This window comes from Zea mays, chromosome 7 (genome assembly GCF_902167145.1).
Source record: "Zea mays cultivar B73 chromosome 7, Zm-B73-REFERENCE-NAM-5.0, whole genome shotgun sequence".
NCBI lineage: Eukaryota > Viridiplantae > Streptophyta > Magnoliopsida > Poales > Poaceae > Zea > Zea mays.
Window position 1 is genome coordinate 13,005,402 of NC_050102.1, and position 288,358 is coordinate 13,293,759.

At 46.9% G+C, this 288,358-nt stretch overlaps 4 protein-coding genes, 1 long non-coding RNA gene and 2 pseudogenes across 7 annotated transcripts; 5 read left to right on the plus strand and 2 right to left on the minus strand.

Annotated features, from left to right (window-relative positions):
* Nucleotides 1-24,998: 24,998 nt before the first annotated feature.
* On the plus strand, nt 24,999-25,672 carry LOC100125634 (maternally expressed gene 2). Its single transcript, NM_001112566.2, has 2 exons — nt 24,999-25,157; nt 25,363-25,672. Exons 1-2 carry the CDS (start codon nt 25,073-25,075, stop codon nt 25,542-25,544), a joined length of 267 nt encoding a protein of 88 aa, NP_001106036.2. The 5' UTR covers nt 24,999-25,072; the 3' UTR covers nt 25,545-25,672.
* Nucleotides 25,673-33,864: 8,192 nt separating this feature from the next.
* LOC111589773 (protein MATERNALLY EXPRESSED GENE 3-like) lies at nt 33,865-50,790 on the plus strand. The gene is made up of 4 exons (XM_035961218.1): nt 33,865-33,903; nt 34,237-34,362; nt 49,729-49,792; nt 50,521-50,790. The coding sequence occupies exons 1-4, from the start codon at nt 33,865-33,867 to the stop codon at nt 50,700-50,702; spliced, it is 411 nt and encodes a 136-aa protein (XP_035817111.1). The 3' UTR covers nt 50,703-50,790.
* Nucleotides 50,791-55,470: 4,680 nt separating this feature from the next.
* On the minus strand, nt 55,471-57,747 carry LOC118472906 (uncharacterized). The gene is made up of 2 exons (XR_004851361.1): nt 57,305-57,747; nt 55,471-56,525 (listed from the first exon to the last, which is right to left on the minus strand). It is a non-coding gene; the product is annotated as an uncharacterized lncRNA (long non-coding RNA).
* Nucleotides 57,748-72,645: 14,898 nt separating this feature from the next.
* LOC103632053 (protein MATERNALLY EXPRESSED GENE 2-like) lies at nt 72,646-73,466 on the plus strand (annotated as a pseudogene). Its single transcript, NR_157219.1, has 3 exons — nt 72,646-72,797; nt 73,005-73,225; nt 73,320-73,466. The product of NR_157219.1 is annotated as a protein MATERNALLY EXPRESSED GENE 2-like (transcript).
* Nucleotides 73,467-74,534: 1,068 nt separating this feature from the next.
* LOC109940842 (meg3) lies at nt 74,535-159,953 on the plus strand. Of its 2 annotated transcripts, NM_001364529.1 has the most exon segments (4): nt 74,845-74,985; nt 75,193-75,413; nt 121,534-121,648; nt 159,695-159,953. In NM_001364529.1, coding segments are annotated over 2 exon segments (252 nt in total). In that variant the 5' UTR covers nt 74,845-74,985; nt 75,193-75,413; nt 121,534-121,578; the 3' UTR covers nt 159,877-159,953.
* Nucleotides 159,954-235,373: 75,420 nt separating this feature from the next.
* LOC109940883 (protein MATERNALLY EXPRESSED GENE 2-like) lies at nt 235,374-236,042 on the plus strand (annotated as a pseudogene).
* Nucleotides 236,043-239,672: 3,630 nt separating this feature from the next.
* On the minus strand, nt 239,673-240,411 carry LOC103632054 (mavicyanin-like). The gene is made up of 2 exons (XM_008653912.3): nt 240,210-240,411; nt 239,673-240,118 (listed from the first exon to the last, which is right to left on the minus strand). The coding sequence occupies exons 1-2, from the start codon at nt 240,409-240,411 to the stop codon at nt 239,910-239,912; spliced, it is 411 nt and encodes a 136-aa protein (XP_008652134.1). The 3' UTR covers nt 239,673-239,909.
* Between the last annotated feature and the right edge of the window lie 47,947 nt (nt 240,412-288,358).

A 288,358-nucleotide genomic window follows, 5' to 3' on the forward strand; every position in this document is an offset into this window, starting at 1 on the left:
TGCATGTCGTGTGTTTAGGTTTACCTTGCAAGGATAAAAACTCGATTCGAATCGTCTACTTCTCGCAGTTAATGAGACTGCTTGATCCATGCTGCTACATTGAGTAATAAGTGGAAGTATGATGAGTTGAGATAAGATGTTGATTGTTAATAATGCTTGCTACCATGTATGAGTAGATAGTTCACTTTTAGCCTTAAGAGAGTCACACTTAACTTTGACTAAGTTAAAATCTTGATTTAGAAACTCAGCTAGTGCTTTTGGCAACCAAACCCCACATCCAAACAGCTGCATGTCTAGAGGTAGAGGAGTAGACTCCTCACACCGGGTAAGTCTAGCTGAGTATTAGTATACTCAGCCTTGCTTGTGGCATAATTTTTACAGGTTCTCTGGAGGAGATGGTTGCTGGGATAACTTGGCCGTCCACCTTGCCACCGGGTTGGACTGTTGAGTGGGACCCTGCCTCGGCCGAGGAGGAGCATGAGGAGTGATGGGACAGGCTTCCCCATCTCTCTGTTTGATTACCGTTAGTTTTATTCCGCTGCACTTCGAACAATGATGGTTACTTTTGCAAAAACTCCGATGATGATGATGGTGATGTAATAATTTAACATTGTGACATGAATGGTTTTATGCTTTATTGTATTTGCTCTGTGACTCACCTTCGAGTGAGATTGTGGTACTTGATCCTGTCAGTGGCCGTGTCGAACTAGATCCGAGGGATTGACGGGTTATTCCCATTTAAGTGTGGTCTAGCCTCTGAGGCGGGATTTGGGCACTTAAGTTGGAATAATTCGGGCAGTTCCGCCAGAGCTGGTATCGGAGCTTGTACCACCACAGAGGAATCAATAAAATGTAAATACCATCAATTTTTCTAAATAAAAACTGAATAGAAACAAGGTTGGATAGATAGCAGGACGATCAGGATAGACCTAGGACGTGAAGCCTTAAGATAAGAGAAGGGTAGCTAGGTGGCTAAGTAACTAGGCCCTACAGGCCACTTTTACAGGATGGGAGTTCCTCCCTATTCCTTTTATCTTGTTGTGAGGCCGTTCAGGACGAGCATGCATGCATTCATAATTAAGCAATGGATAACTGAGTAAAGGACTTAAAAACAAGATAACAACCAACTAGGTCCCTAGTGCCTTTTTACTTAACTAGAGAAGGGCTGAGTTTTATTTTCCTTGTTCTTTTTATAATTCTTTTTCTTTTACATACGCTTAACCGTACACAGATGACTTCCCACGGATCCTCCGATGACGGAAATGCACTGACCCACACTGACGGACTTGCACGAGAGGGCTTTCCCCGCATTTTGTGGGAAGTACTTCAGGGGGCCGGATAAACGACACCCCCTCAGTACGCGGTGCAGCAGTTCGAGAAGCACCGAGTGCCTCGCTGTAGGGTGAGGATGACCTTGGAGCCTCATCCCCTGCAGCCAGGATGGCGCTCCTTGGACTCCGAGTCTTTCGGGTACCGAGCAGAGGACACGATCGAGGCGATCGCTCTGCATGGGTTGACTACCTTCTGTGGATTCCATCCCTTGGAGCTGGCTACCCACCCCATTGGCTTGTTCCCCGCTGAGAAGGAGGACGACCCAATGTGGAAGGATCGGGTGGAGCATGCCAAGGACATCTGGGCCATCTACCCAGGTCAGACTGCGCATTTGACAGTACGGTGCATGAATGCTCTGTACCGTCTGCAGGTGATGCGCGGTGAGGCAATGTCCCATCTGATGGCACTGCTGGAAGCAACAAAGATCACGCTGGATAACTGAGAGGAGCTCGTGGTTGACCTATCTCAGGAAATGGTGGAGAAGGATTTGCAGGTGGAGCAGCTATCCACTGATATTCAGGAGTTGGAGGAGCTGGTAGGCACCAGGGAGAACACCATCGAGGTTCTCGAGGATCAGCTCGTTAACACTCAGCAGCAGCTTGCTGAGGCTAACGAGCACCTGGACATGCATCACCAAGAGATCCAGGACCAGGAGGCCAACGAGGACGTCGACATTGAGGGAGGAGATGAGCCTGCCTCCAGTGTGGACACCGCTGGCTCGGGAAGACCACCTTCCCCCGAGTCAAGTGTTGCTTCGTTCGCTCACTAGGTGTCCAGGGTAGGCTTAGAAGTTGGACAGTCGGACTCCTCGCAGCTAGCTTAGCTTTTGCACCCTTGGGGTACTAGGCTAGGTAGAGTTGAGTCATTTTGGAACAATTTGATGTAACCGTGTTGAACTCTCTTGGGAGCTTGTTTGATGGATGCTATTATCAGTTTAAATTTGGAAGGAGAATATTATGCCTCTTTAAACTCCCTTTTTTTGAAGTTAGAGCCTATCATGCTGTTTTAACTTTTTCCCCGTGATGAAATCTTGAAATTTGAACTGTGGTGTTAAGTAAGTATGTGGTTTTTCAGATGGCCGGAAGGCAGCGTCGTGGCCAGAACGAGCGCGTTCCTCCACCGCCACCACCACCTCCCACTCTGCAGGAGCTCATGGCTCAGCAGAATGAGATCCTGAGGCAGCTTGCTCAACGTCAGCCACCACCTCAGCATTATGGTGGTGGGGACCACCAACGTCACCCCGCGGCGGCCACCTATCAGGAATTCCTCAGCACCCAGCCTCCACTGTTCACAAGGGCGGAGGACCCACTTGACGCAGATGTATGGCTGCGAGTGGTGGAATCCAAATTCCCACTACTCCATGGAGTTTGCTCAGAGGTCACCAAAGTCAGGTTCGCCACCCAGCAGCTTCGCGGACCTGCAAGGACTTGGTGGGATCATTTTCTTGCTATGCAGCCAGAGGACCGAGAGGTGGAGTGGAGGGAGTTTAAGGCAGCTTTTAGAGGACACCATATACCCGCCGGGATCATGGACAGGAAACTCAATGAGTTCTTGGCACTCACTCAGGGCAACAGGACAGTGTTGTAGTATGCCCAGGCCTTTAATGACTTGTGCCAGTACGCGGGGTATCATGCAGATACAGATGAGAAGAAGAGGGACAGATTCAGAAGGGGGCTCAGCACTAAGCTCCGGGATCGTCTCAACACCGTCAGGGCCAACAGCTACAATGAGTTGGTAAACATGGCTATCTCCCAAGAGGACTGCATTACAGCTAGGCAGGCAGAAAAGAAGAGGAAGACCCCCGTGGCGGGACCCTCAGCTCAGCCACATCGCTTCAGGATTGTGTCCGACACCCAGGGCAGGGGGCCCCAGCAGCAGCAAGGGCGATGGGTAATCCGACCTCAGCAGCAGCAGCAGCAGGCACCCAACCGCACCCAATTTCCAGTTCAGAGGGGCAATCAACAGCAGCAGCAGTACCGCCAAGCCAATGACAACAGGTGCTTCACTTGTGGCAACACTGGGCATTATGTCAAGAATTGCCCCAGGAACCAGCAGAGGCAGGGGCAGAATGTCAATCAGAACCAAGGCAAGAGACAGAAGGTGCAAGTGAGGCAGGGCAGGCTGAACTTCACCACCATGGCTGATATCCCAGAGGGAGCACCCGTCTTGACTGGTATCTTTACAGTTTTGAATTATCCTGCTATTGTTCTTTTTGATTCTGGTGCATCACACAGTTTTATCAGTACCAAATTTAGTGCCAAGTGCCAATTGCCTTTTCACCACACCAATGGGGGTATCACAATCTCAACACCAGGAGGCAGGGTTGCCTCCTATCAGATCTGTAGGCACGTACCAATTAAGCTGGGTAGTCTCATCTTCAAAACTACCTTAATGATAATGGGATTGGATAGTGTGGATATCATCTTAGGGACTGATTGGTTGTCACGACACCACGCAGTGATTGATGTCGCAGCTAGAGCCATAGAACTCCGCTCCCCTTTGGATGGTGAGATTACCTTATATCTACCCGACCAGGGATGCACCCGTTCTTGTGCCTTTGTTATGGTAGAATCCCCAGTGGAAAAGATCCCAGTGGTCTGTGACTATCCGGATGTTTTTCCGGATGAATTGCCAGGAATGCCACCTGACCGAGATATTGAGTTCGCCATCGAATTGCAACCCGGGACCGCTCCTATCTCCAAGAGACCCTATAGGATGCCTCCCGCGGAATTGGCAGAATTGAAGAAACAATTGCAAGAGTTGTTGGACAAGGGGTTTATTCGTCCAAGCACTTCACCATGGGGATGTCCAGCATTATTTGTGAAGAAAAAGGATGAGAGTTTGAGGATATGTGTTGACTACCGCCCTCTCAATGCGGTGACCATAAAGAACAAATACCCGTTGCCTCGCATTGATGTTCTGTTTGATCAGTTGGTTGGAGCCAAGGTATTCTCCAAGATAGACCTTCGCTCAGGATACCATCAGATCATGATCCGCGCTAGCGATATTCCCAAGACGGCTTTCTCTACCAGATATGGACTGTATGAGTTTCTGGTGATGTCTTTTGGGCTGACCAATGCCCCGGCTTATTTCATGTACCTGATGAATTCAGTATTTATGCCAGAATTGGATAAGTTCGTGGTTGTCTTCATTGATGATATTCTGGTTTATTCCAAAAATGAAGACGAACATGCTGAGCACCTGCACATTGTGCTTCAACGACTGCGCGATCATCATCTTTATGCTAAGTTGTCTAAGTGTGAGTTCTGGCTGAAGGAGATTAAATTCTTGGGTCACACAATTTCTCAGGATGGGATATCAGTTGATCCTGAGAAGGTGCAAGAGGTAATGGATTGGAAACCCCCGACTACAGTGAAGCAGATTCGGAGTTTTCTGGGATTAGCAGGGTATTATCGACGATTTATTCCGGATTTCTCCAGAATTGCCAAGCCAATGACTGAGCTGTTGAAAAAGGGAGTCAAATTTGAGTGGAGCCAAAAGTGTGAAGATGCCTTCCATACCTTGAGGCAGCATTTGACAACAGCCCCAGTGCTGGCCCAACCTGACAACACCAAGCCATTTGAAGTTTATTGTGATGCTTCTGGTACCGGATTGGGATGTGTTTTGATGCAAGAGAATAGAGTGATTGCTTATGCTTCCCGGGCACTCAGGCCCCATGAGCAGAACTACCCTACACATGATCTAGAATTAGCAGCTGTAGTTCATGCTCTGAAGATTTGGAGACACTACCTGATGGGAGCTCACTGTAACATCTACACTGATCACAAGAGTCTCAAATACATCTTCACTCAGGCAGATCTGAACATGAGGCAAAGGAGATGGTTAGAGCTGATCAAGGACTATGATTTAGAAGTGCATTACCACCCAGGTAAGGCCAATGTTGTGGCAGATGCCTTGAGCAGAAAGGCCCAGTGTAATTGTATGGGCATGGATGTGGGAGTGACCACCCTGTGTGATGAATTGTGCAAACTGAACCTGGAAGTTGTTTCTTCGGGTAAACTAAGCTATATCTCGGTGGAGCCCACATTGCAAGAACAGATTGTCAGGGAACAGGTTGAGGATAAGGGTGTTCAGGTTATCAAAGATATGATCAAGCAAAAGGCAGAAAAATACAAGTGTTTCCGACAGGATAGCAAGGGAATTCTATGGTTTGGAGATCGATTGGTTGTTCCCAAAGACCCTGAGCTTAGAAAGAAGATACTAGATGAAGCTCACCTTTCAAAATTCTCCATGCACCCTGGTAGCAACAAGATGTACCATGATCTCAGATCTCTATATTGGTGGACTAGAATGAAAAGGGAAATTGCCAAGTACATATCCGAGTGTGATACTTGCCAGAGGATAAAGGCTAGTCACTTGAAGGCAGCAGGCCCTTTGCAACCCCTTCCCATACCATCTTGGAAATGGGAGGACATTTGTATGGACTTCATAGTGGGATTACCCAATACCTCCAGGCACCATGATTCTATTTGGGTTATCGTGGACAGGTTGACCAAGACTGCTCATTTCTTGCCAGTGCATACCACCCACAGGGCAGAGAAGTACGCTGAAATTTATGTTGATCAGATAGTAAGGTTGCATGGTATCCCCAAAACCATTATATCTGACAGAGGAGCACCATTTGTGGCACGATTTTGGGAGTAACTGCAAGAGTCACTTGGGACCCATGTCATCCGAAGCTCAGCATACCACCCCCAAACAGATGGCCAGACAGAAAGGGTGAATCAAATTTTGGAAGACATGTTGCGAGCATGTGCACTACATTATGGAAAGGATTGGGACAAGTGTCTGTCTTTGGCAGAATTTTCTTACAATAACAGCTATCAGTCCAGTTTGAAGATGGCACCTTTCGAGGCATTATATGGGAGAAGGTGTAGGACCCCACTTAATTGGTCTCAAGCAGGAGAAAGGGAAATTTTTGGGCCAGACTTGGTACTCGAGGCAGAGGCAAAGGTCAGGGTGATTACCAAAAACTTGGAAGCTGCTCAGGCTAGGCAAAGGAGCTATCATGATAAGAGGCGGAAGCCTCTACAGTTTGAGGTGGGAGATCATGTCTATCTTAAGGTATCACCCACCAAGGGTGTTCAGAGATTCGGGATCAAGGGCAAGTTAGCCCCTCGCTATATTGGACCCTACGAGATCAAGGAGGCTTGTGGACCCGTAGCCTATCAAGTGGAATTGCCACCTCACATGTCAGCAGTTCATAATGTGTTCCATGTATCTCAGCTGCGGAAATGCGTTCGTCTACCCACTGAAGTACTCCCGGAACCAGACATTGAGATAGAACCAGACTTATCCTACCAAGAGTACCCCGTCAAGGTATTAGATCAAAAGGAGAGATCAACTCGGGTAAGGTCGGTCAGAATGTATAAAGTTCAGTGGAGTCACCATTCAGCAGAAGAGGCTACATGGGAGACTGAGGATTTTCTACGCTCTCGCTTCCCCGACTTTCTACCCAAAGGAGTCGGTATGTAACCCCAAAACCCCACCCCCCACCTGCCCTTTGAATTCAATTATAAGAAAAACTTAGATAACAAGGATAGTCTAAGTTGTGGATTTAACTTAAGAAGGGCTTCCTTCTGAAGTTGCAAAGAGGATGACATTCGAAGAGCAGTTAATAACAGAAACTTAAGTGTGAAGGAAAAACAACACCAGCACACCTTCAAGCACCCTCCAAGGGACTCTACCTAAATCTCGGGACGAGATTCCTTTAAGGGGGGATGGCTGTAACACCCCAGGTGTTACTCAGGGTGTCCATCCCAGGGTTACCCTCTTTTACCCATTATCACATGAAGACTGATTTGGGCAAAGTATACCAAACTTGGAATTCTAGGTCCTAAGCAAGTGTAATCCACCTTGGATGTCATGCCCTAGCTTATCATGCACATCTAAGTGGGGATCTCCCAAAACCCTAAAGCAAAACCCCCATAGGCAATGGGAACCCTAATTGAAGCCATGATCAAAAGATTATGTAAACCTTATGATCATGGTTTGGGCCAAATATAAAAGTTGTAGTACACTTAATAACCTACAATTAATAGTAAGGAAGTACCCCCAAAAAGTTTCCAGAAAAGCCCTAAACAGTTCACCTAAGATTTAGCACAAGGGAAAATTCAGTTTTTGCCTAAGTACAAAAACTAACCCTTGCACAAAGACTCCACATGTTCACCTTAATCCCCTTTTCAAAACCCTTCGACCCAATTGACAAAATGGCGCCAAATTAACCCTAGGACACCCTGGAAAGAGATGACACCTACCCTAGGGCGCTAGACACGACTTGACACCCCTTTTGTCTCGGTTCGGGCTTGGCTGACACAGCAAACTTCTCCCCTCTCTATCTCCCTACCCCGACCATATCTCGACTTGGAACTCACAGCGAAAAGATAGGATTTGGAGCAGAGAAGCGACCGTACACAGTGACTTTGCCAAGATACGCACGCTATGGCGCTCTAATCGGCCGTTGAACCATGGCAGAAGCAAGCTTCCACGTGTTCGACGCGAGCTGGCATCCGGGGGCGCGCTCAGAGCACGCCCGTGCGCGAACCCCCGCGCACCCGCGGCCGCCTGTGACCACGCCCGCGCCACGGCTATAAAGCCCGCCCCAGTGCTTGGCTGCCTTCCCCGTTACCTCCTCCGTACCTCGCCGGACTCGCCCGAGCCAGCCATTAACTCCGGCGACCTCCCCGCGACCCGCCAGTGCCGCCCGAGAGCAACCACCGTGGCCAGCCCCTCTCCCGTCCTCCTCCGTTCGATCCAAGCCCTCAGAGAGCTTCCTGGTGAAGCCGTGAGTCTTGCTCAAGCTTGACCCAGGGACCCGCGTCACCGGAATAGCCCAATCGTGCGCACCGGAGTTCAAGAACCCGCCGGCGCACGTGGACCGGGTAAGCCCCTGCACCATTTTCCAATTCCTTGCGCGTATGGCCTCTGTGTCACCCCGTGAAGCTCCTCGTGCACCCTAATTGATCTATGCCGCCGTGGTTTGGCCGGAGCAGGAGCCGCCGACGACCCCCGCCGCCTGTGCTCGTGGCCAGGGTAGCTCCGACCACCTCCGACACCGACCCGCACATCGGCGTGACCGTTGCGACCTCCTGGACGTCACTGACCACCCCGCCGGAGCTCTACTGCCGCCGGTAAGCCCCACCGCCGTAAAATGTACCGCGGGCACTGTTTAAGCCGGTCAGGGAGCGCGGGTTAGATTTTAGTTAAGTCCAGGGGGCTTGGCGCAATGTCAGTGACTCAAGCCAATAGTGGACCAAGGGCTGTTCTGTGAGAAAAGAAAAGGAAAAACCCCAGGGGCCTCGGCGTAAACACGTTTTCTTTTTCTATTTTCGAATTTCTTTTCTTTTGTTAAAACAGATAGCTAAGTAAATGCATAACTTGCAGAATAATCATCCAAAAATGTTCAAACCAATTTTGCTAGATTCAGAAATTTATGAGCTATCAGAGAAAAATAATAGAACCCATAGCTTCTGTATTTCTTTCTGAAGTTTAGAATTAAATAAGGAAACCACTCAAAACCCAATATTAGGAGGAAAATAGGAATATTGTTTGACCAGGGTTAGAAAAATTTGGAGAAACTTCTATCTACCTACTAGACCAAGTAAAAATGGTAAACCTCTCTATCCACTCCATTTAAGTTAGTTTTACCCTTTATTCTATAATATGCTTAAGAATAAGGAAAATAGAAAATGCAACTTAATTAATGAACCAGAGAGTACTTCTATTTTTGTTAGGTTACTTATTCAATATAGTTCACTGGAAAAATATATCATACCTTGGTTTAGTACAAATTAAGTAGGATATCTTTTATTTTATTAAAACAAGGATAACTTAGAAAAACCCTACAAAAATGACCCCAAGGTAAAAACACCCCCACCCTTGGGATGACTATTGTTTTATTAGAGAGAACTTAGGAAAAATATGAAATCTGCTGTTTGACATTTTTCAAATAATAATGTAGTAGAAAGTGCCTTTTTGACATTAAACTTAAGAAAAGCATAACTAAATAACCACCCCTTAGTTTTCTGTAATTTTTAGCACAGAAACCTATTATTACCATAGGATGCCAACAAAAATACCTTTAGGGCAGAACCCACCCCTAACTAAGAGGTGTAGTGTGAAGTGGCCCATTTTGCCTAACTTTTGTTATTTTTGTTTAAAGCCTAACTTTTATACTTTAAGCCTCAAATTCTTAAAACAAGCTAGAATAGCCAGTGATAACCCACTGGAATTTTTACAGAATTTTTGGAAAATTTTAAAACCCTGTTGTAGTTCAAACCTACCCCAGAAACCCTAAATGGAAATTAAGGAAAGGAAAATGAATAATGGAAATTTATGTCATCTTAAGACCTTTGTAAATTGTCCACTGAAATCTATAAAGACAACACCAATCCACTATAATAATCTAAAAGAAAACCTAATCTTAAAAGGTAATAAGTCTATATCTATGTATACCACTGGAAGCCCAGCGTGACTAAGAAAACCCTAAGTTACTTCTTAACTTAGTTTCTTTAGCTTATTGTTCTTAAATCCTGCATAATCATGACATACATGTTCATTGCATTTCGATAGACTGTAATCTTGCTGACGGAGAGTACATCCTCGTGCCGGAGCAAGGAGCTGCTCAGGAGGTAGCCCTAGATCCAGCACCCGAGCCTGCACCAGAGGACCTGCCTGCCACAGCTTTGGAAGGCAAGCCCTGGTTTTATGCATAACCTATTATTATACCATTTTACTTCACTTAATGCTTGTAGGATTGATTGTGCAATTAAGTGTAGGAATTGTTTGAAACCCTAGTTGCATGATCTTAGGAATCCCATTGAGATGAATACTAGTATGATAGGTCGAGTAGTTGCTTTATTTAATTAGGATCTCGGTAGAAGACGAGTGATTTTTCTAGCACTCGCGCGAGATCAGGGATTTGACTGTACCCACTTTCACATTATCATGGTACTGGTTGATGGACAACAATCCATGGGGATTGGTTGTCTACGAGATGAAATTTGAATAAGGATTAAGGTGTGGTACCGTGTGTCAAGCGTTTGAACGTACTAAACACATACCGAGAAATATGGTAAATCGGTAAGCCTAGTACCTGATTGAACCTGGCAGTAGACTTTGCCCCTCACACGACCTGAGACGAGGTCTCCCATTCCGGTTATGGTGGGTACAAGTGCGGTCACTGCATGACGGCCAGTCGGGGTCAGTGAGGCATTGTACGCCAAGGCGGTGAGCCCTGTTCTGCTGACGGGGAATCGATGGGGACGGTTGATATGTGTGGGGACGGAGTGCCCCTGCATGTCGTGTGTTTAGGTTTACCTTGCAAGGATAAAAACTCGATTCGAATCGTCTGCTTCTCGCAGTTAATGAGACTGCTTGATCCATGCTGCTACATTGAGTAATAAGTGGAAGTATGATGAGTTGAGATAAGATGTTGATTGTTAATAATGCTTGCTACCATGTATGAGTAGATAGTTCACTTTTAGCCTTAAGAGAGTCACACTTAACTTTGACTAAGTTAAAATCTTAATTTAGAAACTCAGCTAGTGCTTTTGGCAACCAAACCCCACAGCCAAACAGCTGCATGTCTAGAGGTAGAGGAGTAGACTCCTCACACCGGGTAAGTCTAGCTGAGTATTAGTATACTCAGCCTTGCTTGTGGCATAATTTTTACAGGTTCTCTGGAGGAGATGGTTGCTGGGAAAACTTGGCCGTCCACCTTGCCACCGGGTTGGACTGTTGAGTGGGACCCTGCCTCGGCCGAGGAGGAGCATGAGGAGTGATGGGACAGGCTTCCCCATCTCTCTGTTTGATTACCGTTAGTTTTATTCCGCTGCACTTCGAACAATGATGGTTACTTTTGCAAAAACTCCGATGATGATGATGGTGATGTAATAATTTAACATTGTGACATGAATGGTTTTATGCTTCATTGTATTTGCTCTGTGACTCACCTTCGAGTGAGATTGTGGTACTTGATCCTGTCAGTGGCCGTGTCGGACTAGATCCGAGGGATTGACGGGTTATTCCCATTTAAGTGTGGTCTAGCCTCTGAGGCGGGATTTGGGCACTTAAGTTGGAATAATTCGGGCAGTTCCGCCACACAAGTCTTGTCTTAAGTCGATCTTTTGGTGTGCTTTTTCCTGTTACCTCTTATACCTTTGTAATCACTAGATCTTTCCATGATGCTTATCTTATGCCTACCTTTTGAATCATCATCTTTCCCATCTCGATTTGAGAATGGTGTTTTATCTACCCTCACCTTGGTTGTATTCTCTCTCTGTCGGTTACAATCCTTGCTTTAGCCCCATCCTTTATTATGCTCATGCCCCTATCCTGCATGTCTTATTATTCCCCTTGCCTTTCGATGGCCTTAGAGTAGTTTCCCCTTTGTAAGGAAAGACCACCATCTAGTTAACATTAACGTGTAGCAACGAGATGTTTGTTGTTGTATGCTTGTGCTGTTTGTCTTTGTGTTATGACTGATTTGCTTCTTTGTGATGAGTGTTGGTGTGTTGTGGCCCCTAGGTCCGCAATGACATCCGTTTACTAGCTGAGTGCCATAGAGTTAGGTAGCTGGGTGCTCTCCCTTTTCTCTTTAATCCATCTATGCTTACCTTTGCTATCTATACCCTTCCCTCTTGCACCTATCCGGCTGGCATCCTGCAACCTCTCTTAATCAGTCAATATCATAGTCGGCAGCATCTTCACCAAGTGTGTATCAATGCTTCTAGTAAGGGGGTTAGCTGCTAACCCCAATGAAGACAATGCGATCAACATCAACCAACAAGATCAAAGAGGTGTAGTGAAAGCGTGTGTGGGTCCTAACCCACAGGTCCAAGGGATCCTTAAGAATTATATCAATTGGTTGCGAGCATCTGAAGGTCAAAGCAACCAGTCCACAAGTTAAGCTTTCAGAGTCAAATTCAACTCAAGAAAGCCGTGAAAAACCTATGAACCAACCTTGTTTTCTTGCTAGCGTCTTCCTGAATCTCGGGGGGGGGGGCGAGATTCCTGTTAAGTGGGTTAGATTTGTAACACCATGAATTTGGGGGTATAAAATTTCTTTTCTAATATTCACCAAATTCAGGTGTTACCCTCTCTTTTCCTTGTTTTTCTTTTTCTAAATAGTGAAGAGTTATTTTGTTTTATATCTATGCAAAATCCTAGAAAAATAAAATCTTAGAGGAACTTTGATTGTTGCATTCATGCCGATACATAGTGTTTATGAGTGCAAAATGTTATCATTACAGATGAAAATATATCGAGGATGTTCCCAAGAGTTTTTGGAATCTTCGGAAGGTTTCTTCGGGTATGAAATATGAATTTCAGTTTTTCTAATATTAATTAAATACCTAAAATGTGGTAGTTGTGAAAACTATAAAATTTTTGGAACTCGATAATATATATATATATATATATATATATTTCTTCCTCTCGTCGAACCTATTCCAGATCTCGTGCCCCTTTTCGCGAGATTACTGAACCGCGTCTTCTCGCGAACAACATGCTGCTCGCGTCGGCGATCCTCCTCTATCCTCGTCTTTCCCTTCGGCGTCCACCTCGTCATCTTGGGCCCACGGGCCGGCTCTGATCGTCTTCGTCTAATTTTATCTAACCCTGTCTACCACCCATCTAACTCTGTCTAACCCTATCTCGTGCAACTTGCCGCGCAGCTGTCTCTCTCGCTCGGCCAAGACAAGAGCCGTCGTGAAATTGACAACCACCTCTCGTGCCCTCTCCTTTCTATACATACCCTCTCCTTTCTATACAATCGTACACCCTGCCATGAACCCCTTCCCTCTTCCTTCTCACACATGAGCAGCCCACGCGTTTTCCTCTCTATGCATTGTGCCTTCGTGGTCTTAGGGTCCACCTCGTCGTCTTCCTCGCGTCGTCGGAGGAGCAGCCCCATCGTCTTCCTCGCGTCGTCTTCCTCTTCTTTGATTGCCTGCTCGGCTGGTCTTCATGTGTAGGTGACAAATCCTCTCCTTCTCCCTCGTCTTCGCATCCTTCTTCCTCGTCACTACGCAAACATCATGGCGGCCAAGGAGCTCACACCAAACTCCCTACTCACCTAGCGACGCAGCTGGCCTAGCCCCTCACCGGTGCGGCTTGGCGTGGCCCACACAGCTAGCCCGCCTCGCCCCCAGCCGAGCTCGTGCAGCCACCCTGTGTGACCCCTGGCTAGGCCGATGTCTAGCCGAGCCTTCCCTGCCACGACACACCCTTGTATGGTGCTGCTGCGCACCGCTCAGCCCCGACTCCGGCGAGCAGACACCACCGCCGTCAGCCCCACCCACCATAGTGCATGCCACGTCGGCATCGCGCCCGCTCCGGTAGGCCAATCCGTTTTCCTACTATTGCCGTTCGTGCAGTATGGAATAGGAAAAAAAGGAAACCACCCCATGTGGCCCCACCTGCATGCTCATTCGTTGCCTAGCGCCGTGGCGCGATCTTCTCACTGCACACATGATCGCAGCACGGAAAGGAGAACCATCGTAGACCCCTGCATGTTCCTTCCTATACGATATCATCATTGCACGTAATGTGTGTGGGAAAGAAAACTGACAGCCACGTATTAATGCCTGGTTGGCCATGTGCAACGCCGTTCCGTCTATGGCCACACTAGATCCGGTCGGTTTTTCTGTGTCTTCAAACCCGTGGCCATCCGTGTGGTAAGTTTTAACCAATGAAAATACGCAGCATCACATTAAATGCGCAAAATATTAATTTTTTCAATATATTTTACGTCGCAAACATGATTTGACTAGTTTCAGTCGCGTTAACTTTGTAACCTCGTCGTGTACGAGTTAGTAGCATTGTTTTGTCGTAAACATGTTTTAACTAATTAATTAATTATTTGTTAGTCTGATTAAAACTAATTTGTAATTAAATATTAGCATGATTAATGTCAGCGTAAATGTTTTCGAACTAATACTTGTTTAGTATAATCTCGTTATCTGTTAGCTAGTATCAAGCGTCGTCACACTATCTGCGCACATCGTCACGCTGCTCACGCGTGATGTGCTCGTTGACGTGCAGATTTGCGCGTCGTTCACGCTGGTCGCGCACACTGTTTCGTGCGTCGTCCGCGTGCTATGTCGCACGTGGCCGCGCGTCGTTCACACGCTGTCGTGTTGTTTCGCTTTTCGTGATTTCACCTCGCTTAGAATCTCTCTTTTTAATTAAATTACTTATTTAATGATAGTTGTTCGTGTAGCAGATTAATCAAACTAAATAGTAGATATAATTTATATTTGATAAAGTCGAATTAAATGTTATAGTTAATACCTGTTTGGCATAAATGCGATAACTTCTTGACCATAGCTCCGATTTCTGCTTTTCTTTTCCTCGCGCCGGCATAGAAGCGAGCTTTATTTTTTTATTGCATGCTTTATATTATTGTATCTTGTATGATGTAATGTTCTTATGCAAGTATATGTTTTCTTGTGCTTGTTTGTCTTCGTTGTGCGTCGCTAATAGATTGCGATCTGTTCCTGAGCTTCGAGGAATCGACAATCAAGATTTGGTGAACCTCTGGTCCTAAGATGAAGTTCTTTGAGTCCTACAAAGTCGAAGACCCTGAGCATCGGTTTGGTGAAGGCAAGTGTCCTCTGACCTATTGTGTCTCATTTACTTTATAATTCATCAACCAGCATTGTCACACCCGGATTTCGGGGCACCAAGACCCGGGCGCGAACATAATCACCAGGTGTGCTGGGACCAAGTCTCACACATATGATGAATCATGGCACAGGATCAAATGTCACATCTTTACTATATAACAGGAGTTCTATACAAAATAAATAATTACATTATAAGGAGACAACGGACCAGCAAACCAAAGTTGACTGGGAGACGACGGCCTAGACCACTCACGAACTCGTCACAGCATCCTCCATGCGCCTCATCCTGTGGTACCTGTTCTTGACCTGTGGGGGGGTGTGAGACAGCAAGAGTGAGCTCACATACGTTCATCGCTCAACAAGTTGTGGGGAATAATGTGCATGAACTCGCCAAAGGTGGGAGCTCATGTGAAGTGTAAGGCTTACCAAAGAGGATGGTTAGAGCTGAGCATTGCTTTTAAAGTTGGTCAAAATTTTATTAGCAATTACTAAGTATAAGTAAATACCAACCCAATTAAGTAGTAGAACCAAAAGTAACAACATCACCTGCGATGCAATGCGTATGACAAATTGAATTTAGTTCCATAAATTAATCATGTGAGGGTCCGAGCTGCTCATGACCGTGAGCACGGCTAGTATACCAGTTTTACACTCTGCAGAGGTTGCGCATCTTTACCCACAAGTCATGTTACCCATCTGCCAAGGGATCGCGACTTCCCATACACCTCTACCGAGGAGGCGAGGCAGGGTAACACTACGAGGCCTTTACAAAGTTCCACTAGCTTCAGAAAACCCGCTACAGTTTATAGGAAGCTCCAATGCAGGAATCCCTTGCAGGACCGCCATCGCAGCAAAATCCTCCCGAGGGCCTCCCTACACTGACCACTCCCCTACTGCCCTTGCCCCTTTCGGGTAAGGTAGTCCTCCACTAGCTTTCCTAATTAATCAGCCAAGGGCGTCCCATTATACCCCTGTGGTAGCACTGTTTTCCCGGGTGGTCGCTCCATGTTCCAATTAACATAATGATCTTATCATGAACGATAAATAACAACGGATAACAAAAGTATAATCATGAGTAATGTATCTTCATACCCAAAACCACATAAAGCACTAGCAAGTACTACCCAAAAAGTTCAGTGGTAACAAGGTATAAAGATAATCAAACTAGGGTAACCTATTGGGTCCCATCAAAATTAACCTATGCAGATCATTATGATTAATCAGAACATGGGTGGGTAAAAAAAAGTGATCAAGGGCACAACTTGCCTGGGACTTGAGATTCCAGGTACCAGGATGATCCACAGGTGACTCGTAACCTCGCGCTAGTCGTAGCAATACAAACAAGCATGGTATAGGCAAAAATTAACATCACACCAAACATAAGAATAAACTACGCAATAATAATCTACGCGATGTTACGAGATCGTAGAAACAAGAACCACTAAATTCGGAGTTGCGGTTACCAAGATATGAATTTCGGAAATTATTTAGTGCTTAGAATAGATTAATCCAAATGAATAATTTAAATTCAAGTTTCATGGCTAAACAATGTTACTAGTTGGTAGACAATATTAATACAAAATTATTGCAACTGGAATGACTCAATTTGGAGCTAAAATGAATTATATATGAATTTCTCAAGTTTCTAGAATTGTTTTTGTACTAAAAACTAATTTCTATAATTATTTCTCTATTTTTAATCCCTTCTGGACTGGGCCTCGAATTCCAGAAAAATCAGGGGCTAGCGCGTAAGTTTTCCCGAGACTCAGAACACAGTGAACGTGGACGGCGGGTTTATTATGTGAAAACAGAGGGTCTCTTTATGAAGTTTGCCACGCGAAGGGGTATCCGGAAATCCAGACCGTCCGATCACTGCCCATCGGCCCAGATTATGTCTACGCAGCAAATAACGTATAACTATTTTCGACCACCAGATCTAACATCCACGGTTCTCATTCTCTTACCCCTAGATCTAATCCTAGACGTCTGGAACCGATCCAACGGTCACGATGCCATTAGCCGAACAGGTACGCCTGACCCGATCCGAGACGTCCGCGGTTTGATCAACAGCGCAGCGCCCAGCGACCTCCCCGCCCTAACCAGTACCGTCCACTTCCAGATCGACGGACGCGCCCGCGTCTTCTACCTCACGGTTCTCTCTCTCTTCGATTTCTTTTCTCAGCTATACCGTCGCAACCGAGCGCCACAGACTCTGAACAAAATGGACCTGGCCACCCCGCGCGGCCGCTTGCCGGCGAGCGCGCACGCCGAGGATCCCCGCACGGCCCTCGCCACTGGCTCCCCACTACCGACCGCCATCGCTAACGCTCTCAGATCAACACCGAAGAATGGTAACGCCGCGCCCCGCCACGACGAGCTAGCAATCGGCTTCAATAGTGGTATGCACGCTACGCTAATGATGATACGCCGAGCAGGTGCGAGCGAGGGGAAACGCTTACCGATGACCACTCGAACAACGCCTTCGCGATTTCACCCACCGCCGAGCGCAGTCGCAGAAGAATCCCGACGGCAGCGGTGACCGGTCCGAGCTCCACTCTGGGTACCCGGCTCCTGCGGCGACCACCCGACCGCCTAGAGCAACGAACGGAGGTGAGGCGACGGCGGCGACCCCAACTCCCACGGCGAATCCCGAGCTCCCCTCCCTCCTAGCCGGTAAGTTTGGCGCGGCGGCGGCGCTGAAACAGGGGAGACGGAGCCAGCACAGCGACTCTTTATAGGCGTGGCCAGGTCGGGATGAGGGTGGGTGCAACGGACCCAGCAAACCCGGCCGACGGGCGAGGAGGTGGTTGAGGTGTGCTGTTAGCGCGCGGCGGGATCTACGGCAAGAGCTCCGGAGAGAAGAACGCACGATATCTGACAAGGCGGGCCCGCGTTCCAGATAGCAGAAGGGAGAAGCGAGCGCACGCGGTTCCGTTTCCAGCTCGCAACCGAGAAGGACGGAAGACCTGACAAGGGTGGCCCACACGGGAGTGTCTAGTGCAAGGGATAGGCTGCTTCGTGGGTCCCACGCGTCGATGGCGTGAGCGAGTGCACGGCTGACCGAAGTGGTCCACCTGTCGGCACATGCGAAGGAGAGAAGGCTGGGCTTGCGCGGAAGGAATTCTCTTATGGGTCGAAAAGCGCAGATCTGGCCCATGCGGCGATTTTACCCTTTTTCTTTTTTCTTTATTCTTTTCTCTTTTCTTTTTCAAATTTAGGTTTTCATTTCTACTTTTAGATTTCAAATTCAAATTTGAATTTCAGTTATGGATTTGTACTTATATCAAAATGTGCCAATTTACATTTGGAGATGAAGAGAATGTATTTATGTATATATTTATTCCCTATGTTTTATGTGGTATTTCTTTTCTTTTTATTTTCAAAACCCTATTTTCAAATTTAGGGTTTGATTCAACTTCTAGTATTTATTATCTTATTACCATTAACATTATTATTTTATTTAATGCACAAACATATAAACTCCAACATGATGCATTTTTTTATCATTTGTTTGAATTAAACTCCAAATTTTGTGTATGCTCTTTTTTTATGATGCAAATGAGGCACATCAAATAAGGAAAACACTATATATTCCTTGTACACAATTTTGAGTATTACAAATCCTACCCCCCTTAAAAATAATCTCGTCCTCGAGATTTGTAAGAAAAGGGATGCAAAAGAATTGGTTTGTAATTCCGCTTTTAGTCTATAGTTGGTTCAAAAATCCAGAGTCTCATTTTTTTATAGTCAATAGGGGTTGATTAGGAGAGCCTAGGTATCTAGTTACCTATTATATAGGGTATAAGCTGGACAAGTTGAGGTAAGAAAGATTATGACAAGGAAAAGACTTCACCAGCAATGTTTAAGTCTTGATTCATCTCGAGATTCACTTTGACTGTTTTATCCTTCCTTGTCGAGGTCGATCTTCTCTTCTCTGGTCTTGGTCTCATTGATTCGAGGTTAGTGTATATCATCGGGGTTGGGGAATATGGTTAAGATAGATATGGATGAGATAGACTACATGATGTAGGTCAAAATCTTGTTTGATGTTAGGTGGGGATACACAAATTGGATATAACTAGATTAGACTAGTTAAGATCTACTTATTTTAGGATAGATCATAGTTATTACACCTAGTACGAGATAAGCAAGGTAGTTAGGATATGACAAGATAAGATAGGATAGAATCTTTTAAGATGAGATGAATCTATTAAGATAAGAGAAAATCTTTTAAGATAAGATATATTTTAATTAGGATAAGTTAGGATCTTTTCACATAAGATGGATCTATGAGTGTAGGATAAAATCTTTTAAGATGAGATGAATATTGTTAGGCTAGATACTTTAATGAGGGATAACCTAGTTTACCTAGTTATTTTTATAAGCATTTTTTTCGATATGTATATGCATATGTGATTGTGGACATTCCTCCACAACTCATCACACTCAATCAAAGATCCAAATCAGGCAAGTATCCTAAGAACAAACATTCAAGGGCACAAATAATTATAAAAAAATAGTTTTGTTTTTGTTCCTAAGATGAGGTCTCCTATTCCTAAAAGTCACTTTAGGCACAGGATTTCAAAGTGTGAAATCCACATTTGTCTTTAGAATGAAAAGGTAAGAATAATCAGAGTAAAGCGAAAATAGATGAGAAAAGATTAAGAAAAGTTTAGAAAAGAATTAGAGTAGCAAGGGTAAGTAAGTATTGGTTGTCCAGTTCTATCTAGGTTTCGTCCTACAGTCAACATTCCTCTGATACCACTTCTGTCACACCCGGATTTCGGGGCACCAAGACCCGGGCGCGAACATAATCACCAGGTGTGCTGGGACCAAGTCTCACACATATGATGAATCATGGCACAGGATCAAATGTCACATCTTTACTATATAACAGGAGTTCTATACAAAATAAATAATTACATTATAAGGAGACAACGGTCCAGCAAACCAAAGTTGACTGGGAGACGACGGCCTAGACCACTCACGAACTCGTCACAACATCCTCCATGCGCCTCATCCTGTGGTACCTGTTCTTGACCTGTGGGGGGTGTGAGACAGCAAGAGTGAGCTCACATACATTCATCGCTCAACAAGTTGTGGGGAATAATGTGCATGAACTCGCCAAAGGTGGGAGCTCATGTGAAGTGTAAGGCTTACCAAAGAGGATGGTTAGAGCTGAGCATTGCTTTTAAAGTTGGTCAAAATTTTATTAGCAATTACTAAGTATAAGTAAATACCAACCCAATTAAGTAGTAGAACCAAAAGTAACAACATCACCTGCGATGCAATGCATATGACAAATTGAATTTAGTTCCATAAATTAATCATGTGAGGGTCCGAGCTGCTCATGACCGTGAGCACGGCTAGTATACCAGTTTTACACTCTGCAGAGGTTGCGCATCTTTACCCACAAGTCATGTTACCCATCTGCCAAGGGATCGCGACTTCCCATACACCTCTACCGAGGAGGCGAGGCAGGGTAACACTACGAGGCCTTTACAAAGTTCCACTAGCTTCAGAAAAACCCGCTACAGTTTATAGGAAGCTCCAATGCAGGAATCCCTTGCAGGACCGCCATCGCAGCAAAATCCTCCCGAGGGCCTCCCTACACTGACCACTCCCCTACTGCCCTTGCCCCTTTCGGGTAAGGTAGTCCTCCACTAGCTTTCCTAATTAATCAGCCAAGGGCGTCCCATTATACCCCTGTGGTAGCACTGTTTTCCCGGGTGGTCGCTCCATGTTCCAATTAACATAATGATCTTATCATGAACGATAAATAACAACGGATAACAAAAGTATAATCATGAGTAATGTATCTTCATACCCAAAACCACATAAAGCACTAGCAAGTACTACCCAAAAAGTTCAGTGGTAACAAGGTATAAAGATAATCAAACTAGGGTAACCTATTGGGTCCCATCAAAATTAACCTATGCAGATCATTATGATTAATCAGAACATGGGTGGGTAAAAAGAAGTGATCAAGGGCACAACTTGCCTGGGACTTGAGATTCCAGGTACCAGGATGATCCACAGGTGACTCGTAACCTCGCGCTAGTCGTAGCAATACAAACAAGCATGGTATAGGCAAAAATTAACATCACACCAAACATAAGAATAAACTACGCAATAATAATCTACGCGATGTTACGAGATCGTAGAAACAAGAACCACTAAATTTGGAGTTGCGGTTACCAAGATATGAATTTCGGAAATTATTTAGTGCTTAGAATAGATTAATCCAAATGAATAATTTAAATTCAAGTTTCATGGCAATATTAATACAAAATTATTGCAACTGGAATGACTCAATTTGGAGCTAAAATGAATTATATATGAATTTCTCAAGTTTCTAGAATTGTTTTTGTACTAAAAACTAATTTCTATAATTATTTCTCTATTTTTAATCCCTTCTGGACTGGGCCTCGAATTCCAAAAAAAATCAGGGGCTAGCGCGTAAGTTTTCCCGAGACTCAGAACACAGTGAACGTGGACGGTGGGTTTATTATGTGAAAACAGAGGGTCTCTTTATGAAGTTTGCCACACGAAGGGGTATCCGGAAATCCAGACCGTCCGATCACTGCCCATTGGCCCAGATTATGTCTACGCAGCAAATAACGTATAACTATTTTCGACCGCCAGATCTAACATCCACGGTTCTCATTCGCTTACCCCTAGATCTAATCCTAGACGTCTAGAACCGATCCAACGGTCACGATGCCATTAGCCGAACAGGTACGCCTGACCCGATCTGAGACGTCCGCGGTTTGATCAACAGCGCAGCGCCCAGCGACCTCCCCGCCCTAACCAGTACCGTCCACTTCCAGATCGACGGACGCGCCCGCGTCTTCTACCTCACGGTTCTCTCTCTCTTCGATTTCTTTTCTCAGCTATACCGCCGCAACCGAGCGCCACAGACTCTGAACAAAATGGACCTGGCCACCCCGCGCGGCCGCTTGTCGGCGAGCGCGCACGCCGAGGATCCCCGCACGGCCCTCGCCACTGGCTCCCCACTACCGACCGCCATCACTAACGCTCTCAGATCAACACCGAAGAATGGTAACGCCGCGCCCCGCCACGACGAGCTAGCAATCAGCTTCAACAGTGGTATGCACGCTACGCTAATGATGATACGCCGAGCAGGTGCGAGCGAGGGGAAACGCTTACCGATGACCACTCGAACAACGCCTTCGCGATTTCACCCACCGCCGAGCGCAGTCGCAGAAGAATCCCAACTGCAGCGGTGACCGGTCCGAGCTCCACTCTGGGTACCCGGCTCCTGCGGTGACCACCCGACCGCCCAGAGCAACGAACGGAGGTGAGGCGACGGCGGCGACCCCAACTCCCACGACGAATCCCGAGCTCCCCTCTCTCCTAGCCGGTAAGTTTGGCGCGGTGGCGGCGCTGAAACAGGGGAGACGGAGCCAGCACAGCGACTCTTTATAGGCGTGGCCAGGTCGGGATGAGGGTGGGCGCAACGGACCCAGCAAACCCGGCCGACGGGCGCGGAGGTGGTTGAGGTGTGCTATTAGCGCGCGGCGGGATCTACGGCAAGAGCTCCGGAGAGAAGAACACACGATATCTGACAAGGCGGGCCCGCGTTCCAGATAGCAGAAGGGAGAAGCGAGCGCACGCGGTTCCGTTTCCAGCTCGCAACCGAGAAGGACGGAAGACCTGACAAGGGTGGCCCACACGGGAGTGTCTAGTGCAAGGGATAGGCTGCTTCGTGGGTCCCACGCGTCGATGGCGTGAGCGAGCGCACGGCTGACCGAAGTGGTCCACCTGTCGGCACATGCGAAGGAGAGAAGGCTGGGCTTGCGCGGAAGGAATTCTCTTATGGGTCGAAAAGCGCAGATCTGGCCCATGCGGCGATTTTACCCTTTTTCTTTTTTCTTTATTCTTTTCTCTTTTCTTTTTCAAATTTAGGTTTTCATTTCTATTTTTAGATTTCAAATTCAAATTTGAATTTCAGTTATGGATTTGTACTTATATCAAAATGTGCCAATTTACATTTGGAGATGAAGAGAATGTATTTATGTATATATTTATTCCCTATGTTTTATGTGGTATTTCTTTTCTTTTTATTTTCAAAACCCTATTTTCAAATTTAGGGTTTGATTCAACTTCTAGTATTTATTATCTTATTACCATTAACATTATTATTTTATTTAATGCACAAACATATAAACTCCAACATGATGCATTTTTTTATCATTTGTTTGAATTAAACTCCAAATTTTGTGTATGCTCTTTTTTTATGATGCAAATGAGGCACATCAAATAAGGAAAACACTATATATTCCTTGTACACAATTTTGAGTATTACACGCATACCATGATCAACCTAAGGATTGACTAGTATTCTGTTTTCATGTCCTTGTTTACCCTTTGGGTATTGATTATTATGATTAGCTCTATGCTAGCGCTTTACTTTTAATCAATGAACATGATGAGATACAATGATGATACTATGATTTTTTTCTGGATATGATGATATACTTGTGGCATTTTAGGGGACTCGAGCGGTTTCTCGAGCGCCTCTCCATAAGGACTTGTTTGTTGGATGACCACCCGGGAAAATAGTGCAACCATGAGGGTGGTATGGACGCCCTTAGCTAATTAATTAGAGGAACTGAGGTGTAGTTCACTTCGCCGTCGTGCCGTCAATGGGCTAGGTGTATGCGGCTCGCTCTGCCGAGGGTGGATTGCCCCTTGGGGAGGAGTGTAGTACATTTAGGAAACCTAACGGGCGGCTACACCCTCAGGGAATCTTTGTAAGGGCTTCGTAGTGAATCCTTGGCCATTCACCTCGAGAGTGAATAAGGGTCTTGCAAGCCCGGGCTAGAGAAGGAATCACGACTCGTGGGTAAAGTGCGCAACCTCTGCAGAGTGTTATGAAACTAATATATCAGGCGTGCTCGCGGTTATGAGCGGCCTTGGGAGCTCCATTGATTAGAGACACATTGAATCAGGACTACTTTGTTTATAGATGATGATGAGGATAATGCTGGTTTCTATTGTGATTATGATTATGGTTTCTGGTATTCCTTCCGTTTGGAAAGAGTACTTTTGGGTTAACAACTTGGGTTAATGTTAAAACCTGGCTATCTACTAGTAATAATTACCTGATCAACTAAAAGCAACTGCTTGACCTTAACCCCACATAAAGCTAGTCCACTACAGCCAAACGGGACATTTGTTGAGTACGTTGATGTGTACTCACCCTTGCTTTCACAAAACACCAGGTTGCCTTTGGTGCAATCTATGCTCAGGTAAAGAAGGTGTCGAGGTGGATCTCCAGGAGTTCCAGGACTTCGACGAGTTTGAGGATTAGGCTAGCGACATCCCCCAGTCAGCTGCCTGTGGTGGGTTAATTTACGTTGGCTACGTTTCAATTCTGTGTACTTTGATTTATATTATGTAAATGACTCTAGTCTTTAATATTATTACTTACTCTTTATTGTTATTCGAAGCATTGTGCTATGATGAGTCATTTATGTAATCGCTATGTACGTGAGTTCTGATCCTAGCACGTACATGGTTCGCATTCGGTTTACCTTCTAAAACCTGGGGTGACAGGTGGCATAGCAGGAGTGGAGGGCAGCGACGGTTGCACAGCTCTGCGTGCAGTGGCTTGCATTGTTTGCTCCTCGTTGGCGATGCGTGTGCGACCATGAGCTCTCGACACAGGTAGGTAGTAGTAGAGCCAGAATTGTAACCTTGGGTTTTCCCACACCTCAAATAGATATAGATATAGGGATATAGATAGATATAGCAAATTCACCAAATAATATAGGGGTATAGATATAGATATAATAAGGGGTATAGATATAGATATAGATATATAGAAGATATAGATAGATAGATAGATAGATATGATAGAATAGATAACTTACAATTTTGTCTAAAAGAAACTAAATCACTGCTAAGTTTGGAGTAGCATATCTTTGGTGAATACTTGCTAGTGAATTGGTTTCCGCTATAGTATATATATATAAGTATACACTCTTATAGGATTATAGTATATATATATAAGTATACACTCTTCTAGGATCAATCGTGAGGAGTTCATTAAATTGTCTTGCGACATGGAGTACAGAAAGAGGGTGGATGCGCTAGTGTTTTTCTCGTTACTTCTCCTCGGATACTTTGCTGCTCATGCACATGGGAAGGGTAAGTGAAAACTATACAGACATGTGTGTGCATGCTTAGATAGATCTAGACAATTTAGAAGATGTTATTATATGATACCGTGTGTATCATGGCGAATTGCTAATGTATCGCAATCCCCTGTGTTAAATTACTCAAATAATTTCGAATGTAATTATTCTCGAGGCATTTGTTGGTAATAGAACTCTTATCCTATACCTTCTACTAGGTCATGTCACAGATGATGTCAGTGTTTCTACTCCAGCTAAAGAAGGAATTATGCAAGGAAACGGAGCATGGTGCGTTGTAGGGTTTCCTCCATGCAAAGATAACAAGTGCTACTGCTGCATTGGGGGGCGAACTCATGCTCGCTACTCTACGATGGCTGAGTGTAGACATGCCTGCTTCTAAACAAAAATTAAGATCGCTGTTATTATATACATTGTAATGGTAGGTAATGCTATTAATAATATATGGGAATTTTAGTTTTGGTATTATACTTTTTTCCAATTCACAAAATTTAGTCAAAATCTAACCAATTTTTTAGAGGACTTAAATATAAATATGTTTCCCTATAAATTTTAATGAAAAAAAAATAGAATGCTTTGGGATGCCTCCATCAGCTCGCGGATGTTGTTGCAGATAGACAACGGTATCGGTATAAATCACACTGCACAGAATGAGGATGTTTCTAGGAGAACGTGCATTCAGTCACGTTAGCGGAAAAATCCTGAGTAGCAGTAGTTGCCTCCCATATCGGTATCAACACCACGAATGTTTCGTGCGACACAGAAGGTTTGCGGCTTGGTGTGGCATTAATCCGGCTGCGGCTTGTACAGTATTTTGTCTCTATGGATTGCAGCTGCAGCCGTCCGAACAGCTGCAGGTCCTGTGGTTATAGGGCAGCCGAACAAGTCGTTGGTGCGAGGTCGGAGCACTGGCAACCTGATGCTCAAGGTGGTTCCAGATGTCCACTCAGACAGATGCTAGAGGCTTTTGGATGCGACATGCCTCATTAGGGGAAGTGGATCCTAAAGCCGATGTTGCCCGCTAGGAGCAGGGTGCTCCAAGCCAAGAAACATCCCAGAAAGGGAAGGAGGTGGCGCCGAACGAGGGTGGATCAAGCGACGATCGCAATAGGTCACCCGATTGGGGAGACTCCTCGCAAATAGTAACGATAAGGTCATTAGGACCTTTTGGGGGCACATGGCACGATCATGAGAGTTAGACTTCCTTGTTAGACTTTCTTTTTTTGTCACATCCTTACATCTATTTTCTCAGCCCTATGATGTCAGCCCCTTGTAGCACCCCGAAAATCCAAACCTAGAAAATTTCTCAAACTCGCTCTAAATTAAAAATGAATTTTAAATTTTGTTTCAAAATGTTTTCTTGCGAGTTGATCTCAACAAAGAAAATATAGTGGTCTGCCTTATCTCCGAAATTCTTTTCAAAATATCCTACAAATATTTCCCTAGTGATCCCCTCAAATTCTTTTCAGAAATACTGGCTAAATGTTCCACCGATATTTCTCCAAATATTTTTCTCCTAAGAAATACCCTCAGAATCACTTTTAAAATCCCTACAAATATTTTCTTAATAATTTTCCTTATGCTCATACGTATACATACGCCTCCGGGGTCATACAGTGAGCTCTACAAGCTAATTTCACTTATCCATAGCTAATACATGGTTTATCTCTCACTAATCCTCGCCTCCTCCCACTAATCCTCGACTCCTTCGCCTAATCCCCCACCTTGCCCATTAATAAAGGGGCAAGGGGCCCACTCATGCCATCCCAAGCCATTTCATGGCTACTCAATCCCACTCACTAACTTACTCCCACTCCCACACAAGCACAACACGCGCACAAGGATCATTCGGTTGTTCATTCAATTGTTCGTCCAAATGTTCATAGTTCATTCATTCGTTCCTCCGATTGTTCGATCATCCATCCGATAGTTCATGGTTCATTTGTTCATCCGTCCGATCATTCGATCGTTCGTTCGTTCGTTTGTCCAAATAATCTTTGTCCAGCCATTATACTGCCAGAATTCTGATCGCTCGTTTGTCCGATCGTTCATCCGTTCGTTCATAATCCATGTTCATCGTTCGTTCCTATGAACTATTCGTTGTTCGTTCATAATACCTATTCATCGTTCGTCCAAACGAACTATTCATCGTTCATCGGATAATTCATAATCACTATTCATCGTTCATCGGATCGTTCATCCTACTAACCATCGTTACTTATCATTGTTCATGCGATCGCCCAAATATTCAACTACTCATCCATCATGATGATGAGCTCACCTAAAACCTGCCAGACTAATATCTCAGCCATACAAACTACGGTGACTGTGATTTTCCTTCTAGTTAGAACTTCACGATTGGTCACCCATCCCAGAATTGCTCTAAGTTGAGAATGCTTAACTTCGAGGTTCTTTCGAACCTGGCTTTCAAAACGAAAGGCGAACCATGTTTGTATAGATATGTAGCACCCCAAAAATTCAAATCTAGAAAATTTCTCAAACTCGCTCTAAATTCAAAATGAACTTTTAAATTTTGTTTCAAAATGTTTATTTGCAAGTTGATCTCAACAAAGAAAATATAGTGGTCTATATTCTCTCCAAAATTCTCCTCAAAAAGACCTACAAATATTTTCCAAGTGATCCCTTCAAATTCTTTCAGAAATATTGCCTAAATATTCCAAATATTTTTGTAGTTTCTTCATTCGTTCGACCAAATAATCTTTGTTCAGTCGTTATGCTGCCGAAATTCCGATCGTTCGTTCGTCCGATCATTCGATCGTTCGTTTGTTCATAATCCCTATTCATTGTTCGTTCATACGAACTATTTATCGTTCATCGTTCGTTCATAATCCATATTCATAGTTCATCTTTCGTTCATATGAACTATTCACCGTTAAACGGATCATTCATAATCATTATTCATCGTTCATCCTACTATTCATTGTTACTCCGATCGCCCAAATATTCAACTTCTCATCCATCATGATGATCAACTCACCTAAGACCTACCAGACCAATATCTCAGTCATACGGACTCCAGGGACTGTGATTTTCTTTCTAGTAAGAACTTCCCCTTTGGTCACCCATCAAAGAATTGCTCCAAGTTGAGCACGCTTAACTTTGAGGTTTTTTCGAAACAAGCTTCCAAAAAGAAAGGCGAAACATGTTTTTATGGATACACCGTCAATCTTATAAAACCTGGCCCAAGATACCACAGCCCGTCCAAACGAGAATATCACAGTATTCCAGCTGTCTGGGTGCTGCCTTACTCTTGTCCGACAACAGAGAAGGCAGGAACAATTGCCACCAACATAAGTATCTGCTCACGAACAGTCCAGAAATAATTCATGGCACTTTGCTTCCAAATATCTCTAAATATTCTAATTTTGGAATATTCTAGGAATATTCCTTTTCCCTTTTCCTTTTATATTCCTATGATTATAAAAACCAAAACTCCTTTGTCTAGTCTCTCATTTTGACAGTTCTGATTTTTAAATTCTTATCAAATTATCCTCTATCCATCCATGTAATTCCGTAAGCATGGTTCATATTCTAGAAAACTCCAAAAATAGTCTTGTCCCATATTTCACCTATAATTTTCTATCCAAACTGATTCTTTCACCACGATTCTCATAAACAGTAAACTCTACCATACTAAACCATACGCACCCATCTATAAATACCTCCAGAGAGTTACCCTCTCCCTTCCACACCCTCAACAACCTGAGCCAAGGCAACCACCCCCCGCACTCAGTTACCTCGCTCTGCCACTACACTTTTAGTATTGGTCCACCTCCAATACACTCTTCGGGTAAGCATCTCTACTCCATCAACACAAACTATACTCAAAACTATATTCACCCATCTACCACCATTCCTGACCACTATAATGAATATTTGTTGATATACTTGCTGATTTGTATGCTTGCTTATTCATGCTATGTAGTTATCAGAGCGTTCATGCTGTCTCGTGAAGGCCAGTTCTGCAAGTCTACGCCAGACGATGGAGCCAGAAGCCAATTCCACGAGCTCTCACCCTTTCACTGGTTAAAGCATGGCAAGCTCACTGGATCCCTTTGATGCATAAATTACATATGTTTTTCAAAGACAATCATCAGCATGTTATTTTATGCATTATATGATTTTTCTGCTAAGAGACATGTTAATATGGCAACCCAGCCTTAGAACTTTGCCGCAATTCATCTTTATACTCCTTAACGTTTTTGTTACAAAAAGGTTTGAAAAAAGGTGTGAGTTTTTCAAAATAAAATGTTTTTCAAAATGTGTATGATGAAGGGTTATCACCCTTATCACCTTTGAGTGGGATGATAAGGGACTCCTCGGTGTTGGGTGGGCCTTAAGGTGATGGCTCAGCCGGGTTAGGTGTGAGAATGAAGAATTACCCCTCTCGTATAAGGACCTGTATGCCATTCATCACTGTCTATAGTCTTATCAAGTACAACCACTCTAGACCATATGGGTAGTCGCTTGATCCAAACTTGCACGGTCGGCACCCTAGGGTTATGTTGGCTGGCGAGCACCGGGAGGACAAGGAGGGGGAAAGTTTTGTCCTGGTTTGGGCATGGAGGTGGCCATGTTACTTTTGGTATAACTATTAAGGTAAAGACATGTAGGGGAGGAGAGAGTTTCGGTAATCCGATCTCACGACGGTGAGATTGCAGAAACCGGACTATTGGGTGAAGTGTACACCTCTTCACAGAGTTTCAAAACCTATTCGAATAGTCCACGTCCACGGATATGAATGAGTTATGACTTGGTTTGACAATTAGTATGTTGTTTTCCAAAAATGCTTTTGACAATTGGTTTCAAAAGTTCTGATGGTTGAGCTGTGAGCTATGGTGGACGGGAAGTCCAATAGCTGTTTTTGAAAATGAAAATGAAAACCGTTGGGAAATTACCGAGATTCCTGGATGGTTTAGTCTAGGGGATTTTGTTCTATATAAAAAAATTCCTGCTCCTTTGGAAGAGGAAGCATTTTGAAAAAAGATAAAATGTTTTACAAAATAGCCCTAAACCCTAAACCATAAACCCTACTACATAGAGAACCCCCTACAGCAAGCATGTTTACTAATGCAGGACACCAAGACTTGCAGGACACCAAGACTAAAGAATATGTATAACTATTCACAGAATTTCTTTGTACATATAACATAGAAGAAATTTTGATTGTCCTCAATGAACACAATCAGGATGAAATAATAACAGAAGGACATTAAATAAAAACGGTGTTAATAAACGTAGATGAGGTAACAAAAACATATATATCGTGAAATGATTTTTTGAGGTCAAAGTGCAAGGTGGCAATAAAATGAGAGAATTCCCTATTTAACGCTACTATATGAGTGCTTCCTTCTATGGCCATGAAAATTACATACTCATTGGATGTAGGATCTAACTTTTATTCTTAATAACACTAATGTTAACTATTCCATCAAGACAATGATGAGTGCCATGTGAAAAGATGGGGCTGCACTTATGGTTTGCAATTCTGCAAGTAACAGCTAGAGCATCAGCTGGTGGAGCATTTGTGTTTCAAGCATTTGTGTTAAAAACCATCGGATATCAAAATTAGCATTTGTGTTTTAATTCCATCCTTTGATGTGTTTTTATTTGCTATCACCATTACCTTGTTATCCATCGATCTTGCCTTGATACTTATCTTTGTGCCTACTCTTTAAAAATCTCCTCTCTTCCACCTCAATTTGAGAGTGGCAATTTACCTATCTCGCCCTTGGACGTACCCTCTCCTTTTCCATTTGAAGGTCCGGTCTTAACTCCATTATTTATGGTACTTATACCCTTCGTCTTATGCCTATTTGTCTCCTCTCATACATCCTTGTCTGTTATTACCTTAAAAACCCTCGTGATATCTATGCCCATGCCTTCCTGCTTACCTTGAACCTACCCTTTGAAGCCCCCTCTTTTCCATCACTGTTCAAGGATAATGCCTCATCTATTTCATCATTCACTACTCCCCCTTCTTTGACACCTTGCAAGTTTTATCTAAAATACATTCATTGGTTGTGTGTTTTTTTGTGATCACCTTAACCCTTGTCATCCATCGATCTTTTACCTTGATGATTATCATGTACCTGTATTTTAAAGCTTCCTCTCCCATTTGAGTTCAGGAGTGTTGTCTTACACCTCCTGCTCTTATTCGTTCCCTATTCCTCTATCGTGTTGCAAGTCTTGTCTTAAGTCGATCTTTTGGTGTGCTTTTTCCTGTTACCCCTTATACCTTTGTAATCACTAGATCTTTCCATGATGCTTATCTTATGCCTACCTTTTGAATCATCATCTTTCCCATCTCGATTTGAGAATGGTGTTTTATCTACCCTCACCTTGGTTGTATTCTCTCTCTATCGGTTACAATCCTTGCTTTAGCCCCATCCTTTATTATGCTCATGCCCCTATCCTGCATGTCTTATTATTCCCCTTGCCTTTCGATGGCCTTAGAGTAGTTTCCCCTTTGTAAGGAAAGACCACCATCTAGTTAACATTAACGTGTAGCAACGAGATGTTTGTTGTTGTATGCTTGTGCTGTTTGTCTTTGTGTTATGAGTGATTTGCTTCTTTGTGATGAGTGTTGGTGTGTTGTGGCCCCTAGGTCCGCAATGACATCCGTTTACTAGCTGAGTGCCATAGAGTTAGGTAGCTGGGTGCTCTCCCTTTTCTCTTTAATCCATCTATGCTTACCTTTGCTATCTATACCCTTCCCTCTTGCACCTGTCCGGTTGGCATAATGCAACCTCTCTTAATCAGTCAATAACAGAGTCGGCAACATCTTCACCAAGTGTGTATCAATGCTCCTACTAAGGGGGTTAGCTGCTAAGCCCAATGAAGACAATGCGATCAACATCAGCCAACAAGATCAAAGAGGTGTAGTGAAAGCGTGTGTGGGTCCTAACCCACAGGTCCAAGGGATCCTTAAGAATTATATCAATTGGTTGCGAGCATCTGAAGGTCAAAGCAACTAGTCCACAATTTAAGCTTTCAGAGTCAAATTCAACTCAAGAAAGTCGTGAACGACCTATGAACCAACCTTGTTTTATTGCTAGCGTCTTCTTGAATCTCGGGGGGGGGGGGGGGGGGGGGGGATTCCTGATAAGTGGGTTAGATTTGTAACACCATGAATTTGGGGGTATAAAATTTCTTTTCTAATATTCACCAAATTCAGGTGTTACCCTCTCTTTTCCTTGCTTTTCTTTTTCTAAATAGTGAAGAGTTATTTTGTTTTATATCTATGCAAAATCCTAGTAAAATAAAACCTTAGAGGAACTTTGATTGTTGCATTCATGCCGATACATAGTGTTTATGAGTGCAAAATGTTATCATTACAGATTAAAATATATCGAGGATGTTCCCAAGAGTTTTTGGAATCTTCGGAAGGTTTCTTCGGGTATGAAATATGAATTTCAGTTTTTCTAATATTAATTAAATACCTAAAATGTGGTAGTTGTGAAAACTATAAAATTTTTGGAACTCGATAATATATATATATATATATATTTCTTCCTCTCGTCGAACCTATTCCAGATCTCGTGCCCCTTTTCGCGAGATTACTGAACCGCGTCTTCTCGCGAACGGCATGCTGCTCGCTTCGGCGATCCTCCTCTATCCTCGTCTTTCCCTTCGGCGACCACCTCATCATCTTGGGCCCACGGGCCGACTCTGACCGTCTTCGTCTAATTTTATCTAACCCTGTCTACCACCCATCTAACTCTGTCTAACCCTATCTCGTGCAACTCGCCGCGCAGCTGTCTCTCTCGCTCGGCCAGGACAAGAGCCATCGTGAAATTGACAACCACCTCTCGCGCCCTCTCCTTTCTATACATACCCTCTCCTTTCTATACAATCGTACACCCCTGCCATGAACCCCTTCCCTCTTCCTTCTCACACATGAGCAGCCCACGCGTTTTCCTCTCTATGCATTGTGCCTTCATGGTCTAAGGGGCCGCCTCGTCGTCTTCCTCGCGTCGTCGGAAGAGCAGCCCCATCGTCTTCCTCGCGTCGTCTTCCTCTTCATTGCGTGCCTGCTCGACTGTTCTTCATGTGTAGGTGACAAATCCTCTCCTTCTCCCTCTTCTTCGCCTCCTTCTTCCTCGTCACTACGCAAACATCATGGCGGCCAAGGAGCTCGCACCAATCTCCCTACTCACCTAGCGACGCAGCTGGCCTAGCCCCTCATCGGTGCGGCCTGTCGTGGCCCACGCAGCTAGCCCGCCTCGCCCCCAGCCGAGCTCGTGCAGCCACCCTGCGTGATCCCTGGCCAGGCCGATGTCTAGCCGAGCCTTCCCTGCCACGACACACCCTTGTATGTTGCTGATGCGCACTGCTCAGCCCCGACTCGGCGAGCAGACACCACCGCCGTCAGCCCCACCCGCCATAGTGCATGCCTCGTCGGCATTGCGCCCGCTCCGGCAGGCCAATCTGTTTTCCTACTATGGCCGTTCGTGCAGTATGGAATAGGAAAAAAAAAGGAAACCACCCCGTGTGGCCCCACTTGCATGCTCATTCGTTGCCTAGCGCCGCGGCGCGATCTTCTCACTGCACACACGATCGTAGCACGGAAAGGAGAACCGCCGTAGGCCCCTGCATGTTCCTTCCTATACGATATCCTCATTGCACGTAATGTGTGTGGGAAAGAAAACTGACAGCCACGTATTAATGCCTGGTTGGCCATGTGCAATGCCATTCCATGTGTGGCCACACTAGATCCGGTCAGTTTTTCTGTGTCTTCAAACCCGTGGCCATCCGTGTGGTAAGTTTTAACCAATGAAAATACGCAGCATCACATTAAATGCGCAAAATATTAATTTTTTCAATATATTTTACGTCGCAAACATGATTTGACTAGTTTCAGTCGCGTTAACTTTGTAACCTCGTCGTGTACGAGTCAGTAGCATTGTTTTGTCGTAAACATGTTTTAACTAATTAATTAATTATTTGTTAGTCTGATTAAAACTAATTTGTAATTAAATATTAGCATGATTAATGTCAGTGTAAATGTTTTCAAACTAATACTTGTTTAGTATAATGTCGTTATCTGTTAGCGAGTATCAAGCGTCGTCACACTATCTGCGCACATCGTCACGCTGCTCACGCGTGATGTGCTCGTTGACGTGCAGATTCGCGCGTCGTTCACGCTGGTCGCGCACACTGTTTCGTGCGTCGTCCGCGTGCTATGTCGCATGTGGACGCGCGTCGTTCACACGCTGTCGTGTTGTTTCGCACGTCGTGATTTCGCCTCGCTTAGAATCTCTCTTTTTAATTAAATTACTTATTTAATGATAGTTGTTCGTGTAGCAGATTAATCGAACTAAATAGTAGATATAATTTATATTTGATAAAGTCGAATTAAATGTTATAGTTAATACCTGTTTGGCATAAATGCGATAACTTCTTGACCATAGCTCCGATTTCCGCATTTCTTTTCCTCGCGCCACCATAGAAGCGAGCTTTATTTTTTTATTGTATGCTTTATATTATTTTATCTTGTATGATGTAATGTTCTTATGCAAATATATGTTTGCTTGTGCTTGTTTGTCTTCGTTGTGCGTCGCTAATAGATTGCGATCTGTTCCTGAGCTTCGAGGAATCGACAATCAAGATTTGGTGAACCTCTGGTCCTGAGATGAAGTTCTTTGAGTCCTACGAAGTCGAAGACCCTGAGCATTGGTTTGGTGAAGGCAAGTGTCCTCTTTGCCGTCGTGCCGTCAATGGGCTCGGTGTATGCGGCTCGCTCTGCCGAGGGTGGATTGCCCCTTGGGGAGGAGTGCGGATCATTTAGGAAACCTAATGGGCGGCTACACCCTTAGGGAATCTTTGTAAGGGCTTCGTAGTGAATCCTTGGCCATTCACCTCGAGAGTGAATAAGGGTCTTGCAAGCCCGGGCTAGAGAGGGAATCACGGCTTGTGGGTAAAGTGCGCAACCTCTGCAGAGTGTTATGAAACTAATATATCAGGCGTGCTCGCGGTTATGAGCGGCCTTGGGAGCTCCATTGATTAGAGACACATTGAATCAGGACTACTTTGTTTACAGATGATGATGAGGATAATGCTGGTTTCAATTGTGATTATGATTATGTCGGCGTTTCGAGACAGGGGAGTCCCTAAGCCGACGAGTGAGTGTGCTGCGTGCCCCAGCCTAGATGGGTCGAGCGCGTGGGCGAGCGCGAAGGGGGGAGAGGCGAGGTGGCCGGAGACGGGCGTGAGAGAGGTGGAAGTCCCGCGGCCTTCGTGTTTGTCCCGCGCCCAGGTCGGGTGCGCTTGCAGTAGGGGGGTTACAAGCGTCCACGCGGGTGAGGGAAGCGAGCGGCCCCAAGAGAGCGCCTGTCCCGTCCTCGGTCCCGCGCGGCCAACCTTCTCTAAGAAGGCCCTGGTCCTCCCTTTTATAGTCGTAAGGAGAGGATCCAGGTGTACAATGGGGGGTGTAGCAGAGTGCTACGTGTCTAGCGGAGAGAGAGCTAGCGCCCTAGGTACATGCCAATGTGGCAGCCGGAGAGGTCTTGGCACCTTGCTGGCGTGATGTCATGGCTGTCGGAGGAGCGACGGAGCCTGGCGGAGGGACAGCTGTTGGAGCGGTCGAGTCCTTGCTGACGTCGCCCTGCTTCCGTAAGAGCGCTGAGAGCCGCCGTCGTCACAGAGCTCGTGGAGCGCCATCACTGCCCATCCGGCGGAGCTGGCCGGATGGGACGCCGGTCTTGTTCTCCGTGACCCGAGTCGGCTTGGGGTAGGATGATGATGGCGCTTCCTGTTGACGTGGCGGGCCTGTGCCCTAGGTAGGGCGATGTGGGGGCTCCTCCAAAGCCGAGGTCGAGTCTATCTTCCGTTGCCGAGGCCGAGCCCGAGCCCCCGGGTCGGGCGAGGCGGAGATCGTTTGGCCGAGGCCAGGGCAGAGTCCGAGCCCTGGGGTCGGGCGAGGCGGAGTTTCGTCGTCTTCCGGGTCTTAGCCCGAGTCCGAGCCCTGGGGTCGGGCGGAGCGGAGTTCGCCGTCTTCCGGGTCTTAACCCGAGTCCGAGCCCTGGGGTCGGGCGGAGCGGAGTTCGCCGTCTTCCGGGTCTTAGCCCGAGTCCGAGCCCTGGGGTCGGGCGGAGCGGAGTTCGCCGTCTTCTGGGTCTTAGCCCGAGTCCGAGCCCTGGGGTTGGGCGGAGCGGAGTTCGCCGTCTTCCGGGTCTTAGCCCGAGTCCGAGCCCTGGGGTCGGGCGGAGCGGAGTTCACCGTCTTCCGGGTCTTAGCCCGAGTCCGAGCCCTGGGGTCGGGCGGAGCGGAGTTCGTCGTCTTCCGGGTCTTAGCCCGAGTCCGAGCCCTAGGGTCGGGCAGAGCGGAGTTTCCCATGGTGCCTTCGGCAGGGCCTGACTGCCTGTCAGACTCACTCTGTCGAGTGACACTGCAGTCGGAGTGGCGCAGGCGGCGCTGTCCTTCTGTCAGACTGGTCAGTGGAGCGGTGGAGTGACGGCGGTCACTTCGGCTCTGCCGGGGGGCGCGTGTCAGGATAAAGGTGTTAGGCCACCTTTGCGTTAAATGCTCCTGCAACCTGGTCAGTCGGCGCGGCGATTTAGTCAGGGTTGCTTCTAGGCGAAGCCAAGGCCTCGGGCGAGCCGGAGGTATGTCCGCCGTTAAAAGGGGGGCCTCGGGCGAGACGGAAGTCTCTCGAGGTCGGCTGCCCTTGGCCGAGGCTAGGCACGGGCGAAGCGTGATCAAGTCACTCGTGTGGACTGATCCCTGACTTAATCGTACCCATCAGGCCTTTGTAGCTTTATGCTGATGGGGGTTACCAGCTGAGAATTAGGCGTCTTGAGGGTACCCCTAATTATGGTCCCCGACAGTAGCCCCCGAGCCTTGAAGGGAGTGTTAGCACTCGCTTGGAGGCTTTCGTCGCACTTTTTTGCAAGGGGACCAGCCTTTCTCGGTTGCATTTCGTTCCGGTGGGTGCGCGCGAGCGCACCCGCCGGGTGTAGCCCCCGAGGCCTCGGAGGAGTGGTTACACTCCTTCGAGGTCTTAATGCCTTGCGTAATGCTTCGACTGGTCTGGTTGTTCCCTCATGCGAACTGGCCGTAGCCCGGGTGCACGGTCGGGGCCCAAGCTCTCGGGCTGGTATGTTGACGCTGTCAACGGTTTGGCCGGAGCCGGGTTTGCGAGAGCAGCCCCCGAGCCTCCGCACAGGGCGAGAGGACGATCAGGGACAGACTCGACTTTTTACATACGCCCCTACGTCGCCTTTCCGCAAGGAGGAGGGGGGGAGTGCGCCATGTTACCCTCGATGGGCACCGAACATGGTGTCTCCGGTGAGCTGCAAGCGGGTAATCCGAGTGGACGTCCGTGCCCCGTTCGTTGGGGGTCGGCTAGGGGCCCAGAGGCACGCCCAAAAGTACCTGCGGGTGATTTGCCGGACCCGGTCCCCTGGCGACGGGGTCCGAGGGCTCGATGCCTCCCTCCGATGGGATTCCGTTACAAGATCGTTCCCGCTGGTCTCGGAAATGTCCTAGGGTACCTCGGGAGCGCAGCCCGAGCCTCGGTTATGTATCGAACGTACCCCTGGTCATCCCTCGCTCGGCGTCTGAGGCGACTGTGAACCCTTCGGGGGCCAGCCTTCAAACCCCTGATCAGTAATGGGCGCGGAGCCCGAGTAGCCTGAGGCGGCCATGGAACCCTTCGGGGGGCTGGCCTTCGAACCCCTGACCAGTAGTGGGTGTCGGGCCCACTCGATCTGAGGCGACTGTTGAACCCCTCGGAGGGCCAGTCTTCGAACCTCTGATCAGTAGGGGGGGCTCGGAGCCCGATTCCTTCGCGGAGAAGGATCCTTTTCGGGGTATCCCCCTTTCCCGGTCCCTGTTGCAAGAGATAGAGAAAGAGGAAAAAGGAAAAGGATACGAAATCGAACGACGTGGCGTACCTTTTTTTTGACGCGGTCATTACGGCGAAGGCGAAGCGTCGTCCGCTTCTCCTGCCAGAATCGCCGCCTGTCCCGCCGTGGAGTTAATGCGACGGGGCGAGTGGTTGGCGGGGCGGCCGTTGCGTGTGCGTGAGCTGTTCGAGGAACGGGTCACGGGTGCACCGTCATCACGCCGTGAGAGGAGGCACCCTTGCTGTCCCCGGACGGGACGTGAGCCTAGCCGACGACGTGACTGCGGCCCCCGCCCGCCTGCCACCGTCATTACTGCCGGCCCACTTTCAGCCGCATTGACCGTCGCGCCAGGCTGGCGCCGCTGTGTCGTGCGCTGGTCGCCTCGAGTCGCGGCACAGGCTCCGCAACCGAAGAGGCGCGACGGTGGCACAAGTGGCGGTGCGGTTGCTTGCATGCAGCAACTGGCGCGCCGGTTGCTTGACGCGTGGGCCTGGGCCTCCAAGCTGGCGTGCCAGAAGTCAGAGAAGTGCGTCCACCTGGCGCGGTTGCATGTCGCCTGCATGGCTGCCCGCCCCTTCCGCCCGTTGGTCTGGGCAAAAGTGGGGGGTCGCTTGTAACCGCTGGGCGGTTGTGCGCACCATGCGCGGCGGTTTGGCTTCTTCTGCCCTGAGCCGGTTTGCATGACATGCGGGACCCAGCCCCCGAGTCGCAGGGGAGGGCCTTGGAGCGTGTTGGAGAAGACTCAGCCCGTGGCGTCTGGGGGCGCACGTAGGGAGAGTTGCCTTTAAAAGGAGGGAGACTCCTTTCAGAAGGCAACCATGTCTTCTTCCTCCCTTATGCGTCGTGTCTTTCCATCTTCCAAGCCCCCGGATGGGGGGTATCCGCCGCCTTTCCGCCTCCTCGTTGGAGGAACGCAACTCCATGGGAGTTGGTACCTCTCATCCATCGTTCGGCTTCAAGGATTTTCATCACGCAGCTCGGTCGCACCCCTCCACCGGCGGTTGCCCGAGATGGCGACCTCCGGCTTGATGGTGGGGGAAAGCGAGCCGGGCTGCGGCTTCTGCCCCTCCCTCAGCCTCAAGGATTTTCATCACCAAGGCTGGGGAGGGGAGAGTGCCGAGTTGGGTCGGCCTCTGCGCGGGCGGCGGCTCGCTCCTTCACTCAGTGATCGGAGGGAAGGGCGGCCATCGTCCGTGGCACTGGCAGCTGCAGCGTGCCTGGCTTTCGGGCGCGAGTGGCTTCGGAGCCGCTCGCGGCGCCGGCATCCACCACGGCAGCTTGAAGAGGTTCTGCTGCCGGCGAGATAGCCAGGGCCGGCCACGAACTGACCTCCAACTCTACGGCCTTCTGCCCGTCCTTGCCTCACGAGTTTTGGCGCGGGCGGGGGCCTCCTGGCAGCAGCGTCCGCCCTGAGGTCAGTGCTGCCGCTGTTCGACCCCCCGGAGCAGAAGTCGTCGTCGTCGCCGCTGCTGGAGCAGGTGACGGCGTGCCGTTCGTCGGCCTTCCGTTGCTCCGCAGGCCTTCCCCCTCGGAGTGGGGTTGTTCGTACCTGCGGAGGGGGAACCGGAGTTCCGTTTGTAATGGCACTTCGAATGCCATTGTTTTTTGTTCATTGTGGCTGTCGAGGCCTGAACATGTATGTAATTTTGGCGCGGAGCCGTGTTTTTTCCTCATTTTTGAGCACTAAGTCTCGCCTGTTGATTATCTGAACCGCTTCACCAAGCATGAGTCGCCCCGTGTCAAGGTGACGAGTGAGGTATCTGTATCCCGGAGGCGTAGGAATCCCTCGGCTCGATCGGCCTTGTTGTCTGGGGCTCCTCTAGCTTAGTTAAAGACACCCCTCGGCCGCTCTTCGATGAGCCGAGGCCAGGGGTAGCGATATCAGTATGAACAGAGGCGGAGTTGGCTCGAGAATGGGAACCTGGTTGGCCGGAGCCTAGCCGGGTTGTCCGTCAGCGGAGCCGACGCCGGAGTCAATCAGCCGAGGCCTCGGGTCGGGCTGGCGCCCTTGGAAGCCGGTTGGCCGAGACCCCAGGGGTAACCGGCCGAGCCGCCTGCTCGGGCCGGATTCCCGGAGAAGTCCTTGATCGCGCCGCCGTCCGAGGCTGGGTCGGACTTTGCTGAAGACGTCGTCGATGCCGAGGGTGCTACGGCTCCCTTCAGCGTGAAGACCCGAGCCTGTAGGATCAGATCGTCTTGTAGCGTGTGCCTTCTGCGGCCGCCGAGGCCAGAAAACACACCCTCGCCGTGCTTGCAAAGCTGCGTCTTTTTTCCTCTTGTTTCGAGCATCTGGACTCTCTGTCGGTAACAGGGATGTTTGTGTGAGCGAGAGTTGCTTCTCGCGGAAGGGACGAGTGAGGTATCCGTATCCCAGAGGCGTGGGAGTCCCTCGGCTCGGTCGGCCTTGCCGCTTACGCGTACTTTCACCCGTCCATGAGGCCCTGTCCCCGACTTAGTCGAGAAAGCTTGAAGGACTGCTTCGGCAGGAGAGCTTCCGAACGTGAAGACTTGTTCGGTCCACGGAGTCGCTTTATCCGAACGCGAGTTACTTATCGCAGAAGGTGATGAGTGAGGTATCCGTATCCCGGAGGCGTAGGAGTCCCTCGGCTCGGTCAGCCTTGGCTGCTTACGTGTACTCCGTCGTTTCCAGGATCCGCTTTCCGAAGTAGTCAAGAAGCACGAAAGAAATCCTGCTAAAAAGAGATCCTTTTTTCGAGAAAAAATTCGACGCAGAGGGGGTCTCCCCCCTTTTAGCCCCCGAGGGGGGGTCGGGCTTTGCCGAGGCGAGGCCGACCCTTCCTTGATGACTAAACTTTGCGTTGGTGCGAGGTATGTGAATAACTTGAAAACATCTTAAGGGTAGAAGCGACGTAGCTGTTTGATGTTCCAAGCGTTGCCGTAGATCTTGCCCTGATTGTTGGCCAGCTTGTATGTTCCGGGCTTCAGAACTTTGGCGATGACGAATGGCCCCTCCCAGGGGGGCGTGAGCTTGTGCCTCCCTCGGGCGTCTTGCCGCAGCCGAAGCACCAGATCGCCCACCTGGAGGTCTCGGGACCGGACCCCTCGGGCGTGGTAGCGTCGCAGGTACTGCTGGTACCGCGCCGAGTGTAGTAAGGCCCTGTCCCGAGCCTCCTCCAGCTGGTCCAGCGATTCTTCTCGGCTAGCTTGGTTGCTTTGATCGGTGTAGGCCCTCGTCCTCGGGGAGCCGTATTCCAGGTCAGTGGGCAAGATAGCCTCGGCCCCGTAGACCAGGAAGAACGGCGTGAAACCCGTGGCACGACTCGGCGTCGTCCTTAGGCTCCAGACCACCGAGGGGAGTTCCTTCATCCATCGCTTGCCGAACTTGTTGAGGTCGTTGTATATCCGAGGCTTGAGCCCTTGTAGAATCATGCCGTTGGCACGCTCTACTTGCCCATTCGTCATGGGATGAGCCACGGCGGCCCAGTCCACCCGGATGTGGTGATCCTCGCAAAAATCCAAGAATTTTTTGCTGGTGAACTGGGTACCATTGTCGGTGATGATGTTGGTGAAGAACGCCACCGCCTGCTCAGACCTGATGCTGTTCAGGGGTCGGACTTCGATCCACTTGGAGAATTTGTCGATGGCGACCAGCAGGTGCGTGTAGCCCCCGGGCGCCTTCTGCAAGGGACCGACGAGGTCCAGACCCCATACAGCGAAGGGCCAGGTGATGGGTATCGTCTGCAGAGCCTGAGCGGGCAGGTGGGTCTGCTTCGCATAGAATTGGCACCCTTCGCAGGTGCGGACAATTCTAGTGGCGTCAGCCACCGCCGTCGGCCAGTAGAAGCCTTGCCGGAAAGCATTCCCGACAAGGGCTCGGGGCGCTGCGTGATGTCTGCAAGCCCCCGAGTGTATTTCTTGTAGTAGTTCCCGACCTTCGGCGATGGAGATGCATCGCTGGAGGATGCCCGAGGGGCTGCGATGGTAGAGCTCCTCTTCATCGCCCAGCAAGACGAACGACTTGGCGCGTCGCGCTACCCGCCGAGCCTCGGCTTGGTCGGGGGGTAGCTCTCCTCGACGGAGATATTGCAGGTACGGGGCCTGCCAATCTCGATCAGGCGTGGCCCCGCTCTGCTCCTCCTCGACGTCCAGTGCCTCGCCCTCGGGGGCCGAGGGTACCTCGGGCTGAGCCGAGGGTGCCTCGGGCTGTGCCGAGGGTGCCTCGGGCTGTGCCGAGGGCGCCTCGGACTCGGGAGCATCGTTGGTCTTGACGGAGGGTCGATGCAGATCCCGGGAGAAGATGTCTGGGGGGACTGTCGTTCGCCCCGAGGCTATTTTAGCCAGCTCGTCCGCAGTCTCGTTGAAGCGCCGAGCGATGTGGTTGAGCTCGAGCCCGTAGAACTTGTCTTCCAGGCGTCGAACCTCATCGCAGTAGGCCTCCATCTTCGGGTCGCGGCAGTGGGAATTCTTCATGACCTGGTCGATGACGAGCTGCGAGTCGCCGCGGGCATCGAGGCGTCTGACCCCTAGCTCGATGGCGATCCGCAACCCGTTGACCAGAGCCTCGTACTCAGCCACATTATTGCATGCCGGGAAATGGAGGCGCAGCACGTAGCGCAGGTGCTTTCCGAGGGGCGAGATGAAGAGCAGGCCCGCGCCGGCTCTTGTCTTCATCAGCGACCCGTCGAAAAACATGGTCCAGAGCTCCGGTTGGATCGGGGCCGTCGGCAGCTGGGTGTCGACCCATTCGGCCACGAAGTCCGCCAACACCTGGGACTTGATGGCCTTCCGAGGTGCGAACGAGATTTTTTCGCCCATGATTTCCACTGCCCACTTTGCGATCCTGCCCGAGGCCTCTCGGCACTGGATGATCTCCCCCAGGGGGAAGGATGACACCACAGTTACCGGATGAGACTCGAAGTAGTGTCCTAACTTCCGCCTCGTCAGGATCACAGCATACAACAGCTTCTGAACTTGTGGGTAGCGAATCTTGGTCTCGGACAGCACTTCGCTGACGAAGTAGACCGGCCTCTGAACGGGCAATGCATGCCCTTCCTCTTGCCTCTCGACCACAATCGCAGCGCTAACCACCTGAGTGGTCGCGGCGACGTAGACCAAGAGGGCTTCTCCATCTGCTGGGGGCACCAAGATAGGCGCCTTTGTAAGGAGCGCCTTCAGGTTCCCGAGGGCTTCCTCGGCCTCAGGGGTCCAAGCGAAACACTCGGCCTTCCTTAAGAGGCGGTACAGAGGCAGACCTCTTTCGCCGAGGCGTGAGATGAAGCGGCTCAGGGCCGCGAGGCATCCCATGACCCTCTGTACACCTTTTAAGTCCTTGATGGGTCCCATGCTGGTGATGGCTGCGATCTTCTCTGGGTTGGATTCGATGCCTCGCTCGGAGACGATGAACCCCAGGAGCATGCCCCGGGGCACCCCGAAGACACACTTCCCAGGATTGAGCTTGACGCCTTTCGCCTTGAGACATCGGAATGTCACTTCAAGGTCGGAGAGGAGATCGGGAGCCTTCCTTGTATTGACCACGATGTCATCGACGTAGGCCTCGACTGTGCGTCCGATGTGTTCGCCGAACACATGGTTCATGCACCGCTGGTACGTTGCGCCCGCATTCCTCAAACCGAACGGCATGGTGACGTAGCAGTACATGCCGAACGGCGTGATGAAAGAAGTCGCGAGCTGGTCGGACTCTTTCATCCGGATTTGGTGATACCCTGAGTAGGCATCGAGGAAGGACAGGGTTTCGCACCCAGCGGTGGAATCCACAATTTGATCGATGCGAGGCAGAGGGTAGGGAACCTTCGGACATGCTTTGTTGAGACCAGTGTAGTCTACACACATCCGCCATTTCCCCCCCTTTCTTCCTCACAAGCACAGGGTTGGCAAGCCATTCGGGATGGAATACCTCTTTGATGAACCCCGCTGTCATTAGCTTGTGGATCTCTTCGCCAATCACTCTGCGCTTCTCCTCGTTGAATCGGCGCAGAGGCTGCCTGACGGGTCGGGCTCCGGCCCGAATATCCAGCGAGTGCTCGGCGACATCCCTCGGTATGCCGGGCATGTCCGAGGGACTCCACGCAAAGACGTCGGCGTTTGCGCGGAGAAAGTCGACGAGCACTGCTTCCTATTTGGGGTCGAGCCCGGAACCGATCCGGATCTGCTTGGTGGTGTCGCCCCTGGGGTCGAGTGGGACGACCTTAACCGTCTCCGCTGGCTCGAAGTTGCCGGCATGGCGCTTCACGTCTGGCACCTCCTTGGAGAGGTTCTCCAGGTCGGCGATGAGGGCCTCGGACTCGGCGAGGGCCTCGGCGTACTCCACGCACTCCACGTCGCATTCGAACGCGTGTTTGTACGTGGGGCCGACGGTGATGACCCCGTTGGGGCCCGGCATCTTGAGCTTCAGGTAGGTGTAGTTGGGGACGGCCATGAACTTTGCGTAGCATGGCCTCCCCAGTACGGCGTGATAGGTTCCTCGGAACCCGACCACCTCGAACGTCAGGGTCTCCCTTCGGAAGTTGGAGGGCATCCCGAAGCAGACGGGGAGGTCGAGTCGTCCGAGGGGCTGGACGCGCTTCCCAGGGATGATCCCGTGGAAGGGCGCAGCGCCTGCTCGGACGGAGGACAGATCGACACGCAGGAGCTTGAGGGTCTTGGCGTAGATGATGTTGAGGCAGCTGCCCCCATCCATCAGGACCTTGGTGAGCCTGACGTTGCCGACGACGGGGTCGACGATGAGCGGGTATTTCCCCGGGCTCGGCACATGGTCGGGGTGGTCGGCCTGGTCGAAGGTGATGGGCTTGTCGGACCAGTCTAGGTAGACTGGCGCCGCCACCTTCACCGAGCAGACCTCCCGGCGCTCTTGCTTGCGATGCCGAGCCGAGGCATTCGCCGCATGCCCTCCGTAGATCATGAAGCAGTCGCGGACCTCGGGGAATTCTCCTGCTTGGTGATCTTCGTTCTTGTCGTCGTCGCGGGCCCTGCCACCCTCGGCGGGTGGCCCGGCCCTGTGGAAGTGGCGCCGAAGCATGACGCACTCCTCGAGAGTGTGCTTGACGGGCCCCTGATGGTAGGGGCACGGCTCCTTGAGCATCTTGTCGAAGAGGTTTGCACCTCCGGGGGGCTTCCGAGGGTTCTTGTACTCGGCGGCGGCGACAAGATCCGCGTCAGCGGCATCGCGTTTCGATTGCGACTTCTTCTTGCCTTTCTTCTTGGCGTCGCGCGGAGCAGACGCCTCGGGAGCCTCTTCCGATGGGCGGCCCTGGGGCTGCTTGTCCTTTCGGAAGATAGCCTCGACCGCCTCCTGGCCAGAGGCGAACTTGGTGGCGATGTCCATCAGCTCGCTCGCCCTTGTGGGGGTCTTGCGGCCCAGCTTGCTCACCAGGTCGTGGCAGGTGGTGCCAGCGAGGAACGCGCTGATGACATCTGAGTCGGTGATGTTGGGCAGCTCGGTGCGCTGCTTCGAGAATCGCCGGATGTAGTCCCGGAGCGACTCCCTCGGCTGTTGCCGGCAGCTTCAAAGGTCCCAGGAATTCCCAGGGCGCACGTATGTGCCCTGGAAATTGCCGGCGAAGGCTTGGACCAAGTCGTCCCAGTTGGAGATCTGCCCCGGAGGCAGGTGCTCCAACCAGGCGCGAGCAGTGTCGGAGAGGAACACGGGGAGGTTACGGATGATGAGGTTGTCGTCGTCCGTTCCACCCAGTTGGCAGGCCAGGCAGTAGTCCGCGAGCCACAGTTCCGGTCTCGTTTCCCCCGAGTACTTCGTGATAGTGGTCGGGGGTCGGAACCGGGTCGGGAATGGCGCCCGTCGGATGGCCCGACTGAAGGCCTGCGGACCGGGTGGTTCGGGCGAGGGACTCCGATCCTCCCCGCTGTCGTAGCGCCCCCCACGCCTGGGGTGGTAGCCTCGGCGCACCCTTTCGTCGAGGTGGGCCCGACGGTCGCGTCGATGGTGCTCGTTGCCGAGGTGGCCCGGGGCCGCAGGCGCAGTGTTGCGCGTGCGCCCGGTGTAGACCGAGGCTTCCCGCATGAATCGGGAAGTCGCAGCATGAGGTTCCGAGGGGTACCCCTACCTTCGGGAGGCAGTGCTCTCGGCCCGTCGGGCCGCAGCGCCTTCCAGGAGATTCTTGAGCTCTCCCTGGATTCGCCGACCCTCGGTGGTTGATGGCTCCGGCATCGCGCGGAGGAGCATCGCTGCGGATGCCAGGTTCTGGCCAACCCCGCTGGATGCGGGCGGCGGCCTGACCCTGACATCGTTGGCGACGCGGTGCTGGAGACCTTGGGGTAGGTGACGTATTTCTCCGGCCGGGGATTGGCCCGCCCATACCTGCCCGACGTCCCGACGGATCGGCTCAAGCGCTCCTGTTCCCTCGTTGAGCCTGGCCTGCGCCTCGCGGACTTGCTCGAGTTGTGGGTCGTAACCCCCCGCCGGAGCGGGGACCACAGCTAGCTCCCGTGGGATGTCGGCGCGAGGCACCGGCCTAGGAAGATCACCGTCCTCCGGCATGCCGAGATGGTTGCCTTCGGAGGGATCCCCTAGCTCGATGTGGAAACATTCGCGGCTTGGGCCGCAGCTCTCGTCGTCAAGGCTGCGGCTTCCGTCGGAACAGTCGGAGAGGCAGTAGTCACATGCGGTCATGAAGTCCCGCATGGCACTGGGGTTGCCTAGTCCGGAGAAATCCCAACAGATGCTGGGATCGTCATCTTCCTCGGACCCAGAGGGCTCGTAGGTTGAGACGTCCGTCAACCAGTCCCAAGGCGACCGCATACGAAACCCCAGTGGGGTTGCACTCGCCTCAATGAGAGCGCTCGCCAAAACGAGGTCGTTTGGCGGGTTGAGGCCGAGTCGAAATGACGTAAGACGGGAGTTAGTCGGTACCTTTTGGTCGACGAGGAGCGACGTAGTCACATCGGGGACTGGTTGCACCATCATCCCAGGTACGAGGGCGACGTCCTGTAGGCTTTCCGCGAGCGCGCTGGCGTCGTCTTCTTGCTCGGGGTCAGCGTGTCGCGGGGGGACGGCGCTTGCCTTTGTCTCGAACGCGAGGTCGACGTCCGGCGTGCCTTCCATCGGGGCGTCGGGGGCGTCGATTCGCTCGACGGCCGACGGAGCGCGGCCTCCCGCTTGGCCTTGATGGCCCCGCCTCTTCCTCCGTTGGCGGGGGAGAGGACGGAGCGAGCTCGAATGTTGTTCTTCCACCACGCGGGGAAGGTGTCGTCGATTCCGCCGCCGGCGGGCGGGTTGTCGGCCGCCATTGTCGTTGTCGCGCGGCGGTGGAAGGAGTATCATGTCGTAGCTGCCGTCGAAGGACATGAACTCAAGACTCCCGAAACGAAGTACCGTCCCGGGCCGGAGAGGTTGCTGGAGACTGCCCATCTGGAGCTTGACGGGAAGCTGTTCGTCAGCACGCAGCAGGCCCCTATCTGGCGCGCCAACTGTCGGCGTTTCGAGACAGGGGGGTCCCTAAGCCGACGAGTGAGTGTGCTGTGTGCCCCAGCCCAGATGGGTCGAGCGTGTGGGCGAGCGCGAAGGGGGGAGAGGCGAGGTGGCCGGAGACGGGCGTGAGAGAGGTGGAAGTCCCGCGGCCTTCGTGTTCGTCCCGCGCCCAGGTCGGGTGCGCTTGCAGTAGGGGGGTTACAAGCGTCCACGCTGGTGAGGGAAGCGAGCGGCCCCAAGAGAGCGCCTGTCCCGTCCTCGGTCCCGCGCGGCCAACCTTCTCTAAGAAGGCCCTGGTCCTCCCTTTTATAGTCGTAAGGAGAGGATCCAGGTGTACAATGGGGGGTGTAGCAGAGTGCTACGTGTCTAGCGGAGAGAGAGCTAGCGCCCTAGGTACATGCCAATGTGGCAGCCGGAGAGGTCTTGGCACCTTGCTGGCGTGATGTCGTGGCTGTCGGAGGAGCGACGGAGCCTGGCGGAGGGACAGCTGTTGGAGCGGTCGAGTCCTTGCTGACGTCGCCCTGCTTCCGTAAGAGAGCTGAGAGCCGCCGTCGTTACAGAGCTCGTGGAGCGCCATCACTGCCCATCCGGCGGAGCTGGCCGGATGGGACGCCGGTCTTGTTCTCCGTGACCCGAGTCGGCTTGGGGTAGGATGATGATGGCGCTTCCTGTTGACGTGGCGGGCCTGTGCCCTAGGCAGGGCGACGTGGGGGCTCCTCCGAAGCCGAGGTCGAGTCTGTCTTCCGTTGCCGAGGCCGAGCCCGAGCCCCCGGGTCGGGCGAGGCGGAGATCGTTTGGCCGAGGCCAGGGCGGAGTCCGAGCCCTGGGGTCGGGCGAGGCGGAGTTTCGTCGTCTTCCGGGTCTTAGCCCGAGTCTGAGCCCTGGGGTCGGGCGGAGCGGAGTTCGCCGACTTCCGGGTCTTAACCCGAGTCCGAGCCCTGGGGTCGGGCGGAGCGGAGTTCGCCGTCTTCCGGGTCTTAGCCCGAGTCCGAGCCCTGGGGTCGGGCGGAGCGGAGTTCGCCGTCTTCTGGGTCTTAGCCCGAGTCCGAGCCCTGGGGTCGGGCGGAGCGGAGTTCGCCGTCTTCTGGGTCTTAGCCCGAGTCCGAGCCCTGGGGTCGGGCGGAGCGGAGTTCGCTGTCTTCCGGGTCTTAGCCCGAGTCCGAGCCCTGGGGTCGGGCGGAGCGGAGTTTCCCATGGCGCCTTCGGCAGGGCCTGACTGCCTGTCAGACTCACTCTGTCGAGTAACACTGCAGTCGGAGTGGCGCAGGCGGCGCTGTCCTTCTGTCAGACTGGTCAGTGGAGCGGTGGAGTGACGGCGGTCACTTCGGCTCTGCCGGGGGGCGCGTGTCAGGATAAAGGTGTCAGGCCACCTTTGCATTAAATGCTCCTGCAACCTGGTCAGTCGGCGCGGCGATTTAGTCAGGGTTGCTTCTAGGCGAAGCCAAGGCCTCGGGCGAGCCGGAGGTATGTCCGCCGTTAAAAGGGGGGCCTCGGGCGAGACGGAAGTCTCTCGAGGTCGGCTGCCCTTGGCCGAGGCTAGGCACGGGCGAAGCGTGATCAAGTCACTCGTGTGGACTGATCCCTGACTTAATCGTACCCATCAGGCCTTTGCAGCTTTATGCTGATGGGGGTTACCAGCTGAGAATTAGGCGTCTTGAGGGTACCCCTAATTATGGTCCCCGACAGATTATGATTATGGTTTTTGGTATTCCTTCCGTTTGGAAAGAGTACTTTTGGGTTAACAACTTGGGTTAATGTTAAAACCTGGCTATCTACTAGTAATAATTACCTGATCAACTAAAAGAAACTGCTTGACCTTAACCCCACATAAAGCTAGTCCACTACAGCCAAACGGGACATTTGTTGAGTACGTTGATGTGTACTCACCCTTGCTTTCACAAAACACCAGGTTGCCTTTGGTGCAATCTATGCTCAGGTAAAGAAGGTGTCGAGGTGGATCTCCAGGAGTTCTAGGACTTCGACGAGTTTGAGGATTAGTCTAGCGACCTCCCCCAGTCAGCTGCCTGTGGTGGGTTAATTTACGTTGGATACGTTTCAATTCTGTGTACTTTGATTTATATTATATAAATGACTCTAGTCTTTAATATTATTACTTACTCTTTATTGTTATTCAAAGCATTGTGCTATGATGAGTCATTTATGTAATCGCTATGTACGTGAGTTCTGATCCTAGCACGTACATGGTTCGCATTCGGTTTACCTTCTAAAACCTGGGGTGACAGGTGGCATAGCAGGAGTGGAGGGCAGCGACGGCTGCATAGCTCTGCGTGCAGTGGCTTGCATTTTTTGCTCCTCGTTGGCGATGCGTGTGCGACCATGAGCTCTCGACACAAGCAGGTAGTAGTAGAGCCAGAATTGTAACCTTGGGTTTTCCCACACCTCAAATAGATATAGATATAGGGATATAGATAGATATAGCAAATTCACCAAATAATATAGGGGTATAGATATAGATATAATAAGGGGTATAGATATAGATATAGATATAGATATATAGAAGATATAGATAGATAGATAGATAGATAGATAGATAGATAGATAGATAGATAGATAGATAGATATGATAGAATAGATAACTTACAATTTTGTCTAAAAGAAACTAAATCACTGCTAAGTTTGGAGTAGCATATCTTTGGTGAATACTTGCTAGTGAATTGGTTTCCGCTATAGTATATATATATATAAGTATACACTCTTCTAGGATTATAGTATATATATAAGTATACACTCTTCTAGGATCAATCGTGAGGAGTTCATTAAATTGTCTTGCGACATAAAGTACAGAAAGAGGGTGGATGCGCTAGTGTTTTTCTCGTTACTTCTCCTCGGATACTTTGCTGCTCATGCACATGGGAAGGGTAAGTGAAAACTATACAGACATGTGTGTACATGTTTAGATAGATCTAGACAATTTAGAAGATGTTATTATATGATACTGTGTGTGTATCATGGCGAATTGCTAATGTATCGCAATCCCCTGTGTTAAATTACTCAAATAATTTTGAATGTAATTATTCTCGAGGCATTTGTTGGTAATAGAACTCTTATCCTATACCTTCTACTAGGTCATGTCACAGATGATGTCGGTGTTTCTACTCCAGCTAAAGAAGGAATTATGCAAGGAAACGGAGCACGATGCATTGTAGGGTTTCCTCCATGCAAAGATAACAAGTGCTACTGCTGCATTGGGGGGCGAACTCATGCTCGCTACTCTACGATGGCTGAGTGTAGACATGCCTGCTTCTAAACAAAAATTAAGATCGTTGTTATTATATACATTGTAATGGTAGGTAATGCTATTAATAATATATGGGAATTTTAGTTTTGGTATTATACTTTTTTCCAATTCTCAAAATTTAGTCAAAATCTAACCAGTTTTTTAGAGGAATTAAATATAAAGTATGTTTCCCTATAAATTTTAATGAAAAAAAGTATTAGAATGCTTTGGGATGCCTCCATCAGCTCGCGGATGCAGTTGCGGATAGACAACGGTATCGGTACAAATCACACTACACATAATGAGGACGTTTCTAGGAGAACGTGCATTCGGTCACGTTAGTGGAAAAATCCTGAGTAGCAGTAGTTGCCTCCCATATCGGTGTCAACACCACGAATGTTTCGTGCGACACAGAAGGTTTGCGGCTTGCTGTGGCATTAATCCGGTTGCGGCTTGTACAGTATTTTGTCTCTATGGATTGCAGCTGCAGCCGTCCGAACAGCTGCAGGTCCTGTGGTTACAGGGCAGCCGAACAAGTCGTTGGTGCGAGGTCGGAGCAGTGGCAACCTGATGCTCAAGGTGGTTCCAGATGTCCACTCAGACAGATGCTAGAGGCTTTTGGATGCGACATGCCTCATCAGGGGAAGTGGATCCTAAAGCTGATGTTGTCCGCTAGGAGCAGGGTGCTCCAAGCCAAGAAACATCTCAGAAAGGGAAGGAGGTGGCGCCGAACGAGGGTGGATCAAGCGACGATCGCAATAGGTCACCCGATTGGGGAGACTCCTCACAAATAGTAACGATATGGTCATTAGGACCTTTTGGGGGCACATGGCACGGTCATGAGAGTTAGACTTCCTTGTTAGACTTTCTTTTTTTGTCACATCCTTACATCTATTTTCTCAACCCTATGACGTCAGCCCCTTGTAGCACCCCGAAAATCCAAACCTAGAAAATTTCTCAAACTCGCTCTAAATTCAGAATGAATTTTAAATTTTGTTTCAAAATGTTTTCTTGCGAGTTGATCTCAACAAAGAAAATATAGTGGTCTGCCTTATCTCTGAAATTCTTTTCAAAATATCCTACAAATATTTCCCTAGTGATCCCCTCAAATTCTTTTCAGAAATACTGGCTAAATGTTCCACCGATATTTCTCCAAATATTTTTCTCCTAAGAAATACCCTCGGAATCACTTTTAAAATCCCTACAAATATTTTCTTAATAATTTTCCTTATGCTCATACGTATACATACGCCTCCGGGGTCATACAGTGAGCTCTACAAGCTAATTTCACTTATCCATAGCTAATACATGGTTTATCCCTCACTAATCATCGCCTCCTCCCACTAATCCTCGACTCCTTCGCCTAATCCCCCACCTTGCCCATTAATAAAGGGGCAAGGGGCCCACTCATGCCATCCCAAGCCATTTCATGGCTACTCAATCCCACTCACTAACTTACTCCCACTCCCACTCCCACACAAGCACAACACGCGCACAAGGATCGTTTGTTTGTTCATTCAATTGTTCGTCCAAATGTTCATAGTTCATTCGTTCGTTCCTCCGATTGTTCGATCATCCATCCGATAGTGCATGGTTCATTTGTTCATCCGTCCGATCATTCGAGCGTTCGTTCGTTCATTTGTCCAAATAATCTTTGTCCGGCCATTATACTGCCAAAATTTTGATCACTCATTCGTCCGATCGTTCATCCGTTTGTTCATAATCCATGTTCATCGTTCGTTCCTATGAACTATTCATTGTTCGTTCATAATACCTATTCATCGTTCGTCCAAACGAACTATTCATCGTTCATCGGATAATTCATAATCACTATTCATCGTTCATCGGATCGTTCATCCTACTAACCATCGTTACTTATCATTGTTCATCCGATCGCCCAAATATTCAACTACTCATCCATCATGATGATGAGCTCACCTAAAACCTGCCAGACAAATATCTCAGCCATACAAACTCTGGTGACTGTGATTTTCCTTCTAGTTAGAACTTCACGATTAGTCACCCATCCCAGAATTGCTCTAAGTTGAGAACGCTTAACTTCGAGGTTCTTTCGAACCAGGCTTTCAAAAAGAAAGGCGAACCATGTTTGTATAGATATGTAGCACCCCGAAAATTCAAATCTAGAAAATTTCTCAAACTCGCTCTGAATTCAAAATGAACTTTTAAATTTTGTTTCAAAATGTTTATTTGCAAGTTGATCTCAACAAAGAAAATATTGTGGTCTATATTCTCTCCAAAATTCTCCTCAAAAAGACCTACAAATATTTTCCAAGTGATCCCTTCAAATTCTTTCAGAAATATTGCCTAAATATTCCAAATATTTTTGTAGTTTGTTCATTCGTTCGTCCAAATAATCTTTGTTCAGTCGTTATGCTGCCGAAATTCCGATCGTTCGTTCGTCCGATCATTCGATCGTTCATTTGTTCATAATCCCTATTCATTGTTCGTTCATACGAACTATTTATCGTTCATCGTTCGTTCATAATCCATATTCATCGTTCATCTTTCGTTCATATGAACTATTCACAGTTAAACGGATCATTCATAATCATTATTCATCATTCATCCTACTATTCATTGTTACTTCGATCGCCCAAATATTCAACTTCTCATCCATCATGATGATCAACTCACCTAAGACCTACCAGACCAATATCTCAATCATACGGACTCCGGGGACTATGATTTTCTTTCTAGTAAGAACTTCCCCTTTGGTCACCCATCCAAGAATTGCTCCAAGTTGAGCACGCTTAACTTTGAGGTTCTTTCGAAACAAGCTTCCAAAAAGAAAGGCGAAACATGTTTGTATGGATACACCATCAATCTTATAAAACCTGGCCCAAGATAGCACAGCCCGTCCAGATGAGAATATCACAGTATTCCAGCTGTTTGGGTGCTGCCTTACTCTTGTCCGACAACAGAGAAGGTAGGAACAATTGCCACCAACATAAGTATCTGCTCATGAACAGTCCAGAAATAATTCATGGCACTTTGCTTCCAAATATCTCTAAATATTCTAATTTTGGAATATTCTAGGAATATTGCTTTTCCCTTTTCCTTTTATATTCCTATGATTATAAAAACCAAAACTCCTTTGTCCAGTCTCTCATTTTGACAGTTCTGATTTCTAAATTCTTATCAAATTACCCTCTATCCATCCATGTAATTCCGTAAGTATGGTTCATATTCTAGAAAACTCCAAAAATAGTCTTGTCCCATATTTCACCTATAATTTTCTATCCAGACTGATTCTTTCACCACGATTCTCATAAACAGTAAACTCTACCATACTAAACCATACACACCCATCTATAAATACCTCTAGAGAGTTACCCTCTCCCTTCCACACCCTCAACAACCTGAGCCAAGGCAACCACCCCCCGCACTCAGTTACCTTGCTCTGCCACTACACTTCTAGTATTGGTCCACCTCCAATACACTCTTTGGGTAAGCATCTCTACTCCATCAACACAAACTATACTCAAAACTATATTCACCCATCTACCACCATTCCTGACCACTATAATGAATATTTGTTGATATACTTGCTGATTTGTATGCTTGCTTGTTCATGCTATGTAGTTATCGGAGCGTTCATGCTGTCTCGTGAAGGCCAGTTCTGCAAGTCTACGCCAGACGGTGGAGCCAGAAGCCAATTCCACGAGCTCTCACCCTTTCACTGGTTAAAGCATGGCAAGCTCATTGGATCCCTTTGATGCATAAATTACATGTGTTTTTCAAAGACAATCATCAGCATGTTATTTTATGCATTATATGATTTTTCTGCTAAGAGACATGTTAATATGGCAACCCAGCCTTAGAACTTTGCCGCAATTCATCTTTATACTCCTTAACATTTTTGTTACAAAAAGGTTTGAAAAAAGGTGTGAGTTTTTCAAAATAAAATGTTTTTCAAAATGTGTATGATGAAGGGTTATCACCCTTATCACCTTTGAGTGGGATGATCAGGGACTCCTCGGTGTTGGGTGGGCCTTAAGGTGATGGCTCAGCCGGGTTAGGTGTGAGAATGAAGAATTACCCCTCTCATATAAGGACCGGTATGCCATTCTTCATGTCTATAGTCTTATCAAGTACAACCACTCTAGACCATATGGGCAGTCGCTTGATCCAAACTTGCACGGTCGGCACCCTAGGGTTATGTTGGCTGGCGAGCACCGGGAGGACAAGGAGGGGGAAAGTTTTGTCCTGGTTTGGGCATGGAGGTGGCCATGTTACTTTTGGTATAACTGTTAAGGTAAAGACATGTAGGGGATGAGAGAGTTTCGGTAATCCGATCTCACGACGGTGAGATTGTAGAAACCGGACTATTGGGTGAAGTGTACACCTGTTCACAGAGTTTCAAAACCTATTCAATAGTCCGCGTCCACGGATATGAATGAGTTATGACTTGGTTTGACAATTAGTATGTTGTTTTCCAAAAATGCTTTTGACAATTGGTTTCAAAAGTTCTGATGGTTGAGCTATGAGCTATGCTGGACGGGAAGTCCAATAGCTGTTTTTGAAAATGAAAATGAAAACCGTTGGGAAATTATCGAGATTCCTGGATGGTTTAGTCTAGGGGATTTTGTTCTATATAAAAAAATTCCAGCTCCTTTGGAAGAGGAAGCATTTTCAAAAAAGATAAAATGTTTTACAAAATAGCCCTAAACCCTAAACCATAAACCCTACTGCATAGAGAACTGTAACACCCCACTGGTCGCACAGAATGGATAATACCATAAACCTCATCCACTAAACTTACTCAACACAAGAGATGTAATAAAGAAAGAATATAAAGCAAGAAAAAAAAATCCGGCAGCACCTCCTTTGAAAACTAGCATAACAAGGAGGGGAAACATGAAGCTCATACAAGATATAAAGACATATAATTCACATAGTAGAAACTGTAATGCAAAAGTGGTAAAACCTAATTATGACCCAACTGAAGTAAAACAAATGGGATAAGAAACTCAGCCCACCCCAAAATAAACGCTCAACCAAGAACAAAGCAATTCACTAGACTTGTCCAACTCTGATTATCAACATTATTAAATGGTGGTTCCTTTATTAAAAGTGTAGTGGCCGTGCTGCTACATCCCCTTTATTCCCCAAAGCAGAAATTAGGTGCCTGCATCAAACAATGCAAGATGTGAGATAACACATCTCAGCAAGTAAACATAACAACAACAAGTAGGCCATTGTAAATCAACTGTGCTTACACAACCACGTGTTCAGAACTTCTTTCTTTTCTTTTGAACAGTAAATTGCAGCAAGTATACAAGAAACTAAAAACTCAACGCCAAGTGGAATCACCATGCACAAGTCCAAATTATCCACATCCACATAATAGATTCAACACCTCTCCCATGAATGCACATGGCTACAAATGCAATAATGACTTCTGCCTCCATATCTCTAAGGATATGAAGCTGCACCATACCCCTTCTTGGGCAACATATGATGCTCAATGTACCGGTACGGTCGGACCATAAGATCGCGACAAAACTTCAATGCAATGGATGAGGAGTGCATTATGCATGACAACATCATAAGTTCTTCCCAAATAAAAATGTGCTAGGCATTTACTTCCAACCATTCCACATAATAACCACTTGAGTAACATAATCAAACCTCGAACTCAACATATGAAATCCATGAAACATGAACATTTTCAAATGATGGTACTCAAAAGAAAATATTAAATTGAACATGATAGCACAACATAAACAAGTATAAGACTCCTCATCTGACAGACGGAATAACCATCACAGTTTTACTTGCCTTCACCGAAGTTTGGGCAAAATCCCTAAGAACGATCCGGAAGTCCACCACCTGTTTTGACACCCAACTTAGTGCACCAAATTCACATAAAAAAACTCAAAGACAACACCGCACCTACGTGCAGTCTCAACCCCGCCGCGGTAACAATTCTCCCCTCACTAACCAAACTGCAGCGGCGCTGCTTAACAATTCCATAACTTAAAAATTAGGACAGCAGTGGTGTCAAACAAAAACTTCAGAGACAACTACATAAAATTTCCCACAAGTTTTATATACAACTCATGATTAAATTCTAACATCTAATTACCTCTAAACGGTCCACAAAATAAACCCTGCAATCTGTTTTTTTCTGATTTGGGCAGCGACATACTCGGATTCAAACAGCGATAACTTTTAAAATATAATTCCGATTTGAGCGCATAAGTACTTGTTGGAAAGAATAGAAAAAGCCCTACATGATTATCATACTGATTAACACTAATTACTCCCGAAAAATCCCCAGAAACTGCTAATACTTCTGCTATTCATCACTCTGAAAAATCTGTTTTTTTTTGGACTGCCACACACCCGGATTCAAACGATGATAACTTTTAATTTATAACTCCAAATTGAGCGCATAAATACTCGTTGGAAAGGTAAAACAAAGTTCTACAAGATCCCCAAATTGATCCCCATTAATTCTTCACGAAAAAACCCTAAAAACTGCTAGAACTTCCACTGTACACCCACCACGTAAAATTCTGGACAGCCCCCCTCTATCTAATCGCAAACGCAACATCTAATCAATTGAATCGCAGCGCAAATGAACAAGGGATGAACACAAAAATCACCTTGGGTTCTCCCCCTTTCCTTCCTCCCTTCTTCCCTCCACCAAAACGGTTGGAGAATCGCACCACGAGACGACGATCCGAGCGGCAAGGATTGACACCTTGGGAGGAGGGGATTGAGGGGGGGGGGGGGCGGCTAGGGTTTGGTGGCTGCAAAAATTGAGAGAGAAGGAGATGGGCAGGGGGGCGGCGGCCAAGGGGAGGAGGAGAAGTGGGGGGGCGGCTGCACATGGGGGGGGTTAGGAGGGAGGCGGCTAGGGTTTGGGAGGGTTAATGGGCCGAAACACCTATTGCGGCCCAACTAACCCACGCGACAGCTCCCGACCGCAACGCTAGCGTCAAACCAAATAAATTCTACTGCCGTAGTTGTGAATGTTTTCCACAAAATTCCAAATCCCCAAAACAACAACCGGATGAGGAAAAAAAACAAAAAAGAACAACCCCCAACTTCTCTTCTTTGCAAACCGGGTATCACACCTCTACCCCTCTTAAAAAGAATTCGACCTCGAATTCTGACGCTTCTATCGGAATGACAAAAGAAAAGATTAGTGAATCAACAACACTTACCCACAACGAAAAGTTCCGGGTACTTCTGCCGCATCAGCTCCTCAAGTTCCCACGTAGCCTCGCGCTCAGACTGATTAGTCCATAAGACCTTGACATACTTAATTGATCTCTTCCTCAACACACGCTCCGAGAATTCCAATATACGCACCGGACGACAATCCAGAGTCAGATCCTGCTGTACCGCAATTGGTTCCATCTCAATTTGATGGTCCGGATCCCGCAAGAACTTCCTCAACATAGAGACATGAAAAACCGGGTGTACCCCTGCCATGGAATCCGGCAGCAGCAAGCGATAAGCCAGGCTGCCCACTCGGGCCAAGATAGTGAACGGTCCAATGTATCTCGGGCTGAGCTTCCCAGAGACACCGAACCGAACAACTCCCTTAGTGGGTGATACCCTGAGAAGGACTTGGTCACCCACAGCAAATTCCAGATCCCGCCTCCTCACATCAGCATAACTCTTCTGACGACTCTGAGCTGCCAAAATATTCTGACGAATTTCCCGAACCTTTTCAGAAGTTTGCTGAACCCAATCAGGACCAACCAGGGATCTCTCTCCCAAAGTCTCCCAGCACAGAGGAGAGATACACCACCTGCCATACAAAGCCTCAAATGGTGCCATCTTGATGCTAGCTTGGTAGCTGTTGTTATACGCAAACTCTGCCAGAGCAAGATGATCCTCCCAGCTACCCTTCCATGACAGAACACAAGCACGCAACATATCCTCCAAGGTTTGGATTGTTCGCTCTGACTGACCATCCGTCTGAGGGTGAAAAGCGACACTAAGTGAAAGCTTGGTGCCCAATGCACTATGGAGACTCTCCCAGAATTTGGATACAAATTTGGAGTCTCGATCAAAAACAATAGAATTAGGTACCCCGTGAAGCCTGACAACTTCCTTCATATACAAGGGAACCAAATCTGAAGCTGAATTTGTGGTCTTCATGGGAATAAAATGCGCAGACTTAGTCAAGCGATCCACTACCACCCAAATAGCATCCCTGCCACGAGGGGAACGAGGTAGACCCACCACAAAATCCATGGTGATATGCTCCCATTTCCACTCTGGAATTTCCAATGGCTTCAGCAAACCTGCAGCCGCTTATGTTCGGCCTTCACGCGCTGACATACTTCACAGGCGGCCACATACTTAGAAATGTCAACCTTCATCCGCTTCCACCAGAAGTTTTGCTTCAAATCTTGGTACATTTTGGTTTCGCCAGGATGGACAGTGTAAGGCGTTTTATGAGCTTCTCGTAGGATATCCAGCTTCACCTCTGATTTCTGAGGCACACAAAGATGGCCCCTGAAACGAACCAAATCATTCTCATCAATGGTGAACTCCCGCGGTTTACCATCACCAACCCTTTTTTGAGCTTCCTGCAAAAGACGATCCTGCAGCTGAGCCGCACGCACTCTCTCCATAAGAGAGGATTGAATAAGCATCTGAGTCTCCTCGCTAGCGGTGCCGACATAACACAAAGCGATCCCCAAACGGTCCAGATCAGCGACCAACGGCAAGGCCACCTTTGGAACCCCGGACCTGCTAAGGGCATCCGCCACCACATTAGCCTTCCCCGGGTGATAATGAATGGACAAATCATAGTCTTTAATCAATTCTAGCCACCGACGTTGCCTCAAATTCAGCTCCTTCTGAGTAAAAATATACTTGAGACTTTTGTGATCGGTGAAAATGTCACAAGCCTCGCCATAAAGGTAATGCCTCCACGACTTTAGAGCAAAAACCACCGTAGCCAATTCCAGATCATGAGTTGGATAATTCCCCTCATGCTTCCTCAACTGCCTTGAGCCATAAGCAATCACTCTGCCTTCCTGCATCAGCACACAGCCAAGACCGATACGCGAAGCATCCGTATAAACTGTGAAACGCTTACCGCTCTCAGGCAAAGCTAGGATAGGGGCGTCCACCAACTTGCTCTTCAATGACTGATAACTGACCTCGCATTCGCCGGACCAGACGAAGGGAACACCCTTCTCCAAGAGCCTAGTCAAAGGCTTAGCAATGCTGGAAAAATTTGGTACGAAGCGCCGATAATACCCAGCAAGCCCCAAGAAACTTCGGATTTCAGAGACACTAGAAGGTCTCTTCCACTCCACCACAGCCGCAACATTCTTGGGATCAACCGCAATACCCTGCTGATTAATCACGTGCCCCAGGAAAGCCACTTCGGAAAGCCAAAAGGCACACTTCTTCAACTTGCCATAGAATTGATTCTTCCTTAGGGCACCCAGAACGAGACGGAGATGCTGTTCATGCTCGGCCTCGGTCTTTGAATAAATCAAAATATCATCCAGGAATACGACCACAAAATCGTCCAGGAATTCATGCAGCATCCTATTCATTGCTTCCATAAAGGCAGCAGGGGCATTAGTTAAGCCAAAAGACATGACCATGAACTCATAATGCCCATACCTGGTGCAGAAGGAAGTCTTCTCAATATCCTCCTCACGAATCCTCAATTGATGATAACCCGAGTTCAAATCAATTTTGGAGAACACCTGGGCACCCCTCAACTGTTCAAAGAGGACCTCAATTCAGGGAAGCGGATATTTATTCTTGATTGTCACTTGATTCAAAGCGCGATAATCCACACACAGCCGCTTGCTTTTATCCTTCTTCTCAACAAACAATATTGGGGAAGCCCATGGAGACCTGCTAGGCCTAATGAAGCCCTTAGCCAGCAGATCATCCAATTGCCGCTTTAATTCGATCTGCTCCTTTGGAGCCATTCGATACGGGGCCTTATGAATAGGCTGCGTACCCGGGATCAGCTTAATCTCAAAAGCTGCATCGCGCTCCAGAGGAATGCCTGGAAGCTCTGCCGGAAACACGTCAGCAAAGTCACACACCACCCGGATGTCCTGCACCCGCAAGGCAGCCTCACCCTCCACCACCATAGAGAAAAAGATCCCCGACTTCCTTGACCGGCGATCAGGAAGCAATTGCGCCAACAAGGATAATGTGAACTTCGGGGAACTTCCCAAGAATACCACCTCCTTACCCGACGGCGCCTGCAATAACACTGTCTTCCAGAAGCAGGATATAACCGCGCGATACTGGGATAACCAATCCATACCCAAGATAACATCGAATGCCCCCAAGGAAATCACCACCAGATTGGCCGAAAAAAACTCATCAGCAAGAATGACGAAACACCCCTGACAAACTAAACAGCTACTAATGGAGCCATTAGCGGAACTGACCAAAATTGGGTGACCCAACCTCTGCACCGAAAGACCAGCCCGCGACACAAAATCCTCCGAAACAAACGAATAGCTAGCGCCATAGTCAAAAAGAGCATGGGCTGCAAATGAATCAACTGAAATCGTACCTGTCACCACGTCTCCTTGCTCCCTGCCATCCGTAGCGGGTAGCACATAAGCTCTAGAAATACCCGCGGAAGAGGAAGCTCTCGGAGTGAAATTAACAGAAGAACCCCACTGAGCCACCGGAGGAGGCTGGCGTGGAGCTCCAAACTGAGTCAGCACAGGTGTAGACGGTGCAGGAGTAGGCACAGCCTGATACTGAGGAAAACCTTGCATCGGCACGAACTGAGAAGTCCCAGGCACAAAAAGCTGCTGTGGAGGAAGAGGAACTGAAAACTGCTACTCAGCACTCGACATCATATTGATAGTGCCCTGAGAAGAGGAGGAAGTTACTGGCTCCCATCTGAGCTTCCCATTGGGATTCCTCCTACACACCACATCTTTGTGGTCCTGACTGCAGATAGAACACCTGCCACTCCACTGGCACTCTGCACGGCGATGCGCATCTCCACAGCGGAAACACACCAGCCCCAGCCCGGGCTTAGGAACGGCCCGAAACCTCTGAGTACTTCCTCCCGAAGTACCTGAGTCAGAAGATTTGCCACGGTAAGGATGGTGGCGCTAATGCTGAGACTTGCCCCTCTTGTGAGCTGGACCTCCAGTGTTGCCCCTCCTCGTGTCCTGGCTACGAGGCTGATCAACACCCGAAGACTTCTGCGACTCCATGGTGTACTGGTGTTGCATCTCCACACCCAGCGCCTGCTCCACCGTGGTACGGAAGTCCACCAACGGAAAGGCCCCCAGTGCATGCCTGATAGAAGGCTTCAGACCCTGACGGAATTGGCTCGCCTTCTCCATCTCATTATAAGCCACATGAGGGACAAAGCGGACCATCTTGTTGAAGCCCACCTCATACTCTGTGACAGAGTTCTTCTCCTGCTTATAGGACTGCAAGTCAATCTTCATTTTCTCCAGAAAGGTGACCGGGTAGAATCTCCTTTCGAACTACCTGATGAAAACATCCCATGATAGGACTCCTGGTGAGGAGGAGTGCGCTGCCTGCACGCCTCTCCACCAAATTTGCGCCTCTCCCTTCAGCAGCTGAGTGCCAAAGCGAACCCGATCTCCATATGCAATCTCAAAGACATTCATCTTATCCTCCACATAAGTCAACCAATCTGCCGCCTCGACCGGAGTACCACTGCCATCAAAAGAATCCAACTTCATGCCCATCCACTGCATCAGAGAAAGACCACTGACTGGAAGAGGCACCTAGGCCCCGCCACCTGGAACAGCACCCGCAGGGACAGCGCCCCCGGGCACTTCTCCACCTCCAGCACCCTGAGCAGCACCCGCAGGGGCGACAGGAATGGCTTGCCTCAGAAGGGCCAACTCCTGCTGCATGGCCTGCATCGCGGCTAACATTGCCGCCGGACTCATCGAGTCCCCACTAGGAGCTTGCGGACTACCCCGAGCTCTACGAGGCGGCATAGCTGCAGCCACAGGGATGAGTACAATAAGTAAATGAGATAAGCATAGCATCTCTCTAGATAATGTCCAAACTAGCACAGACAATAACATAATCATATCAATAACAAGACAGAAAACCCATCCTACATGTGCAGTGTGTCAATTTATTACTACTCCACTTGCTAGGACCTACAGCCTATTCCTCTGATACCAACTATAACACCCCACTGGTCGCACAGAATGGATAATACCATAAACCTCATCCACTAAACTTACTCAACACAAGAGATGTAATAAAGAAAGAATATAAAGCAAGAAAAAAAATCCGGCAGCACCTCCTTTGAAAACTAGCATAACAAGGAGGGGAAACATGAAGCTCATACAAGATATAAAGACATATAATTCACATAGTAGAAACTGTAATGCAAAAGTGGTAAAACCTAATTATGACCCAACTGAAGTAAAACAAATGGGATAAGAAACTCAGCCCACCCCAAAATAAACGCTCAACCAAGAACAAAGCAATTCACTAGACTTGTCCAACTCTGATTATCAACATTATTAAATGGTGGTTCCTTTATTAAAAGTGTAGTGGCCGTGCTGCTACATCCCCTTTATTCCCCAAAGCAGAAATTAGGTGCCTGCATCAAACAATGCAAGATGTGAGATAACACATCTCAGCAAGTAAACATAACAACAACAAGTAGGCCATTGTAAATCAACTGTGCTTACACAACCACGTGTTCAGGACTTCTTTCTTTTCTTTTGAACAGTAAATTGCAGCAAGTATACAAGAAACTAAAAACTCAACGCCAAGTGGAATCACCATGCACAAGTCCAAATTATCCACATCCACATAATAGATTCAACACCTCTCCCATGAATGCACATGGCTACAAATGCAATAATGACTTCTGCCTCCATATCTCTAAGGATATGAAGCTGCACCATACCCCTTCTCGAGCAACATATGATGCTCAATGTACCGGTACGGTCGGACCATAAGATTGCGACGAAACTTCAATGCAATGGATGATGAGTGCATTATGCATGACAACATCATAAGTTCTTCCCAAATAAAAATATGCTAGGCATTTACTTCCAACCATTCCACATAATAACCACTTGAGTAACATAATCAAACCTCGAACTCAACATATGAAATCCATGAAACATGAACATTTTCAAATGATGGTACTCAAAAGAAAATATGAAATTGAACATGATAGCACAACATAAACAAGTATAAGACTCCTCATCTGACAGACGGAATAACCATCACAGTTTTACTTGCCTTCACCGAAGTTTGGGCAAAATCCCTAAGAACGATCTGGAAGTCCACCACCTGTTTTTGACACCCAACTTAGTGCACCAAATTCACATAAAAAAACTCAAAGACAACACCGCACCTACGCGCAGTCTCAACCCCGCCGCGGTAACAATTCTCCCCTCACTAACCAAACTGCAGCGGCGCTGCTTAACAATTCCATAACTTAAAAATTAGGACAGCAGTGGTGTCAAACAAAAACTTCAGAGACAACTACATAAAATTTCCCACAAGTTTTGTATACAACTCATGATTAAATTCTACTATCTAATTACCTCTAAACGGTCCACAAAATAAACCCTGCAATCTGTTTTTTTCTGATTTGGGCAGCGACATACTCGGATTCAAACAGCGATAACTTTTAAAATATAATTCCGATTTGAGCGCATAAGTACTTGTTGGAAAGATAAGAAAAAGCCCTACATGATTCTCATACTGATTAACACTAATTACTCCCGAAAATCCCCAGAAACTGCTAATACTTCTGCTGTTCATCACTCTGAAAAATCTGTTTTTTTGGACAGCCACACACCCGGATTCAAACGATGATAACTTTTAATTTATAACTCCAAATTGAGCGCATAAATACTCGTTGGAAAGGTAAAACAAAGTTCTACAAGATCCCCAAATTGATCCCCATTAATTCTTCACGAAAAAACCCTAAAAACTGCTAGAACGTCCGCTGTTCACCCACCACGTAAAATTCTGGACAGCCCCCGTCTATCTAATCGCAAACGCAACATCTAATCAATTGAATCGCAGCGCAAATGAACAAGGGATGAACACAAAAATCACCTTGGGTTCTCCCCCTTTCCTTCCTCCCTTCTTCCCTCCACCAAAACGGTTGGAGAATCGCACCACGAGACGACGATCCGAGCGGCAAGGATTGGCACCTTGGGAGGAGGGGATTGAGGGGGGGGGCTAGGGTTTGGTGGCTGCAAAAATTGAGAGAGAAGGAGATGGGCAGGGGGGGCGGCGGCCAAGGGGAGAAGGAGAAGTGGGGGGGGGGTTAGGAGGGAGGCGGCTAGGGTTTGGGAGGGTTAATGGGCCGAAACACCTATTGCGGCCCAACTAACCCACGCGACAGCTCCCGACCGCAACGCTAGCGTCAAACCAAATAAATTCTACTGCCCTAGTTGTGAATGTTTTCCACAAAATTCCAAATCCCCAAAACAACAACTGGATGAGGAAAAAAACAAAAAAGAACAACCCCCAACTTCTCTTCTTTGCAAACCGGGTATCACACTCTACCCCTCTTAAAAAGAATTCGACCTCGAATTCTGACGCTTCTATCGGAATGACAAAAGAAAAGATTAGTGAATCAACAACACTTACCCACAATGAAAAGTTCTGGGTACTTTTGCCGCATCAGCTCCTCAAGTTCCCACGTAGCCTCGCGCTCAGACTGATTAGTCCATAAGACCTTGACATACTTAATTGATCTCTTCCTCAACACACGCTACGAGAATTCCAATATACGCACCGGACGACACTCCAGAGTCAGATCCTGCTGTACCGCAATTGGTTCCATCTCAAAAAAATGTTTTTCAAAATGTGTATGATGAAGGGTTATCACCCTTATCACCTTTGAGTGGGATGATCAGGGACTCCTCGGTGTTGGGTGGGCCTTAAGGTGATGGCTCAGCCGGGTTAGGTGTGAGAATGAAGAATTACCCCTCTCATATAAGGACCGATATGCCATTCTTCACTGTCTATAGTCTTATCAAGTACAACCACTCTAGACCATATGGGCAGTCGCTTGATCCAAACTTGCATGGTCGGCACCCTAGGGTTATGTTGGCTGGCGAGCACCGGGAGGACAAGGAGGGGGAAAGTTTTGTCCTGGTTTGGGCATGGAGGTGGCCATGTTACTTTTGGTATAACTGTTAAGGTAAAGACATGTAGGGGATGAGAGAGTTTCGGTAATCCGATCTCACGACGGTGAGATTGCAGAAACCGGACTATTGGGTGAAGTGTACACCTCTTCACAGAGTTTCAAAACCTATTCAATAGTCCGCGTCCACGGATATGAATGAGTTATGACTTGGTTTGACAATTAGTATGTTGTTTTCCAAAAATGCTTTTGACAATTGGTTTCAAAAGTTCTGATGGTTGAGCTGTGAGCTATGGTGGACGGGAAGTCCAATAGCTGTTTTTGAAAATGAAAATGAAAACCATTGGGAAATTACCGAGATTCCTGGATGGTTTAGTCTAGGGGATTTTGTTCTATATAAAAAAGTTCCAGCTCCTTTGGAAGAGGAAGCATTTTGAAAAAAGATAAAATGTTTTACAAAATAGCCCTAAACCCTAAACCATAAACCCTACTGCATAGAGAACCCCCTACAGCAAGCATGTTTACTAATGCAGGACACCAAGACTTGCAGGACACCAAGACTAAAGAATTTGTATAACTATTCACAGAATTTCTTTGTACATATAACATAGAAGAAATTTTGATTGTCCTCAATGAACACAATCAGGATGAAATAATAACAGAAGGACATTAAATAAAAACGGTGTTCATAAACGTAGATGAGGTAACAAAAACATATATATCGTGAAATGATTTTTTGAGGTCAAAGTGCAAGGTGGCAATAAAATGAGAGAATTCCCTATTTAACGCTAGTATATGAGTGCTTCCTTCTATGGCCATGAAAATTACATACCCATTGGATGCAGGATCTAACTTTTATTCTTAATAACACTAATGTTAACTATTCCATCAAGACAATGATGAGTGCCATGTGAAAAGATGGGGCTGCACTTATGGTTTGCAATTCTGCAAGTAACAGCTAGAGCATCAGCTGGTGGAGCATTTGTGTTTCAAGCATTTGTGTTAAAAACCATCGGATATCAAAATTAGCATTTGCGTTTTAATTCCATCCTTTGATGTGTTTTTATTTGCTATCACCATTACCTTGTTATCCATCAATCTTGCCTTGATACTTATCTTTGTGCCTACTCTTTAAAAATCTCCTCTCTTCCACCTCAATTTGAGAGCGGCAATTTACCTATCTCGCCCTTGGACGTACCCTCTCCTTTTCCATTTGAAGGTCCGGTCTTAACTCCATTATTTATGGTACTTATACCCTTCGTCGTATGCCTATTTATCTCCTCTCATACATCCTTGTCTGTTATTACCTTAAAAACCCTCGTGATATCTATGCCCATGCCTTCTTGCTTACCTTGAACCTACCCTTTGAAGCCCCCTCTTTTCCATCACTGTTCAAGGATAATGCCTCATCTATTTCATCATTCACTACTCCCCCTTCTTTGACACCTTTCAAGTTTTATCTAAAATACATTCATTGGTTGTGTGTTTTTTTGTGATCACCTTAACCCTTGTCATCCATCGATCTTTTACCTTGATGCTTATCATGTACCTGTATTTTAAAGCTTCCTCTCTCATTTGAGTTCAGGAGTGTTGTCTTACACCTCCTGCTCTTATTCGTTCCCTATTCCTCTGTCGTGTTGCAAGTCTTGTCTTAAGTCGATCTTTTGGTGTGCTTTTCCCTGTTACCTCTTATACCTTTGTAATCACTAGATCTTTCCATGATGCTTATCTTATGCCTACCTTTTGAATCATCATCTTTCCCATCTCGATTTGAGAATGGTGTTTTATCTACCCTCACCTTGGTTGTATTCTCTCTCTGTCGGTTACAATCCTTGCTTTAGCCTCATCCTTTATTATGCTCGTGCCCCTATCCTACATGTCTTATTATTCCCCTTGCCTTTCGATGGCCTTAGAGTAGTTTCCCCTTTGTAAGGAAAGACCACCATCTAGTTAACATTAACGTGTAGCAACGAGATGTTTGTTGTTGTATGCTTGTGCTGTTTGTCTTTGTTTTATGATTGATTTGCTTCTTTGTGATGAGTGTTGGTGTGTTGTGGCCCCTAGGTCCGCAATGACATCCGTTTACTAGCTGAGTGCCATAGAGTTAGGTAGCTGGGTGCTCTCCCTTTTCTCTTTAATCCATCTATGCTTACCTTTGCTATCTATACCCTTCCCTCTTGCACCTGTCCGGTTGGCATCCTGCAACCTCTCTTAATCAGTCAATATCAGAGTCGGCAGCATCTTCACCAAGTGTGTATCAATGCTCCTAGTAAGGGGGTTAGCTGCTAACCTCAATGAAGACAATGCGATCAACATCAGCCAACAAGATCAAAGAGGTGTAGTGAAAGCGTGTGTGAGTCCTAACCCACAGGTCCAAGGGATCCTTAAGAATTATATCAATTGGTTGCGAGCATCTGAAGGTCAAAGCAACCAGTCCACAAGTTAAGCTTTCAAAGTCAAATTCAACTCAAGAAAGCCGTGAACAACCTATGAACCAACCTTGTTTTCTTGCTAGCGTCTTCTTGAATCTCGGGGGGGGGGAGATTCCTGTTAAGTGGGTTAGATTTGTAACACCATGAATTTGGGGGTATAAAATTTCTTTTCTAATATTCACCAAATTCAGGTGTTACCCTCTCTTTTCCTTGCTTTTCTTTTTCTAAATAGTGAAGAGTTATTTTGTTTTATATCTATGCAAAATCCTTGTAACATAAAATCTTAGAGGAACTTTGATTGTTGCATTCATGCCGATACATAGTGTTTATGAGTGCAAAATGTTATCATTACAGATTAAAATATATCGAGGATGTTCCCAAGAGTTTTTGGAATCTTCGGAAGGTTTCTTCGGGTATGAAATATGAATTTCGGTTTTCCAATATTAATTAAATACCTAAAATGTGGTAGTTGTGAAAACTATAAAATTTTTGGAACTCGATAATATAAATATATATATTTCTTCCTCACGTCGAACCTATACCAGATCTCGTGCCCCTTTTCGCGAGATTACTGAACCGCGTCTTCTCGCGAACGACATGCTGCTTGTGTCGGCGATCCTCCTATATCCTCGTCTTTCCCTTCGGCGTCCACCTCGTCATCTTGGGCCCACGGGCCGGATCTGACCGTCTTCGTCTAATTTTTTCTAACCATGTCTACCACCCATCTAACTCTGTCTAACCCTGTCTCGTGCAACTCGCCGCGCAGCTGTCTCTCTCGCTCGGCCAGGACAAGAGCCGCCGTGAAATTGACAACCACCTCTCACGCCCTCTCCTTTCTATACAATCGTACACGCCTGCCATGAACCCCTTCCCTCTTCCTTCTCACACATGAGCAGCCCACGCATTTTCCTCTCTATGCATTGTGCCTTCGTGGTCTAAGGGGCCGCCTCGTCGTCTTCCTCGCGTCGTCAGAGGAGCAGCCCCATCGTCTTCCTCGCGTCGTCTTCCTCTTCATTGCGTGCCTGCTCGGCTGTTCTTCATGTGTAGGTGACAAATCCTCTCCTTCTCCCTCTTCTTTGCCTCCTTCTTCCTCGTCACTACGCAAACATCATGGTGGCCAAGGAGCTCGCACCAAACTCCCTACTCACCTAGCGACGTAGCTGGCCTAGCCCCTCACCGGTGCGGCTTGGCGTTGCCCACGCAGCTAGCCCGCCTCGCCCCCAGCTGAGCTCGTGCAGCCACCCTGCGTGATCCCTGGCCAGGCCGATGTCTAGCCGAGCCTTCCCTGCCACGACACACCCTTGTATGGTGCTGCTGCGCACCGCTCAGCCCCGACTCCGGCGAGTAGACACCACCGTCGTCAGCCCCACCCGCCATAGTGCATGCCACGTCGGCATCGCACCCGCTCCGGCAGGCCAATCTGTTTTCCTACTATGGCCGTTCGTGCAGTATGGAATAGGAAAAAAAGGAAACCACCCCGTGTGGCCCCACCTGCATGCTCATTCGTTGCCTAGCGCCGCGGCGCGATCTTCTCACTGCACACACGATCGCAGCATGGAAAGGAGAACAGTCGTAGGCCCCTGCATGTTCCTTCCTATACGATATCCTCATTGCACGTAATGTGTGTGGGAAAGAAAACTGACAGCCACGTATTAATGCCTGGTTGGCCATGTGCAATGCCGTTCCGTGTATGGCCACACTAGATCCGGTCGGTTTTTCTGTGTCTTCAAACCCGTGGCCATCCGTGTGGTAAGTTTTAACCAATGAAAATACGCAGCATCACATTAAATGCGCAAAATATTAATTTTTTCAATATATTTTACGTCGCAAACATGATTTAACTAGTTTCAGTCGCGTTAACTTTGTAACCTCGTCGTGTACGAGTCAGTAGCATTGTTTTGTCGTAAACATGTTTTAACTAATTAATTAATTATTTGTTAGTCTGATTAAAACTAATTTGTAATTAAATATTAGCATGATTAATGTTAGCGTAAATGTTTTTGAACTAATACTTGTTTAGTATAATCTCGTTATCTGTTAGCGAGTATCAAGCGTCGTCACACTATCTGTGCACATCGTCACGCTGCTCACGCGTGATGTGCTCGTTGACATGCAGATTCGCGCGTCGTTCACGCTGGTCGCACACACTGTTTCGTGCGTCGTCCGCGTGCTATGTCGCACGTGGCCGCGCGTCGTTCACACGCTGTCGTGTTGTTTCGCGCGTCGTGATTTCGCCTCGCTTAGAATCTCTCTTTTTAATTAAATTACTTATTTAATGATAGTTGTTCGTGTAGCAGATTAATCGAACTAAATAGTAGATATAATTTATATTTGATAAAGTCGAATTAAATGTTATAGTTAATACCTGTTTGGCATAAATGCGATAACTTCTTGACCATAGCTCCGATTTCCGCATTTATTTTCCTCGCGCCACCATAGAAGCGAGCTTTATTTTTGTATTGCATGCTTTATATTATTTTATCTTGTATGATGTAATGTTCTTATGCAAGTATATGTTTGTTTGTGCTTGTTTGTCTTCGTTGTGCGTCGCTAATAGATTGTGATCTGTTCCTGAGCTTCGAGGAATCGACAATCAAGATTTGGTGAACCTCTGGTCCTGAGATGAAGTTCTTTGAGTCCTACGAAGTCGAAGACCCTGAGCATCGGTTTGGTGAAGGCAAGTGTCCTCTGACCTATTGTGTCTCATTTACTTTATAATTCATCAACCCGCATACCATGATCAACCTAAGGATTGACTAGTATTCTGTTTTCATGTCCTTGTTTACCCTTTGGGTATTGATTATTATGATTAGCTCTATGCTAGCGCTTTACTTTTAAGCAATGAACATGATGAGATACAATGATGATACTGTGATTTTTTTCTGGATATGATGATATACTTGTGGCATTTTAGGGGACTCGAGCGCCTCTCCATAAGGACTTGTTCGTTGGATGACCACCCGGAAAAATAGTGCAACCATGAGGGTGGTATGGGACACCCTTAGCTAATTAATTAGAGGAACTGAGGTGTAGTTCGCTTCACCGTTGTGCCGTCAATGGGCTCGATGTATGCGGCTCGCTCTACCGAGGGTGGATTGCCCCTTGGGGAGGAGTGCGGTACATTTAGGAAACCTAACGGGTGGCTACACCCTCAGGGAATCTTTGTAAGGGCTTCATAGTGAATCCTTGGCCATTCACCTCGAGAGTGAATAAGGGTCTTGCAAGCCCGGGCTAGAGAGGGAATCACGGCTCGTGGGTAAAGTGCGCAACCTCTGCAGAGTGTTATGAAACTAATATATCAGGCATGCTCGCGGTTATGAGCGGCCTTGGGAGCTCCATTGATTAGAGACACATTGAATCAGGACTACTTTGTTTATAGATGATGATGAGGATAATGCTGGTTTCTATTGTGATTATGATTATGATTATGGTTTCTGGTATTCCTTCCGTTTGGAAAGAATACTTTTGGGTTAACAACTTGGGTTAATGTTAAAACCTGGCTATCTACTAGTAATAATTACCTGATCAACTAAAAGCAACTGCTTGACCTTAACCCCACATAAAGCTAGTCCACTACAGCCAAACAGGACATTTGTTGAGTACGTTGATGTGTACTCACCCTTGCTTTCACAAAACACCAGGTTGCCTTTGGTGCAATCTAGGCTCAGGCAAAGAAGGTGTCGAGGTGGATCTCTAGGAGTTCCAGGACTTCGACGAGTTTGAGGATTAGGCTAGCGACCTCCCCCAGTCAGCTGCCTCTGGTGGGTTAATTTACGTTGGCTACGTTTCAATTCTGTGCACTTTGATTTATATTATGTAAATGACTCTAGTCTTTAATATTATTACTTACTCTTTATTGTTATTCGAAGCATTGTGCTGTGATGAGTCATTTATGTAATCGCTATGTACGTGAGTTCTGATCATGGCACGTACATGGTTCGCATTCGGTTTACCTTCTAAAACCTGGGGTGACAGGTGGCATAGCAGGAGTGGAGGGCAGCGACGGCTGCACAGCTCTACGTGCAATGGCTTGCATTTTTTGCTCCTCGTTGGCGATGCTTGTGCGACCATGAGCTCTCGACATAGGCAGGTAGTAGTAGAGCCAGAATTGTAACCTTGGGTTTTCCCACACCACAAATAGATATAGATATAGGGATATAGATAGATATAGCAAATTCACCAAATAATATAGGGGGTATAGATATAGATATAATAAGGTGTATAGATATAGATATAGATATATAGAAGATATAGATAGATAGATAGATAGATATGATAGAATTGATAACTTACAATTTTGTCTAAAGAAACTAAATCACTGCTAAGTTTGGAGTAGCATATCTTTGGTGAATACTTGCTAGTGAATTGGTTTCCGCTATAGTATATATATACATATATATATATAAGTATACACTCTTCTAGGATTATAGTATATATATAAGTATACACTCTTCTAGGATCAGTTGTGAGGAGTTCCTTAAATTTTCTTGCGACATGGAGTACATAAAGAGGGTGGATGCGCTAGTGTTTTTCTCGTTACTCTCCTCAGATACTTTGCTGCTCATGCACATGGGAAGGGTAAGTGAAAACTATACAGACATGTGTGAGCATGCTTAGATAGATGTAGACAATTTAGAAGATGTTATTATATGATACCGTGTGTGTATCATGGCGAATTGCTAATGTATCTCAATCCCCTGTGTTAAATTACTCAAATAATTTCGAATGTAATTATTCTCGAGGCATTTGTTGGTAATAGAACTCTTATCCTTTACCTTTTACTAGGTCATGTCACAGATGATGTCGGAGTTTCTACTCCAGCTAAAGAAGGAATTATGCAAGGAAACGGAGCACGATGTGATGTAGGGTTTCCTCCATGCAAAGATAACAAGTGCTACTGCTGCATTGGGGGGCGAACTCATGCTCGCTACTCTACGCTGGCTGAGTGTAGTCATGCCTGCTTCTAAACAAAAATTAAGATCACTGTTATTATATACATTGTAATGGTAGGTAATGCTATTAATAATATATGGGAATTTTAGTTTTGGTATTATACTTTTTTCCAATTCACGAAATACCTTCTAAAACCTGGCATGACAGGTGGCATAGCAGGAGTGGAGGGCAGCGACGGCTGCACAGCGCTGCATGCAGTGGCTTGCATTTGTAGCTCCTCGTTGGCGATGCGTGTGCGACCAAGAGCTCTCGACACAGACAGGTAGTAGTAGAGCCAGAATTGTAAACCTTGGGTTTTCCCACACCTCAAATAGATATAGATATAGGGATATAAATAGATATAGCAAATTCACCAAATAATATATATATATATAGATATATAGAAGATATAGATAGATAGATAGATAGATAGATATGATAGAATAGATAACTTACAATTTTGTCTATAAGAAACTAAATCACTGCTATGTTTGAGTAGCATATCTTTGGTGAATACTTGCTAGTGAATTGGTTTCCGCTATACTATATATATACATATATATATAAGTATACACTCTTCTAGGATTATAGTATATATATAAGTTTACACTCTTCTAGGATCAGTTGTGAGGAGTTCCTTAAATTTTCTTGCGACATGGAGTACAGAAAGAGGGTGGATGCGCTAGTGTTTTTCTCGTTACTCTCCTCAGATACTTTGCTGCTCATGCACATGGGAAGGGTAAGTGAAAACTATACAGACATGTGTGTGCATGCTTAGATAGATGTAGACAATTTAGAAGATGTTATTATATGATACCTTGTGTGTATCATGGCGAATTGCTAATGTATCTCAATCCCCTGTGTTAAATTACTCAAATAATTTCGAATGTAATTATTCTCGAGGCATTTGTTGGTAATAGAACTCTTATCCTTTACCTTCTACTAGGTCATGTCATAGATGATGTCGGAGTTTCTACTCCAGCTAAAGAAGGAATTATGCAAGGAAACGGAGCACGATGCGATGTAGGGTTTCCTCCATGCAAAGATAACAAGTGCTACTGCTGCATTGGGGGGCGAACTCATGCTCGCTACTCTACGCTGGCTGAGTGTAGTCATGCCTGCTTCTAAACAAAAATTAAGATCACTGTTATTATATACATTGTAATGGTAGGTAATGCTATTAATAATATATGGGAATTTTAGTTTTGGTATTATACTTTTTTCCAATTCACGAAATACCTTCTAAAACCTGGCGTGACAGGTGGCATAGCAGGAGTGGAGGGCAGCGACGGCTGCACAGCGCTGCATGCAGTGGCTTGCATTTGTAGCTCCTCGTTGGCGATGCGTGTGCGACCAAGAGCTCTCGGCACAGACAGGTAGTAGTAGAGCCAGAATTGTAAACCTTGGGTTTTCCCACACCTCAAATAGATATAGATATAGGGATATAGATAGATATAACAAATTCACCAAATAATATATATATATATATATAGATATATAGAAGATATAGATAGATAGATAGATAGATATGATAGAATAGATAACTTACAATTTTGTCTAAAAGAAACTAAATCACTGCTATGTTTGAGTAGCATATCTTTGGTGAATACTTGCCAGTGAATTGGTTTCCGCTATACTATATATATACATATATATATATAAGTATACACTCTTCTAGGATTATAGTATATATATAAGTATACACTCTTCTAGGATCAGTTGTGAGGAGTTCCTTAAATTTTCTTGCGACATGGAGTACAGAAAGAGGGTGGATGCGCTAGTGTTTTTCTCGTTACTCTCCTCAGATACTTTGTTGCTCATGCACATGGGAAGGGTAAGTGAAAACTATACAGACATGTCTGTGCATGCTTAGATAGATGTAGACAATTTAGAAGATGTTATTATATGATACCGTGTGTGTATCATGGCGAATTGCTAATGTATCTCAATCCCCTTTGTTAAATTACTCAAATAATTTCGAATGTAATTATTCTCGAGGCATTTGTTGGTAATAGAACTCTTATCCTTTACCTTCTACTAGGTCATGTCACAGATGATGTCGGAGTTTCTACTCCAGCTAAAGAAGGAATTATGCAAGGAAACGGAGCACGATGCGATGTAGGGTTTCCTCCATGCAAAGATAACAAGTGCTACTGCTGCATTGGGGGGCGAACTCATGCTCGCTACTCTACGCTGGCTGAGTGTAGTCATGCCTGCTTCTAAACAAAAATTAAGATCACTGTTATTATATACATTGTAATGGTAGGTAATGCTATTAATAATATATGGGAATTTTAGTTTTGGTATTATACTTTTTTCCAATTCACGAAATTTAGTCAAAATCTAACCAACTTTTTAGAGGACTTAAATATAAATTATGTTTCCCTATAAATTTTAATGAAAAAAATATTAGAATGCTTTGGGATGCCTCCATCAGCTCGCGGATGCTGTTGCGGATAGACAACGGTATCGGTATAAATAATCACACTGCACAGAATGAGGACGTTTCTAGGAGAACGTGCATTCGGTCACATTAGCGGAAAAATCCTGAGTAGCAGTAGTTGCCTCCCATGTCGGTGTCAACACCACGAATGTTTCGTGCGACACAGAAGGTTTGTGGCTTGCTGTGGCATTAATCTGGCTGCGGCTTGTACAGTATTTTGTCTCTATGGATTGCAGCTGCAGCCATCCAAACAGCTGCAGCTCCTGTGGTTACAGGGCAGCCGAACAAGTCGTTGGTGCGAGGTCGGAGCGGTGGCAACCTGATGCTCAAGGTGGTTCCAGATGTCCACTCAGACTGATGCTAGAGGCTTTTGGATGCGACATGCCTCATCAGGGGAAAGTGACTCCTAAAGCCGATGTTGCCCGCTAGGAGTAGGGTGCTGCAAGCCAAGAAACATCCCAGAAAGGGAAGGAGGTGGCGCCGAACGAGGGTGGATCAAGCGACGATCGCAAGAGGTCACCCGATTGGGGAGACTCCTCGCAAATAGTAACGATAAGGTCATTAGGACCTTTTGGGGGCACATGGCACGATCATGATAGTTAGACTTCCTTGTTAGACTTTTTTTTTGTCGCATCCTTACATCTATTTTCTCAGCCCTATGACGTCAGCCCCTTGTAGCACCCCGAAAATCCAAACTAGAAAATTTCTCAAACTCGCTCTAAATTCAAAATGAATTTTAAATTTTGTTTCAAATTGTTTTCTTGCGAGTTGATCTCAACAAAGAAAATATAGTGGTCTGACTTATCTCCAAAATTCTTCTCAAAATATCCTACAAATATTTCCCTAGTGATCCCCTTAAATTCTTTTCAGAAATACTGGCTAAATGTTCCAACGATATTTCTCCAAATATTTTTCTACTAAGAAATACCCTCGGAATCACTTTTAAAATCCCTACAAATATTTTCTTAATTATTTTCCTTATGCTCATACGTATACATACGCCTCCGGGGTCATACAGTGAGCTCTACAAGCTAATTTCACTTATCCATAGCTAATACATGGTTTATCTCTCACTAATCCTCGCCTCCTCCCACTAATCCTCGACTCCTCCCCCTAATCCCCCACCTTGCCCATTAATAGAGGGGCAAGGGGCCCACTCATGCCATCCCAAGCCATTTCATGGCTACTCACTCCCACTCCCACACAAGCACAACACGCGCACAAGGATCGTTCGGTTGTTCATTCAATTGTTCGTCCAAATGTTCAAAGTTCGTTCGTTCCTCCGATTGTTCGATCGTCCATCCGATCGTTCATGGTTCATTTGTTCATCTGTTCGATCATTCGATCGTTCATCTGTTCGTTCATCCAAATAATCTTTGTCCAGCCATTATACTGCCAAAATTCTGATCGCTCGTTCGTCCAATAGTTCATCCGTTCGTTCATAATACCTATTTATTGTTCGTCATTTGTCCAAACGAACTATTCATCATTCACCGGATAACTCATAATCACTATTCATCGTTCATCGGATCGTTCATCCTACTAACCATCGTTACTATTCATCGTTCATCCGATCACCCAAATATTCAACTACTCATCCATCATGATGATGAGCTCACCTAAAACCTGCCAGGCTAATATCTCAGCCATACAAACTCTGGTGACTGTGATTTTCCTTCTAGTTAGAACTTCACGGTTGGTCACCCATCCCAGAATTGCTCTAAGTTGAGAATGCTTAACTTCGAGGTTCTTTCGAACCAGGCTTTCAAAAAGAAAGGCAAACCATGTTTGTATAGATATGTAGCACCCCGAAAATTCAAATCTAGAAAATTTCTCAAACTCGCTCTAAATTCAAAATGAACTTTTAAATTTTGTTTCAAAATGTTTGTTTGCAAGTTGATCTCAACAAAGAAAATATAGTGGTCTATATTCTCTCCAAAATTCTCCTCAAAAAGACCTACAAATATTTTCCAAGTGATCCCTTCAAATTCTTTCAGAAATATTGCCTAAATATTCCAAATATTTTTGTAGTTTGTTCATTCGTTCGTCCAAATAATCTTTGTTCAGTCCTTATGCTGCCGAAATTCTGATCGTTCGTTCGTCCAATCATTCGATCGTTCGTTTGTTCATAATCCCTATTCATTGTTCGTTCATATGAACTATTTATCGTTCATCGTTCGTTCATAATCCCTATTCATTGTTCGTCGTTCATTCATACAAACTATTCACCATTAAACGGATCATTCATAATCAGTATTCACCGTTCATCCTACTATTCATTGTTACTCCAATCGCCCAAATATTCAACTTCTCATCCATCATGATGATCGGCTCAACTAAGACCTACCAGACCAATATCTTAGTCATACAGACTCCAGGGACTGTGATTTTCTTTCTAGTAAGAACTTCCCCTTTGGTCACCCATCCAAGAATTGCTCCGAGTTGAGCACGCTTAACTTTGAGGTTCTTTCGAAATAGGCTTCCAAAAAGAAAGGCGAAACATGTTTGTATGGATACACTGTCAATCTTATAAAACCTAGCCCAAGATACCATAGCCCGTCCAAATGAGAATATCACAGTATTCCAGCTGTCTGGGTGCTGCCTTACTCTTGTCCCACGTGACAGAGAAGGTAGGAACAATTGCCACCAACATAAGTATCTGCTCATGAACAGTCCAGAAATAATTCATGGCACTCTGCTTCCAAATATCTCTAAATATTCTAATTCTAGAATATTCTAGGAATATTCCTTTTCCCTTTGCCTTTTATATTCCTATGATTATAAAAACCAAAACTCCTTTGACCAGTCTCTGATTTTGACAGTTCTGATTTCTAAATTCTTATCAAATTACCCTCTATCCATCCATGTATTTCCGTAAGCATGGTTCATATTCTAGAAAACTCCAAAAATACTCTTGTCCCATATTTCACCTATAATTCTCTATCCAAACTTTTTCTTTCAACACGATTCTCATAAATAGTAAACTCTACCATACTAAACCATAGGCACCCATCTATAAATACCTCTAGAGAGTTACCCTCTCCCTCCCACACCCTCAGCACCCTGAGCCAAGGCAACCCCCCCTTGCACTCAGTTACCTCGCTCTGCCACTACACTTCGGGTAAGCATCTCTACTCCATCAACACAAACTACACTCAAAACTATATTCACCCATCTACCACCATTCCTGACCACTATTATGAATATTTGTTCACATACTTGCTGATTTGTATGCTTGCTTGTTCATACTATGTATTTATCAGAGCGTTCATGCCGTCACGTGAAGGCCAGTTCTGCAAGTCTACGCCAGACGATGGAGCCAGAGCCAATTCCATGAGCTCTAACCCTTTCACTGGTTAAAGCATGGAAAGCTCACTGGATCCCTTTGATGCATAAATTACATATGTTTTTCAAAGACAATCATCAGCATGTTATTTTATGCATTATATGATTTTTCTGCTAAGAGACATGTTAATATGGCAACCCAGCCTTAGAACTTTGCCGCAATTCATCTTTATACTCCTTAACATTTTTGTTACAAAAAGGTTTGAAAAAGGTGTGAGTTTTTCAAAATAAAGTGTTTTTCAAAATGTGTATGATGAAGGGTTATCACGCTTATCACCTTTGAGTGGGATGATCAAGGACTCCTCGGTGTTGGGAGGGCCTTAAGGTGATGGCTCAGCCGGGTTAGGTGTGAGAATGAAGAATTACCCCTCTTGTATAAGGACCGGTATGCCATTCTTCACTGCCTATACTCTTATCAAGTACAACCACTCTAGACCATATGGGTAGTCGCTTGATCCGAACTTGCACGGTCGGCACCCTAGGGTTATGTTGGCTAGGGAGCACCGGGAGGACAAGGAGGGGGAAAGTTTTGTCCTAGTTTGGGCATGGAGGTGGCCATGTTCCTTTTGGTATAACTGTTAAGGTAAAGACGTGTAGGGGAGGAGAGAGTTTCGGTAATCCGATCTCACGACGGTGAGATTGCAGAAATCGGACTATTGGGTGAACTGTACACCTCTTCACAGAGTTCCAAAACCTATTCGAATAGTTTGCGTCCATGGATATGGATGAGTTATGACTTGGTTTGACAATTAGTATTTTGTTTTCCAAAAATGCTTTTGAAAATTGGTTTCAAAAGTTCCGATGGTTGAGCTGTGAGCTATGGTGGATGGGAAGTCCAATAGCTGTTTTTGAAAATGAAAATGAAAACTGTTGGGAAACTACCGAGATTCCTGGATGGTTTAGTCTAGGGGATTTTGTTCTATATAAAAAAATTCCTGCTCCTTTTGAAGAGGAAGCGTTTTGAAAAAAGATAAAATGTTTTACAAAATAGCCCTAAACCCTAAACCATAAACCCTACTGCATAGAGAAAACCCCCTACAGCAAGCATGTTTACTAATGCAGGACACCAAGACTAAAGAAAATGTATAACAATTCACAGAATTTCTTTGTACATATAACATAGAAGAAATTTTGATTGTCCTCAATGAATACAATAAGGATGAAATAATAACAGAAGGACATTAAATAAAAACGGTGTTAAGAAACGTAGATGAGGTAACAAAAACATATATATCGTGAAATGATTTTTTGAGGTCAAAGTGCAAGGTGGCAATAAAATGAGAGAATTCTCTATTTAACGCTACTATATGAGTGCTTCCTTCTATGGCCATGAAAATTACAACTCATCTGATGCAGGATCTAACTTTTATTCTTAATAATACCAATGTTAACTAGTCCATCAAGACAATGATGAGTGCCATGTGAAAAGATGGGGTTGCACTTATGGTTTGCAATTCTGCAAGTAACAGCTAGAGCATCAGCTGGTGGAGCATTTGTGTTTCAAGCATTTGTGTTAAAAACCATCGGATATCAAAATTAGCATTTCCATTTTAATTCCATCCTTTGATGTGTTTTTATTTGCTATCACCATTACCTTGTTATCCATCGATCTCGCCTTGATACTTATCTTTATGCCTACTCTTTAAAAATCTCCTCTCTTCCACCTCAATTTGAGAGCGGCAATTTACCTATCTGGCCCTTGGAGGTCCTTCATCATCGCCCTCGAAGGTCCGGCCCTAACCTGGTACACCAGGTTGCTCCTGTTGTCCATCGACTCCTGGAGAAGTCTCCGTGACAAATTTCTGCTCAACTTCCAAGGGTACCGCCCATACACCGATGTCTTGGCCGAACTGTCACTCTGCAAGCAAATGGAGAAAGAAACCCTGCGGGAGTACTACCGCAAGTTCCTGACTCTAAAGTCACAACTGCCTTCAGTCGACGACCAAATTGCCATTCACTACGCCATCAGTGGCCTTCGAGCTGGCGTCCTTTACAGTCACTGCATCAGGGACCCACCCAAGACCCTCTAGGAGCTCTACCAGCTGTTTGAAAAATATGCCAGATCCGAGGAACTCCACCAACGCAAGGTCGAGTCCTAGAGGAAACCCAAGGACCCTCCGCAGTCCAGCCGAACGTGGACAAGACCTTCGCAGTCAGACTCCGGTCGGGACAGCCGCAGTCAGCAGCAGGTGCATAACATTGCCAACCAGCACCTCGCTGGTGAGGCCCCTCGCCGTCAAGATTATCCCCCCAGGGCCGCAACAATGGCACGCGTGGTCGGGGTCGAGGACGGGCACAGCAACCGCGCAGGTTTTACTGCCTATTTCACGGCGAAGACTGTGCGCACCCGACGAGGGACTGCCCGGAAACGAAGGCCACCAGGGTCAGGATGTCCCGGGCACAACCCGCCGACAACCCAAGAGTTGTTGCCCACACATATCAACACCACCTCCCACAACCATACAACCATGGCACCGCCCAACATCCACCTAACCACGCCTACCAGCACCACCAGGAGGTACAACCACCCCCACTTCCGCCTCTGCACCCGCATCAGCCAAACATCCACCACCCAAATCACCCCCAAGCACCAAAACAAGAAGACTTCGCTGATCACCCGTATCACGGAGTCATTCACATGATCACTGGGGGGTCCGGCATCGACTTCGACATGAAGCGACAGAAGAGGGACCACTACCGAAGTATCAACCACGTCGCCATCACCGGCCCAGTCATGCAAACGAAGTGGTCCCATGTGCCGCTGACCTTCGACGCTAGAGATGTCGACCTGCACAGCGCACCCCACGTTGACGCCATGGTCATCAACTGTAGTGTGGCAGGCTAGGACCTGCACAAAGTCTTAGTTGACAACGGCAGCCAGGCGGACATCATCTTCCTCCACTCCTTTGACCGCTTGGGCATCAGCCATAGCTTACTGAAGCCTTTGGACAATCCCCTATATGGCTTTGGCGGCAAGGGCACCTTTCTTGTGGGCAAGATAGAGCTACCCCTGTCCTTCGGTGTATCACCCAATGTACAAAGTGAGCAGGTCACCTTCGACATCGTCGACATGGTATACCCGTACAACGCCATAATGTGTTAGGGCTCCATCAACAAGTTTGAAGCAGCCATTCACGGACTTTACCTGTGCATGAAAATCCCGGGTCCGCAAGGCGTGATCACAGTCTATGGCAACCAGCAGACCGCGTGCAACATTGAAAGAGACTTTGTTCCAGGGCAAAGGAATGTACACTGCCTTACGACGCAGCGCGAAGTCCCCAAGGCTGCCCGCCCAACCGCCAACGAGCATGAAAAGGCACAGCTGCAGAGCAACGATGGAACGAAGACAGTTCCCCTTGACCAGGCAACGCCCAAGCAAACGGTCATCATAAGCGAAGACCTCACTTTGCATGACGAGGAGACACTCATCTCCTGTCTTTCTAAGAATAAGGACGTCTTCGCCTGGTCCGCCCTCGACCTGGTCGGAGTCAGTCGCACTATCATCGAACACAGCCTGGGCATCGACCCTTCGGTGCGGCCAAGGAAGAAGAGGCTGCACAAAATGTCTGATGAAAAAACAGAGGCCGCCAAAGCTGAGGTACACCGCCTGCTTGAGGCCAATTTCATCGAACTAGTTGCCTACCCTACGTGGCTTGCTAACGTAGTCATGGTGCAAAAGAAGAGTGGCAAGTGGCAGATGTGCATTGATTTCACCAGTCTCAATAAGGCCTGCCCCAAGGATAATTTCCCGTTGCTTCGGATCGACAAGATCGTTGATAGTGCGGCCGGATGCGAAGTCATGTCACTCCTTGACTGCTTCTCTGGCTATCACCAAATATATATTAAGGAGGAAGACAAGGCCAGTACCACTTTCATCATACCCTTCGGCACATATTGCTTCGTCAGAATGCCGGAGGGACTAAACAACGCTGGGTCCACCTTCTCTCGCCTCACCAAGACAGTGCTCGAGAGCCAAGTCGGCCGAAACATATTCACGTATATGGACGACATCGTCGTCGCCAGCAAAAACAAAGAGGATCATCTAGCCGACCTCGCAGAAACATTCGTGAACATGCGGGACGCACGACTTCGCCTAAACCCCGAGAAGTGTGTCTTCGGCGTTCGCCAGGGGAAGATACTAGGCTATCTGCTGTCGCACCGCGGGATCGAAGCCAACCCGACCAAGATCCAGGCTATCATCAACATGACGCCTCCGCAGTCAGCCAGAGACGTCCAATGTTTGACAGGCAGATTGCCCGCCCTCAACACATTTATTTCTAAGTCCGCAGAGCGAAGCCTACCTTTCCTCAAAATGCTACGCGGCGCAAAAGACTTTGCATGGGGACCAGAGCAAGCGGCGGCCTTCGCATCACTAAAGCAGCACCTGTCAGAGTTGGCAACCCTTACAAGCCCCAACCCCTTGCTACCTCTGTTGCTCTATGTCACAGCTTTGCCACACGCAGTCAGCGCAGCGTTGGTCCAAGAGCAAGACAGAGAGGGCACAACTCGGCAGTGTCCAGTTTATTACGTCTCCGAAGTCCTCACGACCTCCAAATGCAACATGACGGAGTTGGAAAAAATTGCCTACGCAGTCGTTATGGCATCGCGCAAGTTGCGCCACTATTTTGAAGCGTTCAAGGTGCGGGTCACCTCGGACAGCGGACTCGGCGAATTATTCAAAAATCCGGAGGCGTCAGTCCGGATCGCCAAATGGGCAGTCGAGCTCTCCGGTTACCATATCACCTTCGAGCCCAGGACAGCCATCAAGTCACAAGTCCTGGTACACTTCATCGTTGACTGGACAGGGCCAATAACGCAGCCGGATGCGCCTGCAGAGAAGGTGTGGACCATCCACTGCGACGGCGCATGGTGCCATGCGGGGGCAGGCGCAGCTGCAGTCATCACATCACCCACAGGGGTCAAACACAGATACGCAGCACGTCTCAGCTTTGCTTTGTAGTCTGACAGATGCACCAATAATGTAGCAGAGTACGAAGCTGTCATCCTCGGCCTTCGCAAGCTACGGGCACTTGGGGTCACTACCTGCATAATCAAAACAGACTTCAAAGCGGTTGCCGGCCAGGTCGAAAAAGATTATGCAGCAAAAGACCCCGCACTCATGCAGTATCTCACGGCTATCCGCAGTCTTGAGAGACAATTTAAGGGCTTTACCTTGCAGCACGTGGACCGAGCCAAGAATGAGGAGGCCGACGCATTGGCCAAAGCAGCCACTAGAGGCGAGGCCTTTCCCTCCGATGTGTTCTACCATGTCATCGGCACGCCAGCCGTCCGCGGCCTAGAGGGCCTACAAATAACCAACGACACCGAAGGCCACCGCATAGTCAACCTCATCATGACCGAAGACTAGCGAGCACTAATCACCCTGTTCCTGCAGGGATATTACCATCCAAGCGACATCAATAAGGCCTAGCGCCTCAAGCACTGAAGCCGGGACTTTGCATTCATTGAGGGCCAGCTTTACAAGAAGGGGGTCAGCCAACCCATGCTTAAATGCGTCACCAAGACCGAAGGCGTCCAAATCCTGCGCGAAGTCCACAGCGAAACTTGCGGATCTCACGCGGGGCCTAGGGCCCTCGTTGCCAAGGTGATCCATCAAGGCTTCTACTGGCCCGCTGTGATCTGCGCTGTGAATCGAGTCACGAGGTCGTGCGAAGCCTGCTAGAAGTTTTCCTCTCGTTCGGGCAACGCTTCGCAATTCACAAAGCTGATCGCCCACACGTGGCCCCTTGAGCGCGGGGGCCTGGACATTGTCGGGCCACTACCCACGGCCCAAGGGAACCTCAAGTTCACCTTCGTCGCCGTCGAGTATTTTACCAAGTGGATCGAGGCAAGAGCATTATCCACAATAACATCGAAGACTGCCTAGAAATTCTTCTGGCAAAACATTGTTTGCCGATTCGGAGTCCCGTCCGAACTCACAGTTGACAACAACAAACAGTTTGATAGCCAGGACTTCAGGGACTTCTGCTTCTCCATTGGCACCAAGCTTGCCTTCGCCTCAGTATATCACCCACAATCTAATGACGTTGTGGAGCGCGCCAACGGCAAAATTTTCACGGCCATCAAGAAAATGCTTCTCGACGACAAGTAGGGTAAATGGGTCGACCTGCTACCTGAAGCAGTCTGGGCACTGAACACGACCGAGTGCCGGGCGACTGGATTCACTCCCTTCCGCCTACTATATGGATCGGAGGCCATGATCCCGCAGGAAATAAAACATGGGTCACCACTGACAAGCGCTTTAGCCGTCCCCGACATAGACGAACCAACTACCAAGGACCTCATCGACGGAGACCGTGTCTTCGCCCTGCAGGCCCTCAACAAATACCAAGCTCAAACAAAGGCATGGCGCGACCACACAGTTGTCCCAAGAGAATTCAATGAAGGGGACCTCGTACTTGTCCAGACAACTTGGACAGAGTCACGGGGCAAGCTGGAGCCAAAGTGGGAGGGTCCCTTCATCGTCAAGACGAAGGCATCCCCCAGTGCGTACAGGCTAACAACGCCATCCGGCGAGGACCTAGAGCATTCCTGGAATATTGATAATCTTCGTAAATTTTTTGTTTGAATCCTCAGGGCTAACACGCCCTTGTAATTCACCAAACAGTATCATTCCAGCCCGCACTCTTTTCCTCCCGGGGGTGAGGTTTTTAATGAGGCGGAGCCATGTAATATAACCGCAAAAATCCCCCACAAAAACTAAGATACAATATGTCGAAAAAGACCGCATCGACGGACTTCGGCATTCGACTAGACCGAAGTCACCGCGAGGGGCAGCGCTGACTACCCTCGCGTGCGACACTCTGCGCAAAAGTCGCCTAAGGGTGCAGCCGGACTAGCACAATAAGTGCGCAAAATCGAAGTCTTTTCCAAAAGACTCTCCATGCAAAAGTCGCCTAAGGATGCAGCCAGACTAGCACAATAAGTGCGCAAAATCGAAGTCTTTTCCAAAAAGACTCTCCGTGCAAAAGTCGCCTAAGGGTGTAGCCGGACTAGCACAATAAGTGCACAAAATCGAAGTATTTTCCAAAAGACTCTCCATGCAGAAGTCGCCTAAGAGTGCAGTCGGATTCTCCGTGCAAAAGTCGCCTAAGGGTGCAGCTGGAATAGCACAACAAGTGCGCAAAATCGAAGTCTCTTTCGAAAGACCCTCCGTGAGAAAGTTGCCTCAGGGTGCAGCCGGAATTATAGGTGCGCACAACCAAAGTCATTCCTAAAAGACTCTCCGTGTAGAAGTCGCCTATGGGCGCGGCTGTATCAACGAAGGCGCGCAACCTTATCATACAAATTATGGTTACATACACAGCGAGGGCATCACATATTACATTGGCTCAACCTTCAGAATGATACCCATCTCCCTGTAGTTGAACAGCATTATCCTCAATTCCTCACCCTCAAAAAGATTTCGCAGCTCCCCTTCACCCACACTAGCCCCAGCCGGCGAGGACAACAATTCCCGTTTACCAGTCCCGTCCACGCGAAGACGACCACTCTCCATCTCACCACAATGACGCCTGCCACTTCGCGACAATTCACTCACTCTCCGTTTCGCCACCACCCTTCGCTGCCTACACCTAGTACTCACACCCAGAAGATACTCAGCACCCACCTCACGCGGCGAAGTCTCCGCCGCAGCCATGTCTAATGCTGCAAAATAATCCAAGTCCTCATCTGAAGACTCCTCTGTCCACGCAATCGAACTCCCAGAATCATCAGACTCAAAACACTTAGACACAGAGCCAAACGAGTCGTCATCAGCAGCCACGGTCGAAGCCGCCACAAAAATAGCATTGTCAGTAGCGGTTGCGTGCGTAGGCCCAAACCCCAGAACCTGCGCAGCAATCGAGGTTCAGTATCACACAGACAAAATTTACAAACTCCTCAACACCTATTCAGCCACCTGTGAAGGCCCGGCCACGGCTGTGGGGTCTTCGGCTGCCGGCTCGGCCACCACCCTCAAGGCGTCTTCGCCCGTCGACGCAGGGGCTGGTGCGGGGCCTTCGCCGGCCGCAGTGGGCACAGGGGTCACCGAGGTGCCTTCACCGGCATCCGAGGGCGGCACCGGATTGACATCTGTAGCCTCGGGCAGCACGCCGTCCAGACCACCAAGGTCCTCGACGTCTTCGACATGCGCCATCTGTAGCAACAACCCACTCATTCATCAAAACCACACATACCAACAGATATAACCACACAAAAAACATCCTTTACCTGCTCTATTGCCCGGTCGGACCGCTCCCTGACCGCATCTCGACCATGCGGACCCCACATCCTATCAAACAATGCCCCCACCGACTGCTTCACCACAGGGTCTTCGACCTTGAAGATTTCACGTTCAAAGTTGTCGTCCGCTTGGTCAAAGACCTCGTAATGCCTGCACCCCTCGCGTGACAAAGCATTCACGGTCCCCTCGCAGGTGACGAGGGAGGCGAACGACATGAAACCTGTCACAATGGTCGAGAGCACCAGCAGCTCCTCCTGCAACCATTCAAGGAAGCGAAGGCCTGCTTCCTGGTCGGGCACTTCGAAGTCAGCAGTCCATGCACCCAGCTTGTGGTACGCGTCCACGAACTGCACGTGCGTCCGCTCGACTTCCGAGCGCGTCGAGGCCTCGACCTTGTCCACGCGGCTGCGTAGGGCATTGAACCTCGCCTCCAACTCCTCGGCGCGTTGGCTGGCGAGACTGCCCTCCGCCCGCGCCACCTTGGCCTCGGCTCGCACAGCCTACGCATCAGCAATAGCCTGGTTGGTCTCCCTCCTCTCTTCTGCCAGTTGGCGCCGGAGGTTCGTCTTCTCGGCCTCCATGGCGGCCACTTTCTCTGCTAGCCTGCGTTTTTTGCTTTCCACAACCGACTTCTCCCGGACAGCATCCGCATGCTGCACCCGGAGACTCTCGACCTCGGCAGCCACATCCGCGGTCAAGGCACCCGACGCGACGTGGTCGACGAAGTCAGCCGCCTGACACAAACCCATGAGACCCGAATCCCCATAAAAACAACAAACATCGAAGTCCAACACAACTTACTCGCTTCAGCTGCTTTGACAGCTGCTGTGACACTTCCCTCAGTCGCTGGGACATGGAGCCCGCCACGTCCTTCGCGGCAGCGGCTGACAGAATCTCGCTGCTCGCGCAGAAAGCGGCCCACGGGTCCCGCGCGGCACCCTTCGCCCCAATCACCGCCGTTGGCGATGTGGTCGCCACCAGAGGCGGGACAACAACCAATTGCCCCTCACCCGACCCTGCACCATGTCACCGGTTAAAGATCGAGATAAAAAAACTTACCAACAAAATAATCCTCCACACTGATGTTCGTGCCGAAGTCGACAACTTGTAGCGCCGGCGAAGGCAGCTCTCGTCCTTTCGCGGGTCCGCCCGAGGGTGGCTTGCTCCCGCCAAAGGCGGCAGCCTTCGCACTCGCCGACGCCTTGCTCTATCCGGGGGCGGCCGGTTTCGCAGCCGGCACCGGTTTGCTACTGCCGGAGGCAGTAGCTTTCGCGCTCCCCCGCGCTCTCTTCGCCTCGCGCATAGGATCCGCGATCCTGATGACCGCCCGGCGTTTCTACGCAGCGTCTTGACGGTCCTTCTCCATCACTGCCGACACAACAACAACAATATTCCGTCTGTAAGGAAAAACCTTCGAGTCACGAGCCATGCGAGACGTAAAGAAGTCTTCGCCAGCCGCGCGGGGGATCAGAACATTCTTGGGCCATCGACCCCCGGTGACCTCCAGCATCCGCGCCGAAGACTCCCGGAGCTCGGGCGAAGACATCCTTCCCCCGAGGGCTACGCACGTCCCCATCAACTCCACAGCAAAACTGTCGGAGACCCCCAGTTCCCCCACTGCAGTACCTAGTTTTATCTTCTTAGTGGCTGGGGCGGCCTCCTGCGAAGGGTCTTCCTCAGCCACTGCCAATGGCCTCTTCCCGCGGCGGTCGACAGCGTCATCCCCGGGATAGCCGCCGTACGGCAAGTGATTCAGCTCAAAGACCCTATTCAGGCGAGCGTTGGATCCACGGATATCCCAACTCCGCTGGGCCTCCGTCCTAGGCACATAACGCCCCACAATACGCACAGCCCCATCCTCCGCTTCACGCACGAATGCGGCGGGATCCCGGCCTCGCAGATCCAACGCGAAGGCTGGACTTCGCACTCGCTGCCCACCCAGGGAGGGCATCTCGCGAGGGCATACTTCGCCCAACTCCCATCCATGTGCCAAGGGCCACACCCCATACCCGATGAATTCCTCAACTAAATTGTTCCCGCTACTCATGCGGGCAGCGCTCCGAAGGGCCACTTCATCCTCATCATCCTCCGCCACCTCAAATTGCGGGTATGCCACATAATAATGGGAGCACATAATGGCCACGAGGAGCCCTGGGTGGTCTTCGACTTCACCCTCCGAAACATAAAACCAGAAATCCCACCAGTTGCCCCACTTATTGCAGGCACAGGGAACCAACTCCACGACTTCCATCGAAGTCTTCCCGGTCCTCGGTGAAAATGTGCACGATCCAAACTATGCAATCTTGTGTCCAATTTTTCTTTTTTTGCCAATGCAGACAGTAATGTTTGGCGAAGACTTCTACAGAAGGCTGACCGCCATACGAAGTCGTCGCCTAGACATACTTTGCCAGGGCCACCACGGCGTTAGGTGTCAGCTGGTGGACCTTGTGGCGGAACTGTCCGAATTATTCCAACTTAAGTGCCTAAGTCCCGCCTTAGAGGCCAGACCACACTTAAATGGGAATAACCCGTCTATCCCTCGGATCTAGTCCAACGAGGCCACTGACAGGATCAAGTACCACAGTCTCACTCGATGGTGAGTCACAGAGCAAATACAATAAAGCATAAAATCGTACATCAAGGAGTATTAAATTATTACATCATCATCGGAGTTGTTGCAAAAGTAGTCATTACTGTTCGAAGTGCAGCGGAATGAAACTAACGATAAATAAATGGAGAGATGGGGAAGTCTGTCCCATCACTCCTCATGCTCCTCCTCAGCCGAGGTAGGATCCCACTCGACTGTCCAACCCGGTGGCAAGATGGACGGTCAAGTCACTCCAGCAACCATGTCCTCCAGAGAACCTGTAAAAATTATGCCACAAGCAAGGCTGAGTATACTAATACTCAGCTAGACTTACCCGGTGTGAGGAGTCTACTCCTCTACCTCTAGACATGCAGTTGTTTGGCTGTGGGGTTTGGTTGCCAAAAGCACTAGCTGAGTTTGTAAATCAAATTTTAGCTTTGTCAAGTTTAAGTGTGACTCTCTTAAGGCTAAATGTGTACTATCTACTCATACATGGTATCAAACATATTTAGCAATCAACATATTGTATCAACTCATCACATTTCCACTTGTTACTCAATGCAGTACAATGGATCAAGCAGTCTCATTAGCTGCGAGAAGCAGACAATTCGAATCGAGTTTTTATCCTTGCAAGGTAAACCTAAACACACGACATGTAGGGGCACTCCGTCCCCACACATCAACCGTCCCCATCGATTCCCCATTAGCAGATCAGGGCTCACTGCCTTGGCGTACAATGCCTCACTGACCCCGACTGCCGTCGTGCAGTGACCGCACTTGTACCCACCATAACCGGAATGGGAGACCACGTCTCAGGTCGCGTGAGGGGTAAAGTCCACTGCCAGGTTCAATCAGGTACTAGGCTTACCGATTTACCATATTTCTCGGCATGTGCTTAGTACGTTCAAACGCTTGACACAGGTATCCGCACGTTAATCCTTATTCCAATTTCCCATCTCGTAGACAACCAATCCCCATGGATTGTTGTCCACAGACCAGAATTATTGTGATATGAAAGTGGGTACAACCAATTCCTGACCTCGCGCGAGTGCTAGAAAATCACTCGACTTCTACTGAGATCCTAATTAATAAAGCAGCTACTCGACCTAGCATACTAGTATTCATCTCAATAGGATTCCTGAGATCATGCAACTAGGGTTTCAAACAACTCCTACACTTAAGTGCACATTCAATCCTACAATCATTAAGTGTAGTAAAATAGCATAAATAACAGGTTATGCATAAAACCGGGGCTTGCCTTCCAAAGCAGTGGCAGGCAGATCCTCTGGTGCAGGCTCTGGTGATGGATCCGGGGCTACCTCCTGAGCAGCTCCTTGCTCCGGCACGAGGACATACTCTCCGTCAGCGAGGTTGCAATCTATCGAATGCAATGAATAAGAATATGCATGCCATGATTATGCAGGATGTGGTAAACATTATGCTAAGTAAAAGAAAACTAAGTTAGTTTAGTCTCTTAGGGTTTCTTGGTCATACTTGGCTCTTGGTGGTGTATGCTTATCAACTTAGGTTTGGAGTTTTGTTAGGGATAAGCATAGTGGATTAAGATTTGGATTGCCCTTTAAAGGTTCTATCAGGTATTCAAGGGTTTTGTTAGTTTGGTTAGGGCAACATTAATCTCCACTACTAATTCCTCTTTTTATTGTCTTTTATGCTCTTAAGGTGGTTTGAACTACAACAGTGATTTCAAAATTTTCAAAAATCTTGTAAAAATTACAGTGGGTGAATATTGGGCTCTGAAGTCGGTCCTAAAATTTGGAGGTCAAAAATAAACAGAACAAGCCCTGGACAAAAATAACAAAAGTTGGGGCAGAGGGGTTACTTTGCACTACAACCCTTATCTAGGTGTGGGTTCTGTCCTAAGGGTTATTTTTTTGGTATCTAACAGTAATAACATGCTTCTGTGCCAAAAATCACAGAAAGTTAATTGGTGGTTATTTAGTTGTGATTTACCAAAGTTTAATGCCAAATGGCACTTTCCACTACCTTGTTATTTGAAAAATGTCAAACAGCAGATTTCATATTTTTCCTATGTTCTTAATAACAAAACATTAATTATCCCAAGGTTTGGGGTGTTTTCACCTTAGGATTATTTTCTTAGGACTTTTTAAAGTTTTCTCTATTTTTCATGAATAATTGAGAGTGTAATTTCTTTCCACTGGACTATGGGTTAATAGATTTTTCTTGTGAACTACATGACTTAGGCATGCTAGGAAAAATATGGTTGCCCTCTGGTTTCTATTTTTAATCGCTTTTCTTAATTTTCCTAAGTTTGAGTATAAACAAGCTTTAGTGAACAAACACCCCCTTAACCTTGTACACTGGGGTGTTTACTAATTTTAAACAGTGTTACTACTAAGCTAGTGTCTCCACTATTTTTCTTAACCCTGGTCTAACAATATTTCTATTTTTCCTTCTAATATTAAGTTTTTAGCAGTTTTCTTATTTAATTCAAAACTCTAGAAAAGGTTACAGGAACTATGGGTTTTACTATTTTTATCTGATAGTTCATATTTCCCAAAGTCTAGCAAAATTGGTTTGACAATTTTTGGATGATTATTCTTCAAGTTATGCATTTATTAAGTTCTCTGCCATATTTAAAAGAAAATAAATTCGAAAATGGGAAAGAATACAGGTTTGCGCTGAGGCCCCTGGGTTTTCTCTCCCTCTTCTCTCACAAAACAGTCCTCGGTCTACTATTGGCATAGGTCACTGACATTGCACAAAACCCCTTGGACCTAGCCGAAATCTAACCCGCGCTCCCTGGCTGGCTTAAACAGTACCCGCGGCATAGATTACGGCGGCGAGGCTTACCGACGGCAGTAGAGCTCCGGCAGGGTGGTCAGTGACGTCGGGGAGGTCACGACGGTCAAGTCGGTGTGCGGGTCGGCGTCAGAGGTGGTCGGAGCTACCCTGGCCACGAGCACAGGCGGCGGGGGTCGTCGTCGGCGGCTCCTGTTCCGGCCAAACTATGACGGTATGTTCAATTAAAGTGCACGAGGAGCTCCACGGGGTGATGTAGAGGCCATGCGCGCAACAAATTTGGAAATGGTGCAGAGGCTTACCCGGTCCACGTGCTCCGGCGGGGTTCCGAACTCCGGCGAGCACGATTTCGCTATTCCGGTGGCGCGGGTCCTCGGTTCAAGCTTGTGCAGCTTTACGGCCTCTCAGGGGAGCTATCCGAAGGCTTGGATCGAGCGAAGGAGGGCGGGAAAAGGGTTGGCCACGGTGGTTGCCCTCGGGCGGCTCTGGCGGGTCGCGGGGAGGTCGCCGGAGCTATGGGTGAGCTCGGGGGAGTTAGGCGTGGTACGGAGGAGGCAACGGGGAAGACAGCCGGGCTCTGGGACGGTCTTTATAGCCGTGGCGTGGGCATGGTCACGGGCGGCCGCGGGCGCGCGGGGGTTCGCGCACGGGCGTGCTCTGAGCGCGCCCCCGAGTGTCAGCCCGCGTCGAACACGTGGGAGCTCGCTTCTGCCATGGTTCAACGACGGATTTGAGCACCTTAGCGTGCGTATCTTGGCAAAACCACTGTGTACGGTCTCTTCCCTGCTCCATATCCTACCTTTTTGCTATGAGTTCCAAGCCAAGATACGGTCGGGGTAGGGAGATAGAGGGGTGAGAAGTTGCCTATGTCATAGCTGTCCAAACCGGGACAAAAGCTATGCCAAGTCATGTCAAAGGACTTAGGGTAGGCGTCAACTTTCTCCAGGGCATTTTAGAGGTAATTTGGCGCCACTTTGTCAATTGGGTCGAATTGTTTTGAAGTTTGAATGAGGGTGAACATGTGTGATCTTTGGCCAAGGGTTGGTTTTGGACTTAGAAAAATCCTGATTTTTCTTTTGTGCTCAACCCTTTGGTGAACCTTTTGGGCTTTTCTGAAATCTTTTTGGGGTTACTTTCTTACTATTATTTGTAGGTTATTAAGTGTACTACAACTTTTATATTTGGCCCAAGTCATGATCATATGGTCTTCATGACCTTTTTGGTCATACTTACTTCTAGGGTTCCCATTGTCCAAAGTGGTTTGCATTAGGGTTTGGGCAATTCTCCCCTTTAGATGTGCATGATAAGTTAGGTTATGATATCTAAGATGGGTTGCACCTGCTTAGGACCTTGAGTTCCAAGTTTGAGGTACTTTGCTCTATTTCAACCACATGTGATGATGGGCTTGGCTTGTGTAGTCTTAAGTGAAAACCCTAAGTAACACCTAAGGTGTTACAGCCCTCCCCCCTTAAAGGAATCTCGTCCCGAGATTTTAGGGAGAGCCCTTTGGAGGGGTGCCAAGAAGGTGTGCTGGTGTGTTGCCCCTTTCTTTGCTCAAGTCTCTCTAGTTAACTGCTCTTCGAATGTCATTCTCTTTGCGACTTCAGAAGGAAGTCCTTTTTCAGTCAAAACCACAACTTAGACTACCCTTAACATCTAAGTTTTTCTTATATTTGTATTCAAAGGGCAGGTGGGGGTGGGGTTTTGGGTTACGTACCGACTCCTTTGGGCAGAAAGTCGGGGAAGCGAGAGCGTAGAAAATCCTCAGTCTCCCATGTAGCTTCTTCTACTAAATGGTGACTCCACTGAACCTTATACATTTGTATCGACCTTGCCCGCGTTGACCTCACTTTCTGATCCAATACCTTGACGGGGTACTCTTGATAGGACAAGTCTAGTTCTATCTCAATGTCTGGTTCAGGTAGCACTTCAGTGGGTAGGCGGACATATTTCCGCAGCTGAGATACATGAAACACATTGTGAACTGCTGACATGTGGGGTGGTAATTCCAATTGATAGGCTACGGGTCCACAACTTGCTTTGACCTCATAGGGTCCAATGTAGCGAGGAGCTAACTTGCCCTTGATCCCAAATCTCTGGATACCCTTGGTGGGTGATACCTTAAGATAAACATGATTTCCCACATTAAACTGCAGAGGCTTCCTCCTGCTGTCATGATAACTCTTTTGCCTGGCCTGAGCAGCTTCTAAGTTCTTCTTAATGACCCTGACCTTTTCCTCTGCTTTAAGCACCAAATCTGGCCCAAATATTTCCCTCTTTCCTGCTTGAGACCAATTTAGTGGGGTCCTACACCTTCTCCCATACAAGGCTTCAAAAGGTGCCATCTTCAAACTGGACTGGTAACCGTTATTATAGGAGAATTCTGCTAAAGAAAGACACTTGTCCCAATCCTTTCCATAGTGTAACACACATGCCCTCAACATGTCTTCCAAAATCCGATTTACCCTTTCTGTCTGGCCATCTGTTTGAGGATGGTATGCTGAGCTTCGTATTACCTGGGTCCCAAGTGATTCTTGTAGCTGCTCCCAAAAGCGTGCCACAAACAGTGCTCCTCTATCAAATACAATGGTCTTTGGAATGCCATGCAAACGCACTATTTGATCAACATAGATTTCTGCATATTTCTCGGTCTTGTGGGTGGTATGCACTGGTAAGAAATGAGCGGTCTTGGTCAATCTGTCCATAATAACCCAAATGGAATCATGGTGCCGGGAGGTATTGGGCAATCCCACGATAAAATCCATGCAGATGTCCTCCCATTTCCAAGATGGTATGGGAAGGGGTTGCAAAGGGCCTGTTGCCTTCAAATGACTGGCTTTGATTCTCTGGCAGGTATCGCACTCGGATATGTACTTGGCAATTTCCCTCTTCATTCTGGTCCACCAGTATAAGGATCTGATATCATGATACATCTTGTTACTGCCGGGGTGCATGGAGAATTTTGAAAGGTGGGCTTCATCCAATATCTTCTTTCTGAGCTCAGGGTCCTTGGGAACAACCAATCAGTCTCCAAACCATAGAATTTCCTTGCTGTCCTGACGGAAGCATTTGTATTTTTCTGCTTTCTGCTTGATCATTTCCTTGATAACCTGAACACCCTTGTCTTCAATCTGTGCCCGGGCTATTTGCTCTTGTAAGGTGGGCTCCACCGAGATGTAACTTAAGGCACCTGAAGAAACAACTTCCAGGTTCAGCTTGCACAACTCATCACATAGGGTGGTAACTCTTGCATCCATGCTCATACAATTGCACTGGGCCTTTTTGCTCAAGGCATCTGCCACAACATTGGCTTTACCAGGGTGGTAATGCACCTCAAAATCATAGTCCTTGATTAGCTCTAACCATCTCCTCCGCCTCATGTTAAGATCTGCCTGCGTGAAAATGTATTTGAGACTCTTATGATCAGTGTAAATGTTACAGTGAGCTCCCATCAAGTAATGTCTCCATATCTTGAGAGCATGAACCACGACTGCTAACTCCAGATCATGTGTAGGGTAGTTCTGCTCATGGGGTCTGAGTGCTCGGGAGGCATAAGCAATTACTCTGTTATCTTGCATTAAGACACATCCCAATCCCGTACCAGAAGCATCGCAATAAACTTCAAAGGGCTTTGTGTTGTCAGGTTGAGCCAGCACTGGGGCTGTTGTCAAATGCTGCCTCAGTGTATGAAAGGCATCTTCACACTTCTGGCTCCAATTATACTTGACTCCCTTCTTCAACAGTTCAGTCATTGGCTTGGCAATTCTAGAGAAATCCGGAATGAATCGTCGATAATACGCTGCCAAACCCAGGAAACTCCGAATCTGCCTCACTGTATTCGGGGGTTTCCAATCCATTACCTCTTGTACCTTCTCAGGATCAACTGATATCCCATTCTGAGAAATTGTGTGACCCAAGAATTTAATTTCCCTCAACCAGAATTGACATTTAGACAACTTAGCATAAAGACGATGATCGCGTAGTCGCTGAAGCACGATGTGCAGATGCTCAGTATGTTCGTCTTCATTCTTGGAATAGACCAGAATATCATCAATGAAAACGACCACGAACTTGTCCAGCTCTGGCATGAATACTGAGTTCATAAGGTACATGAAATAAGTCGGGGCATTGGTCAGCCCAAAAGACATCACCAAAAATTCATAGAGCCCATATCTGGTAGAGAAGGCCGTCTTGGGAATATCACTGGCATGGATCTTGATCTGATGGTAACCCGAGCGAAGATCTATCTTGGAGAACACATTGGCTCCCACCAACTGATCGAACAAAACATCAATGCGGGGCAGTGGGTATTTGTTCTTGATAGTCACCGCATTGAGAGGGCGGTAATCAACACACATTCTCAAACTCTCATCCTTTTTCTTCACAAATAAGGCTGGGCATCCCCATGGTGAAGTACTTGGGCGAATGAACCCCTTGTCCAACAACTCTTGCAGTTGATTTTTCAGTTCTGCCAATTCCGCGGGAGGCATCCTATATGGTCTCTTGGAGATAGGAGCAGTCCCGGGTTGCAATTCAATGGCGAACTCAATGTCTCTATCAGGTGGCATTTCTAGCAATTCATCTGGAAAAACATCTGGGTAGTCACAGACCACTGGGATCTTTTCCACTGGGGATTCTATCATAATGAAGGCACAAGAACGGGTACAACCTTGGTCGGGCAAATATAGTGTGGTTTCACCACAAGTCGGTGAGTGCACCTCAATGGCCCTAGCTGCAATATCAATAACTGCCTGATGCCTTGTTAACCAGTCAGTTCCCAATATGATATCCACACTATCCAAACCCAATATAAGGAGGGTGGTTTTAATTATTAGACTACCAAACCTTATGAGCACATGTCTCTTGACTTGATAGGTGGCAACCCTGCCTCCTGGTGTCGAAATTGTAATACCCCCATTGGTGTGGTGAAAAGGCAATTGACACTTGGCACTAAATTTGGCACTGATAAAACTATGTGATGCACCAGAATCAAAAAGAATAATAGCAGGATAATTCAAAACTGTAAAGATACCAGTCATGACGGGTGCTCCCTCTGGAATATCAGCCATGGTGGTGAAGTTCAGCCAGCCTTGCCTCACTTGCACCTTCTGTCTCTTGCCTTGATTCTGATTAACATTCTGCCCCTGCCTCTGCTGGTTTCTGGGGCAATTCTTGGCATAATGTTCGGTGTTGCCACATGTGAAACACATGTTGTCATTTGCGTGGCGATATTGCTGCTGCTGTTGATTGTTCCTCTGAGCTGGAAACTGGGTACGGTTGGGTGCCTGCTGCTGCTGCTGTGGTCGGATCACCCAACGTCCTTGCTGCTGCTACGGTCCCCTGTTCTGAGTGTCAGACACAATCCTGAAACGCTGTGGCTGAGCTGAAGGTCCTGCCACAGGGGTCTTCCTTTTCTTCTCCGCCTGACAAGCTGTGATACAGTCCTCCTGAGAAATGGCCATGTTGACTAACTCATTATAGCTGTTGGCCCTGACGGTGTTGAGACGGTCACGGAGCTTAGTGCTGAGCCCCCTTCTGAACCTGTCCCTCTTCTTCTCGTCTGTGTCTGCATGATACCCGGCATACTGGCACAGGTCATTAAAGGCCTGAGCGTACTGTAGCACTGTCCGGTTCCCTTGAGTGAGTGCCAGAAACTCATTGAGCTTTCGGTCCATAATACCTGCTGGTATATGGTGCCCCCTGAAAGTTGCCTTGAACTCTCTCCATTCCACCTCTCGGTCATCTGGCTGCATAGCAAGAAAATGGTCCCACCAAGTCCTTGTGGGTCCGCGAAGCTGCTGGGTGGTGAACCTGACCTTAGTGACCTCTGAGCAAACTCCATGGAGTAGCGGGAATTTGGATTCCACTACTCTCAACCATACATCCGCATCAAGTGGGTCCTCTGCCCTGGTGAACAATGGTGGCTGGGTACTGAGGAACTCCTGGTAGGTGGCTGCTGCGGGGTGACGCTGATGATCACCACCACCATAGTGCTGGGGTGGCGGCTGACGCTGAGCTAGCTGCCTTAAGATCTCATTCTGCTGAGCCATTAGCTCCTGCCGAGTAGGAGGCGGTGGCGGCGGTGGAGGAACACGCTCATTTTGACCACGACGCGCTCTCCCGGCCATCTGAAAAATCACATATATTTTAAATAACACATTTTTGAGGTTCAAGGTTCAATCGCGATGAAAGAGTCAAAAGGCGAAATTGATAGATTCTTGCATAATTATAAAAGATTTCACAAGGCATAAACTTTTCTTCTTAAATTAAGACTAACATCATCCATCAACCATGCTTCCAAAAGAGTTTATCGCGATTACATTAATAGCCCAAAAGACTCAACTCTATCTAGCCTAGTACCCCAAGGGTGCAAAAGCTAAGCTAGCTTCGAGGAGTCCTACCATCACCGACTTCTAGCTCTATCCCTGAGACCTAGTGAGCAAACGAGGCAACACTCGACTCGGGGGAAGGTGGTCTCCCTGAGCCAGCAGTGTCCAAGCTGGAGGCAGGCTCCTCTCCTCCCTCAATGTCGACATCCTCGTTAGCCTCCATGTCCTGGATCTCCTGGTGATGCATATCCAGGTGCTCATTACCCTCCGCAAGCTGTTGCTGAGTGTTGATAAGCTGATCCTCGAGAACCTCGATGGTGTTCTCCCTGGTCCCTACTAACTCCTCAAGCTCTTGGATCTCATTTGACAGTTGTTCCATCTGTAAGTCTTTTTCCACCATCTCAGTGGACAAGTCAACCACAAGCTCCTCTCTGTTATCCAGGGTGATCTTAGTTGCCTCCAACAATGCCATCAGATAGGACATTGCCTCACCACGCATTACTTGCAGACGGTACAGGGCATTCATGCACCGCACTGTCAAGTGAGCTGTCTGGCCTGGGTAGATAGCCCAGATGTCCTTGGCATGCTCCACTCGGTCCTTCCACATTGGGTCGTCCTCCTTCTCAGCGGGGAACAAGCCAATGGGGTGAGTGGACAGCTCCAAGGGGTGGAATCCGCAGAAAGTGGTCAACCCGTGAAGAGCAATCGCCTCGATCGTATCCTCTACCCGGTATCCAAAAGACTTAGAGTCCAGCGAACGCCAGCCTGGCTGTAGGGGATGAGGCTCTAGGGTCATCCTCACCCTACAACGGGGCACTCGGTGCTTCTCGAACTACTGCACCGCGTACTGAGGAGGCGTCGTGTAACCAGCCCCCCTGAAGTACCTCCCACAAAATACGGGGAAAGCCCTCTCGTGCAAGCCCGTCAGTGTGGGACAGTGCATTCCCTTCGTCCGAGGATCCGTGGGAAGTCATCTGTGTACGGTTAAGCGTAAGTAAAAGAAAAAGAATTATAAAAAGAAAAAAGGAATCACAACTCAGCCTCTCTCTAACTATAACAATGGTACGGGGATACTTAGTTGGTCATCATTTTGTATGAAAGTCCTTACCCAATTATCCATTAGTTTAATTAAGAATGCATGCATGCTCGTCCTGAACGACCTCACATCAATGTAAAGAGAATAGGGAAGAACTCCCGTCCCTCATAGTAGCCTATAGGGCTTAATCACTTAGCCACCTAACTACCCCTCTATCATCCTAAGGCTTCCGTCCTAGGTCTATCCTGATCGTCCTACGACCTATCCAACATTTGTTTCTATCAAGTTTTACTTTGGAAAAGGATGATATTTATAGTTTATTGATTCCTCTGTGGTGGTACAAGCTCCGATACCAGCTGTGGTGGAACTGTCCGAATTATTCCAACTTAAGTGCCTAAGTCTCGCCTTAGAGGCCAGACCACACTTAAATGGGAATAACCCGTCAATCCCTCGGATCTAGTCCGACGAGGCCACTGACAGGATCAAGTACCACAGTCTCACTCGATGGTGAGTCACAGAGCAAATACAATAAAGCATAAATCGTACATTAAGGAGTATTAAATTATTACATCATCATCGGAGTTGTTGCAAAAGTAGTCATTACTGTTCGAAGTGCAGCGGAATGAAACTAACGACAAATAAACGGAGAGATGGGGAAGCCTGTCCCATCACTCCTCATGCTCCTCCTCAGCCGAGGTAGGATCCCACTCGACTGTCCAACCCGGTGGCAAGATGGATGGCCAAGTCACTCCAGCAACCATGTCCTCCAGAGAACCTGTAAAAATTATGCCACAAGCAAGGCTGAGTATACTAATACTCAGCTAGACTTACCCGGTGTGAGGAGTCTACTCCTCTACCTCTAGACATGCAGTTGTTTGGCTGTGGGGTTTGGTTGCCAAAAGCACTAGCTGAGTTTGTAAATCAAATTTTAGCTTTGTCAAGTTTAAGTGTGACTCTCTTAAGACTAAATGTGTACTATCTATTCATACATGGTATCAAACATATTTAGCAATCAACATATTGTATCAACTCATCACATTTCCACTTGTTACTCAATGCAGTACAATGGATCAAGCAGTCTCATTAGCTACGAGAAGCAGACCATTCGAATCGAGTTTTTATCCTTGCAAGGTAAACCTAAACACACGACATGTAGGGGCACTCCGTCCCCATCGATTCCCCGTCAGCAGATCAGGGCTCACCGCCTTGACGTACAATGCCTCACTGACCCCGACTGCCGTCATGCAGTGACTGCACTTGTACCACCATAACCGGAATGGGAGACCATGTCCCAGGTCGCGTGAGGGGTAAAGTCCACTGCCAGGTTCAATCAGGTACTAGGCTTACCGATTTACCATATTTCTCGGCATGTGCTTAGTACGTTCAAACGCTTGACACAGGTATCCGCACGTTAATCCTTATTCCAATTTCCCATCTCGTAGACAACCAATCCCCATGGATTGTTGTCCACAGACCAGCATTATTGTGATATGAAAGTGGGTACAACCAATTCCTGACCTCGCGCGAGTGCTAGAAAATCACTCGACTTCTACCGAGATCCTAATTAATAAAGCAGCTACTCGACCTAGCATACTAGTATTCATCTCAATAGGATTCCTGAGATCATGCAACTAGGGTTTCAAACAACTCCTACACTTAAGTGCACATTCAATCCTACAATCATTAAGTGTAGTAAAATAGCATAAATAACAGGTTATGCATAAAACCGGGGCTTGCCTTCCAAAGCAGTGGCAGGCAGATCCTCTGGTGCAGGCTCTGGTGCTGGATCCGGGGCTACCTCCTGAGCAGCTCCTTGCTCCGGCAGAGGACATACTCTCCGTCAGCGAGGTTGCAATCTATCGAATGCAATGAATAAGAATATGCATGCCATGATTATGCAGGATGTGGTAAACATTATGCTAAGTAAAAGAAAACTAAGTTAGTTTAGTCTCTTAGGGTTTCTTGGTCATACTTGGCTCTTGGTGGTGTATGCTTATCAACTTAGGTTTGGAGTTTTGTTAGGGATAAGCATAGTGGATTAAGATTTGGATTGCCCTTTAAAGGTTCTATCAGGTATTCAAGGGTTTTGTTAGTTTGGTTAGGGCAACATTAATCTCCACTACTAATTCCTCTTTTTATTGTCTTTTATGCTCTTAAGGTGGTTTGAACTAAAACAGTGATTTCAAAATTTTCAAAAATCTTGTAAAAATTACAGTGGGTGAATATTGGGCTCTAAAGTCGGTCCTAAAAGTTGGAGGTCAAAAATAAACAGAACAAGCCCTGGACAAAAATAACAAAAGTTGGGGCAGAGGGGTTACTTTGCACTACAACCCTTATCTAGGTGTGGGTTCTGTCCTAAGGGTTATTTTTTTTTGTATCTAACAGTAATAACATGCTTCTGTGCCAAAAATCACAGAAAGTTAATTGGTGGTTATTTAGTTGTGATTTACCAAAGTTTAATGCCAAAAAGGCACTTTCCACTACCTTGTTATTTGAAAAATGTCAAACAGCAGATTTCATATTTTTCCTATGTTCTTAATAACAAAACATTAATTATCCCAAGGTTTGGGGTGTTTTCACCTTAGGATTATTTTCTTAGGACCTTTTAAAGTTTTCTCTATTTTTCATGAATAATTAAGAGTGTAATTTCTTTCCACTGGACTATGGGTTAATAGATTTTTCTTGTGAACTACATGACTTAGGCATGCTAGGAAAAATATGGTTGCCCTATGGTTTCTACTTTTAATCCCTTTTCTTAATTTTCCTAAGTTTGAGTATAAACAAGCTTTAGTGAACAAACCCCCCTTAACCTTGTACACTAGGGGTGTTTACTAATTTTAAACAGTGTTACTACTAAGCTAGTGTCTCCACTATTTTTCTTAACCCTGATCTAATAATATTTCTATTTTTCCTTCTAATATTAAGTTTTTAGTAGTTTTCTTATTTAATTCAGAACTTTAGAAAAGGATACAGGAACTATGGGTTTTACTATTTCTATCTGATAGTTCATATTTCCCAAAGTCTAGCAAAATTGGTTTGACAATTTTTGGATGATTATTCTTCAAGTTATGCATTTATTAAGTTCTCTGCCATATTTAAAAGAAAATAAATTCGAAAATGGAAAAGAATACAGGTTTGCGCTGAGACCCCTAGGTTTTCTCTCCCTCTTCTCTCACAAAACAGTCCTCGGTCTACTATTGGCATGGGTCACTGACATTGCACAAAGCCCCCTAGACCTAGCCAAAATCTAACCCGCGCTCCCTGGCTGGCTTAAACAGTACTCGCGGCATAGATTACAGCGGCGAGGCTTACCGGCGGTAGTAGAGCTCCGCGCGGGGTGGTCAGTGACGTCGGGGAGGTCACGATGGTCATGTCGGTGTGCGGGTCGGCGTCGGAGGTGGTCGGAGCTACCCTGGCCACGAGCACAGGCGGCGGGGGTCATCGGCGGCTCCTGTTCCGGCCAAACCACAACAGTATAGTTCAATTAAAGTGCACGAGGAGTTCCAAGGGGTGATGTAGAGGCATTGCGCGCAACGAATTTGGAAATGGTGCAGAGGCTTACCCAGTCCACGTGCTCCGGCGGGGTTCCGAACTCCGGCGAGCACGATTTCGCTATTCCGGTGGCGCGGGTCCTCGTTTCAAGCTTGTGCAAGATTTATGGCCTCCCAGGGGAGCTATCCGAAGGCTTGGATCGAGCGGAGGAGGGTGGGAAAGGGTTGGCCATGGTGGTTGCCCTCGGGCGGCTCTGGCGGGTCCCGGGGAGGTCGCCGGAGCTATGGGCGAGTTCGGGGGAGTTAGGCGTGGTACGGAGGAGGCAACGGGGAAGACAGCCGGGCTCTGGGACGAGCTTTATAGCCGTGGCGCGGGCGTGGTCACGGGCGGCCGCGGGCGAGCGGGGGTTCGCGCACGGGCGTGCTCTGAGCGCCCCCCCCCCCCCCCCCCGAGTGTCAGCCCACGTCGAACACGTGGGAGCTCGCTTCTGCCATGGTTCAACGACGGATTTGAGCAGCTTAGCGTGCGTATCTTGGCAAAACCACTGTGTACGGTCTCTTCCCTGCTCCATATCCTACCTTTTTGCTGTGAGTTCCAAGCCAAGATACGGTCGGGGTAGGGAGATAGAGGGGTGAAAAGTTGCCTATGTCATAGCTGTCCAAACCGGGACAAAAGCTATGTCAAGTCATGTCAAACGACTTAGGGTAGGCGTCAACTTTCTCCAGGGCATTTTAGAGGTAATTTGGCGCCACTTTGTCAATTGGGTCGAATTGTTTTGAAGTTTGAATGATGGCATTGGGTCGAATTTTCTTTTGTGCTCAACCCTTTGGTGAACCTTTTGGGGCTTTTCTGAAATCTTTTTGGGGTTACTTTCTTACTATTATTTGTAGATTATTAAGTGTACTACAACTTTTATATGTGGCCCAAGTCATGATCATATGGTCTTCATGACCTTTTTGGTCATACTTACTTCTAGGGTTCCCATTGTCCAAAGTGGTTTGCATTAGGGTTTGGGCAATTCTCCCCTTTAGATGTGCATGATAAGTTAGGGTATGATATCTAAGATGGGTTGCACTTGCTTAGGACCTTGAGTTCCAAGTTTGAGGTACTTTGCTCTATTTCAACCACATGTGATGATGGGCTTGGCTTGTGTAGTCTTAAGTGAAAACCCTAAGTAACACCTGAGGTGTTACAGACCTGGACCTCAAATCTCTGCAGGACCTCCGCCACAAAGCGATGTGCAGGCAGGCAAAGGCCAGTGATGAAAAACGCCTCAAACATAATCTACTCGCCCTCGGGCTCGGGAACCTCCTCTGCCCCTGGGACACGCCCAACTCCGGTGCCAAAATATCCCAGCTGCTGCGTATCCTACACGCGGACTGAGGAAATCCTCGAAACGCCGAACTCCACTGTATCACCTGGATGTAGCTCCGCCGCCGCCACATTGCTCAAGGTATCCTCGAACGTCGACGTGTTTGCAGCAGATGAGGAAGAAGACGGCATAGCTACGTACCGTCGGCGGCGGCGCGCAGTCTGCTTGACGCGAGCCAGATCTCAGACGAACAGGAGCAAGGAGGGCAGGCGAGCGGACGAACGGTTTCAAAAGGAGGCTAGGGTTTCACGGCGCATAGAAAGGTAAGAGAACCTGACCCACGCTACCCCCTTTTATACATAGGAGGCGACGCTTCGGGAAACCCGCAGTCCAACAGTACTGCGTCTGTCAACGGTCACATCAAAAACCCTGTGGAACCACTTCGAGCGAGGGCAGCGTCTCCACCATCTAGCGACGTCTTCGGCACCAGATGACTTAGTCGAACTAGTCCCTCGGAGGGCAAATGTTGGGGCGAAGGCGAAGACGCTACCCTTCGCTCCAGGCCTTCGTCGATCTCGCTGCACCAACGGAGGCAAAACGACCGGCGGAGTCCACCCTTCGGCCTCTACACTGCAAGACGAAGGCCTACGACGGGGTCGCCCCATCCCATGCCCTCACCCAACCTGGAGGCCCATGTAGGATTCGGCCCATTGTAACAGGCCCCGCACGGAGAAGTGTGTTACGGGCTCAATTTGTAATGGCTTTTCTGTAATGACACTCTGTAACCCTCCCTTATGGGAATATTCCGGGGATAGTCCAGGTGCCTGAGGGCAGATGCGTCCTTACATCAAGACGTTGGGCACTCAGGCACCTATAAATACCCCCGTACAGTGCCCCTGAGAGGCTGGATTAACAGAGGAATTGCCATCTCGAGTCAAAACCTTGTTTACGTTACTTTCACTCCCCCGTTGGATCAACTTGCCCAGGAGAGCAAGTTCCAACATGCATCATGCTGGAATTTATTTGATTGCACATCTATAAATAATAAAAAGTAATAATATCAAAAACAATACATTGATATACAAACTAGAATTTAAAATATAAATATATTCTTTTATCATAAGATTTGAATTTGTACATTGATATATGTGCAAGTCACAACCAAATTTTAAATTCTAAATTCGAAATCAAAAATGGGAAAAGGAAATAAAAAAAGAAAAGAAGAAAGAACCTGAATGGGCCCAAACTTTTCCCTCAGCCCACTCCTATTTCCCTAACCGGCCATTACCCTGTTATACCGCACGGCCAGGCTCACGCCTCCCTGGAGTGCGCCGACGGGTGGGCCCGCTCGGTCGGTGACTCTGGTGCACGCCTGCATCCGTTCGTCGACACTGGCAGCGGGACCCTGTCGTCAGGTGCGTCTCCTTCCCCTTGTGTTTAGGAGTTTGTTGCAGCGAGCACCGAGTCCACCGGAGTCTGTTTGAATCGGTGGGTCCATGATGGGGGGATTGACCGGGGGGCAGAATCTTCAGCGTGCATAAAGGGCGAACCCATCCCCTCTAATCTAGACCCTATTCCTCCACTTGAACCCCACCGTTGGCGTGAACACCGAGCGAAGAACCAAAAGAAAGTCGTCGCCGCCTCTGTACATCCTCCTCGCCGTCGTTCAATGCGTCGACATTAGCCGTTGGGCTTCACAACGTCAACGAGGCGGGAATCTGAGCCTCGCCAGGGGAGATTGGGAAGCGAGGTTCAGGTTTCGCTCTCGAAATTAAGACTCGCGACCGATTCGACCGAGTCCTAGACCATCAGCGTCGCTGCTTCCTCCGCTGTTGAGGTAACCTTCATCATGTCCACTCTTGTCTCTGCCTTCTCTAGGACCTGTTAGGACGCGTGATTAGGTATGGTTGGGAGCTTTATTGCTTGCCGGTGGCGGGCAGAGTCACCATGTCACCTTGTTCGGGCGCAGGGGGGTTTGAGCGGGCAGATCCATACGGGTTGGCTAGCGGCGTCATGGCGTTCGGTCCTCGGTCGTGTTCGTTAGAACCATGTGGCGCATAGGACGTCGTAGCCAACGCCGACGGGGCTTACTCCGTTGCGGTGACATGTGCGCCACTCAGTGCGCTGACGGAAGGTAGTAGACGACTAGGTACCGGTCGACTGTAGCTTGGGGGAGAAGCATATGCCGCTGATATCTGGTTCAACGGCTGAGATTAGGAGCTGGCGTACCGATTGGGGAAACTGTCCTGGAACGTTAGATCGTGATCCAGTGGCGCAGAGTGGATCTTTGACTCATTAAATTCGGGTCGTTCACTGTTGATCCAACGACTTCACGCTTGTTACGTTTCATAAAGACTTAGATTCATTCTGATGCATCCACGTCTGATCCAACGGCCCATTGTGGCCGATACCTCTTCGCAGCGCCAGATTACATAGGGGACCCTAGAAAATCTAGGAATCAACCCGCCATCCGTGTGGACTGTTTCCTGAGTCTTAGGAGTTTTACCCTGTAGCCCCTACACTTTCTGGAAAATGAGGCCCAGTCCAGTACAGTTTGAAATTGAATAAATAAATTGGAAAATAGATTTTTAATATGAAAATAAATGCTAGGAATTGTAAAATTCATAGCAAATTCATATGAACTCCAAATTACTCCATTCCAGTTCCTAAAATTTTGTAGTATTATTCTCTATCACTTAGAGTCTTTATTTTGTCATGACAACAGTAAGAAAAATAATTTCTCATTTAATTCTATTTCAAGCACATAAAACCTTTGGAAATTCATATCTCAAAATCTATAACTCCAAAAATTATGATTTCTGTTCGTAGGATTTTATTTTAATGTGTAGATTATTAGTATGTATTTTCCTTACATGTTTGGTGTGTTGTTAATTTTCTCTATATACTGTGCTTGTTTGTATTGTGGCGAGTAGAAGAACCTGTGACTGAGGATCCTGGTGACCAGCAGATAGAAGTAGCTGAGCAGGAGCTCATTGAAGGCAAGTTGTGCCCTTGACCACTTTTTACCCAATAATGCTCTTTAATGTCACTTATTCATGCATAGGTTAATTTTGATGGGACCCGATAGGTCACCCTAGATTGTTTATCTCATTACCTTGTTTACCCCTGAATCACTTGGGTAGTTTGCTATTGCTTTACATGGTTTTGGGATAATCATTTATTATATCCATGTTTCAGTTATTTTGTTATTCTATTTATGTTCATGTCAAGATCATTAATGTTAATTGGAACATGGAGCTTAACTTGAGAAACACGTGCCATCTCAAGGGTTTAATGGGACGCCCTTGGCTGACTAATTAGGAAAGCTAGTGGAAGACTACCTTACTCGAAAGGGGCAAGGGCAGTAGGGGAGTTGCATGCAAGGAGGTTCTCGGGTTGATTTTGCTGCGATGGCGGTCAGATGAGGGATTCTTGCAAGTGCTCTTCCCATAAACTGTAGCGGGTTTTCGGAAGCTAGTGGAACTTTGTAAAGGCCTCGTAGTGCCCTACCTCGCTTCCTAGGTAGAGGTGTATGAGAGTCACGATCCCTTGGCAGATTGGTAACATGACTTGTGGGTAAAGGGTACAACCTCTGTAGAGTGTAAAACTGGTATACTAGCCGAGCTCACGGTCAAGAGTAGCTCAGGACTCTCTGATGATTAATTTAAGGAACTTAAATTCAATTTTGTCATTTGCATATGCATGGGATTATTATTAATTTTGTTCTATTACTTTATTTAAGGTTTGGTATTCACTTACATCTAGTAACTGCAAATAAAATTTTGACCAACTAATTAAAAGCAATGCTCAGCTTTAACCCCTGTTGTTGATTAGCCTTACACATCACATGAACTCCCACCTTTGGTGAGTTCATGCCCACTGGTTCCCCACAACTTGTTGAGCTATGATCATGTGTGAGCTCGCCCTTGATGTCTCACAACCCCCCCCCCCCCCACAGGAGAAGAACAGGTGGTTCAGGAGGAGCCACAAAGCGAGGAGTTGATCTGATCTAGATGGCGTTTCCCTAGTTGACTCTTGGGCCAAGGATGATCCTTAGTTCGTTTTATATTTATCTTTTATTTTGTAATAAGACTTCCGCTATGTAATTATTACTCTGATGTTATTGTGACATTTATCTCTATACTCTCTGTTATTATATATGTTGTCTTCTTGGCGCATGTATAAGATGCATCTGGCTTTGTTCCTTAAAGCCGGGTGTGACAGAACCTACCCTTTGAAGCCCCCTCTTTTCCATCTCTGTTCAAGGATAATGCCTCATCTATTTCATTAGTTATGTGTTTTTTTGTTATCACCTTAACCCTTGTCATTCATCAATCTTTACCTTGATGCTTATCATGTACCTGTATTTTAAAGCTTCCTCTCCCATTTGAGTTCAGGAGTGTTGTCTTACACCTCCTGCTCTTATTCGTTCCCTATTCCTCTGTCGTGTTGCAAGTCTTGTCTTAAGTCGATCTTTTGGTGTGCTTTTTCCTGTTACCTCTTGTACCTTTGTAATCACTAGATCTTTCCATGATGCTTATCTTATGCCTACCTTTTGAATCATCATCTTTCCCATCTCGATTTGAGAATGGTGTTTTATCTACCCTCACCTTGGTTGTATTCTCTCTCTGTCGGTTACAATCCTTGCTTTAGCCCCATCCTTTATTATGCTCATGCCCCTATCCTGCATGTCTTATTATTCCCCTTGCCTTTTGATGGCCTTAGAGTAGTTTCCCCTTTGTAAGGAAAGACCACCATCTAGTTAACATTAACGTGTAGCAACGAGATGTTTGTTGTTGTATGCTTATGTTGTTTGTCTTTGTGTTATGACTGATTTGCTTCTTTGTGATGAGTGTTGGTGTGTTGTGGCCCCTTGGTCCGCAATGACATCTGTTTACTAGCTGAGTGCCATAGAGTTAGGTAGTTGGGTGCTCTCCCTTTTCTCTTTAATCCATCTATGCTTACCTTTTCTATCTATACCTGTTGGGGGCCTTCGGCTTCCGAAGGTCCTCAAAAACATGATTTGACAATATTTTCCGAGTCAAACATGTGAACAGGTATCTTCGGAGTCAGGTTGTGGGTGTACAAGAGCATCGTTAAGATGAAGCTTGACTGGGATGGAAAGCGACCACGACGAAGGATAAGACGATCACGAAGCTATGTGCAGAAAAGCTTCGGCATGACGGCAGAAAAGAGGAACCGACTTAAAGATGAAAAGTCAAAATTAAACCTCAAAGAATTGCTATAAAGTTATTGATAAATGTAAAGGGCATCAATGTAATTTTACACGGGTTGCGTCCCGTACCTATAAATAGATGAACAGTACTCCCGTACTGTTCACGCTGACTTGGCATACGCTTTTTCGCATCACGTCTGTACCTTTACTTTTCATCAATCTGAAGGTACATTTGTAATTTGTTTTTATGAATTTGGTAATAAAAATAAGTTGATGATAAAATTCATATCATTACTTGTGTTTCATATATGTGCTCTTTTTTACCATTTATCAGTCTTACGAAGGTCTTTTCCTTCGTAACCTTCGTCCAAAATTCATTATATCCGAAGGGGCATAATGTTTATAAGGACGAAGGAATTTGACATTTAAACACTTTCTATGTTGCCTTGTTCTTAGCTTTTAGCATTTGAGAACAAGTCCCCAACATTGGCGCCCACCTCCGGTGAACTCACGTCCATTTTTTGAGTTTTGAACACCTTCGGCAAGCATCACCTTCGTCATGCCGCCAAAAAAAGCTTCAGCGACAGGGGCTGCCACTCTGCAGCCGCTGGACCCCAATCAAGATGTCGATTCTCTTAGGGAGGCCCGAAGCCAGAAGAGGAAGGCCACCAGTCCAACGCCTTCGGAGGACGACTTGGATCAAGAAATCCAAAATTTGGAGATGATCAATCAACAGGTCCAACGGAAGAAGGAGAAGATGGCTCGTCTAGCTGATCTTCAAAGGCAGATAGACGAAGCCTCTGAAGAGCTTCGACATCTTGCTCAACATGACCAGAACCAAAGGCCCCTGTGCAGAGAGCTTCATCAAGAGGGCTTCTACAACGAGGGCGACTGGTATGAAGATTTCCATCACGGAAATTTTGCTTTTGATGATACTTCTCCCCTGTCAACAGAACTGCAGGCTACTCCTTGGCCACAGTCTTACAAGCCACCCCAGCTCCCCATGTACGATGGTCATTCAGACCCGAAATAATTCTTGATGAGCTATGAGGCAACCATATCTTCGTATGGTGGCAACACGACGGTCATGGCAAAGTCTTTCGTCATGGCTGTCAGGAGTGTTGCACAAACCTGGTACTCCTCTCTTAGGCCAGGGACAATCACCTCATGGCAAAAGCTGAAGGATATGTTGATAACCAGCTTCCAAGGGTTTCAGACGAAGCCAGTCACTGCTCAAGCTTTATTCCAGTGCACCCAGGATCACGAAGAATACCTTCAGGCATATGTCCGAAGGTTCCTGTGTCTGAGGGCACAGGCACCAACAGTGCCCAATGAAATTGTCATTGAGGCCATGATCAAGGGGCTTCGGCCAGGACCTTCAGCTCAGTACTTTGCCAGGAAGCCTCCTCAAACTTTGGAGAAGCTTCTCCAGAAGATGGACGAGTATATTCGAGCTGACAATGATTTTCGCCAAAGAAGGGAGGAAGCTTTCAGGTTCTCTGAAATGACTAGGGGCTTCGGAGGAAGATTTTATCCGAGGCACGTCAGGTCAATTCACAATTCTACTCAAAGTGATGACAAAGGGAGTCAACAGCAAAGGCCACAATGCTCCTCGCAAGCTTCGGGGCAACAGCAAAGCTCTTTCCGGCCGCCAGCGCCAAGGGGCAGAGGCGCCAGGGGCTTCGGGGGAAGATTTGGAGATCAACCAAGAAACATTTACTGCCTATTCTGTGGTGAAGGCAAGGGCCATACCACCAGGATGTGCCATGTTACCATCCAGAAGCAAAAGGAGCTAGCAGAAGCTGCAGCGCAATAGAGCCAGCCGAAGCAGGTTATGCATACTGCTTCGTACCATTCGCCTTACATTCCAGAATATGTAGGCAATCACCCTGTAGCCTCTATTGCTTCGGCAAGTCAACCCCAAGCATCTTGGCAACAGCTTCCACCGCCACCACCAATACAACGAGGTTCGCAGCCAGAAGGGAGTCAGCACTCTCACCCCCAGCGGGACTTCAGAGAGGAGTCCGAAGCTCGCACAGTCAATAGCACTGTGCTAGAGTCGAAGCACATTTACTGACAAAATATCCTACCTCGACAGCAGCTTTTCGCATTTTCGCATTAAGTTTTACTTTCTTTGTAGTAAGAAACAATTATGGGAAGTTTAAGTGTCTTTTATCGTTTTTTCAATTTCTTGTAATAGTTTAGCTTATTATCATAATGAAAATATATCTTCTCCATAGGCTTGGGTTGCCGAAGCACAAGAATTTATGGTGGCACGGAGAACCTTCGAATTATCAAAAACTTGTTCTAAGGAACGCAGTGCAACTTCTTCGAAGTAGTAAAAAGCTGTTCCTAAGGGAGCGCAGTGTAAGTTTTCTGCTCAAAAGTCGTTCCGAAGGGAATGCAGAGCTTACAGCGAAAAATAAACGCTGATTCCGCTGAAAGTAAAAGGCGAAGAAGCTCCTAAGGGAGGCTTACAGTGAAAAATAAACGCTGATTCCGCTGAAAGTAAAAGGCGAAGAAGCTCCTAAGGGAGGCTTACAGCGAAAAATAAATGCTGATTCCGCTGAAGTAAAAGGCGAAGAAGCTCCTAAGGGAGGCTTACAACGAAAAGTCAGCGCTGATATAAAAAGATTGTGTGCTCTATTGCAGGGATGTGTGTATCAGTGAAAAGTCAGCGCTGATATAAAAAGATTGTGTGCTCTATTGCAGGGATGTGTGTATCTTCGGCACAAATATCATTTTGCATAACATAACATCATCACATCATTTTGCATAACATAAGCATCATACATCATATTGCATGTAGAACAAGAAGGGGACACAGTATTGATCTTCGGAGAATGTTTTGAAAAAGAGAAAATCGTGCTAAGGCACAAGATAAATTGAGAAGAAGTGTAGTTTCATTAGAGAGACAACATAAAACTTTTTTATAGCTTCGAAGAATGTTTTCACGAAGCTTGGATATTCTTCATCAGAGAAATATGGAAATTCTTGTGATATATAAAAGATTTTCTTCACGAAGCATGAAAAGAAGGGAAGGTGTTTTTTTTCGCCGAAGGCTCAAAAAAACGGTATGTATGCAAAATTTCATGCATCGTAAAGAATTGAACCATAAATAGATTATATATTACATTCAAAGTTACAAAGTTTTACACTTGTCACATTCCAAATATTTTTACAATAGCATTTAATCTTCCCTAAGAACTACTTCTGCAGCTTCGTTCAGTAGCTGATCGACAACTTTGTCCATGATGGCTTCGGCCATTTTTCTAATTTCGTCGTCCCCCTTTGGGTGGGGGCCCGGAGATGCCTCAGCAGGTTCTGAGGGAGGAGAGGATACGGCTATATTACTATTACAAACCGCGAACAAAGTTTGAAATCAAAAATTACAACAGAATAAAAACCACTAGTTAATACCTATTTGCCCTTCGGGCTCTGCGCTTTTCTCAGCAGCCTCCGCTACCTTCCTAGCATCATGGATGCCTTTTTCGCTTTTTTGAATGATTTCTTGAGCCATTTCTCGGCCGCCATTGTCCCAAATGTCGGTGAAAAATTTTCCACCGACCAGGCTTGCTTCAGCTGAAGGGTCTTTAATATCTTCAGAGGATAAAGCAGCTTCGGATTGTGCTAAAGATTTCACATGCTCGCACCCTTTCCTCTCCAAAATAGTAACAATTCCCCTGGCGCCCGAAAAAGCACAAATGTCCCCGCGACTATTCAAGATTTCCTCGAAGGCCTCAGCTTCGTGACTGATCCATTCAATCGGGCCTTCTGGATTCCCCCTTGTGAAATTTTCTTCGCTAGAGAATGCGCCAACGCTGGCGAAGCTGGATTTTATCTTCTTAACACACTCTATGGATTTATCATAGCACCTTTTCTTGGAAGCACGAAGCTCTTCAACATTTATTTCCAAATGATTTGCCCATTGATCATTAAGTTCTCGTTTTGTTTCTTCAAGTATGCGTTCTTCTTTAGCTCGGGCTAATTGTTTCCGAAGATCTTCGATTTCGTGCTTCTGAGCTTCGGCTTGAGCTTTAGAACTAGCTTCGTCTTCCTTTATCTTATCCACCAATGTAAGCAGAATTTTGTCCTTTTCCAAGGCTTCGTTTCTTAGCCTGATAACCTCTGTTCGAAGGTTGTTGAGAGCAATAGTGCAGCTCTCATCTTCAGCATTCTTTTGTGCCCTTAAGGCATTGCTGAGTATTAAGCCCTATTCAAAAGAATGAATGGATTAACATAAGAACAAAAGACTAATTCAAAATTTATAAACTTCAAAATTCACAATTTTTGTACCTTCAGACTATTGTATGCAAGGCTATCCACAAGATCGTCCTTCGTCATGGCGCAAAGGCCAGCTTCAAGCTTCGGGAACCCCATGCTTCTAGCCATCTCCCGGCAGACGGATAATTCTTTGCTGTCTGGGAGACAGTATAGGAAGTCATCTTTGTCTGTCCCATTGAACACTAGGGCCCCCTTCGGATACTTCAGTTCTCGGGCATAGTGATTAGCTTCAAAAATCTCTTCTTCAGATAATTTCTTCCCCGAAGCATGTCGCACAATATAATCACGTATTTTGGAAGATGCTTCGGGGGCGGCAGTGTCAATTTCTTCAACCAAAATCGGCTCTGTCATTTTTGTTTTTTCGGTTTCCAAAGTTTCCTCTGTCAATTTTGTTTCTTCAGCTTCCAAAGGTTTTACCTTGGTGGGCTCTGAAGGCCCAGCTTCAGTTTCAAATTGTTGCTTCGAAGCTTCAGCAACAAAGGCCTCAGTAGACACTTCAGAAGTTTCAACAGTTTTCTTCGAAGTTATGCTTGAAGATTTAATTGTCTCCAAAACATCCAGCACATTAACCATCCTTTTTCTTTTCGGGGTCGCTGCTGGACCCTTTTGGCTTTTTCCTGCCTCAATTTTCGTTGAAGGACTTAAAATTTCTAATGTTTTTGTTTCTCCAGTCCTCGGTTCTTCTGTTTTCTCTGTTGCTGGTACTTCGGCCATTGCTTTTATTTTTGGCACTGGAGTTGGTTCTCTAGCTTCGGTGGCCGAAGAGGTCTCACCAATAAACTCAGGCACTGTGGCCGTTTCAATATAACGTGGCCGGTGTGTGAGAACCTTTACCTTTTTTCTCTTCGGCGCTGGCTCGCTAGGAGCAGCTGAAGCAATTTCCTTTGCAGGATAAGTATTCTTTCTTTTTTGGCCTCGCACTGGGTAATGGTAATCGGGGTAGACAAACCCAATTGCATCAAATACTTGGTTAAGTCTCTTCTTCTTTCGGCCTCCGAAGGCCGCTAATAATGCAGTATCTTCGGCCTTCGAGTATACCCCAAGCAATTCGTCACTTATGGCCTCAATACTTTTTAACCAGTCATCATCTGGCTCAACAAACTTATCTCCGTATTTGAATGTGTATTTTAGCCTAACTAGTCCACCTTCGTCAGGCTCCTTGACGGTCTCCTTCGGCATTTCCCACTTTTCTACAAGTGGCCATATTCTGAAGGCAATATGCTCTTGGACCAAATCCCTTGTCCCAATAAAAGAGCAAACCACGCTGAAGGCTCTCTGGCATTCTTTGGCTGCTTCATCCATTTCCACCTTCGGCTTCCGGAGGCCGAAGCGTTGCCAGATAGGGCGCATAATGATACCCTTGATATCTTCACGTGATTTCAAGTCATTTTTCACGTAAAACCATTTTATCATCCAGACGCCGGGCCACCTCTTTCGAAAGGTTGGCACAGGGCAGCTTGACCCAGACCGAGCGCCGAAGCTGTAGCAGCCAAAGTTGTTGTGATACTGCTCTTTGCCCCAGGGTTTTGTCTCATACAATAGCTCGTGTATGTTACAGAAGCTTTTTGCGTTAGGTTCCAAACCTTGGCTTCTCGCGGCCCACACAAAGATGTTCATCCTTATGATTGCTTCGGGGGTAAGTTGGTGAAGGTAGATTTCAAATGTCTTCAGTACTTCCACGACAAAACTGCTCAAGGGAAATCGTAATCCAGCTTTTAAGAAGCTTCGGAATATCACGACCTCATTTTCCTCGGGAGTCGGACAAGTCTTCTCTCATTCGTCAGCCCTCACAACAGACAAGTCCCGAAAGTATCTCCCTCTCATATTGACAAGATGATTTTCCTTAATACTGGACTTACCAAAAACTGCATGGCTTGGTCGCCAGGGTCGATCTTCGGAATCTTCACCACCACTATCCACATCGTAACTTTCACTGTCGCCAGTATCTTCAGATAAACCCTCCAAAATCTCCCTGGTAATCTTCTCTGTATTAGTCTTTGACATTGATTCAAGAAAGCCCAGGTGCATCTCCTCAGAAAGGCTTAGCTTCGAAGCACCAACAACTTTCTTATCCTCAGACATCTTCGCAAATGCTGACAAAACACACTCGAAACCGAAGCTTAAAAATTTAAAACCGAGCAAGTGCTGTTGCGCGCAGGCTAAAAAGTTGGGTGAGTAAAAGCAGATGGCAAAAGAGTGTGCCAAATAAACTTGCGGTGAGCTCTTATTTATACACCCAGTGTGTCGAAAACTGGAGGGGCCCGTTTGTCAATGATTGTTGCTATTCTAGCAGAAGGAAGGTGTTTTTTCGGACCTTCGGCTTAAAGCCTTCGTCCATGTCGCAATACGAATTTATCATTACAGTAAATTAATATTGCGAGGGGCTACTGTTGGGGGCCTTCGGCTTCCGAAGGTCCTCAAAAACATGATTTGACAATATTTTCCGAGTGAAACATGTGAACAGGTATCTTCGGAGTCAGGTTGCGGGTGTACAAGAGCATGGTTAAGATGAAGCTTGACTGGGATGGAAAGCGACCACGACGAAGGATAAGACGATCACGAAGCTATGTGCAGAAAAGCTTCGGCATGACGGCAGAAAAGAAGAACCGACTTAAAGATGAAAAGTCAAATTAAACCTCGAAGAATTGCTATAAAGTTATTGATAAATGTAAAGGGCATCAATGTAATTTTACACGGGCTGCGTCCCGTACCTATAAATAGATGAACAGTACTCCCGTACTGTTCACGCTGACTTGGCATACACTTTTTCGCATCACGTCTGTACCTTTACTTTTCATCAATCTGAAGGTACATTTGTAATTTGTTTTTATGAATTTGGTAATAAAAATAAGTTGATGATAATATTCATATCATTACTTGTGTTTCATATATGTGCTCTTTTTTACCATTTATCAATCTTACGAAGGTCTTTTCCTTCGTAACCTTCGTCCAAAATTCATTATATCCGAAGGGGCATAATGTTTATAAGGACAAAGGAATTTGACATTTAAACACTTTCTATGTTGCCTTGTTCTTAGCTTTTAGCATTTGAGAACAAGTCCCCAACAATACCCTTCCCTCTTGCACCTGTCTGGTTGGCATCCTGCAACCTCTCTTAATAAGTCAATATCAGAGTCGGCAGCATCTTCACCAAGTGTGTATCAATGCTCCTTGTAAGGGGGTTAGCTGCTAACCCCAATGAAGACAATGCGATCAACATCAGCCAACAAGATCGAAGAGGTGCAATGAAAGCGTGTGTGGGTCCTAACCCACAGGTCCAAGGGATCCTCAAGAATTATATCAATTGGTTGCGAGCATTAGAAGGTCAAAGCAACCAGTCCACAAGTTAAGCTTGCAGAGTCAAATTCAACTCAAGAAAGCCGTGAACAACATATGAACCAACCTTGTTTTCTTGCTAGCGTCTTCTTGAATCTCGTGGGCGAGATTCCTGTTAAGTAGGTTAGATTTGTAACACCCTAAATTTGGGGGTATAAAATTTCTTTTCTAATATTCACTAAATTCAGGTGTTACCCTCTCTTTTCCTTGCTTTTCTTTTTCCTAAATAGTGAAGAGTTATTTTGTTTTATATCTACGCAAAAGCCTAGTAAAATAAAAGCTTAGAAGAACTTTGATTGTTGCATTCATGTCGATACATAGTGTTTATGGGTGCAAAATGTTATCATTACACAATAAAATATCTCGAGAATGTTCCCAAGAGTTTTTGGAATCTTCGGAAGGTTTCTTCAGGTATGAATTATGAATTTCAGTTTTTCTAATATTAATTAAATACCTAAAATATGGTAGTTGTGAAAACTATAAAATTTTTGGAACTCGATAATATATATATTTCTTCCTCTCGTCGAACATATTCCAGATCTCGTGCCCCTTTTCGCGAGATTACTGAACCGCGTCTTCCCGCGAACGACATGCTGCTCGCGTCGGCGATCCTCGTCTATCCTCGTCTTTCCCTTCGGCGTCGACCTCGTCATCTTGGGCCCACGGGCCAGCTCTGACCGTCTTCGTCTAATTTTATCTAACCCTGTCTACCACCCATCTAACTCTGTCTAACCTTGTCTCATGCAACTCACCGCGCAGCTGTCTCTCTCACTCGGCCAGGACAAGAGCCGCCGTGAAATTGACAACCACCTCTCGCGCCCTCTCCTTTTTATACATACCCTCTCCTTTCTATACAATCGCACACCCCTACCATGAACCCCTTCCCTCTTCCTTCTCACACAGGAGCAGCCCACGCGTTTTCCTCTCTATGCATTATGCCTGCGTGGTCTAAGGGGCCGCCTCGTCGTCTTCCTCGCGTTGTCGGATGAGCAGCCCCGTCGTCTTTCTCGCATCGTCTTCCTCTTCCTTGCGTGCCTACTCGGTTGTTCTTCATGTGTAGGTGACAAATCATCTCCTTCTCCCTCTTCTTCGCCTCCTTCTTCCTCGTCACTATGAAAACATCATGGTAGCCAAGGAGCTCGCACCAAACTCCCTACTCACCTAGCGACACAGCTGGCCTAGCCCCTCGCCAGTGCGACCTAGCGTGGCCCACGTAGCTAGCCCACCTCCCCCAGCCGAGCTCGCGCAGCCACCCTGCGTGATGCCTGGCCAGGCTGATGTCTAGCCGAGCCTTCCCTGCCACGACATGCCCTTGTATGGTGCTGCTGTGCACCGCTTAGCCCCGACTTCGGCGAGCAGACGCCACCGCCGCCAGCCCCACCCGCCGTAGTGCTCGCCACGTCGGCGTCGCGCCCGCTCCGACAGGCCAATCCGTTTTCCTACTGTGGTCGTTCGTGCAGTATGGAATAGGAAAAAAAGGAAACCGCCCCGTGTGGCCCCACCTGCATGCCCATTCGTTGCCTAGCGTCGCGGCGCGATCTTCTCACTGCACACACGATCGCAACACGGAAAGGAGAATCGTCGTAGGCCCCTGCATGTTCCTTCCTATATGATATCCTCATTGCACGTAATGTGTGTGGGAAAGAAAACTGACTGCCACGTATTAATGCCTGGTTGGCCATGTGCAACGTCGTTTCGTGTATGGCCACACTAGATCCGGTCGGTTTTTCTGCATCTTCAAACCCGTGGCCATCCGTGTGGTGAGTTTTAACCAATGAGAATACGCAACATCACATTAAATGCGCAAAAAATTAAATTTTTCAATATATTTTACATCGCAAACATGATTTGACTAGTTTCAGCCGCGTTAACTTTGTAACCTTGTCGCGTACGAGTCAGTAGCATTGTTTTGTTGTAAACATGTTTTAACTAATTAATTAATTATTTGTTAGTCTGATTAAAACTAATTTGTAGTTTTAGTTTATACTTTTATAATAAATATTAGCATGATTAATTTCAGCGTAAATGTTTTCAAATTAATACTTGTTTAGTATAATCTCGTTATCTGTTAGCGAGTATCACACGTCGTCACACTATCTGCGCGCATCGTCACGCTATTCACGCGTGATGTGCTCGTTGACGTGCAGATTCGCGCGTCGTTCACGCTGGTCGCACACACTGTTTCGTGCGTCGTCCGCGTGCTATGTCGCGCGTGGCCGCGCGCCGTTAACACGCTATCATGTTGTTTTGCGCATCGTGATTTCGCCTCGCTTAGAATCTCTCTTTTTAATTAAATTACTTATTTAATGATAGTTGTTCGTGTAGCAGATTAATCGAACTAAATAGTAAATATAATTTATATTTGATAAGGTCGAATTAAATGTTATAGTTAATACCTGTTTGGCATAAATGCAATAACTTCTTGACCGTAGCTCCGATTTCCGCATTTCTTTTCCTCGCGCCACCATAGAAGCGAGCTTTATTTTTTTATTGCATGCTTTATAATATTTTATCCTGTATGGTGTAATGTTCTTATGCAAGTATATGTTTGCTTGTGCTTGTTTGTCTTCGTTGTGCGTCGCTAATAGATTGCGATCTGTTCCTGAGCTTCGAGGAATCGACAATCAAGATTTGGTGAACCACTGGTCCTGAGATGAAGTTCTTTGAGTCCTACGAAGTCGAAGACCCTGAGCATCGGTTTGGTGAAGGCAAGTGTCCTCTGACCTATTGTGTCTCATTTACTTTATAATTCATCAACCTGCATACCATGATCAACCTAAGGATTGACTAGTATTCTATTTTCATGTCCTTGTTTACCCTTTGGGTATTGATTATTATGATTAGTTCTATGCTAGCGCTTTACTTTTAATCAATGAACATGATGAGATACAATGATGATACTATGATTTTTCTGGATATGATGATATACTTGTGGCATTCTAGGGGACTCGAGCAGTTTCTCGAGCGCCTCTCCATAAGGACTTGTTCGTTGGATGACCACCCAGGAAAACAGTGCAACCATGAGGGTGGTACGGGACGCCCTTAGCTAATTAATTAGAGGAACTGAGGTGTAGTTCGCTTCGCCGTCGTGCCTTCAATGGGCTCGGTGTATGCGGCTCGCTCTGCCGAGGGTGGATTGCCCCTTGGGGAGGAGTGCGGTACATTTAGGAAACCTAACGGGCGGCTACACCCTCAGGGAATCTTTGTAAAGGCTTCGTAGTGAATCCTTGGCCATTCACCTCGGGAGTGAATAAGGGTCTTGTAAGCCCGGGCTAGAGAGGATATCACGGCTCATGGGTAAAGTGCGCAACCTCTGCAGAGTGTTATGAAACTGATATATCAGCCGTGCTCGTGGTTATGAGTAGCCTTGGGAGCTCCATTGATTAGAGACACATTGAATCAGGGCTACTTTGTTTACAGATGATGATGAGGATAATGTTGGTTTCTATTGTGATTATGATAATGATTATGGTTTCTGGTATTCCTTTCGTTTGGAAAGAGTACTTTTGGGTTAACAACTTGGGTTAATGTTAAAACATGGCTATCTACTAGTAATAATTACATGATAAACTAAAAGCAACTGCTTGACCTTAACCCCACATAAAGCTAGTCCACTACAGCCAAACGGGACATTTGCTGAGTACGTTGATGTGTACTCACCCTTGCTTTCACAAAACACCAGGTTGCCTTTGGTGCAATCTATGCTCAGGTAAAGAAGGTGTTGAGGCGGATCTCTAGGAGTTCCAGGACTTCGACGAGTTTGAGGATTAGGCTAGTGACCTCCCCTAGTCAGCTGCGTGTGGTGGGTTAATTTACGTTGGCTACGTTTCGATTCTGTGTACTTTGATTTATATTATGTAAATGACTCTAGTCTTTAATATTATTACTTACTCTTTATTGTTATTCGAAGCATTGTGCTATGATGAGTCATTTATGTAATTGCTATGTACGTGAGTTCTGATCTTGGCACGTGCATGGTTCGCATTCGATTTACCTTCTAAAACCTAGTGTGACAGGTGGCATAGCAGGAGTGGAGGGCAGGGACGGTTGCACAGTGCTGCGTGCAGTGGCTTGCATTTGTAGCTCCTCATTGGCGATGCGTGTGCGACCAAGAGCTCTCGGCACAGGCAGGTAGTAGTAGAGCCAGAAATGTAACCTTGGGTTTTCCCACACCTCAAATAGATATAGATATAGGGATATAGATAGATATAACAAATTCACCAAATAATATAGGGGTATAGATATAAATATAATAAGGGGTATAGATATAGATATAGATATATAGAAGATATAGATAGATAGATAGATAGATAGGATAGAATAGATAACTTACAATTTTGTCTAAAAGAAACTAAATCACTGCTAAGTTTGGAGTAGCATATCTTTGGTGAATACTTGCCAGTGAATTGGTTTCCGCTATAGTATATATATATATATATATATATATATATATATATAAGTATACACTCTTCTAGGATTATAGTATATATATAAGTATACACTCTTCTAGGATCAATCGTGAGGAGTTCCTTAAATTGTCTTGCGACATGGAGTACAGAAAGAGGGTGGATGCGTTAGTGTTTTTCTCGTTACTTCTCCTCGGATACTTTGCTGCTCATGCACATGGGAAGGGTAAGTGAAAACTATACAGACATGTGTGTGCATGCTTAGATAGATGTAGACAATTTAGAAGATGTTATTATATGATACCGTGTGTATCATGGCGAATTGCTAATGTATCGCAATCCCCTGTGTTAAATTACTCAAATAATTTCGAATGTAATTATTCTCGAGGCATTTGTTGGTAATAGAACTCTTATCCTTTACCTTCTACTAGGTCATGCCATAGATGATGTCGGTGTTTCTACTCCAGCTAAAGAAGGAATTATGCAAGGAAACGGAGCATGATGCATTGTAGGGTTTCCTCCATGCAAAGATAACAAGTGCTACTGCTGCATTGGGGGGCGAACTCATGTTCGCTACTCTACGCTGGCTGAGTGTAGTCATGCCTGCTTCTAAACAAAAATTAAGATCACTGTTATTATATACATTGTACTGGTAGGTAATGCTATTAATAATATATGGTAATTTTAGTTTTGGTATTATACTTTTTTCCAATTCACGAAATTTAGTAAAAATCTAACCAGTTTTTTAGAGGACTTAAATATAAAGTATGTTTCCCTATAAATTTTAATGAAAAAATATTAGAATGCTTTGGGATTCCTCCATCAGCTCACGGATGCTGTTGCGGATAGACAACGGTATCGGTATAAATCACACTGCACAGAATGAGGACGTTTCTAGGAGAACATGCATTCGGTCACGTTAGCGGAAAAATCCTGAGTAGCAGTAGTTGCCTCCCATATCGGTGTCAACACCACGAATGTTTCGTGCGACACAGAAGGTTTGCGGCTTGCTGTGGCATTAATCCGGCTGCGGCTTGTACAATATTTTGTCTCTATGGATTGCAGCTGCAGCCGTCTGAATAGTTGCAGGTCCTATGGTTACAGGGCAGCCGAACAAGTCGTTGGTGTGAGGTCGGAGCGGTGGCAACCTGATGCTCAAGGTGGTTCTAGATGTCCACTCAGACAGATGCTAGAGGCTTTTGGATGCGACATGCCTCATCAGGGGAAGTGGCTCCTAAAGCTGATGTTGCCCGCTAGTAGCAGGGTGGTCCAAGCCAAGAAACATCCCAGAAAGGGAAGGATGTGGCGCCGAACGAGGGTGGATCAAGCGACGATCACAAGAGGTCACCCGATTGGGGAGACTCCTCGCAAATAGCAACGATAAGGTCATTAGGACCTTTTGGGGTCACATGGCACGATCATGATAGTTACACTTCCTTGTTAGACTTTCTTTTTTTGTCGCATCCTTACATCTATTTTCTCAGCCCTATGACGTCAGCCCCTTGTAGCACCCCGAAAATCCAAACCTAGAAAATTTCTCAAACTCGCTCTAAATTCAAAATGAATTTTAAAATTCGTTTCAAAATGTTTTCTTGTGAGTTGATCTCAACAAAGAAAATATAGTGGTCTGCCTTATCTCCAAAATTCTTCTCAAAATATCCTACAAATATTTCCCTAGTGATCCCCTCAAATTCTTTTCAGAAATACTGGCTAAATGTTCCACTGATATTTCTCCAAATATTTTTCTCCTAAGAAATACCCTCAGAATCACTTTTAAAATCCCTACAAATATTTTCTTAATAATTTTCCTTATGCTCATACGTATACATACGCCTCCGGGGTCATACAGTGAGCTCTACAAGCTAATTTCACTTATCCATAGCTAATACATGTTTTATCTCTCACTAATCCTCGCCTCCTCCCACTAATCCTCGACTCCTCCCCTAATCCCCCACCTTGCCCATTAATAGAGGGGCAAGGGGCCCACTCATGCCATCCCAAGCCATTTCATGGCTACTCAATCCCACTCACTGACTTACTCCCACTCCCACACAAGCACAACACGCGCATAAGGATCATTCGGTTGTTCATTCAATTGTTCGTCCAAATGTTCATAGTTCGTTCGTTCGTTCCTCCGATTGTTCGATCGTCCATCCGGTCGTTCATGGTTCATTTGTTCATCCGTCCGATCTTTCGATCGTTCGTCCGTTCGTTTGTCCAAATAATCTTTGTCCAGCCATTATACTGCCAAAATTATGATCGCTCGTTCGTCCGATCATTCATCCATTCGTTCATAATCCATGTTCATCGTTCGTTCCTACGAACTATTCATCGTTCGTTCATAATACCTATTCATCGTTCATCGGATAATTCATAATCACTATTCATCGTTCATCGGATCATTCATCCTACTAACCATCGTTACTATTCATTGTTCATCCGATCGCCCAAATATTCAACTGCTCATCCATCATGATGATGAGCTCACCTAAAACCAGCCACACTAATATCTCAGCCATACAAACTCCGGTGACTGTGATTTCCCTTCTAGTTAGAACTTCACGGTTGGTCACCCATCCCAGAATTGCTCTAAGTTGAGAAGGCTTAACTTCGAGGTTCTTTCGAACCAGGCTTTCAAAAAGAAAGGCAAACCATGTTTGTATAGATATGTAACACCCCGAAAATTCAAATCTAGAAAATTTCTCAAACTCGCTCTAAATTCAAAATGAACTTTTAAATTTTGTTTCAAAATGTTTATTTGCAAGTTGATCTCAACAAAGAAAATATAGTGGTCTATATTCTCTCCAAAATTCTCCTCAAAAAGACCTACAAATATTTTCCAAGTGATCCCTTCAAATTCTTTCAGAAATATTGCCTAAATATTCCAAATATTTTTGTAGTTTGTTCATTCGTTTGTCCAAATAATCTTTGCTCAGTCGTTATGCTACCGAAATTCCGATCGTTCGTTGTTCATAATCCCTATTCATTGTTCGTTCATATGAACTATTTATCGTTCATCGTTCGTTCATAATCCCTATTCATCGTTCATTCATATGAACTATTCACCGTTAAACAGATCATTCATAATCATTATTCATCGTTCATCCTACTATTCATTGTTACTCCGATCACCCAAATATTCAACTTCTCATCCATCATGATGATCAGCTCACCTAAGACCTACCAGACCAATATCTCAGTCATACGGACTCCGGGGACTGTGAAATTCTTTCTAGTAAGAACTTCCCCTTTGGTCACCCATCCAAGAATTGCTCCAAGTTGAGCACGCTTAACTTTGAGGTTCTTTCGTAACATGCTTCCAAGAAGAAAGGCGAAACATGTTTGTATGGATACACCGTCAATCTTATAAAACCTGGCCCAAGATACCACAGCCCGTCCAGACAAGAATATCACAGTATTCTGGTTGTTTGGGTGCTGCCTTACTCTTGTCCCATGTGATAGAGAAGGTAGGAACAATTGCCACCAACATAAGTATCTACTCATGAACAGTCCAGAAATAATTCATGGCACTCTGCTTCCAAATATCTCTAAATATTCTAATTCTGGAATATTCTAGGAATATTCCTTTTCCCTTTTCCTTTTATATTCCTATGATTATAAAAACCAAAACTCCTTCGTCCAGTCTCTGATTTTGACAGTTCTGATTTCTAAATTCTTATCAAATTACCCTCTATCCATCCATGTAATTCCGTAACCATGGTTCATATTCTAGAAAACTCCAAAAATACTCTTGTCCCATATTTCACCTATAATTTTCTATCCAAACTGATTCTTTCACCACGATTCTCATAAACAGTAAACTCTACCATACTAAACCATACGCACCCATCTATAAATACCTCCAGAGAGTTACCCTCTCCCTCCCACACCCTCAGCACCCTGAGCCAAGGCAACCCCCCCCCCCCCCCACGCACTCAGTTACCTCGCTCTGCCACTACACTTCCAGTATTGGTCCACCTCCAATATACTCTTCGGGTAAGCATCTCTACTCCATCAACACAAACTATACTCAAAACTATATTCACCCATCTACCACCATTCCTGACCACTATAATGAAAATTTGTTGATATACTTGCTGATTTGTATGCTTGCTTGTTCATGCTATGTAGTTATCGGAGCGTTCATGTCATCTCGTGAAGGCCATTTCTGCAAGTCTACGCCAGACGGTGGAGCCAAAAGCCAATTCCACGAGCTCACACCCTTTCACTGGTTAAAGCATGGCAAGCTCACTGGATCCCTTTGATGCATAAATTACATATGTTTTTCAAAGACAATCATCAGCATGTTATTTTATGCATTATATGATTTTTCTGCTAAGAGACATGTTAATATGGTAATCCAACCTTAGAACTTTGCCGCAATTCATCTTTATACTCCTTAACATTTTTGTTACAAAAAGGTTTGAAAAAAGGTGTGAGTTTTTCAAAATAAAATGTTTTTCAAAATGTGTATGATGAAGGGTTATCACCCTTATCACCTTTGAGTGGGATGATCAGGGACTCCTCTGTGTTGGGAGGGCCTTAAGGTGATGGCTCAGCTGGGTTAGGTGTGAGAATGAAGAATTACCCCTCTCGTATAAGGACCGGTATGCCATTCTTCACTACCTATAGTCTTATCAAGTACAACCACTCTAGACCATATGGGCAGTCGCTTGATCCGAACTTGCACGGTCGGCACCCGAGGGTTATGTTGGCTGGGGAGCACCGGGAGGACAAGGAGGGGGAAAGTTTTGTCCTGGTTTGGGCATGGAGGTGGCCATGTTCCTTTTGGTATAACTGTTAAGGTAAAGACGTGTAGGGGAGGAGAGAGTTTCAGTAATCCGATCTCACGACAGTGAGATTGCAGAAACCGGACTATTGGGTGAAGTGTACACCTCTTCACAGAGTTCCAAAACCTATTCGAATAGTCCGCGTCCATAGATATGGATGAGTTATGACTTGGTTTGACAATTAGTATTTTGTTTTCCAAAAATGCTTTTGAAAATTGGTTTCAAAAGTTTCGATGGTTGAGCTGTGAGCTATGGTGGACGGGAAGTCCAATAGCTGTTTTTGAAAATGAAAATGAAAACCGTTGGGAAATTACCGAGATTCCTGGATGGTTTAGTCTAGGGGATTTTGTTCTATATAAAAAATTCCTGCTCCTTTGGAAGAGGAAGCATTTTGAAAAAAGATAAAATGTTTTACAAAATAGCCCTAAACCTTAAACCCTACTGCATAGAGAACCCCCTACAACAAGCATGTTTACTAATGCAGGACACCAAGAGTGAAGAATATGTATAACAATTCATAGAATTTCTTTGTACATATAACATAGAAGAAATTTTGATTGTCCTCAATAAATACAATCATGATGAAATAATAACAGAAGGACATTAAATAAAAACGGTGTTAAGAAACGTAGATGAGGTAACAAAAACATATATATCATGAAATGATTTTTTGAGGTCAAATTGCAAAGTGGCAATAAAATGAGAGAATTCCCTATTTAACGCTACTATATGAGTGCTTCCTTCTATGGCCATGAAAATTACATACTCATTTGATGCAGGATCTAACTTTTATTCTTAATAACACTAATGTTAACTATTCCATCAAGACAATGATGAGTGCCATGTCAAAAGATGGGGCTGCACTTATGGTTTGCAATTCTGCAAGTAACAGCTAGAGCATCAGCTGGTGGAGCATTTGTGTTTCAAACATTTGTGTTAAAAACCATCGGATATCAAAATTAGCATTTGCGTTTTAATTCCATCCTTTGATGTGTTTTTATTTGCTATCACCATTACCTTGTTATCCATCGATCTTTCCTTGATACTTATCTTTGTGCCTACTCTTTAAAAATCTCCTCTCTTCCACCTCAATTTGAGAGCGGCAATTTACCTATCTCGCCCTTGGATGTACCCTCTCCTTTTCCATTTGAAAGTCCGGTCTTAACTCCATTATTTATGGTACTTATACCCTTCGTCTTATGCCTATTTATCTCCTCTCATACATCCTTGTCTGTTATTACCTTGAAAACCCTTGTGATATCTATGCCCTTGCCTTCCTGCTTACCTTGAACCTACCCTTTGAAGCCCCCTCTTTTCCATCACTGTTCAAGGATAATGCCTCATCTATTTCATCATTCACTACTCCCCCTTCTTTGACACCTTGCAAGTTTTATCTAAAATACATTCATTGGTTGTGTGTTTTTTGTTACCACCTTAACCCTTGTCATCCATCGATCTTTACCTTGATGCTTATCATGTACCTGTATTTTAAAGCTTCCTCTCCCATTTGAGTTCAGGAGTGTTGTCTTACACCTCCTGCTCTTATTCGTTCCCTATTCCTCTGTTGTGTTGCAAGTCTTGTCTTAAGTCGATCTTTTGGTGTGCTTTTTCCTATTACCTCTTGTACCTTTGTAATCACTAGATCTTTCCATGATGCTTATCTTATGCCTACCTTTTGAATCATCATCTTACCCATCTCTATTTGAGAATGGTGTTTTATCTACCTTCACCTTGGTTGCATTCTCTCTCTGTCGGTTACAATCCTTGCTTTAGCCCCATCCTTTATTATGCTCATGCCCCTATCCTGCATGTCTTATTATTCCCCTTGCCTTTTGATAGCCTTAGAGTAGTTTCCCCTTTGTAAGGAAATACCACCATCTAGTTAACATTAACGTGTAGCAATGAGATGTTTGTTGTTGTATGCTTGTGCTGTTTGTCTTAGTGTTATGACTGATTTTCTTCTTTGTGATGAGTGTTGGTGTGTTGGGGCCCCTAGATCCGCAATGACATCCGTTTACTAGCTGAGTGCCATAGAGTTAGGTAGCTGGGTGCTCTCCCTTTTCTCTTTAATCTATCTATGCTTACCTTTTCTATCTATACCCTTCCCTCTTCACTAGTACAATTTGGCTCAATACAAGCGGTAGGCTTTTAACATCACAGGCGGTTCGGTTAGAAAACCGCCTGGGATGTCCCAGGCTATTCGGACCGCCTGTGATGTATTAGTATCACAAGCGGTTTTTGTATCGGACCGATTGTGGTTCTCTATTCTTTTCACAAACAGACCGTAATGAAAAACCACCTGTGATTGTGATTTGATTACCATATTAATATTTTAATTTTTAACAGAAATATGAAAATACAATTTAAATGAATTAATATTTTAATTTTTAACAGAAATATGCAAATACAATTTAAATGAATTAATATTTAATTTTAACAGAAATATGCAAATACAATTTAAATGAATTTTAATAGCACACATAGATAACTAGAGAGATTTTAAATTAATTGGCAACCACAATGCATAGTCGATCATACATGCTAACAAATACAATTTGATTCATACAATTTTTCATGAACTACCATTTTTCCGCATGTATGGCTTTAAGTTCTTATCAATTTTCTTTTCCACACGCTTGATTCTCTCTGGACCGTTAAAGACAAACATCTCTTCATACTTATTGTATTCCTCATCTCCGTCTCCCACATTCTCAACTCCAACAATTTTTTGCTTTCCAGAATTAACTACATGCATCTTCTCATCTGCTGGATCGAGTACATAGAACACTTGTGCAACACATTCGGCGAGAACCCACGAGTCATCTTTATATCCTACTTTCTTTAAGTCTACCAGTGTGAGTCCGTAGTTATCCACTATCACCCCCATGGGATGTTGTACCCATTGGCACTTAAATAAGGGTATTTTCATGCTTGGTCCATAATCAAGTTCCCATATTTCCTCTATGAATCCAAAATATGTGGTCTTCTGTCCATGTAGGTCAAAAGCATTGATACGAACACCGCTATTTTGTGCAACACTTTTCATGTCTTTTGATTTAGTGTAGAATGTGTACCCATTGATGTCATATGCTTGCCATGATGTCACAAAACACGATGGCCCAGAAGCCAAATTCTTCATTGTTTTCTTTTCCATAGAGTCTCCAAATGGGATGTTTTTGTCCATTAACCATTCGCTGAAACGATGTTTGTGCTCCCTCATGATCCAGTCCTCTATGCGGTTCTGATTTTCTTTACGAAGCTCATCCAGGTGTTCCTCTATGTAAGGCTTGGCTATCGTGAGATGTTGTAGTACACTACCATGAGCACAATGTACTAGCTTGTAATCCTCAATGCGAAAAGTTTTCCTGCCTATTCTTCCTCTCCCACAGAGTTTACCCTCATGTTTAGGTACAAGCACACCTATCATTGATCCGTCACTGATGTAATCTATACAGCTCTCAATCACTTCTTCTGTAGTGTATCCCTCTGTTGGGGACTTGTTCTCAAATGTTATGGATTAAGAATAAGGCAACATAAAATGTTAAATGTTAACGTCCTTCGTCCACGAAGCATTATTCCCTTGAGGATAATGAACCTTGGACGAAGGTTGATGAGAATACGATTACGAAGGTTAAGTCTTCGTAATTGAATTTTAATAGATTGTATAAGATAACATAAAATAAAGGGTATCAAAGGTAAATGAATCATAAACGAATCATATTATATTTACTTAATATATTGAATCATTGAATACAGTTATACCTCTGCATTGGCAAAGATTGGTTCCCGAATGATGCGATTGCAATTACCAGAATCCATGAACAGTAAAGGAATACTGTTCACTATTTATAGGCACAGGACACAGCCTGTGAGGAATTACAATTATGCCCCTCATAAAAGTTTACAACATTGACTCAGACCTTTATGGACTAAAAGGTCATTCTATCTTTAAGTCGGTTTGTAATACCGAAGCTTCATGAAGAGGAACCTTCGGCCATCTCATACAAACAGCTTCAGCCGAAAGCCGCTTCTTCCTACAAGACCTTCGGCGACGAAGCATAGTCCCAACAGTAGCCCCTTTCGCGGTGCTAGATCGTTTTTCGTAACGAGCTTGATCCGTGAAAAAAGTCTCTTAAGCTTCGGGGAGCCGAAGGTCCAAAAAACACCTTCCCTGAGCTCGTTGTCGAGAAACGATTTAGTTTCCCAGCGCGTAGCGGTCCCACCTTGCAGAGTTACTGTTTGGTCTCTGCGGTCCACCACACAGCGAGTGCAAGCGGGTGTCCGCCTGGTGTAAAAATCCTGGCGCTTCGCCTTCCTACCTGCAGTACTATATAAACAGACGAGTAGGTGTGAAGTTACCACAGCATTCATTGCTATTTGCACTGTTTTGCTGCCAAAATTTTTAACCATCGCCGAAGCTTGACTCTCGGAATCGAACGAAGCTCCAGCTTGAAGCCTGCTTCGTCAGAAGAAAAAACTTCGGAAAAAAAAGTATTTAATTTCCACAAATTCAGAATTAAATGGCCAGAGTGCGTTCTACCGCTAGGGTTGAGCGTGAGGGGGGCGAAGCTGAAGGTTCGGAGACTGTTCCCATCTCCGAAGCAATGCAACGATCCAGGCTGGTAACTTCGGAAAAGATCCCCAGTGATGATGCAGAACAAGCAGAACAGGCAACTACCGAAGCAGAAGAAGAAAATATTGAGGAAACTGATCCCGAAGATGATTATCGTATTGCCATGCCGAGCAAGCCCAGCCACTTGGACTTCGGAAAGTCTACTGTTTCGAAGGCTGATCTCTCCAAGATGGTGAAGTCGGGTTTCTTCAGTGAAAATCAGAAGAAGCTATTACGCTTCGGGGGAGAAGAAACTACCCCAAAACCGGAGAGGGATGAAATAGTCATTTTCAAGAGCTTTCTAAAGGCTGGATTAAGATTCCCCCTACATGGGATTATTGCAGAGGTACTGAAGAGATTTGGTATCTACTTTCATCAGTTGACTCCTAACGCTATCGTTAGGCTTAGTGTTTATATCTGGGCACTCCGAAGCCAAGCGGTGGAGCCGTTTGCGGACAGCTTTTGTCGAGTTCACGAGCTGCACTATCAGACGAAGGCTAGTGTGACGGAACCTCCCAAGTAATTAGGCCCACCTACAGTTGTCCTTGTCCAACGGACTTCAGACAACCCTGTAGGTGCCCCTAAACTACTTGACAAGTTCGGTATCTTTCCTTACCTTACCAGGAACGTCTCACCCGTCTTGCAGACATTACAGAACATCGGAGATAAAGAAATGCGGAAGCAGTTACATAAACTTACATTTATTTCAAAAGCAAGCTTGAGTTATTTTATTACAGACCAGACTAAAAGTGAGTGCAGAGTAGTAATATTATACAAACCAAGGGAGGCACAAACTCCTCCCGATAAGTTCTTAAGCAAAAGATCCTAAGTGGAGGACCGAGTCCTCCCGCACTTCAGTCTTGTTTTTCCTCGTTGGGTACCACCTTGGAGCAGAAGCAACAAAAATTTGTCGCTTCCTCACCTAAAAACAACAAAGGGATAAACCCTGAGTATGGAATTACTCAGCAAGTCTTACCCGACTAAGGAAAAGACTCTCAAGGGTATGCTGGGTAAATAGGAGTCAAGGAGAGGCTTTAGCAAAAATCAACTTATACTTTTGCAGAAGTAGCTTACTATAGTGAGTCCTTACTTTCAATCTTTTAACGCCATGTTAAGTATTAATAGACTCTGTTTGCATCTAGTCTAATTTCAATCATCTCATCAATACAACATCATTTTTATCCATAGTGTTCACATCCTGACTTTAGGTTGTAGAAAAGTGACCAAGTCTTCATAACCGCGAAGGTACGGCGATCCGAATCGATTATACTCAGCTGAGGATCTCCAATCACACGACATATGTAGCACTTAACCCTTGCATATGTCAACCCGCCACCGGGGTTCTTAAGACCGGATCAGGTTCACGCAAACCGAGAGCACAGATACACCACCGTCCAGCCTCTTGCCACGGAGGGTACACGCTACTCTCGCCACCGCTCCACGCCCATTTCGTGTTATCTTATTCCGGCCTTAGTCTGCCCGAGGCAAGGCTTACCCATGACGAGGCATGTGACCAGTTAAAGGGTCCTCGGTCATCACGCCTACATACGCGTTAATCCTTAACCAACCCGGGTAGAACATCACCTGTTCCTAACCCAAGTCTCAATTTAAGTATTTTCCATCCTTAGGATTGTGTCTGTTCCTTAGGATGAAAGAGCATCACAGGGAACTTAGCAGTAAGATCCCACTATTGCTCCAAATGAAAATATTCTTGCAGGTAGAAGCCATCCTCTCCATGGTTAAATTGAGGACAACCTCTATCCACAAGATCTAAGCAAGGCTAAGCATTTTGTAAATCATATTTTGATACTTCACAGAAGTATCTATAATGGTATGGATATCAAGGAAAGCAATGCATCAAAGGGTTTCAAGTAACTCCTATGAACCTAATGCACATTTCACTAGACTTAAGTGTGCAAAAAGTATTTAAAAACACAAGGAAAGGGGTTGCATGCACCGGGGCTTGCCTTTGTTAGTAGGTGAGTCAGGCTCGGACTCGCAGATGTTGAAGTAGAGCCAAGTCCTTGCCCGAGATTCCAAAGGTGGTGGTGTCTTCCCTTCAGTCACTTCACTCTCTTCTTCGTTTTCTAAATATAACCATATAGGTATATATATAAGAATGAATGCCATGTCATGCTTATGAGAATGCAAAGATAATATAAACTTATTGTCTATGTCTTGAGTACAACTTTCCTTCACGAACTCCGAGAACTTAGGGTTTCCGGAGTCGGTAAAGGAGTTCATAGGGCAGGGGGGTGTTTTGGGGTTTGGTGATCAAACAAGGTCCAAATCAACTCAAACCCTACCCAAGGCTTCTAAATAATGTGAAAAGCTCACATAAAAAGTTTGGGCAATTTTGGGATTATTATCTATTTTCTAAAAATCCAGAACCAGTAGTTTAGGCTATTTTAAATACTCTAAAATTCCCTATTTGATCTAAAAATCATGAATTTATTTTTATTAAATACTACAGGAAATTAGGGTTCTAAGAAAATTGGTCTCATATTTTTATTCCAGGAATTTCTAAAGTTATTCTGAAAAAGAAAAAGAAAAACACTTCAACAGTATTGGGCTCAAACTGGCTTAGGCGGCCCAACCCTGCGTAGAAGCGCGCCCGCGTACGCGCCCGCGCCAGCGTTGGCCATCTTGCAGAAGGGCCCTCGGCTTAACGGCTAAACAGAAATAGGTTCATTCACTATTGTATTAAGTCATTGACAGATTGCAGAAATGCCCTTGGGTTTCTATCTCTTCTCCACGAGTACCCCTGGTCATGGCACGCTCCCCGCTCATCCCTGCCGTGATTCGTACCGGCCATGATCGGCGATGATGGTTCAAGCTAACTATCGGAGAAGCTTTACGGACCTAAGGTGACCTAAGAACGATCCTCAATTTCGAATGGCGCTCCAAGAAAGTGTTCTGCCCACGCTCAGGGCGGAAACCGGGGCGTCGAGCTCACGTTCCCACATAACCATGGCCGAACTGAGCAAACGAACGCCACCGTGAGCTTCACAAGCACGCAGAGGAACGAAAACAACACATGGATTGAATAGGGACTTACCAGAACGAGCTGGCCACGGTGAGCTAGGTTCTTGCGGTGTTTTGGGTGGATTTGGGGGAAATCTCAAATTAAAGCTTTCGGGTAGATAATTCAGGGCACAGATAGATACATGAGTTGCTTGACTACATGGCGGAGCTACGAGCGAGGTCAATTTATATAGCCCTCAAGCGGTGGCCGCGAATTTAAGCGATGACGCGCGGCGGCCGGAGATAAGGAAGGTCATCGGCTTCGCGATTTCGTGTCCACCGCCGTGGCGGGCTCACCGGCATCGATGAGACAGCCGTGAGGAGTCACGACGACACGACAGAGGTGCCCGGATACGTGGCGTAGGGTCAGACGACGGCTATCACCGGCGTTCCTATCGTCTTCCACCGCTGTGACGCAGTATGGTGGCCGGAGTTTTTTTAATGGCTGGAGCTTATCCACGGCGGCGTAGCGTACACCGGGTTTTACCCACCTACCCAGAGCACAACGTGGACCGGCGACGGCACAATTCGCCGTGTAGTTGGTCGTCGGCGGTGGGTCAGTTGCGCTGGCGGTCTAATCCTATCAGGCTACTGTACCATGGGATCGCCATTCAGTCCAGCTGACAGCCCAAGTTGGAGCTTGATTTCCTTCGATTTTTATGTGGCACCAGAACTAGCCTTCTGCATCAAAGTTGTAGTGCCACCTACTAGCTACAAGTTTGTTATGGAAATCATTCACAAATTTGCACTGGATCTCAGTTGAATTGGCTCTCAAACTTAGAGCAAAGTCACTGTCAACTTAAGGTTCAGACTATTTCAAGCTGACAGTCCAACTTTAATTGGGTTTTTCTCCCAACTTCTCATAAGATCATGGCTTGAATCCTTAAACAAAGTTGTTCTCCTATGTTAGGTCTTCAACTTTGATGTGGTCACTTAACATGAATTCTCATTATTTTGAAAGCTACACAGCCCCAAAATTGGGCCTATAACCCTGATTTCAGACTTAGCATAGGAATCAAAATCAAGGTCCTTTTTGCAAATTAGTCCAAAACTTAGGGTTTGGCTTTCAAGTCCACATATTTGTGAACCAAATGACTTAAAATACTTATTTGGCTTGGTTTTTGCACTTTAACCCAAAGGTTCACCACTTTTGCACATAAGCCCCTAGGGTTTAATTTTAGGGTTTTCTAGGGTTCTAATTAGGGTTTCTGGTATTCCAGGGGTATAAAGGTGATTCAAATTTATCTTTAGGGTCATTTTATGACTCTTTCCATAAGGTATTCAGGTTTTCTCATCTTAGGTTAAGTTTTACCCCTTTAACCACTATTTAGGGTAAAGCTTCCTATCCAGGGTCCTATTTGCAAAACACTTAAACAATACAACTTGTTTGAAATTTTTGCCTAGTGAATGCACTCTAGGTGTGTCAAACATATGCAATGCCAATGTCATGATGCCATGCTCAAGTTTTAGTTATAGTAACACCAGGGGTGTTACATCCTTCCCCCATAAAAGAATCTCGTCCCGAGATTAAGATCCTAGGGTAGGTAATGGTAAAGGAAACACATCACATTTTTATTTCTTAAGTTTTGGTACAAGGCAGGGGTGATGTGGGGGGTCACTTCTTTATTACACAGCTATACAGACTTTACAATTTACAAGAGGCTAAAAAGCCTGGGAAATTCTTGTTCAAGAAGTCTTGAGTTTCCCATGTAGCCTCATCTTCAGAATGCTGGTTCCACTGTATCTTGTAGAACTTGAGAGTCTTTCTTTGAGTGATCCTGTCCTTTTGATCTAGAACTCGAATAGGATGTTCCGAGTATGTTAAATCTGGTTCCAGGACCACATCAGTCACTTCAATGGTTCGATCGGGAACCCGAAGACACTTCTTCAATTGTGACACGTGGAACATATTATGCACAGCAGACAATGTTTCGGGGAGCTGAAGTCGGTATGCCACTGGTCCATATTGCTCAAGCACCAGGAATGGACCAATGTATCTGGGTGCAAGCTTCCCTTTAACCCCGAAACGCGATATACCCTTCATTGGTGAAACTTTCAAGTAGACATAATCGCCTACCTGAAAACATAAGGGTTGTCGTCGTCGGTCTGCATAACTCTTTTGTCGAGTCTGAGCTTTCTTCATATTATGAACAATTTTCTGAACCTTTTCTTCGACCTTTTTTTACCATATCAGGCCTAAAGAAGTACCTTTCTCCAGGTTCAGACCAATTTAGCAGAGTACGACATCGTCGTCCATATAAAGCTTCAAAAGGTGCCATCTTGATACTTTCTTGATAGCTATTATTATATGAAAACTCCGCTAAGGGCAAACATTCATCTCATTTCTGTGGGAATTCCAGAACACATGCCCGTAGCATATCTTCCAGTACTTGGTTTACCCTCTCAGTCTGCCCACTGGTTTGAAGATGATAGGTCGAGCTGTGGAGCAACTTAGTACCCAGGGATTTATGAAGTTCTTCCCAAAATTTGGATACGAATTGCGATCCATGATCCGACACTATGGTCTTCGGAACACCATGCAGACTAAGAATATGAGCAATGTATAATTGGGCATAGACAGTAGCCGGGTGATTTGTCTTGACTGGCAGAGAATAAGTAATTTTCGTAAGCCGATCAACAATAACCCAGATAGAGTCATACCCTTTTGTAGTCCTGGGTAATCCCACAATGAAGTCCATACTAATATCTTCCTATTTCCATGTTGGGATAGGTAAGGATTGTAATGGACCAGCAGTCTTCATGTATATGGCCTTGACACGTTTATAAGTGTCACACCTAGCCACATAGTGTGCAATTTCAATTTGCATCTTTGCCCACCAGAAGAACACATAAGGTTCCATGTGTGCAACTTGCTTCTTCGGATGACACTGTACTGTCTGAGTCTGTTGGGTGGCAATTATGCAACTTTACCCAAATAGAATCAGATGCACCATCTTGGGTAAAACACACAAGTAGAGGTTTACCAACAAGTTGTTACAGTAAGTTCATAGCACACGAGACGGGTGTGAATGTCGAATAACACCACGGTCAACTCGTGTTAACCAGGGAATCCAAGTCCACGAAAGGTGATATAGATTCAAGAAAAATCACCAGCGGAGGAATCTAAAAATGCGGACTTTGCAACCAGTCCATTTTATCCAGCACTAGTCATGGATCGGCATGATCACACATGCAGGAAAAACACGCGTGAGACGGTCGAGGCACGACTAGAGCGATGATTTACTGGTCAACTTGACTTTGGTAAGTACTTTCTTTAGGGTAGGTTGAACCAAAGTGAGTTTAGACAACTCGATAAAACGATCTCTAAACTCAGCATTCGTTCAACGGGCAGTTACAAGTTAGTCAAAACCAACTTGTTGAACTACTTTTGACAATGAGCAAATCCTCTCAGTACCATTGGTAAGCCAAGGGGTTGAGAGTTCACATTTGCTAACAGGAAATCCTACACTTGGTTAAAAATCTATTTGGTCAAGGTGTTCATCCGTTTTTTTCTCATGCGAGATGAATTATCCACTTGGTTAGGGAATACATGGATTAATTAGGAAAGCGAATGAACAAACTCCTGCATTTCAGCAGCAGGGGAAAGTCAATCTCCAATTTGAGAGCTAATTAGTTGTTTTCTTACACTAAAAAGCTCCAAGGCTTCACCTTTACACAAAGGATGCAAAGGGAACTTATATGAGTAGTCACTACCAAGATCAAAAGAAATAAGACCACACATGAAAGTGGTATGCCCTTTTGATCCAATGGAAATGACAGATGTTGCTTGATCTCTTCAAGACAACATAGAGAGTGTTTCAAGGAGGTCAATGGAAGACAACACATCAGTGTAATTCCATAATGGATCATGACTAGAGACCTCGATACCGACATGCGCCAAGCAGCAAAATCCTGGGTGCACATTCATAGGAGGCTCTCAGCTTCGCCGCGGTACCATAAGTTCTTAACCATGTCACCAATAGATTGAGCAAGGGTGATTATACACAACGAAATACTCCACTAATAAAGATGGTTACAAGTAGAGAGCCAAATAGATCATGGCCCAAGGCATGGTCATAATCTAAACTTGATGAAAGAAGTACGATGGGAGACTGTTAATTCAGCCCAAGCATATTTCTATGCCCATCGCAGAGAACACAAGGTCAAGGATTAAGTTGATAGACCTTCGATAGATATGAAGGAACCAAAGGCATTAAATTCAAGAAAATGGTCGGACATGTCTTTCCTAGGTTGGGTTACTAGAGCAACATGGTGATCCGCATGGAGAGGCCAAATACACTAGGGACTTCAACCTGCATTAACTAAACAGGAGAATGGTGTTAAAAGGAGACATGACTTGAGATCCTTGTTTGAAGTCTGGGTACACTTTAGGTTCAACAAGGAAACTATCTAGGCATTTCTTTGTACGGGTGTGGTCATGAAGTGATCACGAAAAATTCGACTTTGGGTCGGGTCATGGTTCACTAAATACGAATATAGCCTAATCTTGGGTTTAGGCAATCAAGTTACCAACTCTCTATTGGTCATAACTCAACCTGATGGTTCTCAGATCAGGGTTGAGAATTGCTTTTTGCTGGACTAACCAGTTCATGCCCAAAATGACATCTATGTCTTGGCTTTTCAGAACGATCATATTAGTAGGAAAGTCCTGTCTGGCCAATGTTAAAGGCACTTGGTAAGCCACTTCTTCTCACCTTTGGTAGTTTTACTGTAGAAGACCATTCGTCAACCAACTTCATAGAGGGAGGGGGCCTGAAAAGGTCCAGTTCACCATCAAGTGCTTCTCCCGCTACTCTAGAAGGTCCGACTTCTGTCCCGACAAGATCTGCAGGGACGTTCGGGTGCAGTTGTGAACACAACACATGAACTCCTTCATGTAGTGTATTATAATAGACCTGCAAGTTATCCATGGCTAAGCTAAGCTCCTCCACATGGGCTCGAGCTTTGGCTTCCTTAGCCCAGGCAAATGGACGAGAGTTAACCGCCCAATCGAGCGCTAGATCTCGTTTCGCGAGTTAGTCTTGCAAGTAGCGGATGGCTGCATCCGCGATCCATAGATCATTCCTGCGGCGGAGTTCTGACTGAAGCAGTTCGACTTGTGCTTCCAGATCCCGATAGGATCGTCGCTACCACTATTACTTTCTTCATGTCTTGGGGCAAGTTAATGGCAGGGTACGCCAATGGGTCTAGTAGATTTGCGCGCGGTCTTTCTGATGCGCGACAACATTTCTCTAAGGGGGAAATTTTATTAATATAGTGCTTAGCATGATGCATGTATAATTACAGAATCAACCTTAGTCGATTCAACCTTCTATACATTGCACTCTTCCTATCTGGTCTTTAAGATAGACTCTTCAGAATACTTAGGTAAGAAGAGAAAAGAGTTTTTAGGTAAGACTTTTTTGAAAATCCTTTTGAAGATGCCTCATAATATCTGCAAAGAAGGGCTACGCTCCGATACCAGCTGTGACGGAACCTCCCAAGTAATTAGGCCCACCTACAGTTGTCCTTGTCCAACGGACTTCAGACAACCCTGTAGGTGCCCCTGAACTACTTGACAAGTTCGGTATCTTTCCTTACCTTACCAGGAACGTCTCACCCGTCTTGCAGACATTACAGAACATCAGAGATAAAGAAATGCGGAAGCAGTTACATAAACTTACATTTATTTCAAAAGCAAGCTTGAGTTATTTTATTACAGACCAGACTAAAAGTGAGTGCAGAGTAGTAATATTATACAAACCAAGGGAGGCACAAACTCCTCCCGATAAGTTCTTAAGCAAAAGATCCTAAGTGGAGGACCGAGTCCTCCCGCACTTCAGTCTTGTTTTTCCTCGTTGGGTACCACCTTGGAGCAGAAGCAACAAAAATTTGTCGCTTCCTCACCTAAAAACAACAAAGGGATAAACCCTGAGTATGGAATTACTCAGCAAGTCTTACCCGACTAAGGAAAAGACTCTCAAGGGTATGCTGGGTAAATAGGAGTCAAGGAGAGGCTTTAGCAAAAATCAACTTATACTTTTGCAGAAGTAGCTTACTAAAGTGAGTCCTTACTTTCAATCTTTTAACGCCATGTTAAGTATTAATAGACTCTGTTTGCATCTAGTCTAATTTCAATCATCTTATCAATACAACATCATTTTTATCCATAGTGTTCACATCCTGACTTTAGGTTGTAGAAAAGTGACCAAGTCTTCATAACCGCGAAGGTACGGCGATCCGAATCGATTATACTCAGCTGAGGATCTCCAATCACACGACATATGTAGCACTTAACCCTTGCATATGTCAACCCGCCACCGGGGTTCTTAAGACCGGATCAGGTTCACGCAAACCGAGAGCACAGATACACCACCGTCCAGCCTCTTGCCACGGAGGGTACACGCTACTCTCGCCACCGCTCCACGCCCATTTCGTGTTATCTTATTCCGGCCTTAGTCTGCCCGAGGCAAGGCTTACCCATGACGAGGCATGTGACCAGTTAAAGGGTCCTCGGTCAGCACGCCTACATACGCGTTAATCCTTAACCAACCCGGGTAGAACATCACCTGTTCCTAACCCAAGTCTCAATTTAAGTATTTTCCATCCTTAGGATTGTGTCTGTTCCTTAGGATGAAAGAGCATCACAGGGAACTTAGCAGTAAGATCCCACTATTGCTCCAAATGAAAATATTCTTGCAGGTAGAAGCCATCCTCTCCATGGTTAAATTGAGGACAACCTCTATCCACAAGATCTAAGCAAGGCTAAGCATTTTGTAAATCATATTTTGATACTTCACAGAAGTATCTATAATGGTATGGATATCAAGGAAAGCAATGCATCAAAGGGTTTCAAGTAACTCCTATGAACCTAATGCACATTTCACTAGACTTAAGTGTGCAAAAAGTATTTAAAAACACAAGGAAAGGGGTTGCATGCACCGGGGCTTGCCTTTGTTAGTAGGTGAGTCAGGCTCGGACTCGCAGATGTTGAAGTAGAGCCAAGTCCTTGCCCGAGATTCCAAAGGTGGTGGTGTCTTCCCTTCAGTCACTTCACTCTCTTCTTCGTTTTCTAAATATAACCATATAGGTATATATATATAAGAATGAATGCCATGTCATGCTTATGAGAATGTAAAGATAATATAAACTTATTGTCTATGTCTTGAGTACAACTTTCCTTCACGGAACTCCGAGAACTTAGGGTTTCCGGAGTCGGTAAAGGAGTTCATAGGGCAGGGGGGGTGTTTTGGGGTTTGGTGATCAAACAAGGTCCAAATCAACTCAAACCATACCCAAGGCTTCTAAATAATGTGAAAAGCTCACATAAAAAGTTTGGGCAATTTTGGGATTATTATCTATTTTCTAAAAATCTAGAACCAGTAGTTTAGGCTATTTTAAATACTCTAAAATTCCCTATTTGATCTAAAAATCATGAATTTATTTTTATTAAATACTACAGGAAATTAGGGTTCTAAGAAAATTGGTCTCATATTTTTAGGATTTTTCTACAATTTTCCAGGAATTTCTAAAGTTATTCTGAAAAAGAAAAAGAAAAACACTTCAACAGTATTGGGCTCAAACTGGCTTAGGCGGCCCAACCCTGCATAGAAGCGCGCCCGCGTACGCGCCCGCGCCAGCGTTGGCCATCTTGCAGAAGGGCCCTCAGCTTAACGGCTAAACAGAAATAGGTTCATTCACTATTGTATTAAGTCACTGACAGATTGCAGAAATGCCCTTGGGTTTCTATCTCTTCTCCACGAGTACCCTTGGTCATGGCACGCTCCCCGCTCATCCCTGCCGTGATTCGTACCGGCCATGATCGGCGATGATGGTTCAAGCTAACTATCGGAGAGGCTTTACGGACCTAAGGTGACCTAAGAACGATCCTCAATTTCGAATGGCGCTCCAAGAAAGTGTTCTGCCCACGCTCAGGGCGGAAACCGGGGCGTCGAGCTCACGTTCCCACATAACCATGGCCGAACTGAGCAAACGAACGCCACCGTGAGCTTCACAAGCACGCAGAGGAACGAAAACAACACATGGATTGAATAGGGACTTACCAGAACGAGCTGGCCACGGTGAGCTAGGTTCTTGCGGTGTTTTGGGTGGATTTGGGGGAAATCTCAAATTAAAGCTTTCGGGTAGATAATTCAGGGCACAGATAGATACAGGAGTTGCTTGACTACATGGCGGAGCTACGAGCGAGGTCAATTTATATAGCCCTCAAGCGGTGGCCGCGAATTTAAGCGATGACGCGCGGCGGCCGGAGATAAGGAAGGTCATCGGCTTCGCGATTTCGTGTCCACCGCCGTGGCGGGCACACCGGCATCGATGAGACAGCCGTGAGGCGTCACGACGACACGACAGAGGTGCCCGGATACGTGGCGTAGGGTCGGACGACGGCTATCACCGGCGTTCTTATCGTCTTCCACAGCGGTGACGCAGTATGGTGGCCGGAGTTTTTTTAATGGCTGGAGCTTATCCACGGCGGCGTAGCGTACACCGGGTGTTACCCACCTACCCAGAGCACAACGTGGACCGGCGACGGCACAATTCGCCATGTAGTTGGTCGTCGGCGGTGGGTCAGTTGCGCTGGCGGTCTGATCCTATCAGGCTACTGTACCATGGGATCGCCATTCAGTCCAGCTGACAGCCCAAGTTGGAGCTTGATTTCCTTCGATTTTTATGTGGCACCAGAACTAGCCTTCTGCATCAAAGTTGTAGTGCCACCTACCAGCTACAAGTTTGTTATGGAAATCATTCACAAATTTGCACTGGATCTCAGTTGAATTGGCTCTCAAACTTAGAGCAAAGTCACTGTCAACTTAAGGTTCAGACTATTTCAGGCTGACAGTCCAACTTTAATTGGGTTTTTCTCCCAACTTCTCATAAGATCATGGCTTGAATCCTTAAACAAAGTTGTTCTCCTATGTTAGGTCTTCAACTTTGATGTGGTCACTTAACATGAATTCTCATTATTTTGAAAGCTACACAGCCCCAAAATTGGGCCTATAACCCTGATTTCAGACTTAGCATAGGAATCAAAATCAAGGTCCTTTTTGCAAATTAGTCCAAAACTTAGGGTTTGGCTTTCAAGTCCACATATTTGTGAACCAAATGACTTAAAATACTTATTTGGTTTGGTTTTTGCACTTTAACCCAAAGGTTCACCACTTTTGCACATAAGCCCCTAGGGTTTAATTTTAGGGTTTTCCAGGGTTCTAATTAGGGTTTCTGGTATTCTAGGGGTATAAAGGTGATTCAAATTTATCTTTAGGGTCATTTTATGACTCTTTCCATAAGGTCTTTAGGTTTTCTCATCTTAGGTTAAGTTTTACCCCTTTAACCACTATTTAGGGTAAAGCTTCCTATCCAGGGTCCTATTTGCAAAACACTTAAACAATACAACTTGTTTGAAATTTTTGCCTAGTGAATGCACTCTAGGTGTGTCAAACATATGCAATGCCAATGCCATGATGCCATGCTCAAGTTTTAGTTATAGTAACACCAGGGGTGTTACATCTAGAAAAGATGGATTGCATGACAATTTTGGTTGCTATAATTTTGCTTATCGGAAAACCACAAAGTTTCCTGTAATCAGCTACCGAAGCAAATGGGCAGCAGGCTGGAAGTCAGAGTGGTTCTATGTCAAGGTTGATGATGACAAGGAGAAGCTTGTGCAAAGTCCACTTGAATTAATCTTCGGAGAAACCCGACCTCGTTGCAACATGACACCAGAAGGTCCAACCCAACAAGCGTTGGATGAATTCAGAATTATTGCAGAGCATATCAGTACAAGAGACCTGGTTCAGGAGTTTTTGGCTTTCAAGGTTTTTCCTAGTTTAAAAGAATGGGAAATGTCGAAGCTAAAGGGGGAGAAGAAAGAAGGTGAACTTGTGCGGTTACCTTACTATTACAAGTTTAAGAAATACTTTAAAACACCTTGCCAAGAGTGGTTGGAAACAGTTGAAGTAATGTGCAATGAAATACTTGGCAATTACTCCAAAAAAGAAGATCAGTTGATGACTGCGGCCTTCGGCACCCGTCCGAAGCGAAGACTGAATTGAGTGTTGGACGCCTTGGGTTTTGAATACCCTGACTATGAAAATCTGAATAAAGGTGTCGGGGGCCAGAAAAGGAAAAGGATAACTGAAGCCTTAAATGAAGATGAGAAAGAACCATCAAAGAAGAAAATTCCGAAGAAGAGGAAAGCGTCTTCTCCGAAGCAAAAAATATCCGACGAAGAAGAAACCCCCGCATCACCCTCTGCCACTGACGTGGAGGAAATTTTGAAGGTAATGACTGAATCCCTGCCTGCGAAGCTAAGTCCATTGGGGCCTCAACTGACAAAGTTTTTTCAGAAGGAAAAGGAGCCCGAAAAAACGAAGAAAACGACTAAAGCAAAGAGACAAAGAATCATCACTGTGACAGAGGTCATTGACAAGACACCACCAAGAGTTTCAGCTCAGAAGGCACCAGCGGCTGAGGAAAGAACAAATATTGAAATCACACCTTCGGAGGTCGCGGCTGCCGAAGCTGCCTCAATTGAAGATTTGAACCTGGAAAGCACAATCGAACACATCGACAAAATGCTGCTAGACATGGCCACAGAAGAAGCTACCACTGCCACCGAAGAGGCTATGGCCGCAGTGCCGGGGAAAGAAAAGGAAATTGTTGACGAAGCTTCAGAGGACGAGGCCTTCATGTTTCAAAATTTAGTTGGAGAAAAATTGTCAAAACCCGAAATAGAAGAGCTTAAAGAGTATGCCAAATCTTGCGGGTATAAACCAGGAGCACTCCTCTTCGGAGGTATTGATGATGAAAAATTAGATTGTATCCGAGATCAAACTGGAGCCAAAGTTATCGGTACTCTGTCAAAGAGTATCGGTTTTCCGAAGCTAGAAACGGACATTAGCCACTACCGACGACAACATATCGTTGGTAGTTTATTTTATTCCAATTTCAAGGTGAACTACTTTTCCCTTAACTTTTATTGTTTTTAATAATGAAAACATGTCTAACGAAGGTTGTTTTTGTGCAGAGTATGCTGTTGAGCAAAGCTTTAAAAATGCAGCAAGATTTGGAAGACAAGAAACACGAAGTTATAATTGAAAATTTAGAAAGCAAAATAAAGGAGCAATCAGCTGCTATTGAGAAGAAGAACTTCGAGCTTCAAGCAACTGAAGGTTTATTGGCGGAAGCCGAAGCTAAAATAACAGAACTGAACACGAAGCTTCTCTGCCAATCTGGGCAGTTTAAACAAGAAAAGCAAGAGCTTAATGCAAAACTTGAAGCCGAAGTTCAACAAAATTCAGATTTGAAAAAACTATTGGCAGGCCTTCAAGAAAAATGTTTGGAATTTAGCAACAAATGTATTCAACGACTAAGAAAAATTTTCCACTCAGTTGGAGCCAGCAGTGAGAAATTCACCCCGTCAGCTGAAGATTTACCAAAGACCTTCGAACATATTGAGGGTGAAATTGATGAGCTTGACGAAGTTATAGCTGGGCACAGTGACTTCTGCGCCTGGGTAGCTTCTCGGGGCACTGCTGCAGCTTTCCTAAAAGCTGGCTGCGATCATGGAAAGATTGTCAATAGGCCCAATTTCACTTTATCACCATCAATTCTAGATAACATTCCTGATCTCGCCCGAAGCATTTCCAATAGATTTGTAAAGATGATATGGACAAAAGGCGGGCGAGAAAAGGCTGGAGACGAAGCTCGGAGTCATCTTGAACCAGTAAGAAATCATACCTTGTGCTTACCTTTTCCTTCAAGCTCGATTTTGACTTACAACAACTTAATTCATGCAGGATGACGAAGCCGAAGCCGATGATTAAAAAGAATGACGCCGAAGCTGAAGTCCCTTGAAGATTAAATAGGAGTAGACTGTAGACAGACTCAAGAAACTTTTGAGATAACTTTTGTAAATGTAACTAAACTTATCTTTAATGAATTTTGTTCATACCTTGTAATGTGCTCTTATCCTTCCATTAATGTATGAGAGGTGCTTTGATGTGGACGAAATTATCTTTTTGAGCCGAAGGCGAAAAAACACCTTCCCTTCTTTTCGTACACAGCGAAGCATAGAAAACAACATTTCCCTTTCTTCCAAAGCTCTCCTTTTTGTTCACGAAGAAGCTCTTCTTTTTGTACACGAAGAAGCTCTTCTTTTTGCCGAAGCAACCACTTATGCCATGATGATGATTATCCTACATATGCCTGAATGAATGTTTATGAATGCAAATGCTATGATGTAATGTGATGTGCAAATGAATGTCCAAACACATATCCGAAGCCATAATCACAGCCATTATTTCCTTAGAAACAATCACACATCAGCTCTGCATTCCCTTAGGAACGACTTTGGAGCTTCTTCGCCTTTTACTTTCGGCGAAATCAGCGTTGACTTTTCGCTGTAAGCTCTGCATTCCCTTAGGAACGACTTTGGAGCTTCTTCGCCTTTTACTTTCGGCGGAATCAGCGTTGACTTTTCGCTGTAAGCTCTGCATTCCCTTAGGAACGACTTTGGAGCTTCTTCGCTCTTTACTTTTCGGCACTCGATGGTGCGTTCTCAACTTTTACATTTACATTCCTTGGGGGATTTTGCTCTTATAGAACTAAAAAAAGGAAATTACATATGATGGCCCCATTAAAAACCTTTCTCCCCCTTCAGAAAGGAAAAGGGTGCCATGAAAGAAAAGTGAAGAAATATAAAAAATTACATCAAGTTATACATAATATCGCCGAAGCTCATCCGCATTCCAAGATCTAGGAATGTCGTTACCGTCCATATCCTTCAATCTGTACGAACCGGGTCTTGACGAAGATACTACCAAAAAAGGTCCTTCCCATTTCAACTGCAACTTGCCTACTGTATCTGGGTTGGCCACTCTTCGAAGCACCAAATGTCCTGGCTCAATATTCTTTAGCCGAACCTTTCTATCACGCCATTTGATTGTTTCGGCTTGATATTTATTGATGTTCTCCACAACTTGAAGCCTGATCCCTTCTAAAGCATCTTTTTCCACAGAATAAGCAGCTTCGGAACCTAATTCTGCCGAAGCTACTACTCTTATTGATCCGGTTTTAGCTTCCTCCGGAGTTATTGCTTCGTCACCAAACAATAACTTGAATGGAGTAAAGCCTGTTGACCTTGATGTTGTTGTGTTGTGGCTCCACACCACTTTGATTAATTGATCTGGCCACTTTCCCCTGGGTTGATTGAAGATTAACTTCATTATTCCTGTCATTATAATGCCATTGGCTCTTTCAACGAGTCCGTTTGACTCCGGATGTCTGACTGATGCAAAATGGATCTTCGTACCAATTTGATCACAGAAATCTCTGAAAGCTTCGGAGTCGAACTGTGTTCCATTATCCACAGTGATAGCCTTTGGTACCCCGAAACGACAAACAATATTCTGCCAGAAAAACTTTTGAATGGTGGCCAAAGTGATTGTAGCTAAAGGCTTTGCCTCAATCCATTTGGAAAAATATTCCACAGCCACTACAACATATCTTAAGTTTCCTTGGGCCGGTGGTAACGGACCTAACAAGTCAAGGCCCCACCTTTGCAATGGCCAGATGGGTTGTATGAGCTGGGTTAAGGACAAAGGTTGTTTTTGATCTCTTGCACATTTCTGACAACCTTCGCACTTTTGAACTAATTCCGCTGCATCCGAAGCTGCCTTCGGCCAATAAAACCCTTGACGGAAAACTTTTCCAAGTAACGGCCTAGATCCAATGTGAGATCCGCACAGGCCTGCATGTATTTCTTTCATCAATTCTATGCCTTCGGTTCTAGATAAACACTTGAGTAGTGGAGCACAAACTCCATGCTTGTACAATTCCCCTTCTATCATGACATATGGACGAGCTCTTGCCTCTATCCTCCTGTTATAAGTTTCGTCATCTGAAAGGAATTTACCCTGAAGGTAAGAGATGATCTCAGTTCTCCAATCTTCGCTATAAACAGGAGATATATTGAGGACTGCTCTTTCAAGAAGTTCCACTGAAGGTGCTTTTATTGTTTCGAAGAACACATCCGAAGGTAAGGGCAGCCCCTATGCTGCTGACTTAGCTAGCAAATCAGCATGCTCATTTTGTCCTCGAGGGATATTTTTGACAGAAAATCCTTCGAAGGAAGCTTCGACTCTTCGGACCGTGTCTAGATATTTTTAAAGCTTCGGATCTTTAGCCTTGCAACTCTTGTCGATATGACCCGAAACAACCTGGGAATCAGTTTTAAGAATGGCCCTTCTGATTCCCATTGCTTTTAGCTTCCGAAGACCCAAAAGCAGGGCTTTGTACTCAGTAATATTGTTTGTGCAACTGAAATCGAGTCTTGCCGCATAACAAGTTTTAACTTTGGATGGTGAGACCAACACAGCAGCTGCTCCTGCCCCGAAGGTTCCCCAAGACCCATCGCAAAACACTGTCCATACTTCTGCATCTTTATTTGTTTCTTCATCCTGAGCCCCTGGCGTCCAGTCAGCAATGAAGTCTGCTAATGCCTGGGACTGAATCGAAGATCTATGCACATAATCAATGCAAAATTCATTGAGCTTTGCAGCCCATTTTCCAATCCGCCCAGTAGCTTCTCTATTTCTCATAATATCCTTCAACGGCTGCGACGAAGGAACAACAATATTGTATGCTTGAAAGTAATGCCGAAGCTTCCTGGATGCCATCAAAACAGCATATAACACCTTCTCTAATTCTGTATAGTTTTTCTTTGATATACTAAGAACTTCAGATACAAAATACACTAGGACCTGCTTCTTGACTTGGCCATCAAGCTTCTCCTGGACAAGTGCTGCAGTTCCTCGAAGGCTTTTTGTTGGCTTGGTCATCAAGTTTTGTTGACTTGGCCATCAAGCTTCTCCTGGATGCCACAAAGGAGCCCCTGGCGTTGGTGGAGTTAATGTTATTGCTTCAGTTCCTCGAAGGCCCTGGCCATCAGATATTGCTTCAGTTCCTCGAAGGCTTTTTGTTGGCTTGGTCCCCATTGAAAGACTTCGGCTGATTTCAGCACTTCGAAGAATGGTAAATTTCTTTCTGCTGATCTGGATATAAATCTATTAAGAGATGCCAACCTCCCTGTTAATCTTTGGGCCCCCTTTTTTGTAGTTGGTGGCTCCATTCGAAGTATAGCTTCAATTTTACTTGGATTAGCTTCAATTCCCTTTGTTGAAACCAAGCATCCAAGAAATTTCCCCTTCTTTACTCCGAAGACACATTTTTCTGGATTCAACTTTAAGCCAGCTTGTCTGAAACTGGCGAAGGTCTCCTGCAAATCAGCAATGTGATTTTCTTGTTTCGTGCTTTTTACAATGATGTCATCAACATAAGTTAGCACATTTCTGCCTATCTGAGACTGGAGAACCTTCACAGTCATTCTGCTGAAACTTCCTCCAGCGTTTTTGAGCCCCTTAGGCATCCGAAGATAGCAATATGTGCCACTTGGGGTTATGAAGCTAGTCTTCGGCTCATCTTCCTTCTTCATCCAGATTTGGTGGTAGCCTGAGTAACAGTCTAGTAGACTCATGAGCTCTGAAGAAGCTGCTGCATCAACTAAAGAGTCTATCCTTGGCAATGGGAATTCGTCCTTCGGACAAGCCTTGTTGAGATCTGTAAAATCGATACACATTCGCCATTTGCCATTGGCCTTTTTTACCATAACAGTGTTAGCTAGCCATTCTGGGTACTTTACTTCTCTGATAACTCCTGCACTGAGGAGTCTTTTGACTTCATTACGAGCACCTTCGGCCTTATCATCAGACATTTTCCGAAGCCTCTGCTTTCTGGGTCTGAAGGATGGGTCAACATTGAGCGAGTGTTCAATAACATTTCTGTTAACTCCGCAAAGATCATTGGCTGACCAAGCAAAAACATCTTTGTTGTTGAACAAAAACCTTATCAAGGTTTTCTCCTGTTCTTCGGATAATTGAGAGCCCAACAGCACCCTCTGCTCTGCTATGTCCTCACATAAGAGCATAGGCTTCGGCTGATCTGCTGAAGTTGCCTTCTCCCTTCTAAATTTGTACTGTTCACAAGCTTCAGCTCCATCTATGCTATGGATTGCTTTGGAGTCAGTCCAGTTTCCTTCGGCCCTTCTGGCAGCTTCCTGACTTCCATGAATAGCGATGGGTCCTTGATCCGAAGGTATTTTCATGCAAAGGTAAGCAGGATGAAGAATTGCTTCGAAAGCATTGAGGGTGCCACGACCAATAATTGCATTATAAGGGTATTCCATGTCAACTATGTCAAACACAACTTGCTCGGTTCTAGTGTTGTTGATGAATCCGAAGGTCACTGACATGGTGATCTTGCCCAGTGCTACAATCTGTCTTCCTCCGAAGCCACAGAGAGGGTGTGTAGCATCATGAATCTTGTCTTCTGGCTCTTGCATTTGTCTGAAGGCCTTAGCAAATATGATATCAGCTGCACTGCCTGTATCAACCAAGACATTGTGGACCAGAAACTCTTTGATAACGCAGGAAATAACCATAGCATCATTATGAGGAAAATCCTTGAGCTGAAGGTCCTCCTGGGAGAAGGTGATTGGAATGTGGGACCACCTTGACTTGATAAAGGGTCCCTGCACTCCAACATGTTGTACCCTTCTCTGCGCCTCTTTCTTCTGCTTTTTGTTGGCTGGTTCTGAGCACGAACCACCTGTTATCGGGAGCACCAGCTTCGGGTCCGAAGCAGCTCCAGCTTGATCGTTGAACGAAGCCATCAACTCAAAAAAGTGGAAGTGAGTTCACCGGAGGTGGGCGCCAATGTTGGGGACTTGTTCTCAAATGCTATGGATTAAGAACAAGGCAACATAAAATGTTAAATGTTAACGTCCTTCGTCCACGAAGCATTATTCCCTTGAGGATAATGAACCTTGGACGAAGGTTGATGAGAATACGATTACGAAGGTTAAGTCTTCGTAATTGAATTTTAATAGATTGTATAAGATAACATAAAATAAAGGGTATCAAAGGTAAATGAATCATAAACGAATCATATTATATTTACTTAATATATTGAATCATTGAATACAGTTATACCTCTGCCTTGGCAAAGATTGGTTCCCGAATGATGCGATTGCAATTACCAGAATCCGTGAAGAGTAAAGGAATACTGTTCACTATTTTTAGGCACAGGACACAGCCTGTGAGGAATTACAATTATGCCCCTCATAAAAGTTTACAACATTGACTCAGACCTTTATGGACTAAAAGGTCATTCTATCTTTAAGTCGGTTTGTAATACCGAAGCTTCATGAATAGGAACCTTCGGCCATCTCATACAAACAGCTTCAGCCGAAAGCCGCTTCTTCCTACAAGACCTTCGGCGACGAAGCATAGTCCCAACACCCTCCATGATTGAACCCTCTGGGTGAGCACGATTTCGCACATAACCTTTTAATACTCCCAGGTATCGCTCCAACTGAAACATATGATGTAAATATAGTGGCCCTAATATTTTTATCTAATCCACGAGATGTATGATTAGGTGTACTTGCATATCAAAAAATGATGGAGGAAAACACATTTCAAGCTTGCACATAGTCTCGATGATGTACGCCTTTAGATAGTCCAAGTCTTCTAAAGCTATTACTTTTTGTGAAACCACATTGAAAAAGTAACATAGGCGTGTGATGACAACTTTGACATGCTCTGTTTCGAGGGCTCTTACCGCAATTGGGAGGAACACCGTCATCATCACATGGCAGTCATGAGAGTTGTAGCCAAATAGAGACAAGTCCTTCATCCTGACTAGTTTGCTGATATTGGATGAGAAACCTGTGGGCACTTTGACCCCACACAAACATTTGCAAATCTTTGTTCTCTCCTCAACTGACAAGTTGTAGCTAGCTGGGGGAGGTAAGGCTTCCCTTTGCCACTATCCACTGGATGAAGTTCCGGTCTGATTTGAAGATCTACTAGATCATTGCGTGATTTAAGTCTGTCCTTTGTCTTACTCGACATGCCCAGCAAGGTTCCAATGATGCTGTCAAAAACATTCTTTGTTACATGCATCAAATCAATGCATGAAAAAATAAATGTACATGAAAGTTAAACAAGATCATATCGATATGTACCTAGCACATGATACAAAAAAATTTAAAATATCCCTAATTAATTGAATTTAATCCCTAAATCATGAACGAATTAATGTGCATGAAAATGAAACAAGATTGCAGCAATATAGGTACCTTGAGGTGAGACAACTCTTTATAAAAAATCTTTAAATTAGATCAACTACAAGTCCAAATCTTGGAATTCCTGAGTTTTTCTTCAATTCCGGTCTATATTACAAAATTGAGGCAAAAAATCGTATCAAAATGAGAAAGAAAACAAACGGAGATCATATATATGCATAAACTCTTGAAATCAATCAATAAAATCAAAAACAAAACCTTCTCCCCGTAGATCAAAAAAATTCGCCGCCGCTATAGTGTCAGCCTAGCGGCGTGTCGGGCTCCGGGAGTTAGGGTTCCTGCGCTAGAACCACCGAGCCTTTTATACTACATACACATCACAGGCGGATTTTTATAAAAACTGCTTGTGATGTATAGCATCACAAGCGGTTTTCTATTTCGACCGCCTGTGAAGTTTACATATCACAGGCGGTCGAAATAGAAAAGCGCTTGTGATGTTATACATCACAAGCGGTTTTTCTAAAAGTCCGCCTGTGATGTGTATATAGTATAAAAGCCTCGGTGGTTCCAGCAGGAACCCTAACTCTCGCCCGAATTGATACTGCGCCGCCAGGCTGTTACTGCGTCACGCCGTCGCCGAGCCCAAGCCCAAGCGCCGCCGTCTCCGAGCTAGGCGCCCGCCACGCCGCCGTCCCCGAGACCAACGCCACCGTCCCCGAGCCCAACGCTTCTTCGTGGGGTGCGCGGCGCACGAGCTATGAGCGCCCGCCACGCCGTCGCCTAGCCCAAGCCCAAGCGCCGCCGTCTCCGAGCTGGGCGCCCGCCACGTCGCCGTCCCCGAGCCCAACGCCGCCGTGCACCGCCACCACCTCCTCCTCCAGGTATGCACACACACACCGTCTGCCAGCACCATGTCCATCGCCGCACGACCACCTAGGAACTTCGAGCCGGCCGACCTGCTAGCTCAGCTCCGGCGTACTTGCTCGGCCGGATTGGGCCGAGTGGCTTGCTGCCGCCTAGCTACTACTTACTTTTTATTTGGTTCACTTCTGATGCATGGATTTAATTATCATCAAATAATAGAATGAACCAATGCATTAAGGGTAATTATTTCATTCTTGTATCATTTTGTTCTCTCTTACATCGTATTGTTGTAAACAACACTACAAAACTCTCCATTGAGGATGGTATAACATATTTTAGGTATTTGATTTAGTGGGCTAATGAAGTCTACTTTTTACATGAGATTCATGGTATTTTATTTAACATGGTAGTCGAGTCCATTTGTTTGTTAAGAGATTCATACTATTTAATTTAACATGGTAATAAGGTCCATGTTTTGTTAAGTGATTCATCCCATTTCATTTAACAATGGTTGCGGCCACTTAACCATAATGGTTGCGACCACTTAACCATATTGCCCAGATTGAGGGCGCCACTTAACCATAATGGTTGCGGCCCCGGTCACTAAGCGCAATACAAAGGGGGTTTTGGGGCTGGCATTCCTAAGCCAATGCATTAGCCTCAACCAAAAACCATAGCCCCACAACCCAAGGATCACCGATCGATCGCTTGAGCTTGTAGTGTCTGGAATCCCGTGACAATGATGACAATGGTATTTAACTTTTCTACATGAAGTAGGGCTCATACTCCATATATTAATTACCAGAGAGCACCAAATGTGGGTCTCATACTCCATATATTAATCACTAGCCACCAGACAGTCCATCCTTTGAGCAGCTGTTACTTCACTTTTTATGTGCGATCATGTCCATCATCCTTTCATAAAGTTGTTCACCATTAGGTGGTCTTGAATTCCTCTTTATACTCTACGTCCTAAAACCTCATGGATTAGGTACAAATGGGCTCCAAAAACAGCTCAAAATACTAAAACTCATGTTCAGACTACTGTTTTAAGTCTAAAAACTAGAAAATCTGTCAATAAGGAGATCATAATCTGCTTATAGTGACCACTACATTTGTATCATGATCTTTCCAAAGCATGGTAAAGTTGTGGTCTTCGACTCACTGAGAATGGAAAAGGCTACGTATAATGACTTCTTGAAGATTTTAGAGAAGTATGATTATTATTGCACACTTGTACTTATTACAACTTAACAAATGTATTCTTAATCTCACAATGCAATTCTTATATGCAGTGCATACCGTTTTTATTGGAAAGATCTTGGCGGCGAACATCCATAGGACAAGCCTAATTTGTCCATATCATTATTTCCATATGGTGACAAACAACCTCCGGGTACTGTCCTGTGCGGTTATTATGTATGCGAATGGTGCCGTGTCACCTTCCAATACATGGTCAATCGTGAGGATGTAAGTTCGCTATCATTGTCTATGTTGCAATTTTTATGTTATATTGTTGCTCATCACATTACTCTTAGCACTACTTGCTTTTTGCTTTCATTGCAGGTTCCTAAATCCAAGATCAATGCTGAATGGTTAGAAAGAGATATGGTTTCCGTCGGCGTGGCTAAGGTTGTAAAAGACTTGCTTTACTTTATGCGCCGTGAAGTTCTTCATCAACAAGGGCTATTCTACAATACAAATGGAAATTTACAAGACTTCCCAGAACTAAGTTTGTACACGATATCACACAGTGTTTAGATCTTTAGTTAGGAACTTTAGATGTTTAGTTGTCTATGGAACTTTGAGATGTTGAGTTGTTATGCAACTTGATATGTGTATAAATCAGTGTATGATGGAACTTGATATGTGGATGAATCTGTGTATGGAACCTGTTATGCAACATATCTGTGTTTGAATATGTGTTTGAATCTATGTTTGAATCTGTTATTAATTCTGTATATGAATCTAGAATCTGAATATGAATCTAGAATCTGTATATTGAAATACAGTCGAACTTATATTTAAAACCGCTTGTGATGTGTGGCTAACACAAGCGGCTAGGATTAGAAACCGCCTGTGATGTGTGTCTATCACAGGAGGTTCCTTTAAACTGGACCGCCTGTGATGTGTGTCTATCACAAGCGGTTTTTGATTGACCGCCTGTGATGTTGTTTTACATCACAGGCGGTGCACCACAAGCGGCTAACCGGACCGCCTGTACAGAGGCTTACTGTAGTAGTGCTTGCACCTGTCCAGTTGGCATCCTGCAACCTCTCTTAATCAGTCAATATCAGAGTCGGCAGCATCTTCACCAAGTGTGTATCAATGCTCCTAGTAAGGGGGTTAGCTGCTAACCCCAATGAAGACAATGCGATCAACATCAGCCAACAAGATCAAATAGGTGCAGTGAAAGCGTGTGTGGGTCCTAACCCACAGGTCCAAGGGATCCTCAAGAATTATATCAATTGGTTGCGAGCATCTGAAGGTCAAAGCAACCAGTCCACAAGTTAAGCTTGCAGAGTCAAATTCAATTCAAGAAAGCCGTGAACAACCTATGAACCAACCTTGTTTTCTTGCTAGCGTCTTCTTGAATCTTGGGGGCGAGATTCCTGTTAAGTGGGTTAGATTTGTGACACCCTGAATTTGGGGGTATAAAATTTCTTTTCTAATATTCACCAAATTCAGGTGTTACCCTCTCTTTTCCTTGCTTTTCTTTTTCTAAATAGTGAAGAGTAATTTTGTTTTAAATCTATGCAAAATCCTAGTAAAATAAAATCTTAGAAGAACTTTGATTGTTGCATTCATGCTGATACATAGTGTTTATGAGTGCAAAATGTTATCATTACAGAATAAAATATCTCGAGGATGTTCCCAAGAGTTTTTGGAATCTTCGGAAGGTTTCTTCGGGTATGAAATATGAATTTCAGTTTTTCTAATATTAATTAAATACCTAAAATGTGGTAGTTGTGAAAACTATAAAATTTTTGGAACTCGATAATATATATATATATATATATATTTCTTCCTCTCGTCGAATCTATTCCAGATCGCGTGCCCCTTTTCGCGAGATTACTGAACCGCGTATTCCCACGAACGGCATGCTGCTCGCGTCGGCGATCCTCGTCTATCCTTTCGGCGTCCACCTCGTCATCTTGGGCCCACGGGCCGGCTCTGACCGTCTTCATCTAATTTTATCTAACCCTGTCTACCACCCATCTAACTCTGTCTAACCCTGTCTCGTGCAACTCACCGCGCAGCTGTCTCTCTCGCTCGGCCAGGACAAGAGTCGCCATGAAATTGACAACCACCTCTCGCGCCCTCTCCTTTCTATACATACCCTCTCCTTTCTATACAATCGTACGCCCCTACCATGAACCCCTTCCCTCTTCCTTCTCACACAGGAGCAGCCCACGCGTTTTCCTCTCTATGCATTATAACTCCGTGGTCTAAGGGGCCGCCTCGTCGTCTTCCTCGCGTCGTCGGATGAGCAGCCCCATCGTCTTTCTCGCATCGTCTTCCTCTTCCTTGCGTGCCTGCTCGGCTGTTCTTCATGTGTAGGTGACAAATCATCTCCTTCTCCCTCTTCTTCGCCTCCTTCTTCCTCGACACTACGCAAACATCATGGCGGCCAAGGAGCTCGCACCAAACTCCCTCGCCGGTGCGGCCTGGCGTGGCCCACACAGCTAGCTCGCTTCGCCCCCAGCCGAGCTCGCGCAGCCACCCTGCGTGATCCCTGGCCAGGCCGATGTCTAGCCGAGCCTTCCCTGCCATGACACGCCCTTGTATGGTGCTGCTGTGCACCGCTCAGCCCCGACTCCGGCGAGCAGACGCCACCGCCGTCAGCCCCACCCGCCGTAGTGCCCGCCACGTCGGCGTCGCGCCCGCTCTGGTAGGCCAATCCGTTTTCCTACTGTGGTCGTTCGTGCAGTATGGAATAGAAAAAAAGGAAACCGCCCCGTGTGGCGCCACCTGCATGCCCATTCGTTTGCCTAGCGCCGTGGCGCAATCTTCTCACTACACACACGATCGCAGCACGGAAAGGAGAACCATCATAGGCCCCTGCATGTTCCTTCCTATACGATATCCTCATTGAACGTAATGTGTGTGGGAAAGAAAACTGACTGCTACGTATTAATGCCTGGTTGGCCATGTGCAACGCCGTTCCGTGTATGGCCACACTAGATCCGGTCGGTTTTTCTGTGTCTTCAAACCCGTGGCCATCCGTGTGGTGAGTTTTAACCAATGAAAATACGCAGCATCACATTAAATGCGCAAAATATTAATTTTTTTAATATATTTTACGTCGCAAACATTATTTGACTAGTTTCAGTCGCGTTAACTTTGTAACCTCGTCGCGTACGAGTCAGTCGCGTTAATTAATTATTTGTTAGTCTGATTAAAACTAATTTGTAGTTTTAGTTTATACTTTTATAATAAATATTAGCATGATTAATGTCAGTGTAAATGTTTTTGAATTAATACTTGTTTAGTATAATCTCGTTATCTGTTAGCGAGTATCACGCGTTGTCACACTATCTGCGCGCATCGTCACGCTATTCACTCGTTATGTGCTCGTTGACGTGCAGATTCGCGTGTCGTTCACGCTGGTCGTGCACACTGTTTCGTGCGTCGTCCGCGTGCTATGTCGCGCGTGGCCGCGCGCCATTCACACGCTGTCGTGTTGTTTCGCGCATCGTGATTTCGTCTCGCTTAGAATCTCTCTTTTTAATTAAATTACTTATTTATTGACAGTTGTTCATGTAGCAGATTAATCGAACTAAATAGTAGATTTAATTTATATTTGGTAAGGTCGAATTAAATGTTATAGTTAATACCTGTTTGGCATTAATGCGATAACTTCTTGACCATAGCTCCGATTTCCGCATTTCTTTTCCTCGCGCCACCATAGAAGCGAGCTTTATATTTTTATTGCATGCTTTATAATATTTTATCCTGTATGATGTAATGTTCTTATGCAAGTATATGTTTGCTTGTGCTTGTTTGTCTTCGTTGTGCGTCGCTAATAGATTGCGATCTGTTCCTGAGCTTCGAGGAATTGACAATCAAGATTTGGTGAACCACTGGTCCTGAGATGAAGTTCTTTGAGTCCTACGAAGTCGAAGACCCTGAGCATCGGTTTGGTGAAGGCAAGTGTCCTCTGACCTATTATGTCTCATTTACTTTATAATTCATCAACCCGCATACCATGATCAACCTAAGGATTGACTAGTACTCTATTTTCATGTCCTTGTTTACCCTTTGGGTATTGATTATTATGATTAGTTCTATGCTAGCTCTTTACTTTTAATCAATGAACATGATGAGATACAATGATGATACTATGATTTTTTCTGGATATGATGATATACTTGTGGCATTTTAGGGGACTCGAGCGGTTTCTCGAGCGCCTCTCCATAAGGACTTGTTCGTTGGATGACCACCCGGGAAAACAGTGCAACCATGAGGGTGGTACGGGACGCCCTTAGCTAATTAATTAGAGGAACTGAGGTGTAGTTCGCTTCGCCGTCGTGCCGTCAATGGGCTCGGTGTATGCGGCTCGCTCTGCCGAGGGTGGATTGCCCCTTGGGGAGGAGTGCGGTACATTTAGGAAACCTAACGGGCGGCTACACCCTCAGGGAATCTTTGTAAAGGCTTCGTAGTGAATCCTTGGCCATTCACCTCGGGAGTGAATAAGGGTCTTGTAAGCCCGGGCTAGAGAGGGAATCACGGCTCGTGGGTAAAGTGCGCAACCTCTACACAGTGTTATGAAACTGATATATCAGTCGTATTCGCGGTTATGAGCGGCCTTGGGAGCTCCATTGATTAGAGACACATTGAATCAGGGCTACTTTGTTTACAGATGATGATGAGGATAATGTTGGTTTCTATTGTGATTATGATAATGATTATGGTTTCTGGTATTCCTTCTGTTTGAAAAGAGTACTTTTGGGTTAACAACTTGGGTTAATGTTAAAACCTAGCTATCTACTAGTAATAATTACATGATCAACTAAAAGCAACTGCTTGACCTTAACCCCACATAAAGCTAGTCCACTACAGCCAAACAGGACATTTGCTGAGTACGTTGATGTGTACTCACCCTTGCTTTCACAAAACACCAGGTTGCCTTCAGGTGTGCATGCTTAGATAGATGTAGACAATTTAGAAAATGTTATTATATGATACCGTGTGTGTATCATGGCGAATTGCTAATGTATCGCAATCCCCTGTGTTAAATTACTCAAATAATTTTGAATGTAATTATTCTCGAGGCATTTGTTGGTAATAGAACTCTTATCCTTTACCTTCTACTAGGTCATGCCACAGATGATGTCGGTGTTTCTACTCCAGCTAAAGAAGGAATTATGCAAGGAAATGGAGCACGATGCGTTGTAGGGTTTCCTCCATGCAAAGATAACAAGTGCTACTGCTGCATTGGTGGGCGAACTCATGCTCGCTACTCTACGCTGGCTGAGTGTAGTCATGCCTGCTTCTAAACAAAAATTAAGATCGATGTTATTATATACATTGTAATGGTAGGTAATGCTATTTATAATATATGGGAATTTTAGTTTTGGTATTATACTTTTTTCCAATTCATGAAATTTAGTCAAAATCTAACCAGTTTTTTTAGAGGACTTAAATATAAAGTATGTTTCCCTATAAATTTTAATGAAAAAATATTAGAATGCTTTGGGATTTCTCCATCAGCTCACGGATGCTGTTGCGGATAGACAACGGTGTCGGTATAAATCACACTGCACAGAATGAGGACGTTTCTAGGAGAACGTGCATTTGGTCACGTTAGCGGAAAAATCCTGAGTAGCAGTAGTTGCCTCCCATATCGGTGTCAACACCCCGAATATTTCGTGCGACACAGAAGGTTTGCGGCTTGCTGTGGCATTAATCCGGCTGCAGCTTGTACAGTATTTTGTCTCTATGGATTGCAGCTGCAGCCATACGAATAGTTGCAGGTCCTGTGGTTACAGGGCAGCCGAACAAGTCGTTGGTGCAAGGTCGGAGCGGTGGCAACCTGATGCTCAAGGTGGTTTTAGATGTCCACTCAGACAGATGCTAGAGGCTTTTGGATGCGACATGCCTCATCAGGGGAAGTGGCTCCTAAAGCCGATGTTGCCCGCTAGGAGCAGGGTGCTCCAAGCCAAGAAACATCCCAGAAAGGGAAGGAGGTGGCGCCGAACGAGGGTGGATCAAGCGACGATTGCAAGAGGTCACCCGATTGGGGAGACTCCTCAAAAATAGTAACGATAAGGTCATTAGGACCTTTTGGGGGCACATGGCACAATCATGATAGTTAGACTTCCTTGTTAGACTTTCTTTTTTTTGTCGCATCCTTACATCTATTTTCTCAGCCCTATGACGTCAGCCCCTTGTAGCACCCCGAAAATCCAAACCTAGAAAATTTCTCAAACTCGCTCTAAATTCAAAATGAATTTTAAATTTCGTTTCAAAATGTTTTCTTGCGAGTTGATCTCAACAATGAAAATATAGTGGTCTGCTTTATCTCCAAAATTCTTCTCAAAATATCCTACAAATATTTTTTTAATAATTTTTCTTATGCTCATACGTATACATACGCCTCCGGGGTCATACAGTGAGCTCTACAAGCTAATTTCACTTATCCATAGCTAATACATGTTTTATCTCTTAATAATCCTCGCCTCCTCCCACTAATCCTCGACTCCTCCCCCTAATCCCCCACCTTGCCCATTAATAGAGGGGCAAGGGGCCCACTCATGCCATCCCAAGCCATTTCATGGCTACTCAATCCCACTCACTGACTTACTCCCACTCCCACACAAGCACAACACGCGCATAAGGATCGTTCGATTGTTCATTCAATTGTTCGTCCAAATGTTCATAGTTCGTTCGTTCGTTCCTCCGATTGTTCGATCGTCCATCCGATCATTCATGGTTCATTTGTTCATCCGTCCGATCATTCGATCGTTCGTCCGTTCGTTTGTCCAAATAATCTTTGTCCAGCCATTATACTGCCAAAATTCTGACCGCTCGTTCGTCCGATCATTCATCCATTCGTTCATAATCCATGTTCATCCTTCGTTCCTACGAACTATTAATCATTCGTCCAAACGAACTATTCATCGTTCATCGGATAATTCATAATCACTATTCATCGTTCATCGGATCATTCATCCTACTAACCATCATTACTATTCATTGTTCATCCGATCGCCCAAATATTCAACTGCTCATCCATCATGATGATGAGCTCACCTAAAACCAGCCACACTAATATCTCAGCCATACAAACTCCGGTGACTGTGATTTCCCTTCTAGTTAGAACTTCACGGTTGGTCACCCATCCCAGAATTGCTCTAAATTGAGAACACTTAACTTCGAGGTTCTTTCGAACCAGGCTTTCAAAAAGAAAGGCAAACCATGTTTGTATAAATATGTAGCACCCCGAAAATTCAAATCTAGAAAAATTCTCAAACTCGCTCTAAATTCAAAATGAACTTTTAAATTTTGTTTCAAAATGTTTATTTGCAAGTTGATCTCAACAAAAAAAAATATAGTGGTCTATATTCTCTCCAAAATTCTCCTCAAAAAGACCTACAAATATTTTCCAAGTGATCCCTTCAAATTCTTTTTCAAAATATTGCCTAAATATTCCAAATATTTTGTAGTTTGTTCATTCGTTCGTCCAAATAATCTTTGCTCAGTCGTTATGCTGCCAAAATTCCGATCGTTCGTTCGTCCGATCATTCGATCGTTCGTTTGTTCATAATCCCTATTCATTGTTCGTTCATACAAACTATTTATCATTCATCGTTCGTTCATAATCCCGATTCATCATTCATCGTTCGTTCATACGAACTATTCACCGTTAAACAGATCATTCATAATCATTATTCATCGTTCATCCTACTATTCATTGTTACTCCGATCGCCCAAATATTCAACTTCTCATCCATCATGATGATCAGCTCACCTAAGACCTACCAGACCAATATCTCAGTAATACAGACTCCGGGGACTGTGATTTTCTTTCTAGTAAGAACTTCCCCTTTGGTCACCCATCCAAGAATTGCTCCAAGTTGAGCACGCTTAACTTTGAGGTTCTTTCGAAACATGCTTCCAAAAAGAAAGGCGAAACATGTTTGTATGAATACACCGTCAATCTTATAAAACCTGGCCCAAGATACCACAGCCCGTCCAGACGAGAATATCACAGTATTCCAGCTTTCTGGGTGCTGCCATATTCTTGTCCCATGTGACAGAGAAGGTAGGAACAATTGCCACCAACATAAGTATCTGCTCATGAACAGTCCAAAAATAATTCATGGCACTCTGCTTCTAAATATATCTAAATATTCTAATTCTGGAATATTCTAGGAATATTCCTTTTCCTTTTATATTCCTATGATTATAAAAACCAAAACTCCTTCGTCCAGTCTCTGATTTTGATAGTTCTGATTTCTAAATTCTTATCAAATTACCCTCTATCCATCCATGTAATTCCGTAAGCATGGTTCATATTCTAGAAAACTCAAAAAATACTCTTGTCCCATATTTCACCTATAACTTTCTATCCAAACTAATTCTTTCACCACGATTCTCATAAACAGTAAACTCTACCATACTAAACCATATGCACCCATCTATAAATACCTCCAGAGAGTTACCCTCTCCCTCCCACACCCTCAACACCCTGAGCCAAGGCAACCCCCCCCCCCCCCCCCCCGCGCACTCAGTTACCTCGCTCTACCACTACACTTCTAGTATTGGTCCACCTCCAATACACTCTTCGGGTAAGCATCTCTACTCCATCAACACAGACTATACTCAAAACTATATTCACCCATCTACCACCATTTCTGACCACTATAATGAAAATTTGTTGATATACTTGCTGATTTGTATGCTTACTTGTTCATGCTATGTAGTTATCGGAGCGTTCATGCCGTCTCGTGAAGGCCAGTTCTGCAAGTCTACGCTAGACAGTCGACATTAAATAAAGTCAATGATTAACTACATGAGATAACTAACGTGATCAATTTCTGAGTAGAGTTCCTTTTCATTAACATAAATAACATGATCAACGCGCATAAAATACACGGGGGGGGGGGGGGGTAGACGAGTGGCTAGGGGTAGACGGGCACGACACGAACGTGGTGAAGCGCTACGCGTCGCGCCGAGGGCACGGTGAGCCGCGCGAAAGGCTGCGCTGACGCGCCACGAACGAGTCGCGCACACGCCGGGGCCGAGCCACGGGCAGGGGGCCACGCCACACAGGGGCACCGCGGCCGCGCGGGCCGAAGTCGCGCCGGGCCGGGCCCGCGCTGCGCAGAGGCACCATGTTGCGCCGGGGGCGGGACCGCGCGCAGGGAGGGGGCCGAGCCACGGGCACGCCATGGCCGCGGGCGTAGGGAGCCGGGCCATACCGCGGCGAGGCCGTGTTGGGGCGGGGCATGGGGTCGGGCAGGGGAGGCCGGGCGGGCGCGCCACCGCTACGCCGAATCAGGGGGCAGGGTCGGGTGGGGGAGCCGCGCCGGGGCCGAGGCTGCACCGGGGCGAGGCGGGACGCCGAGCGGGGACGAGACGCCGAGTGGCGGAGGCCGGGCCGCGGGCGCGCCGAGGGGCGAGGACGGGACACCGGGCGGGGGGGGGGGCACCAGGGCCGCCGAGGCCGGGCCATGCCAAGGTTGACCGCCCCGAGGCCGGGACGGGGCCAAGGCCGAGCGAGGGAAGTCGCACCGGGGCCGGGGTGAAACGCCGGGCGGGCGGGGAGCCGCGCGGGCGCGCCAATGCGTCGAGGGGCACCGAGGCTGCGCCGGACGGTGCCATGGCCGGAGAATGGGAGGAAGGAGGGAGGAGGGAGGGCCCTCGGTGTCGAGGGAGAGAGAGAGACATGCACGGGGTAGAGGAGAGAGAAGAAGGTTTGGGGAGGGGTGGGGCTGATGGGCGGGTCCCACCAGGGGGTGGCGGCGACGGCGGTTGCGCCCACGCGCGCAGGACGCGGGGAGGGGGCGGCTGGGCCGCGTGGGGCACACGTCAGGGAGGGGAGGGGCGCCGGCTAGGGCACGGCTGGAAGCCAGCCCAAAAGGGAGGGAGAGAGAGAAATTCCCCTTTTTTGTTCTTCTCCTAATTTCCCCATTTTAATCTATTTTCAAATGCATGCTTTCACAAATTCACTAATAAATAAAATAGATGCATGGACCGGCATGGTGCAACAACCAAAAGATGTAACCATAGGTTTTTACTTACACGAGGTATCGAGCTAAATCTCGCTAGAATATTTGAAGAAGAACAAGGCATAGCGAGAAGAAAAAGAAAGAGGAAAGGTAACGCCCGAATTTGGTGAGTGCTGGAGAAAGAAAAAAAGTCAACTCTCAAATTCGGGGCGTTACAAACCTATCCCCCTTAAAAGAATCTCGCCCTCGAGATTCAAGGTTGGCTAGCAAAGAGCTCAGGATATTTAGCCATCAGATCATCTTCACGCTCCCACGTTGCTTCTTCTTCGGAGTGATGACCCCATCTGACTTTGCACATTCTGATTGTTTTCCTCCAGGTGACTCTATCTGCAGTCTCAATGATTTGCGTTGGCTTCTCAATGTAGGTCAAGTCTTCTTGGACTTCGAGACCCTCCACTGGCAACTGCTCTTCTGGCACACGTAGACATTTCTTCAACTGAGACACATGAAAGACATTATGCACAGCAGACAAATTTTCTGGCAGACTGAGCTGATAGGCCACTTGTCCACGCCTTGCGAGAATATGATACGGACCGATATAGCGGGGTGCTAGCTTGCCTTTGACTCTGAATCTTCTGACTCCTCTGATAGGCGATACCTTCAAATAGACAAAATCTCCAACTTCGAAACTCAGCTCTCTTCTTCTTGTGTCTGCATAACTTTCGTTGCCTTGATTGCGCTATCTTTAGATTCTCTTGAACCATCTTGATGTTTTCTTCAGCTTCAAGCAAAATGTCTGGCCCAAACACTTGCTTTTCTCCAGGCTGATCCCATTGCAACGGAGTTCTACAACTAAAGCGCCTAAAATGGTGACATCTTCAAGCTGGTCTGGTAACTGTTGTTACAGGAGAACTCTGCATAATGTAGCCTCTTGTCCCATCCAGACTGATCTTGCAATGCGCAGGCTCTCAACATATCTTCGAGGATTTGATTAGTTATTTCAGTTTGACCGTCTGTGTGTGGATGATAAGATGAACTGAAATTCAGATGTGTACCCAAGGCTTCATGCAATTGCTGCCAGAAATGAGAGGTGAACTGCGTTCCTCTATCTGACACTATCTTCTTTGGCACACCGTGAAGACAAACAATCCGGGACATGTACAACTCTGCCAATACTGCACTGCTGTAGTTGGTCTTGACAGGTATGAAGTGGGCTGACTTGGTTAAGTGGTCCACTACTACCCAAATGGAATCGTAGCCGGCTCGAGTGCGAGGCAATCCGACTATGAAATCCATTCCAATTTCATCCCATTTCCACTGAGGAATTCGCAACGGTTGCAACAACCCAGTTGGTCTCTGATGCTCTGCCTTGATCCGTGGACAGCTATCACACATAGCCACATGCTTTGTGATTTCCCTCTTCATTCCGTACCACCAGAATTTCTTCTTCAGATCCTGATACATCTTCTCACTTCCAGGGTGTATCGAATAAGTTGTCTCATGAGCTTCCTTAAGGATCAACTCCTGAATAGACTGGACATTGGGAACACACAAACGGTCCTTAAACCATATCACACCTTCCGCATCTTCCCGAAAGTCTTTACCTCTTCCTTCCAGAATCAGTTGCCGAATTTCACTGATCTTCTCATCATTCTTCTGTGCTTCTTTGATTTCCCGTTCTAAAGTGAGCTCTAGCTCAATGGTTACTCCTCGCATGCTGTTCAGAAATCCGAGGCTCAACCTGTCAAACTCTTTGGCCAACTCAAAAGGCATCGAATGAGCGACCATCATATGGACTTGACTTTTCCTGCTCAAGGTGTCTGCCACTACGTTCGCTTTGCCCGAATGGTAATGAATCTCCAGTTCATAGTCTTTGATCAATTCTAACCATCTTCGTTGCCTCATATTCAGCTCCGACTGAGTGAATATGTACTTCAGACTCTTGTGGTCTGTGTAAACATCACATTTCTACCCATACAGATAGTGCCTCCATGTCTTCAGTGCGTGAACCACTGCTGCCAACTCTAGGTCATGGATTGGGTAATTCTTCTCATGAACCTTCAGCTGCCGGGACGAGTAAGCCACAACTCTTCCCTCTTGCATCAACACGCATCCCAAACCAGTGTAACAAGCATCGCAAAACACCGAGAAGGGCTTGTGCACATCAGGCAAGAGTAGGACAGGTGTTGTAGTCAACTTCTCTTTCAGCGCTTCAAAGGCTTCTTGACATTTCTGGGTCCACTTGAACTCAACTTTGTTGCCTAACAAAGCTGTCATCCGTTTCGTAATCTTCAAAAACCCTTCAATGAATCATCGATAATATCCGGCCATTCTAATGAAGCTCTTGATTCCTCGAGCATCCGTTGGCGCTTTCCAGTTTAGAATATCTGCCACTTTCTTCGGATCCACAGCCAATCCTTCTTTGTTTATTATGTGACCCAAGAACAGGACTTTGTCAATCCAGAACTCACACTTGCTCAACTTGCATACAGCTGGTTGTCACACCCGGGTTTTAGGGGTCCAAAGCCCGGGCGCGAACATAATCACCAGGTGTGCTGGGACCAAGTCTCACACATATGATGAATCATGGCACATGATCGAATGTCACATCTTTACTATATAACAGGAGTTCTATACAAAATAAATAAATAATTACATTATAAGGAGACAACGGTCCAGCAACCCAAAGTTGACTGGGAGACGACGACCTAGACCACTCACGAACTCATCACAGCATCCTCCAAGCGCCTCATCCTGTGGTACCTGTTCTTGACCTGTGTGGGGGGGTGTGAGACAGCAAGAGTGAGCTCACATACGTTCATCGATCAACAAGTTGTGGGGAATAATGTGCATGAACTCGCCAAAGGTGGGAGCTCACGTGAAGTGTAAGGCTTACCAAAGAGGATGGTTAGAGCTGAGCATTGCTTTTAAAGTTGGTCAAAATTTTATTAGCAGTTACTAAGTATAAGTAAATACCAACCCAATTAAGAAAAGTAATAACATCACCTGCGATGCAATGCATATGACAAATTGAATTTAGTTCCATAAATTAATCATGTGAGTGTCCGAGCTGCTCATGACCGTGAGCACGGCTAGTATACCAGTTTTACACTCTGCAGAGGTTGCGCATCTTTACCCACAAGTCATGTTACCCATCTGCCAAGGGATCGCGACTTCCCATACACCTCTACCGAGGAGGCGAGGCAGGGTAACACTACGAGGCCTTTACAAAGTTCCACTAGCTTCAGAAAACCCGCTACAGTTTATAGAGAGCTCCAATGCAGGGTTCTTGCCTGACCGCCATCGCAGCAAAATCAACCAAGGACCTCCCTACACTGACCACTCCCCTACTGCCCTTGCCCCTTTCGGGTAAGGTAGTCTTCCACTAGCTTTCCTAATTAGTTAGCCAAGGGCGTCCATAAACCCTTGTGGTAGCACTGTTTTCCCGGGTGGTTCTCCATGTTCCAATTAACATAATGATCTTATCATGAATAGTAAATAACAACTGATAATAAAAGATAATCATGAATAAAATGAATCTCTATACCCAAAACCACATAAAGCAATAGCAGGTACTACCCAAAAATCCAGTGGTGAACAAGGTATAAAGATAATCAAACTAGGGTAACCTATTGGGTCCCATCAAAATTAACCTATGCAGATCATTATGATTAATCAGAACATGAGTAGGTAAAAAGAAGTGATCAAGGGCACAACTTGCCTGGGACTTGAGATTCCAGGTACCATCTTGCTCTTAAGATGACACGTGTTCTCACCGCTAAACGTAGCAATACAGACATACATGTATAGGCAAAATTAATCTATGCCCTGCTACGAGATCGTAGGAATGAGAATCATTAAATTCGGAGTTACGGTTATCGAGTTACGATTTTCCAAAGGTTGATGTGATTAAATAGGAAAACTAGGTTCTAGGTTAATTATTATAAATCCTGTGAGAAAGATATTCCTAAGAAATCATTAATTTAATTTTAATTTAAGTTATAACTTGATTAGAGAACGTATTTTAGTCAAATTACGACTAGGAAGTGAAAATACTACTTTAATTTTTAAATTAAGTAAGTTAATCCAATGGGCATAGGGTAAACAAATTAATTATTTACAAACATGCTTCATGATAAAATAAGGTTACCAAGGTGTAGATAATTCTATTACGAAGCTAACGCAACTTGAACGGGTCAAATCGGAGTTAAAACGTAGAAGTTATGAATTTTTGTAAGCATTTAGTATTTCCTTTACACAAGAAATCATTTTCTAGGTCTATTTTATTAATTCTAGCGAATAGGTGTACTGCAGGCACAATTTAACAGGAGTTCGGGGTTCATTTTGTAAATCCGAGGTCTTCTCTGTAATGATCTTAACACTGACTTGGGTGGCGGGTTGATTTGAGAATAGCCAAGGGGGTCTTTAGAATAAATGTCAAGGCGAAGGGGTATCGTTGATTCAGAGCCGTCCGATCCGAATCGAGGGCCCAGATTAGAACCGTGCTTTAAGTGAACCGGAACATAATGTGGGCCGCCCGATCAAGATCCGACGCACCATATCAGAACCCGAACCGGTACGCCGCAGGGACCGTTGGATTATCAATCAACGCCCTAGATTCTATGAAGCTCGGACCATTCCTAACCCACGGATTCAGATCCAATGGCTGACGCGCATCGGTAGGAACGCATCAATCGGAGCCGTTCATTCGTAGATCGACGGCTCCCGCGTCGTCATCTCCCTCCACCGCAGCAAACACGGCGCGGCGGCGGCCAGGAACCCACCGCGAAGGCGCCATCGTCGGGCCTCCCCCCGATTATGAAACCCAGCCGCAAAACTTTAATCCGAAGGACGATACACGGAGCAGAGATAAAGGTAAGGAATGAGAAAGTGCTCTCACCGGTTCTTGTGCAACCGCGATGCCTGCCCACGATGAGGGGCGCAACCACGAACTCGTATCACTCCGGCGGGGAATTAACAAGATCCCGGTGTACCACTTCGACCGAGACGACCACGTCCATCATCCGAGGAACCCCTTGAGGCCCTAGACCAGCGCTCATGCCCAAAACGCCCACGTAGTTTGGTGCCCAGGGCGGCGCTTGGGTCCGCCGCCATGCCCTGGCTCTCTCTCCTGCTCTAGATTCTCTCTCCACTCTCTGTAACCCGACGAGCGCACGACGACGGCTACAACCAGGCGGTCTACGGTCAGGGAGCGGCAGACGTTCCTTTTATACGCCGAACGTGAGGCCGAGGACCCGGCCAAATCCCATGACCCACCAAGATCGCGGACGGAGTTGTTGCGCTTGCGCGTATACCGGATCTCTGGCCCCTCTTGACTCGGCTGGAAGAAGACCCGGACAAGCGGGCCCCACACGCTAGCGTCTGTTCCCACGCGAGGGGAGACAGATCGGGGTGCGCAAACAGCCACTGGCCAGCTGGGTCAGGGAGTCAGCGAAACAAGGTTCACGCGTCAGCGAATGGGCCTGGGCGGTCGCACGCGTAGGGAAAAAAATGGAGGGATGGGCCGAGCAGATTAGGCCCAGGACGTGATTCCCTTCTTTACTTTTTTTTTATTTTTCAAATTCCCAATATAAATTCAATTTTAATTGAATTTGAATCAAATTTTTAATTGAATTCCAGATTCATTTAAATGTACAATTTGTACCCAATAATATGGAAGGTTTAGTTATTTTTATATATATTTCCTTTATTTATTTATTTCTTTGGTGTAGCATTTTTTTCTTCTCTTCTCTAACCTTAATTTGCAAGTTAGGATTAAATTTCCAAATTTGGATATTAATATATTTATTTTTACCTTACTTTTATATTGTCACAAAATGCACACCCAATAAAACCCAGCATGAGGCACATATTGTTTTAGGTGTCATAGGTTAATTAATGTCTTTCGAAGTTTTAGTTTACATGTTATAATAATCAGAGGCAAAAACATGTATGTAAATCAACTATGTCTTCTTTTACGTTTTTTTTGGGTATTACAAATCCTACCCCCCGTAACAGAAATCTCGTCCTCGAGATTTGTAAGAAAAAATATACAAAAGGATTGGTTTGTAGTTCAACTTTTGGTCTATAGTTGGTTTTTTTAAAAAAAATCCAGAGTCTCTTTTTTTAGTCCATAATGTGTGATTAGGAGAGCATGGATATCCAGCTACTTATTATGTGGATATAAGCTGGACAGGTTGTGGTAAGAAAGATTATGGAAAGGAGAAGACTTCATCCGAAAGATTTAAATCTTGATTCATCTCGAGATTCGCTTGACCGTTATATCCTTCCTTGTCAATGTCGATCTTTTCTTCTTCGGTCTTGGTCTCTTAGATTTGAGGTTAGTGTATATCATCGGGGTTGGGGAGATATGGTTAGAATAGTTATGGGTGAGATGGACTACATGATGTAGGTCAAAGGTTTGTTTGCTGTTAGGTGGGGATAGACATATTATGCAATTTTTCATGACTCTATTGGTTGGATCAGATCTCATGCATGTGGCTAAGTGGGTTTAAGGCACTAGTTTATTTTTAAGTGCATGAGGGGTATGGCCTTATCTTTTGTACCAGCATTAAGTAACTTACTCTAGATTAGATCATAATAGATTAGATAAAATCTAGATTAGGTTGGATATGACTAGATTAGACTAGACAATATCTAATTACTTTGGATTAGATCGTGGTGGTTACACTAGTGTGGGATAAATATGCTTATTAGGGCAAGATGAATCCATTAGGATAAGGTAGAATCTTTTGAGGTCAGTTAGATCTATTGGGATCAGATGAAAATCTTTTTGATATAAGATGAATCTATTAATGTAAGAGAGTATCTTTTAAGACAAGATGGATCTTATTAAGAGAGAGTCTTTTAAGATAAGAGGGATATATATGAAATAGGTACACTTTTATGGAGGATAATCTAAGTTGTTTAGATATCTTATGAATTATATTTATGCCTATATGTATATGCAGATGTAATTGTGGGCATTACTCCACAACCCATCACACTCAATCAAAGATCCAAATCAGACAAATATCATAAGAACAAACATTCAAGTGCATAGATAAAAATAGTTTTGTTTTTGTTCCTAAGATCAGGTTTCCTATTCCTAAAAGTCACTTTAGGCACAAGATTTCAAAGTGTGAAATCCACATTTGTCTTTAGAAGTAAAAAGGTAAAAAATCAGAGTAAGCGGAAAATAGATGAGAAAAGATTAAGAAAAGTTTAGAAAGAATCAGAGTAGTAAAGGTAAGTAGATAAGGGTTATCCAGTACTATCTAGGTTTCGTCCTACAGTCAACATTCCTCTGATACCACTTCTGTCACACCCGGGTTTTAGGGGTCCAAAGCCCGGGCGCGAACATAATCACCAGGTGTGCTGTGACCAAGTCTCACACATATGATGAATCATGGCACAGGATCGAATGTCACATCTTTACTATATAACAGGAGTTCTATACAAAATAAATAAATAAATACATTATAAGGAGACAACGGTCCAGCAACCCAAAGTTGACTGGGAGACGACGGCCTAGACCACTCACGAACTCATCACAGCATCCTCCAAGCGCCTCATCCTGTGGTACCTGTTCTTGACCTGTGGGGGGGGGGTGTGAGACAACAAGAGTGAGCTCACATACATTCATCGCTCAACAAGTTGTGGGGAATAATGTGCATGAACTCGCCAAAGGTGGGAGCTCACGTGAAGTGTAAGGCTTACCAAAGAGGATGGTTAGAGCTGAGCATTGCTTTTAAAGTTGGTCAAAATTTTATTAGCAGTTACTAAGTATAAGTAAATACCAACCCAATTAAGAAAAGTAATAACATCACCTGCGATGCAATGCATATGACAAATTGAATTTAGTTCCATAAATTAATCATGTGAGTGTCCGAGCTGCTCATGACCGTGAGCACGGCTAGTATACCAGTTTTACACTCTGCAGAGGTTGCGCATCTTTGCCCACAAGTCATGTTACCCATCTGCCAAGGGATCGCGACTTCCCATACACCTCTACCGAGGAGGCGAGGCAGGGTAGCACTACGAGGCCTTTACAAAGTTCCACTAGCTTCAGAAAACCCGCTACAGTTTATAGAAAGCTCCAATGCAGGGTTCTTGTCTGACCGCCATCGCAGCAAAATCAACCAAGGACCTCCCTACACTGACCACTCCCCTACTGCCCTTGCCCCTTTCGAGTAAGGTAGTCTTCCACTAGCTTTCCTAATTAGTTAGCCAAGGGCGTCCATAAACCCTTGTGGTAGCACTGTTTTCCCGGGTGGTTCTCCATGTTCCAATTAACATAATGATCTTATCATGAACAGTAAATAACAACTGATAATAAAAGATAATCATGAATAAAATGAATCTCTATACCCAAAACCACATAAAGCAATAGCAGGTACTACCCAAAAATCCAGTGGTGAACAAGGTATAAAGATAATCAAACTAGGGTAACCTATTGGGTCCCATCAAAATTAACCTATGCAGATCATTATGATTAATCAGAACATGAGTAGGTAAAAAGAAGTGATCAAGGGCACAACTTGCCTGGGACTTGAGATTCCAGGTACCATCTTGCTCTTCAGATGACACGTGTTCTCACCGCTAAACGTAGCAATACAGACATACATGTATAGGCAAAATAAACATCACACCAAACATAAGAATAAATTGCGTAATAATAATCTATGCGCTGCTACGAGATCGTAGGAATGAGAATCATTAAATTCGTAGTTACGGTTATCAAGTTACGATTTTCCAAAGGTTGATGTGATTAAATAGGAAAACTAGGTTCTAGGTTAATTATTATAAATCCTGTGAGAAAGATATTCCTAAGAAATCATTAATTTAATTTTAATCCAAGTTATAACTTGATTAGAGAACGTATTTTAGTCAAATTACGACTAGGAAGTGAAAATACTACTTTAATTTTTAAATTAAGTAAGTTAATCCAATGGGCATAGGGTAAACAAATTAATTATTTACAAACATGCTTCATGATAAAATAAGGTTACCAAGGTGTAGATAATTCTATTACGAAGCTAACGCAACTTGAACGGGTCAAATCGGAGTTAAAACGTAGAAGTTATGAATTTTTGTAAGCATTTAGTATTTCCTTTACACAAGAAATCATTTTCTAGGTCTATTTTATTAATTCCAGCGAATAGGTGTACTGCAGGCACAATTTAACAGGAGTTCGGGGTTCATTTTGTAAATCCGAGGTCTTCTCTGTAATGATCTTAACACTGACTCGGGTGGCGGGTTGATTTGAGAATAGCCAAGGGGGTCTTTAGAATAAATGTCAAGGCGAAGGGGTATCGTTGATTCAGAGCCGTCCGATCCGAATCGAGGGCCCAGATTAGAACCGTGCTTTAAGTGAACCGGAACATAATGTGGGCCGCACGATCAAGATCCGACGCACCATATCAGAACCCGAACCGGTACGCCGCAGGGACCGTTGGATTATCAATCAACGCCCTAGATTCTATGAAGCTCGGACCATTCCTAACCCACGGATTCAGATCCAATGGCTGACGCGCACCGGTAGGAACGCATCAATCGGAGCCGTTCATTCGTAGATCGACGGCTCCCGCGTCGTCATCTCCCTCCACCGCAGCAAACACGGCGCGGCGGCGGCCAGGAACCCACCGCGACGGCGCCATCGTCGGGCCTCCCCCCGATTATGAAACCCAGCCGCAAAACTTTAATCCGAAGGACGATACACGGAGTAGAGATGAAGGTAAGGAATGAGAAAGTGCTCTCACCGGTTCTTGTGCAACCGCGACGCCTGCCCACGATGAGGGGCGCAACCACGAACTCGTATCACTCCGGCGGGGAATTAACAAGATCCCGGTGTACCACTTCGACCGAGACGACCACGTCCATCATCCGAGGAACCCCTTGAGGCCCCAGACCAGCGCTCATGCCCAGAACGCCCACGTAGTTTGGTGCCCAAGGCGGCGCTTGGGTCTGCCGCCATGCCCTGGCTCTCTCTCCTGCTCTAGATTCTCTCTCCACTCTCTGTAACCCGACGAGCGCACGACGACGGCTACAACCTGGCGGTCTACGGTCAGGGAGCGACAGACGTTCCTTTTATACGCCGAACGTGAGGCCGAGGACCCGGCCAAATCCCATGACCCGCCAAGATCGCGGACGGAGTTGTTGCGCTTGCGCGTATACCGGATCTCTGGCCCCTCTTGACTCGGCTGGAAGAAGACCCGGACAAGCGGGCCCCACACGCCAGCGTCTGTTCCCACGCGAGGGGAGACAGATCGGGGTGCGCAAACAGCCACTAGCCAGATGGGTCAGGGAGTCAGCGAAACAAGGTTCACGCGTCAGCGAATGGGCCTGGGCGGTCGCACGCGTAGGGAAAAAAATGGAGGGATGGGCCGAGCAGATTAGGCCCAGGACGTGATTCCCTTCTTTACTTTTTTTTTATTTTTCAAATTCCCAATATAAATTCAATTTTAATTGAATTTGAATCAAATTTTTAATTGAATTCCAGATTCATTTAAATGTACAATTTGTACCCAATAATATGGAAGGTTTAGTTATTTTTATATATATTTCCTTTATTTATTTATTTCTTTGGTGTAGCATTTTTTTCTTCTCTTCTCTAACCTTAATTTGCAAGTTAGGATTAAATTTTCAAATTTGGATATTAATATATTTATTTTTACCTTACTTTTATATTGTCACAAAATGCACACCCAATAAAACCCAGCATGAGGCACATATTGTTTGAGGTGTAATAGGTTAATTAATGTCTTTCGAAGTGTTAGTTTACATGTTATAATAATCAGAGGCAAAAACATGTATGTAAATCAACTATGTCTTCTTTTACGTTTTTTTTGGGTATTACACTGGTGCTCTCGCAATCTCTGCAATACCATCTTCAAATGATCCACATGCTCCTCCTCACTTTGAGAATATATAAGAATGTCATCAATAAATACCACCACAAACTTGTCAAGATAATCCATGAATACACTGTTCATCAGATTCATGAAGAAGGCTGGTGCATTTGTTAGGCCAAAAGACATAACAGTGAACTCATACAACCCATACTTGGTAATGAATGCCGTCTTCAGAATGTCTGAAGGTCGGATCCTAAGCTAGTGATAACCTGACCTCAGATCTATCTTTGAAAACACGCTGACTCCTCTCAGCTAGTCGAATAGATCTTCTATTCTGGGCAAGGGGTACTTGTTCTTGATTGTGACTTCATTTAGAGCTTGATAATCGATACACATCCTTCTGGTGACATCTTTCTTCTCCACGAATAGGACAGGGCGGCCCAAGGCGAGGTGCTTGGCTGGTGTAACCTTTCTCTAACAGCTCATCGATCTACTTCTTAAGCTCAACCAACTCTAGTCCAGATACTCTATAAGCTCTCCTAAAGATGGGGGCGGTGCTAGAAAGAAGCTCTATGGCAAACTCAACTTTTCGCTCAGGTGGCATACCTGGTAGGTCCTTTGGGAACACATCTGGGAGCTCGGACACAACCTTGATAATCTCGAGTGGATCTGCTTCACTGCTATCAATAGTCATCTGATAACAACTTCCTTTCCTTGGCTCAGGCAGGACTAACTCGGTCACCACTTCCTCTCCTAGTGGGGACATCAATTTGTTGTCCTCTTATCACAACTGATAACTGCCTGATACTTATCTAGCCAGTTCATCCCTAGGATGACATCTATTCCCTGAGTACCCATTATATGAGATTAGCAGGAAATGCTATCCCCTTATTTCCACACTTATATTCAAGCAAATGCTATCGGCTCGAATTCTACCACCGGCTGAATCAATTTGAATGGGTGTTGACATGGTTGTTATTGGAAGATTATGTGCTTCTACCCATGATGCAGTAATAAATGAATGCATTGCTCCATTATCGGATAACACTTCTGCAATATGGGAGTTGACTGGAAACATACCTACTATCATGCCGGGGGTTTCCTGAACTACTTCAGCTTCCATGTGATTCAGTCTCCCATGGTTGTAGCGTGGCTGAGAGCGGTTGCCTGCTCCAGGCTGAGACACATTCTGCTTTCCTAGGGCGCCAGGGCCTGACTGCTGCTGGGCTGCCTTCTTCAAACATTGCATCACCCAATGGCCTTGCTCTCCACAATGGAAACATGCTCTGCTTCCGCCTTGAGCTGGTGCTGCTTGACTGTCTGTTGGGTTGCTGGGGCAGGGAGACAAGGTGCCTGCTGATTCTGCCTCTGGAACTGACCTCCTCCTGACTGATTGTTCTAGCGATTCTGATGCTGGTGCTAAGGATACTGCCTTTGGAATGGCTGATGCTGAGGTGGGTGCTGGTTATGCTTGAACTGCTGAGGTGGGTTCCCCGAGAAATGAGGGCAATTGCTGCTTCCAAGCTGAGGTCCACTGATCTTACGCTTGCGATCCTCCATTTCATTGTGCTTCCTCTCTTTCATGATCGCTCTATCGATTAGGTGCTAAAATGTGGGGAAGGTATGATTCATCAGCTGATACTGAAGAGGGTCGACCAAGCCTCTTAGGAAATGATACTTCCTCTTAGCGTCGGTGTTGACATCTTCAGGAGCATAGCGAGACAGCTATAGAAACCTATCTCGGTACTCACTGACTAACATTGTCCCTTGCTTGAGTGCCAGGAACTCCTCCTTCTTCACTGTCATCAAGCCCGCTGGAACATGGTACTGATGGAAGCTATCTCTGAATTCTTCCTAGGTGATGGCGTCGAGGTTGGCATGGGTGGCGAGATAAGACTCCCACCAAGACTGGGCTGCTCCTCTCAACAGACGAGGACCATATAGAACTTTCTCCCTATCATTGCACTGGGCGGTGTGCCACTCCCGCTCCACAGTGTGCAGCCAATCTTCAGCATCCATGGGGTCAGAAGAGTGAGCGAACACTGGGGGATGACCTCTCATGAATTCAACATGCTTATCTCAGGGCATCTGAGGCATCTGAGGCTAAGGTGGGGGTTGTTGCTGCTGGTATTGCTGAATAGCGGCTAGAGTCTGACCGATGGCTTGAACTGCCTAAGTCTGCATCAAGAACATCTGCTCGATGGTCATCGGGGGCGGTGGTGGCAGTTGTTGTTGCTGGGGTGCCTCATCCTGCGGGGCTGCCTGCTCCTGCTGAGCACGCCTTCCTCCTCTGCGCCTGTTGTCTGACATCTACAGAATGCAATCACACATCAGAACTGATCTTGCAACTTGCAGCATAAGAAAAGACTATAGAATCCTTCCACAACACTAAACAGATGAACATCTTCACTGATCTCCAACACAGACCAACATAGCTTCTCAGATAAAGAGGAAAGTGGAATAAACAGGCTTCCCAACTAGATAGCTAATTCCATTAACATTTAACAAGTAAACCAAGGTGCAGGGGATGCCCACACTCTGGTGATAGTCATTACAAAGATCCAAATCCAACATAGTTCATCATGACGAACATAAAAGCATAGGATAAGCAAACTACCCTATCTAACTAAGACTAACTAAAGGTAAGACTGAGACTAAGACTAAGACTAAAACTTCTATATTTAAGCATCTATTACAGGACCCAACACTGATGATCTATGGTTCTAAATTTATCTTGGTTCTGCAGTCGGGGTTGCCATAAGACTGGTGTCCACGCCGAGGTGAGCGGTACGGGTGCTGAGTCCTGACGGAAGCGGGGGAGCCATCCTCCAGGTGACGATGCTCCGCGCGCTCAGCCCGCAACTGGGCGATCTCAGCATGAGCCCTACTCAGCTCGTCTAGTGCATGGTCCAGCTCCGTGTTCATCACGATGGCTAGGTTGACTGTGCTGCTCAACCTAGGATTGTCCTCGCCAACAGGTGAGACAATCACGCCTCCTGTGCTGCCAGATGAACGACGGGTGTAATACTTCAGGTTGAGACCATCGTCCACCCCACCGAGTACTGAGCAGTAGTGCGAAAGCGCACGCCGTGCGGCATCTTGCATGGCTACCTCTTTAACACCCCTAGTGTTACTATCACTAAAATTTGAGCATAACATCATGAGCATTAGCATATCATGTGATTGTTACACTTAGAATGCATTCAGTAGGCAAAAATTTCAAACAAGATGTGTTGATGTGACTGGTCATGGGTAAAACCCTAGAGTAGGGTACTTAACCCTAAAATGGGCTTAAAAGAGTAAACAAAGCCTAAATAAGAGAAAATTTCAAAACTTATTAGAAATGGTCATGAGATATCAACTCTAATAAGATTTGATAGCATCCAAACTCTAGAAGTGCCAGAAACCCTAAATAGACCTCTAGAAAGCCCTAGACTAAAACCCTAGGGGGTTATATGCAAATGTTGCCCACTTTTGGACCTAAGTGCAAAAACCATGGAGTTAGGGTACTTTAAGTCATGTAGTTCACATATTTAAAGATTTGCAAAAGAAACCTTGAGATTTGGGCCAAATTGCAAAAGGCCACTCAAGTGATAATTGGTTAAGTCTGAAAAACAGTTAAACAAGGCTAACTTTAGAGCTTTTTAAATCCAAAAATACAAAGAATTTGCCTAGGGTCAACATATAAACCTTGTAGAGCTACTATAGGAGAACAACTTTGCTATAGGGATTAAACCTTGGTGCCATGAAAAATTTTGAGGAATTTGGATCCAAAGTCGGGCTATCAGGCAACCTTAAGTCTGAACTTTCAGTAACAGTGAAGTTGGATGAACTTGGGGCTCGATTTTGAGTAAGATCCTTTGACTATTTGTGGGTGCACAATGTAACAAAGTTAAAGCTGGTTTATTAGGCTTCAACTTTGATGTAGAGTGATGGTTGTGTCACCACATAAAATATGGAGCAAATTAACCCCAAACATGCTCTCTCAGTGGTTCTGAAGAACCATCACAATAGTACAGTGCACACAAATATCAACAGATTCAGGGTACCTCGCCGCCGGTGATCTGCGCATCCAGATTCGCGTCGCCGACCGTCGTGATTCGTGCCTCGGGCGAGTGGATTACACTCAACGTGAAAAGATCTTGCCGCGGATGAACACAAGTCACTGTGGCCATTCTGCCTCTTGCCCACTTGCGCCGGCGACGTGGCCACGCGACCATTACCGCGGGCACCGCCGTTTTCCCCGGTCGCGCCATGCTATGACCCTTTTACCACGTCGCAATAGCTCGGGTTATCTGTATCCGGTGATCGCCGGAGAACCGCAACGATAGCTGCCACCAATCGCTTGCACCAGTGATCTCCTCGTTCTCCGACCGCCACTGTGTGAAACCAAATTCACCGGCCACCGCTTAGCGCCCTTATAAATTGATGGCCCGGTATGCTGCACCATGTTATCATGAAGCCAGAGCAACCATTCCCACCTTTGATTAGCCACCATAACTCTCCAATTTCTTGTTCTCCCCAAATCTGTTCTCCGCCACCGTGAAAGGGCCTCACCGTGGCTAGCCCGTTCTAGGTTCGGTCATACTCTCTGGTTTCTCGTTTCAATATCCTTAGGTGCTCTGGATTCTCCCTGACCCAACCAATTAAGCTAGGACCCCTTAGATCGCCGGGAACACGTTGTGCTATCGGTTGTGCCCGCTGTCACCGTGGACAGGGTGATGTAGAGCTCCAATCTAGCAATTAAGAGAGGGGAAACACTTGTTAAGGGTTAAATTAGGTCTCAGCCAAATTAGAGCACAAGTAGTTGAGTGATCCGGGCGGTATGAGCTCGCCGGAGCTCGGTTCTCCACCGTGCGACGTCGTGGACTTCGGGTTGTGAAGGAATAGAAGCGCGGGGGTGTTTTTGCAAGTGTCACTGAGACATGAGAATAGAGCCATTACCCTTTTCTAGTTATTCAAACCGATAGGGGCATTTCTGCAAAACCAACAGCGCGGGCGCGCGTTCTCCCCGTTTCTGGGCCGACTTAGGCCAGATTCGGCCCAGTACTGTTTATAATTTCTCTTTTTCTTTTTCTTCTGGACTTAGAGAATTCCTAGAAAATTATAGAAAATGCTAAAAATGCAAGACCAATTTTGCTAGGTTCCTAATTTTCTGTAGTATTTAATAAAAATATTTTTAGGATTTTTATTCCAAATAAGGAATTATGGGGTATTTAAAATAGCCAAAACCCATACTTCTAGAATTTTAGAAACTAATTAATAATTCCAAAAATCACTAGAATTATTAGATAAGCTTTAAATATTATTTAGAAGCCCTGGGTAAAGTTTGGTATGATTTGGACCATGTTTGGTATCTAAAACCCAGAACCCTAATCCCCTGCCCTATGAACTTCACTATAGACTCCAAAAACCCTAGCTTTCCGGAGATCCGTGAAGGAAAGTTATATTCAAGACCCTAGATAATATATCTTTATTATCTTTGCATCCTCATAAGCATTTCATGGGCATTCATGATTATATATGTGATATATAGAAAACAAAGAAGAGATAGAAGTTGAAGAAGCAAGGACTACACCACCACCACCAGAAGAACCTTAGGCTGGGAATTGTTTTTACTTTGACATCTGTGGAGCAGAGCCTGACTCACCCATAACACAAGGCAAGCCCCAGTGCATTTGCCACCTCCTTGCTACTTTTAAAATCTTTCTCACTTGCTTGATGCATTAGGTGATAGGAGTTGTGTGCTAAACAAGTTGCTGCATTTACCTTCCTTGACAATTTGATTACCTTCCTTTGATCCCCTATTTTACAAAAAGTTTTTCTTATGCTTAGCAAACATTGCTCTAAAAAAACAAAATGTTTTGTTTTGACAAAAGATGATGCTTCAAGTGGGTGGGATGTTTTCAAAAATAAAACTTGATGGTAGATCCATCATGGCCATGATGGGTTCAACATCGGAAAAGATGTACCTCTACCAGGTACCAAACTTTGGGTTTGAAATGATAAAGCTGAGACCGGGCGGGTGACTTGCATGAGAAGGAAGTCTCGGTGTAGTGTCTCCGTCTGAGTCGATTAAGGACCTTCTGGATGTAGGTCTGCTGACCGAGGACCCTTTAACTGGTCACATGCCTCATCATGGGTAAGCTTTGTCTCGGCCAGACTAATACTAGAATAAGATAACACGCAATGGGAGTGGAGAGATGGCGAGAGTAGCGTGTACCCTCCGTGGCAAGAGGCTGGACGGTGGTGTATCTGTGCTCTCGGTTGGTGTGAACCTGATCTGGTCTTAAGAACCCCGGTGGCGAGTTGACATATGCAAGTGTTAAGTGCTACATATGTCGTGTGATTAGAGATCCTCAGCTAAGTATTAATCGATTCGGATCATCGTAACTTCGCGGACATGAAGACTTGGTCACTGACTTACACATAGCATTCCAGTGAATATGAAGGGTTGATAAGAAATTGGCTAGTATAGGTCAAGTGATTGAACTAGGGTGGAAAGAACTCTAGCTGCATGTAACTTTACTTAACATGACAAATAAAACTGGATTTTTAAGGATCCACTATTAGTAAGCATTTCTACAAATAGATAAGCCATACCTTGATCCCCAAAAGCCAGCATATCCTTGAGAGTCTTTTACTTTTACGGTTAAGACTTGTGAAACTACACTTCGTACTCAGGGCTTTGTCCCATGTTGTTTTAGGTGAAGAAGCAGCAAATTTTTGTTGCTTTTGTTCCAAGGTGGTGCCTAAAGAAGAAAATCAAGACTGAAGCCTCGGGAGGAAGTGTCCACCACTAAAAACTTTTTACTATTAATCGGGAGGGGTTTTTGCCTTCCAAGTTATATAATAATATTATTCTAGCACTCTTATATTTGCTCTGGTCTGTAATAATACTACTCTTTCTATACTTTAAATAACGTAAGTTATTGTAACTGCTTCTGCATTCTCATTCCTCCGTTGTGTTGTAATGTCTTTGTGACGGGTGAAACGCTTTTGGAAAAGGAAAAGAATACAGATACCGAACTTAACAAGTGATCTGGTGCACCTACAGGGTTGTCTGAGGTCCATGGGACAAGGACAGCTGTAGGTGGGCCTAAGGACTTGGGAGGTTCCATCACATCTGGTATCGGAGCGAAGCCCATCTCTACAGATGTTATGAGGCATTTTCAAAAACTTGTCTAAGAAAATTTCTTTCCTTCTTATCTACCTACCTTCTGAAGTACTTATTTTAAAGACCAGATAGTAGAGTGCGATGTATAGAAGGTTGTGAATCAACGAAAGTTGATTCTGTAATTATGCATGCATCATGATAAAAATTATATTAATAAGATTTCCCCCCTTAGAGATATGCCACCGCGCACAAGAAAAACCGCGCGCAAATCCACCGGCCCGATTGGCGTGCCTCGGCACCAACTAGCCCCAAGGCATGAGGATAGTAGCAGCGGCAGCAATGATCCCATTGGTGATCTAGAAGCTCAGGTAGAGCGACTTCAATCGGAATTACATCATAGAAACAATGTGTGGGTCAAGGATGGTCAATGAATAAATGAGTTAAGAACTGACATCCGACATCTGCAAGACCAACTTGCCGAACGAGATTTAGCACTCGATTGGGCTGTTAACTCACGCTCACTTGCTTGGGCCAAGGAAGCCAAAGCTTGAGCCCATGTGGAGGAGCTTAGTACGGCTATCGACAACTTGCAGGTGTACCGCAATACATTGCATGAGGAAGTTCATGAATTGTATTCGCGACTGCACCCTGATGTACCTATCGAAACCATCGGAATGGGAGCCGGACCTTCTGGAGCAGCGGACGAAGCACTTGGTGGGGAGTTGGACCTTTTCAGGCCCCCTCCTTCTATGAACCTGGCTGATGACTGGTCTCCTACACCCGACAGTGAAGCAACCAAAAGTGATAAGAAACTAGAATAGTATAGTTTAGATATGGTGTTAATGTAAAATAGGTAGTAATGTCATGTTGTACATTGAGTATGTAACATTACCTCTTATGTAATGTAAAATGATAGTATGTATCAGCATGTGATGTTTTCCAAATATTTCTTTGCTTCAGATGTCATTTCGAACTCGTGCACATGACGGCACGGGAACATCCGTCGCCAGGAGGATACACCAAATCCACCACCGGTTCCACCCATGCTAGCCAAGGCCATTGCCGCCTTGGTCACCGCGACCACGGACAACACCTGTTTCCTTCGCGAAATGGCGGGACAACAACTACAGCAGCAAGGCGGGAGAGCTTATCCGCAAGGACCCCGCGAAACTTCATATTTGGATTTCTTGGAAACTCGTCCCCCACTATTCGTTAAGGCTGAAGATCCCCTTGAAGCGGACGAATGGATTCGGGTCATTGAACAAAAGTTTGGACTCCTCAGATGTATAGAGACCCAGAAGCCATTATTTACGGTGCAGCAGTTAAGAGGACCCGCCAGCACCTGGTGAGGAAATTACGCGGCCATTCATCTAGCCGGCCATCAAGTTACTTGGGACGAATTTAAATTGGCATTTCGGGAGCACTACATTGCAGAAGGAGTGCTCCATATGAAGCAAGAAGAATTCATGAAGCTTAAGCAAGGTGGAGATACTATTACACAGTACCTCAACAAGTTCAATCATTTGTCCTAGTACGCCATTAACCAGGTCAACATTGACCTAAAAAGAGAAACTATTTTATGAGGGGCCTTAATGACCGGCTACAATGAAAGATGGCCATCTATATTGATCTCTCCTATGACAGGGCAGTTAGCACAGCGCTCGTAATTGAAGCTAAGTATGCAGGCCCAGGAAAATCAAAGGGCTTGGGAGGTGACAGGCCCAACCAGGGGCCTGAGAAGCGACAAAGGTTGGTGATCCGACCTTTTAATCAGAACCGTTCATCACCATGTCCACCCTCCTACCCCTTTAAACAACCTATCTTTATCCGCCCCGCCACTGCCCCCACCTCAACAACTCAGCCGAGTGCCCCTGGTACTCGTTTCCCTGCACTCCCGAGTTCATCTACTGGTTGCTTTAATTGTGGGAAGTCCGAACATTTTATCAAGGACTGCCCATATCCGAAGCAGAACAACTCCAATAATCAATAGAATCCTGGGAGTTCCAGTCAAGGAAAGGGAAACACGGCAAACAATACAGCGGGCAAGAATATGAAGAAAACTGGGCAAATCTATTATACACAAGTGGCCACGACACCAGAAGGAGAACCGTTCATGATGGGTATGTTTCTCGTGGCCAATCACCTGTAGTTATTCTCTTTGATTCTGGTGCTTCGCATAATTTCATAAGCAAGAAATTTGTGGAGAAACATTGCATTCCTTACACTAAATCAAGGGAAGGGTTTACTATTCATTCGCCTGGGGGACAAATATTTACTAAAGAAGTGGCTTTCCATGTGCCCGTAACATTGGCTGAACGGGACTTTCCTACAAACATGATTGTTCTGAAAGGCCAAGATATAGATATAATTTTGGGCATGAATTGGTTAGCCCAACACAAAGCTATCTGCAACACTGATTCGAGAACCATCAGGTTGAGCTATGGCTAGGAAGAGGTTCTCTTGTCCATTCCCGTAGCTACTACAGCTAAACCATTTGGCAGAGTATATGAAGCCATTATACCGGAGATCCAAGATATTCCGGTAGTATGTGAGTTCCCGGACGTCTTTCCGGAAGATCTGCCTGGATTGCCTCCAGAGAGAGATGTAGAATTTGTGATTGAGCTGAAGCCCGGTACGGCTCCTATTTCTAGAAGGTCGTACCGAATGCCTCCGAATGAGTTGGCAGAGCTCAAGACACATTTACAAGATCTGCTAGAAAAGGGATTCATCCGACCAAGCTCGTCACCTTGGGGTTGTCCAACCATCTTTGTCAAAAAGAAGGACCAAACGCTTCGGATATGCGTGGATTACAAACCCCTTAATGAGGTCACAATCAAGAATAAGTACCCTCTTCCCCGGATTGATATTTTATTTGATCAACTGACTGGAGCAAGGGTCTTCTCTAAAATTGACCTCAAGTCGGGCTATCATCAGATCCGTATCCGACCCAAAGATATACCCAAGACAGCATTCACTACGCGGTATGGATTATTTGAATATCTGGTTATGTCATTCGAACTAACAAATGCTCCTGCCCACTCCACATATCTTATGAACGCGGTATTCATGCCCGAGTTGGATAAATTCATGGTGGTGTTCATTGATGATATTTTGTATATTCCAAGAATGAAGAGGAGCATGATTGGCATTTGTGGATCGTATTAACGCGCTTAAGGGAGCATCAACTATATGCTAAATTCAATAAATGTGTGTTTTGGCTAGAGGAGATCCAATTTTTGGGACACGTATTGTCTGCCAAAGGGATTGCGGTTGATCCCAGCAAAGTCAAGGATATTTTGGAATGGAAACCACCAACCACGGTGCATCAAGTCCGAAGTTTCCTTGGGCTGGCTGGTTATTACCGCTGATTTATTCCAGATTTTTCTAAGCTTGTGAAACCAATCACAAGTTTATTGAAGAACGATACAAAATTTAATTGGTCTTCAAAATGCAATGAAGCCTTTGAGCAGCTGAAAGTATTATTGACCATTGCTCCAGTATTAGCTCAATGGACATTGAAAAGCCCTTTGATGTGTATTGTGACGCATCAGGAAGTGGTCTAGGCTGTGTTCTAATGCAAGAGGGCCAAGTGATAGGCTATGCTTCAAGGCAGTTGCGCCGGCATGAAGAGCATTATCCAACTCATGACCTGGAATTGGCTGCTGTGGTCCATGCCCTAAAAATATGGCGTCATTATCTACTGAGGAATATCTGTCATATCTGTACAGATCATAAAAGCTTGAAGTACATTTTTACCCAGTCAGAGCTGAATATGAGACAGAGGCGATGGCTTGAGCTTATTAAGGACTATGAATTGAAAATTCATTGTCACCCAGACAAGGCCAACGTGGTGGCAGATGCCTTAAGTCGCAAGACTTCTTATCATTGTCTTACAATGAAGATTTCTAACATCACGATATGCTAAGAGATGGAGAAATTGAACCTGGGAATGATTCAACATGGAACCTTAAATCAACTGAAGCTTGAGTCAGTCCTTCTGCAAAAGATAATTGATGCATAAAGAAATGATGAGGGTATGAAACACATTCATGAGAAAATAGAGGCCGGAAAAGTCAACTGCTTCAGAAAAGATGATCAAGACATTGTATGGTTTAACAATCGCATCGTTGTGCCCAAGGATGATGAAATCCGCTAGCAAATTTTGGATGAAGCTCATCTTAGTCGCTATTCTATTCATCCCGGAAGCACTAAGATGTATCATGATCTAAAACAGCATTATTGGTGGACAAATATGAATATTGAAATTGCATGCTATGTGGCAAAGTGTGACACTTGTAGACGTGTCAAGGCCATACACATGAAAACCGCTGGTCCATTGCAATCTTTACCTATCCTAACCTAGAAATGGGAGGGTATCAGCATGGACTTTATTGTGGGATTGCCCAAGACAACAAAAGGGTATGATTCCATCTGGGTTATAGTTGATCGACTTACCAAGATAGCCCATTTTCTGCCCGTCAAGGCATATCACCCAGTTGCTGTATATGCTCAAATATATGTTGCCTGTATTCTTAGTCTGCATGGAATTCCAAATACCATAGTGTCGGACCGTGGGCCACAATTTGTAGCCAAGTTTTAGGAAGCACTGCATACATCCCTGGGTACCAAGTTGCTTCACAGTTCGGCCTACCATCCCCAAACTAGTGGGCAGACTGAGAGAGTAAATCAAATACTTGAAGATATGTTACGAGCATGTGTTCTGGATTCCCACAAAAATGGGATGAATGCTTACCACTGGCAGAATTCTCATATAACAACAACTACCAAGAAAGTATCAAGATGGCACCCTTTGAAGCTTTATATGGACGACGGTGCCGTACTCCATTAAATTGGTCTGAACCAGGAGAAAGATGGTTTTTCAGGCTAGACATGGTAAAAGAAATGGAAGAAAAAGTTCAAAGGATTGTACATAATTTGAAAGAAGCCCAAGCTCGACAGAAGAATTATGTAGACAAACGACGGAAACCCTTGTACTTTCAAGTTGAAGATTATGTCTACCTGAAAGTCTCACCAATGAAGGGTGTATCGCGTTTTGGGGTAAAAGGGAAGCTTGCACCTTGGTACATTGGCCCGTTCCCTATTATTGAAAGATATGGACCAGTGGCGTACCAACTCCAACTACCTGAAACATTATTAGCCGTACATAATGTGTTCCATGTGTCTCAGCTGAAGAAGTGTCTTCGGGTTCCAGATCGAACCGTTGAAGTAACGGGTGTTGCTTTAGAACCAGACTTGACATATTCAGAACATCCTATTCGAGTCTTGGATCAAAAGGACAGGATTACCCAAAGGAGAACTCTCAAGTTTTACAAGATACAATGGAACCAACACACAGAGGATGAAGCTACATGGGAAACTCAAGACTTTTTAGAAAAGAATTTCCCAGGCTTTCTGGCTTCATGTAAATTGTAAGATATGTACACTTGATGTAATAAAGGAATGAACCCCATACCACCCCTGCCTTGTACAAAAATAAGGAAATAACTAGTGAAGCATTTCCTTTTCCATTACTTATCCTAGGACTTTTTAATCTCGAGACGAGATTCTTTTATGGGGGAAAGCATGTAACACCCCTGGTGTTACTATCACTAAAATTTGAGCATAACATCATGAACATTAGCATATCATGTGATTGTTACACTTATAATGCATTCACTAGGCAAAAATTTCAAACAAGTTGTGTTGATGTGACTGGTCATGGGTAAAACCCTAGAGTAGGGTACTTAACCCTAAACTAGGCTTAAAAGAGTAAACAAAGCCTGAATAAGAGAAAAATTCAAAACTTATTAGAAATGGTCATGAGATATCAACTATAATAAGATTTGATAGCATCCAAACTCTAGAAGTGCCAGAAACCCTAAATAGACCTCTGGAAAGCCCTGGACTAAAACCCTAGGGGGTTATATGCAAATGTTGCCCACTTTTGGAACTAAGTGCAAAAACCATGGAGTTAGGGTACTTTAAGTCATATAGTTCACATATTTAAACATTTGCAAAAGAAACCTTGAGATTTGGGCCAAATTGCAAAAGGCCACTCAAGTGATCATTGGTTAAGTCTAAAAACAGTTAAACAAGGCTAACTTTAGAGCTTTGTAAATCCAGAAATACAAAGAATTTGCCTAGGGTCAACATATCAAACTTGTAGAGCTACTATAGGAGAAAACCTTTGCTATAGGGATTAAACCTTGGTGCCATGAAATTTTTTGAGGAATTTGGATCCAAAGTTGGGCTATCAAGCAACCTTAAGTCTGAACTTTCAGTAATAGTGAAGTTGGATGAACTTAGGGCTCGATTTTGAGTAAGATCATGTGACTATTTGTGGGTGCACAATGTAACAAAGTTAAAGCTGGTTTATTAGGCTTCAACTTTGATGCAGAGTGATGGTTGTGTCACCACATAAAATATAGAGCAAATTAACCCCAAACATGCTCTGTCAGTGGTTCTGAAGAACCATCGCAATAGTACAGTGCACACAAATATCAACAGATTCAGGTTACCTCGCCGTCGGTGATCTGCGCGTCCGGATTCGCGTCGCTGGCCGTCGTGATTCGTGTCTCGGGCGAGTGGATTACGCTCAACGTGAAAAGATCTTGTCGCAGATGAACACAAGTCACTGTGGCCATTCTGCCTCTTGCCCACTTGCGCCAGCGACGTGGCCGCGCGGCCATTACCGCGAGCACCGCCATTTCCCCCGTCGTGCCACGCTATGACCTTTTATGACGTCGCAATAGCTCGGGTTATCTGTATCCGGTGATCACCGGAGAACCGCCACGGTAGCTGCCACCAATCGCTTGCACCAGTGATCTCCTCGTTCTCCGACCGCCACCGTGCGAAACCAAATTCACCGGCCACCGCTTAGCGCCCTTATAAATTGATGGCCCGGTCTGCTGCACCATGTTATCACGAAGCCAGAGCAACCATTCCCACCTTCGATTAGCCACCATAACTCTACAATTTCTTGTTCTCCCCAAATCTGTTCTCCGCCGCCATGAAAGGGCCTCGCCGTGGCTAGCCCGTTCCAGGTTCGATCATACTCTCTGGTTTCTCCTTTCAATATCCTTAGGTGCTCTGGATTCTCCCTAACCCAACCAGTTCAGCTAGGACCCCTTAGATCGCCGGGAACACGTTGTGTTGTCCGTTGTGCCCACTGTCACCGTGGACAGGGTGATGTAGAGCTCCAATCCAACAATTAAGAGAGGGGAAACACTTGTTAAGGGTTAAATTAGGTCTCAGCCGAATTAGAGCACCGGTAGTTGAGTGATCCGGCCGGTATGAGCTCGCCAGAGCTCGGTTCTCCGCCGTGCGACGTCGTGGACTTTGGGTTGTGAAGGAATAGAAGCACGGGGGTGTTTTTGCAAGTGTCAGTGAGACATGAGAATAGCGTCGTGACCCTTTTCCAGTTATTCAAACCGATAGGGGCATTTCTGCAAAACCAACAGCGCGGGCGCGCGTTCTCCCCGTTTCTGGGCTGACTTAGGCCAGATTCGGCCCAGTACTGTTTATAATTTCTCTTTTTCTTTTTCTTCTGGACTTAGAGAATTCCTAGAAAATTATAGAAAAATGCTAAAAATGCAAGACCAATTTTGCTAGGTTCCTAATTTTCTATAGTATTTAATAAAAATAGTTTTAGGATTTTTATTCCAAATAAGGAATTATGGGGTATTTAAAATAGCCAAAACCCATACTTCTAGAATTTTAGAAACTAATTAATAATTCTAGAATAATTCCAAAAATAACCCATACTTCTAGAATTTTTAGATAAGCTTTAAATATTATTTAGAAGCCTTGGGTAAAGTTTGGTATGATTTGGACCATGTTTGGTATCTAAAACCCAGAACCCTAATCCCCTGCCCTATGAACTTCACTATAGACTCCAAAAACCCTAGTTTCCCGGAGATTCGTGAAGGAAAGTTATATTCAAGACCCTAGATAATATATCTTTATTATCTTTGCATCCTCATAAGCATTTCATGGGCATTCATGATTATATATTTGATATATAGAAAACGAAGAGGAGATAGAAGTTGAAGAAGCATGGACTACACCACCACCACCAGAAGAACCTCAGGCTGGGAATTGTTTTTATTTTGACATCTGTGGAGCAGAGCCTAGCTCAACCATAACACAAGGCAAGCCTCGGTGCATCTGCCTCCTTGCTACTTTTAAAATCTTTCTCACTTGCTTGATGCATTTAGGTGATAGGAGTTGTGTGCTAAACAAGTTGTTGCATTTTCCTTCCTTGAGAATTTGATTACCTTCCTTTGATCCCCAGTTTTACAAAAAGGTTTTTCTTATGCTTAGCATTGCTCTAAAAAAATAAAATGTTTTGTTTTGACAAAAGATGATGCTTCAAGTGGGTGGGATGTTTTCAAAAATAAAACTTGATGGTGGATCCATCATGGCCATGATGGGTTCAACATCGGAAAAGATGTACCTCTGCCAGGTACCAAACTTTGGGTTTGAAATGATAAAGCTGAGACCGGGCGGGTGACTTGCACGAGAAGGAAGTCTCGGTGTAGTGTCTCCGTCTAAGTCGATTAAGGATCTTCTCGATGTAGGCCTGCTGACCGAGGACCCTTTAACTGGTCACATGCCTCATCATGGGTAAGCTTTGTCTTGGGCAGACTAATACCAGAATAAGATAACACGCAATGGGAGTGGAGAGATGGTGAGAGTAGCGTGTACCCTCTGTGGCAAGAGGCTGGACGGTGGTGTATCTATGCTCTCGATTGGTGTGAACCTGATCTGGTCTTAAGAACCCCGGTGGCCAGTTGACATATGCAAGGGTTAAGTGCTACATATATCGTGTGATTGGAAATCCTCAGCTGAGTATTAATCGATTCGGATCGCCGTAACTTCGCGGACATGAAAACTTGGTCACTGACTTACACGTAGCATTCCAGTGAATATGAAGTGTTGATAAGAAATTGTCTAGTATAGGTCAAGTGATTGAACTAGGGTAGAAATAACTCTAGCTGCAGGTAACTTTACTTAACCTGACAAATAAAATAGGATTTTTAAGGATCCACTATTAGTAAGCATTTCTACAAACAGAGTCTTTGATTATTGATAAGCCATACCTTGATCCCCAAAAGCCAGCGTATCCTTGAGAGTCTTTTACTTTTACGGGTAAGACTTGCAAAAGTACACTTCGTACTCAGGGCTTTGTCCCATGTTGTTTTAGGTGAAGAAGCAACAAATTTTTGTTGCTTTTGTTCCAAGTTGGTGCCTAAAGAAGAAAATCAAAACTGAAGCCTCGGGAGGAAGTGTCCTCCACTAAAAACTTTTTACTATTAATCGAGAGGGGGTTTTGCCTCCCAAGTTATGTAATAATATTACTCCAGCACTCTTATATTTGCTCTGGTCTGTAATAATACTACTCTTTCTACACTTTAAATAAAGTAAGTTATTGTAACTGCTTCCGCATTCTCGTTCCTCCGTTGTGTTGTTATGTCTGCGTGACGGGTGAAACGCTCTTGGGAAAGGAAAAGAATACAGATACCGAACTTAACAAGTGATCAGGTGCACCTACAGGGTTGTCTAAGGTCCGTGGGACAAGGACAGCTGTAGGTGGGCCTAATGACTTGGGAGGTTCCGTCACAGCCTCAGCTGAGTCCCGCTCAGAGATAGAATAGTGCTCTGAACAGACCTCTGCACCCCGGAGACTGTTCTCCGGACGGCGCACCAAACAGGTCGCCTCCCAATGGTCCGGGTAAACCTCGCGACTGTGCTGGAAGACCACATTGTGATACTAGATGGACCAGGTATGCCGGTCGAGTGCCTGGCATAGCAGGGTGTCGTGCGCGTCATGAAAGTGACACCCGCGAGCGGCGTTGTGAGTGATGGGTCGAGCAACCCATCCTTCCAGCTCCTGGTCGGCTGAAAGGTCGGTGCTGAAGCTTGAGCTGCTGTCTCCACCTCCGTCGTCTGGGTCTCCTCCAGCAGCTACTCCAGCGGCTGGGGCGCTCAGTGGTGGTGCAGGGGGCGCCTCCAGTGGGAGCACAGGGGAGCAGCTCCTCACAGACTCTATATCCTGCTGAAGCGAGAAAGAAGAGCCCTGCTGCTCTAGCTCCTGTCATCGACGCTCCTGCTCCTCGTGCAGGCGGTGGTGTAGCCTCTCTAAGTGGCTAGACTGAACAGTCACTGGACGGCGAAGCGGACGCTCAGCGAGACGAGATGGTAAGTAGGGGATGACAGACTTTCGTGCGGTGTGTCTAAGACGATCCATCTACAAAAGACACCGTAAGCATAAGAGTGAGAACATAACTAATATGACTAGCAAGTAAACCATAAATAAATAAATAAGGAATGAGGATAAACAAAAAATTTAGCAAGGTATAATATATATAGTAGAACATATGTTTGGTCGATATGACCAACTTTTGAAGGGATATCAAAGTCAAGGTGATAATAGGGGTCTATAATCCTTATAACGACCATTCTACTCTAGGTTAGCGGTCCTACAGTCAGCACGGCTCTGATACCACCTATGTCACACCCGGTTTTAGAAAGCAAACCGAATGCGGACCATGTACGTGCCAGGATCAACAATTCATGTACACAACAGTTACATAACTGGACATCATCACACAGTGCTCAAATAATAACATAAAAAGGGTAATAATAGTCGATTACATCATATGTCTGGGACATCCACATAGTCTTTAACAATTATCAAAGTGTGGAAAAGAAACGTAGATACACGCGGCCTTCACAGGCAGCCGACTGGGGGTTGCCGCTAACCCACACCTAAAACTCGTCGTAATCTTGGAACTCCTGGAAGTCCTCCTCCACGACTTCATCTTCACCTGAGCAGTGGTTACAATGCGGACAACCTGGGGGCGTTTGTTGTGTAAAGCAAGGGCGAGTACACATCAACATACTCAGCAATATGTCTCGTTTGGTTGTAGTGGACTAGCTTTATGTGGAGTTTAGTCAAGCAGTTGCTTTTAGTTGGCCAGGTTATTATTACTAGTAGAAAGCTAGGTTTTAGCATAAACCCAAGTTATTAACCCAATGTATCCTTTCCAAACGGAAAGAATACCACTTACCATCACCATAGTCATAACCAAAACCTTCATCCTCATCTCCACCTATAAACCATACATCTCTGATCAAGTATCTCTAATCAATGGAGCTCCCTTGGCCGCTCATAACCGCGAGCATGGCTGATATATCAGTTTTCATAACACTCTGCAGAGGTTGCACACTTTACCCACAAGTCGTGATTCCCTTTCTGCCTGGAGATCATGACTCTCCATTGATCACTACTAAGGTGACCCAGCAGGGTATCACTACGTAGACTTTACAAAGATTCCCTGAGGCTGTAGCCGCCCGTTAGGTTTCCTAAATGCACCACACTCCTCCCCAAGGGGCGAACCAACCTTGGCAGAGCGAGCCGCATACACCGAGCCCCATTAACGGCACGACGGCTAAGCGAACTATACCCCGGTTCCTCTAATTATTAAGCTAAGGGCGTCCCATTCCACCCTCATGGTTGCAGTGTTTTCTCGGGCGGTCATCCAACGACAGGTCCTTACGGAGAGGCACTCGGGAAACCGCTCGAGTCCCCTTAAATGCCACAAGTATATCATCATAATAAGGAAGGGAAATAGCGTATCATTGATAAATGTCATCATGTTCATTGATTAATGTTAATCACTAGCATAAAGCTAAACCATAATAATCCAACCCAAATAGGTAAGCAAGGACATGGATAACAAAAGCTAGTCAATCCATACGTATAAACTATATAAATGCGGAGAGTGAATTATAGAATTGTATAGGACATAGATGGGTCAAGGGACACTTGCCTCCACCAACCGGCTGCTGCTCAGGGGCTTCTCCTGTGAGTTCTTCAGACTCCTCATCCAGACCGTTATCTATGCGAGCGCAAACATACATCCATCCATTTGAATTAGGAAATAAATAGTACACCATACAAGAGAGCAGATAAGTCAAATATGCATAAAATATGACATACGATTTTGCATTCACAATTGCTAGAAAGAGAAGAAGGAAGGTCTCGCAGTGGCTAAAGCTATAATCGAAGCGTATTACGGGTAGGTGTATAATTAATCATTACTTCATCTAGTTCTACCTAGTTATACTAACAAGTATTAATCACATGCACTAATAGAGTTATAACTATTTCCAATTGGTCGACATTAAATAAAGTCAATGATTAAGTACATGAGATAACTAATGTGATCAATTTCTGAGTAGAGTTCCATTTCATTAACATAAATAACATGATCAACGCGCATAAAATACACCGGGGGTAGACGGGCATGTCTATGGGTAGACGGGCACGTCTAGGGGTAGACGGGCACGTCACGAACGTGGCGAAGCGCTATGCGTCGCGCCGAGGGCACGGCGAGCCGCGCCAAGGCACCGCGCGCACCACGCGAGCACGCGCGCGCGCAAGGCCACGCTGACGCGCCGCGAACGAGTCACGCATACGCCGGGGCCGAGCCGCGGGCAAGGGGCTATGGCGGAACCGCCCGAATTATTCCAACTTAAGTGCCTAAGTCCCACCTTAGAGGCTAGACCGCACTTAAATAGGAATAACACGTCAGTCCCTCGGATCTAGTCCGACGAGGCCACTAACAAGATCAAGTACCACGTACTCACTCGATGGTGAGACACGGAGCAAATACAATAAAGCATAAAACCATACATTAAGGAGTATTAAATTTTATTACAACATCATCGGAGTTTTAGCAAAAGTAGTGATCATTGTTTGAAATGCAGCGGAATAAAACTAACGATAAATAAATGGAGGGATGGGGAAGCCTGTCCCATCACTCCTCATGCTCCTCCTCAGCCGAGGTGGGGTCCCACTCAACTGTCCAACCCGGTGGCAATATGGACGGCCAAGTCACTCCAGCAACCATGTCCTCCAGAGAACCTGTAAATTTTTGCCATAAGCAAGCTGAGTATACTAATACTCAGCTAGACTTACCTGGTGTGAGGAGTCTACTCCTCTACCTCTAGACATGCAGTTGTTTGGCTGATGGGTTTGCTTGCCAAAAGCACTAGCTGAATCTAAAAATCAAGTTTTAGCTTTTTCAAGTTTTAGTGTGACTCTCTTAAGACTAAATGTGTACCTATCTAATCATACATGGTATCAAACATTTAGCAATCAACAACTTTTGCCAAGTCATCACATTTCTACTTGTTACTCAATGCAGTACAATGGATCAAGCAGTCTCATTAGTTGCGAGAAGCAGACGATTCGAATCGAGTTTTTATCCTTGCAAGGTAAACCTAAACACACGACATATAGGGGCACTCCGTCCCCACACACATCAACCGTCCCCATCGATTCCCCGCCAGCAGATCAGGGCTCACCGCCTTGGCATACAATGCCTCACTGACCCTGACTGCCGTCGTGCAGTGACCGCACTTGTACCCACCATAACCGGAATAGGAGACCACGTCTCAGGTCGCGTGAGGGGTAAAGTCTGCTACCAGGTTCAATCAGGTACTAGGCTTACCGATTTACCATATTTCTCAGCATGTGCTTAGTACGTTCAAACGCTTGACACAGGTATCCGCACGTTAATTGTTATTCCAATTTCATCTCGTAGACCACGCATCCCCATGGATCCGTGTCCACAGACCATCATCATTCTGATATAAAAATGGATACATTCAATTCCTGACCTCGCGCGAGTGCTTGAAAAATCACTCGACTTCTACCGAGATCCCTAATTAGTAGAGCAGCTACTCGACCTAGCATACTAGTATCCATCTCAAAAGGTATCCTGAGTCATGCAACTAAGGTTCCAAAGAACTCCTACACTTAAGTGCATAGTACAAGCCTACAAACATTAAGTGCAGTAAAATAGCATATAGAATAGGTTATGCATAAAACCGAGGCTTGCCTTCCAAAGCTGGGGCAGGAAGATCCTCGATGGCAGGTTCTGGTGTTGGATCCTGCGCTACCTCCTGAGCAACTCTTTGCTCCGGCACGAGGATGTACTCTCCGTCAGCGAGGTTGCAATCTATCGAATGCAATGAATAAAATATATGTATGCTATGATATGCAGAATTTTAGTACCATTATGCATAGTGAAGAAAAACTAAGTTAGTTGATAACTTAGGGTTTCCTTGTTATAAGAAGCTCTTAGTGGTTTATGCTTAGCAACCTAGGTTTGAGGTTTTGTTTAGAGGCAAACATAGTGGATTAAGACTTGGATTGCCCCTTAAAGGTTTTAGTAGGTACTCAAGGGGTTTTGATGGGTTGGTTAGGGTAACATTAATCTCCACTACTAATTCCTCTTTTTATTTTCTATTTATGCTCTTAAGGTGGGTTTGAACTACAAAAGTGATTTCAAAATTTCCAAAAATTCTGTAAACATTACAGTGGGTTAATATTGGTCATTCTAGTCTGTCCTATAAATTTGAGGTAAAAAAATAAATAGAATATGCCCTAGACAAAAATAACAAAAGTTGGGGTAGAGGGGTTACTTTGCACTACAACTCTTATCTAGGTGTGGGTTATGTACTAAGAGATATTTTTGCTGGTATCTATGGGTAATAACATGCTTCTGTGTCAAAAATCACAGAGGGTTACTTAGTGGTTATTTAGTTATGATTTTCTAAAGTTTAAGGCCAAAAAGACACTTATAACTAACTTGCTATTTGAAAAATATCAAACAATAGAACTTGTATTTTTCCTAGATTCTTCTTAGCACAAGAGCAGTCATTCCTAAGGTAGGGGTGTTTTCTCCTTAGGATTATTTTCTTATGACTTTTCAAAGTTTTCTCTGTTTTTCATGAATAAATATGAGTGCACTTTCTTTTCATTGGACTATGGTTCAACAGATTTTTCTTGTGAATTACACCACTTAGGCATGCTAGGAAAAATATGGTTGCCCTCTGGTTTCCATTTTCAACCCCTTTTCTTCATTTTTCTAAGTTTGAGCATAAACAAGTTTTAGTGAATAAATCTTCCTTAACCTTCTATACTGGGGTGTTTATTAATTTTAAACTGTGTAACTACTAGGTTAGTGTCTCCACTATTTTTCTCAACCCTGGTCTAACAACATTTCTATTTTTCCTTTTATTATTAAGTTTTGGGTAGTTTTCTTATTTAAATCAAAACTCTATAAAACATCACATGAACTATGAGGTTTACTATTTTTGCTTGATAGTTTATATTTCACAAAGTCTAGTAAAATTGGTTTGACTAAATTTGGATGATTATTCTTCAAGTTATGTATTTATTAAGTTCTCTGCAATATTTTAAAGAAAAGTAAATTCGAAATGGGAAAAGAAAACAGATTTGCGCTGAAGTCCCTGGGCTTTGTTCCCCCTTTTCTCTCACAAAACAGTCCTCGGTCTACTATTTGCATGAGTCAATGACCTTACACAAAACCCCCTGGACTTAACCTAAATCTAACCTGCGATCCTTGGCTGGCTAGAACAGTTTCCGGGGCGAAAGTCACGGCGGCGAGGCTTATCAGCGGCAGTAGAGCTCCGGTGGGTTGGTCAGCGACGTCGGGGAGGTCACGGCGGTCACGTCGGTGTGCGGGTCAGCGTCGGAGGTGGCCGGAGCGGCTCTAGCCACGAGCGCAGGCGGCGGAGGTCATCGGCGGCACCTGTTCCGGCCAAACGACGACAGTAGGGTTCAATCAAAGTGCACGGGGAGCTCCACTAGGTGATGTAGAGGCTATGCGCGCAAGGAATCGAGAAATGTTTCAGTGGATTACCCGGTCCACGTGCTCCGGCGGGGCACGAACTCCGGCGAGCGTGATCTCACTGCTCCGGTGGGGCTAGTCCTCGGCTCAAGCTTGGGAAGGCTTCACGACCTCTCAAGGAAGCTATCCGAGGGCTCGGATCAAGAGGAGGTGGGCAGGAATGGTTTGGCCACGGCGGGCGCCCTCGGGCGGCTCTAGCGGGTCGCGGGGAGGTCGTCGGAGCTGCGGGCGAGCTCGGGAAAGTTAGGCGCGGTGCGGAGGGGGCAACTGGGAAGGTGGCCGTGCATGAGGGTGGGCTTTATAGCCACTCGCGGGCACGGCACGGGCGTGGGCACGGGGGCGGCCAAGGGTGCGCGGGGGTGCGCGTGCGGGCATGCTCTGGGCGCGTTCCCGAGTGCCTGCCCACGTCGAACACGTGGTGGTTTACTTCTGCCAGTGTTCAACGGCCTGTTTGGTCGCCTTAGCTTGCAGATCTCAGCAAAAATCCTGTGTACGGTCTCTTCTCTACACCATATCCTATCTTTTCCATGTGAGTTCCAAGCAAAGATATGGTCAGGGTTGAGAGATATTGTGGTGTGAAGTTGGCTCTGTCTAAGCGGTCTAGACCGAGTAAAAACCGTGTCAAGTCATGTCAAACGACTTAGGGTTGGGTTCAAATTTTTCCAGGGTGTTCTAGGGGTCTTTAGGCGCCATTTTGTCAATTGGGCCATATGGTTTTGAGGTTTGGAAAAATGTGAACATGTTTGATTTTTGAAAGAGGGCTGGTTTTGAAATTATGAAAATCTGATTTTTCTTTTATGTTCTTCTCTTTGGTGACCTTTTTGGAGTTTTCTGAAATCTTTTTGGGTTCACTCTCTTACAATTTTTTGTAGGGTATTAAGTGTACTACAACGTTTATAATTAGCCCAAGTCATGACAATGTGGTTTACATAGCCTTTTTGCTATACTCCACTCTAGGGCTCCATTTGCCTAAGGGAGTTGAATTAGGGTTTGAGCCATTCTCTCCTCTTTAGGTGCATGATATGGCCAAAGCATGAATTCTAAGATGAGTTACACCTACTTAGGATCTTGACCCCCAAGTTTGGTGTCTTTTGCTCAAACTAAACCACATGTGATGATGGGTTCAAAGGTGTAGGCTTGAGTGAAAACCCTAAGTAACACCTGGGGTGTTACAGCGCTCCCCCCTTAAAGGAATCTCGTCCCAAGATTTTTGGGTAGGGGTCCTTTAGAGGGGGTACCAAGAAGGTGTGCTAGGGTGTTGCATTTTCCTTAATCCAAGTTTCTCTAGTTAACTACTCTTCGAAAGTCATCCTCTTTGCAACTTTAGAAGGAAGCCCTTTTTAAAGTCATTTTCAAAGCTTACAATACCTTTAACATCTAAGTTTTTTCTTATATTTAGATTCAAAGGGTAGGTGGGGTGGGGCTTTGGATTATGTACCGACTCCTTTGGGTAGAAAGTCGGGGAAGCGAGAACGTAGAAAATCCTCAGTCTCCCATGTAGCCTCCTCCACTGAATGGTGACTCCACTAAACCTTATACATCCTGATCGACCTTGCCCATGTTGATCTCTCCTTTTGATCCAATACCTTGACGGGGTGCTCTTGATAGGACAAGTCTGGTTCTATCTCCAATTCTGGTTCAGGTAGCACTTCTGTGGGTAAGCGGACACACTTTCGTAGCTGAGATATGTGGAATACATCATGAATTGCTGACATATGGGGAGGCAACTTCAATTGATATGCTACAGGCCCACAAGTTTCCTTGATCTCATAGGGCCCAATGTAGCGAGGAGCTAACTTGCCCTTGATTCCAAATCTCTAAACACCTTTGGTGGGTGACACCTTAATATAAACATGATCTCCCACTTCAAACTGTAGAGACTTCCTCCTCTTGTCATGATAGCTCTTTTGCCTGGCCTGAGCAGCTTCTAGGTTTTTCTTAATGACTCTGACCTTCTCCTCTGCTTCAAGTACCAAGTCAGGTCCAAATATTTCCCTTTCTCCAGCTTGTGACCAATTTAGCGGTGTCCTACACCTTCTCCCATACAAGGCCTCAAAAGTGTAACGCCCCGAATTTTTGCAGTTGAATTTTTTTCTTTTCTTTACTCGCCAAAATTCGGGCGTTACCTTTTCTTTTTCTTTTTCCCTCGCTAAACCTTGACCTTTTCCAAAGTTCTAGCGGGATTCGGTTTGGATTTCCCGTGTAAGAAAAACCCTAAATACTTTATGTTGTTTGATGCACCATGCCGAACCTTGCATTTCTTTTGATTGCTTTGAAAGTGCAAATGCATTCATGTAGAAAGATCGGATTTTGAAAATGAGAAGAAGATCTTTTCTTTCTTTTTCTCTCTCTTTCTCTCTCCTCTTTTTTTCTCTCTCTCCCGCGTCGTGGGCCGACCCCGGCCGGCCCAGCCGCCCCTGGCGCCCCCCTCTTGGGCCTTGGCAGGCCCAACCGCCCCCCCACCTCCCCTTTTTCCCCAAACCCTCTCCCTCTCCCTCTCATTTTCCCTCTCTCATTCTCTCCCTAGCCGCCGCCCCTACCCGCCCCCTGCCCTAGCGCCGGCCGCCGCCCTCGCTGTCGGACGCCCCTCGCCGGTGAGCCCCCCCTCCTCCCTCTCTCCCTCCTCCCTCCCTCTCCCCTCCCCCTCCTCTCTCCTCGGCCACCGCCCTGGCCGCGCGCCCCAGCCGGCCGCTGGCCGCCCCCGGCGCGCCCCCTGGCCGCCCAGCCGTCTGGCCGCCTGGCCGCGCCCGCCTGGCCGCCTGGCCAGCCCGGCCGCCCCCCCCCCCCCCCCCCCGCGCGTCCCCGGCTCAGCCGCGCCCCCTGCGCAGGGCCGGTTCAACCGCCCCTAGGGCCGGTTCAACCGCCCCCCCCCTCTGTTTTTTTTATTTTTTTTATTTTATTTTATTTACTTTCTGCGCTCATAGCTATTTTATTTTAGGTAGGCTAATCATTGTTCATGCCATTGAAATAGGAAGTTTAATTTAAAATTCCGTTATACTAATTGATTCATGTAGTTAATTGTTTATCTCGTGCAATGTTGATCAACTTAAAATGATTAGGTTTCCATTAGTGTATATGTAACAGAAGTCTTTTGTTAAGAACCAATTGTAATTGATCGTTAGTGCATAAGATTTAACCCCCTGCGAGACCCTTTCCCGTTTCTTTCTAACCATAACAAATGCGATATCAAATGTCATACTTGATGCATACTCACTTTATTTGTTCCCTTGTATGGTGTACTGTTCTTTTGTATTAAATATGTGGATGGATGTATGTATGTTTGCGCTCGCATAGAGAACGATCCGGTCGAAGAGCCCGAGGAATTCGCAGGAGAAGCCCCTGAGCAGCAGTCGGTTGGTGGAGGCAAGTGTCCTTTGACCTATCTCTGTCCTAATCATTCTTTAATTCACCTCCCGCATCACACATTTATACCTAAGGATTGACTAGCTTTTTGTTATCCATGTCCTTGTTTACCTATTTGGGTCGGATTATTACTGCTTAGTTTGATGCTATTGCTCAACTTTAATCAATGAACATGATGTGGTTATCTATGATACGCTGTTTTCCCGTTCTTATTTATGATTATACTTGTGGCATTTAAGGGGACTCGAGCGGTTTCTCGAGTGCCTCTCCGTAAGGACCTGTTCAATGGATGACCGCCCGGGAAAACAGTGCAACCATGAGGGTGGAATGGGGTGCCCTTAGCTGAATAATTAGAGGATCCGGGGTGTAGTTCGCTTCACCGTCGTGCCATCAATGGGGCTCGGTGTATGCGGCTCGCTCTGCCAAGGTTGATTTGTCCCTTGGGGAGGAGTGCGGTACATTTAGGAAACCTAACGGGTGGCTACAGCCCCGGGGAATCTTTGTAAAGGCTTCGTAGTGAATCCTTGGCCATTCACCTCGGGAGTGAATAAGGGTCTTGCAAGCCCGGGCCAGAGAGGGAATCACGGCTTGTGGGTAAAGTGCACAACCTCTGCAGAGTGTTATGAAACTGATATATCAGCCATGCTCGCGGTTATGAGCGGCCAAGGGAGCTCCAGAGATTAGTGATACTTGATCAGAGATACTTTGGTACAGGTGACAATGAGATTGATGGTTCTGATTACGATTATGGTATTGGTAAGTGGTATTCTTTCCGTTTGGAAAGGATACATTGGGCTAATAACTTGGGTTAATGTTAAAACCTGGCTTTCTACTAGTAAGTAATAACCTGACCAACTAAAAGCAACTGCTTGACTTATCCCCACATAAAGCTAGTCCACTACAGCCAAACAGGATACTTGCTGAGTATGTTGATGTGTACTCACCCTTGCTCTACACACCAAACCCCCCCCCCCCCAGGTTGTCAGCATTGCAACCACTGCTCAGGCGAAGATGAAGTTGTGGAAGGAGACTTCCAGGAGTTCCAAGACTACGACAAGTTCTAGGTGTGGGTTAGCGGCAACCCCCAGTCGGCTGCCTGTGAAGGCCGCGTTTATCTACGTTTCTTTTCCGCACTTTGATTTATTGTAAGAACTCTATGGACGTCTCAGACGTATGATGTAATCGACTATTTCCCTTATTAATACTATTTTGAGCACTGTGTGATGATGTCCATATTATGTAACTGCTGTGTACGTGAATAACTGATCCTGGCACGTACATGGTTCGCATTCGGTTTGCCTTCTAAAACCGGGTGTGACATAAGTGGTATCAAAGTCGTGCTGACTGTAGGACCGCTAACCTAGAGTAGAATGGTCGTTCTAAGGACTATAGACCTTTGTCCCTTCCTTGACTTTGATATCCCTTCAAAAGTTGGTCATACCGACCAAACCTATGTTCTACTATATATTATACCTTGCTGAAAAACATGTTTTATTTTAATCCTTCATTCACTTATGATTCATTATTTGCTGGTCATATTAATTCTGTTCTCACCCTTTTGCTTGCGATGTCTTTTGTAGATGGCTCGACTTAGACACACTGCACGTAAGTCAGTCATCCCCTTCTTACCCTCCCGCCTTGCTGAGCGTCCGCTTCGCCGTCCCGTGGCCGGACAGTCCAGCCACTTGGAGAGACTACACCATCGCCTGCATGAGGAGCAGGAACGTCGACGACAGGAGCAGGAGCAGCAGGGCTCTTCTTTCTCGCTCCACCAGGAGATAGAGTCTGTGAGGAGCTGCTCCCCTGTGCTTCCTCTGGAGCCGCCCACTGCACCACCACTGGGCGTCCCAGCTTCTGGAGTAGCTGCTGGAGGAGACCCAGACGACGGAGATGGCGACGACAGCTCGAGCCACGACACCGACTTCTCTGCTAACCCTGAGCCGGAAGGATGGGTTGCTCGACCCATCACTCGCGACGCTGCTCGCGGGTGTCACTTCCACGATGCGCTCGACACCCTGCTACGTCGGGCGTTTGACCGGCATACTTGGTCCGTCGAGTATCGCTGTGTGGTCTACCAGCATAGTCGCGGGGTCTACCCGGACCGCTGGGAGGCGACTTGCTTGGTGCGCTGCCCGGAGGACAGTCTCCAGGGTGCTGAGGTCTGCTCAGAGCACTATTCTATCTCTGAACGGGACTCAGCTGAGGCAGCCATGCAAGATGCTGCACGGCGTGCGCTTTCGCACTACTGCTCGGTTTTCGGTGGGGCAGCTGACGGTCTTGACCTGAAGTATTACCCCCGCCGTCCATCTGGCAGCACAGGAGGCGTGATTGTCTCACCTGTCGGTGAGGGCAATCCTAGGTTGAGTAGCACAGTCAACCTAGCCGCCGTGCTAAACACGGAGCTGGACCATGCATTAGATGAGCTGAGTAGGGCTCGTGCTGAGATCGCCCTGCTGCGGGCTGAGCGCGCGGAACGTCGTCACTTGGATGGTGGTTCCCCCGCTCCCGCCGGGACTCAGCACCCGTACCGCTCACCTCAGCGTGGACACCAGTCTTATGGCAACCCCGACTGCAAGACCAAGATAACTCTAGAACCATAGATCGTTAGAGTTGGATCTTGTAATTAATACGAAATATATACATAGAGGCTTCAGTCTTAGCGTTAGTCTCAGTCTTAGTTAGTCTTAGTTAGACAGGGTAGTTTGCTATATCCTGTGCATTTATGTTTGTCATGATGAACTATGTTTGGTTTGGATCTTTGTAATGACTGTTACCAGAGTGTGGGTATCCCCTGCATTTTGGTTTACCTATTATGTTAATAAAGTTAGTTATATAGTTGGGAAACCTTTTATTCCACTTTCCTCTTTATCTGAGAAGCTGTGTGGTCTGTGTTGGAGATCAGTGAAGATGCTCATCTGTTCAGTGCTGTTGGAGAATTCTATACTCTTTTCTTATGCTGCAAGATTGGCCAGATCAGTTCTGATGAGTGGTTGCATTCTGCAGATGTCAGAGAACAGGCGCAGAGGAGGAAGGCGTGCTCAGCAGGAGCAAGCCGGTCAACAAGATGAGGCGCCCCAGCAGCAGCAGCTGCCGCCCCCGCCCCCAATGTCGATCGAGCAGATGTTTCTGATGCAGACTCAGGCAGTTCAGGCCATCGGTCAGACTCTGGCCGCCATTCAGCAACAGCAGCAGCAGCAACAGCAGCAAGCACCACCTCAGCCTCAGATGCCTCAGATGCCCAGAGACAAGCGTGCTGAATTCATGAGAGGTCATCCACCAACGTTCGCTCATTCTTCTGACCCCATGGATGCTGAAGATTGGCTGCGCACTGTGGAGCGGGAGTTGCATACCGCTCAGTGCGATGACAGGGAGAAAGTTCTGTATGGTCCCCGTTTGTTGAGAGGAGCAGCCCAATCATGGTGGGAGTCTTACCTCGCCACCCATGCCCACCCTGACGCTATCACTTGGGAAGAATTCAGAGGTAGCTTTCGTCAGTACCACGTGCCTGCAGGTCTGATGACAGTGAAGAAGGAGGAGTTCCTGGCCCTTAAGCAAGGGTCATCATCTGTCAGTGAGTATCGAGACAGGTTTCTGCAATTGTCTCGCTATGCTCCTGAGGATGTCAACACTGACGCCAAGCGACAATACCGTTTTCTGAGAGGCTTGGTCGACCCCCTGCAGTACCAACTGATGAATCACACTTTCCCGACATTCCAGCACCTGATTGATAGAGCGATCATGACAGAAAGGAAGCGTAAGGAGATGGAAGATCGTAAACGCAAGATCAGTGGACCCCAGCCTGGAAGCAGCAGCCGTCCTCGTTTTTCAGGCAATCAACCTCAGCAGTTCAGGCAGAACCAGCGTCCACCTCAGCAGCATCAGCAGTTTCAAAGGCAGTATCCTCAGCACCAGTACCAGAACCGTCAGAGCAATCAGTCAGGAGGTCAGTTTCAGAGGCAGAATCAGCAAGCACCTTGTCTTCCTGCCTCAGCAGCCCAACAGAACAGTCAGGCAGCACCAGCTCAGGTTGGAAACAGAGCATGTTTCCACTGTGGAGAGCAAGGCCACTGGGTGATGCAATGTCCGAAGAAGGCAGCCCAGCAGCAGTCAGGCCCTAATGCCCCAGCAAAGCAGAATGTGCCTCAGCCCGGAGCAGGCAATCGCTCCCAGCAGCGCTATAATCATGGAAGATTGAATCACTTGGAGGCTGAAGCAGTTCAGGAGACCCCCGGCATGATAGTAGGTATGTTCCCAGTCAACTCCCATATTGCAGAAGTGTTATTTGATACTGGAGCAACGCATTCTTTCATTACTGCATCATGGGTAGAAGCACATAATCTTCCAACTACTACCATGTCAACCCCCATTCAAATTGACTCAGCTGGTGGTAGAATTCGAGCTGATAGCATTTGTTTAAATATAAGTGTGGAAATAAGGGGGATAGCGTTTCCCGCCAACCTTATAGTAATGGGTACTCAGGGAATAGATGTCATCCTAGGGATGAATTGGTTAGATAAGTATCAGGCAGTTATCAGTTGTGATAAAAGGACAATCAAGTTGGTGTCCCCACTAGGAAAGGAAGTGGTGACCGAGTTAGTCCCACCTGAGCCGAAGAAAGGAAGTTGTTATCAGATGGCTGTCGATAGCAGTGAAGCAGATCCAGTTGAGAGTATCAAGGTTGTGTCTGAATTCCCAGATGTGTTTCCAAAGGATTTACCGGGTATGCCACCAGAGCGGAAAGTTGAGTTTGCCATAGAGCTTCTTCCTGGAACCGCCCCTATCTTTAAGAGAGCTTACAGAATATCTGGACCAGAGTTGGTTGAGCTTAAGAAGCAAATTGATGAGCTGTCAGAGAAAGGTTACATCCGGCCAAGCACCTCGCCTTGGGCCGCCCCTGTCCTATTTGTGGAGAAGAAAGATGGCACCAAGAGGATGTGCATCGATTATCGAGCTTTGAATGAAGTCACGATCAAGAACAAGTATCCTTTGCCCAGAATAGAAGATCTGTTCGACCAGTTGAGAGGAGCCAGTGTGTTCTCCAAGATTGATCTGAGGTCAGGTTATCATCAGCTCAGGATCCGACCTTCGGACATTCCGAAGACGGCATTCATTACCAAGTATGGTTTGTATGAGTTCACAGTGATGTCTTTTGGTTTGACCAATGCACCAGCCTTCTTTATGAATCTGATGAACAGTGTATTCATGGATTATCTCGATAAGTTTGTGGTGGTATTCATTGATGACATTCTGATTTATTCTCAAAGCGAAGAAGAGCATGCAGATCATTTGAGGATGGTATTGCAGAGATTGCGAGAGCACCAGTTGTATGCAAAGTTGAGCAAGTGTGAGTTCTGGATCAGTGAAGTCCTGTTCTTGGGTCACATAATCAACAAAGAAGGATTGGCTGTGGATCCGAAGAAAGTGGCAGACATTCTGAACTGGAAAGCGCCAACGGATGCTCGAGGAATCAAAAGCTTCATTGGAATGGCCGGATATTATCGGCGATTCATTGAAGGGTTTTCGAAGATTGCGAAACCAATGACAGCGTTGCTAGGCAACAAGGTTGAGTTCAAGTGGACCCAGAAATGTCAAGAGGCCTTCGAAGCGCTGAAAGAGAAGTTGACGACAGCGCCTGTCTTAGTCTTGCCTGATGTGCACAAGCCCTTCTCGGTGTACTGTGATGCTTGTTACACAGGTTTGGGATGCGTGTTGATGCAAGAGGGAAGAGTTGTGGCTTACTCGTCCCGACAGTTGAAGGTTCACGAGAAGAATTACCCAATCCATGATCTAGAGTTGGCAGCAGTGGTTCACGCACTGAAGACATGGAGGCACTATCTGTACGGACAGAAATGCGATGTTTACACAGATCACAAGAGTCTGAAGTACATATTCACTCAGACAGAGCTGAACATGAGGCAACGAAGATGGTTAGAGCTGATCAAATACTATGAGTTGGAGATTCATTACCATCCAGGCAAAGCAAACGTAGTGGCAGATGCTTTGAGCAGAAAGAGTCAAGTCAATCTGATGGTCGCTCGCCCGATGCCTTATGAGTTGGCCAAGGAGTTCGACAGGTTGAGTCTCGGGTTTCTGAACAATTCGCGAGGAGTCACAGTTGAATTGGAACCTACCTTGGAGCGAGAAATCAAAGAAGCGCAGAAGAATGATGAAAAGATCAGTGAGATTCGGCGATTGATTCTAGATGGCAGAGGCAAAGATTTTCGAGAAGATGCTGAAGGCGTGATATGGTTCAAAGACCGCTTATGTGTTCCCAATGTCCAGTCCATTCGGGAGTTGATTCTCAAGGAAGCTCATGAGACAGCCTATTCGATTCACCCTGGCAGTGAGAAGATGTATCAGGATCTGAAGAAGAAATTCTGGTGGTACGGAATGAAGAGGGAAATCGCAGAGCATGTGGCTAAGTGCGATAGTTGTCGAAGAATTAAGGCAGAGCACCAGAGACCAGCTGGATTGTTGCAACCGTTGCAGATCCCTCAGTGGAAATGGGATGAAATCGGTATGGATTTCATAGTCGGATTGCCTCGCACTCGAGCCGGCTACGATTCTATTTGGGTAGTGGTGGACCGTTTGACCAAGTCAGCCCACTTCATACCTGTCAAGACCAGCTACAACAGTGCAGTATTGGCAGAGTTGTATATGTCTTGGATCGTTTGTCTTCATGGTGTGCCAAAGAAGATAGTGTCAGACAGAGGAACGCAGTTCACCTCTCATTTCTGGCAGCAGTTGCATGAAGCCTTGGGCACACATCTGAATTTCAGTTCAGCTTATCACCCGCAGACAGATGGCCAGACTGAAAGGACCAATCAAATTCTCGAAGATATGTTGAGAGCCTGTGCGTTGCAAGATCAGTCCGGATGGGACAAGCGATTGCCTTATGCAGAGTTTTCCTATAACAACAGTTACCAGGCCAGTTTGAAGATGTCACCGTTTCAGGCGCTTTATGGAAGGAGTTGTAGAACTCCGTTGCAATGGGATCAGCCTGGAGAAAAGCAAGTGTTTGGGCCAGACATTTTGCTTGAAGCCGAAGAGAACATCAAGATGGTCCGAGAGAATCTGAAGATAGCGCAATCGAGGCAGCGAAGCTATGCAGACACAAGAAGAAGAGAGCTGAGTTTTGAAGTCGGAGACTTTGTCTATCTGAAAGTGTCACCGATCAGAGGAGTCAGAAGATTCGGAGTGAAAGGCAAGCTAGCACCCCGCTACATTGGTCCGTACCAGATCCTCTCAAAGCGTGGAGAAGTGGCTTATCAGCTCAGCCTGCCAGAGAATTTGTCTGCTGTGCATGATGTCTTTCATGTGTCTCAGTTGAAGAAGTGCTTGCGTGTGTCAGAAGAGCAGTTGCCAGTGGAAGGTCTTGAGGTCCAGGAGGACTTGACCTATGTTGAGAAGCCAGCTCAAATCCTTGAGATTGCAGACAGAGTCACCCGAAGGAAGACCATCAGAATGTGCAAAGTCAGATGGAATCACCACTCTGAGGAAGAAGCAACCTGGGAGCGTGAAGATGATCTAGTGGCCAAGTACCCAGAGCTCTTTGCTAGCCAGCCCTGAATCTCGAGGGCGAGATTCTTTTAAGGGGGATAGGTTTGTAACGCCCCGAATTTTTGCAGTTGAATTTTTTTTCTTTTCTTTACTCGCCAAAATTCGGGCGTTACCTTTTCTTTTTCTTTTTCCCTCGCTAAACCTTGACCTTTTCCAAAGTTCTAGCGGGATTCGGTTTGGATTTCCCGTGTAAGAAAAACCCTAAATACTTTATGTTGTTTGATGCACCATGCCGAACCTTGCATTTCTTTTGATTGCTTTGAAAGTGCAAATGCATTCATGTAGAAAGATCGGATTTTGAAAATGAGAAGAAGATCTTTTCTTTCTTTTTCTCTCTCTTTCTCTCTCCTCTTTTTTTTCTCTCTCTCCCGCGCCGTGGGCCGACCCCGGCCGGCCTAGCCGCCCCTGGCGCCCCCCTCTTGGGCCTTGGCAGGCCCAACCGCCCCCCACCTCCCCTTTTTCCCCAAACCCTCTCCCTCTCCCTCTCATTTTCCCTCTCTCATTCTCTCCCTAGCCGCCGCCCCTACCCGCCCCCTGCCCTAGCGCCGGCCGCCGCCCTCGCCGTCGGCCGCCCCTCGCCGGTGAGCCCCCCCTCCTCCCTCTCTCCCTCCTCCCTCCCTCTCCCCTCCCCCTCCTCTCTCCTCGGCCACCGCCCTGGCTGCGCGCCACAGCCGGCCGCTGGCCGCCCCCGGCGCGCCCCCTGGCCGCCCAGCCGTCCGGCCGCCTGGCCGCCTGGCCGCCTGGCCGCGCCCGCCTGGCCGCCTGGCCGCGCCCGCCTGGCCGCCTGGCCAGCCCGGCCGCCCCCCCCCCCCCCCGCGCGTCCCCGGCTCAGCCGCGCCCCCTGCGCAGGGCCGGTTCAACCGCCCCTAGGGCCGGTTCAACCGCCCCCCCCCCCTCTGTTTTTTTTATTTTTTTTATTTTATTTTATTTACTTTCTGCGCTCATAGCTATTTTATTTTAGGTAGGCTAATCATTGTTCATGCCATTGAAATAGGAAGTTTAATTTAAAATTCCGTTATACTAATTGATTCATGTAGTTAATTGTTTATCTCGTGCAATGTTGATCAACTTAAAATGATTAGGTTTCCATTAGTGTATATGTAACAGAAGTCTTTTGTTAAGAACCAATTGTAATTGATCGTTAGTGCATAAGATTTAACCCCCTGCGAGACCCTTTCCCGTTTCTTTCTAACCATAACAAATGCGATATCAAATGTCATACTTGATGCATACTCACTTTATTTGTTCCCTTGTATGGTGTACTGTTCTTTTGTATTAAATATGTGGATGGATGTATGTATGTTTGCGCTCGCATAGAGAACGATCCGGTCGAAGAGCCCGAGGAATTCGCAGGAGAAGCCCCTGAGCAGCAGTCGGTTGGTGGAGGCAAGTGTCCTTTGACCTATCTCTGTCCTAATCATTCTTTAATTCACCTCCCGCATCACACATTTATACCTAAGGATTGACTAGCTTTTTGTTATCCATGTCCTTGTTTACCTATTTGGGTCGGATTATTTGTGATACCCGGTTTGCAAAGAAGAGAAGTTGGGGGTTGTTCTTTTTGTTTTTTTCCTCATCTGGTTGTTGTTTTGGGGATTTGGGATTTTGTGGAAAACATTCACAACTAGGGCAGTAGAATTTATTTGGTTTGACGCTTGCGTTGCGGTCGGGAGCTGTCGCGTGGGTTAGTTGGGCCGCAATTGGAGTTTCGGCCCATTAACCCTCCCAAACCCTAGCCGCCTCCCTCCTAACCCCCTCCCCCCATGTGCAGCCGCCCCCCCACTTCTCTTCCCCCTTGGCCGCCGCCCCCCTGCCCATCTCCTCCTCTCTCAATTCTTGCAGCCACCAAACCCTAGCCCCCCCCCCCTCTCAATCCCCTCCTCCCAAGATGCCAATCCTTGCCGCTCGGATCATCGTCGTCGTGGTGCGAGTCTTCAATCATTTTGGTGGAGGGAAGAAGGGAGGAAGGAAAGGGGGAGAATCCAAGGTGATTTTTGTGTTCATCCCTTGTTCATTTGCGCTGCAATTTAATTGATTAGAGGTTGCGTTTGCGATTGGGGTAGAGGGGGGCTGTCCAGAATTTTAGGTGGTGGATGAACAGCAGCAGTATTAGCAGTATCTGGGAATTTTTCGTGGATAATTAGTGTTAATCAGTATGAGAATCATGTAGGGCTTTATGTTATCTTTCCAACAAGTACTTATGCGCTCGATTCGGAGTTATAATTCAGGAGATATCCTTGTTTGAATCCGGTTATGTTGCTGTCCAAAAAAACAGATTTTTCAGGTGGGTGAACAGCAGTGGTATTAGCAGTTTCTGGGAATTTTTCGTGGGTAATTAGTGTTAACCAGTATGGTAATCATGTAGGGATTTGTCTTATCTTTCCAATGAGTACTTATGCGCTTGATTTGGAATTATATTTTACCAGCGGCAGGTTTCTGCAATTGTCGGGGAGGTCACGGGTAATCCACTTGAATTTTTTACCAGCGGCAGTAGAGCTCTGGTGGGTTGGTCAGCGATGTCGGGGAGGTCACGGCGGTCACGTCGATGTGCGGGTCGGCGGCGGAGGTGGCCGGAGCTATTGTGGCCACGAGCGCAGGCGGCGGAGGTCGTCGGCGACACCTGTTCCAGCCAAACCACGGCGGTAGGGTTCAATCAAAGTGCACGGGGAGCTCCACTGGGTGATGTAGAGGCTATGCGCGCAAGGAATCGAGAAATGTTTCAGTGGATTACCCGGTCCACGTGCTCCGGCGGGGTCACGAACTCCGGCGAGCGTGATCTCACTGCTCCGGTGGGGCTAGTCCTCGGCTCAAGCTTGGGAAGGCTTCACGGTGTCTCAAGGAAGCTATTCGAGGGCTCGGATCGAGCGGAGGTGGGTGGGAATGGTTTGGCCAGGGCGGGCGCCCTCGAGCGGCTCTGGCGGGTCGCGGGGAGGTCGCCGGAGCTACGGGCGAGCTCGGGAAAGTTAGGCGTGGTGCGGAGGGGGCGACAGGGAAGGTGGCCGTGCATGAGGGTGGGCTTTATAGCCACGCGCGGGCACGGGGGCGGCCGAGGGCGCGCGGGGGTGCGCGTGCGGGCATGCTCTGGGTGCGTTCCCGAGTGCCTGCCCACGTCGAACACATGGTGGTTTACTTCTGCCAGTGTTCAACGGCTTGTTTGGTCGCCTTAGCGTGCAGATCTCAACAAAAATCCCGTGTACGGTCTCTTCTCTGCACCATATCCTATCTTTTCCATGTGAGTTCCAAGCAAAGATATGGTCAGGGTTGAGAGATATTGTGGTGTCCAAACCGAGACAAAAACCGTGTCAAGTCATGTCAAACGACTTAGGGTTGGGTTCAAATTTTTCCAAGGTGTTCTAGGGGTCTTTAGGTGCCATTTTGTCAATTGGGCCATATGGTTTTGAGGTTTGGAAACATGTGAACATGTTTGATCTTTGAAAGAGGGCTGGTTTTGAAATTGAGAAAACTCTGATTTTTCTTTTATGTTCTTCTCTTTGGTGACCTTTTTGGGGTTTTTCTGAAATCTTTTTGGGTTCACTCTCTTACTATTTTTTGTAGGGTATTAAGTGTACTACAACTTTTATAATTAGCCCAAGTCATGACAATGTGGTTTACATAGCCTTTTTGCTATACTCCCCTCTAGGGCTCCATTTGCCTAAGGGAGTTGAATTAGGGTTTGAGCCATTCTCTCCTCTTTAGGTGCATGATAAGGCCAAAACATGACTTCTAAGATGGGTTACACCTACTTAGGATCTTGACCCCCAAGTTTGGTGTCTTTTGCTCAAACTAAACCACATGTGATGATGGGTTCAAAAGTGTAGGCTTGAGTGAAAACCCTAAGTAACACCTAGGGTGTTATAGGGGTCGCGCCACGCAGGGGCACCACGGCCGCATGAGCCGAAGCCATGCTGGGCCGGGGCCACGCTGCGCAGGGGCACCACGCCACGCCGGGGGTGGAACCGCGCGCAGGGAGGGGCCGAGCCACGGGCACGCCATGGCCACAGGCGCAGGGAGCTGGGCCGCACCGCGGCGAGGCCGTGGGGCAGGGCACGGAGTCGGGCAGGGGAGGTCGGGCGAGCGCGCCACCGCCGCGCTGGAGCAGTGGCGGGGTTGGGTGGGGGAGCCGCGCCTGGGCCGGGGCTGCACCGGGGTGGGGCGGGACACCGAGCGGGGACGGGACACCGAGCGGGGGAGGCTAGGCCGCGGGCGCGCCGAGGGGCGGGGACGGGACGCTGGGGCCGTGGGCGCGCCGAGGGGCGGGGACGGGACGCAGGACGGGGTGGCCGCGTCGGGGACGCATAGGCTGGGCCGCGCCGAGGCCGGGACAGGGCCGAGGCCGGGCGGGGGAAGCTGCGCCGGGGCCGAGTGGAATGTAGGGCGGGCGGGGAGCCGCGCGGGCGCGCCACCGCGCCGAGGGGCACCGGGGCTGGGCCGGACGGTGCCATGGCCGGAGAAGGGGAGGAATGGGGAGGAGGGAGGAGGGAGGGGCTTACCGCGCGGGGGCGAGGGCGAGCGATGTAGAGGGAGAGAGAGAGATATGTGCGCGAGGTAGAGGAGAGAGAGGGAGGTTTGGGGAGGGGGTGGGGTTGACGGGCGGGTCCCACCAGGGGGTGGCGGTGGCGGTGGTTGCGCCCACGCGCGCAGTGTGCGCGCAGGATGCGGGGAGGGGGCGGCTAGGCCGCGCGGGGCCCACGGCGGGGAGGGGAGGGGCGCTGGCTGGGCCGCGGCTGGAAGCCGGCCCAAAAGGGAGGGAGAGAGAAAAATTCCCCTTTTTTATTCTTCTCCTAATTTCCCCATTTTAATCTATTTTCAAATGCATGCTTTCACAAATTCACTCAATAAATAAAATAGATGCATGGACCGGCATGGTGCAACAACCAAAAGATTTAACTCTAGGGTTTTACTTACACGAGGTCTCGAGCTAAATCTCGCTAGAATATTTGAAGAAGAACAAGGCTTAGCGAGAAGAAAAAGAAAGAGGAAATGTAACGCCCGAATTTGGTGAGTGCTGGAGAAAGAACAAAATTCAACTCTCAAATTCGGGGCGCTACATCTACAAGCTAATTTCACTTATCCATAGCTTTATCTCTAACTAATCCTCGCCTCCTCCCACTAATCCTCGAATCCTACCCCTAATCCCCCACCTTGCCCATTAATAGAGGGGCAAGGGGCCCACTCATGCCATTTCATGGCTACTCACTCACACACACTGACTTCCACTCCCACACAAGCACAACACGCGCACAAGGATCGTTCGGTTGTTCATTCAATTGTTCGTCCAAATGTTCATAGTTCGTTCGTTCGTTCCTCCGATTGTTCGATCGTCCATCCGATCGTTCATGGTTCATTTGTTCATCCGTCCGATCATTCGATCGTTCGTCCGTTCGTTTGTCCAAATAATCTTTGTCCAGCCATTATACTGCCAAAATTCTGATCGCTTGTTCGTCCGATCGCTCATCCGTTCGTTCATAATCCATGTTCATCGTTCCTTCCTACGAACTATTCATCGTTCGTTCATAATACCTATTCATTGTTCGTCCAAACGAACTATTCATCGTTCATCGGATCGTTCATCCTACTAACCATCGTTACTATTCATTGTTCATCCGATCGCCCAAATATTCAACTGCTCATCCATCATGATGATGAGCTCACCTAAAACCTGTCAGACTAATATCTCAGCCATAGAAACTCCGGTGACTGTGATTTTCCTTCTAGTTAGAACTTCACGGTTGGTCACCCATCCCAGAATTGCTCTAAGTTGAGAACGCTTAATTTTCAAAAAGAAAGGCGAACCATGTTTGTATAGATATGTAGCACCCCGAAAATTCAAATCTAGAAATTTTCTCAAACTCGCTCTAAATTCAAAATGAACTTTTAAATTTTATTTCAAAATGTTTGTTTGCATGTGATCTCAACAAAGAAAATATAGTGGTCTATATTCTCTCCAAAATTCTCCTCCAAAAGACCTACAAATATTTGCCAAGTGATCCGTTCAAATTCTTTCAGAAATATTGCCTAAATATTCCAAATATTTTTGTAGTTTGTTCATTCGTTCGTCCAAATAATCTTTGTTCAGTCGTTATGCTGCTGAAATTCTGATCGTTCGTTCGTCCGATCATTCGATCATTCGTTTGTTCATAATCCCTATTAATCGTTCATCGTTCGTTCATACGAACTATTCACCGTTAAACGAATCATTCATAATCATTATTCATCGTTCATCCTACTATTCATTGTTACTCCGATCGCCCAAATATTCAACTTCTCATCCATCATGATGATCAGCTCACCTAAGACCTACCAGACCAATATCTCAGTCATACGGACTCCGGGGACTATGATTTTCTTTCTAGTAAGAACTTCCCCTTTGGTCACCCATCCAAGAATTGCTCCAAGTTGAGCACTCTTAACTTTGAGGTTCTTTCGAAACAGGCTTCCAAAAAGAAAGGCGAAACATGTTTGTTTGGATACACCGTCAATCTTATAAAACCTGGCCCAAGATTCCACAGCCCGTCCAGACGAGAATATCACAGTATTCCAACTGTCTGGGTGCTGCCTTACTCTTGTCCCATGCGACAGAGAAGGTAGGAACAATTGCCACCAACATAAGTATCTGCTCATGAACATTCCAGAAATAATTCATGGCACTCTACTTCCAAATATCTCTAAATATTCTAATTCTAGAATATTCTTGGAATATTCCTTTTCCCTTTTCCTTTTATATTCCTATGATTATAAAAACCAAAACTCCTTCGTCCAGTCTCTGATTTTGACAGTTCTGATTTCTAAATTCTTATCAAATTACCCTCTATCCATCCATGTAATTCCGTAAGCATGGTTCATATTCTAGAAAACTCCAAAAATACTCTTGTCCCATATTTCACCTATAATTCTCTATCCAAACTGATTCTTTCACCACAATTCTCATAAACAGTAAACTCTACCATACTAAACCATACGCACCCATCTATAAATACCTCCAGAGAGTTACCCTCTCCCTCCCACACCCTCAGCACCCTGAGCCTAGGCAACCCCCCCACACTCAGTTACCTCGCTCTGCCACTACACTTCTAGTATTGGTCCATCTCCAATACACTCTTCGGGTAAGCATCTCTACTCCATCAACACAAACTATACTCAAAACTATATTCACCCATCTACCACCATTCCTGACCACTATAATGAATATTTGTTGATATACTTGCTGATTTGTATGCTTGCTTGTTCATGCTATGTAGTTATCGGAGCATTCATGTCGTCTCGTGAAGGCCAGTTCTGCAAGTCTACGCCAGACGGTGGAGCCAGAAGCCAATTCCACGAGCTCTCACCCTTTCACTGGTTAAAGCATGGCAAGCTCACTGGATCCCTTTGATGCATAAATTACATATGTTTTTCAAAGACAATCATCAACATGTTATTTTATGCATTATATGATTTTTCTGCTAAGAGACATGTTAATATGGCAACCTAGACTTAGAACTTTGTTGCAATTCATCTTTATACTCCTTAACATTTTTGTTACAAAAAGGTTTGAAAAAAGGTGTGAGTTTTTCAAAATAAAATGTTTTTCAAAATGTGTATGATGAAGGGTTTATCACCCTTATCACCTTTGAGTGGGATGAATAGGGACTCCTCGGTGTAGGGAGGGCCTTAAGGTGATGGCTCAGCCGGGTTAGGTGTGAGAATGAAGAATTACCACTCTCGTATAAGGACATGTATGCCATTCTTCACTGCCCATACTCTTATCAAGTACAACCACTCTAGACCATATGGGCAGTCGCTTGATCCGAACTTGCACGATTGGCACCCTAGGGTTATGTTGGCTGGGTGCACCGGGAGGACAAGGAGGGGGAAAGTTTTGTCCTAGTTTGGGCATGGAGGTGGCCATGTTCCTTTTGGTATAAATGTTAAGGTAAAGACGTGTAGGGGAGGAGAGAGTTTCGGTAATCTGATCTCACGATGGTGAGATTGCAGAAACCGAACTATTGGGTGAAGTGTACACCTCTTCACAGAGTTCCAAAAATTATTCGAATAGTCCGTGTCCACGGATATGGATGAGTTATGACTTGGTTTGACAATTAGTATTTTGTTTTCCAAAAATGCTTTTGAAAATTGGTTTCAAAAGTTTCGATGGTTGAGCTATGAGCTATGGTGGACGGGAAGTCCAATAGCTGTTTTTGAAAATGAAAATGAAAACCGTTGGGAAACTACCCAGATTCCTGGATGGTTTATTCTAGGGGATTTTGTTCTATATAAAAATTTCCTGTTCCTTTGGAAGAGGAAGCGTTTTGAAAAAAGATAAAATGTTTTACAAAATAACCCTAAACCCTAAACCATAAACCCTACTGCATAGGGAACCCCCTACAACAAGCATGTTGTTGGAACTTGCTCTCAGTAGCAAGGAGGCCAACAAGGATGAACAGTGGTGACAACAGGGATACGTGCACGGGGGCAAATAGCTCTGTTAATGTCTAGCCTCTCACGGGCACTGTGTGGGGGTATTTATAGGTATCTGAGTGCCCAGCGCCTCGTGTTAAGGACGCATGTGCCCTCGGACACCTAGTTTATCCCCAGAATATTCCCATAAAGCAGGGTTACAAGCTGTACTTACAAGAATGCCTTTACAAACTAGGCCCGTAACACAACGGCGGTCACGCGGGGCCCGTTACAATGGGCCAGATCACACGTGGGCCTCAGAGCAGGGCGAGGCCGTGCTGCGGGGAGACGTCACCGCAGGCCTTCGTCTGGTGCTGAATGAAGCGAAGGGTGTCCTTGCCCGTTTTGTCTTCGTCAAACCAGCGACTGCAGGGAAAGGCGACGAGCGAAGGGTGGCGTCTCTGCCTTCGCCCCAATATTTGCCCTCCGAGGGACCAGTTCGACAAAGTCACCTGGTGCCGAAGACGTCGCTAGATGGCGGAGACGCTGCCCTCGCTCGAAGTGGTTCCGCGGGGGTTTTTGATGTGACCGTTGATGGACGGCGTACTGTTGGATTGCGGGTTTCCCGAAGCGTCGCGCCCTGTCGGATTGCGGGTTTCCCGAAGAGCCGCGCCCTGCCTATAAAAAGGGGGGCGGGGGTCGGCGCTGTTTGAACTTTGCCTTCCGCGCTCCGTAAAAACCCTAGCCTCCCGCCGTCTTGCTGCTCTTCTTCTTCCGCTGCTCCTTTTGCTCGCCGGAGTGCTGGCTCGAGTGAAGCAAACCGCCCGCCGCCGCCGACGGTACGTAGCAATGTCGTCCTCTTCTTCTTCCTCCGACACCACGCCGCCGGCCGCCGCCTCGTCTGAGGAGACGTTGAGTAGCGTGATGGTGGAGGAGTTGCGCGCCGGCGACTCTGTTGATTTTGGTGTGTCACGGATGACGTCAGCCCGCGTTGAAGATATGCAGCGGTTGGGCTACTTTGGCGGCGGAGTTGCTCGTGCTCCGGGGACGGAGGAAGTCCCCGAGCCGGAGGGTGAGTTGGTCGTTTTCGAGGCGTTCTTCGCCGCCGGTCTCCGCTTGCCTGCGCACCGGTTTGTTGGCGAAGTCCTGCGTAGATTCAATGTTCAAATACATCAGCTGACACCGAATGCCATGGTGGCGCTGGCGAAGTATGTCTGGGCGACGACTTCGTACGGCGGGCAGTCGTCTATTGAAGTTTTTGCGAAGAATTATTGTTTGCATTGGCAGAAGAGGATGGTTGGGGACGGAGTTGCCCAGTTCGGGTCATGCACATTCACGCCGAAGACCGGCAAGACCACAATGCCAGTAGTGGAGTTGGTTCCGTGCGCCCGCAACAAGTGGGGCAATTGGAATGAATTTTGGTTTTATGTTGCGGAGGGTACTGTCGAAGGCCATAAAGGTCTCCCTGTGTCTGAGATGTGCTCTCATTATTACTCTGCGTATCCGCCTTTTGAAGTGGCAGAGGAAGATGCAGACGAAGGGGCCCTTCGGTGCGCCGCCGGTCAGAGCAGTGGGCGAGATTTGGTTGAAGAGTTTGTGGCGTATGGGGTGTGGCCCTTGGCGCACGTTTGGGTGCTGGGCGAAGTGTGCCCTCGCCAGATGCCTTTTCACGGAGGAAGGGTTGTGCGAAGCCCTGCCTTCGCACTGAATCTGCGGAACCGCGACCCGGCTGCTTTTGTGCGCGACGCGGAGGACGGGGCCGTGCGGCTCGTGGGGCGTTACGTGCCGAGGACGGAAGGCCAGCGCAGCTTTGATATCCGCGGGTCAAATGACCGTCTGAACAGGGTCTTCGAATTAAATCAATTGCCGTACGATGGATATCCTGGTCAAGACGAAGCCGACCGCCGCGGGAAGAAACCGGCGGTGGAGACAGGAGACGACCCTGCGCCGGCGGCCGCCCCTCCCTCGAAAAAGAGAAAATTAGGTACTGCGATGGGAGGGATTGGGGTGTCTGATAGTTTCGCTAGAGATTTAATGAGGACGTGTGCGGCCCCGGGGGAAAGGATGTCTTCGCCCGAGCTCCGGGAGTCTTCGGCTCGGATGCTGAGGGTTACCGGGGGTTGCTGGCCTAGAAATGTTCCTATCCCCTGCGCGGCTGAGGAGGACTGTTTTACATCTCGCATGGTTCATCAGTGGAGAGTTTTTCCTTACGGGCGAAATATCGGTGCTGTTGTGTGGGCAGTGATGGACAAGGATCGCCAAGGGGTGGCGCAGAAGCGCCAGGCGACTGTCAGGATTCACGAAGCTCGGCCGAAAAGGCAGCGGGGAAATGCGAAGGCTGCGGCCTCCGGCGGAGGCAAGCCGCCGCTGGCGGCAAAGGCGGGCGCCTCTGCGCCTAGCAAGGCGCCGGAGGCAACGGCGGGCGCCGGAGGCTCCAGACCGACGAAGGTGGTGCCGGCGGCCAGCGGAGTGGCGGAGGCTTCGAAGGCGACCCGAACGTCGCTGCCGCCGGGCAAACGCGTTGCCGACTTCGGCACCGATATTAATGTGGACGATTATCTTGGGGGTAAGTCGTTATATATGTTTTTTTTTTAATTCGTTGATGCGTTGCAGGGTCGGACGAGGGCCAGCTTGCTATAGTTGCGCCTGCAGCGGCGATCGCGACGGCTGCGCAAGCGCCGAAGGCGAGGGGCGAGATCCTTGGCGCCAGAGGCGAGGTGCCAGCCCTCGCGTTGGTCAGGGACGAGGAGGGCGCGGCGACCCGCCGGCTGAAGGGAGTGACGGAGGCGCTGAGTCAGGCGACGGAGGCGCTGAGTCAGGTCCGCTGATCTATACTCCCTCCCCCCCTCCGGGTGGCTGATTTCCTTATGTGTGCTCTGCAGGTGGCTGATTTCACCAGCCGTACTGCGTCGGGGGCCCTTACGGCGGCTTTGTCTGCCGAAGTCGAGAGACTTCGGACGCAACACGCTGACGCTGTCCGTGAGAAATCAGCCTCCGACAGCAAGTGCCGCAATCTGACAGACAAGGTGGCCGCCCTGGAGAGGGAGAAAGTTGACCTCCGGCGCCAACTGGCGGCGGAGAGGAGGGAAGCCAACGAAGCCATCGCCAAGGAACAGGCTGCGCAGGCGGATGCCAAGCTGGCGCGGGCGGAGGGCAATCTTGCCAAGGAGCTCGCCGAACAACTGCAAGGGCGGCTCACCGCCCTGGAGATCCGCGCGAAGGAGGCCGAGGCCGCGATGCGTGCGGAGGCCGAACGGACGCGCACGCAGCTTATGGATACATATCGTGAGCTTGGTGCGCGGACCGGTGACTTCGAGGTGCCGGACCGAGAGCCCGGGCTTCGCTGTCTGCAGTGGGCGCAGGAGGAGCTGCTGGAACTTCCAACCGTTGTGGGGGGTGGATGTCGTACGCCTCCCTGGTCACCTGCGAGGGGGCGATGAACACGCTCTCCCGCGAAGGGTGCCGGCACTTCGAGGCCTTCGACCAGGTGGATGAAGATTTTGGGCGAGACATCTATAAGGTCGAAGACCCCGTAGTGAAGGAGTCCGCCGGGGCCCTTTACGACCAGATGTGGGGTCTGTACGGTCGTGAGGTGGTCAGGGAGCGCGCCGAGGCTGCGAGGGCTCAGGTAACGTTGTTGTTTGTTTGGCGTTTGCTGTATGCGGGCTGTGCGAGTGTTTGCTGAATCTGTGTCTTGTCCTAGGCGGAGCGCGGCGAGCGGGTGGACGACTTCGGGGCTCTGGACAGCGCGCTGCCAGACCTGGGGTCGACCCTCGCGGAGGCTGTGACTGGGGTCGCCCTGGAGCCAACCCCGGAGACCGCAGCGATCGCGACGGCTGCCCCCCCGCCCGCTGCGACTGGCGAAGGCGGCGCTGACGCCCCCGCAACCGCTGCGCCGAGTGCTGAAGGTTCCGCGGCGGAGGCCACGGCGGAGCCTACGGCGGAGCCAACGGCAGAGGCTTCCGCAGCGCCAGGGCCTTCGCAGGTGGCGTAGTGGGTGTTTAGGGTTGGGGAATTTTTGGATGTTGTGCTGAATTCTGGTTGCTGCGCAGGTTCAAGAATTTGGGCCTGCGCACGCAACCGCTACTACTGAGTTTTTGGCGGCTTCGACCGCGGAAGGTGGAAATGAATATGGTGGGTCTGTATCTGAGTTTTTTGATTTTACTGACTCTGGGAGCTCGGTTGAGTGGAGTGAGGAGTCGTCAGAGGAGGACTTGGATTATTTCGCGGCCTTGGACGTGGCTGCGGCGGAGGCTTCGCCACACGCTGCGGACGCGCCAGACGTGCCGGGTCCTAGCACCGGGCGCCGACGACGAAGGGCGGTTGCAAAGCGTAGGGTTAGCGCGGAGGAAGGGGCTCGGCTTCGCGTGAGTAGGGTTGGTCGGCAGGAACTGTTGTCTTTGCCGGCCGCCGCGAGCACAGGGGAAGGGGAACTGCGAAGTCTTTTTGCGGGTGAGGAGCTTAGGATAATGTTATTTAATTATAGGGAGATGGGGATTATTCCTAAGGTGGAGCCGATGTAGAGTGTGGTGCCCTCGCTTGTATATGTGTAAAGGGTTGTAAGATGAAGTTGTGTGCCCTCGCGTGCCTGTGCCTGCGAGGGCGCTGTGTACTTTGTGTGGCATGGTTGGCTATGCTGTGCTGGTGTGATTATAGTCGGTCTTAGCGCGGATGGTTTGATGCTGTCGCTTCTGCTTTTGCTGTACTGGTTTGACCGCGCCCTGAGGCGGCTTCTGCGCGGAGTCTTTGTGAGAGACATCGGAATTTCTCGCACTTGTTGTGCTAAGTCCGGCTGCACCCTTAGGCGACTTCTGCGCGGATAGTCTTCGCGATAGACGTCGGAATTTTCTCGCACTTGTTGTGCTAAGTCCGGCTGTACCCTTAGGCGACTTCTGCGCGGATAGTCTTCGCGATAGACGTCGGAATTTTTTCACACTTGTTGTGCTAAGTCCGGCTGCACCCTTAGGCGACTTCTGCGCGGATAGTCTTCGCGATAGACGTCGGAATTTTTTCGCACTTGTTGTGCTAAGTCCGGCTGCACCCTTAGGCGACTTCTGCGCGGATAGTCTTCGCGATAGACGTCGGAATTTTTTCGCACTTGTTGTGCTAAGTCCGGCTGCACCCTTAGGCGACTTCTGCGCGGACTTGTCGCACGCGAGGGTGGCTAGCGCTTAGCCTCGCGGTGACTTCGAATTGGTCGAATGCCGAAGACCGGTGTCGCGGTCTTCTTTCGACACAAGTTTTTGCGGGGGATTTTTCTCACATATATTACATGGCTCCGCCTCGTTAAAAACCTCACCCCCCGGGAGGAAAAGAGTGCGGGCCGGTACAAGAGTGTTTGCGGTGAATTACAAGGGCGAAATCAGCCCTAAGTGGATCAAACAAAAAATTTGCGAAGGTTGTCGATGTTCCAGGAGTGCTCCAGATCCTCGCCATTTGGCGTTGTGAGCCTGTAGGCGCTGGGGGAAGCTTTTGTTTTGACTATGAAGGGGCCCTCCCACTTGGGCTCCAGCTTGCCCTTGGACTCCGTCCGAGCTGTTCGGATGAGTACGAGGTCCCCCTCGCTGAACTCCCTCGGGATGACTGCGTGGTCGCGCCATGCTTTGGTCTGGGCTTGGTATTTGTTTAGGGCCTGTAGGGCAAAGACCCGGTCTCCGTCAATGAGATCTTTTGAAGTTGGCTCGTCCACGTCAGGGACGGCTGACGGAACTGTACGCGGGGACCCATGCTTTATTTCTTGCGGGGTCATTGCCTCCCATCCGTATAGAAGGCGGAAAGGAGTGAACCCGGTCGCCCTGCACTCAGTTGTGTTTAGCGCCCAGACTGCCTCCGGTAACAAATCGGTCCATCTACCTTTTTTTTCATCGAGGAGCATCTTCTTGACAGCTGTGAAGATTTTCCCATTGGCACGCTCCACGACCCCGTTGGACTGCGGATGATAGACTGAAGCGAAGGCAAGCTTGGTGCCGATGGAGAAACAAAAATCCTTGAAATCTTGGCTGTCAAACTGCTTGCCGTTGTCGACTGTTAGCTCGGACGGCACTCCGAAGCGGCAAACAACGTTCTGCCAAAAGAATTTTTGGGCAGTCTTTGATGTGATTGTGGAAACAGCCCTTGCTTCAATCCATTTGGTGAAGTATTCGACGGCTACGAAGGCGAACTTAAGGTTCCCCTGAGCGGTGGGCAGGGGCCCGACAATGTCCAGGCCCCAGCGCTGGAGAGGCCATGTATGGGCGATCAGCTTTGTATATTGCGAGGGGTTGCCTGACCGAGGAGAGAACTTCTGGCAGGCTTTGCAGGACCTTGTGACTCGATTTGCGGCGCAGATCATTGCAGGCCAGTAAAACCCTTGTCGGATCACCTTGGCTGCCAGGGCCCTTGGCCCTGCATGCGAGCCGCACGTGCCACTGTGGACTTCGCGTAGGATCTGCATGCCTTCGGTTTCGGTGACGCATTTGAGCATTGGCTGACTGACCCCTTTCTTGTATAGTTGGCCCTCGATCAGAGCGAAGTCCCGGCTTCGATGTCGGAGGCGCTTTGCCTCACTGACGTCGGCTGGATGATAGTATCCCTGCAGGAACAGGGTTATTGGTGCCCTCCAGTCTTCGGTCATGATTAGGTTGACTATACGGTGGCCTTCGCTATCATTAGTTATCTGGAGCCCTTCGGGGCTCCGGACGGCTGGCGTGCCGATGGTGTGGAAAAACACGTCGGAGGGCAGGGGCCCGCCCCTGGCGGCGGCCTTGGCTAAGGCATCGGCCTCCTCGTTCCTGGCCCTATCCACATGCTGCAGGGTGAATCCCTTGAATTGTCTCTCGAGACTTCGGATAGCCGCGAGGTATGGCATGAGGGCGGGGTCTTTTGCTGCATAGTCTTTCTCGACCTGTCCGGCAACTATCTTGGAGTCTGTCTTGATGATACATGTGGTGACTCCGAGGGCCCTTAGCTTGCGGAGGCCGAGGATAACCGCTTCATACTCTGCTATATTGTTTGTACATTTGTCGGATTCCAGGGCGAAGTTGAGGCGTGCTGCATATCTGTGCTTGACTCCGGCTGGTGAGGTGACGACTGCAGCGACGCCTGCCCCCGCATGGCACCATGCACCGTCGCAGTGGATGGTCCAGATCTTCTCTGTGGACGGGTCCGGCTGCGTTGCTGGCCCAGTCCAGTCGACGACGAAGTCTGCCAGGACTTGCGACTTGATGGCTGTCCTGGGCTCGAAGCTGATATGGTAGCCGGAGAGTTCGGCTGCCCACTTGGCAATCCTCACCGATGCCTCCGGGTTTCTGAATAGTTCGCCGAGCCCTCTGTCAGAGGTGACTCGGACCTTGAATGCTTCAAAGTAATGGCGCAGTTTGCGCGAGGACATGACAACTGCGTAGGCGATCTTCTCCAGCTCTGTCATGTTGCATTTGGACGGTGTCAGGACTTCAGAGACATAGTAAACAGGGCACTGTCTGACTGCGCCTTCGACTGACTGCTCCTGCACTAGTGCCGCGCTGACCGCGTGCGGCGAAGCCGCGACATAGAGCAATAGGGGGAGAGAGGAGTCGGGGCTGGTGAGGATGGCCAGCTCCGACAGGTACTGTTTGAGTGAGGCGAAGGCCGCTGCTTGCTCCGGTCCCCAGGCGAAGTCTTTCGCGCCGCGGAGTGTTTTGAGGAAGGGGAGACTTCGCTCGGCGGACCTGGAGATGAATCTGTTGAGAGCGGCCAGTCTGCCTGTCAGACGCTGGACGTCCCTGACGGACTGCGGAGGCGACATGTCGACGATGGCCTGGATCTTGGTTGGGTTGGCCTCGATGCCGCGGTGTGACACCAGGTAACCCAATATCTTGCCCTGGCGAACGCCGAAGACGCACTTTTCCGGGTTCAGGCGGAGTCGTGCATCTCGCATGTTCGCGAATGTCTCGGCGAGGTCGGCGAGGTGGTCCTCCTTATTCTTGCTGGCGACGACGATGTCGTCCACATATGTAAATATGTTTCTACCGACCTGCCCTTCGAGTACTGTTCTGGTGAGTCTGGAGAAAGTGGACCCCGCATTCTTGAGTCCCTCCGGCATCCTGATGAAGCAATAAGTGCCGAAGGGTGTTATAAAGCTGGTGCTAGCCTTGTCTTCCTCCCTCATGTATATCTGGTGATAGCCGGAGAAGCAGTCGAGGAGTGACATGACCTCGCATCCGGCCGCGCTATCGACTATCTTGTCGATCCGCGGCAACGGGAAATTGTCCTTCGGGCAGGCCTTATTGAGACTGGTGAAGTCTATGCACATTCGCCATTTCCCGCTTTTTTTCTGCACCATTACGACATTGGAGAGCCACGTGGGGTAAGCCACTGGCTCGATGAATTTAGCTTCTAGGAGGCGGTGCACTTCCGCCTTGGCGGCCTCTGTCTTTTCGTCGGACATTTTGCGGAGCCTTTGCTTTTTTGGTCGCACCGAAAGGTTAATTCCCAAGCTGTGCTCAATTATGGATCGGCTGACTCTGACCAGGTCTAGGGCGGACCAGGCGAAGACATCTTTATTCTTGGCTAGGCAGCAGAGAAGCTTCTCTTCTTCATGTGACGTGAGGTCTTCGCTGATAGTGACTGTCTGCTTGGGCGTGGCCTGATCAAGGGGAACAGTCTTGGTTCCGTCTTGGCTCTGCAACTGTGCCTTTTCGTGCTGCTTGTCGGTTGGGCTGGCGGGCGCGGGGACCTCGCGCTGGGTCGTGAGGCAGTGTACGTTCCTCTGACCAGGCACGAAGTCCCGCTCTATGTTGCGCGCCGTCTGCTGGTTGCCGTAGATCGTGATAGCGCCTAGCGGACCTGGTATCTTCATACATAGGTACAGTCCGTGGATGGCAGCTTCGAACTTATTGATGGAGCCCCGGCCCATGATGGCGTTGTACGGATATACCATGTCGACAATGTCGAAGGTTACCTGCTCACTTCGGGCATTGGGTGCTACACCGAAGGAGAGGGGAAGTTCTATTTTGCCAACGGGAAAGGTGCCCTTGCCGCCGAAGCCATACAACGGATTGTCCGAAGGCTTGAGCAGACTGTGGCTTATACCCATGCGGTCGAAGGCGTGGAGGAAGATGATATCCGCCTGGCTGCCGTTGTCGACTAGGACTTTGTGTAGGTCCCAGCCTGCCACGCTGCAATTGATGACCATAGCGTCGATGTGGGGGGCGCTGCGCAGGTCGACGTCTCGTGCATCGAAGGTTAGCGGTATGTGGGACCACTTCGTCTGCACGACTGGGCCGGTGACCGCGACATGGTTGATGCTGCGGTAGTGGTCCCGCTTCTGCCGCTTGGTGTCGAAGTCAGTGCTGGACCCCCTGTTATCATGTGAATGACTCCGCGATATGGTTGATCGGCGAAGTCTTCCTGCTTTGGGGCATGGGGGATGTTTTGGTGTTGCTGGTGTGGTGGCGGGGGTGGAGGAGGTACGATTTGTACTTCCTGATGGTGTTGGTAAGCGTGGTGCGGTGGATGCGGAGCGGGAGCATAGATATATGGTGGAGGGGGTGGTTGGTAATTATGCGCGACAATTCTAGGATTGTCGGCTGGCTGCGCCCGCGCCATTCTGTCTCTGGTGGCCTTCGTTTCGGGGCAGTCTTTGGTTTGGTGGGCGCAGTCTTCGTCGTGGAAAAGGCAGTAGAACCGACGCGGCGGCTGCGCGCGCCCTCGGCCCCTGCCGCGAGTTCCGTTTCCGCGGCCCTGGGGGGGATATTCCTGGCGACGAGGGGGGTCAGCAGCAGGCTGCTGGTTGGCGATGTTGTGCACTTGCTGTTGACTGCGGCCATCTCGACCGGAGTCTGGTTGCGGAGTCCTCGTCCACGTGTGGCTGGACTGCGGGGCATCTTTGGGCTTCCGCTGCGACTCAATCTTGCGCTGGTGGAGCTCTTCGGATTTGGCATATTTTTCAAAGAGCTGATATAGCTCCTGGAGGTTTTTGGGTGGATCTCTGATACAATGACTGTAGAGGACGCCGGCACGAAGGCCACTGATGGCGTAGTGGATAGCGATCTGATCATCGACGGAGGGCAGCTGTGACTTGAGCGTTAAGAATTTGCGGTAATACTCCCGCAGAGTCTCCTTTTCCAGCTGTTTGCAAAGCGAGAGCTCGGCCAAAGCGTCGGTGTCTGGGCGGTACCCTTGGAAGTTGAGAAGGAACTTGTCCCTGAGACTTCACGAATCAATGGACAGCGGAGGCAATCTGGTGAACCAGGTGAGTGCTGGGCCCTCTAGGGCGATGATGAAAGACTTCGCCATTGTGGCGTCGTCCCCTCCGGCGGATGCAACGGCGACTTGATAACTCATTATGTATTGCGCCGGATCGGTGCTGCCGTTGTACTTGGGATATGCCCCTGCTCGGAAGTTAGCTGGCCAAGGCGTCACTTGCAGGTGTGGCGCCAGGGGACTTCGCTCATCGAGGTAGTTGACCCCTTGGAATGGAGCGCCGTGCTGGAAGGCGTAGTCATGTTGGGGGAAACGCGGGTTCTCCTGCTGCGCCCGGTGTTGCAGGGGTGGGTCATGCTGCAGGCCGAGGTGGCCTTCGCGCGTGTCCTCCGGTTGCGCGCGCTGCTGGAGGGGTGGCTCTTGCTGTAGACCGAGGTGGCCTTCGCGCTGCATCAGCGCGATCTCGCGCTCGAGGTCTTGGGCCTTCTGCTCCTCGTCGCGTATCATCTGCCGCACCTTGGCTAGTGCGGACACACGTTGGCGCTTGGCTTCCAGTATCTCTTTCTGCCTCTGGAGATTGCGGTTCTTGAGGCGCAGGGCGCGCAGCTGTAACTGTTCCTCTGTTGAGACGCCGAGGACCTCGCCGTCCTCGGTGAGATCCGCGCCCTCCACTGGGGCGAAGCCTAGGGGCGGCTGCGATTGTCCTTCGGGCCCGCAGGTGCGGAAGGTGTCGTCTTCGCAGGTGCGGGGAATGTTGTCTTCGGTGGGCTCTTGGTGGGTGGATTGGGTGAGGACGAGGGCCTTGCCCTTTCTCGCGGCCAGCAGTGCTGCCTTCGCAGCCTCGTCAGCCTTCGGGTTAGCTCTCTTGGGTGCCATCGCGGGTGGTCTTGTCGTAGCACGAACGGTGGGCGCCAAATGTTGGAACTTGCTCTCAGTAGCAAGGAGGCCAACAAGGATGAACAGTGGTGACAACAGGGATACGTGCACGGGGGCAAATAGCTCTGTTAATGTCTAGCCTCTCACGGGCACTGTGTGGGGGTATTTATAGGTATCTGAGTGCCCAGCGCCTCGTGTTAAGGACGCATGTGCCCTCGGACACCTAGTTTATCCCCAGAATATTCCCATAAAGCAGGGTTACAAGCTGTACTTACAAGAATGCCTTTACAAACTAGGCCCGTAACACAACGGCGGTCACGCGGGGCCCGTTACAATGGGCCAGATCACACGTGGGCCTCAGAGCAGGGCGAGGCCGTGCTGCGGGGAGACGTCACCGCAGGCCTTCGTCTGGTGCTGAATGAAGCGAAGGGTGTCCCTGCCCGTTTTGTCTTCGTCAAACCAGCGACTGCAGCGAAAGGCGACGAGCGAAGGGTGGCGTCTCTGCCTTCGCCCCAACACATGTTTACTAATGCAGGACACCAAGACTGAAGAATATGTATAACAATTCACAGAATTTCTTTGTACATATAACATAGAAGAAATTTTGATTGTCCTCAATGAATACAATCAGGATGAAATAATAACAGAAGGACATTAAATAAAAAACGGTGTTAAGAAATGTAGATGAGGTAACAAAAACATATATATCATGAAATGATTTTTTGAGGTCAAAGTGCAAGGTGGCAATAAAATCAGAGAATTCCCTATCTAACGCTACTATATGAGTGCTTCCTTCTATGGCCATGAAAATTAAATACTCATTTGATGCAGGATCTAACTTTTATTCTTAATAACACTAATGTTAACTATTCCATCAAGACAATGATGAGTGCCATGTGAAAAGTTGGGGTTGCACTTATGGTTTGCAATTCTGCAAGTAACAGCTAGAGCATCAGCTGGTGGAGCATTTGTGTTTCAAGCATTTGTGTTAAAAACCATCTGATATCAAAATTAGCATTTGCGTTTTATCCATCCTTTGATGTGTTTTTATTTGCTATCACCATTACCTTGTTATCCATTGATCTTGCCTTGATACTTATCTTTATGCCTACTCTTTAAAAATCTCCTCTCTTCCACCTCAATGTGAGAGCGGCAATTTACCTATCTGGCCCTTGGACGTACCCTATCCTTTTCCATTTGAAGGTCCGGTCTTAACTCCATTATTTATGGTACTTATACCCTTCGTCTTATGCCTATTTATCTCCTCTCATACATCCTTGTCTGTTATTACCTTAAAAACCCTCGTGATATCTATGCCCTTGCCTTCCTGCTTACCTTGAACCTACCCTTTGAAGCCCCCTCTTTTCCATCACTGTTCAAGGATAATGCCTCATCTATTTCATCATTGACTGCTCCCCCTTCTTTGACAACTTGCAAGTCTTATCTAAAATACATTCATTGGTTGTGTGTTTTTTTGTTATCACCTTAACCCTTGCCATCCATCGATCTTTACCTTGATGCTTATCATGTACCTGTATTTTAAAGCTTCCTCTCCCATTTGAGTTCAGGAGTGTTGTCTTACCCCTCCTGCTCTTATTCGTTCCCTATTCCTCTGTCGTGTTGCAAGTCTTGTCTTAAGTCGATCTTTTGGTGTGCTTTTTCCTGTTACCTCTTGTACCTTTGTAATCACTAGATCTTTCCATGATGCTTATCTTATGCCTACCTTTTAAATCATCATCTTTCCCATCTCGATTTGAGATGTTTTCTCTACCCTTACCATGGTTGCATTCTCTCTCTGTCGGTTACAATCCTTGCTTTAGCCCCATCCTTTATTATGCTCATGCCCCTATCCTGCATGTCTTATTATTCCCCTTGCCTTTCGATGGCCTTAGAGTAGTTTCCCCTTTTTGTAAGGAAAGACCACCATCTAGTTAACATTAACGTGTAGCAACGAGATGTTCGTTGTTGTATGTTTGCTGTTTGTCTTTGTGTTATGACTGGTTTGCTTCTTTGTGATGAGTGTTGGTGTGTTGTGGCCCCTGGGTCCACAATGACATCCATTTACTAGCTGAGTGTCGTAGATTTAGGTAGCTGGGTGCTCTCCCTTTTCTCTTTAATCCATCTATGCTTACCTTTTCTATCTATACCCTTCCCTCTTGCACCTGTCCGGTTGGCATCCTGCAACCTCTCTTAATCAGTCAATATCAGAGTCGGTAGCATCTTCACCAAGTGTGTATCAATGCTCCTGGCAAGGGGGTTAGCTGTTAACCCCAATGAAGACAATGCAATCAACATCAGCTAACAAGATCAAAGAGGTGCAGTGAAAGCGTGTGTGGGTCCTAACCCACAGGTCCAAGGGATCCTCAAGAATTATATCAATTGGTTGCGAGCATCTGAAGGTCAAAGCTTGCAGAGTCAAATTCAACTCAAGAAAGTCGTGAACAACCTATGAACCAACCTTGTTTTCTTGCTAGCGTCTTCTTGAATCTCGAGGGCGAGATTCCTGTTAAGTGGGTTAGATTTGTAACACCCTGAATTTGGGGGTATAAAATTTCTTTTCTAATATTCACCAAATTCAGCTGTTACCCTCTCTTTTCCTTGCTTTTCTTTTTCCTAAATAGTAAAGAGTTATTTTGTTTTATATGTACGCAAAAGCCTAGTAAAATAAAATCATAGAGGAACTTTGATTGTTGCATTCATGCTGATGCATAGTGTTTATGAGTGCAAAATGTTATCATAACAGATTAAAATATCTCGAGGATGTTCCCAAGAGTTTTTGGAATCTTCGGAAGGTTTCTTCGGGTATGAAATACGAATTTCAGTTTTTCTAGTATTAATTAAATACCTAAAATGTGGTAGTTGTGAAAACTATAAAATTTTTGGAACTCGATAATATATATATATATATTTCTTCCTCTCGTCGAACCTATTCCAGATCTCGTGCCCCTTTTCGCGAGATTACTGAACCGCGTCTTCCCGCGAATGGCATGCTCCTCTCGTCGGCGATCCTCGTCTATCCTCGTCTTTCCCTTTGGCGTCCACCTCGTCATCTTGGGCCCACGGGCTGGCTCTAACCGTCTTCATCTAATTTTATCTAACCCTGTCTACCACCCATCTAACTCTGTCTAACCATGTCTCGTGCAACTCGCCGCGTAGCTGTCTCTCTCGCTCGGCCAGGACAAGAGCCGCCGTGAAATTGACAACCACCTCTCGTGCCCTCTCCTTTCTATACATACCCTCTCCTTTCTATACAATCGCACACCCCTGCCATGAACCTCTTTCCTCTTCCTTCTCACACAGGAGCAGCCCACGCGTTTTCTTCTCTATGCATTGTGCCGCCGTGGTCTAAGGGGCCGCCTCGTCGTCTTCCTCGCGTCGTCGGAGGAGTAGCCCCATCGTCTTCCTCACGTCGTCTTCCTCTTCCTTGCATGCCTGCTCGGCTGTTCTTCATGTGTAGGTGACAAATCATCTCCTTCTCCCTCTTCTTCGCCTCCTCCTTCCTCGTCACTACGCAAACATCATGGCGACCAGGGAGCTCGCACCAAACTCCCTACTCACCTGGTGATGCAGCTAGCCTAGCCCCTCGCAGGTGCGGCCTTGCGCTGCCCACGCAACTAGCCCGCCTCGCCCCCAGCCGAGCTCGTGCAGCCACCCTGCGTGATCCCTGGCCAGGCCAGTGCCTAGTCGAGCCTTCCCAGCCATGACACGCCCTCGTATGGTGCTGCTGCGCACCGCTCAGCCCCGACTCCGGCGAGCAGACGCCACCGCTATCAGCCCCACCCGCCGTAGTGCCCGCCACATCGGCGTCACACCCGCTCCAGCAGGCCAATCCATTTTCCTACTGTGGCCGTTCGTGCAGTATGGAATAGGAAAAAAGGAAACCGCCCCGTGTGGCCCCACCTGCATGCCCATTCGTTGCCTAGTGCCACGGCGCGATCTTCTCACTGCACACACGATCGCTGCACAGAAAGGAGAACCATCGTAGGCCCCTGCATGTTCCTTCCTATACGATATCCTCATTGCACGTAATGTGTGTGGGAAAGAAAACTGACTACCACATATTAATGCCTGGCTAGTCATGTGCAACACCGTTCCGTGTATGGCCACACTAGATCCGGTCGGTTTTTCTGCGTCTTCAAACCCGTGGCCATCCGTGTGGTGAGTTTTAACCAATGAAAATACGCAGCATCACATTAAATGCGCAAAATATTAATTTTTTCAATATATTTTATGTCGCAAACATGATTTGACTAGTTTCAGTCGCGTTAACTTTGTAACCTCGTCGCGTACGAGTCAGTAGCATTGTTTTGTCATAAACATCTTTTAACTAATTAATTAATTATTTGTTAGTCTGATTAAAACTAATTTGTTGTTTTAGTTTATACTTTTATAATAAATATTAACATGATTAATGTCAGCGTAAATGTTTTCGAATTAATACTTGTTTAGTATAATCTCGTTATCTGTTAGCGAGTATCACGCGTCGTCACACTATCTGCGCGCTTCGTCACACTATCTGCGCGTGATGTGCTCGTTGACATGCAGATTCACGTGTCGTTCACGCTGGTCGCGCACACTGTTTCGTGCGTCGTCCGCGTGCTATGTCACGCGTGGCCGCGCGCCATTCACACGATGTCGTGTTGTTTCGCGCGTCATGATTTCTCCTCGCTTAGAATCTCTCGTTTTAATTAAATTACTTATTTAATGATAGTTGTTCGTGTAGCATATTAATCGAACTAAATGGTATATATAATTTATATTTGATAAGGTCGAATTAAATGTTATAGTTAATACATGTTTGGCATAAATGCGATAACTTCTTGACCATAGCTCCGATTTCCGCATTTCTTTTCCTCGCGCCACCATAAAAGCGAGCTTTATTTTTTTATTGCATGCTTTATAATATTTTATCTTGTATGGTGTAATGTTCTTATGCAAATATATGTTTGCTTGTGCTTGTTTGTCTTTGTTGTGCGTCGCTAATAGATTGCGATCTGTTCTTGAGCTTCGAGGAATCGACAATCAAGATTTGGTGAACCACTGGTCCTGAGATGAAGTTCTTTGAGTCCTACAAAGTTGAAGACCCTAAGCATCGGTTTGGTGAAGACAAGTGTCCTCTGGCCTATTATGTCTCATTTACTTTATAATTCATCAACCCACATACCATGATCAACCTAAGGATTGACTAGTATTCTGTTTTCATGTCCTTGTTTACCCTTTGGGTATTGGTTATTATGATTAGTTCTATGCTAGCGTTTTACTTTTAATCAATGAACATGATGAGATACAATGATGATACTATGATTTTTTCTGGATATGATGATATACTTGTGGCATTTTAGGGGACTCGAGCGGTTTCTCGAGCGCCTCTCCATAAGGACTTCTTCGTTGGATGACCACCCGGGAAAACAGTGCAACCATGAGGGTGGTATGGGACACCCTTAGCTAATTAATTAGAGGAAATGAGGTGTAGTTCGCTTCGCCGTCGTGCCGTCAATGGGCTCGGTGTATGAGACTCGCTCTACCGAGGGTGGATTGCCCCTTGGGAGGAATGCGGTACATTTAGAAAACCTAACGGGCGGCTACAGGCTCAGGGAATCTTTGTAAAGGCTTCGTAGTGAATCCTTGGCCATTCACCTCGGGAGTGAATAAGGGTCTTGCAAGCCTGGGCTACAGAGGGAATCATGGCTCGTGGGTAAAGTGCACAACCTCTGCACAGTGTTATGAAACTGATATATCAGTTGTGCTCACGGTTATGAGCGGCCTTGGGATCTCCATTGATTAGAGACACATTGAATTAGGGCTACTTTGTTTACAGATGATGATGAGGATAATGCTGGTTTCTATTGTGATTATGATTATGATTATGGTTTCTGGTATTCCTTCCGTTTGGAAAGAGTACTTTTGGGTTAGCAACTTGGATTAATGTTAAAACCTGGCTATCTACTAGTAATAATTACCTGATCAACTAAAAGCAACTGCTTGACCTTAACCCCACATAAAGCTAGTCCACTACAGCCAAACGGGACATTTGCTGAGTACGTTGATGTGTACTCACCCTTGCTTTCACAAAACACCAGGTTGCCTTTGGTGCAATCTATGCTCAGGTAAAGAAAGTGTCGAGGCGGATCTCCAGGAGTTCCAGGACTTCGACGAGTTCGAGGATTAGGCTAGTGACCTCCCGCAGTCAGCTGCCTGTGGTGGGTTAATTTACATTGGCTACATTTCGATTCTGTGTACTTTGATTTATATTATGTAAATGACTCTAGTCTTTAATATTATTATTTACTCTTTATTATTATTCGAAGCATTGTGCTATGATGAGTTATTTATGTAATCGCTATGTACGTGAGTTCTGATCCTAGCACGTAAATGGTTCGCATTCAGTTTACCTTGTAAAACCTAGTGTGACAGGTGGCATAGCAGGAGTGGAGGGCAGCACTGCGTGCAGTGGCTTGCATTTGTAGCTCCTCGTTGGCGATGCGTGTGCGACCAAGAGCTCTCGGCATAGGCAGGTAGTAGTAGAGCCAGAATTGTAACCTTGGATTTTCCCACACCTCAAATAGATATAGATATAGGGATATAGATAGATATAGCAAATTCACCAAATAATATAGGGGTATAGATATAGATATAACAAGGGGTGTAGATATAGATATAGATATATAGAAGATATAGATAGATAGATATGATAGAATAGATAACTTACAATTTTGTCTAAAAGAAACTAAATCACTGCTAAGTTTGGAGTAGCATATCTTTGGTGAATACTTGCCAGTGAATTGGTTTCCGCTATAGTATATATATATAAGTATACAGTCTTCTAGATTATAGTATATAGATAAGTATACACTCTTCTAGGATCAATAGTGAGGAGTTCCTTAAATTTTCTTGCGACATGGAGTACAGAAAGAGGGTGGATGTGCTAGTGTTTTTTTCGTTACTTCTCAAATACTTTGCTGCTCATGCACATGGGAAGGGTAAGTGAAAACTATACAGACATGTGTGTGCATGCTAAGATAGATGTAGACAATATAGAAGATGTTATTATATGATACCGTGTGTGTATCATGACGAATTGCTAATGTATCGCAATCCCCTGTGTTAAATGACTCAAATAATTTCGAATGTAATTATTCTCGAGGCATTTGTTGGTAATAGAACTCTTATCCTTTACCTTCTACTAGGTCATGTCACAGATGATGTCGGTGTTTCTACTCTAGCTAAAGAAGGAATTATGCAAGGAAACGGAGCACGATGTGCTTAAGGGTTTCCTCCATGCAAAGATAACAAGTGCTACTGCTGCATTAGGGGGCGAACTCATGCTCGCTACTCTACGCTTGCTGAGTGTAGTCATGCCTGCTTCTAAACAAAAAATAAGATCATTGTTATTATATACATTGTAATGGTAGGTAATGCTATTAATAATATATGGGAATTTTAGTTTTGGTATTATACTTTTTTCCAATTCACGAAATTTAGTCAAAATCTAACCAGTTTTTTAGAGGACTTAAATATAAAGTATGTTTCCTTATAAATTTTAATGAAAAAAATATTAGAATGCTTTAGGTTGCCTCCATCAGCTCGCAGATGCTGTTGCGGATAGACAACGGTATTGGTATAATCACACTGCACAGAATGAGGACGTTTCTAGGAGAACGTGCATTCGGTCACATTAGCAGAAAAATCCTGAGTAGCAGTAGTTTCCTCCCATGTCGGTGTCAACACCACGAATGTTTTGTGCGACACAGAAGGTTTGAGGCTTGTTGTGGCATTAATCCGGCTCGGCTTGTACATTATTTTGTCTCTATGGATTGCAGCTGCAGCCGTCCGAACAGCTGCAGCTCCTGTGGTTATAGGGCAGCCGAATAAGTCGTTGGTGTGAGGTCGGAGCGGTGGCACACTAATGCTCAAGGTGGTTCCAGAGGTCCACTCAGACAAATGCTAGAGGCCTTTGGATGCGACATGCCTCATCAGGGGAAAGTGGCTCCAAAAGCCGATGTTGCCTGCTAGGAGCAGGGTGCTCCAAGCCAAGAAATATCCCAGAAAGGGAAGGAGGTGGCACCGAACGAGGGTGGATCAAGCGACGATCGCAAGAGGTCACCCGATTGGGGAGACTCCTCGCAAATAGTAACGATAAGGTCATTAGGACCTTTTGGGGGCACATGGCACGATCATGATAGTTAGACTTCCTTGTTAGACTTTCTTTTTTTTGTTCCATCCTTACATCTATTTTCTCAGCCCTATGCCATCAGCCCCTTGTAGCACCCCGAAAATCCAAACCTAGAAAATTTCTCAAACTCGCTCTAAATTCAAAATGAATTTTAAATTTCATTTCAAAATGTTTTCTTGCGAGTTGATCTCAATAAAGAAAATATAGTGGTCTACCTTATCTCCAAAATTCTTCTCAAAATATCCTACAAATATTTCCCTAGTGATCCCCTCAAATTCTTTTCAGAAATACTGGCTAAATGTTCCACCGATATTTCTCCAAATATTTTTCCCCTAAGAAATACCCTCGGAATCACTTTTAAAATCCCTACAAATATTTTCTTAATAATTTTCCTTATGCTCATACGTATACATACGCCTCCGGGGTCATACAGTGAGCTCTACAAGCTAATTTCACTTATCCATAGCTAATACATGTTTTATCTCTCACTAATCCTCGCCTCCTCCCACTAATCCTCGACTCCTCCCCCTAATCCCCCACCTTGCCCATTAATAGAGGGCCATGGGGCTCACTCATGCCATCCCAAGCCATTTCATGGCTACTCACTCCCACTCACTGACTCATTCCCACTCCCACACAAGCACAACACGTGCACAAGGATCGTTCGGTTATTCATTCAATTGTTCGTCCAAATGTTCATCACTACAAGAAACAAGGCAAAGATTGTCGGCCAAAAACCCACACTCCTACTGAAATAAGCCGACAATCTTACTCTTAGCTGACACTCTAAAATGGACACTCTTATTCGTATAGAAGTGTGGGGACCGACACTCTTAAATTAAGAGTGTCGGTTCAACACGCAACCGACACTCTTATGTTAAGAGTGTCGGCCAATGACGTGGCAGACACTCTTACTGCACGCGTGGTCACTGGCCTACCTGGGCGCATATAAGAATGTGGGGGCCGACACTCTTACTGAATAAATTTTTTTCAATACCCAGTTTTATTTTTCTCCCTCCCCGGATGGGAAGCCTCCATAACAGCACAATATAAGCACAACATTCAATATATCACAACACAAGCACCATATTCAATATATCATAACACAAGTAGCATATTCAATATTCATACAAGTTCAAGTCCATAAGAAAGAGTTCAAATCTGTCTGAAACAAGTTCAAGTCCATAGAAAATGCGATGATAGTAAGTTCCACACAAGCCTCCATATTAATTCATTCCGTTGGTGGGTCATTGGAGCCACCGCCACTTGTGTTCATCAATAAGTCCATAAACGTGCTATGATCCGGAGGCGGACTAGCATTATGTGAGCCCGAACCCTTTAAAAGAAACAAACATTTGTTAGTTTACCGAGTAACTAATTAAACATATACATAGACTGCAACATATATATGCATGTTTTCTAGTAACTGCTTAAACAACGAAGCAATAGAGATGCAAAGGATATCAACTTAACGTACTGATCCTAGTGAGTGTGAGGGCAATCTTGGTGAGTGTGACTGCCCGCGAGGAGGAAATCCCCACGGCATCGGCGGTGGCATCTGTGTTTGCATCGGTAGCCAAATGCCTGGCTGGCGAGGTGCCCACGGCATCATTTGCCCTCCTATCACACCCGGTGGCATCAATTGGTCTTAGACAGAAGTTGCAGAACCCTGAAACAGAAGACACTCTTGTTTATGATTAAGAAGTTACGGTGATCAACAATAAAAGTAACTATAGATCATGCGAATGACAAAAGTTTAAAATAGGTCATGTACATGCAAACATGTAGAAACACAGAGAGCAAGCAACCAATGATTATCAGACAAATGTTGTTTAGTAGACGATTGTACCTGTGATCCATCCGCCTCTGCAGGGGAGCGATCCGATGATTGTCCAGACACCGGATGTGTGATGATAGGGGCTTGTTGAAAAGGCAGTATGCCAAACTGAGTTCCGGCACCTCCGTGCATCTGCAAATAGATTATTCATCAGTTTTTCAGTTAATCGGTCTTGAGAAACAACGAAATAACAAAAAATTGATACCTGATGCAGCATCCAATTTTGCAGATGATCGTCGGGGTCATGCGTCGTGCAAGCATCTCACGCTGGTCGTTCGAGAATTACATGCATGAACCATTGTGGCACATGCATGGTGTTCGGTGTGGGAGCAATAGCGACGGAGATGGACAAGCAGAACGAGGCAAAGCTAAGCACTTCCTAAATCAGAAAGACGTAGCAATTTGAAATGCAATTTTAAAACGAAAGAATTTAATACAAGGCCCCGTTTGTTTGGTTGGAATTGAATTCCATTCCAATAATCATAATTTAGACACAAACTAATTAAGTTATTATATTTATATATGTAATTTATTTGTATATTATCCTAAATCATATGAGATAGATAGTTATACACTACACTTATGCTATAAAAAGCAAGTGCAAAAGTGTGTTATAAGTTGTACATTAGAAAAATAACATGTAAATCTATAAAATCAATTTCTATATCTCACCCATGAATTTTAGATAGGCTTATATATAAATGTTGGAAAGTTATGGAATGTCAAAAAATAGACTACTCTATTAGTTAGATTCCAATTCCTCAAAATCAAGGGAAACAAACGGGCCCTAAAGGATTTTTGCCAAAAACTGAAGGAAGACAGATGCAACAAGGATGCTCCTACCGTATCTAATGCAAAGAACTACAGTTTGTGACGGCGGTTTCCACCATGGGTTGGTGTTATGTTTTGTACACGTGATGAACCTTGTGATTGATATTCGATCGGTATCCATGCATATGATGTAAGTACGGAAATAATGGAATTCTCTGATACTAATTAAAAAAAGAGGCCAGCAATTTAGCATCGTTGAGAACTACAAGAGCAGAACACAACGAACTGAAGCACGTCACATATAGGTACTAAACAGCATACGTACGGTTACTGAGTTAAACAAATTGTTCGACAGATAACATTATTACTAGTACCAATACTTCATAACTCATAAGTCATCATGCATGAACCCAAAATAATATGGAAATCGAAAACTAGGCAACTGAGCATTATCTAACAACAACTAGGTACTAGTGTGTGAGTCTGCACTTCAGTACTGCAGACATAAAAGCAAAGTAGTAACAAACCAATCAGTGGAGCATCAAGCCCAGACCAACAAGCGTACGATGAGCCTCTGGCCTTCTTCCTCGCAGTGCCCTGGCTCACCGCTGATGAAGCAGAAGAAGCCTGGGCGGTGGAGGCGGAACTCGGTGGCGCCGCCGGCGAACGCGGCGAGCGGCGCGCTGGCGTTGCAGGCGTCGAAGGCTAGGCGGTCCACCACCAGCACCGAGTCGTTCGCATACTTGAAATCTGCGAGAGGAACGGAGGATGTCAAAATGGATCTGTGCGCGTCATGGTCGGATTGTTGTCAAAATGTGTGAGTTAGGCTACTGGTGGTCACAGAGGCGGTCACCGATGTAGAAGCGGTTGTTCATGGCCCACCATCCGTAGCTGGTGTTGGCGTCCGGGACGCACCACTCGCGCGGCCCGCCCACGCGGAACTCCAGCCCCGGCTTGGCTCGGCAAGGCCGCCCGACGCCTGGCTCGGCGAGGCCGCCCGCCGCGCGGCTTGGCGAGTCCGATGGCTGCCCGGAGCCCTGCATGCGCCGCTGGGTGATGTTGCGCTGCCGGACAGGGAGACTGGGTAGGAGACGGCGGCGGATGGCAAGCAGAGTAGGAGAAAAGGTAGGAGATACGCGCGGCGGTAGAACAGGTAGGAGACGCGCGGCTGTAGAATACGATTGGGGATTTGGGTAAAATCCATAAGAGCATCGGTGTGGAAAAAACCCACGCTTTAAATTAAAAGTGTCGGTTTCTGCGAAACCCCGACACTCTTAAATTAGGAGTGTCGGTGCAGAGAAACCCACACTTTTACTTTGATTAAGAGTGTTGGCCTCGACACTTTTTAATTAACTGACACTCCTTCAACGTTTTCTTGTAGTGCATAGTTCGTTCGTTCCTCCGATTGTTCGATCGTCCATCTGATTGTTCATGGTTCATTTATTCATACGTCCGATCATTCGACCGTTCGTCCGTTCGTTCGTCCAAATAATCTTTGTCCAGCCATTATACTGCCAAAATTCTGATCGCTCATTCGTCCGATCGTTCATCTGTTCGTTCATAATCCATGTTCATTGTTCGTTCCTACGAATTATTCATCGTTCGTTCATAATACTTATTCATCGTTCGTCGTTCGTGCAAACGAACTATTCATCGTTCATCGGATAATTCATAATCACTATTCATCGTTCATAGTATCGTTCATCCTACTAACCATCGTTACTATTCATCGTTCATCCGATCGCCCAAATATTCAACTGCTCATCCATCATGATGATGAGCTCACCTAAAACCTGTCAGACTAATATCTCAGTCATACAAACTCCGGTGACTGTGATTTTCCTTCTAGTTAGAACTTCACGGTTGTCACCCATCCCAGAATTGCTCTAAGTTGAGAACGCTTAACTTCAAGGTTCTTTCGAACCAGGCTTTCAAAAAGAAAGGCAAACCATGTTTGTATAGATATGTAGCACCCCGAAAATTCAAATCTAGAAAATTTCTCAAACTCGCTCTAAATTCAAAATGAACTTTTAAATTTTGTTTCAAAATGTTTGTTTGCATGTTGATCTCAACAAAGAAAATATAGTGGTCTATATTCTCTCCAAAATTCTCCTCAAAAAGACCTACAAATATTTTCCATGTGATCCCTTCAAATTATTTCAGAAATATTGCCTAAATATTCCAAATATTTTTGTAGTTTGTTCATTCGTTCGTCCAAATAATCTTTGTTCAGTCGTTATGCTGCCAAAATTTCGATCATTCGTTCGTCCGATCATTCGATTGTTTGTTTGTTCATAATCCTTATTCATTGTTCGTTCATATGAACTATTTATCGTTCATCGTTCGTTCATAATCCCTATTCATCGTTCATCGTTCGTTCATACGCACTATTCACCATTAAACGGATCATTCATAATCATTATTCATCGTTCATCCTACTATTCATTGTTACTCCGATCGCCCAAATATTCAACTTCTCATCCATCATGATGATCAGCTCACCTAAGACCTACCACACCAATATCTCAGTCACACGGACTCCGGGGACTGTGATTTTCCTTCTAGTAAGAACTTCCCCTTTGGTCACCCATTGTAAGGCCCAAAATGTGTATGAGAATTTTTTTTACTAATAATAAAGAATAAATATATGAAGAGATAAAATAGTAAATTCAGAAATCTGAAATTATACTTGAGTATTGAAAATTGAGGATAGAATCTTGAAAACCAAGAACTATTTTAGAAAAGGAGTAATAGAAAATTTTTCTATTCAACTAAATGATTATGCATTTCATGAAATGAAGCACCATAAGCAATCACTTTCATGAATACTTAATTTTTAAATAATTTTAAACTCATGTCCCGTAATAAAAATACCATTTTCCTAAAAAGAAAGGAACCATATGAGTGTGACTCATATTTCCAACACTTATCAAACAAATAAATCAATTAAAATAAATATATATCTATTGCTCCATAATTGATGGTGAGTATGTATTAAGTTTGAATTCTTAAACTATATCCTAAATTAGAATTTGGAATTGAAAATAGAGAAGAAGGGAGGAAAATACTATGCAAATGCGATAAAATAAATATATAAACAAGAATATATTTCCCTTCCATTAATATTTGAATTACCACATTTTGATCAAGGGTGAATCTCATAACAAGATTTAAATTCAAATTTGAATTCTAAAAAAAACAAAAGAAGAAAAGAAAATATAAAAAGAAAAGAAAAAGGAATGCCAACCTGGGACCAATCCCTGGCCTCGGCCCACCTAGCTTCCTTCCCTGGTTTGCGTGGCCCATCTTGCTTCCTATCCGCGCAGCCCAACCGTGACTACACCGCGCGCACTCCGGCTGACACGTGGACCCTACCGTTCTGTCGCTTGGAACCGCGGCTGCGTAGGGATCGCTCAGGGCGGGGTCCCATCTGGAGGCACGCGACTCCGCGGTCGGGACACCTACAAGTGGGGCCACGACATCAGTATTGCCCCCTCGGGTGGTTGAGCTAAGACCGTATTCCTCGCCGTAGCATGCGCACCGGCCGCGCGCCCATGGATCACGACTATGGGACCGGGTCTCCCTGCTCCCATAAGTATATGCACCGCCTCAATCATGGGACACCCTCCATCGACGCCTAGGCGGGTTGCTTAGGGGACTAATTGGGATTCCCAGCGCCGCGTGGGAGATAGAGTGTCAGGGGCGCTGCCGTACTCGCCCCTAGACCACCGCACCAGCCGGGGCCGAATTGGTGTGCAGAGAGATTCACGTGATGCCACAGAAGCCGCTCAGCACATCGCTAGACGGGAAGGGCCCCTAGTCTTCGAGCAATTCACGCCGGAACCGGTCGTTCACCGTCGGGTCGCGGATCGGCATGGGCAGGGCTCTGGTTCGCGCATCTCGGAGTAAGTGCCCCTTCTTCCATTTTGCCTCGGCCTAGGGATCAATTTAGGGCAGTCACGCGGTATTTACCTGGACGTCAATGCTTTGACCTCTGTCGAGGGGGGGGACTCATCGGCGTTCACCACCGGGTGCGCTGTTGGTCGTGCCTGGCATCACACTGGGGAAGACGTGTTGATGGTCGTTGGTTCGGTGATCAACGGTGTAGCTTAGTTGCTACACATACCTGTTCGCGGAGTGATCCATGCCGTTTGTGGATGATCGGATGGATCCAGGGTGATTGCGATTATTTAAAACATGAGCCGTTGGATCTAAATCCAATGCTCCTCATTATGGAGCTGATCTAATCAGTGTCGTAGGTATCAGATCAGACGGCTAGAAATAACATATACCCCTTTCGCCCTGGCAATCTTTTAAAAGAACCCCTATAGTTTTATGGAATTAACCCGCCGTCCATGCGGCTGTAACTCTGTGTCTTAGGAATTCTTGCGCCATAGCCCATGTGCTCCCTGAAAATTGGCGCACAGTCCCGAGGTCATGGAAAATCATATAATTAATTATAGAAATTGATTTTATTGTAAAAACAATTCTAGAATCTTGTTAAAATCCATAGAAAATTCATATTAAATCCAATGAGTCCATTCCAATTTCTATAATTCTATAATATTATTATTTATCACATAGTACCTTTGTTTTGACATGAAAGTCACATTAAAATTAATACCCTATTTAATCTTGTACCAAACACATAAAATCTTCAGAAATTCATAGCTCCTCCGTTCTAACTCCGATTTGATCCGTTCAAGTTGCGTCAGTCTCACATAAATATTTACTATGAAATAATAACATTTATTATTCCATGTCTCCTTATTTTTTAATTAGATCTTTATTTAACTTATGTTGGTTAGTCTCGTTAAACTACTTATCATTATAATCTACGGGAATATGATCTATGGCCAATTTATAACTTATATTAAAGTCGAGATAATTATTTATAGAATAACCTCTCATATGATTTATATTAACCAAAATATAATATAGTTTAATATTTTAATCACATAGATCTTTTATAAAATCATAACTTCTATTTTGGTGGTTCTCGTTCCCGCGATCTCGTAGCAACGCGTAGATCATTATTATGCGGTATGTTCTTAAGTTTGGTGTGATGTTAATTTTGTCTATACCATGTCTGTTTGTATTGCTACGACTAGCAGTGCGGTCACGAGGATCTGAAGAATCACCCTGCTAACTGGAATCTCAAGTGCCAGACAAGTTGTGCCCTTGAACACTTTTGTTACCCAATAATGTTCTTTATTATCACTATTCAATGCATAGGTTTAATTTTGATGGGACCCAATAGGTCACCCTAGTCTGTTTATCCCGTTTACCTTGTTTACACCTGAATCTATTGGGTAATTCTGCTATTTCTTTTATATGGTTTTGGGTTAATATTTCATTATATCCATGTTCCAATTATTCTGTTATTTTATTTATGTTCATGACAAGATCATTATTATATTTAATTGGAACATAGAGCTTAACTTGAGAAACATGTGGCACCACAAGGGAGGGATGGGACCCCTTAGCTAACTAATTAGGAAAGCTAGTGGAAGACTACCTTACCCGAAAGGGGCAAGAGCAGTAGGGAAGTTGCATGCAAGGAGGTTCTCGGGTTGATTTTGCTGCGATGGCGGTCAGACGAGGGATTCTTGCAAGTGCTCTTCCCATAAACAGTAGCGGGTTTTCGGAAGCTAGTGGAACTTTGTAAAGGCCTCGTAGTGGATCCCTAGCCATTCAACTCGGTAGTGTCTAAGGGCCTTGCAAACCCTGACGACATGGGAAACACGACTTGTGGGTAAAGGGTACAACCTCTACAGAGTGTAAAACTGGTATACTAGCTGAGCTCACGGTCAAGAGCAGCTCAGGACTCTCGCATGATTAATTTATGGAACCTAAACTCAATTTGTCATTTGCATTTGCATGGGATTATTTATTAATTTTGTTCTATTATTATTATTATTATTATTATTATGGTTTGGTATTTACTTATATTTAGTAATTGCTAATAAAATTTGACCAACTTATTAGAAGCAATGCTTAGCTTTAACCTCTATTGTTTATCAGCCTTACACTTCACATGAAGTCCCACCTTTGGTGAGTTCATGCCACATTATTCCTCACAACTTGTTGAGCGATGAACATGTGGGAGCTCACCCTTGCTATCTCACACCCCCCCCCCCCCCACAGGAGAAGATCAGGTGGTTCAAGAGGAGCCACATATCGAGGAGTTTGTTTCGATCTAGGTGGTGTCTCCCAGTCGACTTTCTGGCGCCAAGGATGTATTTTAGATCCTGTTATATTTATCTTTATTTTGTAAGACTTCCGCTATGTAATAAGTACTCTGATTATATTGTGACATTTATCTCTATACACTATGTTATTATATATGTTGTCTTCTTTGTCGCGTGTATGAGATGCACCCGGCTTTGTCCCTTAAATCCGGGTGTGACAGAAGTGGTATCAGAGGAATATTGATTGTAGGACGAAACCTAGATAGAACTGGACAAACTCTTACCTACTTATCTTATTCCGATTCTTTTCTAAACTTATCTTAATCTTTTCTCATCTATTTCCGCTTTACTCTGATTATTCTTACATTTTCTTTCTAAAGACAAATGTGGATTTCACACTATGAAATCCTGTGCCTAAAGTGACTTTAGGAATAGGAGACCTACTCTTAGAAACAAAAATAAAACTATTTTATAGGTATCTATACGCTTGAATGTTTGTTCTTATGATACCTGTCTGATTTGAATCTTTGATTGAGTGTGATTAATTATGGAGTAATGTCCACAATTAAAACTGCATATACATATAGGCATAAATATAAATAAATTAAATGCATAAGATAAAAAAATCTAGATCATCCTCCATTTAAGTGTATCTATTTTAAATGGATCTCTCTTATCTTAAAAGACTCTCTCTTATCTTAATAGACCCATGTTAACTTAAAAGATACTCCCTTACCTTAATGAATTCATCTCATCTCAAAAAGGTTTTTCATCTTATCCCAATAGATCTAACTAATCTCAAAAGATTCTATCTTGTTTTTCGAGACTCATCTTGTCCCAATAAGCATACTTATCCCCACCACTTGGCTTAACTCATAACCTTGTAACAAACCTGATCTATTCCAAAATAAATTAAGTAGATTTTATCCAGTCTAATCTGATTACACCAATTTAATTCTGATCCCATCTAATTTGAACAGATCTAACCTAATGGACAAACATGTTAGATAATAGTGGTAAAATAAGATTGGATCCTACTCTTATAAATATGTTTTAATCCAAGTTGGACTGAGATTCCAATTTAGACTAGACCACATACAACAACCTGGCCATATGCAACTACCTTAACCACCCGATATTTGCATAACCCCTCTGTTTTAACCCGACAGAGATTCTGACCTAACTACACCATAGATACATCCTGTCTCAAAGGATTCGAACATATCCTAATAATATGTTATCCTACCATGATAGATTTATCTAACTTAAACTAACGCCCCGTTTGGATCATTAGAATTGAATTCCATTCTAATAATAGTAATTTAGGCATATATCAATTAAGCTAATTTGGTTTTATGCAAAATATATTTGTATATTATTATTAGCAAGATGTCGGGGATATTTATGTGCTACATTTTTACTATAGAGGAGTGAGACGAAAAGTGTCATGTAAGTTATAGATTAGAAACCAATTCTAGTAATGTATAAAATCATTTCCCACCCTCCACCACATGAATTTGAGATAGGCTTATATCTGAACTTTGAAAAGTGGTGGAATGTCAAATTCCAAACTAAATAAGTTACTTTATTGAATGAATTCCAATTCCTCTAAAATGAAGGGATCCAAACGCCCCATAAGTTTAATCCAGTTATATCCAATCTAATCTAGACCCCTACCTAATCTAATATGGTCTAATCTATGTTACAAGTATTAACTAAACCATAATCCTATAAATGGGTTTTAAATCTGAATTGGTGTCATAGACCAACTCATCCATGAAATCACGACCTAGCCTATGTTATAGGTTGCCCAACCCATTTATCCAAAAAAAACAAAAATCTATTTAATCTACCTATCTCATGTACCCGAAATTATTATCCCAAGTGAGATAATGGCATCTAACACCGCGACTGATGGTCTCTAAATCAAGAAGAAGGTTAACCTCGACAATTAAAAATGTGAGTAGAAACAGATCCTCAGATGAATCAAGATCCACCATCCGGAATAAAAATTTCTCTTACCCCAAAGGAAGCTCGATTATGCCATAGTACACTCATTCTATGTCAATGCACACCAAATAGCTAAAACATGATGTATCCTTGTTTTCTATGCCCTACCTGTTAATGGCATGAAATTTTTTAAAGAAATTATATACTAATTGGAAGTTCCATTTAAAAAAATATATAAATACATATATATACACTAGAATTCATAAAAATAAAGTCAGCTTGATATGCTCAACTAAATGGTATTCATAAATAGAATCATAGAATCTAATGAGAAGTGAGCACTAGTGAAATAAACTAGATCCTACTCCTATAAACCTTGTTCTCCTCTCATGCACTTAAACCTAAATTAGTGCATTAGACCAACTCAACCATGAGCATAAGAGTTAACCAACCATAAAGTCATGATGAACGGTATAATCTATCCATCCCCACCTAACATCAAACAAACTTTTGATCTACATCATGTGGTTTACCTCATCCATATCTATCTTAACCATATTTCCCAACCCCGATAATATACACTAACCTTGAAACAATGAGACCAAGACCAGAGGAGAAAAGATCAACATCGACAAGGAAGGGTATAACAGTGAAAGTGAATCTCATGATGAATCAGGACTTAAACATTTTGGATAAAGTCTTTTCCTTGCCATAATCTTTCTTACCTCAACCTGTTTTATTTATATCCCACATAAATAGTAGCTGGATACCTATGCTCTCCCAATCTTCCACTACCTCCACCACCACCAACAACTCCACCAAGCTACATAAGCACACACATATATATATATATATATATATATATTACTACTAATCGTAATATCTAAATGTTACTTTAGTTAGTGGTCGATATGATACCGTTTTAGGAGGAATAATAAGGTCTAATTGACCCCATGTGTTGCTAATAAATTCTGCACCATGCTGAGATTTTTGTTCGTGCATATGTGTTGAGACAATATGGGTATCCACCCATTCCTTACAAATCTCGAGGACGAGATTTCTGTAAAGGGGGTAGGATTTGTAAGGCTCAAAATGTGTATGAGAATTTTTTTACTAATAATAAAAAAATAAATATATGAAGAGATAAAATAGTAAATTCAGAAATCTAAAATTATACTTGAGTATTGAAAATTGAGGATAGAATCTTGAAAACCAAGAACTGTTTTAGAAAAGGAGTAATAGAAAATTTTTCTATTCAACTAAATGATTGTGCATTTCATGAAATGATGCACCATAAGCAATCACTTTCATGAATATTTAATTTTTAAGTAATTTTAAACTCATGTCCTGTAATAAAAATACCATTTTCCTAAAAAGAAAGGAACCATATGAGTGTGACTCATATTTCCAACATTTATCAAACAAATAAATCAATTAAAATGAATATATATCTATTGCTCCATAATTGATTGTGAATATGTATTAAGTTTGAATTCTTAAACTATATCCTAAATTAGAATTTAGAATTGAAAATAGAGAAGAAGGGAGGAAAATACTATGCAAATGCGATAAAATAAATATATAAACAAGAATATATTTCCCTTACATTAATATTTGAATTAGCACATTTTGATCAAGGGTGAATCTCATAACAAGATTTAAATTCAAATTTGAATTCTAAAAAAACAAAAGAAGAAAAGAAAATATAAAATAAAAGAAAAATGAATGCCAACTTGGGACCAATCCCTGGCCTCGGCCCACCTAGCTTCCTTCCCTGGTTTGCGCGACCCATCTTGCTTCCTATCCGCGCGGCCCAACCGTGACTACACCGCTCGCACTCCGGCTGACACGCGGACCCCACCATTCTGTCGCCTGGAACCGCGGCTGCGTAGGGATCGCTCGAGGCGGGGTCCCATCTAGCGGCGCGCGACTCCGCGGTCGGGACACCTACAAGTGGGGCCACGACGTCAGTATCGCCCCCTCGGGTGGTTGAGCTGAGACCGTATTCCTCGCCGTAGCATGCGCACCGGCCGCGCGCCCATGGATCGCGACTATGGGACTGGGTCTCCCTGCTCCCATAAGTATATGCACCGCCTCAATCATGGGACACCCTCCATCGACGCCTGGGCGGGTTGCTTGGGGGACCAATTGGGACTCCCAGCGCCGTGTGGGAGATAGAGTGTCAGGGGCGCCGCCGTACTCACCCCTAGACCACCGTGCCACCCGGGGCCGAATTGGTGTGCAGGGAGATTCGCCTGACACCACTGAAGCCGCTCATCACATCGCTGGACGGGAAGGGCCCCTAGTCTTTGGGCAATTCATCGCCGGAACCGGTCGTTCATCGTCGGGCCGCGGATCGGCGTGGGCAGGGCTCCGGTTCGTGCATCTCGCAGTAAGTGCCCCTTCTTCCATTTTGCCTCAACCTAGGGATCGATTTAGGGCAGTCACACGGTATTTAACTGGACGTCAATGCTTTGACGTCCGTCAGGGGGAACTCACCGGCGTTCATCGTCGGGTGCACTGTTGGCCGTTGAAAGTCGCCTAGGGGGGGGGTGAATAGGGCGAATCTGAAATTTGCAAACTTAATCACAACTACAAGAGGGGTTAGGGTTAGAAATAAGAACGAGTCCGAGAGAGGGCGCAAAACAAATCACAAGCGAATGAAGAGTGTGACACAAGGATTTGTTTTACCGAGGTTTGGTTCTCTCAAACCTACTCCCCGTTGAGGTGGTCACAAAGACCGAGTCTCTTTCAACCCTTTCCCTCTCTCAAATGGTTCCTCAGACCGAGTGAGCTTCTTCTTCTCAATCAAACAGGAACAAACTTCCCCGCATGGACCACCACACAATTGGTGTCTCTTGCCTCGGTTACAATTGAGTTGTTCGCAAGAAAGAATGAAAGAAAGAAGCAATCCAAGCACAAGAGCTCAAAAGAACACAACAAATCTCTCACACTAATCACTAAAGCTTTGTGGGGAATTGGGAGAGGATTTGATCACTTGGGTGTGTCTAGAATTGAATGCTAGAGCTCTTGTAAGTAGTTGGAAGGTGGAAAACTTGGATGACTTGAATGTGGGGTGGTTGGGGGTATTTATAACCCCAACCACCAAACTAGCCGTTTGGTGAAGGCTGCAATCGACGGGCGCACCGGACAGTCCGGTGCGCCACCGGACACTGTCCGGTGTGCCAGCCACGTCACCTGGCCGTTGGGTTCCGACCGTTGGAGCTCTGTCTTGTGGGCCCGCCTGGCTGTCCGGTGGTGCACCGGACAAGTCCTGTAGACTGTCCGGTGTGCCACCCGCGCGTGCACTGCCCCTCTGCGCGCGCAGGCGCGCATTTAATGCGTTGCAGTCAACCGTTGCGCGCGAAGTAGCCGTTGCTCCGCCGTCACACCGGACAGTCCGGTGAATTATAGCGGAGCGGATTCCCGAAGCTGGCGAGTTCAGAGCTGCTCTTCCTTGGAGCACCGGACACTGTCCGGTGGTACGCCGGACAGTCCGGTGATTTATAGCGAAGCGCCTCTGAGAATTCCCGAAGGTGAGAAGTTCAGCTTGGAGTTCCCTGGTGCACCGGACATTGTCCGGTGGTGCACCGGACACTGTCCGGTGCGCCAGACCAGGGCACACTTCGGTTATCCCTTGCTCTCCTTTTTGAACCCTTTTCTTGGTCTTTTTATTGGCTTATTGTGAACCTTTGGCACCTGTAGAACTTATAGACTAGAGAAAACTAGTTAGTCCAATTATTTGTGTTGGACAATTCAACCACCAAAATCAATTAGGAAATAGGTGTAAGCCTAATTCCCTTTCAGCCGTGCCCTGGCATCACACTGGGAAGACGTGTTGATGGTCATTGGTTCGGTGATCAACGATGTAGCTTAGTTCCTACACGTACCTTTTCGCGGAGTGATCCGTGCCGTTTGTGGATGATCTGATGGATCCAGGGTGATTGCGATTATTTTTATTTAAAACATGAGCCGTTGGATCTAAATCCAAGGCTCCTCGTTGCATACCGATTCGTTATGGAGCCGATCTAATCAGTGCCGTAGGTATCAGATTGGACGGCTAGAAATAACCTATACCCCTTCGCCCTGGCAGTCTTTTAAAAGAACCCCTGTAGTTTTATGGAATTAATCCGCCGTCCATGCAACTGTAACTCTGTGTCTTAAGAATACTTGTGCCATAGCCCCTGTGCTCCCTGAAATTGGCGCACAGTCCCGAGGTCATGGAAAATCATATAATTAATTATAGAAATTGATTTTATTGTAAAAACAATTCCAGAATCTTATTAAATCCATAGAAAATTCATATTAAGTCCAAATGAGTCCATTCCAATTTTTATAATTCTATAATATTATTATTTATCACATAGTACCTTTGTTTTGACATGAAAGTCATATTAAAATTAATACCCTATTTAATCTTGTACCAAACACATAAAATCTTCAGAAATTCATAACTCATTCGTTCTAACCCCGATTTGATCCGTTCAAGTTGCATAGTCTCACATAAATATTTACTATGAAATAACAACATTTATTATACCATGTATCCTTATTTTATAATTAGATCTTTATTTAACTTATGTTGGTTAGTCTCGTTAAACTACTTATCATTATAATCTACTGGAATATAATCTATGGCCAATTTATAACTTATATTAAAGTCAAGATAATTATTTATAGAATAACCTCTCATATGATTTATATTAACCAAAATATAATATAGTTTAATATTTTAATCACACAGATCTTTTATAAAATCATAACTCCTTAATCGTAACTCCGATTTTGGTGGTTCTCGTTCCCGTGATCTCGTAGCAACGCGTAGATCATTATTATGCGGTATGTTCTTATGTTTGGTGTGATGTTAATTTTGTCTATACCATGTCTGTTTGTATTTCTACGATTAGCAGTGCGGTCACGAGGACCTGAAGAATCACCCTAGTAACTGGAATCTCAAGTGCCGGGCAAGTTGTGCCCTTGAATACTTTTGTTACCCAATAATGTTCTTTGTTATCACTATTCAATGCATAGGTTTAATTTTGATGGGACCCAATAGGTCACCCTAGTCTGTTTATCCCGTTTACCTTGTTTACACTTGAATCTCTTGGGTAGTTCTGCTATTGCTTTTATATGGTTTTGGGTTAATATTTCATTATATCCATGTTCCAATTATTCTGTTATTTTATTTATGTTCATGGTAAGATCATTATTATCTTTAATTGGAACATAGAGCTTAACTTGAGAAACACGTGCCACCACATGGAGCTTTTCTTGGGTTGATTTTGCTGCGATGGCGGTCAGACGAGGGATTCTTGCAAGTGCTCTTCCCATAAACTATAGCGGGTTTTCGAAAGCTAGTGAAACTTTGTAAAGACCTCATAGTGGATCCCTAGCCATTCACCTCGGTAGTGTCTAAGGGCCTTACAAACCCTGACGACATGGGAAACACGACTTGTGGGTAAAGGGTACAACCTCTGCAGAGTGTAAAACTGGTATACTAGCCGAGCTCACGGTCAAGAGCAGCTCAGGACTCTCGCATGATTAATTTATGGAACCAAAACTCAATTTGTCATTTGCATTTTCATGGGATTATTTATTAATTTTGTTCTATTATTATTATTATGGTTTGGTATTTACTTACATTTAGTAATTGCTAATAAAATTTGACCAACTTATTAAAAGCAATGCTCATCTTTAACCTCTATTATTGAACAGCCTTACACTTCACATGAACTCCCACCTTTGGTGAGTTCATGCCACATTATTCCCCACAACTTGTTGAGCAATGAACATGTGTGAGCTCACCCTTGCTGTCTCACACCCCCCCCACAGGAGAAGATCAGGTGGTTCAAGAGGAGCCACATATCGAGGAGTTTGTTTCGATCTAGGTGGTGTCTCCCAGTCGACTTTCTGGCGCCAAGGTTGTATTTTAGATCTTGTTATATTTATCTTGTATTTTGTAAGACTTCCGCTATGTAATAAGTACTCTGATTATATTGTGACATTTATCTCTATACACTCTGTTGTTATATATGTTGTCTTCTTTGGCGCATGTATGAGATGCACCCGGCTTTGTCTCTTAAAACCGAGTGTGACACCCATCCAAGAATTGCTCCAAGTTGAGCACACTTAACTTTGAGGTTCTTTCGAAACAGGCTTCCAAAAAGAAAGGCGAAACATGTTTGTATGGATACACCATCAATCTTATAAAACCTGGCCCAAGACACCACAACCCGTCCAGATGAGAATATTACAATATTCCAACTATCTGGATGCTGCCTTACTCTTGTCCCATGTGACACAGAAGGTAGGAACAATTGCCACTAACATAAGTATCTGCTCATGAATAGTCCAGAAATAATTCATGGCACCCTGCTTCCAAAAATCTCTAAATATTCTAATTCTAGAATATTCTAGGAATATTCCTTTTCCCTTTTCCTTTTATATTCCTATGATTATAAAAACCAAAACTCCTTTGTCCAGTCTCTGATTTTGACAATTCTGATTTCTAAATTCTTATCAAATTACCCTCTATCCCATGTTTCACCTATAATTCTCTATCCAAACTGATTCTTTCACCACGATTCTCATAAACAGTAAACTCTACCATACTAAACCATACACACCCATCTATAAATACCTCTAAAGAGTTACCCTCTCCCTCCCACACCCTCAGCACCCTGAGCCAAGGCAACCCCCCTGCACTCAATTACCTCGCTCTGCCACTACACTTCTAGTATTGGTCCACCTCCAATACACTCTTCTGGTAAGCATCTCTACTCCATCAACACAAACTATACTCAAAACTATATTCACCCATCTACCGCCATTCCTGACCACTATAATGAATATTTCTTGATATACTTGCTTATTTGTATGCTTGCTTGTTCATGCTATGTAGTTATCGAAGCATTCATGTTGTCTCGTGAAGGCTAGTTCTGCAAGTCTATGCCAGACGGTGGAGCCAGAAGCCAATTCCACGAGCTCTCACCCTTTCACTGGTTAAAGCATGGCAAGCTCACTGGATCCCTTTGATACATAAATTACATATGTTTTTTCAAAGACAATCATCAGCCTGTTATTTTATGCATTATATGATTTTACTGCTAAGAGACATGTTAATATGGCAACCCAGCCATAGAACTTTGCCGCAATTCATCTTTATACTCCTTAACGTTTTTGTTACAAAAAGGTTTGAAAAAAGGTGTGAGTTTTTGAAAATAAAATGTTTTCAAAATGTGTATGATGAAGGGTTATCACCCTTATCACCTTTGAGTGGGATGATTAGGGACTCCTCGGTGTTGGGAGGGCCTTAAGGTGATGGCTCAGCTGGGTTAGGTGTGAGAATGAAGAATTACCCCTCTCGTATAAGGACCGGTATGCCATTCTTCACTGCCTATACTCTTATCAAGTACAACCAGTCTAGACCATATGGGCAGTCGCTTGATCCAAACTTGCACGGTCGGCACCCTAGGGTTATGTTGGCTGGGGAGCACCAGGAGGACAAGGAGGGGGAAAGTTTTGTCCTGGTTTGGGCATGGAGGTGGCCATGTTCCTTTTGGTATAACTGTTAAGGTAAAGGCATGTAGGGGAGGAGAGAGTTTCGGTAATCCGATCTCACGACGGTGAGATTGCAGAAATCGGACTATTGGGTGAAGTGTACACCTCTTCACAGAGTTCCAAAACCTATTCGAACAGTCCACGTCCACGGATATGGATGAGTTATGACTTGATTTGACAATTAGTATTTTGTTTTCCAAAAATGCTTTTGAAAATTGGTTTTAAAAGTTCGATGGTTGAGCTATGAGCTATGGTGGACGGGAAGTCCAATAGCTGTTTTTGAAAATGAAAATGAAAACCGTTGGGAAACTACTGAGATTCCTGGATGGTTTAGTTTAGGGGATTTTGTTCTATATAAAAAAATTCCTGCTCCTTTGGAAGAGGAAGTGTTTTCAAAAAAGATAAAATGTTTTACAAAATAGCCTACCCTAAACCATAAACCCTACTGCATAGAGAACCCCCTACGGCAAGCATGTTTACTAATGTAGGACACCAAGACTGAAGAATATGTATAACAATTCACAAAATTTCTTTGTACATATAACATAGAAGAAATTTTGATTGTCCTTAATGAATAGAATCAGGATGAAATAATAACAGAAGGACATTAAATAAAAACGGTGTTAAGAAACGTAGATGAGGTAACAAAAACATATATATCGTGAAATGATTTTTTGAGGTCAAAGTGCAAGGTGGCAATAAAATGAGAGAATTCCCTATTTAACGCTACTATATGAGTGCTTCCTTCTATGGCCATGAAAATTACATACTCATTTGATGCAAGATCTAACTTTTATTCTTAATAACACTAATGTTAACTATTCCATCAAGACAATGATGAGTGCCATGTGAAAAGATGGGGCTGCACTTATGGTTTGCAATTCTGCAAGTAACAGCTAGAGCATCAGCTGGTGGAGCATTTGTGTTTCAAGCATTTGTGTTAAAAAACATCGGATATCAAAATTAGCATTTGCATTTTAATTCCATCCTTTGATGTGTTTTTATTTGCTATCACCATTACCTTGTTATCCATCGATCTTGCCTTGATACTAATCTTTATGCCTACTCTTTAAAAATCTCCTCTCTTCCACCTCAATTTGAGAGCGGCAATTTACCTATCTGGCCCTTGGACGTACCCTCTCCTTATCCATTTGAAGGTCCGATCTTAACTCCATTATTTATGGTACTTATACCCTTCGTCTTATCCCTATTTATCTCCTCTCATACATCCTTGTTTGTTATTACCTTAAAAACCCTCGTGATATCTATGCCCTTGCCTTCCTGCTTACCTTGAACCTACCCTTTGAAGCCCCCTCTTTTCCATCACTGTAAGGATAATGCCTCATCTATTTCATCATTGACTGCTCCCCCTTCTTTGACACCTTGCAAGTTTAAACTACATTCATTGGTTGTGTCTTTTTTGTTATCACCTTAACCCTTTTCATCCATCGATCTTTACCTTGATGCTTATCATGTATCTGTATTTTAAAGCTTCCTCTCCCATTTGAGTTCAAGAGTGTTGTCTTACCCCTCCTGCTCTTATTCGTTCCCTATTCCTCTATCGTGTTGCAAGTCTTGTCTTAAGTCGATCTTTTGGTGTGCTTTTTCCTGTTACCTCTTGTACCTTTGTAATCACTAGATCTTTCCATGATGCTTATCTTATGCCTACCTTTTGAATCATCATCTTTCCCATCTCGATTTGAGAATGGTGTTTTATCTACCCTGACCTTGGTTGCATTCTCTCTCTGTCGGTTACAATCCTTGCTTTCGCCCCATCATTTATTATGCTCATGCCCCTATCCTGCATGTCTTATTATTCCCCTTGCCTTTCGATGGCCTTAGAGTAGTTTCCCCTTTGTAAGGAAAGACCACCATCTAATTAACATTAACGTGTAGCAACGAGATGTTTGTTGTTGTATGCTTGTGCTGTTTGTCTTTGTGTTATGACTGATTTGCTTCTTTGTGATGAGTGTTGGTGTGTTGTGGCCCCTGGGTCCGCAATGACATCTGTTTACTAGCTGAGTGCCGTAGAGTTAGGTAGCTGGGTGCTCTCCCTTTTCTCTTTAATCCATCTATGCTTACCTTTTCTATCTATACCCTTCCCTCTTGCACATGTCCGGTTGGCATCCTGCAACCTCTCTTAATCAGTCAATATCAGAGTCGGTAGCATCTTCACCAAGTGTGTATCAATGCTCCTGGTAAGGGGGTTAGCTGCTAACCCCAATGAAGACAATGCAATCAACATCAGCCAACAAGATTAAAGAGGTGCAGTGAAAGCGTGTGTGGGTCCTAGCCCATAGGTCCAAGGGATCCTCAAGAATTATATCAATTGGTTGCGAGCATTTGAAGGTCAAAGCAACCAGTCCACAAGTTAAGCTTGCAGAGTCAAATTCAACTGAAGAAAGTCGTGAACAACCTATGAACCAACCTTGTTTTCTTGTTAGTGTCTTCTTAAATCTCGGTGGTGAGATTCCTGTTAAGGGGGTTAGATTTGTAACACCCTGAATTTGGGGGTATAAAATTTCTTTTCTAATATTCACCTAATTTAGGTGTTACCCTCTCTTTTCCTTGCTTTTATTTTTCCTAAATAGTGAAGAGTTATTTTGTTTTATATATATGCGAAAGCCTAGTAAAATAAAATCATAGAGGAACTTTGATTGTTGCATTCATGCCGATGCATAGTGTTTATGAGTGCAAAATGTTATCATAACAGATTAAAATATCTCGAGGGTGTTCCCAAGAATTTTTGGAATCTTTAGAAGGTTTCTTCGGGTATGAAATATGAATTTCAGTTTTTCTAATATTAATTAAATACCTAAAATGTGGTAGTTGTGAAAACTATAATTTTTTTGGAACTCGAGTATATATATATATATATATATATATATATATATATATATATATATATATATATATATATATATATATATATATATATATATATATATATATATATATATATATATATATTTCTTTCTCTCGTCGAACCTATTCCAGATCTCGTGCCCCTTTTCGCGAGATTACTGAACCGCATCTTCCCGCGAACGGCATGCTACTCACGTCGGCGATCCTCGTCTATCCCCGTCTTTCCCTTCGGCGTCCAACTCGTAATCTTGGGCCCACGGGCCAGCTCTGACCGTCTTCGTCTAATTTTATCTAACCCTGTCTCGTGCAACTCGCCGCGCAGCTGTCTCTCTCGCTCGGCCAGGACAAGAGCCGCCGTGAAATTGACAACCACCTCTCGCGCCCTCTCCTTTCTATACATACCCTCTCCTTTCTATACAATCGCACACCCCTGCCATGAACCCCTTCCCTCTTTCTTCTCACACAGGAGCAGCCCACGCGTTTTCTTCTCTATGCATTGTGCCGCCGTGGTCTAAGGGGCCGCCTCATTGTCTTCCTCGCGTCGTCGGAGGAGCAGCCTCGTCGTCTACCTCTTCCTTGCGTGCCTACTCTGCTGTTCTTCATGCGTAGGTGACAAATCATCTCCTTCTCCCTCCTCTTCGCCTCCTTCTTCCTCGTCACTATGCAAACATCATGGCAGCCAGGGACCTCGCACCAAACTACCTACTCACCTGGCGACGCAGCTGGCCTAGCCCCTCGCCGGTGCGGCCAGGCGTGGCCCACGCAGCTAGCCCACCTCACCCCCATCCGAGCTCGTGTAGCCACCCTGCGTGATCCCTGGCCAGGCCGATGTCTAACCGAGCCTTCCCTGCCACGACACGCCCTCGTATGGTGCTGCTACGCACCGCTCAGCCCGACTCCGGCGAGCAGACGCCACTGCCATCAGCCCCACTCGCCGTAGTGCCCACCACGTCGGCGTCGCGCCTGCTCCAGCAGGCCAATCCATTTTCCTACTGTGGCCGTTCGTGCAGTATGGAATAGGAAAAAAAGGAAACCGCCCCGTGTGGCCCCACCTGCATGCCCATTCGTTGCCTAGCGACGCGGCACGATCTTCTCACTGCACACACGATCACAGCATGGAAAGGAGAACCGTCGTAGGCCCCTGCATGTTCCTTCCTATACGATATCCTCATTGCACGTAATGTGTGTGGGAAAGAAATCTAACTGCCACATATTAATGCCTGGTTGGCCATGTGCAACGCCATTCCGTGTATGGCCACACTAGATCCGATCGGTTTTTCTGCGTCTTCAAACCCGTGGCCATCCGTGTGGTGAGTTTTAACCAATGAAAATACGCAGCATCACATTAAATGCGCAAAATATTAATTTTTTTCAATATATTTTACGTCGCAAACATGATTTGACTAGTTTCAGTCGCGTTGACTTTGTAACCTCGTCGCGTACGAGTCAGTAGCATTGTTTTGTCGCAAACATGTTTTAACTAATTAATTAATTACTAGGTCAGTGCCCGTGCGTTGCAACGGGGACATATAATATCTCGATAACTTATATATGCACATATGTGTTATATAGTTATGAGATAAAGGATGACATATACGAGGTTTCCGAGACGACATCGAAGAGAAACTCAGACCTGTGACGCACGGGCACTCACCTAGTGTATTATATAAGATAGGTCAGTGTCCGTGCATTGCATCTGGAACATATAATATCTCGATAACTTATATATACAAATATGTGTTATACTATTATGAGATGGATGACAATATCCACAAGCCATCCGGAATGATATCAAAGAGAAACTCAGGCCTGTAACGCACGGATACTCACCTAATAGTGTATTATATAAAATTTAACAAGAAGATTTAATGGCAAAAATTCAAAATCAATAAATATAAAATAAACATAAGCATAACTATCTATTTCATCTAGTTTTTTTCCGTAATACGATCAAGGTACTCTTGTATATTTCCAGGACTGTTAAATCGATGTGTTCCTCTCGTATGTCAACAGATCAATAAATAAATTCCTATGCAGAGTCACACCATCATGTAAAGAAATGTTATAAGTAATATTATCCTTAACTACAAATTACATATATGCTATTATTCTCACCATACTAAGTTGCACTCTTAAACCACTGTCCCACCACTGTCGGTGTTTTGGGTCCGACCGCACACCCGGGGTTGCCCCTCAAGGTGTTTTTAGGAGTAGGACGGTGTCAACGACTGTAGCAAAATGGTTCGTGCCGATCGCACGAGGGACAATGGACAAGATTTGCAGGTTCGGGCCGCTTAGAAGTGCGTAACACCCTACGTCCTGGTGAGTGTATGAGCGTGGTTACAAGGGGATTCTCTGGATAGATGGCGCAGAGAGTTTTTGTGGGTGGCTAAGTAGAGTAGGGTCGATCGATCTGAAGGGGTGCCCCCTAGGCCTTATATACTCGGCCGTGGAGCATTACATGTGATATGATAACAACAAGTAGCTGAAAGATAGTGAACCTCTTGAGTTTATCCTTACGTAACCTCCCCCGACTTATCCTCGCATGGCTCCGTTGCATGGGGGCTTCAGCGCGGGAAAGTCGGGTCTCTGTTTGTGATTCATTCGTTCGACGTTGTGGGCCGCCTGTGCTTGCACTAATCAGTCCCACGTCTTCTTTATTGGTTGTCCTTCCCTAGGCCCACGAAAGAATGACCTTACGAATTATTGGGCCCTTGGGCTTTTCGTGAGGCCTTTTGCTTCTTTAGTGGACCCAGGGGATATCTATCCCCCACAAGCCCCCGATCTTTGAGTTAATTTAGAGGTAATCAACTCAAAGATCCAAGGTCCAGAAAATGACTTCCTGCTGTCTTCTCTGGCTCTGATCACTCGTTTGACCAAAGTTTGGTTTTGTGCTTGTGCCTTAGAAGTCGGCATTTTGGTTTGTAAGACTCTGGATTTCATTGGGTGCACCGGAGGTGCACCCAATGGGTGTAGCCCCCGACCTTTGAGTAGATTTTAGAAGATAATCTACTCGAAGGTCTTCTTCCAAAGGTTATCTCCATTCGCGCTCCTGCATCTCGGTTGAGGATTGGTCTTTTCAGTTTTGCTCTACGCCTTAGAAGTCGGCGCTATGTCGGTTTAGAATAATACTCCATGGGGTGCACCGGAGGTGCACCCAATGGGTGTAGCCCCCGACCTTCAAATGGATTTTTTAAAGATAATCCATTCGAAGGTCTTCCTTCCGCTTGTGGAAACTGGCATGAAGCTATTTTGCATTATGCTTTTGAGGTCAGCATTATGTCATCAATATTTTGCTGCTAAGGTCAGCGTATATTTTGTCTTTAGCAGCCGAGTTTGCCATTCCTCCATATCTTGCTAGGTAGTGCAATTTATTTGCTTCTGCGATTGATTGGACGTTTGACGGACGTTCTCTGTCTAGTCTTCACGTCGCTTCTGTCGGCCATATCTTGTACTTTGCTGGTTATATTTGGCTTTCCTCTGATCCTTACTGATATCTCATTTTTGTCTTGAGGTATTCACTGCGTGCTCTGCACAGATGTGACCGTTTGAAAAATATACTGATAATTCCTGGGCGTCCCCCCCCAATGGGTGTGGGCAAGGGACGGCTTGGTACGCTGAGTGTTTTAGCCGGTTGCCTCTGAGTAGTAATGCGATGGGACGGCTAGTGTAATCATATCCTTTGCGCTGTTGACTGGAGTCCCAATGGGTGTAGTGTTGCATGAAACGGCGTCCTCCGTCTGACGTGTCTTCGGGTGGGTGGAAGTGCTTATTGAATGCCTTGCGACTGTTCAGTGACCGCGGTTAGAAGTGAGCGGTTGCCTTTCCCTTCTATAAATAACCCCTTTGCTTCTCTGGTTTCTTCACATCTCTTCACTGCTCCTTACTGCCTCTTCCCTTTCTTCTCTCCCAAAGCTTCAACCATGGGCAAGAACAACAAGCGCAAGCGTGAGCCGACTCCTCCATCGGAGGAGTTTGGTGACTCGGAATACTCGGAGGAGGAGTTCTCCTTCGAGCCCGAGGGGTCTCCGGCTCCCGCCTCTCCCCCGGCGTCGTCCGATGATTCGGACGACTCCCAGGGGATAGCCGCGGAGGTCTGGACATACATCCGGGCCGTCGAGCGCGCCGGGCTCGAGGGCTCGGATGAGTCGGAGTACTCCTCGGATGAGGAGGACTCGGACGGCGGCGACGAGGGTGAAGACGACGACGACGACGACGACGACGGCGACGGCAGCGGCAGGGGCGGCGGCGACGGCAGCAGGGACAGCATCAAGGGCGACAGCAGCAGGGGCAGCACCAAGGGCAGCAGCAGGGGCAGCACCAAGGGCGGCGGCGGCGGCAGGGGCAGGGCCAGTGGCTAGACGCCACTGGTCTTCTTAGATATTAGTATAGTTTAGTATAGCTAGAATAATGTAGTAGTAATTAGTGTAATTTAGTAGTAGTAGTAATGTAGAGTAGGATTAGGGAAGTACCAACTCATAAAGAGTTGGTTTGTAACTCGTTAACTTCCCTTTAATGAAGATTGTCGTTTATCCCCTCTTTTTGATGGCTTGTCACTGCTTTTGCTGAACGTTGAACCGATTCTTTTGATATAGTAGAAACAGCGCCGAGCGATGTGAAGATTGACGTCAGCGTTTTAGAAGTAACACTGAGCAATCGAACACAAGACCAGCGTTTTAGAGGCAATGCCGAATGATAGAAGGTCGGCATTGGCATTTTAGAAGTAATGCCAAGCGACAAAATACGGGGCTGATATTTTAGAAATAACGCCGAGTGATTAAATGTCGGCATCAGCATTTTAGAAGTAATGCTGAGTGTTTGAACACGTGGTCGGCGTTTTAGAGGCAACATCGAGTGATTGAAGGTCGACGTCGGCATTTTAGAAGTAATGCCGAGCGATTGAACACGTGGTCGGCGTTTTAGATGCAGCGCCGAGTGATTGAAGGTCGACGTCGGCTTTTTAGAAGTAAATGTCGAGCGATTGAACACGGGGTCGGCGTTTTAGAGGCAGCGCCGAGTGATTGAAGGTCGGCGTCGGCATTTTAGAAGTAATGCCGAGCGATTGAACACGGGGTCGGCGTTTTAGAGGCAGCGCCGAGTGATTGAAGGTCGGCGTCGGCATTTTAGAAGTAATGCCGAGCGATTGAACTCGTGGTCGGCGTTTTAGAGGCAGCGCCGAGTGATTGAAGGTCGGCATCGGCATTTTAGAAGTAATGCCGAGCGTTTGAACTCGTGGTCGGCGTTTTAGAGGCAGCGCCGAGTGATTGAAGGTTGGCGTCGGCATTTTAGAAGTAATGCCGAGCGATTGAACACGTGGTCGGCGTTTTAGAGGCAGCGCCGAGTGATAGCCAGCTTCTCAGGTTACTTTGAGGAAAGTGGCCGAGTGATGAGGTGGCACATTGGCTTTCTTGGAAATAACTGTTGGATATCCACGTGGCATGCTGGAATTTCGGAGATGAGCGCCGGGTGATGACTGGGCACTTTTGAAAAGGTGTCTGGCTCAAGAATATCCCTTAAGAGTCGCGCTTTTAGCCGCCTTTGCTTTCCGTGCCCTAGTTCTTGCATTTCCGCATCTGAGTCTTCTCTGCCACTCGCCTCCTGCTCTGTTTCGCCAGCGAGAAACAAGATGGCGCCCAAGAGGAAGACCGCGAACTCGTCTGCTGCAGTGATCCCTGCCATCGACCCCAACAGCCAGTTACCCTTCGCAGGTAACCATATGTCTGTGATTTCTGAAGTTGAGCTTCTCCGCCTTGTTTCCATCGGGGTTCTCCCTCCACGGGAACTCTGTTCTTGGCGTTCTTGCCACGGGACTACTGTCCCAACCGAAGATACCCACGAGTCAGTGGTTTACACTCCTTTCCTTCTTCGCGGCCTCGGCCTTCCCATATCTCCTTTTTTCCGTGGTATCCTTGACTTTTATCACATCAACCTGACTCACTTGAACCCTAACTCCATTCTCCAAATCTCTATTTTCGTTCACCTTTGCGAAGCTTATCTTGGCGTGCTGCCGCATTTTGGCTTGTGGAAGTATCTGTATCATTGCCGTCCTGGGATGGCCGGGGGGCAACATCAATTGGTCGGGGGTGCCAGTTTAGAGATGCGCCGGGGGCGGAAGACCGAGTATCTCGAGATACCCCTCAAAGACAGCATTAAAGGTTGGCGTCTGGAGTGGTTTATAATGGATAATTATGGAAATTCTCTACCTTCCCGCTCAGGGAGACAAGCAGACGTTCGTACTCCGAGTTGGACTGAATCTCCCACGGACCAAGAAGTAGCCGAGGCGGGCGTGTTGCTTACTGAAGTTGGATTACTGAAAGAGAGAGGTCTGACTGCCGAAGCCGTGGTCACAGATTTTGTTTTCAAGAACATTCAGCCGCTGAAGGACAGGGCCTATCCGGCATATCTTTACCGAGGGCTGGCCGACTCAACCCGAGTTACCAATAGGAGAATTCCTTCTGTTGATTTGGTGAGCCGACTCGAGATGATCCTCAGGGGTAAAGTTTCAAACGTTGGAGCTCCAGTGGCATACTCGGCTTGGAACCTGCCTTCTCCCAAAGATTTCACTCTTTTTGTGTCCAATCCGCCCGTGACAGATAGCAATTTGGGTCTTAGAGTGCGACCTTCTGCTGAGGAGGTCCGTTCCTTAGTTGCTTCGCTCGGGGAGATACCTGATGATGAACGGCAGATTTATTTTGAAGTGCCCCTGCACCCTAGTGACGCAGACATAAATGACATGCTCGATCTGCTAGCTGAGGATTCATCTGATACTGTTCCTGATGGTACATTGGCGGTGGTGCCGCTTCCAGAGGTTGATGCGACCTTGGATGTCTCGAAGCCTGTCAATACTCGCCCGAGGCGTCCCAGCCGAACCAGTCAGCCCGAGCCTTCTGCTGATGAGCAGAAGAAGAAAAGAAGACGCCTCCGGCGAGTGTCTAGCTTTGATGAGGATGCCAGCACCTTAGCTCCTGCTGCTGAAGAAATGACTGCAACTGGCCTTGCTGACATTGATCCCAATGGGTGTGCTCCGCCTGCTGCTGACCCCAATGAGGATGCTGTTTGTGCTGTTGCTGTGGAAGATGAGGAGGAAGAGAACGAAACTCCATTAACTCGGAAAAACAGTCGGCAGTTCGTTGCTAGCGGTGGTAGTAGTGGGGTTCCTTCTCCTGCCTTGTCTGCTCTTATTGGTCTGCAAGAACTGTCCATGGCCAATTTTGATCAAGCTCTAGAGGATATGGTCCCTGAGAACTTGCTGTTGGAACCTGCAGACGCTGATGCAACAGAAACTTGTGCAGCCGTGCCAGATGCTGGGTTGAGGTCGTCCCGTGCCTCGTCGACCTTAGAGCACGATCTCGAGGGCCGGGATGATGACTTGGATCGTCCTGATCCTGTGGAAGTAGCTGAAGGCCCGTCGACCTTAGAGGTGGTCACGGCAGAGAGCTTGGATCCTTTGAATGGTGCTGACATGTGCCCAGCCCCCGAGGGTGTTGCCGGGGAGGACTCAGCTCAGGTGAGGAGCGTAGGCCACTACCCAGCCCCCGAGGGTGTTGCCGGGGATGACCCGGCTCAAGTGGGCAGTGCCAACCTTGACCCAGCCCCCGAGGGTGTCCGAGCGAGGTCTCCCTCCTGCACTTCCATGGATGTTCATGTGGGTTCACCTCCACATTCTGACGGCATGATGGTGGCTCAAACTCCAGATCAGGGGGTCGCTTTGGAGGGCAGCATCCCCACTGGTCTGGCGTTAAGCTCTGCTGAATGTACTGAGCTCGTTCCTGCCGGTCTGCTGCAAGCTGCTTCGAGTGGTGGTCTGGCACCTGGTCATCATCTGATTTCTCCTGACTGGGGGATCCCTTCGCTTTTCTCCAACCTCCAGGTGCTGTGCTGTGCTTTAGTTTGATATTTATGTTGCATGAATTGTTGCCATTATGCTCATCCGCTCTTCTTATCAGGCTTTGGTGGATGGAATGGTCGGCCAGCTGAAGTCGCAGGGTGCTTCAATCCCGGAGGTGGCTTCATCTCTTGAGCGTTGGAATCCGGTGTTGCTTCGGGGTCGTGTATCTGAGTTGGAGGCCACCAATGCTGGTTAGTGTCCTTTATTCTTCTTCTTTGTTCTTGCCCGTGGGTTGTTTTACCTTCTGACCTCATTTTGTTTGAATATTTCTTGATAGGAATGACTCGGCAGATCACAGTTCTTGAAGAAAAACACTCTCAAGATCAAGCTGAAATGGCTCGACGATGCGCTGACTTCGAGGAGAAGTATTCTCAAAGTCAGATCGAGTTGAGTCAGGTCTCTGCGGCTTTGGATGATGCTAACGCTCTGAGTTCTTCTCTTCATGCTCAGCTTGACTCTGAGAAGGTAGTTTACGAACCTGTGCTTCGCCTTATCGTGCTCTTGGATTCCGAATGAGTTGATTTTTGCTTGTAGGAAGAAAATCGTATCCTTGCTGCTTCTCGCGACAACTTGGACAGATTGTACCGAGATTCCAGCAACTCGCTGACCATCTTGGAGAGGAGCCACCGTTTTACGATGGAGGAGCTTGACAACCAGCGCCGTCAATTGCAAGAATCCTCGGATGAAGTGGCTCGCCTTACACAGTTGCTATCGGCAAAGGACGTCACCATCAAGGGACTCCGAGCTTCTAAGAAATCCATTGCTCAGGAGTTAGAAACTGCTCAACAGGCTGTTACAGTTGCTGAAGAGGCTGCTGTCACTTTCAAAGCTCAGCGCGATAAGGCCCTGGACAAGGCCATTCAGGCGGGGCGAATCCTCATGAGAAGACCCGGCGTGGCTGTCCCTGAAGATATAAGAGCCGACGTGAATGCTGCCCCTGATTCCTCGAATCACCCTTCTTCGTCAGTCGTTCCTGAGAAAGACATTAAAAAATAAAGAAACAGTTCGCGTGCTCTGAGCGTGCAGTTAGCATGATCAAGTATTCGTTAGAGGTTATCGGCTTATCATTCGAATGACGTGATTACTCCCTTATTGTATCAGAATTTATTAGTTTGCAAGTCTGTGGTAACGCTGCATGATGATTATGAAGTTTGTTTGTGGGATATGGAGATCATCCCTTGAACTTCATAAGCACGAGTATGCTATACTGGTTTAAGCCGTCAATTGCTTTTAGCCGGTAACTTCCGTTAGTAGGGCATAGTGGTCACCCCCGGGTTAAGTAAGCGTGAGCATGTTGCACCGCCTTAAATCGTTGCCAACTTAAGCCGATTGCTCCGTTCGTAGGGTATAGTGGTCACCCCGAGTTAAGTAAGCGTGAGCATGTTGCACCGCCTTAAGTCGTTGCCGACTTAAGCCGATTGCTCCGTTCGTAGGGTATAGTGGTCACCCCGAGTTAAGCAAGCGTGAGCATGTTGCACCGCCTTAAGTCGTTGCCGACTTAAGCCGATTGCTCCGTTCGTAGGGTATAGTGGTCACCCCGAGTTAAGTAAGCGTGAGCATGTTGCACCGCCTTAAGTCGTTGCCGACTTAAGCCGATTGCTCCGTTCGTAGGGTATAGTGGTCACCCCGAGTTAAGTAAGCGTGAGCATGTTGCACCGCCTTAAGTCGTTGCCGACTTAAGCCGATTGCTCCGTTCGTAGGGTATAGTGGTCACCCCGAGTTAAGTAAGCGTGAGCATGTTGCACCGCCTTAAGTCGTTGCCGACTTAAGCCGATTGCTCCGTTCGTAGGGTATAGTGGTCACCCCGAGTTAAGTAAGCGTGTAAGTTAATCATAAATGAGCCAAGTATCTTTGAAGTCTCTCTTTATTGATGACGTATTTCCATTATACAGAATACATGGTCGCCTTGGCTGTTTTGAAATACAGCTAGGGGTAGAACTTTCGGAGGTGCTCTATGTTCCAGGAGTTTCCAACTTCCGTGCCATCCATTTGGGTGAGGCGATATGATCCGGGACGAGTGACTTCTGCTACTATGAAAGGTCCTTCCCATAGGGGTGATAACTTGTGCCGTCCTTCCCCCGTTAGAATTCGGCGGAGGACGAGGTCTCCCATCAAAAAGAAACGTTGCCGCACAGCTTTGTCGTGGTAGCGCCTTAGAGTCTGCTGGTATCGTGCTGATTGAATCACCGCATTTAGTCGTTCTTCCTCGAGTACATCAATATCCTCCAGCCTAGTGGCTTCGGCTTCTGCTATGCTTTCGAAGATCAATCTTGGCGCCCCAAACTTGAGATCTGCGGGTAGCACTGCCTCCGACCCATAGACCATAAAGAAAGGAGTGTTTCCATGCAGGGCCCGGCTAGGTTGAGTTCTCAAGCTCCAAACAACATAAGGCAATTCTCTTATCCATTTTCCTGTGAATTTTTCATTTTTATCAAAGACCCTTTTTCTAAGTGCCTCCAATATCATTCCGTTGGCTCGCTCAACCTGCCCGTTGGCTCTCGGATGGGCTACAGATGCATACTTGATCTGAATGCTTTTTTGCTCGCAGAAGTCAAAGAATTCTGAGCTGGTGAAGTTGGATCCCAAGTCAGTGATGATACTGTTTGGTATCCCAAATCTGAATATTATGCTTTGTATGAATTCCACGGCTTTAGCAGAGGTTAAGGAGGCAATGGGCTGAAACTCTATCCATTTAGTGAACTTGTCAATTGCCACCAATACATGGGTGTATCCTCCTTGAGCTTTCTTGAAAGGTCCAATCATATCCAATCCCCAGCATGCGAAAGGCCAAGTTACTGGTATGGTTTGTAGCTGCTGTGCTGGCCTGTGCTGTTGTTTTGACAGGTATTGGCAAGCTTCGCATCTCTGAACTAGCTCGGCTGCATCATTCTTCGCCGTCGGCCAATAGAATCCTGACCTGAAAACCTTCCCGACTAATGTTCTGGATGCTGCATGTACTCCGCACTGCCCAGCATGGACTTCCTCCAGAAGTTGCTTCCCGGTGGATGGGAGAACGCACTTCATGAGGACGCCTGACGCGCCCCTCCTGTACAATATCTCCCCAATGAGTGTATAGTGAGCTGATTGTCTGGCAATGCGCTCTGCCGAGTTCTTGTCATCTGGTTCTTCTTCATTCTTTATATACTTAATAATCGGTTGCCTCCAGTCATCAGAGTCTGACTCGGGTTGGTCTATGATGTTGCACTCTTCTACTTGATCCGTCGAGATGCTCGGCTGAAGGATTTCTTGCACGAAGACCCCGGGCGGGACTTGAGTCCGACCGGATCCGAGCTTGGACAGTACATCAGCCGCCGTGTTCTGATCTCTTTCTATATGATGGAACTCCAGACCTTCGAATTTATCTTCTAGTTTTCGGACGGCGGCGCAGTATCTTCCCATTGAATCACTTGAACAATCCCATTCCTTGTTTATCTGACTGATGACTACCAGAGAATCTCCGTACACCATCAGTCTCTTGACACCCAGCGATATGGCGATGTTTAATCCGTGTATCAAAGCTTCATACTCGGCTGCGTTGTTAGAGGCCGGGAATAGCAATTGGAGAGCGTACTTGAGGTGTTCGCCTCCAGGTGCAGTGAAGAGAATTCCTGCTCCTGCTCCCTGCAGCTTCAGCGAGCCATCAAAATACATTCGCCATACTTCTGCGGTTTCTGGACTATCCGGCACTTGCTGTTCTGTCCACTCTGATACGAAGTCGACCAGTGCTTGAGTTTTGATGGCAGTGCGAGGTCGGAACTCGATATCATGGGACCCCAACTCGCAAGCCCACTTGGCTATTCGGCCAATGGCTTCCCTGTTGTGAAGAATGTCCCCTATTGGAAAACCAGTAACTACTATGACTTTGTGGTCGTCAAAGTAGTGGCACAGCTTGCGGGCAGTTAGAAGTACTGCATATAATAGCTTCTGAACTTGAGGATACTTTTTCTTCGATGGGCCTAGAACCTCACTGATGAAGTAGACGGGATGTTGTACCGGGTAGGCATGCCCTTCTTCCACTCGCTCGACTACCAACGCAGTGCTTACCACGTGAGTCGTGCAAGAGATATATAGCAGCAAATCTTCAGCTGGCTGAGTCGGCGTAGCTCGCCGGGGCGGTTTCAATACTGGCGGTGTTGTTAGGAATTTCTTCAGTGCGTCTAGAGCTTCTTGTGCTTCTGAAGTCCATTGAAACTTATCCACCTTCTTCAGCAGTTTATAAAATGGCAGACCTTTTTCTCCCAGCCTGGATATGAATCTGCTCAGGGCTGCCATACATCCAGTGAGTCGCTGAACCTTCTTTTGTGATCGAGGAGCTTCCATCTTCATGATAGCTTCAATCTTATCTGGATTAGCTTCAATTCCCCGGTGGCTGACAATAAATCCGAGTAACTTTCCTGCTGGTACCCCGAAGACGCATTTCTCAGGATTGAGCTTCCATCTATATCTTCTCAGGCTATTGAAAACCAGCTGTAAATCTTCAATGAAGTTTTCTGGACTCTCCGTTTTAATCACCACGTCGTCTACGTAAGCCTCCACACGCTTGCCCCAGTGATCGGCTAAGCATGTTTGAATAGCTCTCTGATAAGTCGCTCCAGCGTTTTTGAGGCCGAACGGCATGGAGGTATAACAGAAAGCACCAAACGGGGTGATGAATGCTGTTTTTTCCTCGTCTTCTTTTGCCAAACTAATCTGATGATACCCGGAATAGCAATCTAAGAAAGACAGCATCGAACATCCAGCGGTGGAATCCACCACCTGATCTATCCTTGGGAGCCCGAAGGGATCCTTCGGACAGTGTTTGTTGAGATCAGTATAGTCGACGCACATGCGCCAATCCACTTTATTCTTTTTGAGTACAAGAACAGGGTTGGCTAACCACTCGGGGTGTAATACTTCTCTAATAAATCCGGCCGCGACCAAGCGAGCTAACTCGGCACGAATGGCCTCTCTCTTGTCGGGCGTAAAACGACGCAGCTTTTGCCGGATCGGCCTCGCCTGAGGATAGACTTTCAATTTGTGCTCGGCCAATTCCCTCGGGACTCCCGGCATATCCGCAGGTTGCCATGCGAATACGTCTCGGTTATCTTGCAGGAACTGGACGAGCGCGCTTTCCTATTTGTCACTCAAACTGGAGCTGATGATGGCCGTCTTGCGCTCATCAGCGAACCCCAGGTTGATCCGCTTGGTGTCCTCAGTCGGCCGCATAGAGGTCGCGGCCTGAGCTTCGTTTGCCGGCACGGCGAGGTCTTCTTCAGGCTTAGAGTTCGCCGGTGTAGAAGAAACCGTCGACGGTTTGGTGGTGAGGGCTGCTTGGATGGCCACTCGGAAACATTCTGCGGCGCCTTGGAAGTCGGCGCGCACAGTTATGATTCCTTGTGGTCCTGGCATCTTCAGTATCATGTACGTATAGTGTGGGATGGCCATGAACTTGGCCAGCCCTGGCCTCCCGATGATGGCGTTGTACCCGCAGTCGAAGTTCGCCACCTCGAACCTCAGGAACTCGGTTCTGTAGTTATCCGGAGTCCCGAAGGTGACCGGCATGTAGATGTGGCCCAGCGGGTATTCCCCTTCCGTCGGCACGATGCCGAAGAAAGGAGTGTCTGACTCGTGGAGCTCTTTGAGGTGAACTCCCAAGCCTTGGAGTGTACGGGGGAAGGTGACGTTGATGCTGCTCCCCCCGTCTACTAACACCTTCTTCACCCGGCTCTCTCGGATCACCGGATCGACAAGGAGCAGATATTTGCCCGGGTGGTCGAAGTTGAGCCATTGATCCCCCCGAGTGAACGTGATTGGGTGCTCCGACCACCGGTACGGGGCGGGAGGGCCGGTGGTTGCCACCAGTATCTGGCGATCGTTGAGCTTTTGTTGTCTCTTGTTCTCCTGCGACCCATGTCCACCGAAGATGACGTTGACCTCCCTGTCAACGCGCGGGAATGCTCCTCCTCCCCCCTCCTCCGGCTGATGGGGCTGTCGTGGTTCATCTGGTCCTCCCCTCGGCGGAGGAGGTGGTAGAGGTTGGAAGGGTCGGCCATGCCCGACGGAGTGCTTGAAATCCCGGCAGTTGCGGAGAGTGTGGCGCATATCCTTGTGGTACGGGCACTGGGCGTCGAGGATGTCGTCCAGCGTGCGTTCGCCTCCACGAGGTCCTCCTCGGGCACGAGAGGCGGGTGGTCCGGCGGCGTGTACCTCCTCGCGAGGCCTCTTCTCCCAGCGCTTGTCGGGCGGCTGGTTCGCGTCGCGTCGTGGTGCCGCCGGTGTGGGCTTTGCTCCTCCGATGAGGTCCTGGGCCCGCTCGTCAGCGGTGATGTAGAGGTCGGCTTCCCGGAACAGCTCCTCGGAGGTAGTCGGCGCCTTTTGCAGTATGGCTCGGACGAAAACCGAGTCGTTAGATCCTCTGTAGAAGTCCTCGATTACGGCCGCCTCCGTGACCTCGGGGATGCGGTTTCTCATGGTCTGGAACCTTTTAAGGTATGACCGGAGAGTCTCATCCCCTCGGCGCTTGATGGATTTGAGGTCCCATGGTTGCGCTGGCTTGTCGGAGAGAGACTGGAAATTGGCGGTGAAACGTCGACTGAAGTCTCCCCAGTCGTCGATGCAGTGTCGGGGTAGATGTCGTAGCCACTGCAGCGCGTCTTGCCCGAGGACGATGGGCAGATACGCAGTCATGACGTCCTCGGATGCCCCGGCAGCCCGAGCAGCGGTGGTGTAGACGGCCAACCAGCCCCCTGGATCCTGCTTAGGTTCATATTTGTCGACATTGGATACCTTGAAGTTGGGAGGCCATTGGATGGCCCTAAGGCGCGGAGTAAGGGCAGATACTCCGCACGTGTCCTCCTGTCGTCGAGGATTTCGTCTGTCCCGGGGAGGGGAGTGGCGGTGGTGGTTCCTCGACCGTCCCCGGGTGGTTCCACCAGTTGAAGCTGTTGCCGACTCAGTTCGGGTGGCCTGGCTTTGAGTCGGGAAGCCATGATCTCGATCATACTCCTCCCGACGGCGAATTTCGTTCTCGTGCCGCCGTTCGCGCGAAGCATTGATAGAGCTTCGCGCGTCTCGGCGACTGTTGATGGCGTGTCGCAGATCGTTCGGCGGGTGAGCGAGCGGTAGAAGATGGTTGGCTGCCTGAGTGAACAGGCGCCGGTATCCCTCGGCGTCGGGGGTCCGAGGAAGTCCGTCAGCTATCCGGGCTAGAACGCCTCCGACCTCGCTCGGCGTGTTCATAGCTCGGGCGAAGTCAGGGTTCAAGTTGCGCCCGAAGAGCGGATTCTCGCGTCGTTGCCTTGCGTCTTGTTCGGCTTGCTCCTGAGTCCGACGGCGATCATGTCGTCGGGAGTTCCTTCGTTCCCTGAAGACGCGTTCTTCCGGAGTTTCTCCTATCTCTGAGACCTCGTCTCGTGAGACAGGTTGCTCCGGATCCCGTTCTCCAGCTGCGTGATGTCGTCGAACGTTCCTGCGTCGGTTCCTTCGTCGGCGGGATTCTCGCTGGGGTGGTTCTTCTCCGGGCGCGGTCGGTTCATCGTCGGAGACGGCGGGCGACTCTGCCCTCCCGATGAAGAGGACGTCGGGGTAGAACGGTGTTGCTGCCGCGGCGACTTTCTTTCCGTTCTCCTTTGAGGTCGGAGGAACGGGAAGAATGACTGGCTTCTCCCTGATCTCCTTCCTTCTCATGACCTGTGTCCATTCTTTCGTCGGGGAAGTAGACAGCGGAGTCTTCCGGGTCAGCGAGCCTCTAGCTCCAGCCTCCCCGGAGACGATCTTGTTCCGAAGAACCGGAGGTAGCGTTTTTCCAGCATTTTCGGAGTTTGTTGGAGGAGACTTCTGTTCCGGCAGATCCGCGAGGCGGTGTAGAATTCCTTCTTCGTCCGCCACGGATGAGATTGCCCCGAAGCAGAATATGGATCCGGGACGCATGGTGATCTTGCTGTGGAAAGTGACGGCCATTGAGCTAGCTTGGATCGTCGACACACCCCCTACCTGGCGCGCCAGCTGTCGGTGTTTTGGGTCCGACCGCACACCCGGGGTTGCCCCTCAAGGTGTTTTTAGGAGTAGGACGGTGTCAACGACTGTAGCAAAATGGTTCGTGCCGATCGCACGAGGGACAATGGACAAGATTTGCAGGTTCGGGCCGCTTAGAAGTGGGTAACACCCTACGTCCTGGTGAGTGTATGAGCGTGGTTACAAGGGGATTCTCTGGATAGATGGCGCAGAGAGTTTTTGTGGGTGGCTAAGTAGAGTAGGGTCGATCGATCTGAAGGGGTACCCCCTAGGCCTTATATACTCGGCCGTGGAGCATTACATGTGATATGATAACAACAAGTAGCTGAAAGATAGTGAACCTCTTGAGTTTATCCTTACGTAACCTCCCCCGACTTATCCTCGCATGGCTCCGTTGCATGGGGGCTTCAGCGCGGGAAAGTCGGGTCTCTGTTTGTGATTCATTCGTTCGACGTTGTGGGCCGCCTGTGCTTGCACTAATCAGTCCCACGTCTTCTTTATTGGTTGTCCTTCCCTAGGCCCACGAAAGAATGACCTTACGAATTATTGGGCCCTTGGGCTTTTCGTGAGGCCTTTTGCTTCTTTAGTGGACCCAGGGGATATCTATCCCCCACAACCACTCCATAATGTGCAGAGCAAAATGACCAGTATTAAGACTGAAAAAGTTGCCAACTTCCTTATATTATGAAATTATAAACATAACATTTATATATATGACATAATAATTTTAAGTAATTACCCTTTTAATTCGATTGGAGCATCAGGTCGAATTGAATGTCACCACATATAAATGTCATGTGACCATCCAATACGTTTGACACCGTATGTAACCTTATATTTCTTTGAAATAAGAAGAATAGTTTCCCAAAATCTTTTTAGTGGTATATCTTTGCACCATTCTGGAGTAGGTGTGAAATTAAACACATGCACAAATTTGTTTGCATGATTAATACGAAAAGTACATAGCCTGTAGAGTATCTCCATGGCATAAGAACCTGCAAACCATGAGACATTAGAATTATATGTTTGCACAATTTATTTAACTATATAGATCAAAGGAATTCTGACTTACAAATTTGCAAAGTGTGATGTAATAATTCATTTGAGGCCAATTATTTTATGTTTTTACCAACTCTATCGCGCTAGGATCCTTATATGACTTCGCTTCTTCGTCAAAACCACACATTTTCTAGAGAAAACATAATAATATAATTGAGAAGTGCCCGTGCGTTGCAACGGAACATATAATACCATGATACCATATAATAACACGATAACTCATGTACAAATATGTGTTATACCGTTATAAGAAAATGTTTCGTAATCCATTTGTGATCCTAGTCATACATAAATTTTGTTATTTTAATCTAGTTATTTCACCACTATATTGCAATATCGTACAATCTTCTATATATGTGTCGGCGTTTTGAGACCGGGGGGGTCCCTGGGCCAACGAGTGAATGTCGTCGCGTGCCCCAGCCCAGATGGGTCAAGCGCGAGGGCGAGCGCGAAGGGGGGAGAGCGAGGCGGCCGGAGACCGGCGTGAGAGAGGTGGGAATCCCGCGGCCTTCGTGTTCGTCCCGCGCCTAGGTCGGGTGCGCTTGCAGTAGGGGGTTACAAGCGTCCACGCGGGAGAGGGAGCGAGCGGCCCCAAGCGAGCGCCTGTCTCGTCCTCGTCCCCGCGTGGCCAACCTTCTCTAAGAGGGCCCTGGTCCTTCCTTTTATAGGCGTAAGGAGAGGATCCAGGTGTACAATGGGGGGTGTAGCAGAGTGCTACGTGTCTAGCGGAGGAGAGCTAGCGCCCTAAGTACATGCCGTTGTGGCAGCCGGAGAGATTTTGGCACCCAGCTGGTGTGATGTCGTGGCCGTCGGAGGAGCGATGGAGCCTGGCGGAGGGACAGATGTCGGAGCGGTTGAGTCCTTGCTGATGGCCTCTTGCTTCCGTAAGGGGGCTGAGAGCCGCCGTCGTCATAGAGTATGCGGGGCGCCATCATTGCCTATCTGGCGGAGCGAGCCAGATGGGACACCGGTCTTGTTTCCTGCGGCCTGAGTCAGCTCGGGGTAGGGCGATGATGGCGCCTCCTGTTTACGCGGCTGGTCTGCGCCCTAGGTTGGGCGATGTGGAAGCTCCTCCGAGGCCGAGGTCGAGTCTGTCTTCCGTGGTCGAGGTCGAGTCCGAGCCCCTGGGTCGGGCGAGGCGGAGTTCGTCGTCTTCTAGGGCTGAGCCCAAGTCCGAGCCCTGGGTCGGGCGGAGCGGAGTTCATCGTCTTCTGGGGCTGAGGCCGAGTCCGAGCCCTGGGTCGGGCAGAGCGGAGTTCGTCGTCTTCCGGGACTTAGCCCGTGTCCGAGCCCTGGGTCGGGCGGAGCGGAGTTCGCCGTCTTCCGGGACTTAGCCCGAGTCCGAGCCCTGGGTCGGGCGGAGCGGAGTTCGCCGTCTTCCGGGACTGAGCCCGAGTCCGAGCCCTGGGTCGGGCGGAGCGGAGTTCGTCGTCTTCCGGGACTTAGTCCGTGTCCGAGCCCTGGGTCGGGCGGAGCGGAGTTCGCCGTCTTCCGGGACTTAGCCCGAGTCCGAGCCCTGGGTCAGGCGGAGCGGAGTTTCCTATGATGCCTTCGGCAGGGCCTGACTGCCTGTCAGTCTCACTCTGTCAAGTGGCACCGCAGTCGGAGTGGCGCAGGCGGCGCTGTCCTTCTGTCAGGCCGGTCAGTGGAGCGGTGAAGTGACGGCGGTCACTTCGGCTCTGCCGGCTGGGGGGCGCGCGTCAGGATAAAGGTGTCAGGCCACCTTTGCATTAAATGCTCCCGCGATTTGGTCGGTTGGTGTGGCAATTTGGTCAGGGTTGCTTCTTAGCGAAGGCAGGGCCTCGGGCGAGCCGAAAATATGTTCGCCGTTGGAGGGGGGCCTCGGGCGAGACGGAAATCCTCCGGGGTCGGCTGCCCTTGTCCGAGGCTAGGCTCGGGCGAGGCGTGATCGAGTCGCTCAAATGGACTGATCCCTAACTTAGTCGCACCCATCAGGCCTTTGCAGCTTTATGATGATGGGGGTTACCAGCTGAGAATTAGGAGCCTTGAGGGTACCCCTAATTATGGTCCCCGACAGTAGCCCCCGAGCCTCGAAGGGAGTGTTAGCACTCGCTTGGAGGCTTTCGTCGCACTTTTTTGCAAGGGGACCAGCCTTTCTCGGTTGCATTTTGTTCCGGTGGGTGCGTGCGAGCGCACCCGCTGGGTGTAGCCCCCGAGGCCTCGGAGGAGTGGTTTTACTCCTTCGAGGTCTTAATGCCTTGCGTAATGCTTCGGCTGGTCTGGTTGTTCCCTCATGCGAGCTAGCCGTAGCCCGGGTGTACGGTCGGGTCCCAAGTTCTCGGGCTGGTATGTTGACGCTGTCAACGGTTCGGCCAGAGCCGGGTTTGCGATAGCAGCCCCCGAGCCTCTGCACAGGGCGAGAGGGCGATCAGGGACAGACTCGGCTTTTTTACATACGCCCCTGCGTCGCCTTTCCGCAAGGAGGAGGGGGGGAAAGCGCCATGTTGCCCTCGATGGGCGCCGAACATGGTGTCTACGGTGAGCTGCAAGCGGGTAATCCGAGTGGACGTCCGTGCCCCGTTCGTTAGGGGTCGGCTAGGGGCCCAGAGGCATGCCCAAAAGTACCTGCGGGTGATCTGCCGGACCCGGTCCCCTGGCGACGGGGTCCGAGGGCTCGATGCCTCCCTCTGATGGGATTCCGTTACAAGATCGCTCCCGCTGGTCTCGGAAACGTCCTAGGGTACCTCGGGAGCGCAGACCTAGCCTTGGTTATGTATCGAACGTACCCATGGTCATCCCTCGCTCGGCGTCTGAGGCGGCTGTGAACCCTTCGGGGGCCAACCTTCGAACCCCTGATCAGTAATGGGCGCGGAGCCCGAGTAGCCTGAGGCGGCCGTGGAACCCTTCCGAGGGGCCGACCTTCGAACCTCTGACCAGTAGTGGGTGTAGGGCCCACGCGATCTGAGGCGGCTGTCGAACCCTTCCGGGGGGCCAGCCTTCGAACCTCTGATCAGTAGGGTGGCTCAGAGCCTGGTTCCTTCACAGGGAAGGATCCTTTTCGGGGTATCCCTCTTTCCCGGTCCCTGTTGCAAGAGAGAGAAAGAGGAAAAAAGGAAAAGGATACGAAATCGAACGACGCGGCGTACCTTTTTTGGCGCGGTTATTACGGCGAAGGCGAAGCGTCGCCTGCTTCTCCTGCCAGAGGCGCCGCATGTCCCGCCGCGGAGTTAATGCGACGGGGCGTGTGGTTGGCGGGGCGGCCGTTGCGCGTGCGCGAGCCGTTCGAGGAACGGAACACGGGCGCGTTGTCTTCACGCCGTGAGAGAGGGTTCTCTCGCTGCCCCCCAGATGGGACGTGAGCTTGGCTGACGACGTGACTGCTGCTCCTGCCCGCCTGCCACCGTCATTGCTGCCAGCCCATTTTTGGCCGGCGCTGACCGCCGCGCTAGGCTGGCGCTGCTGGGTCGTGCGCTGAGTCGCCTCGAGTCGCGGTATTGGTTCCGCAGTCGAGGAGACGCGGTGGTGGCGCAAGTGGCGGTGCAGTTGCATGCACGAAGCATCCAGCGCGCCGGTTGCATGACGCGTGGGCCTGGGCCTCCATGCTGGGCGTGTTGGGAGTCGGAGAAGCGTGCCCACTTGGCGCGGTTGCATGCCGCCTGCATAGTTGCCCGCCCCTTTCGCCCATTGGTCTGAGCAAAAGTGGAGGGTCACTTGTAACCGCTGGGCGGTTGTGCGCACCGCGCATGGCGGTTTGGCTTCTTCTGCTCTGAGCCGGCTTGCATGACATGTGGGGCCCAGCCCCCGCGCCGCAGGGGAGGGCCTTGGAGCGTGTTGGAGAAGACTCAGCCCGTGACGGCTGGGGACGCAAGTAGGGATAGTCACCTTTAAAAGGAGGGTGACCCCCTTGGAAGGCGACCATGTCTTCGCGCTCCCTTATGCATCATGTCTTTCCACCTTCCAAGCCCCCGGATGGGGGATACCCGCCGTCTTTCCGCCTCATCGTTGGAGGAACGCAACTCCGCGGGAGTTGGTACCTTTCAGCCATCGTTCGGCTTCAAGGATTTTCATCAGCCAGCCCGGCTGTACCCCCTGCCGGCGGTCACCCAAGACGGCGACTATCAGCCCCTGGATGGGGAGAAGCAAGCCGGGCTGCGATCTTGGTCCCACCCTCAGCTTCAAGGATGTTCATCATCCTCGCTGGGGTGGAGGCCGGGCTGAGCCGGAGCTCTACCTCCCGCGCGGGTTCGTGGGTCACCCTCTCCTGCGGCGTTCGAGGGAGAGGGCGCTTGCTGGCCCTGCGGGCGGGTCGGACTTCGACAACGCGGGGCTGGTCGACGGCGGGCGTCGTCAGCCCCAGCGTGTCGAGATCGTCGGCTTGGCTCCCGGTGGCCCCTCCTGCCGGAAGGCGGCTGCCGCGCCGTGTGCACGGGAGGACCGCCCAAGATGTCGAGCGCTGCTAGGGCGGCGTTCGTGTTCTGGGGCGGTCCTGCCTTTGCACCGGTATGGCGCCTCCGCGCGGAGGTCGGTGCCCCACTCATCTGGGAGGATCTGAGTGGGGATCTGCCGAAGGGCTGACGGCCCCTGTCGTTGGTGCTGAGGTGGAGGCGGCTCGAGAAGTCCCCGTTGCCGACGGGATCACCGCCACCATCCGCGCTTCGGGCCTCCGGCTCTTTGTACTTGTCCTCGCCCCTCGAGCGTCGGCGTGGGCGAGGGCAAGATTGCAGCAGCACCCACCCTGAGGCCTGCGCTGCTGCAGTTCGGCCACCCGGAGCGGGGTCGTTGTTGTTGCTGTCAGAGCGTGTGGCGGCGAGCCGCCCGTCAGTCTTCTGTTGCTCCGCAGGCCCTCCCCCATCGAGTGGGGTTGCTCGTACCCGCGGGGACGGAACCAGAGTTCCATTTGTAATGGCACTCTGAATGCCAGTGTTTTTGTTCATTGTGGCTGTCGAGGCCTAAACATGTATGTAACTTTGGCACGGAGCCGTGTTTTTTCCTCATTTTCGAGCACTAAGATTCGCCTGTTGGTTGTCTGAACCGCTTCACCAAGCGTGAGTCGCCCCGTGTAAAGGTGACGAGTGAGGTATCCGTATCCCGGAGGCGTAGGAGTCCCTCGGCTCGGTCGACCTTGTTGTCCGAGGCTTCTCTAGCTTAGTTAAAGGGACCCCTTGGCCGCTCTTCGATGAGCCGAGGCTAGGGGCAGCGGTATCAGCATGAACAGGGGCAGAGTTGGCTCGAAAAGGAGACCTGGTTGGCCGGAGCCTAACCGGGTCGTCCGTTAGCAGGACCGACGCCGGAGTTGACCAGCTGAAGCCTCGGGTCGGGCTGACGTCCTTAGAGGACGGCTGGCCGAGGCCCCGGGGTGACCGGCCGAGCCGCCTGCTCAGGCCGGATTCCCGGAGAAGACCCTGGCAGCGATTGCCCGGGCGTGGCGAGGACGTCGTCCTTTAGAGTGGAGAACCTCGGACCGCGTCGCCGTCCGAGGCTAGGTCGGACCTCGCCGAAGGTGTCGTTGATGCCGAGGGTGCTGCTGCCCCTTCCAGCGTCAAGACCCGAGCCTGCAGGATCGGATTGTCTTGTAGCGTGTGTCTCCTGTGGCCGCCGAGGCCAGAACACACCCTCGCTGTGTTGTAAAGCTGCGTCTCTTTTCCTCTTGTTTCGAGTATCTGGACTTTTTTGTCGGTAACAGGGATGTTTGTGCGAGCGAGAGCTGCTTCTCGCGGAAGGTGATGAGTGAGGTATCCGTATCTCGAAGGCGTAGGAGTCCCTCGGCTCGGTCGGCCTTGCCGCTTACGCGCACTTTTACCCGTCCACGAAGCTCTGTCACCGACTCGGTCGAGAAGGCTCGAAGGATCGCTTCGGCAGAAGAACTTCCGAACGTGAAGACTTGTTCGGTCCGCGGAATCACTTATCCGAACGTGAGTTACTTATCGCAGAAGGTGATGAGTGAGGTATCCGTATCCCGGAGGTGTAGGAGTCCCTCGGCTCGGTCAGCCTTGGCTGCTTACGTGTACTCCGTCGTTTTCAGGATCCACTTTTTGAAGTAGTCAAAAAGCACGAAAGATATTCTGGCAGAAGAGATCTTTTTTCGAGGAAAATTTCAATGCAGAGGGGGTTCCCCCCCTTTTAGCCCCCGAGGGAGGGTCGGGCTTTGCCGAGGCGAGGCCGACCCTTCCTTGATGACTAAACTTTGAGTGGGTGCAAGGTATATGAACAACTTGAAAACATCTTAAGGGTAGAAGCGATGTAGCTGTTGGATGTTCCAAGCGTTGCCGTAGACCTTGCCTTGACTGTTGGCCAACTTGTACGTTCCGGGCTTCAGAACCTTGGCGATGACGAACGGTCCCTCCCAGGGGGGTGTGAGCTTGTGCCTCCCTCGGGCGTCTTGTCGCAGCCGAAGCACCGGGTCGCCCACCTGGAGGTCTCGGGACCGGACCCCTCGGGTGTGGTAGCGTCGCAGGGACTGCTGGTACCTCGCCGAGTGTAGTAAGGCCTTGTCCCGAGCCTCTTCCAGCTGGTCCAGCGAGTCTTCTCAGCTAGCTTGGTTGCTTTGATCGCTGTAGGCCCTCGTCCTCGGGGAGCCGTATTCCAGGTCTGTGGGCAAGACGGCCTCGGCCCCGTAGACTAGGAAGAACGGTGTGAAACCCGTGGCTCGGCTTGGCGTTGTCCTCAGGCTCCAGACCACCGAGGGGAGTTCCTTCATCCATCGCTTACCGAACTTGTTGAGGTCGTTGTAGATCCGAGGCTTGAGCCCTTGTAGAATCATGCCGTTGGCACGCTCTACTTGCCCATTTGACATGGGATGAGCCACGGCGGCCCAGTCCACCCGGATGTGGTGATCCTCGCAGAAGTCCAAGAACTTTCTGCCGGTGAACTGGGTGTCGTTGTCGGTGATGATGGAGTTTGGGACCCCGAAGCGATGGATGATGTTGGTGAAGAACGCCACCGCCTGCTCGGACCTGATGCTGTTCAGAGGTCGGACCTCGATCCCCTTGGAGAATTTGTCGATGGCGACCAGCAGGTGCGTGTAGCCCCCGGGCGCCTTCTGCAAGGGGCCGACGAAGTCCAGACCCCACACAGCAAAGGGCCAGGTGATGGGTATCGTCTGCAGAGCCTGAGCGGGCAGGTGGGTCTGCTTCGCATAGAATTGTCACCCTTCGCAGGTGCGGACAATTCTAGTGGCGTCGGCCACCGCCGTCGGCCAGTAGAAGCCTTGTCGAAAAAAATTCCTGACAAGGGCTTGAGGCGCTGCGTGATGGCCGCAAGCCCCCGAGTGTATCTCTCGCAGGAGTTCCTGACCTTCGGTGATGGAGATGCTGTTGGCACTTGCTCTCAACTCGCAAGGGGGGCCAACAAGGGTGAACAGTGACTAGGGGTGGGCGTTCGGGTTACCCGAAAATTTCGGGTCGGGTAATTCGGGTTTTTAAAATTTTGGGTTTTGAGAATCGATACCCGAAATTACAACGGGTTTTGCAATACCCGAAAATTCGGGTACCCGGAATTTCGGGTTCGGGTTCGGGTTTTCCCGAACTACCCGAACTATTGTGTCGGCTTCATAAAAACACAAATACTCTATTAAATTAGTATAAAAATATAGTTTGAATAATGATATACATGGACATATAAAACACAAACAATATACAATCACAAGTTATGCACGCTTACACATAATTATAGATGTACAAATTAATAATTAAGCATGACATGAGTACATGACACATGAAAGTTCGGGTAATTCGGGTATTTCGGGTACCCGATTGTGATACCCGAATTACCCGAAATAAATTCGGGTTTTGCAAGTTGCTACCCGAAATTACCGAACAAAATTCGGGTTTCGGGTATTTCGGGTTCGGGTTCGGGTATTCCGGGTTCGGGTTTCGGGTTACGGGTTTTTTGCCCAGCCCTAACAGTGACGTTAACAGGGTTACGTGCTAGATGGCAATAGCTTTGTTAATCTGGCCTCTCACGGGCACTGTGCGGGGGTATTTATAGGTACCTGAGCGCCCAGCGCCTTGTGCTAAGGACGCATGTGCCCTCAGCTACCTAGGTTATCCCCAGAATATTCCCATAAAGCGGGGTTACAGACTGTAATTACAGGGATGCCTTTACAAATTAGGCCCGTAACGCGCGGCGGCCACGCAGGGCCCGTTACAATGGGCCGGATCACACGTGGGCCTCTGAGTTGGACGAGGCCGCACTGTGGGATGACGTCGTCGCAGGTCTTCGTCTGGTGCCGAACCAGCGAAGGGTGTCCCTGCCCGTTTTGTCTCAGTCAGACCAGCGACTGCAGCGAAGGCTTCGAGCAAAGGGTGGCTTCTTTGCCCTCGCCCCAACATTTGCCCTCCAAGGGACCAGTTCGACAAAGTCACCTGGTGCCGAAGACGTTGCTAGATGGCGGAGACGCTGCCCTCGCTCGAAGTGGTTCCGCGGGGGTTTTTGATATGACCGTTGATTGACAGCGTACTGTTGGATTGCGGGTTTCCCGAAGCGCCGCGCCCTGTTGGATTGTGGGTTTCCCGAAGAGCCGCGCCCTGTCTATAAAAGGGGGCGGGGGTCGGCGCTTTTTGAACTTCACTTTCCGCGCTCCGTGAAAACCCTAGCCGCCTTTTTCGCCGTCTTGCTGCTCGTCTGCCCGCCGTGCTCTTGTTCACCGGAGATCTGGCTCGAGTGAAGCAGACCGCCCGCCGCCGCCGACGGTACGTAGCGATGTCGACCTCCTCTTCTTCCGCTGCCGCTACGCCGCCGGCCGACGCCTCATCTGAGGAGACGCTGAGTAGTTTGATGGCGGAGGAGTTGCGCGCCGGCGATTCTGTTGATTTTGGCGTGTCGCGGATGTCGTCGGTCCGCGTGCAAGATATGCAGCGGTTGGGTTACTTCGGCGGCGGAGTTGCTCGTGTCCCGGGGGCGGAGGAAGTCCCCGAGCCGGAGGGCGAGTTGGTTGTGTTCGAGGCGTTCTTCGCCGCCGGTCTCCGCCTGCCTGCGCATCGATTTGTTGGCGAAGTCCTGCGCAGGTTCAACGTTCAGATACATCAACTGACACCGAATGCCGTGGTGGCTCTGTCGAAGTATGTCTGGGCGACGACTTCGTACGGCGGACAGCCATCGGTCGAAGTTTTTGCGAAGTATTATTGTTTGCACTGGCAGAAGAGAATGATTGGAGACGAAGTTGCTCAGTTTGGGTCCTGCACGTTCACGCCGAAGACCGGCAAGACCACGATGCAGGTAGTCGAGTTGGTTCCTTGCGCCCGCAACAAGTGGGGCAACTGGAATGAGTTTTGGTTTTACGTTGCTGAGGGTACCGTCGAAGGCCATGAGGGACTCCCCGTGTCCGAGATGTGTTCTCATTTTTACTCAGCGTACCCGCCCTTTGAAGTGGCGGAGGAGGATGCGGACGAAGGGGCCCTTCGGTGCGCCGCCGGCCTGAGCAGTGGGCGCGATTTGGTTGAAGAATTTGTGGCATACGGGGTATGGCCCTTGGCGCATGGTTGGGCGTTGGGCGAAGTGTGCCCTCGCCAGATGCCTTTCCATGGTGGTAGGGTGGTGCGAAGTCCCGCCTTCGCGCTGAATCTGCAAAGCCGCGATCCGGCCGCCTTTGTGCGTGAGGCGGAGGATGGGGCGGTGCGGCTCGTTGGACGTTACGTGCCAAGGACAGAGGGCCAGCGCAGCTGGGATATCCGCGGGTCGAATGACCGTTTGAACAGGGTTTTTGAATTAAATCAATTGCCGTATGACGGCTATCCTGGTCAAGACGATCTGGACCGCCGTGGGAAGAAGCCGGTGGTGGAGACTAGAGACGACCCTGCGCCGGCGGCCGCCCTTTCCTCTAAAAAGAGAAAATTAGGTACTGCTATGGGAGGACTTGGGGTTTCTGATGGTTTTGCTAGAGAGTTGATGAGGACATGCGCGGCCCCGGGGGGAAGAATGTCTTCGCCCGAGCTCCGGGAGTCTTCGGCTCAGATGCTGAGGGTTACCGGGGGTTGCTGGCCTAGGAATGTTCCTATCCCCCGCGCGGCCGGCGAAGAATTTTTTACATCTCGCATGGTTCGTGAATGGAGAGTTTTTCCTTACGGTCGGAATATTGCTGCTGTTGTGTCGGCAGTGATGGACAAGGATCGCCAGGGAGCTGCACAAAAACGCCAGGCGGTTGTCAGGCTTGTTGAAGCCAGGCCGAAGAAGCCGCGGGGGGCTGCGAAGGCTGCGGCCCCCGGCAGAGGCAAGTCGCCGCTGGCGGCGAAGTCGGGCGCTCCTGCATCTAGCAAGGCGCTAGAGGCAACGACAGGCGCCGGAGGCTCCAAATCGACGAAAGCTGTGCCGCCGTCCAGCGGAGTGCCGGAGGTCGCGAAGGCGGCCCGAGCGTTGCCGTCGGCAGGCAAGCGTGTCGCCGACTTCGCCACCGATATTAGTGTGGACGACTATCTTGGTGGTAAGTCGTTGGCTCTCTCTCTCTCTCTTTTTTATTTAATTATTCGTTGATACGTTGCAGGGTCGGACTAAGGCCAACTTGCTATAGTTGCGCCTGCCACGGCGACCACGACGGCTGCCGTAGTGCCGAAGGCGAAGGGCGGGGCTCTTAGCGCCGGAGGCGAGGTGCTGGCCCTCGCGGCTGTCAGAGATGAGGCGGGCGCTGCGTCCCGCCGGCTGAAGGAGGTGACGGAGGCGCTAAGTCAGGTCCGCCGAGCTAGACTTCGTTTTTTTTTTCGTTTGCTGGGGTCGCGGTCTTATGTGTGCTCTGCAGGTGGCTGACTTCGCCAACCGCACGGCGTCGGGTGCCCTCACGGCAGTTGTGTCTGCCGAAGTCGAGAGACTTCGGACACAACATGCTGACGCCGTCCGAGAGAAATCAGCCGCCGACAGCAAGTGCCGCAAGCTGGCGGACAAGGTGGCCGCGCTGAAGGGAGAGAAGGCTGACCTCCGGCGCCAATTGGCGGGGGAGAGGAGGGAGACCAACGAGGCCCTCGTCAAGGCGCAGGCTGCGCAGGCGGAAGCTAATCTGGCACGGGCGGAGGGCAATCTTGCTAGGGAGCGCGCCGAGCAGCTGCAGGAGCGGCTCATTGCCCTGGAGAGCCGCGTGGAGCGGGCCGAGGCCGCGACGCGCGCGGAGGCCAAACGGACACGCACACAGCTTATGGATACATACCGTGAGCTGGGCGCGCGGACCGGTGACTTCGAAGTGCCGGACCGAGAGCCCGGACTTCGCTGTCTGGAATGGGTGCTGGAGGAGCTGCAGGCACTCCCCACTGTCGTGGAGGGGTTTATGTCGTATGCCTCCCTGGTCACCTGCGAGGGGGCGATGAACGCGCTCTCCCGCGAAGGGTGCTGGCACTTCGAGGTCTTCGACCAAGCCGATGAAGATTTTGAGCGAGATATCTATAAGGTTGAGGACCCCGTAGTGAAGGAATCCGTCGGGGCCATCTACGACCGGATGTGGGGTCCGCACGGTCGCGAGGTGGTCAGGGAGCGCGCCGAGACGGCGAGGGCTCAGGTAACGTTTTCATGTGTTTGGCGTTTGCTGGAAGTGGGCTGTGTGTGGGTTTGCTGAATTTTGTGTGTTGTGTCTTAGGCGGCGCGTGGCGAGAGGGTGGACGACTTCGGGGCGTTGAACAGCACGCCGCCTGAGCCGGAGCCGACCCCAGCGGAGGCCGTGTCCGGGGCCGCCCTGGAGCCGCCCCCGGAGATCGCAGAAGGCGCACCGGATACCTCCGCATCTGCTGCGGCCGGCGGAGACTTGCCCCCAGAGACCGCTGAAGGCGCGCCTGATGCCCCCGCAGCCGCTGCGCCGAGTGCTGAAGATCCTGCGACGGTGGCGGTGGAGGCGACGACGGAGGCAACGGCGGAGGCAGCGGCGGAGGCTCCGCAGGTGGCCTAGTGGGTGTAGATAGTTTAGGGAATTTTGGATATGTTGCTGAATTTTGGTTGCTGCGCAGGTTCAAGATTTTGGGCCTGCGCACGCAACCGCCACTACTAAATTTTTGGCGGCTTCGACCGCGGATGATGGTAATGAATGTGGTGGATCTGCATCTGAGTTTTATGATTTTGTTGACTCTGGGAGCTCGGTTGAGTGGACGGAGGAGTCGTCGGAGGAGGACTTGGACTACTTTGCGGACTTGGATGTGGCTGCGACGGAGGCTTCACCGCACGCCGCGGACACGGAAGATGTGCCTGGTCCTAGCACTGGGCGCCGGCGACGAAGGGCGGTCGCGAAGCGTAGAGTTAGTGGGGCGGAGGGGGGTCGGCTTCGTGTGAGTAGGGCTGGCCGACATGAACTGTTGTCTTTGCCGGCCGTCGTGAGTACAGGTGAAGGGGAACTGCGAAGTCTTTTTGCGGGTGAGGAGCTTAGGATAATGTTATTTAATTATAGGGAGATGGGAATTATTCCTAAGGTTGAGCCGATGTAGAGTGTGGTGCCCTCGCTTGTATATGTGTGAAGGCTTCTATGATGAGGTTGTGTGCCCTCGCTTGTATATGCCTGCGAAGGCGTTGTGTACTTGGTCTGGCATGTTTTGTTATGCTGTGCTGGTGTGCGTATAGTCGGTCTCGGCGCGGACGGTTTGATGTTGTCGTTTTCTGCCTTCGTTGTGCTAGTCCGGCTGCACCCTTAGGCGTCTTCTGCACGGATAGTCTACGCGGTAGACTTCGGTTTCTTTGCACTTGTTGTGCTAGTCCGGCTGCACCCTTGGGCGACTTCTGCGCGGATAGTCTTCGCGGTAGACTTCGGTTTTTTCGCACTTGTTGTGCTAGTCCGGCTGCACCCGTGGGCGACTTCTGCGCGGATAGTCTTCGCGGTAGACTTCGGTTTTTTCGCACTTGTTGTGCTAGTCCGGCTGCACCCGTGGGCGACTTCTGCGCGGATAGTCTTCGCGGTAGACTTTGGTTTTTTCGCACTTGTTGTGCTAGTCCGGCTGCACCCGTGGGCGACTTCTGCGCGGATAGTCTTCGCGGTAGACTTCGGTTTTTTCCGGCTGCACCCTTAGGCGACTTTTGCGCGGATTTGTCGCACGCGAGGGTGGCTAGCGCTTAGCCTCGCGGTGACCTTGTATTGGTCGAATGTCGAAGACCGTCGTCGCGGTCTTTTTTCGACGCATGTTTTTGCGGGGGATTTTTCACACATATATTACATGGCTACGCCTCGTTAAAAACCTCACCCCCCGGGAGGAAAAGAGTGCGGGCCGGTATAAGATTGTTTTTTGCGGATTACAAGGGCGAAAGAGCCCTGGTGAGTCAAACAAAAAATTTGCGGAGGTTGTCGATGTTCCAGGAGTGCTCCAGGTCTTCGCCATTTGGTGTTGTAAGCCTGTAAGCGCTGGGGGAAGCTTTCGTCTTGACTATGAAGGGGCCCTCCCACCTGGGCACCAGCTTGCCCTTGGACTCCGTCCGAGCTGTTCGGACGAGTACGAGGTCCCCTTCGCTGAATTCCCTCGGGATGACTGTGTGGTCGCGCCATGCTTTGGTCTGGGCTTGGTATTTGTTTAGGGCTTGTAGGGCGAAGACTCGGTCTCCGTCAATGAGATCCTTTGAAGTTGGCTCGTCCAA

Excerpts from the sequence above, each read along its gene's own strand:
- LOC100125634 (NM_001112566.2), top strand. The coding sequence starts at position 25,073 with ATGGAGTACAGAAAGAGGGTGGATGCGCTAGTGTTTTTCTCGTTACTT. Across the intron at positions 25,158-25,362 it reads TGCTCATGCACATGGGAAGG|GTCATGTCACAGATGATGTC; the intron begins GTAAGTGAAAAC and ends ACCTTCTACTAG.
- LOC111589773 (XM_035961218.1), top strand. The coding sequence starts at position 33,865 with ATGTGCAATGCCATTCCATGTGTGGCCACACTAGATCCG. Across the intron at positions 33,904-34,236 it reads GTGTGGCCACACTAGATCCG|CGAGTATCAAGCGTCGTCAC; the intron begins GTCAGTTTTTCT and ends GTTATCTGTTAG. Across the intron at positions 49,793-50,520 it reads TGAGCTCTCGACACAAGCAG|GTCATGTCACAGATGATGTC; the intron begins GTAGTAGTAGAG and ends ACCTTCTACTAG.
- LOC109940842 (NM_001401512.1), top strand. The coding sequence starts at position 74,902 with ATGGAGTACAGAAAGAGGGTGGATGCGCTAGTGTTTTTCTCGTTACTC. Across the intron at positions 74,986-75,192 it reads TGCTCATGCACATGGGAAGG|GTCATGTCACAGATGATGTC; the intron begins GTAAGTGAAAAC and ends ACCTTCTACTAG.
- LOC103632054 (XM_008653912.3), bottom strand. The coding sequence starts at position 240,411 with ATGCAGGGCTCCGGGCAGCCATCGGACTCGCCAAGCCGCGCGGCGGGC. Across the intron at positions 240,119-240,209 it reads CTACATCGGTGACCGCCTCT|ATTTCAAGTATGCGAACGAC; the intron begins GTGACCACCAGT and ends TTCCTCTCGCAG.